Below are 288,358 nucleotides of genomic sequence, written 5' to 3' on the forward strand. Positions count from 1 at the left end.
AGTGCATCCCATAACTTCGCGAGGAAACCGGATGGGAGAGCATGAATTATCGACAGTGGATGCATAAACCAATTCAAGTTATAAAAAATATTAAAATTACACGATGGTTTTACTCCCAAAATTTGTAATCTAAAATAAAATAAATAAATAAATACAGATTTGGACTTTTCGTTGTTGACAATAAGACGCTATAGCACCCAATTTGTGCGGAACAACGATGTATCAAAATTTAATTTGTTTATTTACAATTTTTTACTGCCCCGGTAGCCTAAGTGGTTAGAGCGTCCGTCTCGGATACGGATTTCGTGGTTTCGAACCCCGTCCGAGTCATACCAAAGACTTGTACAAAATGGTACTAGCACCTGCCTCGCGTCGCGCTCGGCAAAAAGAGGTTATTGTTAGGACTGCTCGGCCTGGCATCAGGATAATGTGACTGGGTGGGATAATATGCTACATGTCTGCGGCATCTTGCCCCAGTGCTAGATATCACTATAAACTGCCACACTGCAGACATCGTAACAATATGACTAAAACTTTGTTAGTGCTGCGTTAAAATCCGAAATCACACACACACACACACACACACATTTACATAGTGAGAGTGTATGTTTAACTTTTGTTCATGATTGTAGATTGTAGTCATAATATAAGCAACATATTACATGGCTCTTTTTATCCATTATTACAGATTATATTTTATGATATAATTTTAAACTATAGTTTTCATTTTACTTGGATTTCAGTTTTAAACCCAGTCTTGATAATGAACATGTTTACAGTTCAGAGTACTTTTTCAATGGTATGACTGAATATTCAAACTAAAGTCAGTGTGGATTGTGTTGCGACATGGATCAAGTAGGACTGTATTGCGACATAGAGTCGTTACAGAGTCGTGAATGGGTATTTATAAAAGGTGGAAGAAGTGAATAATTAATACTTCCTATTCCTGTTAGTGTTCTTATTTTATTTTTAGCATAATATAATACATATATTATATAATACATATTATTAGAACGATGATATAAGCAAAAAAGTCGTTATTTACCGACTACAGTAGGTTTTCAATTACTGATGATACTGAACGTAATAATAAGGACATTTTATTCCGGTTCAAGTATGCTTTGACATGATGCATAGATGAGCTACTTATTGTTTGTATTGGTAAAAGTGATCCAATGATATAATAACCAATGTTTCACTTTCCGTAAAATGTAAATCCGTCGACAACTAGGACCTCGAAAGTACGAAGGACATACATGTAGAGAACGCTGGTTAGTATTGTTATATATTATTTGTGTAATAAATAACTTTGTTTTACTCATGAGATGAAGACGTATATAGCTCGCTGAAACTTTTAACGTCAAAAAATGATGCCTAAATTATTGAAAATAGTCGCTAACTTAAGTAATCAAAGGCAAGGTTTGAAACTTCAAGTTGGACATAAAAGTTCATAATATTTCTATTGGAGTATTACGGTATCACGGGTCTTAAATTTAACGATTGGTGAATACGTAAATAAAGACATCAACCATCAAGATATGATATGCCTGTTTGGTGTTCTTTGCTCTATATTAACATACATTTCAGGTCAAGTGTTTGGGGGAGGGGGGATTCCAAACTTTCAAAAGGGCCTTGACATTCTTCGAAAGAGCACCATAGCAAGAGTCTGTTTGCTGAAAGTGTGCATAATACCAAATAAATGTGCGCAAGAAGAAAACGATGATCAGATTTCAAGTATCAAGTAATTGCATGTGTATGTACGCTTTTTTAGCGGGTGGGGGGAGGGATCAGGACCCCACCCCCCACCGATCAGGCCTAGCATTTAATTTCCAGCTTAAATTAGACGATTGTGGCTTAACTTTACTATATAAGCTCACTTTCATATTTCTCTGACCAGCATACTGCCAACACAGGGGCTCGTATTGTTGCTTACAATTTATCTGTCATACATGCACTGTGTAGTTATTGTATAGTGCATGTATGACAGGTAAATTGTAAGCAACGATACGAGCCCCTGTGACTGCGATCTTGATTTCTTCTTCTCGCTGCACCTCCTACAAAACTTTTTAATGGTGGCTGTTTTCTCCTGAACGAAAATGGTGCCAATTTTATGCCTGGTATTGTTGCTGGAGTGGCTAAGTTGAGATATTCAAGAGTTAAAAGAAATGGTATTGTCTGGAAATAGTTTGCGCCAGTAGGATGTCAGTCAGTTCAGTTTATGTATGTATTCAGAGACCAAGATATCTGTGTAAACAGTGTGTGTGTGATTTGGATTTTTAACGTAGCTTTAAAAACAATTTCAGCTATATTGCTACGATGTCTGCAGTGTGGCAGTTTATACTGATGTCAAACACTGGGGCATCATGCCACAGACATGTAGCATGATGTCCCACCCAGTCATATTATCCTGACACCAGGCCGACCAGTCCTAACACTAACCTCTTAATGCTGAGCGCCAAGCGAGGCAGCTGTTAGTATCATTTTTGTAAGTCTTTGGTATGACTCGGCCGGGGATCGAACCCACGACCTCCCGCATCCGAGGCCGACGCTCTAACTACTAGGTCAACAGAGCAGTCAAACAGATGAAACATAAAAAGGACAATTTAATTTTCACTCTGTCAATATCTCTACCTCTTTCTCCCTCCTGCCCCCTCGCTCTCTCTATATATCTACCTATCGATCTATCTATATATATAATGCTTTTATTTTTTAACAGTAGAGCGTCATTCTCATCAGTTGACTCATATTTATTTACTTGATGCAAAGAGGAAAACTGGTCATTTCTACCACAGGCACTTATTGTATGGTGGTAACTTATGGGTTTAACACCATTTTTAAGCACATGATACATGAGTCTGTATATTTGCTGAAGTTAGACTCCGGGAAGAATCAACAATGTACAGGAAGTTACTGGCGAGCTTTTTCACATATACCCATGTTAGCTGAGCCTCAGTCTCAACCCCCATGCAGAGGTGAGATGTTAGTGATCTGTCTAGAGGAGTGCCTTGGGCCACTGGGCCAGCCAGGACTCTGCATTCATTGTATATGGCTTACTGATCAAGGATTAGCGGAAAGTTTGGGTTCAGATCTTGAGCAAATATGGTTATATAATAAAAATATTAGTGTACTGTTTGATATTGTGTCATTGGTTGGATAAAATTACATAGTTTATTGATTTTGTACCCTATCATTAATACACTAATTAACATTATGTGACTCAAAATACTGCTCTTTGGGTTTTAAATTATGCTTTCACTTCTCTATTCCTTCACAAGTCTAGAAAGATATTTTGCTTAAATATTTAATACAAAAGCAATGTCAAGCATAAGTTTGTTGTGTATATTTTATTTACATTGTTAGCTAGTTTTTCATTTATTTGCTTTTTATTTCATTATATGATATTAATGTGAAGTTGTGTGTTGTCCAAAATTAGTTCATTTTCTACCAGCCTTGAATTGTTGATTTGGTTTTCTTAGTGCACATTTCTATCTAAGTTTGAGTCCTGAATGTTGGAAATTCCTTATGAATTGTTGGGTCCACCTGTTGTCTACTACACATTTTATATTTGTCACAGAATTAGGCAAAGAAATAACTTGGTTTTGTCTTAGAACTATTCGACTATTTCTCGTTGTACATGCGTACAACGTTATCTAGGGTGAATACGTCTTTTTCCAGGTAAGTGACTGTATTAACATGTACCTCGCCAGAAATTACTTGTGACGAAGTAACATTACTAACATGATATGCACGGGTATTTTACCCTGACCTTTGCTCACTCTCCTATGGATTTAAGCAAGATCAATTTCTAAAACCGACACTGGTCGTTTTGGATCACGTCAAGGAGTGTACGCTCTCCATTGTTCTCCAGCCATAGGGGTAAGTGTTAAATTTACATTTTCATTTGATATGCGAAGCTTATTCGGTTTGTAATGTCTTATCGCGTAATAATGCATTTATTACAACGCAGATTTGAACTTTGAATTACAAGTCACTATTAGAGGTTAAAGTATTAGCATATATCTAAGATTTTACAGAAACTATTATTATGACCAATTTGGTTTTATTGTAGCTGATTGTCTCTGTCGCTGTGATAGTGTCTATCACTGTGATTGCGACTGTGAATATGACTAGAGCTGTCTGACGCTGTCTAAAGTTGTTTAGAGCTGTCTGGAGTTTCCAGAGTATTTAAGGCTGCGTGCTGTCGATACGTATGTATGTATCTACGTATATCTGTGCCACGGACGTAGACGTAGCAAATTAAAAAGGGCGATGTATGTTGTCTGTACGTGTATATGCGTATGACTGTACATGTGGTGGATCCATAAAGGGTGCGAGCGGCCGATAAGAGTGTGGGCCAACCCAAGGAATCGTGCGACTGTACAAGGGATCTGGAAGCATACGTTTGGATCAATTGTTGTTCCAATTGCATTTTTATGTTCATAAGATTATTTTGAATCTTCGTTGTGTTCATAAGATTATTTTGAATCTTAGTTGTGTTCATAAGATTATTTTGAATCTTAGTTGTGTTCATAAGATTATTTTGAATCTTAATAGAGTTCATATTCGAGATTATGTGAATCTCTTTTGTAGTGTAAAATGCTATTTGAAGCGTATCTGCAGTCCATGATGTTTCTTGGATCTGTACTTCATCTTGATTTAATAGTTTGGTTTATTTTCAATGTGTGAATGTCGTGTAGAGTGATTTGAGTCAATCGTATGTTGAGAGCGTGAGAGAATCATTGTATTTTTACATCATATATTTTTCTTTATTAATTCATTTCATAAATTTCCATCTTTTTCACATTGTGTTTGTCTTATTCATTTAGTCGAAAAACCCACTCGGTTTCTATTCTGCGACAATATTATAGTAACTAACAGAATTCTATTTATAACTTAGATTTTATTTTGTAAACATTATGAACCTTCAAGAAGGTTATTTTCCATGAGATAAATGGTTTCTTTTTAGAAAATTATTAATTGTGACCTGAGGTCAGGTAGAAGACTATATAATTTCGTTAATGGGACAATTATTCATTTGTGCTATAAGATCTTGTTGTAGAATCATTTGTATTATTCTGTGTCCTTTGGTTCATTTGGGCTGGAATTTGTTTCTTCAAACTATTTAATTAAAGTGATTCTTCTCTGGAAATAAAGAGCTCTCTTAAAAAAATAACATTCTTGGAAATAGAGCCTTGAATTTATACTGAAATTTCAAATAAGGATATATTCTTGGGTTGTATTATTGTGATCCAACAAAAGACTGTTGGTACATCAACACGACATGGGTCACCACAGGCACATCAAGAACTTTCTTGTTTGATTTAATCTGAATTTCCAGTTTATTCAGAACTTTAATTATTGGGACTGTCTGTAATTCTAGGATTATTTCTGAATTAATATGAAAAAACCTTATGTTCCTTTTCTTTCACATTTTCAATTTGTATTCTTGGGAAATAAATTATTTGTTGAATTTCAAAAAGCTTGCTGCTTCTCACTCTTTTCTATTATTTGAAAACCATAGAGTTGTACTAGACTGCATAACTTAAAATTGTCTTTACTCAGTTTGTAGAGTTATTTATAGCTGTTGTAAAATGGATGACTTTAATTCTATTATTCTGCTTCAAAATTGTGATATGGGGCAATTTTTTAAATTTTATTTTTAATGTACTGTACAATATGTCACATTTACATATTTGTCTTTCTTACCAAAGAAGCTGGTTGATTTTAAAATACAAATGGAGTTCTCCAGATTGTCTGCACACAAAGCAGAATGTACAGCTTTCTGAATGTTTATATGTATTTTTCAGTCAAGTTAGTAAAATACATATCACATTTTGTTATTTTTAAAAAATCAGGTAGTCATTCCTTCTTGATAGCAGGAGTTGATTGAATAGCATCTGTAGCAGTCCCATTTGTATGTCAGATGAAGAACATATTATTATCAGATAAGTGGTTTGATAATATTTCTAAGCTACATGATTAATATCAAAGATTAATTATTTTTTTAATTTCAGAATTGTATCATGCCATAACTTTTTCAAAATGAACAGAATATATATGTAAAGCTTTGAATATTAATTTTGATAAATGCTGTCATCTAGCTCGCCTTATCTTGTAATATTGACTCAGTATCTCTGTTGGAATAATTATCTTATTTATTTTAAAAAATATTTGAATGTATTATCATAATTTTATTTACATCCATATGTGATAGTATTAATAATGAAACTGAAATTAATGTAGATATATATTATTAAAAAAGATGAGTATATTCGTTTTTCCTCATGATTGTATTTTCAGCTTGTGTGCTGTAAGCAATCATTATGTGAGTAGAATGTTAATAAAGCATGTCTCTGACTTCGTTAAGCATGAATTGCAAGTTCATTCACTCACACTTAAAAAGATACTGCTTATTGTACTAATGCCTCGAACTGACAGGGTCCAAAATACTTCATCATATGGTACCAAAAGGAGCTAATGAAACGATAGCTAAGGGTGATAAAGTTAAAATAGTTAACCAAGTACATCATATAATACACCTATGTTAAACAATTTCAGTATATTTTTCTTGTTCATAATAAAAATTAAAAAACAATAATTGTATTCTGCATTAATAAATATAAACCGTTAAAAAAAATGAAAAGCTTCAGCTGGGAAGATCAGTTTTCTAAACAGTTTAATATTTAATGTGGGACGTTTTGTGGTAAAATTATTACAAATTCCACAAGCCGGGCTTAATATTGATACCATCAAGGAGCATATATTTTGGACTCAAATATAGGCTTTTTATTAGTGTAATTATTATTATCTTTCATATTTTCATTGCATATAATGAATTTATTTTTCGTAATTATCAGCATCCTATTCGCGATTATTTTCTCTACATATCTGCACCACTAATATGCTGCTTGTTCCCTTCCTTTCATAGAAAAGAGGGATGAGTGGATATTGAATCCAATCCCTCCTTTATGGCCATTTGCCAGTCCCACTTTTGTTTCAAAACAATAACTCATGTACTGGATTTCAAGCAGTTTCAGTTGGTAACTAGTATTGATGCAACCTTTTCGTTTGATTGTGAGCATTGTGTATTATTGTCATTAGAGCTACGTTAATTATTATTGGTTTTCATCAAAATTTGCTATTCGATTTATTTCTCTAGAACTGTCAGCCTCCCATTTTATGACTTGCAGGGCGTGGGAATGTGCAAATAACACAAACTGTTTACAAAGATCCACACTTGCAGAGCAGTGATATGTGAGGTCTCCAGCAGTTTAAAGTCATGCATACAAAAATTTACTCTGCACAGTATAAAATTTGTATTATTTAATTTATAATGCTTAATGTACTTGTTCACTTACATCCCTTATCACGGTTTACACTTCAGGTTTCTTAGGCTCGACATGAATGGTTGTTAAACTAAATTTGATTGGCAGATTGGGTCCTGGAACAAGTATTGGGTCGTGTTCAGTCCTTGCATGAATAACTTTTGCACATACCGTTTGAAATACAGGCTCCATAGAAAACCCAAAATGGCTGATTGCCAACATGATTCATCTTCCCATGATGATTTTGTATGTCAAATACTGGCTGATAGTATAATAGTGATGATAAAGATTTTTAAAGTTTGGCATGCCAGCTCCCCATCCTCATTTTGGTGACATTAGAGGAGCTCCCAATTGAGATAAAATCCTGGCAGCATATCTAATTATGTATAGCAGTACATGTACGTAATAAGAAAGACTTATTTGATATCACATAATTTATGTATACTGAAATGCGAACACTTGCAACATTAGTTTCCTTGAAGGCATAAAGATTGCTTATCGTTCTGATACCACTTAAACATTAGGAATTTACAAAAGCAAACTTTAAAAAAGTTCAAAGGCTTTTGCCTAGTTAGCATTTTCCCCCATAGTCAAATTGAATTTTCAGGATTTTTCAATATATACTTGCTACATTCAGTGAATGAAATGAAACTTAAAAATTATTGGCTTTTAATGATAACTTGATTGGCAGTAGTAATTACTTCACCATCTAAAAGTTTAAAGACAGAGACAGTTTCTTGCTTTAATGTTTTCCACTATTATTGTTCCATAACTTTTAAATCATACTTTCTTAACTTCAGCTATCGTTTGATACACTTTTTGCTCCAATTATATTATTATCAAAGCTTAAATATAACAATCACATTAAACTCCTGTTGTTTCTATTCACATACACATCACATTCTCGAGAACTTGAAGGTCTAAAATAGGTTATAACAGATGGCATATAAGAACTACATGATTGTAATTGGTGGTTTTAACATTAAACTTAAAAAAAATTCACTATATCATTATGCATTGCTCACAGAGAGGACATGTTGATCATATTCAGTGTGGATCTATCTGCAGAGTAAATTTACATATGTGTATGGATGTAACTCTATTAGTTTTAATACAAATTTTAATTATAAAAGTGTTGCATTGCACATCAGTTTTATATTTAAGGCACAAAGCAGGTAGATGTATACTTTACATCAAATCAACAGCTGGCCAAGAGCGGCAACGTAAAATGGATGAGAAAAAATAAAAGTTTACTACAAAATCATTAGAAGAACAAAATTTTCTCTGTAAGAAAGCCATAAATCAAAGATCATAATATGTGTTAATTTCAAAAGAAATTTGTGAAATGAGTTGGATAATTTCTCTCGTCTGTTAGCCTTGGAGGGCAAAATATTGAAATTATTTAACATGTTCATAAATTTTCTTTGAGTACAAATGCATGATTTTATTGTTTTGGGATCAAATTGCAGATGTATCGTGCAATTATATCCAAATATATTTTGATGCTTTATTCATTACACCTTACCTTTGCATGCTATGATTATGCCATTTATAAAGTCATGAAGTCTAATTATATGTGTAAACATATAGCAAATGTTCAATGCATAAAAGGGGCCTGGACTGGCCGAGTGCTCTAGTCACTGCCATCTCACCTCTGTCTGCGTAAGTTTGAGTCTCAGGCTCAGCTTACGTGGGTACATGAGAAAACTTGACAGTAGCTCTCGTGGGTAAGTGGTTCTTCCCAGGGTTTTCCAGGGTTCTTCCTCCGCCAGTTATACTGACCGCCATGCATAGTCTATCTTGTGCTGAAAAATGGCGTTAAACCCTACAACAACAACAGGCATAACAATGTAATGTGTGTGTCTGTGTGTGTGTGTGTGTGTGTGTGTTTGTGTATGATACAGTGAAGGCAATAACTGATTTAGAATGTCATGCAATTTCATATAACATTATATGTAATGGTGTAACATTTTGCAGATATAATTTCTCAGTACATTTCTGTCGTGGTCAACATGACATATAAGCTTTTAGATTGATGTATGTACTAACATCACAACAAAGTTGGTAGCTAGTGACCGTTAAGCTCTCTTGTTTGTAAGCATGAGTGGATTTAAATTAGGACCTACTGGGTTAACGATTAGTGACGGAGAGCAATGTTAACATAAAGTCAAGAAGTGGAAAAAGACAAGAGCTAAGACAAATCAGAGCAAAAATTTAGGAAGTCTTGGGCCATTTTAAACAGGTGTAACAGAATGATATTTTCTGAATAGTATAATACAAGTAGTCTAGAGATAATTGTTCTGACTTCGATGGGTTTGTTAATATGTTTTGGCAGTTAGAGAAATAATCCTGATTGGTTAAGCTGAATGAGGGTGTGTGGTCACAGGCGGAATTAAGGTTTTAAGAAATTCCCCACATGAAATTAGGCAGTCTAAGTTCTGAGGAAAGCCAGAATTTAACTCTGAGGAAAATTAATAAATAATATCTCTCATTAAATAACCTAGAAAAAGGATAAGGGTCTGGAAATTGGATAGACTTAGAAACACAGAAGAACAGAAGGAATTATGTGATGATAAGCAAGCAAGTGCACAGACAAGGCACAAAGGTATTGTCTAAATTGCGTACAGCATGTTCTATTATGTAAATTTGTAATTATTTGTTGAATTTATTAATTTTTACTTCATACTTTAAACATTTTCTTGAGTTCAAAGAAAAATTGTGCATTAGTGGTCTGAAATGTCATACGATTCCAGTGTTGTAAGAATGTCTTACAACATTTAGTTGGTATGGATGAGTTCGGATTTAGTGGTTTTGTATGTAACAGAAATCATGAATTGTAGGAATTTCATGCATTTCTTGTGATACAAATTGTGAGAAGTAGATTATCTTTCTTAAATGATGTGTAATATGTATGAATTGCTCTTAATCTGTCTCTGTCAATGAATTACTAATGAGCAAAGTAACTTATTTTGGTCAAGGTGTGAAATCCATTAATTAACTTAGTAATTAAGCAGTTCATTCTTTTCAACCAAGAACCGATGGTGTTAGTATTAGGGGCGAATGTTAACCGACATCCTCAGTTAGTGATTTACAGCCTGTAAGGGTGCAGTAATAGTTATCAAGAGGTCTAATTATGTCATGTTCGAGAGGAATCTGAGTATCAGCTCAAAAAGAGATTAATTTATAGTAATAAGGTTGCGAATGTGAATTGTTTGCGAACTGATGATAGCTTAGTTCTCTCGAATTATGATCAGTGATATCTGATATTAAAAGAGTGGGAATATTGTGTGATCCAGTAGGAAAAAAAACATCAATTAATTTTATATTTTGTATTATTATTTACTCAGTCTGGGCAATAACACCGTGGTCAGTCATCTCCTAGATAACGATAACCAAAAACAAGAATTGTGGAGATGTCAAATCTCATCATCCCACTTTGTGACATTATGTCATTTTGGCATGTAGCATTAATTATGGTTAAGTTAATTTTAGTAATGAAGTAAAACATCTCAGCCATGGGGAAATGCATAATATCGTAAATTAGATACTATTAGTTAGCCAATCAAAACACATTATTTTGTCATGTGCTACGCTAATTGTTCATATTTCTGCTGACACTGAGCATGGTTTGGCAGTTGAAAGACTTTTTCTTAATATGGCCAATCAAATGAATGTAAAATTAAAGTAAGGTCATATAAAATAATCCTTTATCTCCATGAACAGTAATACACCTAAGCAAACAATATTTGGCTGCATACTATACATTGCTTTTCCATATACTTTTGGGAAAAGGAGATCAGTTGAAAAGCTTTGCAACTTTATGCTACCGGTAGGTCATTTTAAGTAATCATCTGCAAACAGTGCTGATAACGAATCTTCCTCATACAGGCTAGTAGTCATATTTTGTAAAATGACCATAATTATATAACATCCACAACAAGGCAGCAATACCAGTTGTCAGCAATGCATTGTTAGTTGCAATGTGCTAATGAGACTGATATTGTGGCACTCAAATTGGCAGCGAACTATTCTTAGTTGTAGTGTGCTGTCCTGACTAATCATGTGCAGTGCATCACGGATGAATTTTTTGAACCCCACACAACGCTATGGAGGACTTAATCCCTCCACTTTTGGCTCTGCGAAGGAGCAATAGAATACAAACAAATCACCACAGGGATTTGGCTGGCATGCCGATGGCATCTCCACTGTGCAGCAGCTGGCTAATCAGTATTATTGATTGATACTTGAACGGCCAATCAATGAAGATCACCATGGAAAGATCAACTCGTTATGAGGGATTAACAATCAAGTACCATTTCATATATATGGACAATAGAAATTAATTTGAAAAGTCGTGCATATTCTGTACATTTAGAAAACTTGCATGATGACTTGATGAGAGACCTATCTTGATGAGCTTCTTTTAAACAGTGTAAATATATCCTGCTGTTTAAATATGAAAGGTAATAATCTGAGGTTCGGAAAATTAAATTCCATATAAAAGCAGCTTGTTTAAAACACAAACAACAAAAAATATTTAAAAAAAAATGAATTTACACTTCAATCTAAACCACGTGTTTAGTCCTTAAGCAGTAATGACCCTGATATGGATTGACTATACATGTAAACAACTACCAACTAGTTCAATTTGGATGCACATGTATTGTATGGGACTGGCCATTTAATTGTAAGGAATTAAATTATTATTTCTGACTCTGGTATTTTTGGTTTTATTTCATTTGACACACGATAAGTTGTTCCAAGTAAAGAAAGAAATGACATAGTGTCCTTTTTATACTACAAATCAGGACAAGACAATAGTTTTCTAGTATTCCTCCCCTCCCCCTTTAGAAACTTAAACGGTCTCTCCCTGATAAAAATTTGGCTTCAGTGGATGCTCTGCAAAACTCAAAGCAGTTGCCATTGTAAACACTGTTTTAAAATGTTAGCACCAGAAGATGAGAATTTCAGCTTGGCAAAGGTGCGTTTCAATCACACGAATGAATTGGCGTGTTGTACATAATACATGTAGTTCAAATTATGATGAAGTTAATAACAACGGAAGTTTTACTGATTGAAATTTGAATAGTCAATGGATGATGACCATCCACGGAAAGACGATAATGTCATGCGTGATTAACAATCAGATACTAGTTCAAGAATCAAGTGATCTTAATGTCCATAAAAAAGTGAAATAAAGTTGTCTTGTCTATTCTGTACATTTAGAGAAGGTTCATTGACTTTTTTGCAATATGTTGATACTTTTACTTTATTCAGATAAATCTGAATCAATTCACGAACCCTTAGGTTTAGACAATTAAATTGCAGTAGACAGTCACTTTTTTTAAATTAAAAAACTAAATGAGCAAATCCTGAATTTACAAATCATGTAACGACCCAGTCACAAAGCTGAATATACACAATTGTTCAATGTTAACTACATGTGTAGTAGCAGAGGGGCAAGGTGAACATATCATTTTGTTTTTTTTGGGGGGGGGAAGCGATCTTTTTGAAAATCGAGCCTTCTACGAAATGGGGTGTGGAGGGGCTCATACCTGTATCAGAAATGCCGATCAGAGCCTTGTATCGACCCCATAATGAATCCTTGGTGATATATTTTAGGTAAAGAAATTCCACGATGGTTAATATGATCCCGCTTATGTGTTTTCAAAAACCTGTTAATGGCATCGGGGCCTTAAAGAAAATACTGATTTCTTAATTACCAAAAGCCGATCCGGGCCATGTATGTAAGCCTGGTTGTGTTTTGAAATCAACACGGGCCAACTATTTCACTGAAGCATGACAAGAATTAAGGCCCAGATGTGGTCTCATGGTGCAAATTTTGTTTTAATTTAATTAATTAGCAAAAGAAGATGACCACGACCAAATGAATGTTTCATATACTATTTCACAGGTAATTATTTATTAATATTTATTATTATTATAATTGTTAATTTGTAATCAGGCACACGCTCCAAGGTGAACCCATGGGTGCAAAACGAACACCCTTAGTGGGTTGGATGGGGCTAGCAAGTTCACCTGGGTCAAGTTATATTCGTTACAATTACCCGTTGATTCCTATTTCACTATTTCAGCCAATTGCAGCTGTCACCCAAGTTATAATAATGTTTTTGTACAAACGCTGGCAAATATTGTCCGTCGCTTGGATTCGAAGCCGAACGAAGTTTCACAAGGCGACCATGGAAGGAAGAGTGTCATCCGCCTTAACCTCTTCACTATCACATCACTGAATAAAATATTGTTTGGGATATATAATTTTTCACATTGTTTCAATATCCACACACCTACGTAAGACTAAAGACAAGACTGGATTTATAATTTCTCACAGTATTGTACTATTTGTATAATACTAAATCGACAGACTGACAGAAAATGTATAATTCCTCACAGTGTTGTTCTATCAGTGTAGGACTAAACATACAGATAGAGAATTAATAATTTTTCATCCTGTTTTGCTATCAATATCCAAGGAATTAAATAAAAAATCACATCTGTTGTGTCATGTGTACATGTTTGCTTAACATCACAAGTATAGTGTAGTCAGTCAATTTAAATGTAGGCTTGTTTGTGCTGTATGTGGGGTATAAAAAAATATTATAATCAGTTTTAATATTATCCATGGGTCTGCACAGCTGATAAAGCTTTAAATTTAAAAACAAAATACAGCTGTATTGTTCTTCAACTAACTGAGGGATCTTAAAAGAGTTTTAAAACGAACTGCGTGTGAACAGGTGTGGTTTCAATGTAGCCGTGTATATATAAAATACGTTATTTTTAGCAGCATAGTAGAACATGCAACTCAACGTCACTGTGAATTTCCATGTTAGTGGAAAGTGAAGCATTTCCTTGCACAGGATTCCAGCACTGGTTAGTAGGTTAAGAAAATGATACATTACAATATATACTGAAATCTTGTATATCCGCTGACCGGTGATGAGTAATTAAATAGTTGTAATGATAATCATGAGTGATTCTGTACATACTATGGAATCTCGTACGGGTAAATAAGCTCCACAAAAAACTAGAGGCAATTAAGAAATACCTTCCAGTACATGATTCTGTCAAACAGGAGTTAAAACAACATCAGGAAGCCCAAATGGAATTTACAGAAGGCACAGAACAGTTATTGAAACCAATTGTCAAACCAAACAAAACAATTGTTACAACAACTGACACAACAAAAAGCTCTTGAAACATTACCAGTGGATATTTCTGGTCATCTTCAACCCACTCCACCGCCCCATCAACAGCTTCAACCACCACCACCAGTTCAACCATCTCAGCAACCTCTCTACAACCACCACCAAAAGTTCGGACTAACATCATAGATAAATTTACTGAGAAATGTATTGCCGCTATCAGCGATAAAGACCAAATATTTTATATTTCAGCCTTTGGATATGGTGGTAAAGATCAATATCTAAAACCCAAATCTATTAAAACTTTAAAAGGTGCCGAATAGGTTATCACGTCGCTACTAATACTAAGCAGATCAAATCTGAGGAAGATATTAAGAATTTTGAAATCTTTAACCATGCAGTAAATGAACATGCTGCAATTGTAAAACAGAAAAGGTTAGAAAAACAGGAAGAAATGAATCATAAAATTAAAGAAGCAGATTAAAAGAAGATTAGAAATAAAATCTAGGTCTAAAACAATGAAAGAAATATAAAAGCTGAGTCATAGTCACTCCAGCAGCACGCTCTGGAACCACATCACTATATCAGTAAATATGTTGACACAGTCACACTTGACTAATAAGCAGCGGGTGGTGCGTGGTCAAAGATACAGTAAAAGCGGAAGTGATAGGACAGTCAGAAGAGTAACGATAAGAAGGGCAGAAATAAGTAAAAGAGTGTCAGTGTACGTTTTCGTCCCTTCATACTGGGACAAATCTGGCTACCGTAGCGGCAATTAGATAAGGAACCTCGACCGGCTTAGCCCTGATAATCACTAGGTCTTACTTGTAGCTTACTAGTTCATTGGAATGTAATTTTGAAAATCTCCTGATTGTGAGATACCAGGTCTGCAATTATCGATGATAATTTGTTCCAAGTTACTGTTGTACATGGAAAGAAGCTGAACAATTTGTCGATACTGACTTTACCTGGAACTTTTTCCTATGGTTTGCCCTAGTTTGTCTATATGCCAGGGTCAGGTATTTGTCCGCTGGTATGTCCACTAGGTTATTCGCAGTCTATTACAACATGGTCAACTGGGCCTTGGTTGGCCTCGATTTGAGTGATTACCACTGAAGATGGTTCAATATTGCACTGACACTGCTAGTGTTACAATATTTATTTGTGGAATCTGAAAGCTCTCCTCTGAACCATCTGTATCTTAATTATTAGATTTTTATTATGTGGGTTCCACACAGTAGAGCAATACTAAAGACCTGGTCGAACCAGAGTGAAATATGTTGGAATTTTTACTTCTTCATTGTTGATTTGGAGGTTGAGGCGCAGGAATCCAAGGTTACTGTTCTCTTTTTTCACTATCTTGTCTTTTTGCCTTTTCCATGAGAGGTCTCTGGACAATTCCACCCCAATATATTTTGTTGCCTGCTCACTGGCTATCTTATGCCACTTAAGAGTATATTCAGACAAGATTGGCGACTTTTTACTGTTAACTCTTAGGATGCTGCATTGTTCTGGGTGGAACGACATACCCCAAGTTCTTTCCCAGAGGGCCAGTTGGTTCAGGTCTTCTTGAAGGATCTCACAGTCCTTGGAGGAATTTATTTCCAGGTAGACTATACACTCATCTGCAAAAGGTCTTATATTTCCAGGTAGACTATACAGTCATTTGCAAAAGTTATTGTGTTGGATTTGACACTCGCAGGTGGATCATTGATAAACACCAGGAATAGGAAGGGGCCAAAAACACTCCTTGAGGTACGCCACTAACAACCGGTGCTGGGTCTGCTGTTGCTCCATCTACTATAACGTTCTGCGATGTATCTGTCAGGAAATCTCAGATCCATTTCTGGGTATTACCCATGATGCCATAGTGGTCCAACTTACTGAGGAGTCTTTTATGGGGGACACAATCGAAGGCCTTACTGAGGTCAAGGATAGCAAAGTCATACTGCTTCCCTCTGTCTAAGGATTTGGCAAGCTCATCCACTAGGGTTATGAGCTGTGTTTCACAGCTTCGTCTGGCACGGCAACCGTGCTGACATTCTGTTAGAATGTTGAAGTGATCTAGGTGATGCATCGTGTTGCTGACTATAATGTATTCAAGCATTCTGCAGCAGATACATGTAAGGGATACGGGTCTATATTTGCTGGCCTTGAATCCTTCTCCATTTTTGAAGATAGCTCTAACGTTTGCTGTTGCCCACCAATCAATGGACATAAACTGTTGAGAGGCACCTCTGGTGATTATAACGCAAGTATGGTGCACACTCTTCTGCTAGATCTTTCAGGATCCTTTGCTGAAATCAAGTCTGGTCCTGTGGCCTTCTGTGGGTTAATTTTCCGCAACATGCTGTCTACACCTTCTTCAGTAATTTTGATGTCAGGTATTGGTGGGTAAGCTGAAAGTATACAGAACGCTAGTAATCCCAACTCTACTATACGCTTGCGAAACATGGACTCTGCACACAACTTGCCTCAGAGGACTCATCAACATGAAGTGGCAAGACTGGATCCCGGATGCTAGGGTCCTTGCCAAAACAGCCATTATCCACACCATCATGGAGTCACATATGCGATGAGTAGACCATTTAGCCTACATTTAGACCGTCAGCTTCCGAAAAGATATTTTGTATGGCGAGCTAGAACAAGGAAAACACTCCAAAAGAGGTCAGAGGAAACGTTGCAAGGACACCTTGAAGAAGTCATTAAAGGATTTTGGCATAAGTACTGACACATGGGAGCCGACTGCTCAGGACAAGGGCTTGTGGCGCTCCTTCATCGCAAAGGGCTCTGCAGCTTGCGAGGTTAATAGAACAACGCAACTGAACAACGGAGGCAGACTAGGAAAGCCCTAACCAACGACCCTACAATCTACGTTGCTGCCATCTTGTGTCCACACTGTCATATAACATTCAGGGTGCACATCGACTTCTTAAGCTACCTACGCACCCACAAACCTATCGATTCCCCACAAACATTGGATGGCAAAAGTGATTGACGAAGACCATACTTGTCTAGTCCTATGTCAATTGTAGTTCATCCAACCCAGTCTAAGCACGCTGCTTGTTCTGTAATTATTGCTATGTCAATGGATTATACACGGATGCTGATATAAGCATGTGTCTCCATCAGTACTGTAATCATATACATACACATCTGTGGATAGAAAGCTTATTTATCTTAAATATTTTCAGACATTAAATAATAAGAGAAAGAATACATTTATAAAGTTTCCACTGGTAGAATTAAATTTGATGTATTAAGAGTGTATGATAAATTATTAATAGAACCACAGGGATTAAAAGTTTGAAGAACAAATATCTAAGTTGTGATAAAATCTTTCAAAGAGGTTTGCTATTGTTATCTGCATTGCTTGTAAAGAAGATAAGTAAGCTAGAGAGAAACAAGAGAGAATGAGTGAATTAAGGAAAATGTACAGAAAGTAATTCTTACCGACTAAACTCAATTACGAAGAAAGAGAAATTAAAAGAAAGAAAAATAAAAGAAAGAAAGCGAAATATTCGAGAATTTAACTTAGCAAGAGTAATAAACTTGTTATTTTACATTACAAATAATGTGATATGTTTGATCAGTGAACAATGAGAAACACTGAAAATATTTACGAAAATTGTTTTGTTTTATTTTGTGAGTGGTGCCATGTATATGATTTAACAGAAATATCGTATTTTTCAATTAGATCCAGATCATCTTGTAAAATGTACCTACTAAAGATGTGTGTGTGTGTAAAATGTACCTACCAAAGCTGTGTGTGTGTAAAATGTACCTACTAAAGCTCTGTGTGTGTGTAAAATGTACCTACTAAAGCTGTTTGTGTGTTAAATGTACCTACTTAAAGATGTAAAGTGGAGGACGAAAGGACCGGTTATAAATATTATTTACTTGTAAAGGATGCACTGTCATGTTTCCTTTTTAAAGCTGAAATAATCTCTTTCACTCCTCTCTATGTTATATATATATATATATATATATATATATATATATATATATATATATATATATATATATATATATATATATATATATATATATATATATATATATATATATATATGTATATATATATATATATATATATATATATATATATATATATATATATATATATATATATATATATATATATATATATATATGTATATATATATAGATATGTATATATATGTATATATATATATATAGATATATATAGATATATCTATATATATGTATACATATATATATATATATATATATATATATATATATATATATATATATATATATATATATATATATATATATATATATATATATATATATATATCACATTATCAAAAAGGGAGGATAATGACTTTGGCGTATTTATAACTGGAATTTTATATCCATGATTCTCCGGCGACATATTTGAGCTGAATAATTTATGGTCTCTCAAGTCTGTGCAAACTTTGTCCGATATTTGCATTCCGTCGTATGAGATAAAACTGATGTAAAGAGTTTTCTATGCAAAAAAATTACCATTAGACTAAAATTCACATTAAGTAAAGTTGAAGGCAATATCATCAATATCATACTTTGTTAGAGGTCCAAATTATTTGAACACGACCCAGTTGTATAGCAGTAAATTATTATTTCATGCCAAATCAAGCACATATAAATCTTAAAGAAAAGAGAATACTAAACATTTTACAATGTGATTTATAGGTGACAGACGTCTACAAATCATCGACACTTTGAGATTCAAATAAAGACGGTAATTTTTCAAAAAGATGCTGCGTACTCGTAATGTTTACTCGTCCATTAACAGCCCCGTCTTAAGTGCTTTATTACTCTGTACAAGATTAATTTGAAACTACTCTTATATTAAGAAAAAGGAAATATATAATTCATTTATGTAGTAGTTGTATAACTTCTCAAAAGGCAGTTGCTATTGAAAAAAGAAAAAGATCAGCATTTGATACTAAAATGTCCATCGGATACTTGAACAAAAAAATAAATGTTCATTTTTTTCCCACAATACAACTTTTTGCTTTGAATGTTTATACTGCCAACGCATCTACTTGCCTGCTAAATCTCTGTCGATTTGACCAACATATGGTTTTGTTTTGTTTTTATTTTATTTTTCTCGTTACTCATTTAATAATTACTGCAGGATTTGCATACCTTTCTTAAAGCCATTGCATTACAATTACTATCGATCGGGTAACATATATCGCTAGGACTATGGGCTTGCTGGCGGTTGTGTGTAACTAAAGGACAGTGGTAGGCAGAACAGTGAGCGAAAACCATACATCGATTAAAATTCTTTACGTCACGAGGTATGAAATAAAGTTGAAGGCAATATCTTGAAAAAAACTTAACTACAAAGTTTCACGAAAAAGCGCCACGAATTTTCTTTACATAAATAGCTTCACATGTATATATTCTCATATTTTTCCGAACCTCTATCTCTGAACTGTTATTTGACAAGTCAAAACTTGCTGCACCGCGACACTTAATGCAGCTTGATTGACATGTGAAACAATGCCCTCACGTGGGACCTAATGCAGCCTGTATGGAAAAATCAATCATTGCTGCTTCCTGATACCTAACAAAGTCTGTATGGACATTGCAAACCTAAGCAATATAGAAAACCAAGACCAAAGGCCATTTAATCAATCTTATTCAGTTTAAATCAGGTAATATACTCTCATCCACTCTAAACAGTTTCTGATGATCAATCCCTTTGTTATCCTCAAACTTTATATCAAAAACTCATAGCCACTGGTTCCCAAAATAGTTGTTATGACATCAAAATAGACGATTACCTGCGCCACTGACCATCAAAATATCAGCCATTACTAAAATAACAGTATATCTTGGGCAAACCAGACATGTTATAATACTACTCATTTTCTAATGTTAATTCCGTTGTAAAATTATAATGTCTGGAATTTGTCAATTGCTATTTAATCTAATTCTATTTTTTCTCATCATTACGTTGAGTCATATAAACATATACTTGTCTTGTGCCGCCATCATCAGGATCATGTACTCTTCTCAGTGCAGATGAGAACATGCTAATCACTGACAAAGAGAAGATTCTGGAAAGGTTGTCTTTACACTTCAGCTGCGTCCTGAACAGTCCAGCATCAATCACTGATGAAGCCATTGACTGTCTGTCCCAAGTCTCAGTCAATGAAGCACTGAATGACCCACGAACCCTGTTGGAAACCCAGAAAGCAATACATCTGCTCGCTAGCGGCAAGTCTCCTGGCTCAGAATGAATCTCAGTAGAAATATACAAGGAAGGCGGTGCAGCTGTGAGTAAAAAGCTCCGTCAGTTGTTTCAGCTCTTGTTCTTCGCCATGCAGACTGATGCATCCACCATGCATCACGAATCGCCATCGGAAGAAGCAACCGGAAATGGCCTTACAACTCGCGATGTTCAAATGCATCGTGGTCGTCATATCTTTTCCAAACGATGTATCGTCATCCTCTGGCAGCCAGACTTTTTGTGTCCTGTATGAAATTATCACCGTACTCACTGTCAACGATGTCAATATCATCGCATCAATCATATATCTCACGTTCATTGTTTTGCACAATGAGATTTATCTAAGTATTTGGCTTATTAAAATGATGATCAAACCAAGCAACAATAACCAGATGAATGTTTGCTGCAATAATAAATTCTCGATTAGATCAATGGTATTTCCATGGAAATCCTCTCGCAAAGACTCATTTATTGCAACTCTCATAATTTCGTGAGAAATACGACTCACATTCACCCACTCCAAGAAAACTAACAGGGTAACAAGCCACCATATCAACTGAAATTACATTAACTGGATTATAGTTTGTGTTCCAAAGACCACCATATCAAATTATACACATGAACACGATATATAATCGAGAAATTCCCATGGTATTGAACGCCACGAATTGTTTTGCTGAGCTATACGAGCAACCACAGACGAGATGTTAAAATATTTATCCAGCAATTCATCTATGTTGATTTGTCAATCGACGATGGTGTATTTTAGCTATACGTGTTACATCTTATCACGGAGATATTCTTTGCGATAAAGTTTACCTCACGGAGGCACGAACTGATCAAACCGAAGTAGTGAATAGGGATACCGTAGTAACAAGGGGGCTTTAATGTTAAAATAGGTAGGTTGTACCGTAGGGACTATGGAAATTTAACATGGAGCATAGTAAGTTTGTACCGTAGGGACAATGGGAATTTAACATGGTGGGATGGGACTGTCTAGGGAAAATGGGAATTTGAACAGGGAGATTTATGTAATATAGACAAGACTTACATTATACATAGACAACATTTTTTTTTAAATAAAAAAGAAATTAGGCATGAAAGTTAATTTCTTTTCGAGGCATATGATTAGCCCTGAAAAAGGCCTTTGGGTTTCTTCTTCTTCTTCTATTTCCTCCATTTCTTCATCCACCCCCTTATCTTTCCCAAAATTCCTTTCTTCTTCTTTATTTCTGACTCTGGTAACCAGTCAGGATGACCCATAGACCTGAACTTCTCCTGTATCTTTATCCAATTATTATTCAACTTCTCAAACTCTGCCTGTTTCTTTAAGTTTTCCTTATCCTTTCTTTCTTTACTCCATTTCTCTTTGATCTTCTTGACTTCTTCCTCCATCACTTTTCTCATAAGATCTTCCGCTTTCTTCAGCTTGTCAAACCCCCATTTTACGTTCCGCCACTCCGTCCAATACAATATGATTTCTAAGAAGCACCTAAATTGGATGACATGATCCAGTGCTTCCTTCAAACTTCCCACTCTGACAAAAGGTGGGTCAATGAATCCTCTCGATTTATTGACTTCTTCTTCTATCATCCCTGCTATCAGATTACTGGCTACCTTTAGACCTTTAACTTGACTGGTTACCAAGTCTTTGGTATCTCCATTCCTCCTTTCCTTTTCTATCCTTTCTGTCACATATTCTAAATCCATCATCCAGAAATAGATGTCTCTCAATAAATTGAATAAAGCACAGACACTTTCGCCATTTTGTATCGGTTATTCTTTGTAGAATGGCGCAAACGACGAACGCTATGGGATTTATATGTAAAGCACGGACGTGAAGGAAATCATCCCCTATTTTTTCTCTTCTCATATTATCTACTATTCACACAAACGTAATGAGACATTAAAACATAACCATAATCTACTATCCACACACGCGGACATGCCAAATCAAACCCAAACAATACTATCCACACACGGGGTGAAGCAAAATCAAACCCAAACTATACTATCAACACACGCGTACATGCCAAATCTAACCCATAATCTACTATCCACACAAAGGAAAGTAGCAAAAACATAACCCTAATATACTATTCACACACAGAAGCAGCAAAAAACAAACACCAACTACTATCTACACACGCTAAGCAGCAGAAACATAACCATAATATACTATCCACACAGAAGGGAATGTTTAATAATCACACACTCTACTATCCACACAAACGTACGTAAGCCCTTACAAACCCCAATAATCTACTATCCACACACGCTGATAAGCCAAATCATAAGAATAATATACTATCCACACATGCTAAGCAGCAAAAACATAACCACCATATCCACACACGCGGAGAAGCCAAATCAAACCCCAAAATCTACGAACCACACACGCTAAGCAGCAAACTTAAACCCAAACTCAACTATCCACACACGGGAAGAAGTCTAAACAAACCCAAAAATCTACCATCCACACAGAATGGAAGGTTAAATAATCACACACTCTACTATCCACACTTACAAAACCCAATAATCTACTATCCACACACGGTTTAGCAGCAAAAACAGAAACAAAAAATACTAGCCACACACGCCAAGAAGCAGAAACAAACCCCAAATCTACTATTCACACATAACCATAATATACTATACACACGCGCGAAGAAGCAAAACAAACTCTTACTTTACTATCCACAAACCCCCATTATATACTATCCACACACGGAACGAAGCCATAACTAACCCCAAAATCTATCATCCACACACGCTAATCAGCAAACTTAAACCCAAACTCTACTATTCACACACGCAGAGAAGCAAACAACTAAACACACAATGCTATCCGTTTAATATTTGATGTGACAAGAATAAATGTCAGAATACGCAACACAGGGATTGTAAGTTTACACTTCAATCTGTCTGCACTGTAATGGTAACAACGCTCTTGCGTTGGCATTATTTTGCCACACTGCCTTACAAAAAAACAATGCATTACTCAATGAGATCGAGAGATTGAGAGAACAACGGTGGTAAATCCAGTAGGATTACAGAACCAACATGACCAGTAAAGAAATAAGTTTGTTTGATACCTCATGAAGATTATTTTTTACAATCTAGTTGACCCAAAAGTGACTTATAGAAAAATTTTGAACGATGACGTACACCTACATGGTTTCACTAAATGATTTACGTCAATGGTTGCTATTATTTTGTTATTAAATGTTGGTACAAACGATGTGTGTGTGTGTGTGTAAGCGAAAGCTAACACACACGCACGCACACGCATACAAGTGTTACTGCCTTGGGTGACAGTAGAACGGGCGGTACTTTAGTCTGGAGTGTTTTGAGAGATGGACATATAGACTTAACATTAAAGTAGAGAGAGAAAGAAAGAATTGTAATAAAAAAACACAGGACACCATTTTTGGTTCCGTTATTCTTGCGGTATTATAGGACAAATAATTATTGAGACAACCATACATTCTATGTGAAATATGTTCCTTGTTTTCATTCATTCATCAATTTCATAAAAAGTAATCTGATATTTATTGTCGACTGACTGCTTAACATATCTCAGATTTAAGATTTGTTTTGTTCCAAGTTAGTGTGGCAAAATAATGTATACGCTCTTGCGTTGTTACCATTGAAATGCAGACTGACTGGAGTGTGAACTTGCAATCCTGCCTTGTATATTGTTCCATTTCTTCTTACCACATCAACTACTGAAAGGTCACTGTACTGGTTCACGTTCTGAAACTGTCAATTTCTGTTTTACCTCACTGAAACATTTTGACATACACACATCGGTAGAGTCAGAAGTGTTACAGTATTGAGTGGCATGGCTTTTTGTTTGTTTTTGTTTTTGAAAAGTGTGACTCTTGGATTTTTATGAAGTAAATAAACTAAAGTACAGTGAACCTCAAGGATGATAACCCAAGCTGTCTGTCCATTGATGCATTTATTTACATCAGAAGTAATATGATCTCTAAAACACAAGGATATAAGACAAGCATGATTAGAATCAACACGAAGACAGCAAACTGTAGTAACAACGATGTTTTCCTTCATCCTTCATCCTTCATCCGCGAACTTAAAGTTTCAATCCCCTTGCAATACAAACTTGGTACCTTTTGTAGGGCTTGAAATAAAAAAATTGAACAAACTTAAGCACTTTGCAATAGATATTTTCTTTCGCAGCAACAGACTAAACAACATAAATGCCGTTACAGCAATAAACAATCTTGCATCTTCTATATATGAAAAAAGAAATACGTCAAAAAATAGAAGTAAAGATTAACGATGATTAACCAACAAAATCGAATTTAGCAAAGACAATGACGTGAAGAAATGCCTCTCACTTCGGAAAGATAGACGAATGTAATCTGCCATGCACCATCGACTTGAAAAAAATTATAAACAGAGAGAAACCTGAATTAAAATTCTTTTTTTTCAAAATTGTTTCGTTTCATTTTTCTTTTTTGGAACAGATCTAAGCACTAATAAAGAGTGGAAAATGGAACATACACATAAAAGCTTTGATTTTTCTGAAACAAATGAGGGGATATTCCTAACGTTCTTAACCACCTATATATGCTTGGACTTGTCTGTGGGTTATCCACAAAACAAGAAGTACAGTTTTCTGGTCACGCTGCAAGTGTGTGCGTGTTTTGGAAAATGGTAAAAATTGGATATACAATTTTCTCGTGACACTTATAAAGTGAAGAGCCTGTGCAAGTGTCAAAAGCCAAAGTCATATAACTTTTGTATTTTGTATGGCTTGTAAAGATTTCCACTTTAGAAAATGTGAAGTATCACAAGTTATTATCACAAACAGAAGTGGAACATAGGGGCTTGCAAGAAGAAAAAAACCCAGACAATTGATGTCATCAAGAGTGCTAGAGACGGTACCCGAACTTGCATGCTTACTAACTTGAATTAAAGTGATTTTCGCTCCAATGGGGCATGTATCACTGGTTTAATTACGCACCGCTTGATTTTTTAATTACTCCTGGTGAAGGAAAGAGAGCCTCATCCCCCAGGCTTTTGTGTACTCACAGAGTAATTTTAAATTTAGCCACTCAGGTGTAGGACTAACTAGTCAATCACAACCTGACTGAAAGGCTTTAAACATGAGTGGGAATAGGCTCACCACACACTCATGTTTCTTAGTTGGATTGAAATGCCCCAGGTGTCAACCCAATCAGTATATAACGCCCGCTACGATTGGTCGGCAGCGATGGCGTCACATTTGGACATATGGGTGTGTGGTAGGTGGAAATCGTTCCACATTCTGCCACGTGTACGATGTCCGAGCGTGGTAAAGGAGGAAAAAGGTGCTCAGCAAGCCAGCCATGGATGTTAAGTACTCCCCAAAATGACAGCCCGTACTTATTTCAAATCAAGTCCAGTTTTTGCTAATGGACAATAAAAAGTACCAATAATGTGTTAGCAACCTGTGCAATTAGTTCAAATCTAACGAGTCTGTTAGATTTCCTACTTCTAACGTATCTATTTAATATTAGTACTTAGCCATACTGGTCCTTTTTAAATTAATATGTCTAAGCGACATATAAAAGTTTTGTCACTGTTAGGTTTAACAAGTTAAGTTTGTCGCGGTGTTCCAATGGGTAAAGTTTGTTTCGAGAATAGTTTAGTCAAGGAGAGATGCTAAGCCAAATATGGTTCCCTATTTAATAAAAGATAATCTTTTGGAGCCCTAAAAAGGGCTGTTTTTTCTGCTAGAAGGTACCACGTCTCTCTTCCGCCCTCACGATCTTTTCCGCACTCCTAGTCTCATGATGGGCGGCAATGTAAGCGGCGGCTTCTACCAGTTGACTGAGGGGGTATCCAGTGTAGGCTTGTCTGTAGAATTGGGGGAGAACTCTGACCCCAAATTCCCATTGAGAAGGTCTTGGTTTAAAAGTGTCTAGATATTTGTAGGCAACGTATTTTATGGCTCTTATAAACTGCCCTGCTTTGTTGACGTCATACAATCCTTGATCTAGCCCCTTTGCTTGATCTAGCCCCTTTTCGGTGTACTTCTCAACGAGGGGGTCAGTGTCCCCCTAATCCTCCTCTGCCGGCTCTAATTCTCTAATTCCTCTTCTGGTGCTGATACTAATTCTTCAGTTGAGGTAGATAGTTCCAAATCCGCTGCTCTTGTGTCAGTCGCTGTTATTGTTGTTGTGGTTGTTCTTTCAGCTGGAATTGCTTGTAGTATCGGAGTGAGAGAAGAACGTAGTGCCTCCGACAGTTGAATTTGAGTTTGCCATATCGCTTGTCTAACATAATTGGCCCTTTGTTCTGCCACCACTCTTTCCGGGGTGGGTTGTTTTGTTAGGTATAGTCGGCTGTTGGCTAGATGTTATTTGTGGTCTCGAGGTGGGTGGAGTGCTAACTGGCTGAGTCTGCATTTCTTGCTTCCGCTGCTGTTGCATATATTTCTTCCCTCCACGACGAGTTCTGGGCCTAATTCTTTTAATTTCGTTATACCCGAACTTACATTATCCATATCGTCATAAAAAACGCACGGACCTAAAAGAAACACTCACTCACTTTTTACTGACCATCACTATTTTAAAATTTTTGATAAGCGACGGAAACGAATGGCTTAGATTCACACTTTCTTTTCAAGATAAAGAAATCGTGTGCTTATAGACTCACTTCTGCTGTGTTTTTTCTAACTGACTAACATATCATAGGCAATGGAATGTTATTTATTTTCGAGAGTATGGGGTAGCCCTGGAAAGGGCTGTTTATTTGTGTGAAAGAGGAGCTTTTGCAATCTTTAAGGATCTAAGATTGCGACCTCCTCTGGCGACAGGCTTTCTCACAGGATAAGGTCTGCTTCTTCGGAGAGAGAACTTGTTGGTGTCGAGACGACAGTCGACAAAGCCTCTGTCAGGTTCATGCTGCTGCTGTTGCTGCTCTCTCTCTCTCTCTCTGCCGATTCTGAAGTCTGTACTTTTCCGTCCATTCTTCATCCTCCTTCTTGATTTCCTCTTTGAAGAGCTATTCTATCAGGTCTTCAGTGACTTTTGACATTCTAACATTGTCTATCTCTTCAGGTCTCGGTATCAGACTTGTCATGACCCTATGCAAATTCACGTAGGCTTCATTCAACTTGGCTAATCTTGAGCACATCTTCGTAGGAGGATGAGTCGACAATGGATGGTCAGACTGGAGACTACCCCGTTTTTATGGTAAAAGCACGGACGCAAAGGAAAATATCCCTACACGGTTTTCGAGTCGGAACGCTAAATTAGTGTCATTTGAGGGATAGAGAGAAGCCAAAGAGCATGAATCATGATACCCATAGCAAATGAAACGACAAACGCATTTTTTTCGTCAAAACACATTTTTATTCCAATCACTCATCACTAACAAGTAACAATTTATTTGCAACATTAACCATTCAATTTAACTAACAAACATTTTTTCAACTCACTATCTATTTTGGACATGGCTGACAACGTTGTGAATAAAATTGTGATTTCCACTGTTGCAAGTCATTGAGTCATCGATGGACACTACGATTCCTAGTTAAAGACAAAATATAAGTATAATGGTCACAAAACCATTGATCTACTTTGTCATCGTTTCTAGAAGAATGACGATCAAAATAAGTCACTAAATGTTCTTTTGGTGATAATAAGTGATCAATTCGATCCGGACTTTCTCTTTGAATTTGTCTGACAAGTAACCATTTCTTCGTTTTGTCTTCCCACTCTGATCCAAGAGCAAAGGTCAAAAAACAAAACGTAGTTCTCTTCATCCACGGCGTTTTGGTGAGATTATGGTACCGTGGTTGTATTTACTGCAGAAAGTGTACAAAATGTGGATTCAAGGGGCACGACCGGTGACAAAAGAAGAGATAATAGGTGCCGGAGAAACCATACAGCCCGTGCAGGACACAGAAACACATCAGTCCGAGCTAACAATTGTTCCTTAGAGAGTAAAGAGAAACCTAGAAACAGACCAAGGGAAAATAAATAAAACAGCGCCGACGCTGCAAAATACAAGGGAAGAACTGCTACAGCAACATGGTGAAGTAGAAGAAAAAGAAAACAACAACAAAGTAAACGGAACACTGACAGAAGTAGACGACCAGAAGGAAACAACAACCAGGATAAAAGCAGCATAACACCGTCACTGTATTGATCCAGAAAAGTATTGCCACAAAAAGGTGCAGCAATCGGAAAAGGACAAACAAACAAGAATAATTCAAATGTAAATAAAATGGAGATTTCAGCACCAACAGAAACATCAAGAAAGGAAATAACACCAGAAGGTGCAACAGAACGCAACACCGAGACAGATGGCACAAGCCAAACCTCAAGGAAAGGAAAGAAGAATATTGAGCTAAACAAGAGAGAAAGAAATATTACAGCACTGCCAATTGGACTTTTCTACATTTGGAAGAAGGAACAGATTGAGAAAATAAAGAGAAATGTATATAAATTTACAACAACAACAACCCTCCTTCTGGAGGAGCCAATACTCGATGGGCTAAGAGCCAGACAGACGGTCACATGAGAGAGAGAGAGAGAGAGTAATAAAATAATATAATTTAAAATTAAAAAAGAGAACTATGACCATTTGATATTTTCTAGCCTATGATTAGTATCAGATACAAAAATACATAGCGCCATGTTGTAATAATTAAAATACAATCCAAAAAGGACCTGATGGCATAGGTCACAAATATATGAAACTAGATGGGGAAGATGGGGAAGGAAAGCTCATCAACAGGTGAAAAACCGAAAAGAGGTGAGTACAAAACCGGAACCACCAAGCTAATACAATTTGGAAAATATAGGAACAATAGAGAAAACCTCGACTCAAATTTAACTTTATAATATTAAACCTTTGGATATTTTGAACGTTACGAAGGGACTCTTCTAAAGCTCTAACCATCCATATATACAGGGAAAGGCTTAAGGAAGATGTACATGTACTGATGATTATAGCTGCCTTCATAAAGTCGACTTGCGCTCGTAGACAAACCACAGAGATAGGACAATTAACGTATCGTCAGATCTTAACACGCGCCGATGGCTGTTGACGCGCAGACCATTATTATTGCTAGCAAATGTGTAATGTATCGTGCGAGTTACAGGACTGTTGCAAGTTTGTTGGATATTCACGTCCGTCACCTAGCCGACCACAATTACATACCATCTACGAAAATCTTGAACATTTTTCGATTTGGCTTCAAAATAAATTTTCATTATATAATTATATAATGAACACTAATTAACATGTTGTAAGTATCAACATAAAATAAAATAATTGTATATGTGCTCTGTTAAATAATATGCTTGATTAATTCAGTTTTGGCAGCAGATGAATATGTGATGGCCGATACAGGTCTTGAAGAATGTTACTTTCATCACAAAGAAATTCGCTTTTACAAAACGATGCAACGCTTCACCTCAAAACTACACCTTATTTTAAAAAAATGTTTCTTTTTCTAGTACATGGTGCCATCTCCACTTTATATATAATAAAATAAACAACACCAACACGTAGAATTGACAGGCTGATGACACTATCTTTTCTTTGATCCCATACATGTGATTTGTAAACAGTCTGAAGTCAAAATGGGCACATTCACGTCAATGTTATATATCAGGGATTGATAAGTGAATAATAACTGACAAGGTGAAAGCAAGCAGACCAGAGGGCATTCGCATACCATGGAACGTAAACATATTGCCTTACCAAAACTTTAGTGAAAAATGAGATCATTTACCATGCTTAATAAGTATATCACGTTGTCGCATTAATACTGTAAAAGAGTGTATTTTCGTTTATTATTATTATTATTATTATTATTATTGACGTTGTCAATGCTTTATCCTACTACAGCTTCTTTTAATATTTCTTTTTTGGAAAAATTTGGTGCAACTTTGTTTTGTTTTTTCTTTGTGTGTGTGTGCGTTTTTCTTAAACGAGAGAACATAGGGTTCCAACGATGTCTAACAGTCCCATTCAAGTCAGTGTCAATAAACCAAGATGTTCAATTAAAAGCACCAAAGCATGGCTGCTTTATCACTGATAGATCGAGGAAAAATATGAAGAAGAAACAGGAAAACAAGGTACTTGGACACATGCAAACATAAAGTTTCGTAAAATAATGAGCAAACTATTTTCTGTTTGTGGCATTATTATTATTATTATTATTATTAATGGAAATATATAAAATGCGAATAAAAAAGCCGAAGAAACCGTAAACCACAGTGTTATAGGCTACTGCATTTGTATGGGAAAATGTGAACGATTTTTTTTCTTCTGATTAATACTGCACGACCTATGGGAGTGAAATATTAGTCCGAAAAAAAACGAGTTCATATTCTCCCATACAAATGTTGTTGTTGTTGTTGCTGTTGTTGTGAGGTTTAATGCCATTTTTCAGCACATGACAGGCTATGCATGGCGGCCAGTATTAATGGTGGAGGAAGAACCCGGGGAAAACACCGAGAAGAACCACCGAACCACGAGAAGCTACTGGCAAGCTTTCTCACATACCCACATTGGCCGAATCCTAGACTCGAACCCACGCAGACAGAGGTGAGATGGCAGTGATCCGTAACGGAGACCGCTTTAGACCACTAGGGGCCCCCCATACAAATGCAGTAACTATTTTATTATATATGCATTTCATATAAGGCTAAATAATAAGGAATACACTGCAAGAAACAAAGTAATCAAATTTATGCTGTATTTCAAAATAAATACAACCGCAGATTCATCAGTACACAGTATCAATATTAATGCGCACATACCAACGCTTGACGACCTTTGAAGTTCACAGTGCGTGCCATTCGTCTTTTGTTGTTTCTTTTAACTCTCGACTTGGTCTACTTAGATCTGAAATGTATAGTCATACTTGAATGAATGCGCATTGAAGAAAACGTTTGCAGTTGGTCTGGAATGGATAGATTCAATTTTTTTATATGTTGATCCAACTCAGTTCTGCTTTTCTGCTTATGCTGAACTGAATTTATTGGGTCAGTTCAGTGCAGTAATGATAATGTGATTTCAATTACAAATGAGGCGAAATTATAGCCCCATTTCGGTGTGTATCAGGTTTTCCATAACACGGGTCACGTCGCTCGGATTTGTAGAACTAAGGAAGTACATTTGGTGGAAATTCAGGACGCATACATATAAGTATATTTATTACCATTCTTATTACTAGCTAAAGAAGACATGTATTTATGCTCTGTCACTTGCATGCTCGCTGTTGGAGGGATCCCAGGTATGACTTTTATCATTTAGTACGTGTCTTCTATCACTACTATAACACTGGGAAAATTGTTGTGTGACAATCCATTTAGCCAGCGGAAATAATACTTTGTCGTCGTCTTGGTTTATTGTCTCTTAGTTTCCTACAAAAATCATTTAATTGCATTTTTGTGTGTTGAATTTTAGTGTTTTGACTGGCTTGTAAAATGGTACGTCTCTGATTGATATGATACAGCTCTTGGCCTCAATACGCTTTTCTGTGCTATTTTTATAGAGCCTAGAGAGCTCTCATTGTTTGAATCATCTTTGAACGAAAATGTTTATGGCCCTTGCCATCCAAACTGCAAACATTCAAAGAAGGCAGTCACAAACATCCCCAAACACATCCCCAAACCAAATATCTGCTATGAGTCACAACGATTCGTTGAAATTTCATAATGGTCCATGTCAGTTTCTTTTTGGTACAAAGTATACAGGGAAGGGACAGGTATCACCAATTTAGTTCCCGAAATGAATGACTGAAAAATTATAAACAGGAAAAGGAACATATAGATCACTAGATTAATATGTGCATCGAATTTTACAGCAATATTTTACAAGGCTTTTGTAGTTTTATTACATACACAAAAACGTGAATAATGCCAGAAGATCATAGCTAACCTGGTGAGCCCACTACTAATGCATTGGTGTAAAAAGCGTGTTTTTGAAAGGCTGCGTAAGTATGAATTATCACTGTTTCCGAATGATTTATTCGGAATACACAGCAAATCCATTAAAGGGTTTAGGTAAGGTATGCAAATGAAGAATACTCGTCCAAAGGCCTCAACACAAATTTTTCTAAGACTGTCAACTTGACAGTTCTCAAGGAGACAAGCGTGCATGTCATAGAACGAATTGTCTTAGCTTCTGAATGATTTATCGTAAGTATTAAGAAAATAAATTTGTTTAGGAAATATAAGCAAAAGGGGAGAAATTTGCATCAAAACTTTAATGCATATTGTTTATTACCGTGGCCTTGACTCTAAGCTAAAAGAGGCAAGCAAGCATGCCATTGTCTTAGCTTCATAACGATGGAGCATGAAGAAAGTCCATCAAGGGGTTTAGGAAATACAAGCAAAATGAACAAACCTGAACCATAACCGTAATGCAATTTTTCTATTACTGTGACCTTGACTATATGTAAAAGTGGTGAGCAAGCATGCCATTGAAGGAGCTAGTTTGGCTTCATAATGATTCACATTTAATGATTAAAGGGAATCAACTAAGCCATTTAGGAAATACTTGACAAATGAAATTCTTTAATGTAAACCTAAATGCAAATTTGTTATAATTGGTAAGCTTGACCTCAAAATAAATAGAGAGAATGAACATATATATGGAACTGTCTTAGCCTCATTATGATTCATGTCGTGACATGCATTACAAAAATCTGTCAAGGGGTTTAAGAAATACATGTAAATGAAAAAATTACTCAATACCTTAATGCAAATGTTCTATTATTGGTGACCTTGACCTCAGGATAAAAGGGGAGAATGAAATGTCTTAGCTGGATGACGATTGATGCCATGATAAATATTATAAGAATCTCTCAAGGGGTTTAAGAAATGTGCCCAAAACCATAACACATTATTGCCATCAAAGCCACATTTATACCACTAGTCCATTTTATGTACCAACACTATAACAACAATACCATGAACTGTTGTTGAACAGTTAAGCTCGAGAAAAGGAAGTATGGATAATGGAGACATGAACAGAAAGAGAGATAAAATCACATAAAGTATTTAAACTGACCACTAGTCTTATAGATGTACTAGGTTTCAAAAGGAACACCTTGAACAGTTTGAGAATTTTTATCCAGAACTGAAAGTATGGTTAATTACTGGATAAGACTAAAAAATGTACAAGGCAAAACGTTCTGAACTGAAGAACAGAGAACAGCGTTAGAAACATTTAAATAATTAGTGCAATATGTTTGAGAAGTCTCACATTTATAAATGGAACAGTGTGTGTGTATAATAAATGGATGGATGGATTGATGGATATTTGGTCTGATTTTGCTCACCTGGCTTAAATAAGTTAACAGTTGACAAAATCACAAGGCAGACTTATGTAATAATGTAAGAACACAACCTATGTAAATTAGTTTCCAAATTTTATATCATGTTGAGTTTACCTGTTTTGCAAAATCCTGATCTTTCCAAAGACAGAGGCATAATTTACAGTCTTGATAATAAATCCAACAGCTCATAAATAGGCTTAAAGACTGGCAACAAGTGCAGTCATTCAGATGTGAGATCATCTCTTTAGTATGTGTTGGTCATGCTTACTTTCGAAATTGCCAAGATCTTGATGTTATAAGGCAATGTTCTGATTTTGGTCAAGACTGTATCAAGATTATGGTAATAAGATCAATTACATGCAAGCTCACTTCATAAATATTCATGGATCTTGTTCATTCGTGAAATAGACCATGGTTTTGATGATATAAACATATATCCAAGTTTGATGAAAATTGGATCAGCAATAGGGCTTCCAAAAATAATCCAAGAATTAGATCAGACAAGTCCTAACTGAAATTCAGTACAAGTCTCAAATAAATCCAAAACTGAAGTCTATGATGTGTCTGTGATAGCTATTTAAGTGCTGATGTGTCAACAGTCTTTTGTTGAATCATAGAAATATAATTCCAGGTTTTAATTCAGTATCAATTCCAGTGAATGTCTATATCCAAGAATTTTATTAGAGCACTTTTGTATTTCCAGAGAAAATAATCATTTGAATTCAATAATTTGAACAAAAAAAGATTCCAGCCAGAAACTCCTAGTAACAACATATCATACAACTTAAAAGTGCTAGATATTAAAGCACAATTGATAAATCCTCACAATCACAAAATTAAAAGTTCTGTACTTGACCTCAGGTTACAATTAGCATTTTCTGAAAAAAAGAACATTACCTAATGGAAAATAACCTCCTAGAAAGATCTAACGAGATCTTTTTACTTACACCACAATAACCTGTAAAATATACTTAGGAATCTCCAAGACCCTGACCCAAATCAACATATTTATTCCATCTTGATTACCTGAATAATAATTCTGATATTAAGCTCATACACATAGAGAATAATCTGGCTATGTATTAATAAAAATAAAAAAGTCAATCAGGTCAAGCAGAAATGAACTCAGTTTTGGACAAGGTCAAGTCCAGCTGACAATATTACATTACAATAGCATGTAATGAAATAATTTTAAAAAACATAACAAATAAATAATTAAATTAAATATTAAACAAAAACTATTCTCATTTGGAACCAGCTAGTCATTACAAAACTTCTTTCATTTAAAATGTAAATACAGCCATCCATTCAGGAGGAGTATTAATAACATTATTTGTTTTAATTACCACTATGTGGCCATATTGGAAATCAGATCAGCACCATTTTTATTTATCACCAACTAAACATTTTTAAGTATTTAAGTAAAAATCCCATATTGATATGGCCATCCTCTATGATGTCCATATTTAATTCATTAATGATGACTAAATATTATAAAAGAAGTAGCAATAGTAAGAGTTTCAAGATGGCTGCTGTGGTAGTCATATTGGATGTCACATTGGCCCCATTTTCATTTGGGACCAACATCATAAAAAGTCTTTCATGAAACCTCACGTCCATATTACCATCCACTGAATAGTAGTGATAACAAGATTTTTATGATGGCCACCATACTTTTTTAGGGGCACCACTTTCATAGAGGACCAACTTGTCATAATAAAAATTATTAGAGTAAAAATTATACCAGTGGTCCCCAAACGTTTTGTGAACATTTGAGAGTTTATGAGAGAGCGGTGGGCACCAGCCATTACTACTAACAAGCAAACTATAATGTGCCTTTGCATACACATGGGGCTGATGTACCTTGTGAGTTTATGATGTTAAAATAATTTCCCTACTCATATTACATCCTTCATTTATTCATAATAACTTCTTTCCGTAAACCATAAGATTTATTACTAAATTTAGGAAACTAAAACATGGGCACCTAAAAAGCCATGGCTGGCACCATGGCACCTGCAGGCATCAAATTGGGGACCACTGGTATATACTGTAGGACAAGCATGTACAACCTACAGTCCACGACCTGATTTTATGCACTTGATTACATCATCGAGAACTGCTCTGGTGGTCTAGTGGCTAGAGCATCTGCCTTGGGTGCAAGAAGTTGTGGGTTCAAAGCCAGGCCGAGTCATACCAAAGATTTATAAAAATGGTACCATCAGATGCCTCGGTAGGTGCTCAGCATTAAGATTTTAGTGTTAGGACTGGTCAGCCTGGTGGTGTCAGGATAATGTGACTGGGTGGGACATCGTGCTACATGTCTGCAGCATGATGCCCCAGTGATAAACATCACTATAAGTTGCCACACTGCTGACATCATAGCAATATAACTTGAAAATTGTTAAAGCTACGTTAAAAATCCCAAATCACGCACAAATCATAGGGTGTGACTTTCAAAATTGTTCACCTGACCATGCCCTGGAGAAAGTTGTACATGCCTGATTTTGGACAGTGTACTTATTGTGTGGTTCCTGTTAATAATAGTATTGTCTAAATAAAATTGTTTTGCCATTTCTGGTTAACCACCTGAACAACTGTTGCTTAATGACAACTGATTTCTGAATATGATGTCCATTTAATGAGCCACAACCTAGTCAAAGTTGAGCCACAACGAAGTCAAAGTCATGAATGTAAACATTTTGTTTGACAGTAGCAGTCTGGGACTTTTTCTAGGTTCCTGTTGAAGTATAACATATAGGAATCCACTAAAGAGCAGCTACTATTCTCCATAGAGTTCATTCAGTAGCAGGCTCTGGTTAAAATTATTTTGATGTTAGTTTTGGCAAAGGGTGTTTGGAGGTTAAATGTGTCAAGAAGTTGCCTGTTACCTACTGGACACTTGGTGTAACCAATGCTCGCATGTATCCAGAAGCCAATCATAATGTGTTTAGAACATAACAATCATTCTTTGCTTTTCAACCAATGCTCGCACGTATCCAGAAGCCAATCATAATGTGTTTATAACATATGATCATTCTTTGCTTACAGCATCTTGTTGAAAGTCTTTCCCCATTTTATTTTGTCCAAAATTCTATCAAATAACCTAGATTTTGTTCACAAAAGATTCTTCCTGATTCAGTATGTGTTCTGTTTCATATTTTTCATACTGACTACAGTTATCCAAAACAATATCCCCATATACCAAAAGACAACTTGTCAAGATGAAATAAAGAATCTCCAATAAAGTTGTATAAATTCAAACTTCTTAATATATATATATATATCCATTTACTAGTTTTATTGTTATTTCCAGTATGTAAGTATGCCAAGATACGGATTCATCAAAATGTAAGCCCAAGAGTTTAAGAAAACATATTATAATAACCTCATCATTCACAAAAAGTGCTGGCTGTTATTTTTGAGATTTTCTGGACATGGTTCTTGTTATGTTTTGATCAAAATCGACTAACCATTGACTGGTCCACAAATTGACATTATGTAGGTCTTCAATCAGAACTTCAGCAGGCGTGGTTCGGTCATATACTCACAAATTGACATTATGTAGGTCTTCAATCAGAACTTTTTATTATATGCTCATTTTTTTTATTCAACCTAAGGTTTAATTATATAAACAAAATACACTACAAGAAACAACGTAAATGAATGAATGCCGTATTCCAAACTAAATACACAAGCGCAGATTTGACATTACAAAATGACATCATTATTAATGCGCATATAGCTCCGCCCAGATAAATTTGAACTTAGTCGCGCGGTCGACATAACTTTCGAAAGAAAATGGCGTGTCTAGTTAAAATTGAAATTTGCAGTCATATTGTGAATGACTGGGCATTGCAACGACTTTTCCATTTGATCTGGAGTGTTTACGTCTGCAAATGTGTTTCTGTTTCTGTCACTGAATATTTGAAATCATAACATTGGAAAAATATGAAGTCTTTAAATTGCAATTTTCAAAAAGACGCAATGGAATTTAATGTGCATTTCATTTTGAGTGCGGTAAGGAGGATGCAATTGCACTTATAATCGAAATTACAGCACACTTTCGAAATGTGTAATCCAGATTGAAAACCTATGACATGGCTCATGTAATTCGGATTAGCATAATTAAGAAAAAACATTTTGAGGAAATTCAGGATGTTAAACTGTAAGTATATTTTATTTTGCCATTCTTATCACCAGATAAAGAAAACAGTATATGCCTTGTTATTTGTAATGACTTAATCCGTCATTTATACAAGGTAGCTAGCCTAAATCTGTAACATTGTATCAACGCAAAATATCAAGACAGCTGGGCTTTTTTGCAGTCCACGAAACATGTTGTAGTTGATTCAGAAACAAATAAACAACCACAAGGTAAAGAGCCTCTTACGTGAGTGTACATGATTTGTTTACAAATCAAAAGTGCTGGCGTCTGAGTCCATTGTTTATTTACAAAAGAAAGTAGTTCCTTTATTCACGTGAATGCTATATGTGTATTGTCGCGCGCGTTCAGTATCGGGGCATATTGAACGATTCTGTCAATGTAAAGTTAACGGGGGAAAAAATGAGCATATAATAAATGATAATACTATGCACTGTATACCTTAATATATGGAGACCTCGCAGTAAGTTTTTATGGCTTCCATTAACAGTGCTGTTGTGAGGGATCACTATGTGTACATGCATCCTGAGTACTTATCACTGATGGATAAAGTAAGTCACTATATAGGTCATATTGACCTATAATAGTTACCTATATTCATTCTCTGATTACTAATTTTAATTTAGCTCCATTACTCTGACACACTTAGATGTACAGTCATTAAACTGGATAAGTGCATTCATTGCTAAGACTCTCATTGATACCATTAAAACATAAGTAACAGTGACCTACTGTTCTTCCTGTATGTTTTTGCCAGTGGTGGAGCTTTTTCAGAATTCATGTAGTAAAAGTAATTAATTTGAATTCATCTTTTCCCAATCCATGAATTTAAATACTGATGTAACTGTTATTTTTCACTAGACCATGCAAATTTATCCTCACAAAAATAAAGGAACTCACACTATACTGACAGATGATTTGTTTCAAAACATAAGCATATAATTGTCTCATGCAGATACGGAGCCAGTAGAAGAAGACACAGAAACCCAGAAGGAGAGGAAGAAGAAGAAGTACTGACTGGGCAAAGAGAAGCCAAAGAGGAAACACATGAACATGCTGAGGAGCCACAATCAGAAAAACATTCTAAAATGTCAACAGAGGTAGAACCCCAGAGTAGTGAAGGTAGGCCAGAAAATGAAGACTTGCCTGAGACACAGCAGAGTCAACTATCAGGGATTTCAGAGAAGAGCAAACCTCAGTTCCCAACATTGCAGACAGAGACTCTAGATAGTGTGCAGAAATCCATGACCATCCCCGAAGCTCCCAGACTGCCCACTCCTGACCGAAGAGTCAAAAATGGAAGGAACTATGTCCAACACTGCCCTGGTAATATGCAGGATTCTAAATCAAGAAAGATAAGTAAAGTCCATCATATGCACTGGTGTGGGATGGATCAATTCCACCAGAGGGTCAGAAATGTTGGGCAAAGGAACACTTTGTATCACACATTATAGATTTTGTCCCCCAAGTTGTAAGTGCAAATAGTAGCCCTAAACGAAATGGCAGATCATCAGTGCTGTTGTAAACTCATCAGTACAAATGTTTGCAATGAATACGTTACATTTGTCAAAATTAGCGTAAAAATTAAGTGTTGAAGAAAGAATTTGGTCAGTGCAATGACGTTGTTTGTTCCTCCATCTTTTTTACCTTACACACAATAATTTTTGTTAGACTGTGTAGCTAGATCAAACTTTGTGAATTGTTAATGTTTAAGGCCCAAATGAAATCTATTGACTTGGGACTCTTAAGTCAAAGATGAAAGTCACAGGAACTCAAGTAAGAAAATTGGTTTTGACACAGTTGTTTGTTCTAGACCTTATACGTTATCAATCCTTTGTGGATGGCTTGTATATCTATTAAGTATGAAATCTGCTTGTTTGGTTCAAAGTCATGGTCACCATTACTCAAAGAAGAAAATTGGTTTTCATAAAGGAACTTCAGTTTTAGCCAAGATAACTTGATTAAACTTTGGGGATGGCTTGCTCTTGGGCTAAGAAAGAAAACTTAATTTTGTAAGGTCAAAACGACAAATATCAAGGTCATAATAACTTTAATACGCAAAAAGTTTAGTTAAACACAATGAAACTTGACTCAGCTCTGTGGATGGCTTGCACTTTTGAGAAGAAATAGACCTTTTTGATTTTTGGCTCAAAAGATTCAAGGTCAAGGTCACTGAAACAAATTAGAAGAAGGGGCCCCGAGTGGCCGAGTGGTCTAAAGCGCTCTTCGTTACGGATCACTGCCATCTCACCTCTGTCTGCGTAGGTTCGAGGGTCGGTGGTTCTTTCCGGGGTTCTTCCTCCACCATTAATACTAGCCGCCATGTATAGCCTGTCGTGTGCTGAAAAATGGCGTTAAACCCTACAGCAACAACAAAAACAACAATTAATTACAAAAAAAAGCAATAAAATTTGATGATGACTTATTATTTGGCGATGAAAATAAGCTGTAGATGTTATGTTAGAAAACTTGAAGAAAAATAATAAGAATTGAGAAAATTGGTTTATACGTTGTAACTTGTATTCTTTATGATCGTCATACACCAGTTTATTCATAAATGGTTTGCCTTTGAAGCTAGGAATAAAACTGTTTCTTTTTGGATTAGAAAATCATGGTCAAGTCACTGTAACTCATCTGTTAATGCTTTCCAGAGTCAGACATGCCATGCTAGTTTCAATACACAGAACTATTCAACACAAAAAATAAGGCTGCAACATCGAAACAAAATCTTTAAATGTGTACATTTTATGCAATAAGAGAACACTGCCATTTAATTGAAAGTCACCCTAGTCACCCTAATCAGAGATTGTATTTAACTTTCTGTTTCCTGCCACAGCCTGAATTGACAAAAGAGAAGTATTTGCTTGCTTCACGTTATCTTTAACAAGTTCATTATGTCACTTTTAGATGTGACAGATGCAGCGTCAGTAAACAATAATTGAAGGTATACTAGTATCACAAACTTCTGCTTCATTTAGTTGTTGCCTCATGTAATGACTGCATTGGAGCTGTTGACTCATGTAATGACCTAAACTGAGCTGTTGATTCATGTAATGACCTAAATTGAGCATTGTAGTCATGTAATGACCTAAACTGAGCTGTTGACTCTTGTAATGACCTTAACTGAGCTGTTGACTCACTTAATGACCTAAATTGAGCCGTTGACTTGTGTAATGACCTAAACTGAGGTGTTTGCTCATGTAATGACCGCAATTGACTGTTTGCTCATGTAAATGTTGCAGCCATAACAGGAAATCAAATAATTTACAATTTATGGGTAGTTTTGTGTTATACTAATTAACCAACCATATAGATTCATTGGATGGAATCAGAAGGTCTCCTTCTTTGGAGGAATTTCATCTTTCAAAATCTTTGGTATGCTGCCTACTGTCTGTTACTCAGAATAGTTGTGTTTCTAACAATAAGGCACTTTCTGCATTTAGCTCTGCTGGCCATTGTTTGTTCTAATGATTACTACTAACAGACTGCATAGATCCAGATCTGATATTACATGAAGTGCCAGCAGATTTGGGTCTATGCAATTCGCAGTTGGACCTGGCTTGTAAGTTAGTACATATAATAACTAAAATTTAATCATGAGAGGAAATTATAAGTGAAAGTGGTTACCTTACTTGAAATACGTAGATAGTTTCTTTCTAACACTTCAATCAATACATGATCATTTAAACAGAAAGGACTCATTAAAGGTAATTGCTTAAATATATTTCTCAAAATATTTTTTGAATTATTTCATCAATTCCATGTTAAGATATTAAGAGAGGAAAATACTTGAAGATTATAATTAAGATTATATATATATGTTGAGGGGTATTTGTATTTATTATATATTTGATGAAATACTGAAACATATTGCTGGGAGAAAAATTATAACACCATATTGGAGATGCAACTTTTATCACAACAGTGGTGATATCACTTTTAGAACTACTTTATTTTTCCATTTAGGAAGTATATCTGCCCTTTTGTATACTATTCAGACCTGTATTTCCATCTTTATGCCTATTTAATTTTTTTCCTTTTTATATTCATTCTCTCTTTCTCTCTCCCACCATTCCTCTCACTCATTCTATCAGGATGAATAGGATCAGATCTTAAAATGTGTCAAGACTGTTGACCCTCTAGTACACATTTATGAAATCAGTAAGAAGGTGCCATCAAGCCCAGCCAACAGAAAGCAGGCTTCAAGTGTTAGTTTTTTTAATGAGTTTTCACATGAGTTAGGCAAATTGTCAGTGAATGAACTTGTTGGTATTCAATACTCATTGTCATCCATACAGAATAGTATACCTGTTTCACTCAGTGACAAATGGTGTACATATTTAAGGGAAACTATTGATTACATAAATAATAAAATTGTTTAAGTATCAATTTTAATTGTCATCACCCTCATAATCATGTCTGAAAAGGATGGAGAAACCATTGATTGATCAGTATCAATTGCAAACTGAACATAAGTGATAACCAAAAGTTGGTTGCAGCATCTGTTATTGAAACATACTGCAAGCTTGCCAGCACAGAAAAATTAATATCTTAATGCAAAATAATAAAAAAAAATACAAACCCAAATCCTTACAAGAAAACTCATAATAATTGCAATGTGTTGTTTAATGATGTTACACTCTAATATCTGTTGACCATTCTGTCATGTTTCTATAGCACCCCCCTTGCAGCAGTGTTGACTATCAGTCTGCACAAGAAGTGTGTCAGCAAAAATAAAAATCTCTTCATTTTCATATGAAAACATCTATTAATTTGACATGATACACAATCTGAAACATTATATGTACAGTCTAAATGTGTAAAAAAAATCACTGTTCTAACATTAGTTTAAAATTTCTGAAACTCTTTTTATCAATGTAATAATGCAGTCAAATAATCAATGCAAGTTTTTTGCCATAAAAATACATGTATCTAATGAAATGAAAATATAGTTTTTTGAGTAGATATAAGGAAATATTTCACTCATGAAGTGGAAATATTTTGTATTATAATAAGACAATACACTGTTTCCACTTCACTCATGAAACATCTTGTTGTGTCTGCTCAAAAAATGTAAAATATCTTCTATTTGCCAATGATCATAGACAAGGAAAAGGAATGTCAAAATTTTGCAAGTTATGTTCATCCATGGGAACATATTTAGCCTAGTATCATGTGAATCTGCCAATCTATCTGTATTCTCAATACTTTGTTTCTTTTCTCACCAACAGAATATGATCTGGTCATTTGGGCTTAACAGGAGTGTCCCAGTCCTTAACCTGACCGACAACACCAGGAAAGTTATAATGTACACTTGTGCTCATGTCGGAATTCTGTATGACTTTAAGAGCAACAGGCAACACATTCTACAGGGACATGTAAGAACATTTGATCACAGATAAATGTAACTTCTCATCAACATTCTGGCATGAAACATATTGATAGTTTGCTCTTATGAATCTTGCCCAGCAATTTTTCTGCTACATTCTTTCACTCATAAGGCATTTTCTCCATACATTGGATGTTATAATTGATTTGGATCAGCCAAACAAGAAAAATTAAATGAAATACATTTTGCAGCTATGACAGAAAACAAAATGTAGTCATTTATATATAGGTGCCATAACCATGCCATATCACGTGGAAGGATGTTTTGAACCAAGATACTTGATATTTAGGGCCATTGTGGATGTGCACATCAGTTCTAGAGATTGTTACCAAAATCTTCAGGTGGGTCATTGTTGATGTGCACATCAGTTCTGGATTTTGTTAGCATAATCTTCAGATGGGTCATTGTGGATGTGCACGTCAGTTCTAGAGATTGTTACCAAAATCTTCAGGTGGGCCATTGTGGATGTGCACATCAGTTTTAGAGATTGTTACCAAAATCTTCAGGTGGGTCATTGTTGATGTGCACATCAGTTCTAGAGATTGTTACCAAAATCTTCAGGTGGGCCATTGTGGATGTGCACATCAGTTCTAGAGATTGTTACCAAAATCTTCAGGTGGGTCATTGTTGATGTGCACATCAGTTCTAGAGATTGTTACCACAATCTTTAGGTGGGTCATTGTGGATGTGCACATCAGTTCTAGAGATTGTTACCAAAATCTTCAGGTGGGTCATTGTGGATGTGCACATCAGTTCTAGAGATTGTTACCAAAATCTTCAGGTGGGTCATTGTTGATGTGCATATCAGTTCTAGAGATTGTTACCAAAATCTTCAGGTGGGTCATTGTTGATGTGCACATCAGTTCTAGAGATTGTTACCAAAATCTTCAGGTGGGCCATTGTGGATGTGCACATCAGTTCTAGAGATTGTTACCAAAATCTTCAGGTGGGCCATTGTGGATGTACACATCAGTTTTAGAGATTGTTACCAATATCTTCAGGTGGGCCATTGTCGATGTGCACATCAGTTCTAGAGATTGTTACCAAAATCTTCAGGTGGATCATTGTTGATGTGCACATCAGTTCTAGAGATTGTTACCAAAATCTTCAGGTGGACCATTGTGGATGTGCACATCAGTTCTAGAGATTGTTACCAAAATCTTCAGGTCTGTCATTGTTGATGTGCACATCAGTTCTAGAGATTGTTACCACAGTCTTCGGGTGGGCCATTGTGGATGTGCACATCAGTTCCAGAGATTGTTACCAAATCTTCAGGTGGGTCATTTTCGATGTGCACATCAGTTCTAGAGATTGTTACCAAAATCTTCAGGTGGGTCATTGTCGATGTGCACATCAGCTCTAGAGATTGTTACCAAAATCTTCAGGTGGGTCCTTGTGGATGTGCACATCAGTTCTAGAGACTGTTACCAAAAGCTTCAGGTGGGCCACTGTGGATGTGTACATCAGTTCTAGAGATTGTTACCAAAATCTTCAGGTGGGCCATTGTGGATGTGCACATCAGTTCTAGAGATTGTTACCAAAATTTTCAGGTGGGTCATTGTTGATGTGCACATCAGTTCTAGAGATTGTTACCAAAATCTTCAGGTGGGCCATTGTGGATGTGCACATCAGTTCTAGAGATTGTTACCAAAATCTTCAGGTGGGTCATTGTTGATGTGCACATCAGTTCTAGAGATTGTTACCAAAATCTTCAGGTGGATCATTGTTGATGTGCACATCAGTTCTAGAAAGAAATGATGTTTCCATTTTGTAATACTTCCTCCAGTGTGACTTATTCACATTTTAACACAAATTTGACTGAATAAATGTATGCATATATCTTCAGTCCAGCCCGGTCTACTGTACATTTGTAAGTGAGGAAAAGAGGTGGCTTGCTACCGCAGACAAGGGGAAAGACAGCATGGTTATAGTGTGGGACACATTCACAGTAATTTCTGCCTCACTTGTATTGCCAGGTGGTGAGACATAGGTACCATATTTGCCATGTATAATGTACACTAAAATAAACATCATAGAACTAGCTTGGTTATAGTATACCACATCAGGGATGCAGAAATCCACTCTGTATTGTCCAAGTCAGAAATTTGTACTTATGGATGAGCAACTTTTGCAAGGTTACTTGTCCTTGGAAAAGTAAACTGTGGCTTGTGACTTGAAAGGACAGTAGTTCCCATTTTGTCTGAGCAATGTTTACACAAGTACCATTCATATTTACCAGTAAGTACCAAATGGGTGCTTGTATATTTACATAGTGCATGCTGAAATTTATTGATTAGGGCTCAAACCAGAAGCAGCTTCTATCGATACAACCAATGGAAACAGACAGTACTGGTTGAGGCAACATCTTTTGATGGTTACTTCAGAATGAACTTCATTGGCTGGAGGGTAGGTCTTCCCCAAGGAATATGTTGTTTTGAACCAGTCACCGGGCTCTTTGAAACCATTATGTGTGATTACAATGACTACTCCTGGGAATGTATCTGGATGGATAATATTCTGATAAAGCTAGGGCCAAATGGTGAAAAGTTGAATGAAAAGTCAACAAAACATGCTAAAGCTGAACTTGACTATGACAGGGAATACGATGAAAAAAGAAAACTGAAGCTTACAGATTCTTGGCTTTAGAAGTTTCTTTGGCTCAAGGCTAATGAAGATTCATCATTTACATCTTGTAATATATATAAGAGATACCCCTCAACTGTAGACAACACCAGTTTATTGTTTGTAGGACAGGTTATCACAGTGAAAACCCACGGATTAATGCACCAAAAATGTGGAAAGCACAAAACATAATGGTAAAATAAAGGTCCTAAACAAGCCATCTCATGCATAGCCAAGCAGCTGAGTTCTCAACCCGAAGCACATGCCAGTCTGAACCTAAGCCAGTTGATGTAAACTTTCTACAGAATGTCTTTGATAAAATTGCGGACAGTAATGTCAGGGCAAAAGCAAAGTAGGACATTGCTTCTGAACAGTATTTTATTCAGTAATCAGTGTGGACTGATGTGTGTTTGTGACTGTTTAATTTTTTTCAGAGTTAATTGCTTCCTTATTTTCATTGTCAACACATTGACTTAACAAATTACTTAAAGGTATGCATAAACTTGATTGGTTTCTCACCTCTGTGGTTGAAGTATACCTTTAACAGAAAAAAATAAGACAAGTTGAAGTATCATATTTTACATGTCACAGTTCCATACTGCATTCATTTAAATGTTCAGCTTAATACAAGTAAATATTTTAACAGTCCTTCATCCACTATATTTTTTAACTATGAAAATGTGGACAAGTGAGTCTTTTATATGGACAAGTAAACGTTTTAGTTTACTTGCCTATGGACAACTTGATTTTGACAAAATTTCTGCATCCCTGCACATATATAAAGTGTAGTTTGTTGTCTCACCTGCATTGGCACCATACTGGCTTGTGTTTGATGCAGCATACACCCGGCATGGTTGTAGTGTGGTACACATACTCAAGGTAGTATTTGTCTAACTGTTAGATGGTAAGGCATTATTACCATACTTACAGATGTATAACATATACAACTGCAGATGGCATAGACCCAGCACAGCTGTAATGTGGGACACATATACAGGGTAATATTCATCTAATTGTTAGTTAGTAAGACATTTGGCATAGATGCAGCACAGCTGTAGTGTGGGACACATATACAGGCTAATATTTATCTATTTGTTAGTTAGTAAGACATTTGGCATAGACCCAGCACAGCTGCAGTGTGGGACACACATACAGGGTAATATTTATCTGTTAGTAAAACATATAGCATAGACCCAGCACAGCAATAGTGTGGGACATACATACAGGGTAATATTTATCTAATTGTTAGTAAATCATTTTGGCATAGACGCAGCACAGCTGCAGTGTGGAACACACTTACATGGTAATATTTATCTAATTGTTAGTAAATCATTTGGCATAGACCCATCACAGCTGTAGTGTGGGACACATATACATGGTAATATTTATCTAATTGTTAGTAAATCATTTGGCATAGACCCATCACAGCTGTAGTGTGGGACACACATACAGGGTAATATTTATCTAATTGTTAGTTAGTAAGACATTTGGCACAGACCCAGCACAGCTTTAGTGTGGGACATATATACAGGGTAATATTTTATTCTAATTTTTGGATGTTAAAATGTTTGGCATAGACCTAGCATGGCTATAGTGTGGGACACATACATAGGGTAGAATTTGTCTAATTGTCAGATAATTATAGCCTAATAAAATCACCTTTGACTGATCTGAATGCAGTTATGCATATATTCTATTTTGCAGAATTCCTCTTCAAACAATCTTTGAATTAAGCAAAGATGGAGGAGTTGTTTCCATGGCAATGACTCCAAATGCCAGATATCTAGCAACACTCAGTGCTGCGAAGAAACAGGTGATACTTTTTTATATATCACAGGATATTAAAAAGTTACTTATTTTGATAATCTTTAAATATTTTAGAAATGTGAAACAGCAAGAAAACACTAACCATGATAGACAATAAATCCTAAGAATTTCTGTAAGATATATAGTTTACAGTGTTTGCATACATTATACCTAGCTCAAGAAAGATTAAATTTTGTCTGCTATCATTTGTTAAACATTCTCAGGCTTTTCACTGAATAGCACCAGCCGATCTCATATTTGCTGAACATAATTATTTTCTTATTGTTTTTAGTTGCTTGAATGTATCCTCTGGACATTAAAGTTTATTCAGGGTTGACATAGGTAGAGCTTATGTCCATGTCCCTTAACATTGTAGATTGGGTGATACAGAAATCATAATGCTCTTAATAACCTTTCATTAAGTGTCCACCTCTCATCAACTGTATTGATTTTTCCCTTTCTTAAACATTATTTTTGTGTACTTTGATCTATAGATTACAATCTTCTGTTCTTTTTCTTCTTCCCCTTCTTTTTGTGTTCACCTTTTGCTCTGCCTTCTGCAACATCTTTCAATTCTTTGTCTGCTCATCCTTTCCCACTTTTTCCTCTTCTCTGCTCTCATTCTCTTCCTCTTTATCTTCCTCTTCTAATTATATCAAGGACTGTGAAAGATCTCTACAGACAAATCAGATCAATTTAAGGGCACAGCAGACAACAGTTTGTATCCGTTTTGTATTGCAGGTATTGACTCTTTGGAACTGGACTGTAGATGGAGAGACACCCATGTGTACAGTTGAGCTGAAACCAGAATTTGGAATACAGGTAAGGATTTAGTTTTAAGTTTCCACATCACATGAGAAAAATGTGCCACAGAAGTTTCAAGAATTTTTTTTTTACAAATTCTCTCATATACATTTTTATATTTTTGAAATGTTACTTTATTCTAGCCATCATCCATTTGTATAAATAGGATTTTGCAACACGTGTATACAACAGCTGAGAACTATATATGTTTACATCATATTCATGTATTGTATTTATGTGCATATAAGTATGATCCAACAGCAAACAACACAGACCCAGATCTGCCATTGCATAATGTGCCAGCAGATCTGGGTCTGTGTGGTCTGTTAAGAGTAACCAGTAGAACAAACAACATAGACCTTGATCTGCCATTGTATAATGTGCCAGCAGATCTGGGTCTGTGTGGTCTGTTAGGAGTAACCACTAGAACAAACAACATAAACCCTAATCTGTCAGCACATTATGTGATGGTAGATCAGTGTCTGTGTCATTTGCAGTTGGATCTGACATATATGAGTATATATGTATGGTACCAAAATTTCATACTGTGTGCTTTTTTAATATTATAATTTTAAAATTATCTTTTTTTTAAAACTAAAATTAGGGACAGTCTTTAATGATTTGAGGATGTTGATGGTGATTTTTGTATTTAATGATTTGAGGATGTTGTGTTTTTCTATTTAATTATTTGAGGACATTAATGGTGGTTTTTTCTGTATTATGTTTTGAAGATATTAATAGTGACTTTTAAATTCAACAATTTGATGATGTCAGTGATGGTTTTGCTATGTATTGATTTGAATACATTATTGGTGGTTATCACATGAACAAAATGAGGATGTGAATGATGGTTTTTCTGTATAACAAGTTTAGGACATTGACGATGGTTTTACGATCACAAACAATATAAGATATCAAGCAAAAAGCCATTGAGTTCCACAGTGTTTAAAACTGTAGTTTCTGAAACCCTACAGAAGGTCATTATGGTCTAAGTGTACTTTACAAACATTTTAACTGAACATAGTGTTTGCCTTCACTGCATCAGATCACCCTTCTCAAGCTTTGTTTGGAACATAATGTTTGTGTTTGGTTTATCAAATTACACTTCTGGACATTTCAAGTGCATGTTTTCATGTTGACAATACCATAGCATGATATTTTGTTACAGCTTACTGCAAATTGGTCTAGCTTACAGAAATTGTTTTTGTTCACAGCCTTAATGAGAAGGTCTTGTTGGCAGGTCTAACATTTACAGTACATCATGTATGTTGAATAAATATTTAATTGATTTCAAAATATTGAAATGATAAAAACGTGTTCACTTGCCTTTTACTTGTAAGTTTCAATAAACTAAACAAAAGTAGTTTTCCTAAAGTTGTTTTATTGTTACACTTTTAGCAAAGTTGTCTAATCTAATGAGAGATGTGTTGATCCATTCTCATTTTCTTTTTGTTTAAAGATTTTATTTAAATAATTTTGTATTATGTCCATATTTTATTCCAATTTAAAATTTCATCTTCTTCAGTCCTGAAGATATCCACTGTTTGGTGACAAACAGTGACTCTCAAGTGATATTTTATGAGTGGGTGAGTATGAAATGCAGCCTTTGATATACCATACATGCTCGCACATAATCAGATTCAATTGGAAACTGCATAGACACACATCTGTCAGTGTATTATGCAGCAGCAAATCTGGTCAGTTTTCATGGAGTAATCTGTAGAATAAACAACATAGGCCCTAATCTGCCAGTGCTTTATACGATGGCAAATTTTGGGTCTATGTTGTTTTGCAGTTAAACCCAACTTATACATGATATGCATACCTTGTTTTAGAAAGTCAGAATTATTTTAATAATTTTCTCTATGAGTTACAAAAATTTTAATGAATTCATTACATTTCATGCTATAAACTTCAGGCCTCAAATCTAGAATATTCCAATGATGATACTATCTCAGCAGGATACTGCATCATACTTCAGTTTCCCATGACCGTTCAAGCTTCAAAAAAGGCATACACTGTCAGTTACACTTCCCAAACGGCTAACAACATTGTTTTGCCTACTCTGGCAATTCCAAGCCAGTGAAAGAAAATCACTGTAAGTTAGATTACTACTGATATCTGTATACATTTGAACAAATTAAAAGAGAGTGATAGCTAGACCATATGTTTTCTGGAAATTTTGATATTCCTACATCTGTTTAGCATAAACATTGCTTTAATGTTCAAACTACACATAAATTATTTTTGAAGCTGTACAATTTGCAGAGAGAAAATATCTTTTGATCTATTGGTTTTTGAGGTGACATAAATGTAGTAATGAATGCTATAGGCTAGGCACTAGTTTCACCGAATTTCTCAAAATTCTTCCTCAAATAGAGATTTATATCTCGCTTATCAGACAATGTTATTATTATGCACCTCTCCCTCGATAACTTGCTCAGGGTCCCAAAACACAGACTGCACTATAAGCAAAGGTGCGAGTTACCGAGGGCCCTCCGAAAAAACCTGCTAAACATCCAGAAAACCATGGGGTGGGTGGGGGAGGTTAACTGGCTTTTTTAATGGATGATTCCTCATTTTATAATCGATTCTAGAAAAATTGTCAATAAAGTGGTTTTTCCGATGGAGTTGTTTGTTATTCTCTATGAATTACATTTATTTTCAAAATGCCCAACATCTGAAAGATCGATAACATGATCCCAGCTGGTTTCAACAACCAAACACGGTACTCAAAAACATTCTTCTATTACGTCAAAGCTTTTTTTTTGTTGTGTTGATTACTCTGGTTCCCAGAGTAATGTATAATAGTTTTTTATGAAAATAGGTGTCTCCAAAGTAGGGAACCAGACTAACTGTTGATACACTAACAAACAAGATTCCTTTTTATTAAAAACATGCAACATTTATTTTGTGAGACAATCGTCTACGTTGAAACTCAATTTTTGTATTTTTCAATTAATAAAATATTGATGCCATAATTTCATTGCAAGTAATAGTGAAACTTCTTATCACCCTTGCGGATATCTCAATGTGTGAATTCAGGAATTCTCTGAAACTTGTTTTTACCACAATGGTCCGTATCTGTGAAGAAAGCTCTTTCTTTTACAAAGTACCCATTTCGCTAGGTTGCCTTGCTATCTTTAATCACAGTTATGATTGAGTAGGTCAATTTAAGATAGTTTAATTAGATTACTTACACAATAAAATTTATAACAGTGTCTGATTGATCAACTGAAATGAGTTACCTGACATAGAAAGGGGTAACTGATTGTTAAGCATGTAGGATTTGTAGGGCTTTTATTTTTTTTTATATTCCATGTCCTTTATTTGATTCAAAAGATTTAATTAGCATGATAATAGAAAAGGGGGCCTGCTTTTTATTTAGTGCAACAATACAACAAATGCTTCCTCTAGTCTGATATAAAACACAGTGGGCACTTAATTAGGTTCTCAGAGAAATGCTCCCGGACATAGCTTTACAGTAGATTGACACATTTTGTTTAATTACAAGAGGATACATTGCATATATGATGATTACACTTAAAAGGAACCAAAAGACAGAACTAAAACACAAATTTCAATTGATAATTTTTTATATTTATTTGGTATTTATCTATCAAAGTACTGCCTCTACTAGGCATACGTGACATTTTCATTGATTGAAATGTCTTTGAATTTCATTAATTGCGGTGTACTAAGAATGTTGTTTGAAAAAAATGTAACAAATTATATGACTTCTTATTAAAAGTTGATATTTCATAATGTTTATTACAATTTCCAGGTACTATCTACCATTTTCGACGTAAAACGAGCAATATATCAAAGTTTCCATTACCAATTTTAATCACTATTTTCTTCAAGTTCAACAAATAGGGTATTTTCTGGTTTAAAAAATGGGTTCATGAGTTTTCAGGGCATGAGTTATCTAGTGGAAAGGATGAAAAATAATTCTTTTATTTTAAATTTGTATACATCACGGAATCCTTCTACTCTTGAAAAGGGAGTTGAGGAATTCCTTAATTTGTAGGAAATCCTCAAATATGGTAATGTAGATACCTTCATTGATCTAATTTTGTTTATCTGCTATTCCAAAATGTAATACTTGTATAGTTTATACAAAATATGTTTATCTATGATTGCTGATTAGTTTTTATGACAAATGTTCCGGATGAAAGTTATCATTGCTTTGGACTTATACAATGGTGGCTGGGAACCCATTTGGGTCTAGACAAGAGAATGTTGGGTTTAATTATTACCAGTGCAAAGAGTAGTACTAATGTTTTCCAATATGTGGTGCATAATATTCAGTATGTTTACACTCGATCACTCCTACTGGTTGGCCTCATCTAAAAATATCCATGTACTTTCAGACACATTTTTTTGCATGTATTTCCAGGGATTTTTATATCAAAATCTTATGTGAACAGTGATAGATGAGCAAGCAAAGAACACCTGAATATTTGGCATTTAAACATAAGCATTTTCAGATTCTGCAATAGGACACATATAGCTGAAATAGTTCAATCAATATGACCCATATTACTCATACTTTAAGTGAACTCAAGATATTATGACAAAAAATAACTATTTTATGCCTGCCTAATGATCAGTGAAAAATCCATAGTTGCCTAAAATGTGACAAGAAAGTTTGAGTTGGACAGTTTAAGAAGTTTAGGGAAACTGGAGTCAGGTTCTTTTTATATTTGTTCAAAATTTAATTTTATTACATTTTTCAAGAGATTGAGCTTTTTAATGTAGGTACCATGATTGAAATAAATTATATATATCACAATAGTTATATCAATTATCTTTGTTGGCTTTTAGCACTACAATGGACTTGTACTATAGATTGCAAGTACTTAAATTTTTAAAACATATGGAAATTCGGCTTCTAATGAGTGTAACATTCAAAGGAAGGCTTCAAATTTTGTAAGCTCTTGACCTTGACCTCTATCTGTGGGCCTGATGGGCCACCTACTTGCTTTAGGATGTATTCCATTATGATGATCCAACCGAGAAGGACTTGGACTTTTTAAATGACTGGAGCTGATATACGGTTAAATTGAAATTATTTAAGGTAGTTTACCCTGTTTGAACTTGTCTTCTTTTGTCCTTATTTGGGAGTTTTTTAAATTTTTATCAGTCATTGTGAGTATTCATATGCAAGGAATAGTGAATAAAACTGGAAGAGCATTATGCTTTCTATAGTCTCTCCCCCTCCCCCATTGGTAAATTTTTTTGCAAAGAAGATCCTAATAACGGTCCTACTGAAATACCTTGTCGAAAGTTACCCAAAATGAATAGCTTGTACAGGAATTTCTGCATCTGTAATAATTATACTTTTAATTGATATTGACATTCATTTGTCTGCTCTCAATGTGTAGGTTTATGTTGTTATTTTTAATTTAGTAAAGTATTTTTTTCAGAAAACTGGTAGGATAACTCTAATTAGGCCACATTGTACTGGACTTAAATACAGTACACTATTTCAAATGATATACAGTTGCTACTGTTAAATTTGTAAAATCTAAGCTCTATGCACATGTGGCATGACCATTTTTGTTTTAACTTTAGTAGGTCTGAATGGAGAATATATAATACTTCACAGTAAACATGCAATGCATATAGAGTATTGTATACATATACTGTAGGATATCATTGTTGTTTTGTCATTGATAGGGATTGATTTTATTATAATGTTGGTGGTCGTGGTGGTGATGGTGATGATTGTGACACATGATGATATCAAAAATAATAATTACAACATATAGAACTGCCATGTTGTTGTTAGTGGTATGATGGTACCAAGAGGTACATATTTTTACTGATGATTCTTTTAATGGTGAAAAATATTTGAAACACAATCATAATGATTTGTTTTTGTGTGTTATGGCACAGTGACACAATATTAGGTTATTTAGTGCCAAGAATAATTAAGAATTTGCCATAAGATGGTTATAAAGAAAAAGAGGAGAAAGGTAATGTTGATAATGATTAGCATGAAGGTGATAGTGGTGCCTTGAGAATGATGATGATGACAGAAAGATTTTGCAGATATTTTGATCATCTTTTATTTATAACAGGATACGGGCAGGATGGAACATGTTGCTCCTCCTCTGACTGACCAAGACTTCAACAAGCCAGTCGGATGTTACAGTCAGTCTATTTTTCAACTAAAAAGTTCTCGAGCTCTAACAGCTACTTCTATTGGCAACTTAGTTGTGTGGGATAGCTACTTCTATTGGCAACTTAGTTGTGTGGGATAGCTACTTCTATTGGCAACTTAGTTGTGTGGGATAGCAACAAGCCCCTCACAAAAGGTAAAATATAATATATACTTGCACTCAAATTTCTAGCAAAGCATTTCTATACATTTCTTCATAATTATAAATAATTGTCTCTGCCAGGTAACAATTATTCCATGGTTATACTTTATCAATTGAAGAAACTACTAAATATATTTTCATCTTACTGTTCCCCACATTAGGTAGAAAAGTGGTAACATTAAATTGGTCCTGTTCATCCATCAATCCCACTTTTGTTTTGTCACAATAACTCCATAATTGTTATTGGATTTTAACCAAAGTTCTTATGCAGCTTGATGTTGATGAGAGACATTAACTATTTTCAATTGTTGGAGATCTATGTGATTGTTCAGCAGAGTTATAGACCTTGATTATCAGTCTCACTGACATTTGTTTGTGCACAGTAACCCCCTTAATTTATTATTGGATTTCAGACATATTTGGTATGTAGCTAAAAAATTATTGATGAGACTTTGGCGGTGTTCAGCTATTTTCATTCTACGTGATCATTTATCAGAGTTATAGCCTCGGATTGTCAGACTTACCTATGTTTGTTTCAACACATTGTCTCCCTTAATTAGTATTAGATGTATGCAGCTTGATATGGATGAGACCCTGGTTGCATTTGCTTGTCAGAATTCTGTGTTCTTATTTAGCAGTCATGGCCCCTGATTGTCAGACCCAGACACTTTTGTTCCTGCACAATAACTCATTTGATTATTCTTGAATTTTATCCAATTTTCAGTATGTAACTTAATATTGACTAGACTATGATGAGTTCAGGTGTATGCATTCTGTATTATTGTTAAGCAGGTTATAGCCCCTGATTGTGAGACCCACCCACTTTCTTTCTTGCAAAGTGAATCTCTTAATTATTACACGATTTCAACCAGATGTGGTATGCAGCTTGATTTTCATGAGACCTTGACTGTTTAATTTTTAGTGTTTAATTGCCATTGATTATCAGACAGACTGACTTTCATCTCTACATAATAACTCCATTAATTATCATTAGACTTCAACCTGATTTTATATTAAATCAGCTTTTGTATTGATAAAACCAATAAAAAAACAGGGGACATAATTTCACAGAATTGCTTCTTATATTTGTCTTTACTATGATCCATTGTTCTGGATCCAGCTTCTTTTCTTTCTAGATTTACTTGGATTAGAAGAATTTCATGCATATTCCACATGTATTATAACTTTCACTTTCAAGATGGAATTTGTGGTTATCTTGATATTTGACAAAGTCGTTATTCAACTTTTACATTTCTACATAAATATTTGACAAGGTCCTTATTGTACTTTTACATTTCTATATAACTATTTTATAAGGTCCTTATTATATTTGATATTTCTACACAAGTATTTGATAAGGTTATGTCTCTATTCTACTTTGATATTTCTACACAAGTAATTGATTAGATTATGCCCTTCTTCTTCTTTGATATTTCTACACAAGTATTTGAAAAGGTTATGTCCCTATTCTACTTTGATATTTCTACACAAGTACTTGATAAGGTTATGTCCCTATTCTACTTTGATATTTCTACACAAGTATTTGAAAAGGTTATGTCCTTATTCTACTTTGATATTTCTACACAAGTATTTGATAAGGTTATGTCCCTATTCTACTTTGATATTTCTACACAAGTAATTGATTAGATTATGTCCTTCTTCTTCTTTGATATTTCTACACAAGTACTTGATAAGGTTATGTCCCTATTCTACTTTGATATTTCTACACAAGTACTTGATAATGTTATGTCCCTATTCTACTTTGATATTTCTACACAAGTACTTGATAAGGTTATGTCCTTATTCTATTTTGTTATTTCTACACAAGTACTTGATAAGGTTATGTCCCTATTCTACTTTGATATTTCTACACAAGTACTTGATAAGGTTATGTCCCTATTCTACTTTGATATTTCTACACAAGTACTTGATAAGGTTATGTCCTTATTCTACTTTGTTATTTCTACACAAGTACTTGATAAGGTTATGTCCCTATTCTACTTTGATATTTCTACACAAGTATTTGAAAAGGTTATGTCCTTATTCTACTTTGATATTTCTACACGAAGTACTTGATAAGGTTAAGTCCCTATTCTACTTTGATATTTCTACACGAAGTACTTGATAAGGTTACATCCTTATTCTACTTTCATATTTATACATCAGAATACTGCTTTCTTTTCTTGCTACAAGAACATGTCTCTTCAAAATCTTGTACTGAAAGTTTTTGCTCTTATTTGTTCTCTTGAAAATGTCATTGAGCTTCTCTCTTTTTCCCCCTTTCTCCCTACACTATATTTTTGTTTCTCTAATTTAACATTTGAGAATCACTGATCATGCTCATGTTTTGTCATAGACCATGAAGACAATCATCTTGATCTGCAGCAAGGTGTGGTACTAGTTTAGCAGGCAGTCTCTACATGTGGTTCTATTTCCATTTTTAGTGTGTGTAACTATTGTAGTGCCAACAGTCTATTCATTGTATGTATGTGTGTGTGTGCATATGTATGTATGTATGTATGTATTGACTGTGAAATGCACTGATGAATGTTGGTAAAGGGAATGCATGGATACTATAGCACTGCACTACCCTCCTGTTTGTTTGTACCCCCTACTGCTTTTATGAATGAAAAGCATCAAGAATATAAAATATGCACAAAACTTAGTCATTTCATTCACTGATTTATAATTTCTAACCTGATTGTTGCCAAAGGGTCCCCAACACTTTAAAATTATTGACGTTTCAACACAAATGGAAGCTCTTGATACAAACAAGCAGACAGACTGCTTCCTGTCCATTTCTGTTTTCTAGAATAGTCTGTTTCAGTCAAATCTATGTCAGCTGCATCCAATATTTGCATAGTATAGTTATAATATTTCTAAAACAAATTGAAACAATAAGTAGGATGAACTCTTACATACATGTGTTCAAAGAGGTGTAAATACAAAATTTATGGAATTATTGAGATTTTTCAAAGACAGCGAACAACATAACATCTGTTGCTTGGAGAAAAAAAAAGACTGGCCCAAGCAAATAAGGCAGCTGTGTTGCTCAAGAAAATCCCTTCTGATTTGAAATGCAACAAATTGACAGTGTTTTGGACACTCAGGCAACAATCATGTTAGAAGTTATAAATCAACAAATGAAATGACTAAGTTTTGTGCATTTTTTATATGACTGATGCCCTCTGTGTTTAAAATCATAGGGATGGGGGTTTTACAAACAAATGGGATGGTGTGAGAATACTGTACATATCTTATTGCAGACTAAAGTACATGCAAGAAAAATACAGAGCAAATATAATCATAATTTCAGTTTCCATTCTTCTACAGCATATGTAAGTCGCATCTAATAAAATAAAAAGGTTTTCATTGCTGTGAAATTGCACAGTATATATATATATTATGAATTACATTTGGCACTGTAATAGTTTATACAGAAAGTAGATTTCTTTAGGACTGAAATAACTAAATACTGTTTTCTCACTGTGTGCTTAATTTCATCCATAATATTTGTGAAATAGACTTGCAAAAATTACATCTGTTTAATGATTAGGAAATACATCATGTCTATGTTCTTGATAAAGACACGACAAGATCTTATAGTTTGTTTCATGAAAGTTGTTTAGGTTTCATTTGCTTGTCGATTTGTCTGTTAAAATTAGTTTCTATTTTTGTTACGTTACATGCATTAAAGTTATGTGATCTGATTATCTTATTCTTTATGTACCCAAAAATCTATACAAGAATTGTTTGGAAATTAAATGCAATGAAGTAGCAAATTTTGAAATGTGCAGAACACCTGCAAGGATAGGCATCCTAGTAAAGTCCAGAGCTGTAGCACTTTTTGGAGGATTATATATAATTTAAAAAGTAATTCTGTCTGATGAGTATATGTAAATTTTATTTACTTTTTGTACTATTTATGTGACAATTAATGAACAAAACCATCTAACTTGTATGTTTGAAGGAGATTTATGTAAATAAATTTTGTACCTTTTAGGTTTTAAACTCTGTCTAATAGTAAACACATTGAATTGATTTTGTGGAAAATGACTCCACTGTTTAATATATCTGCTTGACATTTTTGAAATTTATTATAAATACATTATAACAAGGTGTCAGTGGTTGCAATAAGCAAGAAAATGTTGATATATTCCAGTATCTGATTTTCATGAAGATGTGTACTTGTCTGTTCCAAATTTGCTGTTGCTTCAAATTTTAGTATTATCCTACAGTTCCTCACATTATCCATACATATTTCTAACTCCAGTTCTGAAGAGTCTTTCAGATTTGGTTAGAAAGCAATAATTTCACACTTTCTGTCAGACATAAACATGCGCAGCATTTGGAAATGGCTGTATTATGTAAATAGAAAGTTTAATGTTTTTATTCTTCTAACACTTTCATTTAATATAACTATAAATATTTTTGTGGATTTTTGTAGCTAATTATGGTGATGGATCAGGTTGTGGGTATTATGGTAAAGTCTAAAAAATCCTAAATTTATTATGTTTTTGATTTGATTTTTAACAACTAACCTGTTTCAGCTATTTTGAATGTTTTTTTTCTCTCTCTGTTTATTCAAAGTCATTTTGTAAGTATGGAGAGGAGCAACTGCAGATAAATGTCCGGTACTGAGGAGGAGATGTCTTCAGTTTGCTTCACTAATCCACTTACACAAATGATAATGACTAGAACTTTTATATTGATATTATTTATAGCTGTTAATGAATTGAACGAAGTTACAATGGCTAAATAATGTGCATGTTGAATGCATGAAATGCATTTAATATGGCAGACTGGTTCAAATTTATTAAAGTTGCAGCTTTATCATGTTTCTTTTTCAGCTCACTGTCGTGAGCAATGTTTTTACTTACTGTTTATTTTTCATTAAAACTCGTCATACAATAGCATTCAGTGATATGAAGTTTGACCCTAAAATTGTTTTAGTTTTTCTTGTCTTCCTTATGTCTTACCTCATATTTTATACCATATATGATACACAAAAAAACTTAGAAATACAGATTTTATATCTTGTATGATAAAAAAGAACAAGAAATACAGATTTTATGCCACAAGAAAAAAGCCCAATTAAAACAGCAAAATTTAGACAGATTTCAAAGTTATTTTGTACAGGACTGTGGTATTTGCTTAGTTAATAATTGCAATCATGAAATTTAAAATCGTATGTGTTTCAAAGTTAGGTCATGTATCATTTCATCATTTATGATTCATCTGCATGTTGGCATGTATTATTATGACCTTTTTTGTGCATGCTTTCTGCATGTTTTGAGTTTTGAAATTATTGAGGACATCATAATTGTGTCTAGAACTTGCCATATATAAATACTCAGCTAGGGATTGAATTATAATAAAATGTATTTCTACTATAACAAACACTTATAAAACTTTTAAATAGACAGTGAATACAAACTGAATTGTATAATCAAAATTTAGGAGTTAATTATGCCTTACATGTAAGGAGATTACCACAAGAGGCATACAACTTTCAAATATGTATAATAATACTTGACAGACATCACTGACAATGTCTATGTCATAGGATCAGAACTCTCACTCTCTAGGCTTCAGTCACGATAAGTTTGTTATTGAAATGACCTCTATGACCTTTCATTGACTATACTGATGTTTCTTTTTATATCGCTCAGAGGTTTTATACAGCAATTTTGTTTATGAGAGGACACCCTTGATCAGAGCTATTTTGCCTGACACCAAATAATCATTACAAACAACATAAACCCAGATCTTACAGCACATTATGTGACAGCAGATCAGGGTCTATGTTATTTGCAGATGGACTAGACCTAAAAGTGAGTCTATATGGTAGGTCAAGTTCATTGTTTTTCATTTTGCTTAATTCGTGCAAAATCCCTTAACAATTTAAAGTCTTATAGTTATAAGCCAGATATGACCATTTTATAGCATCCATTTGACTTAGAACAAGCCTTTTCACATCAGACCAAGTTTTCTTCAGTTGCATTAAATTGGCAAAGGCACCTTGGACATTTTTAATTTGTATTTTTCTCAAGAAAAAAACATGGTATGAACTTTGGGGAACAAAATATTGCAATAATTTCAATTAAATTTTGTAGGCATTGAGTATTTAATTCATCACTGCTTACCAGATTTGCCTCCTTTCAGTTGTGATATTCAGTGCATTCTTTTGACATGAAATTTGCTTGATTTTATTTTAAAAGTGTTTTAGATTGTGAATATAAATATTTACAACATTCAATTTCCTGAAAGATTTCTTATCTGTCTACCCATATATATATATATATTATTTTAGTTGTAAACACAGAACCTTCTGCCAACAAGAAAGCTTTGAAGATCATCAAACTTCAGGATTGAGGTATTAATGTCCTCACAATAACTGACAGGTAAATTTATATATTTTTATTTTTGTCATTAAATTTACAGTATGGTGCTTATATATTTGTGAATATTCAAAAGAGGAATGAGAACCAGTTTTCTGAATCAATTTCCAAGTTAAATTTTGAACATTTTATCAATTACATGATAAGTCAGAGAATGAGTCTTTTACAGTCAAGCAAAAGTAACTGTGATAAGTCAGAGCACTATACTCTTTTACAGTCAAACAAAAGTAACTGTGATAACTCAGTCTTTGACAAGAGTCGAAGTAAAGTAACTGGGGAAACATCAGAGCATGAGTCATTGACAGAGTAAAATTAGCAACTGGGAGAAATCTGAGAATTAGTCTTTGAAAGAGTCAAAGTATAGTAACTGGGGAAAGTCAGAGCATGAGTCCTTGACATAGTCAAACTAAAGCAACTGGGAAAAGTCAGAGCACAAGACTTTGAGAGAGTAAAAGTAACTGCGATAAGTCACAGCACTTTAGTCTTTGATGGAGTCAAACTTAATTAAGTGGAATAAATGAGAGCATGAGTCTTTTACAGAGTCAAACCAATGTGACTGGCTGTAAAAATGCCCCCATTTTGGTTTTACAGAGTCAAACTAATGGGACCGGCGTAAAAATGCCCCCACTTTGGAAACTGCAGTAGACATTACAGTTCATCTATAAGATGGAAAACACATTCAAGTAGTACAATGTGAGATAAACAACTCCAATTCATACAGTACAATGTGAGATAAATAACTCCAATTATTGTTCATGTATCAATGTTATCTTATGATAGGTTTATAGTGGTTGGAGATGTGGCAGGACATGTCAAGTTCTTTGATCAAAGTCTGAAGTTGGTGCATTGGTATCAGGATTTTCATCTTGGCCCTGTGTCATCAGTTTCCTTTGCCTATTATCCAGAGTTCCAACCTTTGTAAGTATCGATAACTTCATTCATAAATTATACATTATTTTTCATCTTGTAACATATTCTCATTGGAATGCAATTTGCATAAACACTAAAACATCATTTAATCTCCTGTGCACTCAAACCATTACCATACAGAAATCATTTATATTGAGATATGTTGAATATTAAACTGTTGCAGGTATGTTGAAGTGAAAAAAGGGAGGGGGTGAGCACTTTGGAACTATAAAATATCATTGTACAGCACTCCCTCACAATCAGGCCATTCATTATAATACAGTTCCAGTTAGAAGGCAAATATTGTCATGGATACCACTTTATTATAGGATTTTCTCTGTATCAGGCAGTTCACTCTATGGATCCCAAAGAGTGTTATATTTAGAGAGTACTGTTATATGATCCACTCAGTCGGAACAGAATTTGAGCCTGAATGAGCATTTATATGTCCCACCATAATGCTTGTAGGGGCATATCAATTACCCATGTCCATCCATCCATACGTCTGTCTGTCACACCATGATTAAGTTACCGGTATACATTTGGATATTTCAGGCACTCCAGTAGGACATCTATGTTCCATAAACACATTTCTAATTATATTTTATCAGTTTCTCACACCAGGATATTTTAAATATTTAGACCAAATATTTTGAATGATATTGCTTTTGAAAAAAGAAAAATAATGTACAGGTTATTATACTCTAATTAAAATTACAGTGACTTTCTAGCTGGAAATTACAGTACACTGAATTTATGAGAGGTGCCATGATGCAGTACAGACTGCTGTGAATTTGCTATTTAATGTATTTTGTTGGATATCAGTTTTTCTGGATCTTATGGTTGAATAATAACTGGATCTCATGGTTGAATAATAACTGTCAAGTTCAAGACTTGATGACCTGTCAGAATAATAGGACCTCTTCCACAAGGTACAAATTTAAGTACCAATAAAAATGTGATTTTTTTCCAACACAAAATTTGATGCAAGTGAAAGTAAAATGAATTCAGTTAATTTTTTTCTTACTTTCTTCAGTTACATATCACTCAGTAAGTCATACTAATTTGAACATGAATCAGTTTAGTGCTCAAATTTACAAATTATCTCAGTCAGATTAGTTACTGACATATTTTTGTGTCAAATGGAATGATTTTAGACCTTATTATAACATTTCATGAATGTACCTAGTTGTACTGTATATACACAATGTACCTAGTTGTATTGTATATACACAATGTACTTAGTTGTACTGTATATACACAATGTACTTAGTTGTACTGTATATACACAATGTACCTAGTTGTACTGTATATACACAATGTACCTAGTTGTACTGTATATACACAATGTACTTAGTTGTATTGTATATACACAGTGTACCTAGTTATACTGTATATACACAGTGTACCTAGTTGTACTGTATATACACAATGTACTTAGTTGTACTGTATATACACAGTGTACCTAGTTGTACTGTATATACACAATGTACTTAGTTGTACTGTATATACACAATGTACTTAGTTGTACTGTATATACACAATGTACTTAGTTGTACTGTATATACACAGTGTACCTAGTTGTACTGTATATACACAATGTACCTAGTTGTACTGTATATACACAATGTACTTAGTTGTACTGTATATACACAATGTACCTAGTTATACTGTATATACACAGTGTACCTAGTTGTACTGTATATACACAATGTGTATACACAATGTACCTAGTTGTACTGTATATACACATTGTACCTAGTTGTACTGTATATACACAGTGTACCTAGTTGTACTGTATATAAACAATGTACCTAGTTGTACTGTATATAAACAGTGTACCTAGTTGTACTGTATATACACAATGTACCTAGTTGTACTGTATATACACAATGTACCTAGTTGTACTGTATATACACAATGTACCTAGTTGTACTGTATATACACAATGTACTTAGTTGTATTGTATATACACAATGTACTTAGTTGTACTGTATATACACAATGTACTTAGTTGTACTGTATATACACAATGTACTTAGTTGTACTGTATATACACAATGTACCTAGTTGTACTGTATATACACAATGTACCTAGTTGTATTGTATATACACAATGTACTTAGTTATACTGTATATACACAATGTACCTAGTTGTACTGTATATACACAATGTACCTAGTTGTACTGTATATACACAATGTACTTAGTTGTATTGTATATACACAATGTACCTAGTTGTAATGTATATACACAATGTACCTAGTTGTACTGTATATACACAATGTACTTAGTTATACTGTATATACACAATGTACCTAGTTGTACTGTATATATACAATGTACCTAGTTGTATTGTATATACACAATGTACTTAGTTATACTGTATATACACAATGTACCTAGTTGTACCATGCTCATTTAAACTTTCTGTTTATATTGTCCATATATAAATATAGCTTATTATCAATGCTGTGTGTGTGTGTGTAGCTATGCACATTACCATAAATGTAAATATGCATTTGTTTAAAGCTTCAGATATAATAAGACTTTAGAGGTTGTAGTGGGGGACAGTTTATTAAGATTTTGCACCTGTATTTCTTAAAAGATGGAGAAATTCTAAGCAATTTACTCATATAAAACATAACACTGCCTCTCTCAGACTTAATCCCTACACGTCTGACTTATGTTGGAAAGAAAAAAGAAAAACCACATAACACTTCTGACAATTCTGTATCAACATGCAGTCTTATGATAATAAGCATAAGTACTGTTTCACAGCAATCCTCTACAAAATGCAAAAGTAGCTGCATTCCAATATTATGTTGCACACTGCAGAAAGGGTAATAACTCTTGCAAAAATCATGGCTGCACAAAGATTTGTCAATATGTGCATCTTTCAATATATATATATATATATATATATATATATATATATATATATACAATGACCCATAGAAAATCCACAACTTGCACTCATAAGATTCTGTCTTACAAGTCACTTTGCTGCAAGACATAAAGGTCAGTTACAAATACTGCAAACGTAAAGTGATTTGTTGATATGCATATCTTCAGATAATGATAGTAACAACCCAAGTTTCAAGGTGATTCAATAGAGGTCAGTTGTTATTGATCTTTTTATTGCAATGTCATACACATATTTTGCCTAAAAGGTGTGGTCACTGGTTGCATTCAACAGGTAGTTGCTCATGACAGTGCATTTATACAATCGATCTATACAGGATGATTGTGGTTGTAAATGACAGATAGTTGCTCACAGTACAGATCACTCAAGTTTTACTGCAAGTACAAAGTTTCATAGCAAGCCATAATAAATGAGATCATGTACTGGATGGAAGGATGGATGGAGAACAAAGAGGATTAAATTCCAAACCCAATAAAGATTTAACTGTAAAGTTCTATCAAATCTGGGAGGTATCCTAAAACTCTAAGAACCAATATATCATTTATTAATGACACCACCAAAAACAAGAAATTTCGAGTTTATATATATATAGTCAACCAAGTCTGACCTTTAGGTTGCCCACTGGACAACGGTAGAAGCTCTGTTGAGGAATCTGTGTTTTTCCTAGATGCTTATCCCTCTAACAAGTGACTTCAAACTGGCATGCCAGTCATGTCAGAGTGTGTCAAATAAACAAACACAAAAAATGTTTTTCAACTCCCAAAGCTCACAACATTCATTGGCTGAAAGCCCATTAATAATAATAATAATAATTATAATAATAATAATAATGACTTTAAAGAAAAAGCTCATTTGGTAAACAAACTAATCTTCCACGACGTCTTCTATAATTAATTTATATGATGTACAGTTTTTACAAGTTTGGATCTTTTTTGACAAAAGTGATATCAAAAACCAGATAACTGATATACCACTACTATATAATATATAACTGTACAAAGCATTAAAGACAATTACATACAGAATTCATACGAAGATTAGTAGTGAATCTGTGTAAGACATTACTCTGAGTACATGGAAAGGAATACTAATGAATTACACAAAATCAAACAGTAATTGTTTCCATAGTTACTGACTGAAAAGCTTAAAACCTTCAGATGAGTCGGCTGACCTTATATAGGTTGGAATGGAACTCTATAGCTTGGCTCCAGAAAAACCAAACTTGTTCTTATAATACTCTGAATTTGGTTTAGCTGTACACCGAATCTTGTCATTGTCAGTACTTTGTAGGGTTTACATTTTTTAATTTAATGTTCATGTACAGCATATATAATAATGATCACTTATGGCATATTGGGGAAATGCTGCTTCTATAATACTGTCAGTATTGTTAGTAAAGAAGTGATCAATTAGTATTTCAGATGCCTCTTACTCTAGCTGATACATTAGTTTGCTGCTGATAATTTAAGAAATTCAATTTCAATCAAGCTCTGATTGTTGTCATACAGCCAACTAAAATTAAAGTCACCTACAAAACAGACTTCTTTGCTTTCTACAAAGTTTCAAGCCATCTTTGAAATTGTATACCATGCATGAATGCAAAAATATTTATCACTGAATTATTTCCCAATGTAATCTGATTTTATCTAGTTTTGGAAAAAAATAATGGATGTTCAAAAGGCAGATTTTGAAACCATATTGCTTAAGCCACTAAATTTGAGGCAATTCTAAATTATAATGGTCTTGAAATGAATGAGACTGAATATCCCAATTAATAATTTCCCTATTAATATATGAACCATGATATTCTTTTTAATGATCTTTATTACAGTGTATTAATGGCTGTCAACTGTCCTTTCAGAAGATTTTGTAATGATTCTTGAAATATTAGCACATTCTGCATCTCACTAACACTCTGCTTGACTCACATATATGTTGGTTACAACTTTTAACTTTTGCAGCTAAAATCTTACCTTGGGAGAGCTGGATTTGATAGTGATTGTAATTCTAAGCATTATGATTGAGTAACATATTTGATGAAGAAATAGATCATTTTCATTGATATTATTTGCAAAAGTTTTTACCAAACCTTATTAATAACAATAACAGCTACAATGACTCCACCAGTGAGACCTGCACTTGCAACTTGATTATTAACACGACTGACTGCCACTGTACATGATTTTCTGTCAATCGAGGTGTTAAGACCTGCCCCACACTGACACAGATTTCCGGACCAGTCACTGCTGCATGTGCATATGAAACCAGACCCATCTACTCTGCACGTTCCTCCATTAAGACATGGACTTGAATTGCAAGGATTGATAGGAACACGGGTGGTGTCATTCTTTTCCATTCCAACATCATACCTGAAGTCAAAGGTAGAACAATCTTTAGAAAAATGGTTTTGTCTACATGTATATCAATGAAAATTTGGGGACCATGTGCCAGATTGAATATGTGAATATATAATGCTCTGGTGGCATAAGTGATTAGAGTGTCCACATCAGATGCTGGAGGTTGCTGGTTCAAACGCCAGCCGAGTCATACCAAAGACTTATTAAACAAATAGTACTAACAGCTGCTTGACTTGGTGCTCAGCATTAAGAGGTACATGTTAAGACTGGTTGGCCTGGTGTCAGGATAATGTGACTTTATAGTCCTAAATGAAGTAGCGGTAATGAGCAAACAGGAACAAGTTTTGTAAAATTCAACAAATAATTTATTTCCCTTGAATAATAAAACAAACTTTCAAAAGAACTTATAACATTGTGAATTAAATCCCAGACAGTCCTGAAAGGTCTATCACAAGTCCAAATGTATAGAGTTCAAACTGAATTTGAGTGTGGTGTGGTGATGTGTTAACCATCTTTTAATGTATTTCAACAATATAATCCAAGATGTCCTTGAGTGAATTCACTATAATTCCAAATTAATGATTTTGTCCTGGAAGTTTTAATGTGCACTATGTAATTCCAAATGAATGAGTGAAATAAAAAATCCATCCAAATAAAAAACTGAACACAACATTATAACCGATTCCACTTCAGATGTTAAGGTTGGAATGAGTTATTTTGTCATGTAAACAACACTGATACAAAAAAACTATGACAATAATAGAGCCAGGATGTGCGTCATGTTCCTTTCTAAAACATTCAAAATTGTCAACAACTACTAATGTCCTAGACTCAGATTGAAATAAACATTTTAACCGCCATTAATAATCTAAATATTTAATTGATAATCAGAGAAAAATATTAGCTATGTATTATGTTGCTTGCAAAATAAATGGCACCAGTCAGGTAGACCACTAACTTGATTTTGGACAAAGGTCAAGTGGAAAATACAAATATACACAAGATATGTTCATGGAGACAAGCAGACAAGCAACATAAATTAAATATATATACCACTGGTCATGAATGAAAAAAGTGACTTGAACTATTGCTGTATTTATTTTACTTAAATAACTTGACATATTGCTCATTCTAGAGATCTACAATGGAATAACATGCTTCCTGCATTAAACAGAAAACAGTTTCAGAAATGTTCAGCTCTAACAGCTCAGTTGATCCATGTTAACTGTTAACTCATTAACCCCTGGCACCTCGTTTATGCATTGGGAGGTTGTAGCCTAATTCTGAGCTCTGTAGCATCAAGGTCATTTAAGACACACTAAAGTGGGTGGTATTATAGAAAGGTAGGCAAATGTAGCTCTACAATGATACCAAATAATCTGGACTTTCTAGCTGCACTACAAAATACAGAGCGGAAAAAAATTAATTTTTCCTCTTTTTTTTTTTCTTCCCAAATTTTGCCTGTGGTTGGAATCTGATTTTGTGCCCAGATTTTAAACTTTTTGGCCTCAGATCTAAGGCAGACCAGTCTAAACTGCACACAGACAGGTGAACCTTTGCAAAAAGTAGGATAAGATGGGCATTATAATGAAAAGTGGGCTAGTTATGAAAATGAAGGGTCTGTTAAGCACCAAAAAAAAATCCAACTTTTACCCTTTTGCTCATGCGCAAATTAAATAGCCAATGAAAAATGACTGACATTTCTAACACAATTCGGCATTAGGTTAACTGGAAATCTCTTGGCAGTTGATGTATTAGGATGTATGCAGAAATAGCCCCCAAAATGTTTCCTATTTGCATTTCAGGCGAAAATGACATAAACCTCCAGGGGTTAATGAGTTACTGTATACTGAACACTAGTCTTAAGTGCTAAACAACAGGCCTAGTCCCAAGAATATCAAAACTGTTTTCAAAACTGAAGAGTAGCTATCTCTAATGAAACATACTGAGCAGTGATTGATGTTTATAATGGTCTTTGTTATCCATATTCCTCCTGAAGATATAGTTAATGTTGTACAGTTACCTCTGAGTTTAAAGCATTAAAACGTTATGAGAAAAATAAAAACAAACCATTAATTAATGACCTCTAATTCTTGCATATGGCAGTGCATGGAATTACAGTAAGTACAACATGGGTACAAAGCTACAAATTTGCTAAAGTATTCTCTATGCCAAGACACAGATTGATTGCTAAGCTCCCAGGGCTAAACATAAAAATAGAGTAAAATGAATTATTCAGATTCAGTACAAGAATCAATTTACCTGCACTCGTATGATTCCCAGAGTGGAACACAGACAAATGGTCGGCTACAAGAGGCAACTGTACAGTCATTTCTCACACATCCTGTAACTGTGTTTATGCTATTTACATCATCTGCTACTGAACTAGAACTCAGTTCATCAGTTTTCATAGGTAACCAGTCTATGGCTCCCAGACGCAAATCATTCATACAGGCTGCAATGTAGAACAATACAAAGTTCAGTCCTCCAGACTTCCTGTATTGATTTGGTATTTTGAATTTGAAAGTCATCGTCAGAAATGCCCTTAAGAATAATTTACCAACTAAGTACATATGACATTCAATATTTCAAAATTGAAAATGTTAAGAGGTATAGCAATCACCTGCAAAATTTCATGAAAATGTCCATATCAAGGAAACTTAAATCTCATAAATGATAACATGGAAATATTAATGGCTTTTTGGACAACTTACATTAGCAAATTAGTCAGCACATTGAAACATTCTATGGAGTTAAGGCTCAGATCAGTAAACCATAACCTTTATTATAATAGTCAGTATCAGATATACAAATTTGAAAATTCGAGTCTCATCGTTCAAAAGTCTTTTGCAAAATGCTACAAATGTAATAATTTCCATGATTTCATGGCAGTTATAAAGTTCAAAGACACAACAAATAATGATTCTGCTGTTAAAACAGAGTTCTTCCCAATCTGTGAATTAAGAACAACAACAATCTGACTTTGTTCCAATCTGTGAACTGAAAACCAAAACAATTGGACTTCTTCCCAATCTGTGAACTGAGAACTAAAAATAATTTGACTTCTTCCCAATCTGCGAATTGAGAACCAGAATAAAATTGGACTTCCTCCCAACCTGTAAATTTAAGACCAAAAGCAATTGAACTTCTTCCCAAACTGTGAATTAAGAACAACAATAATCAGACTTCTTCCCAATTTGTGAATTAAGAACCAAAACAATTTGGCTTCTTTTCACTGTTTTAACTACAAACCAAAATTACCAGACTCCATCGCTATCTGTGATTAAGCACCAAAAACAATGTCATTTTTTCACAGAACAAGAAAAATAGATCTCCACATAATTAAACAATTTCACAGTATTTTGAGTTAAAATTGATGGTTTAGTGGTTATAAATCTGAATGATACAATATTTTCTGAAGACCAAAAGCAAACAAAAAATACTGCGTACTAGATTGAAGATTGTTTTTTATGTAAGATGGTGCTGATGGAATATTATAACTCAGCTCCGCCCCAGAGTAGACTTGATCTTGCTTCAGGGCAAATCTATTCTGTCCAACAGTTGGTCCCAGTGAGTCTGTGTAAAAACGCCCCTCTCCTCCATCCATCATCAGGATGAACTCTTTCCCAAACCGCTGCAATGTGACTAAGTGCCACTGGCCATCCCCAGCAGAGACATTTGCCAGAGTGAGGATGTTAGTAAAATCACCCATGTCATATGAGACTTGAAGTTTGCCACCTTGAAGCTGCAATGACATGACATTGCAAATCAATAATGCATAGAAGTGGTATTTTTAATATTTTTATTAATTTTAAATTATTCATGACAATACCAATGTTTTGCTAAGATATGGAGAAAAGCATACCACTAATTCATTTTGATGAGGAAAATAATTTATGTCTTTGAATTTAAGTTAACTTAATGTATTTTATATAATTAAAAAATGGAAATACTTTATACACATTACTCTGTTGAGCAATTATATTTAGTGCAGACTGACCTTTAAAGTGAAGAAAATCAAAATCTTGGAGAAAAAATTGCAATAGTTAAGCAATTAGAAAGAAAAAAAACACTGGAGTTGTTCATGTTTTATTTCATGCTATACTATTTCAAAACAAATTCCCCATGCATCATCAACCACCATTGTATGGAGTTGTAATCCCTCCTATACAAATATACAGCAGAAACGATTCCCTGAAATATTTATTGATTTTCAGTAATCATTGTTACTTGTAAAAACCAGAAATGTCTTCATAAAACATGATTACAGCACAGAAGCGCCTAAAACCTGACATGAATGCAAATCAGATGAGATGAAGGTTGTGCATACAGACAGACAAGGGTAAAACAACCAATTTCTCGGAAGGGCATAAAAACATTACTGATTATATATGTGTTAAATTAATGTCATTGCTGTAGTTGGATTTAATGCCATTTTGCAGCACAAGATAGGCAATACATGGTGGCCAGTATAACTGGTGGTGGAAGAACCCTGGAAAACAGCGAGAAGAACCACAGACCCATAAGAAGCTACTGGCAAACTTTCTCACATACCCACATTAAGCAAGCCTGAGACTTGAACCCACGCAGACAGAGGTGAGATGGCATTGATCTTTAATGGTGAGCACTTTAGACCACTCGGGGCCCCTGAACCAGGTTTTACTGTATGTAGCCTTGTTGCAGAGGAGGTAAAACTAAGTGCAAGTAATAACTATGTACTTAACCACTGAAAAACTATTTACAGAAATATTCACATATTTTATTCTTTTTGAACTAGAAAATCGAGCTGAAAATGAATGTTCTAAAATCTTTATAGATTACTGCATTTGAATGGGAAAATATGAATGAGTTTTTCAGATGTAAATACTGCACGACCTTGTTAGTGCTGTATATCCATCCCACAAAATGAGTTCATATGTTCCCATACAAATGCAGTAATCTTTTATTATATGCCCTTTTTCTTATTCTACCTAAGGCTTAATTATATTAACAAAATACACTACAAGAAACAAAGTAACTTAATGTATGCCATATTCCAAACTAAACACACAAGTGTAGATTCATCATTACACAACAACAACATTATTACCACGCACATAACTCCACCCAGATAAATTCAAACTTAGTTGCGTGCTCAACATAACTTCAAAAGAAAATGATCTGTTAAAATTTAAATCTGGAGTCATATTGGGAATGAATGCGCATTGGAACAACTTTTCCATTTGATCTGGAATGAATAGATTTTGGTATTTTTTTTTATTCTATGAAATTTCGTGATTATGGACTGGATTTATATGTGATAATTCCACATGAAATATATCGGATTGAAGAAGCAAGGGAGAAGTGTGTTGACACCTGCAAATGTGTTTCTGTTTCTGTCATTGAATCTTTGAAATCATAATATGGGAAAAATATGAAGTCTTTCCATTGCAATTATCAAAAAGACATTATGGAATTTAATGCTTATTTCATTTTGTGTGCTGTAAGGAGGATGTAATTGTACTTATATTCAAAATTACAGTACAATTTCGGAATGTGTAATCAAGACTGAGAACCTATGACATGGCTCATATAATTCCCATTTGCAGAACTAAAAAAGTACATTTTGAGGAAATTCAGGATGTAAAACTGTAACTATAACTTTTTGCCATTCTTATTACCAGCTAAAGAAGACATTTTATGCCTTGTCACTTGTATGTTATTTGTAAGGACCCTTTCTTGTGTCTACTGTGTAACTATTCTAAATCTGAAACATTGTATCAAAAAAGTTAGTGCAGAATGTGTCAAACCAGCTGATATGTGGCAGTCCATGAAACATCTGCTTTACTTCATTCAGAAACAAATTTAATCAAACGTGAAGTGCCTACTATGCGAGTGTACATGATCTGTTTACAAATCAAACGTGCTGGCGTCTGCTTCCATTGTTTGTTTACAATAGAAAGTAGTTCCTTTATGCACGTGAATGCAATATGAAGGTGTGCAATATTGTAAAATACTGAACGATTCTTGTAATGTAAAGTTAACAGAGAAAAAAATGAGCATATAATAATATAGGATATTCTGACTAAAGTCATCAAAATGTTATTATTAACATGAAAATTCAGCATGCTAAGAAACTAACCACATAAAATTATACAATTCCTGTTAAATATATGATTTTAATGTTTCTGAGTAAAATTACCCATCTCTAAACTTTCAAACTCTGATGTTAATTCAGATGTTCTAATAAATGTTTTAAAGAATATATTGTTGGTCAGTTGAGACCCTCCAAATGATTCTAGAAGTTATAACAGGGAAACAATTACAGTTATTTTTCGGAAACATTATGGATCAAACAAAATCTAAAGAATTTTTTTAGGACTGCATGATTTTAATGTTACCAAACTGACCAACATTTTCTGGGGATAAGGAACCACAGACCTCTATGCCCCCCCTCCCAACGTCCTCTCTGGAGATTACTGACCTGCAGCTGAATGTACTTCCTTGAGTTTTCTCTGTCACTAAGGTGAAAGAGAAGTCCATCTGTGTCTCGTGTTCTGTAGCTCAGTCTGACCTCTGTTTTTAAAACATCGGCTGTATTTAAGAATGTGTCCCTCAAGTGCCAGTACATGAAACTGCCAGCATTGTTTTTCTGGAAATCCACGATAGTAGTAACTGAAGGATAGAAAATGATGCACAGATGAAAGTAATTTGAATGTACCCAAAGGATGACAACTCCTGTAACTAGCACAGTCAACTACAAATCACTGCTGGCATAGAAAATTTATACAGCTTTTCATTCACCCTTTGTCCCAGACTAGGTGGTCTATACTGGAATTGTCACCACTTGATGAAGGAACTAAGTGAAAAGATGTTTTATTTATTGTGGACATTTTGTATACACCTGTCATAATTTAAAGTATAATGTGTTATAATGTCAGTCTGGTACCACTTTTGTTGGGGCCCCGAGTGGTCTACAGCGCTCCCCGTTACGGATCACAGCCATCTTACCTCTGTTTGCGTGGGTTCGAGTCTCGGATTCAGCCAATGTGGTTATGTGAGAAAGCTTGCCAGTAGCTTCTCCTGGGTCGGTGGTTCTTTCCGGGGTTTTCCCGGGTTCTTCCTCCACCATTAATACTGGCCGCCATGTATAGCCTATCGTGTGCTGAAAAATGGCGTTAAACCTACCACAACAACAACCAATTTTGTTTCTGCACAATAACTCACTTTGTCCTCCATCAACAAATTCAAACCTTTGGATATGTCTTGTACTTGGGGTAAAGAAGAGCACAAAAAGCCAAGAGCAAGGTTATTATAACTGAAATAAATAGAAAATGCTTTCTGCACAATAACTTACATTTTCCACTATTTACAACTACCAAACATTGGAGTATAATAGAATCCAAATAATCTTGGTGTCAAAAGGTTGAAAGTTAAGGTCACTAAAACCAAAAGAACAAAAATGGCCTCTGCACAACAATAGTTTTACATCGCATATCATAAGCAAACTTTGTGGATGATTGCACTTGGCATAAGAAGGCAGCCTGTTAATGTGACTCAATATGGACCAGTTGTAGCAAAAGAAGAAGCAGTTGTAATATTACAGATTTTAAGTTTTAATTTTAGTTCTTGTGGTTAAGTGGTTGAAAGGAACGGTAACCATTTATTGTGTTATTGTACAAATACAGAATACACCTGTGGGCACAAGAAACCACTGCCCAAAGCCAGTTTTCTGGTAGAATTCTATGTGGCTTTTTTCTTCATCAAAAATGTTACCAGTCAAGAAACATTACAAGAGGAAAGAGGTGGATTTCATCCATATACACTGGATTTTGCCCTGCATACAGCCTCGAAACATATTTAAAGCATCTTCAGATAATGTGTGATATGGGCAAAGGTTAACAAATGGTTTATGTATGTTTTAGCTTGAGAGAAAACACTTTCACTCACACATGCAGCAAAAGTAAAGTTTCTACGTTTAAGCAGCTTCAAATTGCAATATATTGTCATGAGTTTAGAGACAACATTGTCATATTCACAAGCACAGTAACTTGCATCACTGCAAAGCTACTGAACAACCTGGGAAGGCAGCATGTTAATGCTCTGATATAAGCCCCACTATAAGCCAAGTCCTTTGAAAATACAAGGTTTTTAAGGTCAAAGCTAGAGAATGTAACCTTTGACTTGCATCCTATGGCTTGGATGATGAAACGTTTGGAAACAGTTGTGCTCAAATAATATGCTAGTGCCGACAGCCCAACCAATATTCACAGAACATCATCTCGTTTTGGGCCAATACATTTGCAGGGTAAGAAATAACTCTTCATGTCAAGGATGACAGGGTCTGAGTCATCCCTTCTTTGTCCTGAGTAGTAAGAACAAGTAATACTCACCTGTTCTGATTGGCTTAGCTTGCTTTTTATATGATTTTACAGTGTGGATAGGGTCCTGTAGATACCCTAGGTTGAAGGGTCTAAAGATAGTCGTTTGCAGACAAAGGATTGTTTCCACATGAGCAAGAAACTATTCCTGGCAATGAAAGCAAAGGCTGTCATAAGTGAAACCAAACCAACTTTGTGGAAAAGCAGATAGTTTGGCACACTTTACTGACTCTGCCTGCTGTAGTTAGAGCAACTAGGGTGCAGCTTTTGTATGAGAGTTGATGATGGAGTCCCTAACCAGTGATTCAAAGGGTATCTTTTTGAACCACCTCTGAAGCCATGAAACTTCCATTTCATACAATGTGCCAGAGACTGGAGTTAACACAAATAAAAGAATATATTAAAGTCAGACAGATCATTGTTCTGACCTGTATCCTACTTTCTATCTGAAATCACTGCATGATAGCCTTTGATTGTGATGGGAACCCATCTGTAACTTCTTCTGTTTGAAGATATCCAAGGGGTTTGGGGAAATGCATATAAATCAAGACCATTCCAATTTAGGGAGAGAGCAATGGCAGCCTAGGATTTTAGACCTGGGACTGGAGGAGATCAGAAGCTTAGTGTTCTATCTCATCACAAACAGATCCACAAGCTGCAGACTCCAATAGGAACATGTTAAAATGAAGCCAGCCCAAGAGGTGATTGTTGTTGTTGTAGGGTTTAACGCCATTTTTCAGCACATGATAGGCTGTGCGTGGCGGCCAGTATTAATGGTGGAGGAAGAACCTGGGAAAACGTCTGAAAGAACCACCGACCCACGAGAAACTACTGGCAAGCTTTCTTACATACCCATATTAGCAGAATCCGAGACTCGAACTCACGCAGACAGAGGTGAGATTACAGTGATCCGTAACAGAGAGCGCTTTAGACCACTCGGCCACCCCCAAGAGGTGAAGGGACCAGCATTCTTACCATGACTGAAAAATATTCACTAGGACCTTAATCTCCAGAAGACGTGTACTGAGTGCTACTGAAGAGACCAAACCCTGATGACTTCTTGCAAGAAGGACTAGAGGAGGTCAACTCCGGATGTCAAGCTGGCATCCATGCAGACAGTAATTTATGGTGGTTGATTCTGCAGCAGCATGCTCAGTATAAAGTTGACTGACGTTCTCCCATTAGCAGAACCTGAAATGGCTAAAATTACAGCAATCTGTCTCCATGTTATCTGTACAAATCAGGTCACTTTTATTCGTACTCTGTCCACTTTTTTCCCTTCACAATATTAAATTACATCAGTGTTTCATCCATATCAAACAAAACATTGTCATTAAACTCAAACATTGCTGGAATTAAGCCAAATTCATTTGTAAATGCTACCCAAGAGTGGTCCTGCTTCTGAGTACTGACCCATATCTTTTCATGAAACCCTTGCCGAATGTGAGACAGGTACTGAAACTGCTGTCTCGAAATATTGTTTAAGACAAGACTCTTAGCAAATATGCAGATTCCCTCTACATTGACTAGAATGTTTAAGCTTAGTCACTGAGCAACCATTCAGCTATCTTATCATCAATATTTGTGCCATATGAAAGGAGGTAGCCTCTCTTAAGCAGATGTCCATTCAGATCTGCAGAGGTCACTTTTCTTCCATGTATTCACAGTGGATTTTGGAATCTTGAAATTTTCAGTTGTAGGTTTAATTAGGAATGATTAACAGTGACCTTCTTTTGTTTGAATGTATCATGTTTAAAGTGGTCATGAAAAAAACTGGGTCAAGATAATCAATCTCATCATGTAAAGCAGCTTTCTTCATTGGCTGTTCTTTTTGTGATGTATCCTCAGAGATAACACTTTGAGGCTACTTATGTGGAGAGTCTACTGGACTCTTTGGAAATGATCTGGCAAGGGGCAATCTCTCCATGAACTAGATAGTGTCTCCTTGCTTGTCACATAACACATGATACTCTTATTCATCTAAATTTGTATATCATTTTCACAGTGACAGCCATTCAGTATGTAAACTTAAATAACTTTTAAATAGTGGTAGGTTATCTTAATTATACTTCAACATGTAATTTTTCCATGGGTGACTGGTTTTCAAAATGTATTGGACAATTATTTATCATGTTTCTCGTCTTTTTACTGGCTTCATTCAGTTAACAAAAATGTGATTGGCCTTCAGTGTAGACATCATTAAATATGAGTCCACTTTAGGCAGGCATGAGAGTCATGACTTTCATTAAAGACAATGAAAACACTATTATTCTATTTTACTTGGCAAACATGATGCCCTAAATGATACACTAAAAAATCAGTATGCATTAATAATTCAAAGGATTTGTGCAACAAAACAAACTCATTACCCCAGTAGCATTATGTAACACAAATAAGGCTTGTTATTGTTCTACAGTTAATAAACCTCTCTAATTTTTAATCAGCTAAACAATAGTAAGACCAAAGTATCTTTCAGTGTCAACATTTTAAAATATCAATCATATGGAGGTACAGGAAAATAAAAGGTATCACATTCTGAAGTGCATAGATGGGAGTGCTTCAACTAAAAGGTTCCAGGTTCAAACCTGTCTAACTTTGCTTATTCATCCACTGTGATATTCGGCAATCAGAAGAGAACTGTGTTCTTTACTGACACGTTTGACATTTGGGACCACTATAGCCTGGTTTGCATGCACAAGCACCAGATAAAGTGTTCTTATCTTACACATTTGACATTTGGGACCTCTATAGCCTGGTTTGCACACACAAGCACCAGATAAAGTGTTCTTAACTTACACGTTTGACATATGGGATCTTGATAGCCTGGTTTGCACACACAAGCACCAGATAAAGTGTTCTTAACTTACCTGTTTGACATTTGGGACCTCTATAGCCTGGTTTGCACACACAAGCACCAGATAAAGTCTGTAAACTGCTGACAAGACAAGATCCATTCCCACACCCTCCATTACATACGTTGTCCTCAAGACTACAGCCATCTGCTGTGCCTGGAAATGCATCTTTGGAACTCAAGTCATACAGCTGAAATTTAAGGATTGACTAACTAAATAGTCTAATGCAAATAAAACTAAGAAAGAAATGTGATGGATGAAAAGCTAAATTGTACAGAATAAAAACCACAGATATACTGTTGGTAATGTTTACATCAGCATTTTGACAGGAAATAAGAATCCCTCAAACGTACTGACACTCTCCTGTCCAAAAAGCATTTCCAGAAGTTGAAGACAAGACCATTTCTTCATTTTAAGTGCCAGGTGTTGAAACCATCTATAATATTCTTTAGTGATAAGATTTTAAATCGGCAACTGTGGCAGACATTGGATGTAAGATCAGCAACATTTTTGTTAGAATAAACTACATGTACATTGTATATACTGTTAGAATAATTTTGGTGAAAATGCATGTTAATATGACCATGCATTGAGGAAAATTAGATTTTCATTATGTTCTTGATGCTGAAGCCATATCTGCGGTCAGACTGGCAACATTTTCATTCAGAATGAACCAGATATCAAGATATGTCATCTGGTGAAAAAGAATCTTTTCAATATGACTTTTGATTTAGGAAAGTAAACGATGTTTATCTGAAAATACTTACCTGATCACATTAACATTAGGAATCCAGCCCTCCAAAAAGGATGAAAATTGTCTTTGCTGTTATATAAACGAAGTGCAATAACCCATGACCATTACCTCCCCTTGACACTGCTAGGTGTTGATAGTTTTAAGCTAAGTAATGGGTCAGAGAGTATGCTTGCACAGTGTAGACGTCAGAGGGTGTTAAAGTAATGGGATAAGTAAATTATTTTCAGATAAGCAATTTAGTTTTAAAAATTTACTTTTACCTTCAAATATGTTCGCAAAACCCATTAACATTAGGAGAAAGGTGATTGGATGAGGAATAGCTGAGCATCCTCCCTATACCCTGGGAATCATTCAAGAGAAGAAAGGCTATATTCATTGTGTAAAAGATGACTCGCACTCCTAACATGGACACAACACAGATGACAACCGCTTAGCCAGTGACAATTAAACCAGTTAAAAAGAGAATTATTGTTATAATTTCATGGCCTGAAATCTTCATCATGAATTGTGAAGCAACTCTGAGCTTTAGAAACTTGAGAGTACACTGAGAACAAGACCCACTTCAGCAATGATGCTAGAGCGTGAGGGCTAATGTCTTCTTTACCAACCTTTAATGGGAGTAAGAGTCATTTTTCTGTTTCCTTGTTCACTTCAGGTAATATTTGACAGTGCTGAAAGGATACTGCAAGGATGTTTCTCTTGACCAATCTATCAAAGAAAGAGTGTGTATGACAACTCTCTGATTGCCCAATGAGTGCAGCCTATTCTTGGTAACAATCATAAGGACCAATTTGAACCATCTGATCTGAACTGAAGATAGTTTAGATCCGCTGTAACTCACTCACCCTGCATGCTGAAGCTAAAGCTATCTGAAAACAAGTTTTGTATGGTGGTAACTTTATCAGGACCTTGGATACAGGCTTGAATTTGTCAGAACTGAGTTTTGATGAGAGATTCCATTTTGGGAACAGGTGAAGGACTTTGGTCTATGAAAAAGAAATTGGCTAAAAGATCTGATAGACTATTATCTGGACTGATATCTCATCTAGCATGATACCAAAATGTGTCAGATCTCATAGAACAGAAGCCTTTGATGGCAATTGGGTCAAATTGTTCTCCTAATAAAGTCACAGAAAACATTAGCCAGTTGTAGAATCGAGGCACTGAAAAGGGTACATGTTGTTATTGTCTTTGCATCAGTTTCTGAATCTATGCCACTTTCTCTCTTAGGCCTTCAAAGTTGAGGGCCTTCTGTTCATGAGATTCTATCCATGACTGAGAGCTGTAATTCTTTCCTTTGCTGTTCAATCCTCAATGATGCTGCCAGAAATTTTCATTAGAAGAGAGGTCCCCCACACCTACCTCCTGCAGGGGGATCAGGATAATGCTAAATGGGAGCTGATGGGTAACAACATTATTATATGTATTATTCTCTGCTTCTTTTCACTCAACTTCTTCAAAGCCTCTGCAGACACGAAATGGTCCACCTTGCATCTGCATAGTCATGACTTTATTCACTGTTTGTGATGTTAAGAGCAGTGTGAACCTTATCTTGCGCAAGAAATCCCCTCTTAGTATCTGCTGTTTGTAATCAGAGAACCACTGCAATTTTGTCCAATTTAAACAAATTATTCAAACATAATTTTCTACATCTCAATCATGTTGCCCCTAGAATATTTCTGTTGTCGGATCACATTTGTTGGAAAGCTGTATTCAGCCAAGGTTGCAGCATTTGAAGAACATAGGTAACCCTCTGCAAACATTTTTGTCAGTAAATGGATTCTCTTTCTGTTATTCATGACAAAGAACACACAAAATCCCTCCTTTTTGGTTCCTTCCTTAAACAGTTGTAGGTAATCAACCATGTGCCTTGTAATTTTGGCTCCCCTTTGGAGTTAAGACTGAGTCGGTCTATATGGTTGTGGAGGCTGAGATGCAAGCAGGAGGTGCAGCTCTTGACCTGCCTGTTTCTTCACTTCCTCAATCTTGCTTCTAAAGAGCACGGACAACCCAAAACGTGTCATAATCAACCTAAGGGTATGGCGCATTATATATATATATATATATATATATATATATATATATATATATATATATATATATATATATATATATATATATATATATATATATATATCTATCTATATATATATATATATATATATATATATATATATATATATATATATATATATATATATATATATATATGAAAATTAAGAATATTTGTATTTATATATGTATATAACTTGACTAACAAGAGAATATCTTAAAGAAGTCTGGATGTCTGAGCAGCACCATTTTCATGTTGGGCCAAGTAGACATTGTGGAGAATGTGTGTAAAGTTTTACTGCAATCCTACATATAGTTTAGTAGGAATGGCGATCACAAATGTGTGCTAATGGATGTCAAACAATGGATTACAGACAATGGTCAATTCGAAAAGCTCTTCTGGTCTATTACTAGGTAAGCTGACAAATATTCTCTAAAAGCTTCACAACCTAAACAGACTGACAATTCTGTTACCTAAATGCATTCTTTCCTCAATTAAAAAATGTCTATATTTAAACAGAAGAAACTGTAACTTAAAAATCTTTTATATGTAGTTTGGCATCACCAAAATAACTCGACATTACTGTACATGCAAGTTTTGTATAATGGAGACAGGAGGCGATTGGATATATTCTTACCTCTGCATTGTGTCTTAACTGCTTCATGCATCCCTTAAATTTTGGTGGTGGACTTGGCAGGACACCTGCTATCACTCCACCCAATTGCAATGAGCCCTCTACATTAAGAAACATGTTTTCACCAGGTGTAAAACCGCTTGCCTCACAAGGAAGTCTATCCTCAATGCCACCTTGGACATTTGCACTCAAGCAGTAGTCAGCCACGAGTCTTACAAACTGAAACATATTGATATATTAAAGGACTGAGTTACTGAACAATTTGTGTTTACCACACTTGTCAAGACAATCGAATCAATTTACCCTGATACTATCATTTTATCATATTATAGACAGGCAGGAACTACGGGCATATTGAACAAATTTATGCTATAATAATAACCCCTCATGCTATTATGATGACATTATAGCTAAGCAAGGTAGTGCATGGAACAATTATGGCATAAAAGCAACATTGTTCTACAGTAACACAGTGACAGTAATAAATCTAAATACAAGATATAGAAGGTTAAAAATAATCAAGAGAATTTACGTATATGAAATCTTGTGAAAAGACTAAATTTACTTCTGCCATAAATTGGCTCAAATACTTCACATGACTGTCATCGGTAACAATTTTTATAAAAAAGTAATATACCAGAAAAGTTCACTCAGCAGTCTTCTGTTTTCTCAGTGTATGTTGTTGGAAGAATATATTATTTTATATTTTTTACTGTGATACTGAACTGTATCAACATGATAAAAAAAAATATATTGTCACAAGTCAAGAAAGGGGCATCACCAATGCAGCAATATCATACTTGGAACTATTTTCTTTTCCCATTTTTGAAATATATCTGACCTAATATATGTTGTATTTCCATATTTAGGCCTAATTCCTTTTTCTTCTCTCTCTCTCTCTCTCTCTCTCTCTCTCTCTCTCTCTCTCTCTCTCTCATACCCTCTCTCTCTCTCTCTCACTCCATCTGGATAATCAAATCTTAAAATAAGCGATGAAGATGTACCATTAAAAAACTGCTAATAATGAGCCCCAAAGAACAAGTTGGTAAGCATTACCTTTTTGAAAAATAGTTTTCACATGAATTATGTGAACTGTGTTTGAGTGATCTTACATGCCCTGTTTCTATCTCATATATAGTGTCACTCATAAATGTTAAAATAGGAAAAAAGATTTTTAGGGCAAAATTCCAGATGAAAAATAAATACTAAACTTTGTTTAATTAATTATTTTAACCCTTGGCACAAACCTAACTCTGCTTGAAAATGATGGAAAATTGGGGACTGACAACTGCTGACTTCAAACTGAAATCTGAGTGCAGTGTCTGTTACCTTACTAGACAGAAAGCTTGCCAAGGTCACATTATTATTATCTACAGGTTGCCAAGGTCATGTTATTGCCATCTATACAGACACATTCTGTTACCTTTCTAGATTGCAAGCATACCGAGGTCACATTATTGTTATCTACACAGACAAATTTGGCAGAGCTTATGCAATAAAAAGCTCATGAACCTACTAATTACTGTATTTATGTAGATGATTTTGAATCTAATTCCTAAATAGCCCTCTTGCAAACAAATTAAATATTCAGACATTTGAGCATTGATCATTCTTAACCTGGCAATCTGTTGTAAAGCAGTATAATTTCCAGCCTTTCTCAGTTAGTCATCCATGCAATTCACTTACATTAAACAACTGGATATAATACAGTGAGAAACCACCCAAATACAACTATTTTATTAAAATGTTGAATCTACAATTTTGTGCAATTGTCAAAAGGTTCAAGCATACCACACATATTACATATACTATAAAGTTTGTGAATGCAGTCACGTTATAAGTAACCTGAAAAATTACCCTCTCCTTTATCTACTGATACATCAATGTAACTTAATTAACAGTGCTACAGTACCGACTCCCTTTTATATCTCTACATCAATGTAACTTAACAGTACGAAAGTACTAACTCCCTTTTCTGTCTCTACATCAATGTAACTAACTGCAAAAAGTACCATCTCCTTTTTCTGTCTCCATATCAATGTAACTTGATAGCGCAAAAAGTATTATAATTTACAAATTTGAAAAAGTACAGGCAGAAAACCTCTAAAGTACCATCTCCTTTATCTACATGAATGTAACTAGTTGCAAAAGTTCTATCTCGTTTATCTAACTATATATCAGTGGAACTTGATAGCTACAAACAAGTGTTATAATTTACAAATCTCAAAAAGTACTCTGAGAAAACCTCTGAATTATGACAGCTTTGTTGCAGTTGTTGAACTGAATAGAGCATACCTTTTTATCCCGAATTACATCAATCCTGTGCCATTTTCCATCATCAAATGGGCTCATCTGGAGCTTATTCTGGCTATCCGTCCCTTTTAAAGCAAGAGTAAGTGTGCCTGTTCCTTGATTGATCTCCAGATACGGGTATCCATTCTTCAACTGCAAGGAAATGTAATCCACAGGATCTGTGTCGCTCATAATTCCAAAAGGTCCATTGTAAAAAATAAGTGAATTACTCAGTTGGGTAAGAATTTCAATGCTAGTTCGGCCCTCTTCACATTGTTCGAATGACTTATGCAAGGCATAGCCACTTCCATCAAAACTGTGCCGCAGTTGTTGACATCGTGGACCTTCAAATCCAGGGAGACATTGGCAACTGTGGGAAAGTAAGGAATATTTCTATTGAGCTATAAACATTTCTGATCTCTTCGATAATAATTTGTGAAAGACCGAGTCTTGATGACAGTGAATACAAATTAATTACCATAAAGTTTCATCAACACAATTAGAAAACTTGCCAATATAATTTGTCTTTTATTTTTTTACCATGAGCATTCTAAGTTAACTCGTCTCAAATGTTCTCTTCTTTGAACAAAATATCCTCTACAAATAAAAAAATTCACCCAAAACCAAACCTTCCAAAGCCTACCAAACACCAGAACATCAAAACAATTTGCCCATAATACAAATTCTTAAAACTCTGAATAATATCCATATAAGCATATTTATGAATTAGTGAAAGTTGTATGTTCATTTTTTATGCAATTATTAACTGAAATTAATTCTGATACAATCATTTCTCAAGTTTAGATAATTATGCCTAAGAATCAAATTAACAGCATATATTATATAATATTTAAGAACAAATTTAGTGTTGAAGGGGAAAGAATTACTTTTTTATAGTTTTTTTCTTCATGTAGATACATTTATGTGTTTAGATTTGATACAGAACTATTGCATGGCCCTTGCTCTTTTTTATCCATATATATATAATAATGAGGACTTTGTATAGCTCATAATCTTTAGAAGCTCTAAGCGCTATACAACATTAGGCAACACCTATAAGATAAGAAACATTTAACGATATGATTACAGAAACAAACACCATGAAATTAGAAAATATTAAAAAAACATGCTGAGAATATTTAAGGTAGGAAACATTATTAGGTATTTAAGTTTGTTCTTGCAGTTTAAATAAGTGAGTTTTGAGATCCCCCTTGAATGTGATCACTGTCTTTGTGTCTAAGTTCAGTGGGCAATTCATTCCACGTTGCTGGGCCCTGGTATGCAAACGAACGCTGTCCATACGACTTTGTTTTCATACTTGGAATAATGAATATCCGATTGTCAGAAGAGGAGCGTAAGTATCTTGCTGGTGTGTACACATGAGTGAGGTCAGATAGGTATGATGGACTAGAGCCCGACAGTGAAATGTAGCACAAAGAACAAATTTTCTGTTTGATTCTGGATCGAATGGATAGCCAGTGTAGGGGTACAGAGCAGCGGGGAGGTGTTCTCTGATTGTGGTACTCTAAGTATGATCCGAGCAGCTGTTTTCTTGAAGTTTCTGGAGTAAATATTGAGATGAACCAGACTGAATTGAGTTACAATAGTCCAGTCTTGAAAGTACTAATGAACACACAAGTGTTTTAGTGGCATCAACTGAAAGATATTTGCGAATTGAGCTGATGCTTCTCAGCTCAAGATATGCAGCCTTGCATATGTTCATGACATGTTGATACAATGTGAGAGTACTGTCCAGAGTAACACCTAGGTTTCGTACTGATTGTGTGAATTTAATGTTGGCGTTGCTGATATTTATTGTTTTAGGTAAAGGATGTGAATGAGAAAGTCTTTGTGTTGTGATCAGAATGGCCTCAGTTTTATCATCATTCATCTGCAGCTTCTTACAAGTCATCCATGATTTCACGTCAGAAATGCGCCTCTCTACACCTTGGATGGTAGCATCAACTTCAGTTGGGTGGCTAGTTTAGTATATTTGCGTGTCATCAGCGTACAATTGATGAGACACTGGATGATGATCTATGACACTTGAGAGCGACTGAGTGTACAGAATGAAGAGAACAGGTCCAAGAACAGATCACTGTGGAACACCACAACATAGATCAACTGGTTTGGAGTGTATTCCATTTGCAGATACAATTTGTGTCCTGTTGACCAAGTAGGACTTGAACCACACTAAGGCTGTATCATGAATGCCAAATACACGCTGGAGACGGTGAAGTAATATAACATGGTCTATTGTATCAAATGTTGCAGACAAATCAAGGAGGGTGAGGACTGTAATCTTTCCACTATCCAATGCAGAGAGAATGTCATTAACTACTTTTAGAAGAGTAGTTTCAGTACTGTGGCAAGGGCGATATGCAGATTGTACATTGCTAAAAAGACTGTTTGAAAATAGATGAGATACAAGCTGGGATAGAACAAGCTTTTCTAAGATTTTTGAAATGAATGGGAGATTAGAAACTGGACTCTAGTTCTTTAAATCATTACGGTCTAGTGTTGGTTTCTTCAGCAGAGGCTTTACAGTGGCAGTTTTGAAAAATGATGGGAATTCCCCAGATGAGAGAGAGGTATTAATAACATCAGTTAGTGAAGGCAATACTGGATCTAAGCACTCAAACAGCAGTGATGTTGGAATTGGATCAAGTTCACATGACTCTGGTGCACTCTTCAACACGATTGTACATACGAAATCCATAGAGACAGGTTCAAATGCTGCTAATGGTTGCCTCTCAAATCCTTTATCCCAACTGTATGGTGACGACGAGTCAATTGAAATTGTGGTGTCAAGCTTATCTCTGACGGTTTGTACTTTGTCACGGAAGAAATTTGCAATTATGTCCGGAAGGTCGACCGGAGAGACGGTAGTTGGAAGTGGTGTAGATTTGTTCCTTGACATTAGCTTGTTAGTAGTCTCGAAGAGCTCTTTTCAGCTGGAACTTTCCATGATCTTGGTAGTGTAGTGGGCTGATTTCGCTGCATTGACTATATTTGTGACATGCTTCTTAACGGCTTCATAGATTTGCTTATAAATAGTGAGTCTTGTGGAAAGCCAAAGCCTCTCTGTTTACGGCGGTCTCTTATGCGAAGCTGGTCCCTAACACTGCTATTCCATGGATAACACTTTTGAATTGATACTCTTCACTTGGTAGCTGGTGCATGTTTGTCAAGCAATGAAAGCAGCCAGTTATCGAGTTGTTCTGCGGTAGGAGGTAAGCAAATTGTTAGGTTACCTTGGATGTCGTGCATTAGTTTGGTTCTATTTATCATACGAAGGTTTCTCTTAGTAGCAGATAAAGTTGGAGGGTTAGGGACTCATACGTCAAGATGGCATATAATGCAGAGGTAATCTGATGCAAGGTCATGGGATACCAGGGAGGACCGTAGAATGTTATCATCAGGTCTATGAAGAATCCAGTCCACAATGTGATCATGTTTATGGGTGGGTTGGTTAACTGACTGTTTGCGGTTGAAAACATTATTGAATCTATGAGATTTGATGTATTTGGTTTTCCTGGACAGTCAAAGTGAAAGTTGAAATCTCCAAGAATAATTAGGTTGCCACCGATCGAATTTCCATAGTCCAGGAGATTCGGAAACTGCTCCAAAAAGAGAGTCAGCCAGCTTGTTTTTTCTACTTCGAGGAGGGCGGTATAGGCAGAAAAAATGGACTGACCTTTGCTCCTGTGTGAGTGTGGTTTGGACTAGTTTAAACGATGTGTGGTCGAAATTGAAAGTTGTGGTGTGGTTAAGACATTTTATCATGGTGTTCTTTGTGATGACAGCAATTCCACCTCCGCGTTAATCATGGGGGAATGACTTGATGGAGTAACCAGTGGGTGTTAGATCTGTACACTTGGGCTCATCGCCTGATGTTTTTAGCCATGTTTATGTCAGGAAAAAGACGTCAATATTCTGGTTGTTGATACAATTAACTATTTCTCTGCACTTTTCCGTTGGTCCTACTGACTGGGCATTGAATAATGCAATACGCAGAGGTATCTCCTGGATAGCTGACACAAAGGTTGATGAATTAATAGGGATTTGAAATATCTTATCTAAATTAACGGTCGAATTGTTTTTGAATTGTTGAGCCGAAATGACGGAGATAACTGGAATTCTTCTTCCTGTCCTATGCCGGTCAGGTTTGAAACAACGTTTCTTTTTTCGCTTCATTTACATTTAGGTCATGATGAATGTAGTCTCAGTTCGTTTAGAGCACAGTGTAGTGTGGAGAGCCAAGGAGTGATCATTCAAAGCAATTAATGAGGGTCCATCATAGCATAAATGGGTTGACTGGCGAGTATCACGTGATGGCGGTTTGTTCAAAAACAGTGGAGCAAGACAGCTGAGAAAATGTCTAATTGTTCTCATTTCCAAAACAATGAGATGAAGAAACACATACAGATTTAACAGCCAATACATAATGAACACAATAACGTAGATGAAAACAGGCAACAAGCACAAATATCATGAAAATATTTATATATATATATATGGTTATTTTAAAATGCAAATGCAAGTGCTTTAACCTGATCCTAATTAGAATATGATTGGTGTATCTTTTATTTCCATTTAGTAACCAAATTTACTACTTGAAATTGCTTAATTTTCAAGGAGCAACAAAACAATGAACATTGAATGGAAGCAGAAGGGCATCTTTCCAATCCACAAATTTAAGCATCCATAAAAACGTCAAACTTCACTAAATCATCGAAAATTGACATGCACCAGAATAAAGGAATTTATGGTTCCGGATGGATTATTAATAATTTTGCATATTACCAATGTAAAAGTTTAGTAAACAACCAATGTGCTACATAATGTTTTAGTGGATAATGTTTGACAAAGCAATGTTTGCTTTGTAAACACAGATAAAATAACACGATTGCATTATTCCAGTCCAAGGGGATTATCAACTTGTAAACACAGATAAAATAACATGATTGCATTATTCCAGTCCAAGTGGATCATCAACTTGTAAACAACATGAACTGCTGCTAAAAGTGAGGGATGTTCAACAAACTGAGTAAAAATATCAATTCTGATTTTTCTCAAAAAGAGGACACATATTTTGTGGTACAACATGGCAATTACAATACAGTGGATACTGACATGGAACTCCAGTGCAGAAACAACGATCTAGATAGTGCAGAACGTGCCATCTAGATTTTGTTTTAGCACATATGTATTATCACTTTTATCATAAAATGTTAATGTGAATAAAAGTTTAGTTAAAATGAATTGAGTCACTAAATTTGCTAAAATTATTTTGTTGGCTAAACTTACAGTATCTGATGATTTGGTGATCTGTCTTCCTTTGGAGATGATCCTAATTTAATTGCCAAAAATCCAATAAGATATCACCAGTGCTATTTTTGCTTTGTCACTGTATGTTGACTGGTTCTTCCTTTCATTAGACTGCTCCTCCAACACAACTCCTATACTAACAGATTACAGCTTGTAACTAGTCAATTTACTGATATAATAATGGTGACATCTGGTATTTTAAATTTTCATGCAAATCAGTATTACATCAGAAAATATTCCCTGCAATTACATTCAGAAAGTCTTTTCTCAGGGCAGATTATTATTATTCTTTCCATCGAGTTTTACGTTCTTTTAGAAGCAAACAGAAACATGTTCTTGACACATGAATGCCCTGCAGCATGTAACATAAAAGCAAAACTTAACGTGATATATGTACAAAACAGATGGACAGGAATATCACTCTGTGTCCTTTCCACGTGTGATCTGAGGTATACAAACTTACGATATCACTTTCCAATCATCTTTCACACATGTTCCTCCATTGTAACAGTAATCAGCTGTGCAATCCAGTGGCATACTGAAGTCTGTAGCATGGCAGCTACACAATCCTTCAACTCTGTTCCAAACACCAACAAATGAAGTGCTATTTGTGTTTACCAGTGCTGGTTTTTCCTGAATATTAAGCCAATTATAGCAGCCACCTTCACATATCTCTTGGAGACATTCATCAATCGGTGTCATCAAAATTTGCCCTTGACCACCAAGTGTTGCTTGAAACTGCAAAACAAAAAATCCTTTGAACATTAAATGTAAGAATAAACTTATAAATTGGCCCTGACAAAATCCATTCAATTTATAATTTAGCATGGTATTGTAAGAAACATTAAAAAGATAATGATGTGCTAAAATGTAAATGATGTTGATGAAAATAATAGCAAAAAAATTACAAGAATAACAGCATACTACACATCTCCCTTGATAACTTGCAAACCCACTTATAATGCGGGGTCAGGCATGGATCCCATTTTTTAAATCAGAAAATACCCCAAAATTTAGTCCCCATTTGTTGAACTTGAAGAAAATCGCGATAAAAATTGGTAGCCGGAAGCTTTGATGTATCGCTCGCTTTGTCGTCGAAAACGGTAGATAGGACCTGGAAATTTTAATCAACACTATTAAATATCAAATTTAAAAATAGGTCGGTCATACATTTTTTTTACATTTTCTTTCCAAACGACATTCCTAGTACACCGCAATTAATGATATGTAAGGAAAGTTATATCAATGAAAATGTCACTTAGCCGAGTAGAGTCAGTATTTTAATAAATAAATACAAATTAAATTAAAAAATTATCTATTGAAATTTGTGTTATAGTTCTATCTTTTAGTTCCTTTTAAGTGTAATCATCATCATTCTAAAGTGTCCTCTTGTAATTAAACATAAAATTCATCAATCTACCATAACAACTGTGTCTGCAAGCATTCTCTGAGAACCTAATTAAGTGCCAACCGTGTTTTGATAACTGACTTCTGGAAATATTTGTTGTATTGTTGCACTGGATTAAAAGCTGGCCTCCTTTGTATTATCATGTTAATTATGTATTTTGAACCAAATAAAGGAGGTGAAATAAAATAAAAGTTAAAAGGCACGAAAATCCTACAAACATAAAATCTAGCGGCCCCGGTCATATGTCAGGTTAACTCACTTCATTTGATCAATCGAACACTTATAAATGTTATTGTGTATGTAACATAAACACCCTTAAATTAATTGATTCTTTCAAAACTGTGAGCATAGATAACAAGCAAGCCAAGCAAAGTGAATACTTCATAAAATAAAGAGCATGATTTCACAGATATGGACCATTGTGGGCAAGCGAGTTTCAGAGAATTCTTGAACTGGCACTAAGAGATATCCTTAAGGATGATAAGAAGTTTCATTATTTCATTATTACTTCCAATGAAATCACGACATCAATATTGTACTAATTGAACAATACAGAAATTGAGTTTCGACGTATGCAATTGTCTCACAAGATAAATGTCATGTGTTTTTGAAAAAAGGAATCTTGTTTGGTGTTGTATCAACGGTTAGTCTAGTTACCCGCTCTGTGGACTCCCGATTTGGCAGGATAATATTAAACACCATTATGGGAACCATTCATCAAGAAAGAAAAACCAGTGATGTAATACACATATTTTTTCATGTACACGTGATGATTGCTGAAACGATCTTTCATATGTTGGACATATTGAAAATAAATGTTATTTAAACAGAATAACAAACAACTTCATTAGAAAAAGCGAGTTATTAAAAATTATTATTGACGGGATTGTAAAATGAGGATTCAGTCAATAAACAGCTAAGTTCCTTAATGCCGCTCCCCCCCCCCCCACGGGTTTTCTCGATGTCAAAGCGATTATGTTTCAATTTTTGGAGGTCCCTCGGTAACTCACTCCTTACTTATAGTGTGGTCTATGTTTGTCGACCCCGTTGTGCGCGAGTTATCAAGGGAGAGGTGTACTACTAATAATTATAATAATAACAAAAACCCCAAATACATTATGTATAGTATGTATCACACCACTATAAACTACATATAGATAGCCAGATCTATAAAGTTTTTAGAAAGAAAAAAGTCAATTCAATTAAAAAGTTTGCACATTTGACATCTGAACCCCTCCCAGAGATTCCAAATTAATCCTCGGCTCACAGATAGCTACCACATAGGCAGCATAAGCACCAAGTTTGATAACATTCCAACCAGCAAAGTAGGAGATATGGTCAGACAGAAGGGATGATAAAGATATAATACCGCAATATAGTGAGTACTCATGAGGATTTGTACAGCTCCTTATTTGGACAAGCTAATGTTCCAACCTTAAAAATAAGATCCTTAATAGCAAGACCCTTTTTTTAAATGCAGGATATTATGTGTATATTGATGTGTTACCCTTATAAATAGTCTTCAGATTGCTATTGGTCAGTACAGTGACATACCGCTATAAACATCATTGGTTATAGCACAAATTTGGACATTACCCAACTGTGGTGTAGCTCCCTAAAAGTCGTATATATTTTTTCAAAGTACAAAAAATAATTTTGAAAATTTATCATTTTGGGGAAGAGGTTATGTATGAATTCGAATTTAGCACAAATATCACAGGGCTCCTGAAATTTTACAATAATTTCACCAATTTCTACAAACAAGCACCAAACAATGCAGTCGTTGATAAAAGATTCTCACCTAAATTTATAAATCAATTAACACAAGTAATTGCTAATCATCAAAGTAAATCTCACAGCTGAATATTGTTCAATTTATGGGGTAATCATTTATGAAACATAATTTTAAAAAATCGCCATTGTTGATTAAAAATTATTCTTGCTGAAGTCATTCAAACAAATAGATGTTAGTGTTAATTAGTGGGTAATTACACCGGATAATGGTACACAAAAACATAAAGCATTTACTGTTAAAAAGAAACTTAAAACCTTCAAACACAATTAGCTACAGATTTATGTGTTCATGAGTTGACCATCTGAGGATGGATCAACGGATCAAAATCAATAAATTTTTCACACAAAAAATAAAGTATTGATTTGCTGCAGAGAAATTCTAGTAGTATGACCTTGACCTTGGGATGTATACATACATACATTCTGAACCGTAATGTGCTTCATCTATCCTAATATAATTTTTTTAATATTGTTTTTTGCACTGAATTCAAACACATAATGATCTGTGACAAAATTACTAAATATCCCACTTTTGTTTGCTTATTTTCAATGTAGTACATGGTGTTAACATTCTATCTATTCAATCTATACAATAGACATACATGTATATCTACCAATGCAAAGTTCTCTGAATAAACAAAATATTATAAATGAAATATCTTTTTTAATGACAGGCATATTTCTTGTTTAATATGTTTTGAATTGATGGTAACTGTACCAATGGAGCATGTTGTTTTGCACGCACTTTATACCCACACTCCACCCACAACAACTTGCAGGGTATGTCTGTGGGCAGTCTAATATTTACACACAACAGAAAATACAAGAGTGCATGTCATACATGTTTGCAAATTTTTTCTGTGACAAAGTACAAACCGTCAGAGATAAGCTTGACACCACAATTTCATTTGACTCGTCGTCACTATACATCTGGGATACAGAATTTGAGCGGCAACCATAATAGCAGCATTTGAACCTGTCTCTATGGATTTCGTATGTACAATCGTGTTGAAGAGTGCACCAGAGTCATGTGAACTTGATCCAATTCCAACATCACTGCTGCTTGAGTGCTTAGATCCAGTATTGCCTTCACTAACTGATGTTATTAATACCTCTCTCTCATCTGGGGAATTCCCATCATTTTTCAAAACTGCCACTGTAAAGCCTCTGCTGAAGAAACCAACACTAGACCACAACGATTTAAAGAACTATCGCCCAGTTTCTAATCTCCCATTCATTTCAAAAATCTTAGAAAAGGTTGTTCTATCCCAGCTTGTATCTCATCTATTTTCAAACAGTCTTTTTAGCAATGTACAATCTGCATATCGCCCTTGCCACAGTACTGAAACTACTCTTCTAAAAGTAGTTAATGACATTCTCTCTGCATTGGATAGTGGAAAGATTACAGTCCTCACCCTCCTTGATTTGTCTGCAACATTTGATACAATAGACCATGTTATATTACTTCACCGTCTCCAGCGTGTATTTGGCATTCATGATACAGCCTTAGTGTGGTTCAAGTCCTACTTGGTCAACAGGACACAAATTGTATCTGCAAATGGAATACACTCCAAACCAGTTGATCTATGTTGTGGTGTTCCACAGTGGTCTGTTCTTGGACCTGTTCTCTTCATTCTGTACACTCAGTCGCTCTCAAGTGTCATAGATCATCATCCAGTGTCTCATCAATTGTACGCTGATGACACGCAAATATACTAAACTAGCCACCCAACTGAAGTTGATGCTACCATCCAAGGTGTAGAGAGGCGCATTTCTGACGTGAAATCATGGATGACTTGTAAGAAGCTGCAGATGAATGATGATAAAACTGAGGCCATTCTGATCACAACACAAAGACTTTCTCATTCACATCCTTTACCTAAAACAATAAATATCAGCAACGCCAACATTAAATTCACACAATCAGTACGAAACCTAGGTGTTACTCTGGACAGTACTCTCACATTGTATCAACATGTCATGAACATATGCAAGGCTGCATATCTTGAGCTGAGAAGCATCAGCTCAATTCGCAAATATCTTTCAGTTGATGCCACTAAAACACTTGTGTGTTCATTAGTACTTTCAAGACTGGACTATTGTAACTCAATTCAGTCTGGTTCATCTCAATATTTACTCCAGAAACTTCAAAAAACAGCTGCTCGGATCATACTTAGAGTACCACAATCAGAGCACACCTTCCCGCTGCTCTGTACCCTACACTGGCTATCCATTCGATCCAGAATCAAACAGAAAATTTGTTCTCTGTGCTGCACTTCACTGTCGGGCTCTAGTCCATCATACCTATCTGACCTCACTCATGTGTACACACCAGCAAGATACTTACGCTCCTCTTCTGACAATCGTATATTCATTATTCCAAGTATGAAAACAAAGTCGTATGGACAGCGTTCGTTTGCATACCAGGGCCCAGCAACGTGGAATGAATTGCCCACTGAACTTAGACACAAAGACGGTGATCACATTCAAGAGGGCTCTCAAAACTCACTTATTTCGACAGCAAAAGCAAACTTAAAGACCTAATAATGTTTCCTTACCTTAAATATTCTCAGCATGTTTTTTTGTTGTTGTTTTTTTAATGTTTTTCTAATTTCATGTTGTTTGTTGTTTGTTTTTGTAATTAGATTATTATGTTTCTTATCTTATAGGTGTTGTCTAAAGTTGTAAAGCCCTTAGAGCTTCTAAAGATTGTGCGCTATGCAAAGTCCTCATTATTATTGTTATACTTGGACATGTGATATATTTGCTAATTTCAAGCTAACAATGTCTCAATGTTTTCTTATTGTGTAGTCTGTGTGAATGTCCATTTCCATGATTCATTCCATGAATCTCTTGGTTTTTTGTGTCTTATTTTTTCTTTATCAGAATTTGATCTGTTATTTCATTTCTGTTGGCCAGTCTTACTATAATCAGATTCAGCCTTCACATTGGTACCAAAGTATATAAAATTCTCATAAGAAAGCACACATTTAATAATCACTCAAAAATGAAAGCATATCTGGATGTGACACCAAGAAACAGCTGCTTTTATGGCTATCACTTGGGAGTTCTTATTTCTCCAATAAACAAACTAAAATAACATTATAGGAAAGAGGACAAGTCAAAATAAATTGACACTAATTTTATACATATGATACACAATGAAATGTATGGATTGCAAACTTCATGTAGGATTTAAAATATGATCAAAGTATGCTTTAATCAAAGCCAGGTGTCCAAGTGTATTCAGTCTACAAATCAATAACACTTCACATAATCCATTAAAATCACTTGGACTCTTTAATAAACTCTCTGATACTGAGCAAAACAGATCAAACAAAGACTATTTCACACCCACCACCCTCTATATCAAGGTCCCTATTGAAATTTTCATCTATCAATATTTACAAATATGCATATTTTTATAGAGTTTGGTGTACCAGAGACCCCTGATATCCTCTGCTAAAACATAATAATAATAATAATAATGGATTCAAACTGGATATACATACAATCGGAAGAACCAAACATTCTACCCAAAATTTTCAATTATAAGTCAGGTCCACTTGCAAATAACATTGAATATGACCTGCAATCACATAATACACAAGCAGATCAGGGTCTATATTGTTTGTTCTACCAATTACTCCTAACAAACATAATGCAATGGTATATTTTTGTCCATTAAGTTTGAAGTTGAACCAGACTTGTACGCAAGTATATATGATATATCACTGCAGTAAAATTTAATCCAACCCAAACTTTCATTACGTTTAATCTGTGTCAATGTTTGATTTTACCTCAGATCTGTACATATTGACTATGCCATCCGAGCGGCTTGGTTGATACCAGGGGGAGCCATGTGCTGCATAGCGAATATCAGTATAATCTTTGTCTGTTTGATGCATGATGCTCAAAATAAAGACATTTTTGGGGTCTGTATTCAGTTTGGTCGCCAGAAGGTTGCGGAATTTGTCAGCTGGACTCTCCATTTTAGAATTACCCGGCCCACTGCTCACTGGTGTCACAAAGTACTCATCAGTTATTCCTAAAATATGAGTAATACTCATTAATGTACATTTATGGCTGATCACTTGTGCAGTGTTGGAGTATTTAACGTTTTGAAATAGTGATATTTTTACACAGCTAAGGGCCTAATCATTTCAAAATCATTAAAAAAATTATTGACTGAAATGCTTTTCTTCTTCTTCACTTTAACTCTTACCTTAAAATTGTCAATACAGAGAAAATTATCAGAAAATGTACACCACTTTCAATACAAAGGAAAGCAGTAAAAAAATTGACACAAATCGTCAATACAGTTAGTCAACATTTTTTGATACTTTTCTATGTATCGAATGTAGGTGTCCATTTTCTGTCAAACTGGCAACTTATGATTATGTGCCTGATAAATGAACTACCATGGCTCCAGGAAAATAGTCTAGGCAGAAAGTTTTATTTTGACAAATATACTATTAACAATCTTTATTGTATTTGCATAGAATGATTTGTACATGCACTTTATAAGCCTCTATTTTAACCTGTTTATAATATCATATATTTAACAGTCACTTTTTATTCTGTAAAAAAATGCCTACAAGTACATGCTTGAAAATGTTCCCCTAAACATTGACCATAACATAAAGTCATGCACATGTTAATACAAGATCCAAATCTGCTGTTAAAAGAAGGGGACATGACCTATACAGACAAATGGTACAAAATTGTTTGCAAAATATAGACAAATATGAAAGCCTTTAAAAGTAAATGATAGAATAATCCAGAACTTTGTGGCTAGTCATGTACACCAGTAGCAGTTGCTAGGAATATTTTTACAATTTGCTAAATCATATGGATTTAGATATAACTTGTATATTAAGGCAATTACAGGAATGGAAATCGACTACAGATAAGCACCCGCCCTGTCTTTCAACAGTTGTCCTTAACCCCTTGGTCACAACCCAAAACATGGTCTTCGTGCTGTTTTGAGCGAGTCACCAAACTCAACATTAATAATTTGAAAATTCCCATCCACGTGGTTTATTAGCATCTGAAGGGTGGCAAGGCTAACACCACAAGCCTAATGTGGGTTGCCACTCAAAAAGGTTAAGAGTCACTGCCTTACAGTAAGCTGATATTTTGTAAAGCTTATTACTTTAGTATGCATGCAGTTCTAACACTCAATTCAATGAAACGACCCCTCTAAGACATTATTCCACTATGAATAGTTCAACAATTTCCAAATATTCTAAAATAGATTTCGAACTGCCAGTTTTGATACAAACTGGCTATTCCCAATTATATATTTATGTTGGTTTTGTTATCTTTTTCTTAAAAGACACTATTCCACTATGAATAGTTCAACAATTTCCAAATATTCTAAAACAGATTCAGAACTGCCAGTTTTGATACAAACTGGCTATTCCCAATTATATATTTATGTTGGTTTTGTTATCTTTTTCTCAAAAATTCTAATGGCTTTTTTTTAACCTGATCAGAAATTACAGAGTATGTGAAGCGGGTTACTTTGCATAAATTTAAATCTTTTCTGTGGTTGTTTTTTTTTTTGCATCACTTCTTTCCAAAATATAAAAAATTAATTTAAGTTTTGCATGATTTTTGCACCTTTTGCCCTAGCAGAATTTCTGCATTTAAATGCATAATTTTAAAATAATGATGGAATAAACAAAACTGTAATAATTGTTCCTTTGTAGCAAGATGTTGAGACATTTAGGACTAATTTTCGAAACTTATTCCTTGCCAATAGTTGGTCATTTTCCTTCCCTGGAAGCACTATGAAACTTAATGAAGGTAACTCCTTTGAAATTTCTTTAAGAACTTTATTCTTTCCTATCGAATGCAATCATTGTGTCATATTGTCTATGAAATATTGTGTGAAGTCACCTGTTTTACTATATCACATTTTGAGTAAATGTGAATTTAGCATAACTCATGAAGTATACAATTGTAGAAATTAATGGTTGCTATAAACTATAAATTTTAAAACGGTGAAAAGTAATTCATCTGTGCAGATTGAAAAGCCCTTTCTCGATGAGACAAATATCTGTAAACTAAGATCATGACAAAAATATAATTTTCTGCAACGATATCTGATAACTTAAAAGTAAATTAATTCACAATATGTGACGAGAACACCATCGGTAGGGATGATACTTTTATATAATGATGATACTTTTAATCCCAAATGTTATCAAATTCTTACCACTGATTCTTGTTGAGCCACTATTACGTACAGCCTCTTCTGACAGTTCTACAATTTCTATTGTTACAGTTGCCATTACTGAAACGTTACTGATAACATCAGTCACTTTGACAGTTACTGTGAAGGTAATTGGGGGAACCTTCTCCAACAGTGTGATAATACCCGAGGTGGAGTCAACTCTGGAAAACAAATGAAAAGCACAATCAAAACTCATTAATCCAGAAACATCTCCCATTTTTCATGCTCAGATAGGAAGAACTGTGAATAAACAACCTTTTCAAAACAATCAGAGGAAATCTATCTCTAGAAATTGTCATAAAAATACTAAGACATTGGAATTAATGAAGTTAGGATAAACGTAGCTTCAATGTTCTAAAACCTGCCATAAACTAGTTATCATTTGATGAGCGTATGTCTAACGTAATAATCATGTTACAACCATACACAACATCTTTACATATATGCTATAAGCCGATTTGTTACAACACAGTTCCTGTTATAACGTAAGTATAATCATGTGGAAGTAAAAGTATGTGTTTTATGTACATTATTAAAGGGAATATCATTATTAGACAGTCACACTAAAAGGTGACATATTTATGGCTCCCATGGACAGTGTTATAATGAGTATTGCATATCAGAAGCTGATTTTGGCACAAAAGGTAAATGGAAAAAAGCTTTTACATGTGAATTAAACATACAAAGTAACTAGACCTTTATAACTTTATGTACCAATTTTTAGTAGATTCATAACTGCCACCTACCACTAACTTAATCACGGAAAAATATCTTTGCCAGATATGCTGCATTTCTGAGGCAGATCAACAAATGTTGACAATTTATTTTTTGGCTAAACCAAGAGAATTGATCCCTCCAAGATAAATTCCCAGAATTTCCCTTTTGTAAATTTTAATACTAATAGACCCTTAGAAACCTTCAACTGATTTTTATCAATTTATCAATAAATTCTTAAAGGTGATCTTTAAATATGACATTCATTACAGCAGACTTACGAGACGTATCTACCAGCAACAGCTGCATTTTGCAGCTCAAATCTCTTGTCCACAACGTCCCAGTCATCCAAGTCAGCTGCATACACTCGCCCAATCGGGATGTTCTTAAACAGTCCTGGAAGAGTAAGAAATAGGCATTAATTAGGAGGGAAAAAAAAGGAATTTCCAAAAAATTACAAAATACAATTTACATTAGTGAGTCTCTCGAGCTACATGTAACAGATAATTTTAAAAACAAGTCTGATGGGGAAAAAAATCTACAAGTTATATCTGACATTCAGTGCTAGAAGAAAATATTCTTTATCAAATGGGTTTTACACTTATCTCTGATAAGCAGTCAACATTTCTGACACAAACATTTCACAAGATCTTGTAGTTTCAATTGTATTCAATAGCAAATTTCCTCTAGGTAACCTGATTTTGGATGTATTCAATGGCAAATTTCCCCTTGGTAACCTGATTTTGGATGTATTCAATAGCAAATTTCCCCATGGTAACTTCATTTTGGTTGTATTCAGTTTGGTCTTAATACGTATAATCAGAATTCAAATAATTGTGTTCCGCAATTAAATTCCTGAATCAGTGTAAGTTTTCTTGCTCACAGTTAGGGCAATGATTACCATATTTGAAGTTTCGGTGTTGAGATCACTTCAAGTCTTTTTGAACGAAAATATGGCTTATCTTTAAGCTTTTCAGCAGTAATAAAACATGAATTTCATGTATATTATCTTGATGATACATTGTGTTGCCAAAGGCAACCTTTATGTTATGAAACTATATCGATGTCAGAACTGGGTCACATATATAGACAGTGTTTCATTATAGACTTTCCACAGTAGTAAGAACAGATCAAGAGTATCAAGTTTAACATCAAACAAAACAAAATAAAAGAAAAACAAACACAAGAAAGGCAACTACAATTCTTTATTAGTAAAAGGAAATTGAAACTTTACAATGCAAGTGTTCTTTATAAGGATATAATGAAACCTGTTTTACCTACCTAAACAGTATACTTGCTAGGCTCATCAATAAACAACACAGACAATAAAGATCTTAATCTTCCCGATAATAATTAGGAAAGTTGCTAATTTTCATTAGTACATGCTTCATCCAGAGAGAAAAATAATTACTTTTAGTGTCTAGATCTTTGGGTCAATAATAATAATAATAATAAAGACTTGATTTAGAGAAGGTTACTCAATTAGTTACAGAACTAATCTACCTTGAGGCCTTTTATCTGTTATGTAAAATATGTACAGTATATACAACATGATGTGAAGAGTCTGGCTTGACACTAAATAATTAAGTAATTTTAAAATTCAAAGCATTAAGCCTGAAACACATTCACAGGCATCAGTGAAAACATAAACATACATAAAACATAAAATATAATCCTGCATTGAAAAATTCAGCTATGAAAATGATGTAAAATTACAGAAAAGCAGACGGTATTTTTTTGTACTAGAACTGTTACATTTTCTAAAGATTTCATCCATTTAAGACATTGATTGTGAAAAGATGAAATGCTAGGAGCCTGCCTTATGTCACTGGGAATGTTGTTCCATACCAGTGGACCAGTATATTGAAAACTTCATGCTAACTGAAAACTGAATGACTACGTGCTTTATCCAGAGAGAAAAATAATTACTTTTAGTGTCTAGATATTTGGGTCAATGACTACAAACTTCATCCAGAGAGAAAAATAATTACTTTTAGTGTCTAGATATTTGGATCAATGACTACAAACTTCATCCAGAGAGAAAAATAATTACTTTTAGTGTCTAGATATTTGGGTTAATTATTACATGCTTCATCCAGAGAGAAAAATTATTACTTTTAGTGTCTAGATATTTGGGTCAATGACTACAAACTTCATCCAGAGAGAAAAATAATTACTTTTAGTGTCTAGATATTTGGGTCAATGACTACAAACTTCATCCAGAGAGAAAAATAATTACTTTTAGTGTCTAGATATTTGGGTCAATGACTATAAACTTCATCCAGAGAGAAAAATAATTACTTTTAGTGTCTAGATATTTGGGTTAATTATTACATGCTTCATCCAGAGAGAAAAATTATTACTTTTAGTGTCTAGATATTTGGGTCAATGACTACAAACTTCATCCAGAGAGAAAAATAATTACTTTTAGTGTCTAGATATTTGGGTTAATTATTACATGCTTCATCCAAAGAGAAAAATAATTACTGTTAGTGTCTAGATATTTGAGTCAATGACTACATGCTTTATCCAGAGAGAAAAGTAATTACTTTTTTATGTCATTGACAGTAATATTGAAGCATTCTCATTAATTAATTATTAAAAGTGACTGATAAGTGCAGTTGGCAGAGAAAAAGTTTACTGTATTCAGTGGCAATGTCTTAGCTCTTACATGTCGCTTTAATGCGTACAAATAGGCACCACGGTCACAACAAAGAATCTCTGCCAATATGAAGACAAAGAACAGTGAGTTTTATCTTTATTTATTTGAGGTTATTTAACACACATTTGTTCTGAAAATACTACAAAGTGATATTCTAAGATACTGTTCTCACATAAATCTGCTCCCCATAAAACTGAAAATGTACCAACGAAAAATTCCAGAAAGGGATTTCCATTATGTGTGAAAGTCATGGAGAAATCACAGCCTCTGTTATATCCGTTAGATCTTTATTTGACAATCTGTATCTTGTTTTTACAGGTAACATGACTATGTCAGCCCACCATAATGATAAACTCATAGAAATTTCCCAATAAATTTAACCCAGTAAGATTTGCATCCCTTTCAAAACTCTTCTTGCAAAAGAGCCACATTGTTGTTTTAAAAATAGAGATTGCTGTCAAAATGTTTCAATTTATTTTTATGAGTGGAATGTATCAAAGTTCTTCAATAGCAATTTGTATAATTTTTTTCCTATGAAAATTAAATTCACATTTGTAAATGTTATTTTGCCAACTGTTATGATGCATTTCTGTACCCAGATTTATCTTGATCAATGAAAACATATGATTCATATACATTCAATCAGAGCAAAACAGATATACATCTACTGGGTTTGACCAGTTGTCTGGATATGAATTAGATCTAGATCACTGTCTGTTTTCATTAATATTAGATACAATATACCTCTTTTGGAAATAAGAGATATGAATAAACGAATCATGCTAAGTAGACACTATATACTCAAACCGATAGCATGATGTTATATTTCAAAGGTGTCAATTTTAATCTTTAAAATTTAGAATAAATTCCAAAACATCCAATATATAAAACACATCTATCACACAATATGAATAGCAAGAAAGAATGAAATTTTATGTGTAACACACGTCTACTGCAGAATACTGCTCCTGTAACGTGTACAGCTTCCCAACAAAATGTGTAGTGTGACAAAATAGCACGAATGTACTCTATAAATACCCTCGTTCATATATAATGCCTTGCACTTCTGGTACCACGGTTTCCAAACTAGCTTGGGTATGGTTTTTACATTCCTTGTTTTGTGGATGGATGAATGGATGTATGGAAGGATGGATAGATAGTAAATGAAAATGGCTCTTCAGATTGTAAGCCAAAGAAAGTTGATCATGCAAAAATAACTTCTTATACAGCAGCATATCAACATATAGTCCTTTGATCTTAATCTGTATTCCTGATTGTAGACTACGATATACAATGTCATTAGGGGTTAACTTTATTTTATATTTCTTTGAGGGTAATTGTAAAAGTTAAGAGTTTACATTCTCCAACCCCACCCCTAGACGGAACCTATCAAGATTTTAGTTCATGTTCATATACAATCATTTACTCAAAAAACAAAACAATCAGAAAGGTCTTGACCTTTATAACATCCATTGAGTTCCTAAGTGAGCAGAGCCAATAATAAAACCTCAAATCAAATCTTTCCAACATATAATCGCTCAGTGGACAAGTACACCACTAAATTTAGTACAACGTTTCCTTATTGTGTGACATAAAATTGTGTGACAATGGGTGAACAACAAAAAATAAATAGATAAACAGGGATATCTCAATGTATGTAAGTTTTGTTTTCTTTCCCAAATAATGTTGGGGGGGGGGGTAAACAAAATCACTCTACAGCTGCAAGCATACCTTTATAATTGTAAACAAGGATATTCTTCTGACCCGGACCGACTGGGTTATCATTGACATCTCTAACTTCAATGGTCAGCGTATTGGTTCCTGTCATCTGATCTTGTTTACCTCTCCGGTCTTTAGAGGCAATTGGAAGATAGAGGAATTTGTTTTGTTCACGATCGAATCTTCCCTTAACTCTTACATGAGCTGATCCATTCCCATTATCTCCAGCTATATGTTGAATTAAAAAAGAAACAGAAATTATTATATCTTCCAGGTGATTTTAGTATATAGTGATGGAGACTGAAATGGCACAAATGCACCAAACCTCTGTAGCAAAGTAGAGCTATATGGTGATTACTATTTTAAAAGATGCCGAATGGCGCAAATAAAGCAGATATAGCAACTCTGTAACTTCTGATACATCTTTCAGAAATGTATTAACCATTGAATTCATCACCTTTTACACAGAATACCAAATTTTCTGGATTTTAAAACCCTACTATGATCTTTCTATGGAGACAATGGAGCCACTTTCAGCAATCCACAATTTTAAATACTGGCATTCTCCTCCAAGCCACAAAAGATGATACCCTTGATGATGAATAAATTAATGCTGAAGATACAGTATAACCTGTTTTGGGGACCAACCCTTGGACAACAAAATATCATTTCTCAAGACAGGTGGTCTCGTATGACAGGTAAATAGTTTAGATAATGCACAGAGTATCTGGTCCTTAAAAACAGGTGGTCTTTTCACAACAGTGCTCGTTTATATCAGGTTTAACTGTATACCATTAATGTATGATAATGAGAAACTTTTAATATTTAATGAAACATGCATGAAAATTATTTTCTGAATTTCAGCACTTTTACATGTGTACATGTTCATTCACAAAAAATATGTGGAGTTGAAAAAGGTGAAAATAAACTTTTAACACAAAATATCCGTGGAAATGTGAAAGTTTCAAAGGAAAAACAATAATGCTTAAGCCACGCCGAGATCCTTTCTAGGTTTATAACCCTACATGGTCAGTTTTAGTGAAACAAGTAATAATTGTCAGTATAATGACAGGTTCTGGCAATATGGGCTTATGTTGTAAAGAACTTTCACACTAGAGCCATTAGTGATGGGTGCTCACTACAATTTGTTGAAAAAACACCCAAAGAAACGTGTTTGAGGAACAAAAGCTTGAGAATCGACCATAACTCTTCTAAATGAGGATGCAAAATGCTGGGAATTAAATTTATTCAAGGTCTTAGCAACATAAATGTGAATGTTAAATTTCATTGAAATCAAACTTTCCGTTCTGAAGTTATTCTTCAGAAATCAAAGTTAGGAGAATAGGAAATTAGATGTCTTAACGCCAATAAAAGATGTTCTTGAACAATGGAAATCAATCCTGTTAAAGGTCTCATCACCATAAAGCTGCATGCCAAATTTGGATGAATTCCAATGATATTTGTTGAAATAATCATGTGAAGTCAGGACAGATGACATAGAGTTATAATTTTTGTACATGATGCCAAACTGCAGTCATAATGCGAGTCTTCAGAGTGCCAAGGAGTTTTTGCCCCTGAGCTGTTTTGTTTTTTGTAATATTTTTGTGCAGGTTAAAACTTTTTATTTACAATAAGAGTTCACCTTCTATGCTGCTATTGATACTTATTTCATTCAATAATGGAAAATCATTTACAAAAATAAGAGAAGAGAAATTAAATCAGATCAATGAGGGACCCCAGAATGAATATTCAATTTTGTGAGCAAATGTTGCCAATGATTACTTGCTCTAATCTTTTGCTTAGGTTTGATCTAAACCAGCTTAAAGAAGAATCAACAAACATGTAACATTTAAATTTATGCAGCATGATTAACTAGACCAAAGGCTTTCTTGATGTCAAGAAAAACAATACCAGTCAAAGAACCATTATCCATTTTTAGCAGCCAAAGATCTATTCATTTTGTGAGTTCTGTTTGGCATGTGTGATATTTTCTAAATCCTGATTGTGCCTTATAAAAGAATATGAAGTTAAAAAAATTCATAGACCTTTTTACCTAATTGCTTTTCAAATAATTTGCAAATGGATACTGGAATGTAGTTCTCTTGATCCTCCTTTTCTACTTTCTTAACGATGTGTAATCTTTGCATATCTCAGGCATTTGGAATGTTACTATTCATTATATTTAAGTTTATAATATGCATTAATGACTTTGTTATTACAGTACAATGTTGATAGTATCCACTAAATGCTAAAACTGAGTAAATGACAACAGCCATTTAGCAGCGGGCAAGGGAGGTAATGGGTATGAACTTCTTATCTGTTTTTATGTTGTATAGATGGGGAAAAAATATTTCATCTTTTGCAATTGCTGGATTCAAGAGGTAGCAGACCTTCTTTCCTAATATTAATGTGATCAGAGATGAATTCAAAGGAGAAATTCCTTGAATGAAATGGTTCACCTGGATCAAAATCAACTGTGAAAGTAGTACACAATGTGGAACTTCCACAAGCAAACTCGAATGGTGGTCCATTATCACCTAATGGGGGACCAAGATCAGGGTCAACACCTCGGATAACCAGTGTACCGCCATAGAGTACTTGGAGAGGCACATTATTATAATCCAGATTCTCCGTAACATAAGGACGATAATTTTCAGCAAATCGAGGAAAGTTGTCATTTATGTCTGTTAGGGAAACTGTAAGAGTGGCAGTCCCAGTATTTTGTGGGTTTCCTGTAAAATAAAATAAAAAGAGAATCATGTATATGAAGATTACTTTTATTTTTTAAAATTCTAACTTTTATTAGTTGGTAATTTCATATCAGAATAGAGAAATATGTAAATTATCTGGGCCAGTGAGGGGATGATGATTTTATCTATATAACAAAGATTGGTGGCATTCCATGCAAATGAACAGTACAGATCATCATGTTTCATCTGGATGACCAGAGTTCAATTGCATGAATATTTTTACTTTTGAGTCAAATAGTAATGCTTAAAAATAATATTCCACAAATCTTCAAATGAAAATTATCTCTGATTACTGATACATGCCAAATTAAATAAACACCAAACTATACCTTAAAAATCAAATAAATGTTAGCATAATATTTTAGCAAATTTAGCAAGATAGACAATTTGCAAAAATATGATGTGCTATGACACCAATTAAATCAATTTATAATATAGGAAATCAGTTATTTGCTAAATTTAGGTCATGGACTTGTTAATTTTAACGAATTTGCAGAAATTCAGCAATCCAAAAATATTATGGTTTACAATATTTACCAATCTCGAATGCACTTCTAAACAGTGACGGCACAAGCAAGCCCAGATCTACAGCTGCTTAATGAGCCTGCAGAATGTGTATAGTTCACCCTGGTTTTGTACCTTGGATGCCAAAGGTACCCTCCAAATCTGGGAGACATGCAACATTTTAATGGGACAAATGAAAATTCCAGTAATAAATGCAGTGCCCAAAATAATGCAATAATCTAATTTGCTCTGACAGTTTTGCCATCTTAACTTTGTCTTCTGCACAGTACTGTCATAATTTCCTTGGACACTGACACTATTGCAATAGACATTATCATTTATTGAAATAGCTCATGAAAACATTATGGGCTGTTCCATTTAAACACACATGGTACACAGGGAAGGCCGTTTAAAAACATATATGCCAGGGTACTTTAATTTCACAGAGTTGATATTAAAATGATAATAAAATTCTAAATTCCATATATGGGTGAGTACCCCAGTTTAAAAGTACCTTCCCTGGGTCCCATGTATGTTTTAATGGAACAGCCCTAACACGCTTGAATACCTGGTTAACCTGAAATGTGCTAATTTTCCATTCCAGATCTTGCTCTCATGGAACTTTAGCATTCACTCATCATCAGCAGTATTTTTTTAAATTAACACCCACATTTTCTTCATTACCTTTCTTTCCAAGATAATAAATCACTGATTTAATAACAAATTGGTTCTTTTTTTGTAAATTTAGTCATTCTTATCATTAATTTTACCTCTAAATAAATTAAATATTCCATATCATAGGTGTGATAGAGAGAACCAATGATATCATAATAGGTAATCAATGGCAGATCAGTGAAATTATAATAATTAACCTTAAATTTTGATGGATTTCCCATAAACCAGAATAATACAAGTTACACCACCATCTTGCTCTCTTTCCATTCTTTAACTCTTGAAAATGTTATCACTTTCCCTTCAAAAATAAAGAAATTAGGATGAGTTTGAAATAGGTACTCAGCTGTTTTGTTTTCAGTAACTACGAGTGTCCATTGCGGCCGGGTCAGTGACCTACTAATGAACGGCATTGATGCTTCGCCTTTCTTACAGAATGGAGAATTTAATTTGTTCTGTGCATAGAGATGTGTTATTTTTAACCAATGAAATTGGGTTTAACATATAGCTGATGCTATGGCCTTTCCCACAGTATTCACACTACAAAGAACAAGCAAGAGCAAAGAAATGGTTAAGTTTTTTTGTTTCTTTTTACTTTATGGTTATTTTAAGGAGTGCGCTGTCTGACAGATAACACTTTTCTTTCTGCATTGAACGAGCCCCAAATCATGTCTTTTGCAAGCATTAATATGCCGCACTTCAAATTATAGATTCCAAGATAATTGGACACCCAGAGTAAAATGGCCACTATGGCTCATCACATGTTTATGGTAGGTCAGTGATGATGGGTTGTTACGTTACACATTTTCACTGAGTATGTAATTCAGCAGGCATTCAGTGGAAACAATTTGTACAACTCTTAAAAAGTATGTTAATAATAATGTTGTTTCTAAACTTTAATTGGGGATGCGACTTGACTTGGAAAATGCAATACAAATTGTACCATAAATTAACATTCCTATAAATAATCAATCTGAACAAAAGCTCTTCTCTTTTGTGTTCTTATATTATGCTATTTACTGTCAATTTAATTAATATAATCAGTTATTCATCAGTTTATGGTTTTAAGAATGCATATATATACCACTTTCAGTATCTGAAGGTTTGATGGAGTTTAGCAGCTCCGAATCCTCTGCTTTTATCTAAATTCACGGCAATAGCATGTGTTACTAGTTTATTCATGAATATTCAGTGAGTGTGATATAAAATAAATTGAAAACGTCCTTGTATTTAGAGCATTTACAGTTATAATAATTTTAAGGACTTGGCATTTCCCCCAAACTCAGTCCCTAATTTTTCCTTAAATGGCTAAAATGTTAAAGCCCTCAAAAAAGAAATGAAGAAACATATGAACATCGACATAAATTTCATACATTCATAAATTTATTTATCAACAAAACTCAAAGGACACTTTACACATTTTTGATGCAAGTTTAAATTTACTAATTCCATACAGTTCATTATTTTTTTTTATCTAAATTGTCTTTCAGATGTGTATGCACAACTAGTGTTTCTAAAAGGTGATATTCGGTTTGAAGACTTGAGTCATCCGATTCCAAACTGGGCATTTCAGTCTTTGGAAAGTTTGCTCACACTTGATCCACCCACGTCATCTGGAACTTTGGATTATTTTAAGAATCTCACAACAGGACAATTTCTTTGCCTCATCCATACTGCCAAAAACTTTGAAGCCTATAGCCTCACTGTCATGAAATAATCTACTTGTGGGTCAATATGGTATAAAAATTATGAATCAGAGCTCCTTGCCAGATTGTTGAGAATGCACCCGGTCAAAGAAGTTGAGAGAGGGTTCCAAAGGGTGATCAGGGTGGGCACACTTCTGTGCCTGCTTTAAAACTCTTGGAGCAATGGCCAGGGGCTTGTGTTTTTGGTCCTCCAATTTCCCTGCTTGTTGGGGGCTGGGGGGAGGCAAAGCCAATAAATCGGCTTGAAAGCTGAAGGCAAACTACCAGTCACCAAAAGGTAGAAGAAGGGATAGACTATCCGTTCTGCTGCATGGCAGACTCTTCTTCCCAGGAATTTTATTTCAAGTTCCTGAACCATCAAAGATTGCAGAAGGTACTGAACAAGATGCTGCCATCAAAAAGCTCCCAAGGCAAGAAAGAATCTTTATGTTCTCAGAGACAGAAGGAAGCATAGGACACAAAGCTTTATTCAATGTCCAAACTACCTCTTTCTCTGATACATGACCTGACAGGTGAGAAGGAGCTGGGACTCCAATAGTAGGTGAGAACTCATTCGAGTCCACTATGATAGAAATAACAGAAACATCCTGAGCCCCCTCCCAAAGCCACTACTGAGGATGATGCGTCTAACTGTACTAGTGAAACCTTAGGTGAATGGGAACTCTGCTCCCTTCTAGACTGTCTAGGGGGTGAGTAGTGATGCCCCTCCTTTTTGTTGGTCAAAGCCAGAGAGGATGAAACAATTCCATGGTCTATCATATCTGCCCTACCTTGAAACCAAGGGTTGGACATCCATGGTACCATGGAGAGGGAAGACTCATTTCCAAAAAGGGGCTCCCCACCTTTTATAGGGATTAAAAGAAAAAGGTAACCAGTGCTTGACGTTTAGTGACTGGTTCCCAGCGCCCTGTGATGTGACCAAGACCCAATGACCAGAGAAAGACCACTGTGGTGATGAAGACCTAATGGACAAGCCAACATCAGATAATAACAGTACAGATCACAATATTTCAAGGTAACCAGAGCAGGAAGTTTAGTGACTGGTGACTGGTGCCTGGTGCTTTGACCAGGATTAGGTGACCAGTTACCAGAAGAAGGCCAGTGTGGTGATGAAGACCCGATGAACAAGATCCACATCAGATTTCTCTGTACAAGATCATTTCTCTTACCTCACAGGAAGGTGCAATTTATAAATACCATTCACCTGGACCATGACCTTTAGAGGATATTTCTCATCCTTAAGCAAAGGCATGACTCACTCTTGAGTGTTTTTCAATCGTTGGAAGAGCATTAATCAGCACTAATCATGGCATCATAACAAGTATCATTTACTGTTTGACCCTAGGTGATTTCTTTTTCCAAACCTTCTAAATCCACAATCACAACAAGAAACACCATCCTCCTTGGTTCTTACAGAGATGTGTGATAACAGTAAAATATTGTATTTACCTCTATCAATTGCTAGTATATAAAGAATATATGTTGGAATATCCTCTCGATCAAGCGCCTTGTTCACAAAGACTTCACCTAAATTCTGACTGTTCTGCTGTATCCTGAACTGACGCTTTGAATCTGATTTCAGGTTTATGAAATAACTGAAATAAGAAAGAATATATTTTGTACAGCTGATCAATGTTAAAATAATGAAGTAAAGATTATTCTTAAGCAGATGACTAGACTGGACATGGAAATCAATTATTAGACAAGCTCAATTATTGAGGTATTTGAAACTTGAGAGATCTCAGCCTACTGTGCATTCAGTAGGAGCCACTAATGATTTGTGTGTGTGTGTGTGTGTGTGTGTGTGTGTGTGTGTATCAGATAAGCAGTTTTAAAAATCAGAATCTGAGCATAAAGATAGACATAGTTCAAATTTTTATCCAACAATTTAATTTTAGCATTGAACTGTACTGATTAAAAATGCGTTTTGGCTGAAATACATAGTTTTCTTTCTTGCCATCTCCTACAAATAAGTCCACTGTGAAAAAAACTGCAAAGGTATATTATTCATTAAGTGTTGATATCATATGTACGCTGGCTTGGATTTCTTGTGCAGGTTTTTTCATCAAGGTATAATCCTTATTAGTCACCTTTTACAAATGAATTGTATTGAGCCACCGGGTGGCCAAGTGGTCTAAAGCACTCGCCTTTTACAGATCACTGGAATCTCATCCTTGTCTTTGTGGGTTAGAGTCTCAGGCACAGCCAGAGTGGGTATGTGAGAAAGCTTGCCAATAGATTCCTGTTGGTCAATGGTTTTTCCCAAGACCTTCCTCCACCAGATATACTGGAAAACTATGTATAGCCTATTATGTGCTGAAAAATGGTGTTAAACCAAACAACAAACAACCAGTTAATTGCAACAACACAATATATACACTTGAGTAATTAAGATATGCATGTTTAAATTGCAGTTCACCATTATCAGACTGTAAATTGGAAACAGAAAGTGATCGAAATGGTTTTTGTTGTGGTAGGTTTAACGCCATTTTTCAGCACAAGATAGGCTATACATGGTGGCCGGTATAAATGGTGGAGGAAGAACTGGGAAAACCCTGGAAAGAACCACCAACTCACAAGAAGCTACTGGCAATCTTTCTCACATACCCACATTGGCTGAATCCATGGCTAAAACGTGCAGACAGAGGTGAGATGGCAGTGATCCATAATGAAATGGAGTAATTTTGAGGTTAAAAAAGTAATAATTTCAATAAAATTGGAATGGTTCCCACTATGAAAATGACATTATTTGTGCAAAAACAGAGTGAATTGAAAGTCACCAACATATATGAATTCACTATATCAATACATGGCAAAGACTGTACAAAAAAAGTGGTTTATCTAAATTTTATTTTATCATTTACCCATTTAGTCTGGTTTTAGATTTACTATTTTAGAATAACAGAAGGAACTTTCTGACAATGGAATCTTAAAAATCACAATGAATTTGCAATCAAATACTTAGCAGGTAATCTGGATAAAATGTCCAGACTAGACATGTGTTGTAAATTATATACCTAACTAAAATCAAAGGATCTGGAGTCCAAAAACTCACAAAGCCTGGATAAATCATATAAATGGCCCAAAAATCTAACAAGCTCATGTACATATGCACATAAACATGCATATCAAACTTCAAGCCATTTTTTCATAATAGTTCTCAATGAGTTTTCACAAAAAGTCAAAGTTCAGAAAGTTCAAAAACTTTTTAAAAAATGAAACAATTATTTTAAGTGGATGAAAAATCTAGTTAGATCAGATATCAATGCATAAAAAGATGCCTACAAAATTGCATTTGTCTGTGTCAGGTTGTTTTGTGTGTACTCGTGCTGTAAAGTTTCTAAAGATAAATATATGGATGAATGGAAGAAAGCAGCATTATCCCTAACCTTTTATCAGTTTCCAACTTCTATTCCACCCTCCACTGCCATCCCTATTGCTTAAGTGATGAAAGCACCCGACAAGACCAACCATGTAGGGCAGCTATTGTTTTACACATCTGCATATGGTTCTCAATCATATCCATAAATTCAAATATCTTATTAAAATGTATGACAAAATGAATGACATAAGGTACATTTTCATGATTCAAGCATGAGTTGACAGGATTAAATGACTCCCTCATATTCTCTGAAAAGCTTCTTTTATCCAGGAAAATGTCCAGGAAATCTCAGGTACTAAGTATTAACAATGAGAAAATAAAAGGGGCAGAGTAAGTGGATGATGTGAGTGTGACATACAAATAGTTTTTAAAGTCACTTACTCAAACAGGCCATTGATTCCGGTGTCTCTGTCATTTGCAATGAAAGAAGCTAGACTTGTACCAACAGGAACATTTTCTGGAACAGTAACTAGCTTATCTCCCTTCTCAAATATTGGTTTCTCATCATTGTAGTCAGTAACAGTAATGTAGATTGTGGTACTTGCACCGAACTTTTTACCAGTATTGTTCAGGTTAGGTCCATTGTCGGCAGCATATGCTATCAGTGTAAAATTAGTCTCACCACTATCAAAATCAACTTGCTGAAATAGAAATGGTTGAGTTATTATCTACTATTTGAGTGAATTAGGTCCACATTTCCTTAACTCTAGGTTTAAACTACCTCTAACTACATCCATCATATTTTACTTTGCATATGATTATCTCTGTGTAAAATGTCAAACGAAAGAATTATGTTTGAAATCAGTTTCTGCATAAAAAATACACAGAGAAATCATGTAAACTTTATATCATGTGTTGCCATTCTTAATACCATATATATATATATATATATATATATATATATATATATATATATATATATATATATATATATATATATATATATATATATATATATATATATATATATATACACATATACACATATACAAGTTACATCCAACTGCAAACAACACAGACCCTATGATAGCAGATCTCAGTCTATCTTATTTATTCTAATGATTATTCCTAAGAAATATAATTGATCCGCTTACACAGTGTACTGGAAGATATGGGTCTATCTTGTTTATTCTAATAATTTGTAACAAATGGAATTGATCTGCTTACATAATGTGCAAGCAGATCTGGGTCTATCTCATTTACTCTAAAAATTTGTAACAAATGGAATCGATCTGCTTACATAATGTGCTAAAGATCTGGGTATCTTATTTATTCTAATAATGTGTGTGTGTGTGTGATTTGGATTTTTAACGTAGCTTTAAAAAAATTCAGTCATATTGCTAAGATGTCTGCAGTGTGGCAGTTTATAGTGATGTCTAGCACCGGGGCATCATGATGCAGATATGTAGCATGATGCCCCACCCAGTCACATTATTCTGACACCAGGCTGACCAGTCCTAACACTAACTTCTTGATGACGAGCGCCAAGCATGGCAGCTGTCAGTACCATTTGTTTACGTCTTTGGTATTACTCAGCCGGGGATAGAACCCATGACCTCCCACATCCGAGGCAGACACTCTAACCACTAGGCCACCAGAGCAGTCTAATAATGTAACAAATGGAATTAATTTGCTTACATAAAGTGCTGGCAGACCTGGGTCTATCTTGTTTATTCTAATGATTTGTAACAAATGGAACTGATCTCTTACACAATGTGCTGGCAGATCCAAGTCAATCTTGTTTATTCAGAATAGTCACAACAAAAGGCATCAATCTGCTGTAGCAGATCTGGATACAAGTTGTTTGCAGCTGGATGCAACTTTTATGGCAGATTATACACTATGTATTTAACTGAGATACCTAAATACCTAAACTTATACATGAGTATATACAGTATGAATTTAATTGAGATACCTAACACCTAAATTTATACATGAGTATACACAGTATGTATTTAAATGAGATGCCTAAATACCTAAACTTATACATCAGTACATACAGCAGAGATCTCAAACTCAAACTACCCTGAGGACCGCACCATCTTTGTTATCTCTCATGACACCCTGTGACACCAATCATTTTGTGGCCACAGGATACAGCTTGGTAGGCAGAATGAAGCCCATGGGCCAAATGTTTGAGATCCCTGATATACAGCATGTATTTAACTGAGATACCTAAATATCTAAACTTATACATGAGTATATAAAGAATACCTCAATACATCAAATTATACACAAGGATATACAGTATATATTAAACTGAGACACCTAATTACCTCAACTTACAGGTCAGTACAGTTATACAATATGTATTTAACTGAGCTAACTAAATACCTTAACTTATATGTATGTACAGTATGTAAATAACTGAGACACCTAAATACCTCAACTTGGGTGACACATTTCTCTTTGATAAATAATATCTTCAGAAAAATCACTTTCATAAAGTTGGTTTGTTATATTGCTGTTTTATGAGTTGTAAATGCTATCTATTTTTTCTAATTCCATATTCAATTATTCATAGAAAATTTTAGTTGATTAATTTTAGTTAAATTACCATATTCACTGTTGTTGTTTTATTTTGTTGCTGTGGTTGTTATTAATATAACTTGTTTTGATCAAAGCTCAAGATGATTAATATCACCATAATCTGTACAAGACCTTCATTAATGTAAGCTTCATTATCAATGCCTAGCATCCTCATCCACATTCTTGTTATCATCACCACCATCATTCACATCACCATCATTCTTATCATTATTATGATGATCATATTTATTATCATGATCATTATTACCAACATAATAATGATCATCACGCATCCTTGTCATCATCATCACCATCATCACTATCATTCTTGTCATCACCAAAACCACCATTCCAGTCATCATCACCACCATTATCAACAGCAGCACCAACAACTAATGGAGTGCATTCTTGTGTCACAAAAGTATATCTGGCACAAAGTATTCTGGCCCACTGTCCAACCTGGCTTAATTTCTGTCTCCTACATGGCTGCATCATACACACTCCACTGTGCAAATGTTGAAAAATATGGAATCAAATAAATTATTCTTGATTTATTGTAGATGATTGATGACTGAACAATAAGGGATTAATTTGTTAACAGGATGCCCAGCCAGAGACTATTGTTTTAAATGCCTTGCCAGATGCTATTGTTTTAAATGCCTTGACAGGGACTATTGTTTTAAATGCTTTGCCAGTTACTACTGTTTTAAATGCCTTGACAGGGACTATTGTGTTGAATGCTTTGCCAAGGGCCATTGCTTTAAATGCCTTGACAAGGACTATTGTTTTAAATGCCTTGCCTGGGTCTATTGTTTTAAATGTTTTGCCAGGGGGTATTATTTTAAATGCTTTGCCAGGAACTATTGTTTTAAATATCTTGCCAGGGACCATTGTTTTAAATGCTTTGCCAGGGGCTACTATTTTAAATACTTTGCCAGGGACAATTGCTTTAAATGCTTTACCAGGGGTTATTGTTTTAAATGCTTTGCCAGGGGCTATTGTTTTAAATGCCTTGCCAGGAGCTAATGTTTTAAATGCTTTGCCAGGAGCTATTGTTGTAAATACTTTACCAGGGACTATTGTTTTAAATGCTTTCCAAGGTGCTATTGTTTCAAATGCCTTGCCAGGAGATAATGTTTTCAATGCTTTGCCAGGGATTATTGTTTTAAATGCTTTGCAAGGTGGTATTGTTTGTAATGAGCCAAAAGTAAAAATGAGCAACAAAGATGCAAAAATGAATTTTGACCAAACTTGATTAAAAAAATGTCCTATCAATTGGTCACTTCACTGAAAGTGACAGATACACAACCAAATTGATCAATTGGAACATCACTAAACTGCAATATATTTCACCATTTCAGCACTCCTGCAAATTTTGAAACATTATATTGCTTGATCACTCAACATTTCTCTAACTACCTTGAAAACGGTGAGCACTCCCTCATTTGTTGTTGAATCAGTATCCATTTTGAAATGTTTTCTGAATTCCTCTGGGACTGAATAGGTAATCGCAGCATTAATTCCAATGTCTAGATCATAGGCCCTGATTCGAACAATCTCAGACTGGACTTGAGAAAGCTCTGACATTGTGACATTGTAAGTTGCTTTAAAGAATGGGTCATGATCATTAATGTCATCAAGTTTGATGTTCACAGCTGCCGTAGAACTCAACTGAACTGGAACACCATTGTCCGTGGCTTTCACTGTGATTGTGTAAAAGTCTTTAGTTTCTCGATCAAGGCTTGCAGGCCCAACATTGGTATAAATATCTCCATTGGCATCCAGTCGGAAAGTTCCGGGGTCAGACTGGGACTCCAAGGATAAAGAAAATGTCCCATTATTTCCAAAATCATAATCCTCTGCAATAACTGTTCCTACTTTGGTATCTGAAAATGCAAAAGTTAGATTTAATATGCAAATGCGTAAATGATAAATCCATCTTTGTATAATCTTAATAGACTTTAACAATGGCTCATGCCAGTAAAATAATGTAAATAAACAAAATAAATGAGTCCATTTTCTAATGCAGAAGCCAATGTCCCTTCAAGTGTACAAACCATCACCTTTGAAACAATAATAAAATACATCCAAATTATGAAAAATCCATGGTCCCAAACTGAGGGTGGTCTATTTACTATAATATTAACTGTTTACTGACCTCAAATTATCTTTTAGTTACTCTACCTTTTTGAGTTACCCCATAAATATAATGCTTGGAATATGATTGGTAAATTAACTAGATATAACATTTAGCATTATTGTTAACAAATGGTTTTTTCAGGATGCAAGGACTCCAACAAGGTCATACATGGATCATGTGACTCATCAGCAGGATGCAAGTCACATGACAACTGGCAATACACAATTAGGTAAATAAAATTTGTGGATACCTCTGCTTCAGAAGTTTGAATGCAGATATCTAACATATAATCCAAACATATGACATGATTTTGTTATATCGAGAAATGAGTTACTTTCTGGTGTTTTTATCAATTGAAATTATCCACAAATTTTTCTTGGCCCCAGTGAGGTAACTGCTGCATTTACCATGCTGTTAAAACAAAGCAAACAACTGCCTGCATACCGAACAATGGCAGCTGAGATATTCATATGTGTTATCATTTCAACAACAAAAATTATGCAATAATTGTAAGGTAACAAATTCATCACATGTTAGTTTAACATGGTGTATGGAATACTATAGGAGTCTTGAACCTGGTATATCCTTCACCCTTGACAGAGGGTGTCTGGGATTCAAGACAATCATAACATTATGTACACTACAGTAAACTACTATGCAACTAATAATATAGAACAGAAAAGTGCTCTAGGCAAAAGGCTGCTGTACAAATCTATACATGATCTGAGGCCACAGAGATCAAGATGTTCAAGTAATGCCAAGTGATTTCAGTGATTGGCAGGAGTTCTTGTTTTAAAATAGCTCTACTTTTAACAATTTCAACTACAGCTGGACCTCACTGTTTAAATGGCATAAAAGATAAACCAGTAACAGAAAAAATCCCATGGACTAATATAGAGACAAGATTTAATTTCATTAAGTTCATGAGATCAACAACCATACTTAGGTACTACCCAGTCTCACATCAAGTATCACAAAAATTCCAATTTCACTATAACACATTCCATCACATATGATTTCTATTCAGTTGTACTACACATTCCCTTCCTGGTAACGACAACCTAAAGTCAAGTCCTGCACAAAGTAGATGTACAGGAAGTGCACAGAGTGCATATGAAATCAGGTATGAAGACTTAGAAAAAGCAAAATCAGGTATGCAGATTTAAAACAGCATTTTCTTTTTTCACTTTGTTACTTCTTAAATCCATAAAAAACAAAAGTATTTTAAGAATTGATCTTCATTATTATTCTTATTGACTTTAGTATAAATCTACATATATCACAACAAATGTACTGGTCTCTGCACACTAGCTGTATATCTATGCCATATGAAGCTAGAAAACTGAGAAGCTTTCATAAGAAAATGTACTCCAGTTTTGGCAATAATTGGCTGTTTTCTTTATTTGTCCTGGGGAGGTAACTGCTACAAATAGCATGCTGTAAAGATTGATTGCCAATAAATGCATTAACAGTGATTTCTCCAGGATTTTCTCAGTAGGGAATTTGTAAGGGAGGATTTTCAATGCAGGTGGGTGGGGGCAGGTTTTAAATCAGAACATTGTGAGAATTAACTTTTAATGAATAAAAATTAAACTTAATCATGTATTTTTACTAGCAGAATAGCAGTAGTGATCTTTTGTTAATATAACTGACATATATCATAGGCATTAGAACAGCAGTGATCTTGTGTTATTATAAATACCATATATCGCATGGATTAGAACTACTTGAAACAGCAGTGATCTTGTGTTATTATAAATACCATATATCGCATGGATTAGAACTACTTGAAACAGCAGTGATCTTGTGTTATTATAATGACTATATATCATATGTATTAGAACTACTTGAAACAACTGTAATCTTGTGTTATTATAATCACCACATATTTATTGTATACATTAGAACTGCATGAAACAGCAGTGATCTTGTGTTATTGTAATCATTGCATGAAACAGAAGAGAATGAATACCAATGAATACATAAAACATGTCCAAAAACTTTACAATCTTTCCAAGTGTGTGTGTGTGATTTGGATTTTTAAAGTAGCTTTAACAATTTTTGAGTGATATCAATACAATGTCTGCAGTGTGACAGTTTATGGTGATGTCTAGCACTGGGGCATCATGCCACAGACATGTATCATCATGTTCCACCCAGTCAAAATATTCCAATTCTTTAAGTCAGTCAACAATCGTTCTTTAATTGCTTCGATGTGAAGCTCTTCAGAATGGAGGTTTTGACCAAAATGATTCATTTAGTACAAAAGTTGGTGGGAAGTGAGATAGCTGGAATTCTTCTTTTAGATGGAAGTTACTGGTATTTTTGTTGTAAAAACTAATCACATGCTTATCTTTTTATCTGCTGCTATCTATACTTGGACGTGACAATATAATAATAAAGCTGCATTCTTGATAATAGTAGTAATATGGGGCAAGTGTAACAATGTCTAACCAGACATGAATCATAAAATGTTGACATAATCTTACTCTTAACTTATCCCGTATCAGACTTTTAAAAATGTGTAACAGCTTTTTGAAAAGGAAAATCAGACATCTGGATTGCTTACACATTTAACTGTAAATGCGAATACCACTAATTAATCAAGTTATATGTGTGCAACTGAAATTTCTGAGTTGCAGACCTTGTTTCTGCTTATATCTCTGTCTAAGGAGCCAAGTATTAGAACACAATATTTTCATGGTTTATACCCAATTTAGTATCAAGCATGCATCAGGATCCAATGGTTCTTTAGTAAAATCGTAAGCAGTGTAGCAGAGAAGTGTATTGTGTTGAGTATAATGAAAATAGGAAGGAGTAACTCTTGCAACTCACTTGTCCCAGGGACAAGTGCTTGGGAATTTTTTTCGGAGCCCTGCCTGGTCTATGCCTGATGCAGCTGGCACAAACATCTCATTTTGAATATGTACTCGTCTACTCAGCTAAATCTGAACTATCTCCATGAGAGCTTTTGACCAACAAATTCATGGAAAACTGTATTGAAAACTAGGCTATCCACAATATTTCTGATGTAATTTTTAGATGACAGCTTATCAAAAATGCAGTCAAATATGAATATCTGAACACTGGACGAATGCTTGTGTAGAATTTTGTGGCAATCTTCCCAGGAGTGTATGAGCAGCAGTAATAACAACCTTCTGCTACTGGATGCTCAAGAATGGACAACAAGCCATCACATGATGACCAATGGACAACAGGCCGTCACATGATGACCAATGGACAACAGGCCGTCACATGATGACCAATGGACAACAGGCCGTCACATGATGACTAATGGACAACAGGCCGTCACATGATGATCAATTGAGCTAAAAATTGGAACTACTTGTAGTGACACATGCTGAAGTGCCTCTGTTTGTCTGATGACCTATCTACCTACCAAACTAACCATTTATCTATAAAGAAATGGGTACACTGTATTACACTGCAATTCATAAGTATAAAATTGAAAACAATTTTTAAAAAACACACTCACTCATGATTGACTGCTCTGGAACATCCTGTTTAAGTGATTGAGCTTGAAATACAGGAGCATTGTCATTTATGTCCAGTGGCTTAATAGAGATGGACCCATAGCCATACTGCACAGTTGGAGTGTTTGGCTCATCTTGAACGACCACATTAAAAGTGTATTCAGCGCGGCCATTGGGATAATCTCGGTCAAGACTCTTGAGTAAGTAGAGCTCTCCGGACGTTTTACTGATCCAAAATTTGGGATCAGAACCATCTGTTGAAGATCCACTCAAAGAAAATTCAAAATTGTTTGGTCGAGCTACATCAGGGTCAAACACGCTGACCTGTAAAAAAAAAAAAAGATAACAATTAGTAACAAGCGGAATGGGAGCCATTTCATCCGATAAATATACCCCCTCTCTCCAGTATCCTTCTACCTCTGAGTTAAGGGTTACAAAATAGACGTGATGCACCCTCCTGCATGGCAACATTTTTGCCCTGGAATGTGCCTCATGATGCAAACATTTGAAAAGGGTTGAACTTTCTACTGGCCACTCTTGTGATCAAGTCTGTATTGAAAAAAAAATGCACAACTTCCTAAAACAGTGCAAGTACAAAGATGGGTCTACATCTTTTGATGATGACCATAATATAATACTGTAACGGCCGAGCTAGGTCCTGATAATTATATCTTGGAGTATGGCACCAGGGATGAGTATGAGTATGCTTCTTATCAGCTGACTAAGGAAGGGGAGAATGAACTAAACTTGAACTCTTGATTTATTTTCAACCACAACACAAGATGATTCATTTATTAAGAAACAGTGAATAAAGTCCGTTCATAACCATGACAGTCTTGTTCTTTTTGTACTAAGCCAAAATACTATCATTGTTTTGAGGTACAATATGGTATATGATAATTTCATGCAAGGTCAGGGTACACGTTAGCACTATACTATTAGTTCAGTGTATTATTTCTTCTGATGAATGAAAATTATATTAGAGTTACCATATGTGGATTTAGTTGCAATAAAGTTTACAACAGAAGAACTATGACTTGATTGTAATATGTGAATGTAAAATCTGCAAGGAAAACACTTGCTTAACTTTACACTTCAACTACAGCATAATACTTATTTGAAGTGAATTGGTATAGATGGAAGTAAATTGGCTGTCAAGTCGGTGAGGAAAACACTCATAATGACTTAGACAACTAATACATTATAACATAGAAACAAAGCTTACGTTTTATAGATTGCTAGAATAATGAAGTATTGTTGAATTGAATTTAGAATGTCAAGTCAGTGAGGAAAGCACTCACAATGACTTAGACAACTAATGACACATAACTTATGTTTTATAGATTGCTAGAATAATGAAGTATTGTTGAACTGAATTTAGAATGTCAAGTCGGTGAGGAATGCACTCACAATGACTTAGACAACTAGCCAATTATAAAATAGACAGATAACTTACGTTTTATAGATTGCTAGAATAATCAAGTATTGTTGAATTGAATTTAAAATGTCAAGTCGGTGAGGAAGACACTCACAATGACTTAGACATTCTATTTCCCTAATAACTTTGTTGGAACTATAATTTAAGAAAAGGAATTATATATTTATAAGGTAGAGAAACCTGTCTGTATGTCTTTAGGTTCATAAAACTAATTAAATAAAGAAAAAAAAATAAAGAAATAAATAAAACTATTGGTCTGTGAGGACAACACTCACTTGACCATATAACTGAATTTCAAATAACAAATCATATAACAATATCTAGTTTGCTTGTAAAAATAAATTAGAAATGACTAGAATGCATATAATTTGGAAGAGAGAAAAAGAATTAAAAATAATTAAAAAAATAAATAACTTAAATAAAAATTGATTTGTACTTAAATTAACTTTTTAAAAAATTGTACTGTCCAAAATATTGCCTAAAGTTACATAACTCTATAATAAACTAAACAAAACAAAATAAAAAAATAAATTAAACTCACAATAACTGGGATGTACCTAGTTTGACTGCTGCTAGCTGACTGAACCCCCTCAAACAGCTCACAAAACCTTATATACTCCTGACAAAACCCACAACCAACAGAGAACACAAAACCCACAGTTCTAACAAAACCCACAACCAACAGCCCACAAACCCCACAGTTCTAGCAAAACCCACAAATTTTGTTGGAATATTCAAATAAGCATGAGCTAGTATTGCATTTGTATATTTAGTCAATTTTCACAATGATTATTTATAGCAATTACCAGATGGATATTTTACACATTGCTACATTGCGACTGAATTGCCCCAAGAAAAGAAAAGAAAATCAGTTTTGTAATTTGCGGCACATGCTGTGTTATGCTGGCGCTCATAGCAATGGTTCATGTTATGCACTCTTACAATATTACCGATATAGACCGAATGACAGGGAGTCAACATGTGTATTCATCAAAGAAATAAATGAGAGAAAATCCAAACTTAAATGCGATGATGTATACAAATGAAACATCAGGGGCTATAAACACACTAAGTATGAATCGTGCAGTCTTAAACAGTTAACTAGAAATAGTCATTAATTAAATTATCAAGGATGTTAGCCGCCGGCATGATACTTCCTATTTTCGATAACTCAAAACATGTAGACTATACTAACTTTAAATCGACGAAGTAAACGAAACAAAGGATCCTAGAAAATATTAACATCAACTCATTTAATCAATTCACTGGTAATGCACTGCTTTTTTTTTAAAGAAATTGCGACCGAACTGGGTGGCTTATACGAATAGTGTTTACCTCACTCCCTAAATGCAGGTTATTACAATATTAAGTGCTACCAAATGCTGAAAAAGTAGCTGCTTTGAAAAGATTCACCCATATATTGCATCCAGCTGTTAGGTTATAAAGGGGCTATAACTATGACAAGAGTTTCTAGAGCACATAGATGAGATAATGACCCTCTCTGTGAAATCTGTTTGAGATTCACACCCAAACAGCTCTAACAAAAACTGCAGGAACGAAGTCATTTGTAAATATGAGCATCATCAGATAATGGCCAAAACATTTCCCAATATTCATTCTGAGTCATTTAAATTCGTGAACTAGTTGCATTCACAAGATTCTGTCATACATAATGTCCAGCTCCAAGTCAAAAAGGACAATAATGGTAACAACAATCACATGAATACAGTAGTATTCAATATGTGCATTTTCAGAAGATGACCATCGCATGAACCAAATATCAAATGATTTTATTATATTATACACTATATTTATTATTTATGGACAGGATAGCTGTTTAAAAAGGTGAAATATAAAGATAAACATAAGGAAATTGTTTTTTTTTTACACTCAGCCTACTGTCCATTCTATGGGTGTATAATAAAGCAGATTTCAGTGTATATAATTTAGTATATAATTTAGTATATTTAGCATCTTCATCAAATTTCATTCTTTTTATAAAAAAGATTGCTTGTGACATGTTAGAATATTTAACTTTTTTGTAGAACTGATACTGCTGCATAGCCAAGGGTCTAAGGATTCCAAATTTGCTCAAAATTATACAGGTAAGTGTAAATTTTTTCATGCTATTTTCAGCTGAAAACCTACCGTTATGTAGGAATCAATACGTAAAGCAGGATGTGAAAAGTATTGTCCATAAAATAGGAAACAAATTCAGCAAATCTGTACGGGTTGATGATCACAGAACCCTTTTATCATATACACATAGGAAAGTTTACTTTTTCATTTAATTTCATAGAACTGTTATTGCAATTACACAAATTATATAAGCATTTGATTTTTTTATTATTTAATAAGATATGGTATTTGCAATCACATCGTGTTATCTCTTCTCCTCATTTTCATTAACTAACAAGTGACATCTTACAGGTTATATTATATATAATGTAATATCATGTCTTTTTCAAGCATTTATTTACAAAAGCATACAACCTTAAATTTCAAATGCATGACTTGTGACAAACTATGATCTTGTTGGAGCTCACTTAGCACAGCATAACATATATATACTCACAGGAAAGTCAGGTCCAATTGCAAAGAACACAGACCTTTATCTGATGTCACATGTGTGTGTGTGTATGTGTGTGATTTGGATTTTTAGCGTAGTTTTAACAATTGTTCAGTCATATCGCTACGATGTCTGCAGTGTGACAGTTTATAGTGATGTCTAGCACTGAGGCATCATGCCACAGACATGTAGCACGATGTCCCACCTAGTCACATTATTCTGACACCAGGCCGACCAGTCCTAACACTAACCTCTTAATGCTGAGCACCAAGCGAGGCAGCTGTTAGTACCACTTTTGTAAGTTTTTGGTATGACTCGGCCGGGGATCAAACCACGACCTGCCGCATCTAAGGTGGGTGCTATAACCGTTAGGCAACCAGAGCGGTGTTGATGTCACATAATGTGCTCGCAGTCAGTTTTTGCCCGTCACCCCTGATGGGGTATAGGATACCCACAAAGATCGCCAAAGGCTTCTATCCTGTGCCATCACCTCGAGCTCACTCCAGGTCTGACCCATCTTGGTGATGTCTGCCTCAATTTCGCATTGCCAGGTGTTTCTTGGTTGTCGCCTTCTCTCCTTGCCTTGAGGGTTCCACCTCAATGCCTGTATGGTAATGTTGGTTGGCGGCTTACGTAGGGTGTGTCCTATCCAATCCCACCTTCTCTTCTTGATGTCGTCCTCTACTGGAAGCTGGGAGGTTCTCTGCCACAGGTTGGTGTTGCAGATGGTGTCTGGCCATGGGATCTGTAGAATTCTTCTTAGGCAGCTGTTGATGAAGGTCTGAACTCTGTTTACAGTTGACTTGGTGGTTCTCCAGTTCTCTGCTCCATACAGTAGGACTGACTTCACGTTGGAGTTGAACAGTCTGATCTTAGTAGTCAGGGAAATGTCTTTGGAGCTCCATATGTTCTTGAGTTGTGAGAAAGCTGCTCTCGCCTTTCTGATTCTTGTCTTGAAGTCTGCGTCTGTGCCACCTTGCTGGTTGATAATGCTGCCCAGGTATGTGAAGGACTCCATCTCTTCCAGGGAACTTCCCAGCAGTGTGACTGGGTTGTTACTGACATAACTGATCTTGAGGATCTTGGTCTTGTCTTTGTGGATGTTGAGGCCAATTTGTGCTGATGTGGCTCCCAGTATCTCAGTCTTGTCCTGCATTTGCTATTGTGGGATAAGAGCAATGTGCTGGCAGATCCGGATTTATTTTGTTTTCTGGTAGATTGCTCCCAAGAATCTGCATTTGTACCCAAATAAGTAAAATTGCCAACATCCTTGCTTCATACCTGTTTTGTGATACCAGCTCCTATGCAAAAAAGTTTTCTATGCTTATTTAAGAATCAGTGTGAATTAATAAAGTTTCTTTTACGTTTTTCAGCATATTTATGTTCATATAATTTATTTAATAAGCCGACAGTATTTTTGCTAATGAAAAACAGGAGTAGATTACAATAAGGTACCATTTTCCATAACAAATTGTTATTTCTAACAGTACTTAATAGAAGACATTATGCATGAAAAGGGACTTCAAAATATACACTACTAACCGTGTGTGTGTGTGTGTGTGTATGTGTGTGTGTGTATGTGTGTGTGTGTGACAATGCTGAAGTTCATCCAGGTTAAATGGTGTTAGACTAACTTTACTATATCATGTTGAAGTTTACCGTTATTTGTTTATTATAACCTGCTCCTTATTGTATCTGACACTGTATTTGAATGCTGTTCACATACTTACTCTTGAATTTAGGCTTTGCTTTTCTCAGTTTTTGACTCTACGATAATAATTTTATAATATTTATATAGATGATATATATAACAAATTGTCCAACATTAATAAATGCTCAGGAAAATGTATTATTTTATTCTCGAAAACCCAAACAATTACCAATTTACCTATGCCATTTTGTCCATAACAAACAGCTTTGGCCAGTGCTTACACAGCTTTACAGTTAATGTAGTAACCATGTGCTGTAACAAGTAAATCAATGCAGAGGCTAAGGCAAGCACTCTACATTCAACTAATCAAGAAGTGTACTATATTTACAAATTTGTTATAAAATCTTATATATAGTTTTGCTCAAACAACAGCAATACCATCAAGTATTCAAGTGACAATGTGTGTAATTTCAGGGTACAGTTCTCTACAAATTTGCTACTCTGAACATGTCCACATGTCAGTAGATTTTGTTGCAACAAAAGTGCAATCATAGAATGAAAACCTTTACCTTTACAAGTTTCCTGGGCAAATTTGTGTTATCTTCCTCAACAATGTCAAGAAATGAGTAACTTGAAACAACTGGAGCATTGTCATTTACATCAATCAAACTGATCTGGACGGTAGTTGATGCAGAGTGGATCCCATCATTCACAAGCACTGTCAAGGTGTAACTCTGTTTTTGTAAAGAAAAAAACCCAGACACATTGTTTTAAATTAGAATTATATCAAAAAAACATGAACGCCCCCACTAAAATGATGCAATTAATTGGCAATAAAATCAAAATAAAACAAGGACCATAACTCTAAATTCTGTCAGTAATGGTAAAAATGTAACAACCAAAATTTTCAAAATGTTTAAAGTCCATCTAAAAATGATGAATGGAAACAAAATCTGCAATGCACAGGACATTACTGGATCATATATGATGTGACAGGATATGATGGACAGACATGGGTAATACAATGACAGGACCTGGATGAAATGGATTTATTTTTAAGGTGACAGGATATGATGGACAGACATGGGTAATACAATGACAGGACCTGGATGAAATGGATTTATTTTTAAGGTTTACTTTTGGCCCAATCGGTATGGATTGAACATAATTTAGGCACAGAGAGCATGCATTTTTGTATTCAAAATCTGCTTCTATTTTGAGACTCAAGACATCCATGTTCCAGGCTTAATTGGATATCACATTAATGTAATGACTCATCAACTTGGAACAAAACGTGGATTTCACAACCACTAACAGTTATTCTGAGATTATTTACTTCTCATCTTCTTTAATAAGATTGTGCATACCATGAGCTAAACACCGAGAGTGAGAATACAATATAACAGCAAGTTAGCCACAAGTTATGCAGTCATAAGGAACAGACTACCTGACAATTAGAATTTGCTTTTTGTTATCGATAATTTTGACTATCCTCAGCTATTAAAAATCAAAGTGGGATAGGAACTTTTGTAGTTAACTACATTTTTATGAAAATACTAACCTGGTCACATTAATATTAGGAGACGACTCTCTACCTCTCAATCCTTCCCTCCCTTAATGATAAAAAATGTATTTCCTTCCATAAATCATAATGACAGAGGAAAGTAGCTCTTAATGATTATCCCCCTTTGTTCCCACTAAGTGGTCAAAGTTTGAACAAAACTTTTGAACAGGATGCTTGCATTTGTTTAGAAAGGTGGGGGGATCAATGGTAATGTGATCAGGTATTTTTGAAGAAAAACAATTTAGTAATATATTTCTCCATTACCAATTACATTAATATAAAGAGAATATGTAAAAGGAGGAAAAAATGCATGAGCACCCATACTCATTTTTGTCACAGCAGTTGCTCTACTGAAAGAGTAAACTCCCAAAATGATGTTAGCACAACCATAGATATGTATCTGAGGGTGATACCTATGAGATTAAGCACCTTGTCATTGACTTGCATTTAAAGGTTTCCAGGTGAATACAGCAAAAGATGCAAGATTATGCCCACGACTGAGGTTGTGCTGTCACAGTAACTCTCTGCGTTGCTACCACTGGACTGACAAGATTCAGCTCTCTCCTCTGATAGGCCATGTCATGCAATAAAATGCCGGAACACTGACTGGGTGTGTCAGCCAAGTGACTACCCTCTGTTTCAAACTGGGACATTACATTCAAAGACCAGACTTGTAGAAATCATGCATATTTCTTGAGCTGAAATCTTTAGGACTCGTACCTAATCCTGTCCAAGTTCAGACTTAGCCAATCTAATAATCTCCTTGAACCAAGAAGCTAGCATTAAGTGGTATGCTTTAACTTTTATGAATAACCTTTGACAGCTACCAGACATTTTCTCTGCACCTCAGATATGGTCCTGCAGCTTTACCTATCTCAAAGGATTGATGAAGGAGAGAGAGTGGATAGTTATTTGCTGGCTGCCTACCAACAGTAACCGTGTTCTTAGAAACAAAAGCAGGTTGCATCATTAGTACAATTGAGCTATTAGAGCAAGCTGAAGATAGTAATATTAGAAAGCAAGTCTTGTATGATAACTGCTTCAGGAACAAGGAAGACAAGGGCCTGAACTTGAGTTGAGTCATGTCAAAACCCAGGAGAGGTACCATTTTGGGAGCAAGGTGAGCAAGCGTGGCCTGGACAAGGCAAAACTCATATTGTGATAGGGGCTAGCTTCTTATCATCAAAGAGGAATAGAGAAAAGTTTGCCAGTTGGGAGATGGAGGCTGAGAGAGGTGTGATATCATTAACATGACAACAGTTATTGAAAACATGCCACTTTTTCTCAAATGCCTTCAGAGAGGGCCATCTAACTGCAGTGATCCACTCCTCAATTAAAGGACTGAGCTCCTTTTCACATGGGGCATCCTGGACAAGAACCAGGCTTAAAGGAATAGCTGCAAGCTTTGATTGCCTGTACAGCATGAAGATTATTATGATTTTCCTAGGGTACATCGATTGCTTTGCAAATAAGCAGATCACCATCCAAGAAGAGTTGTCAGGATTATTTAGCAGTCCTTGCCATCATTTTCTGGATTAGTTTCAGTATTAGAACTGCTGGATGGAAGGCATATGTTAAAAGAGTGTTGACAGCCCATGAAATGTAGAGATGATAGTAGTAATGGTTTGTTATTCCACATTGTCATGAACTGGTCTAGCATTGATCAGCCTCATAGGTATCAGGCTCACTGGCAGATGGATGATGTGTATGTGTGTGATTTGGATTTTTAAAGTAGATTTAAGAATTTTTCAATCATATCGCTACAATGTCTGCAATGTGGCAGTTTATAGTGATGTCTAGCACTGGGGCATCATGCCGCAGACATGTAGCATGATGTCCCACCCAGTCACATTACCCTGACACCAGGCCAACCAGTCCTAACACTAACCTCTTAATGCTGAGCACAAAGTGAAACAGCTGTTAGTACCATTTTTGTAAATCTTTGGTACGACTCAGCCAGGGATCGAACCCATGACCACCCGCATCCGAGGCAGATGCTCTACCTACTAGGCCAATGGAGCAGTGCAGATGGATGGGGGAAGAGACCAATCCATCGGTAGCAGTGGACCTCTCCTTGATAATGAGTCAACCTGGACAAATTTGACCAAGATGTGTTGGACCTGCATAATTATATGATATTGGGCACACCAACAAAGGTATTCCCATACAAAGATATGAAGGTCCCATTATTTCATCCCCTAGTTTAAAGAGGTATGTCACTATGTCCAAATTGTCTGATATTATCAGAAGCAGCTTCCTCTGGGTGTATTCTGGGTGGCATTCAGAATGGCCTTCATTTCCAGGAGATTGACATGAAGAGCCTTTCATTGCCAGTGTCCACTTCCACCGACCACCACAAAATCCAGTAGAAAGTGTGGTCCCAACTGGACAAAAACGCACCTGGTCAGACTGGTTTTCAGTTGTGGGGCTTCTAAAGATATTCTAACTGCTAGACACTCTGACTTGCCATTGGAGCAGGAAGTGTTGTATTTTTGTTGAGCCTGTAATCTGGTGATTTAAATGTCCCAATATCTGGTACCACGGTGCCAAAAAAAATATCTGCATGTTAGGGTGGCCACGGTATTGCTGTTATTGTTGTAGGCTTTAATGCCACTTTTCAGCACAAGATAGGTTATGCATGGCAGCCAGTAAGAATGGTGGAGAAAGAACCTGGAGAAAACCCAAAAAGAACCACTGACCCACAAGAAGCTACTGGCAAGTTTTCTCACATACTCACATTGGCCAAAATGGCCTAGGTATAACAGGTCTACTACCACAATGAGAAGGCCAAGGAGATGAAGAAACTCCCTTGACAAAGACAAATGTCTTAGCAGCTGCCTTCTCTGATGCATCAACAATAGTGTAAATGCATTGGGGAGGAACAAACAACAAGATGATATGAGTTAGAAACTCCACACATAGATGAACAAGATGTTGAAAAGGGACAAGATCTGCCTTCTCCACACTGGCTATCCACCTTAAACTTTGAATGAGGTAGAAACAGCTGTTCATGTGATGTACCAAAACCAAACTTACCAAATGCTTTTCCAGGATATCGTCCAGATACATCACGTTCGCTGTGGAGGAGAAGGTCCTGAAGTGGGATATGATGCAATCCAATATTTTCGTGATGGCCCATGGGCTGAGAATGGAAGGGCATGGAATTAGTCCATTACCAGGGAATAGACAAATCAAAGGTATCTTCATGGCACAGTGTGAATGTGTATATGAAAACATGCATTGGACTGGTCAAGACCATAGCTGCCAACCCCAGAGTACAAAAATACTGACTGCTTATGACAAAAATGCAGATTTTCAGGAACAAATACTAAAACTTTAATGTATATGTAGCTACTTAAAACATATACAACGATTAGTAAAGCCAGGAAATAACTTGTTTAATAACTTAATGTCAAAGAAAGATGTCTTGCACTCTTGCATCTTTCGAGTAAGTCATCAGATACAGGCTCTTGGAAACTTTCCCACACCTTGCCTATCCAATTGCAGTTGGCGGGAGGCTTGGGGAAGGAGACTTGTTTTCTCTATATCCTCCTGGCCTACCTTTGTAAGTTAGGTGCAGATGTCGGCCTATAATTCACATGGCTATAAAAAGGTTGCCATTGTTCAGTCATGTCTGTGTCGCCACCCTTCATCAACTGGGAATCGTCCTACTCCAATACATTTTATACCATGGGTACAGCATTCCATACAGCACTGACGATGAATTGTCACAATGTGTAAAAAAAATGTTCTACTTGAGAGATATGCTAGTAGTGCCAGCCAAATCATGTCCATCACAGAGTATGGTTCTGTTGGGGAATGTCCATATGGCATGTTCATTTAGGCAAATTTGGACATTTCTAAATGTGATGCCAATTCAGCATGTATCATAGATATGGTCAGTCTGGCTGAGCACATGACTCAATCACTGTAGAAATAGTCAAGTTATATATTGTTCACCAAGTATGATGACAGGTTCTTGACTGCCAAAACCATACACTGATTGCCAGGACAGCTGGACCCAATATCAACAGACAGGGCAGTATACAAAGAATGACATATAATTTGCAGGTCACACTGGATGGCAAATTTGAAGAGTAATCCTGCACACCTGATTTCAATATTCCTAATTCCATGCATCGGCAAGGGTAGGGACTTATGCCAAGTGGTCTGACAATCGATTTTAAAAATGGTCCTAGTTTGGTCCAACTCACTAGTGAACATTCCAGACATCAGAGCTTGCTGTAGAATGCTATTATATGTAATTCCATTACAGCTTGACACTTAGGATGGAGAAGATTCAATCTTTAATGATTGTCTCTGTAGGCGCTGTTTTTGGTATCTTCATGAGCAGTAGGGATGGCATCTTGATATCCCCGATAAAGCTGGTCAAAGTTTCTGAATTTATATGAATGCCTAGTATTTCATGTTTGGTGATTTATTGCATGCTCGTTTTACATGGTCCTTCAAATGGCTTTTCAACATGCTGGACCAGACAATTTTACCCACATTACACCCATGCTAAATGGGTGTAAGAAGGGACCAAATTTTACCCACATTACACCCATGCTAAATGGATGTAAGAAGGTGCTGTTTATGCAGACCAGATGTATCCAAAGTTTGTCCTCCATGATTTAAAATGTCAGTAGTTCCTAAACTTGACTGACATCTCAGTAATGAAAGATGTTACCAAGACAACCTAAGAAGTTTGTAAGAACATTAAAATTAACAGTGCAATCCAATTATATCAGAAAAGCTTGTCTTACCAATCTATATTAAATGAACAATAATAACCAGTTTATATTTGCATAAATATTAAAATATCCGCCAGAAATAATGCAAAATGTTTTCACACCAGGTATAACAACCTTTTGACTATACTATACCAATGAAAATAAATTATGAATAGTCAAAATTAAATACAAATTGGAATAGAGTCTTCAGAGTCAATGGTCACAGTTACATGTGAAAGTTAAAACTGCTTGCATCTGCAATACAGGTAGATATACAGCAGATGAGTTAATCTGTTAATCTGTAAGAATTATTTACCTTCATCTATACAATATATAGACGGAAAGACAATTCTTCATCTTTCTGGGAGGACTTGATTAGGAAGTAGCCAATAGTAATCCTTTAATGTCAATGTGATCAATTAATGTATTTGACAGAGCAACTTTGGTCAAACCATCAAACTGTCCTTTCTGCACTCAGCACAGTGCTTTTCTGACTGATATCCACACCTGGATATTTCCTATTATATACATGCTGGAAGACATATACAAAGCCTACAACAAAATTAGTGACAACATTGCCTCAACAGAACATTGTACCAAACGTGGCACATCTTAAGGTGTTATAATGTTCAATCATTCTATTTTTAATCAGACACATGATAAATTCTACTTATAAAATGAAGCAGATAGAAGAAAGCTGATGAATTACCTTTATTGGTGATTCATAGTCCAAAACACCTGCAACATCAATCTGTCCAGTGCGAAGCTGTATTGTAAAGGGGCTGGTTTCCTTTATGGAATATTTCAATTCATCAGCTACATGTAAGAAAGTCAGGTTAATATCACATAAAATGCTGTAGCATAATTTGATAGACTTAAATCATTACTAAAATGAAATAAACAACAGTAATGGATATTCAAAATGAAAATGGTCTAGTTTATGTTTAATGATTCATGTACTTGATCATTTATTGTCTTATTTATTTTCTATCTATTAATTGTACCTATAACAAAAATGGATAAATAAATTGGTTATCAATAAATAAATTTACTAACTTACTTTAAAGTTCTATTTATTTTATAAATGTCTATCTACACATACCGTATGCTCATTTTTTAAAATTCTATAAACATCTGCATGCATCTCATATTACCTCTATCTACACACAGATAAGCAAATGGATATAATCATAGAATTAATAAATAAATGTTTCCATTACATTAAACTTGAAATATATGAGTGAATTTTGTAATGTGATAATTAGATATGAATACATTACTAAACATGACTATAAAGTCTTACATTATTTTCCTTGCTACCGTCCAGCAAAATAAAATAAAAACCATTTCCTTTCACATATTTCTATCTCCAGAAATCACTATCAGACTATCAATAATACATAAATTCTGCAGTATGGCAGAACAAAATTAAATCTCTCTTTTTCATTCTTTGGTGTCTATCTGTTGTTCATTTGTCCCATATGATGTATACCTCCACTAAACATACTTAATGGTCTGATGTCTCTGTCTTAAATAATGTAGAAGATATGTGCCATTAAAATATATTAGTGTGCACGTACCCTACTGTAACCAAGCACTAACAAATTAACAGGTGACAATAACTCTAATATCAAGAAAAGAGAACTAAAACATTCAATTACATGTATCAAGGTCAGTAGCTTTAACAATGGCAACACTTCCTCCAGCTGGGGTGTCCTCCTTCACTGAGATTTGGTAATTGCTGTATGCAAATGATGGTGTATTGTCATTTATGTCCTTCACTGTAACTGAAACTGTAACTGCCCCTGGAATAAAGTGACACCATGAAGCTATGAATGGTTAAAGGATATTTTTTAGAAACTATTTACAGATAATAATTTTACATTGCTTTCATAGTCATGTGAGATATTTACTTTCACACGTTATTTTGCAGTAAAACACTCATGATGTTTTTCCCACATTGTTTGTTTGTCCAATGCATAATTAAACATGTATAGAGAGTTTTTGATAACAAAATTATGTTTTCATAAATAATTCATACAGACTAAAGTCAGAATGAATGTGACCACTTCTGAGCAATGGATTGGCCTCAGTTGAACATGTATTATATAGCATATTGTGAGGAATTTTTCATACCCTCTAATATTTAGCTGCAAATATAATATTTTCATAATTCATTTTCTACATTTGACAGAATATTTAATAGAAAGAGTACAAAATATGATAACGAATACTATGTAACTGATTGACTACAAAGGTTTTGCACAAAATCCACACTTTTTTCTGTCGTTTTGGAAATCCACATTTCTAGAAAACCAGAGAAAAAACTCGGTAGAAAATACAAAATATCTGCATGGTATTTTGCCTTATTTAATCCATCAGCTTTCTATTTTTCAATTATAAAAGAAATATTGAAAAAGAATATCAGGCTATATATGAATGATTTTTAAAATAAGTACAAAGTTGAACAATGTCATTTTAAACATTTTAAAAAATCTGCACTCTCGATTTATCTGTCCACATACCCACAACAATGGGAAAATATCTGCACATTATCGGTGCACCAGTATAAGATTCTTATTGATTATTTTATGATGGAAGGTAGATGTTTTGCTTGTAAAAAATTCTTTTAAAGATCCTGTGGCATTATTTGAGCTACATTTATGTGCCTTGAGTATTAAATCAATGTAAAGTGTGATATAATAACACAATATTTTTGTGTGTAATGTTATGTTATACATTTGTAATATCAAAAAAAAAATAATAATCAGGGATTATGAAATAATATATGACTCAGCAAAAATGTTATGCAAATATATGTTACCAGTATTGGGTCCAGTGACACCAGGCCGGTTTGAAGGAGCCGCATCCACTGCCATGACTTGAAAGAAATATAATGGTTTCAGTTCCCTGTCTAATACTTTTGTTGTAGTCACACGACCAGTGGTACTGTTGATGGCAAAACTCTGAGTTGGGTCTTCTATCTGATACCTTTGAATCTAAAGAAGTTTAATAATTTATTTATTTATATACACTGTATTTATCCATTTATTTATGTATTTTATCCATCCAATTATCATTTTAATTTTATTATGCATTATGGCGAGAGGTTTTGATATAGCAGCTGGCACTAGTGCTATTCCAAATTAATCTACCAGATGAAACATCGGTTACTTTAAGTAAAATTACCAATTAAACAATTACAACTCCTGTGATTTAGATCAAAATTCAGTTCTGCACAATTCTCACTGTTTTGGACTTAAGCATAACTGAAAAATAGTTCCGACTTTGATGGGACATCAATTGGACAAATTATAAATTGATTACCAGAAGTAATGATCATAAAAAATATTACTTTCCCGAATGTCCACGGTTATTGTCCAAATGGCATCCAACACAGATAACATAAAAACGACATCCAAATAACATCACTTTCATAAAAGATAACATGGAAATTGTTATCAAACTAATGATTTTAATTACCTGCATAAACTGACAGTACTGCATTAATAATGAATGAATTGGTTTCTTCATGAAATGCATTACCTGATCCAAATACCTTAACAGAACATCCACTACATTGCAAATTGAGCTAACCCACTCTTTATGCTAAATAAGACTACTTCAAATGGCAGTCATACCCCATCATCAGTTTTCTTACTGATGACCTTGACCTTTGATCTAAGGACTTGATTACTTTTCTGATATGATGTTGACCTGGTTAAAGGTTATATATATCTGTAGGGATTACATTTGTCAACTTTTATTGAATACAAGTCACAGAATTACATACTCCCTTGCCATAACCTTGATCTTGAGGAAGAGAGTGTGGTATGGTAAACAACAATACATGATATCAGCTGACTAAAGTCTCATTGAGGTATCTTTAATTGTTAAAATTGTATAGATTAATTACATAGAATTACATTCTCCATTGTTGTGACCTTGCCCTTGAGTCATGAGGCATGGCTAATGCAAGTGGCACACTATGAAGTCATGATATATACATGTGCAGTGTCATGAAAATCTAAGTCATGGACCTTTACTGACATGATATGGACACAGCCATTTGCACATAATGTACTAGCTGTGGTGATTGATCCCTACAACATGTGGTGATTGATCCCTACAACATGTGGTGATTGATCCCTACAACAGTTGCTACTGGACCTCAATGGTAGATGTCATCTGACCTCAGACCTGAACCAGTCCAGGTCTGGCATAGGCTCAACCTATGCCCTCCTTTTCAGTTGATCCTAAAGTCAATATAAGGGTTTCCCTGGAAAATCCTGTCTTTTTCACCTTCTGATAGAACTGTGCATAGAGATATTTCCCCATCCCAACTGAACAAACAATTACAACTGAATTTTTTCATTTTGCATGCATTCTGTTTCATTTGCATTCCATTCATGATTGTATTTCAGTTATTACTCTGTAATTTTTTTATTTATAGTCTCTGAAATGTATATCTGATTTTGTTTACTGCTTCCATTCATTATATCCTTTCATTTTTGTTCATTTCGAACGCATGCCACCAAAGTAAGGATTTATTTTTCAACAGTGTTAAATGTAAAGAAATGCATTTGTGTTTCATTTTATTTGTATTTATCACTGCATTCTGCATCTGTACTCTCCATGCATTCATGGGTTGTTCAGTGTTCATTCAGCATTTTGCTAGCATTCCTTCAGCTTTTCATTTTCATCAGATTAGTAAAATTATCTGTTTTAGAGCATGGAGTTCTGCCATAAGGGTTCTGTTTCTCTATTACAGCTCCTGGTTTCACTGTTAAGAACATGCTAACACTCATGGGAAATCAGTCTTTTGTTTTGAAAATGCTGCCTTCTTTGAACAGTTCTTGACAAAGGGCATCCTGATGACCCTTTTGGAGCATTGAATTGGTACCTAAAGTGTACTGAGCCAAATTATCAGAAGAGGAGATTCTGCTTGTTCTGACCACTCCAAGAAGACATGGACATTCTGCAACATTTACCTCTGTGACTTTCATTCCAATTTGTTATTTATTATTGTTATTACTTGTAGATGGGTGGACAGACCGATAAAAAATAAAAACTTACATGCTAATAACCTAAATGCTGCAACCATTGTAAAATATTCAAAGCAAATGATTTTGCATGAACTCTTCAGTCCCAATTTGGACATTTACATGATTGTATGGGCTTCAAAAAATGTCTCCCATTACGCAGCTACCTAAATAATGCCATGTACAGACCTTACCAGTGGAAAATTTTTCCATATTACCTTCCCCTGCGCCTATGTGTCTCTATATATGTTTGACATTAAGGTACAAATTATAGATACTGATGACACATGTGCCTAACCTGAGAAAGACTGAATATAGGATCTTCATACTTTTCTCTACCCTGATTATTCTTCATGCCAAGTCATGAAAACACTGTTTAATATATTTGAGTGGGCACCGTTCTGAGCAAGATGGGAACTCCAAGCAAATCATGGTATAAACTTTAGACTGTAGTGATATTATGAAAGAGTTTCAATTGACTGCAGCAAAAAGATAGAAGATACGTAACTTTCACAAACTTGAATGCAAAAGTTTCAAATAGGTCTTTAGTAGAATCTTTTCACAAAATTCAAATACTATTTTGTTACTTCTTGAAGCTCCCAAAGCAAGATGTGGATATTCACTTTTTCTTTTGTAATCTGTTCATGCTTTCATCGAAAAGAACAATTAATTTTTCTTAATTGTTTCCTTTCAAATCATAAAGAAGTATGGAGCTAGTCTGAAACAGGTGGAAAAAGAAAGGTTTTATATCTCCTGATGAAAAGTTTTTGTCAATGTTGCTATCTGAGAACATGCTGGCTAAGACTTTGTTTACTCCCATGTTAGACAAATAATTGTTATGCTTTGAATAACTCACAAAACGTCTCTTTTTTATACAAACAATGTTATTAACTGACAGGAAGATTGTTTAGGACTTATCAAGTTCACAGAGCTTTCATGTGGATAGGCTTCTGAGAATCCAACTTAGCTTTGGGAAGTGGACCGGAAAAAGCAAAGCAACAGCCACTGCTTCCAAATGTGCGCCTTTGACTGCTGCTTGATGTTTAGCACTTTTTGACTTTCACCACATTAAATCTCCTATGACATAATTTGTAACAAGCAGAATAAATGTCGCCATCTATCTGTAGCAATTTTGTATATACTTGATTTTTGAGTCAAAGTGCTTGGAATTTTGTCTTCTCGCCATCTTTGCTTGTGTACAGGCAGAAACTTCCTAAAATTGTGACAGCTCTAAAGGAGAACAGTGGAGATGTACTATAAACAATAACCAAACTGTCCATATACTTTTAAATAAACTTGAACATTTAATCAAAGAAGCTTTTAAATTATTACTTATGACGGAATTCTGATTATCTGCACAAAACTATACCGAAATGCTATAGTCATCAAAACATCACCTAGATCAAAAACCTGATGGTTTCATTTTTAAGCTCTTCAATATATCATCAAACAAAAACAATTGTACTAATAAAAAATGTAGCATCTTCAAAAATTTTGATTGAAATACTTGCTACTTGAGAACTTATCATGCACGTAATTTTGAGGAAAATAATTACATTCTTTCTTTATGCTATTTATGTTAAGTAAATCATGTTCTTAGTACTTTCTCATTAAATGTATAAATTTCATAACAAAAAAGAGCTGGAATTGTATAGATTTTTGGTGTCACAAGTATATTCAACTACAGTTCTTTTCTTTCTCCACCTTCAATATTTCATTATAATAAACACTTTGCCTATCCACGCATAGTAAATGGCATTATTTAACCTGGAAATATCAAAAGAAAGTGAAATTCAGAAGGTGAGCGTATTAAACTATTTATTTTCTCGTGGAATAAAATAATTATTGTGATATATCAAAAATAATGTGTGAAGAAACTAAAATGTTTGGAAAGCAAAATAGCATCTTTTCAGTTTTATATTCCAAGATTTAACATTCAGTAGCATACTGATCAAATTTTATTCATAAAATAATTCATGAAATTATTTATATCATTGCTTATTTAATTAATTCATTTGTTTGTATTTATATTCAATTATATACCTTTTTAAGTTTTATTTTCACAATTTTTTTATTTTAAAGTGAACAAATATATAAATGAACAAATATTTGAGTGTTAAAATTATGAATTTTATTGTTGTCATGATTAATACGTTGAAACTCTTCCATAAAAATGTCTTCTGCAAACAATAGAATTAGTTAAATCATTCAAAATGCAGAAGAAAAAACTGATTCCTTGAATAACTGCCTCTGGATAAAAAAAATTAAATAATCTGAAGGACAAAAAAATCATCGAGTAAACAGACTAAACTAATATCAATTAAACTTCACAGCATTTAATTCACTAAATGTATTTTCACAACTGCCTCTGGATGAAAAATTAAAAAAATCAAACACAATTATGAGGAAAAATAACTAAATAATAATAACAATGACACTTTAAAATATCCATTCACCAATTATTGTTTCACTGAAATTCTGTTAACTTAAATACTAATACAAATAAATAGCATTTAAAATAAGTAATTATAAATACAGCTTCTACAGTACTGAGCAATGATGATACCAGGAAAATAACAGCGTAATGCCATAAAATGCATACAAAGTCATTCCCTATAAAATGGTAACATCTTTAAGGATGAAAGTAGTCACTGTAAAACTTACTGTATTGAAAGGTGCAATCCCATCTTTGTCTATAGCTGTCACTTCTGTGACAAAAGTTCCAATATTGGCACCCTCAAGTACTTCTGCATCATGATAACCAGTGTCATAGTTTACATCCAAGAAAACAGGAATTTCATCATTTTGGTCGATCACGGTAACTGGCAGGATTTTGTCAGTGCTGAGTGGTGGTAAGGTCTGACTCTACGTAAATAAATATGAGTGGTAAAATGTTACTGACTTACTAGCATACGTTTAGCATGAGTACTGTGAATGTCATATCATGCACCAGCCCCATTTTTAACAATCCTCTTTGTAGACGCTAGTACAGTATGCATGACTTGGGAGATTATCAGGATCTATTCAAGAATGCGTGATTGTAGGATTTACACTAATTTCTGAAAAACATGCAGCCAATAAAACAATTAATCTAAAAGGCAAAATTTGCACATTATATGGTGGGGTGTTGTCCCCCAATTATTTTCAGTTTAAAATAAACCCTGTATTATTTACATATTGACCACGGTATCTCAGCAATCAGACCTTTTGGTCAGGGTATAAGGTCTTCAACTAAATTGAATGTCTAGAAACCATTACTTTCATATTATACTTACCACGACTGACCTGTGACCTTTAAACCCCAAAATGTACAGGTTTCATTTTTACCCTAAATGCAAGTCATCCACTAATTTTGGTCAAGGACTTATTCTAGAATGAAAGTCATGAAAGTTACTCTTGAATGTAAGTTATTTTTATTTATAAAAAAAAAACATTTCTGTTACCCACCATGACCTTGACTGTTGTCATTTTGACAAGAAAAATCAACAGGCCTCTTCCAAATATTCCATACCTTAAGTGAAAGCTCTACATAAATTTGAGTAAGAATCATGGACATTATTTAGCAAAATATGATTTCAAATGGTCAATGCCTGAATATTTTGTGAGCTTAATTTTATCAATGTGCAATGTAGTCTTAAAAAAAATTATTGTAATTTCTATATTTAGAATATCCTGGTCACGTAAATATATATGGCACAAATGAATTTATGGACAGTCCGAAGGAGATGATAACTTCATTTAGCCAAGAAAAAGTTTAGTTTTAAAAAAATATATATGAATTTCTTTTGAAAAAGTTGTACATAAGATACTCAATAGAAAATGAAAAATAAGTGAGCAAAAGAGGTGTATAAGTCTGTCAGTGTTCATGTTGCACTTTCAACAGAAAGATTCAACAGCAGATTCAGGGATCTCACTATAAGGTTGTATAAGGCTCCCACTGACAGTATTGTAATGAGGGAATAATGTTTCAGAGCCTAACATTTGGATTTTTTTTCATTAATTTATAGGCTAACTAAAACAGCATTTTTATTGATCCTTCCTAAATTTAACTGATCAACATATTTTTATTTTTCTAATACTTAGCACAGAAAATGCACGTCATTTTCTGGGTCATATTTCAGTTTTTTATATTCTTTTTCCTAGATTCATGGTACGTTCTCAGTCTTTCTTAAAGCATATTTACAACTGTGCTCTCCACTGTCCTCATCTAATTTATCATGTTTCATATTCTTTTTCCTAGATTTCTTGTACTTTCTGTCTTTTCTAAATCATATTTACAACTGTGCACACCCTGAAGAACTTTAAAATCTTTCCGTTTATCACCTCATAGTGCACTGAGTTTCAGATCAACAGTGATCTAGCAATAAAAAAATATTATTCACAAGCATTAAGCATTATTCATCATTTCCAAATGGAAGAGTTTTGACACTAGCCTGATACCCTCAATCATATATATATCCTCAGTGTTGAAATTAGCACATTGGGCCAGAGTACCAGGCAAGTTCAGCATGCATGTTGTTTTGTCAATCAATGCTCTAATTTACTTGATGTATGGAAGAACACATGCTCATTTCCACTAGCATTAATTGTACCTAATCAAGTGCAGAATATTGGCAGATATCCAGTCAACACAATAAACAGAGCAAGTAACCATAAAAGGGAACATCATCCCTTGTTTTCTCCAATACATCTGAAACAAGACCACTTGTAAATTTATGACAGTGACTGGCAGAAAGTTTTACTGATTCAAACATATGTGACAGCTGGACATTAGTGACTCATCTGCCAATTCCCTGATTTGTATTTGAGATTCAGCTTTAATTCTGAGCCCTGTTGTGTCCACAAGTAAAAGTGGTACATCTTCTGAAAATCCAGGCATCCTCCAATATAAAATGTACTTTCCATTATAGAATTTAACTCAAAATTTCGTACAATTCTTAAAACTATTTTGTGTGCAAAATGTTTGAGTGAAGTAAAGTTGTATGGCAGTGGGACTTGGTCTCATACTCATGAAACTGTCTGACCATAAAAACTCAGACTCAAAAGTAAATAATTAAGAATCATACTTTTATCTGTTCAATCACAGTGACATTGGCTTGAATATAGAGACACAAACGATGTACGAACACAATCATATAAATCTGTTATTTTCACGATTATAGCTTCTCTTTGAGTGAAGTTATATCCATTCAAAATTTCTGAAATTTGCCACAAGTTCAAAATTTGTGCTCAGTTTCATGATTATGAGGCTTGGACACTGTATAACAGGTAATGATATCTGAATGAAACAAATCTGAATTTATAATTTATTAAGATAAAAAAATTTGCTAGCAATGAATAGGTGCTTTTTTAAACAATGAAAAGTGATAAATTACTCACTATAAGGCACCCTTTTATAAAGTGGTCCTTTAACAAATGATCATGGATCCGATATTATTAATGGTAATATGAATAAAATAACTCAGTATAAATTAACTGCCCAATACGGTGGTTTGCTTTAGGGATTCCAAGAACAGCATTATAGTGAGGGAGTTCTATATATTGATATAATGTTTGAACTTACAAAAAGTATCAAAATGTGGTGATAGGTGTATGCATTCTAGTTCTGGAAGATAAAATGGTGCAATGATTCTGAAACTTTAAAAGCTCTTCAATTCCTGAAAACACAAAGAATAGGAAATATGGATACTTACTATTGCTCGTACTACCAAGTTGTACTTATTTTTGGTCTCATAGTCCAAGGGCCTTTCTAAAGTTATCCTGACAAATGTATCATTGATTGGCATGCATCGGAAGCTTTCCACCAGCACTGACGTCCTGTTGGCATCAACAAATACGAACCCTAGTTTTATAGCATTTACATTGTTTGAAATCGCCTGAAGAACAGCCACATCATATGGAAACACATTTTCATACACTGACACAGAAGTTACATCAGTGCTACTCCAGGATGGGGGAGGTGAAGTGGCATCATCAGTGACTGTAATTGTCACGGTAACAGTGGAGCTTAGCGGTATTAATCCTTGGTCAGTTGCTTTTACAGTAAGGCTTACTATTCTCTGTAAATATGGAATAAAATAAAAATTTATCTTCAATGATTATTTTCAAAAGCATGATCCTTAAAATATTAAAGCAAACACGAAAATGAAAAAGCTTCTGTGGCAAATGAAGTATGAACCTATTAAAAATATGTGTGTTCAGATTGTATTATGGTTATTTTTATAAAACTGTTGACTTACTGTAAACAAGAATTCCACTGAATGTTTTCTCCATAGCTGCCAACCCCAGAGTACAAAAATACTGACTCCTTATGACAAACATACTGATTTTCAGAAACAAATAATGATTTTAAAAACTTTAGGACAGTAACTTAAATATTCAATGTCAATGGTGTATCTATTGCACTCATGCACCTTTTGAATAGACATCCTTTTCCATTCAGGTGCCCATTCAGAAGTTGCAAGAAAGCAAACGCTCAGGCACAGGCTGTTTATACAAGCCTTTTCCACACCAAAATTTTTAAATTATTATCAGTTCCAAGGTGCCGTCTTTCAATGATGATCTGAGTTGTGTGCAATTTATTTTACTGAACTGTTTCCTTCTAGCACACAAGTAATAATTTGTGATTTTACTGCCTGGAAAAAATGTGCGAAATAAATCGCCAGCAACACTAGTAACTGAGGAAGGTTCATTTCTAAAAGAGACTTAGTAAACCGAACTTCAATCGAATTACATCAAGGTTCTCTCTGGTTTTTATAAATCCCGCAATGAGCTGTTGATGATGAAACAGCAAGCTCGTGTTCATTAGCTTTTTCATGCCATTTTATGTCATGGGAGCCTCCATGCCCAATAAATAGATCACAACTGCACAATTTGCAAAATGCAATGTATTCTCTTTTACAAGTCTAAAGAAGATGGAACAACTATCCTTCCAGTTCTGTTTTCTTTTCTTTGCAAAAGAACTTCTGAATCTTCTGCTTTCCATTCTGCTTTCTGCTTTCCATTTTGACATGATTAGAAGTTGAATAATACGAAAATGCAATACAGTGACAGTAGCAACTGATCTGCGCAATCCAATATGGTGGTTAAAGACTGTCATGGTAGCCTCGATTTCAAATGAACCAATCATATTTTAGAACTCAATATTCCTATACACAAGCGATACACTGTCTTTCAGAATGGAACAGTGTGCCCGTTATAAACAGAAAATTGCAAGGACATTTTTAATTTAATTTTCTTTAAAACAGATTATAACAAGAAAAACGTACAGCCATATTCAGGTCCAAAATATGGGACTTATACGGAAAAAACGGGACACGTAACAGCTATGTGAGGCATAATTCACAAATCTTGGCCAATTAGTAAAGTAAAGCAAGTCACTGTGATCTAATTTTGCCTATGGTCAGAGGTATCCCTCAAGATAAATGCACCCATCAGGTTTAATAACTGTACATGCAACAAAATCAGAGACACTAAGCTAAATGCAACAACTAAATATAAGCACTGGGGTGTGAAATGCTGGTCACTGACCTTTTGACTGTAATGATCTGTAATGATCAGCAATGACTGTAAAGATCAGTAATGCCACAATGAATACACCTATACATTTTTATGTTGGTACATACAGCAGTATCCAATAACATTAGCTAAATGCAAAAGCAATGCTGACATCTATGGCAACAACAATGACAGTGCTACTGGAAACATGATATATATCTGTCACCAATAATTTGCAGATGTGAAAACTTGTAGTAACAGTAGTAGTAGAACTAGTTGTTGTAACTATAGAGATAAAATTCTACCACTCACAGCTGATAGTGTCCGGTTAACCCTTATCATGCCAGTATGAGGGTCAATCCTGAAGTAATTTCCTAGATTACTTGCAGGTTCAAAGCTGTATCCAATTTTGGCATTAAGTCCAATGTCCTGATCCACAGCTGCAATTTGGATGACTGAAGTATCTACATTTGCAGTTGTCATAACAGATACTTGATAACTTGACTGCGTGAACATGGGTTTATTGTCATTCACATCTCTAATGGTAACAATGAAAGAACACACAGATTCACTCGAAGGTTCCCCAAGGTCATTGGCCTTAATGGTGACCGTCAGAAAGGAAGATGTCAATGTTTCTCTGTCGATTCTTGCAGCTACTGTTACTTTTCCAGTAGTTTCATTAACAGCAAAATAAACAGGCTGACTGTCACCTCTTTTGAGCATAGTGTATCGGACCTCGCCGTTTTTACCTCTATCTTCATCTGTTGCACTGACCTGGGAGGGGGAAAGAAAAATAAAACAAAATGTAATAATGTGCAACAAAAAAAACTTCAAATGAAGACTATTATGTTCACAATACATGGATAATCTCAAAGAAAGATTACATGTTTTTGAGACAAATCCTAACATGTCCAGATTAATTCCATCCATCTCCCTTTGGGATATACTGCATTATAAATGTACGACAGTTTCATCCCAAGATTCACTTGTACTATAATTTGGATTACAATGGATGTACTAAATTAATGCTTACAACCTTTCAAAGGTAAGACAGATGTACAGATACATGGACCGATTTAGAAATGTGTCCATATGACACAGATGCCCCCAGAGTTATTAGGCAAACTTTCTCAGTCAAACAGATGCCAAACTTTGGTCAAATTTTGGCAGAATATTGGAAATCAAGGATGACCTAGAACTTCTAAGTTTAAAACTTTATAATAAAAATGGTTTCAACCGATGAAGTTGCTGAGTAATAATGAATTTAATGATGGAAGGATAATATTGTGTGTTACAAATTGACATGAATAACACTGTCACCTCTTCAGAATTTGACAGGTAAATAAAGAGTGAAACCCATATAATCCCTGTTTCTCAAGACTGAGTCAAAGAACAAGTGAAAATTACTTCTGACTCTGGTCTGCTGTTACATTATACCACAATAGATCTTGGTCAATACTGTTTGCAGTTGGCTCTGCAATACACATGACAATACACAATCCTATTCTATTGTAACTTACTGTAATGACAGCTGTTCCATTTGCCACCTCTTCATCCACTGAGGTAGTTTTGCTGTAGTCAGCACACGATCTGAACTCTGGTGAGTGTGTATTTCCTGTCACAATGTTAATGGTGACATTGGCTGTAACTGAGTGGATAATGCTGGATCCATTAATGCAGCATGAACCATCATCCTTTGCAATTACTTGGAGAACATACGTGTCAGGTATATTTGGGTTCAATACCTGCCTAAGTGTAATGATACCACCATCTGCTGTGATGCTAAATGGACCATTTTGTAAGGTATTATCTGCAAAATATTTCAAACAGTTTCAATCAACAGTGGTCACAGTGAAAAGTTATGCAAAGTCTACAAGCATATAAAGTATGGTAACTGGTCAAAGCCACAACTCAATCAATTTCTAAGGATAAATAGATCATATGAATGTGCTATCTATACAAAAGTTGTAGCAAATACCAAATTTTCTGCAATTATTTAAGGAAAAAGAACCTGTACAAAATAGAATAAACTAAAAATATTGCAATAGATGGTTTTATGAAAAATATTCAAGAAAATATTCAGAAGCCTTCAATATGCAGATTATTCTATTTGTTTTTTTTTTATCTCACCAGTTCTCCAACTTCTCAGATTGGTTCTGGCAGATATGGCAAGGGTCTATGTCCACCCATGACTAATTGTTTTTTCTTTTCTTTCTGTGTTCCCCTGTTTTGATGGCCTAAAAGAGCATCTCTCATCACAATCTGGTCTGTCTTCATAGGTACTTGTAACAATTTATCCTAATTAGAGATTATTTACAAAAGTATCTCTGTGGTATATGCATACTACTGTAATGTCTACAGTCACACCTATTCCAACAGCCACCTCATTAAGTTAGCTGTCTTAATAATGCATCCATATTTTTCAGGATGCAGTGAAATACATTTTATATAGATTTACCCTCCACACCACAATCTCCTTTAATTTAAGGTCTGTTTTAGCCAGTTCCAAAGGTTGTATCAGTGTACTTTCGACATGTATACTACACAGAAATATTGGAGTATGTTACCACAAATTGTTATAAGTGCTATGTGTCTGTTATGAGAACTGTAAAATCAATGAAGTATGAAGACAGCCAAATGACCAGTACTGTTGCAGTAATATCCAAATATGATTACAGCTGTATCCAATTATTGCTTCAACTAAAAAGTTTGTGAATGCACTTTTAATTTGTGCCACTGCAATAATAAAATTTATCATTGCAGTGGTACCTATATATTATTGCATAATATTCAGATAATGGTGTGATGGTTTTTTTCCATGTTGCAACAGTATCTTTTACTAATGCAATGTTATATTATACTGTTGTGAAAGAAATGTCACCATTGTGACAGTAATTGTACTATATTTTTCCTTTGCTATGATAATGTTACCACTGTTCTACAGTAATCTTTTCATATAAAGCTAAATTATTTCAATAATGTATACTGTTGCAGCAATAAAATAAATACCATAGCACTAGTATTAGAATATTGTTGCACCATTATAGATAATGTGGCAACAACAATAACATTGCAATGACATCAATGTTTAAAATACTGTTCATACCTGCCATAACACAGTGTTTCATGTTAAAAAATGATTTTTTTTTACTCCCAAAGCCCCTGACTTGGTTGTGTTTCAAAAAACACCATTTTCAGTAAACTTTGAAGAAAAAAAGACCACTTCAGTATGTACCTGTAACATGTAGCATATATTGACAGAAAACATCCCTGGAGATTATGTAAAACTCTCATTTGGGCACTTTATATAGTGGCAATTAAAAGGCAAAAGGGTCAGGTATATAACAGCATTTCACATATTACCTAACTAGTTGACAAAAGCTAGTGTGATTAATCGGTATTAAAGATTTATGAGTTTGTGAACAGTGGCAATGTTTCTCTGAAGTTGGGTTTTACTCCATACATAAAATATAAAGCATGATTGTTTCAGTTGTTGGAACAGTGTTCAAATGTGATTCATTTTTAAGGCAATTCAGGAAGCAATTAGCTATTGGGAAACCAAGCAAAGCCCAGAAAAAATAAATGCCATTTGTTACTCAATTTTTTTACTTTGTATCTGTCAACTGGATATAATTTTGCTCACCAGAAAATGAGTATCTGACAAAATCACCATCAGGATCAATGGCTCGTATAACAATGACCACATGGGCAACTGTAGCATCAAGACGTAAATTCGTCTGAAGGAGGGTCTGGTTGAATTCCGGAGCTTCATCATTGATATTAGTGGTCTGAATTCTGACTTCTGCCTGGCCAGTTTTTGCTGGTGGGACTAAATCATCAGCAAATACGGTAAATTTATAGAGTCCCTGTGGTATTCTATCAAAATCCAGCGTTCTGCAATGTAAAAACAAATCTATTTAATTAGAATATTTACAGAGCTAAAAATTAATCACAGCTCAATAGACAGGGAAAAGTAATATGATCAGGTAAATATACTAGAAGAAACATAATTAACTGAAAAATTTGGTTTCATCTTCATACCCCAATTACATTAACATTGGGAGAATAGGTAATCAGCAAAGGGAATGTTGATCATCCCACCTATACCTTAGATAACCTTGTGGGAAAAAGACTGGATTCCCCATATGAAGGATAACCCTCTCATAACTTGTAAGCAGCACAGCCAGAGTATGGGCAAATTAAATAATTAGATCTTCGTACCACATACAATTTCTGGGTGGATCCAGCAAAAGATGCATTGGGTGCACATCCAGATATTGTTGTGAAGTCAATTGGGTATGGTAACCACATGTGCAATTGAGATCTACTATATCTAGCTTGTAGAGATTGCTCAGATTCTGTTCTGGTGATATGTCAAAGTATGCCACACATATTACTCATTTCAACCATGATAAGAGGTATTTAGAATTTATGTCTTCTTTTCCCTGGTTTATCTGGGTGAAAGACACAGACATCAGAAAGATGTTTCTTGTAATCACCATATATAACTGCTCATGAGTATAGTCCAACTACAAACAAAATAGACCCTGATCTGCTGTCACGTTATGCACCATCACACCAGAATCTATCTTGTTTGTTCTACTAACTCCTAAGAAGCTGTATAGATACAGCAGCTTTGGGTATGTGCAGTTGGACTTTAATAAGTAAGTATATACAGTTTATTTTCATGACAGTAACATCAGACAACAAATGTGAGTAGACAGTGTTTACATCTGGGTGTACACTTTACATGGTAAACACATATAAAATGACTTACCTCTTGACTAAAAGGACACCAACTTGAATGACACCAGTTTGAGTGGTCACATTTTGAGTGATAACACTGAAATGATCATCGCTACCACGATAGGACAGATATGTGTTAGCATCCTTATCCGTGGCTGTCACTGAAACATAAAGTTCTCAATTTCAATACATGCCCTTTTCATGAAGTTATTAATTTTTCAAGCAAAGACTTGCTTGAGATTTTGTTTAAACCTAAAACATCCAGACTACAATACTCTGAAGTTCAATGCATCAACAAAAGTAACAAAATTGTTTTCAATTAACTCCCAACTATTTTCAGAATCAGGGCTTGAAAATTCCACTCGTATTTACAAATAGTGGCTAAGGAAGGGCAAGGCCAATGTTCATGATGCTCATCTAACTGAACACATTGCATTTTCAGAAGATCATGTTAAACTGATGCAAGACAAGTTACACCTGGGGCCCCAAATGGCCGAGTGGTCTAAAGCGCACTCCGTTACGGATCACTGCCATCTCACCTCTGTCTGCATGGGTTCATGTCTTGGATTCGGTCAATGTTGGTATGTGAGAAAGCTTGCCAGTAGCTTCTTGTGGGTCAGTGGTTCTTTCCAGGGTTTTCCCGGGTTCTTCATCTATCATTAATACTGGCCGCCATGTATAGCCTATCGTTGCTGAAAAATGGCGTTAAACCCCACAACAACAACAAGAACTTACATCTGCTTACTCAGCAGAACAAGTAGCCCAGTGAAATCTTTTTTCAAGCCCTGATAATGACCAATCTGGTTAAGAGTCATACTGGGTGATATACCATGTTTGCTATCATAAAGAATCTGGCATGTTTTTAATTCCCCAAATGGTTACCTCTTTTGCTAGCCTCTTTTCTTTGAGACTGAAACAGAGTCCATCTTCCCGCTAAAGAATGTAATCATTGCAGCCTAACATAGAATGATTTATCACCTCTATGTGTTACTAATCAGAACAAATTTATTCAAATCACCTGGTAACAAGATGGAATGTTAACTATTTTGACATTTCTTCCCTGACTTTTTACAATATAGCTATGTACCATTAAATGGCATATGGCAGTTACAAAGACTTAACTGAAGCATACGAAATCCTTACTGTAATGTTCAAGTGAAAATAGTTATTCATGTTATACAATTATGCATGTACGTGGTTTATCCAGTGCCAATTAAAAGTTCTAAAAATATAAATATAAAGAATGCAAAATAAAAAGCTGAACAAAGCCAAACCCTTCCAAATGAATGCAAACATAAAGTATATGACAAGAGATAAAAGGTGAAAATGTTAAAATTCTGTACATAAAATAAATGATAAAGGTACAAAACTCTGTGCAATATTTGGTCAAATTTTATTCTATAAACTGCATTTGTTCAAAAAGTCCTAAGAATGTTTCTGAACTGGGTTCATATGAACAAAACTATTGCCTCAAAGGGTTGAAGTCTATACACTTGACAAGAATGTGTACCAGTGTCTGTCGATGCTGGCAGGACATGCCCTTTGGATAAGGCTAACCCTTTGATGAGTATACATTTGTGTCCTATATATGACTGGTGCAATACCACCTTCAATTTAATACTAGCTTTGTATTATAACTACTGATAATAAATTCATGTATCAACTTACATGTTAGAATAGACTGTCCAACTGGCTTGTTCTCTGGCACTGTGGCTGTGTATGTGGAGAAACTAAACTCTGGTTCAAATTCATTGCGATTCAAGACCATCACTGTCAACTGAAACAAAATTATAAGAAAATCGATTTAGACTGAACTCACTGGCACAGACAACTAATTGCTGAAAGTCACTGGCAAAGACAACTAATTGCTGAAAGTCAAGTGAGCACATACTATATTACCCAAATTGTAAAATTACCAAACTCTCAATCAGCTGTTGGTCTAAAATGTGCACAGATGTTTTGAGGTTGCAGGCTGGCAGAAACTTCATACTGGGACTACCAAGTCTGAATAATGAAGATCACACTGCACCTGCTGGTACAAAAGACATATGCTGACCAGGTATCTGGATTCGGTCATAAACTGCTAAAAAAAATTCAGTGATGAATCAAGAAGTAGCATAGACAAAAATGTAATTATTTCAATTTTGTAGCTTGCGATGACATGTCTTAACAAACCTTGCCACCGTTTTGCTGATGAAATAAAATGGACAAAAGTGCTGACAGCTCTCTTGCTCTTTATCAAAATGCCACAACATTAGACATTTAATCTGTTATCATTTCTATGCACTCAAGAAAAAAGTACAATAATGACAGGGAGATGGCTTAATGTCATAGTAATAAGAGTGCCAATCTGTGCACAGCCATTAAAATATCACATTATATAAAAAGAGTATCAATATGTTCAGCCATTAAAATATCACAGTATATAAAAAGAGTATCAATATGTAGAGCCATTAAAATATCACATTTTATAAAAAGAGTATCAATAAAAGATTAGCAGTCTATGTACAACCATTACATGTCCCAGTATATATATATATATATATATATATATATATATATATATATATATATATATATATATATATATATATATATATATATATAATGAGTAGCAGTCTGTGTACAGCCATTAAATATCATAGTATAAAAAATAGTACCAGTCTGCGTAAGACCATTAAATATCACAATATATAAAAAAGGAACCACCAAGGTATTCGTAACAGAATGGACTTGATAAAGCATGGGCAGTAAGAATAGATTATTTTAGTAGGTGAGTTAAGTTTTACTTATTTTTCTGGAAAGGGAAAAATCCAAGATTATAACACAAACCAGCGATCAAGCTGAACTTCTCCAATGATGGAGATTGTGTTTTTGGGGGGTCCTTATTAGTAACAAAATATACAATCTGGCAATTTTAGGGGCAACAACATTTCTGGCTGTTAAAATGCAAAATCACAGGCATGAGGTCTATTGTTACTGCCAAATCTGTCACGCTTACAATGACATTGAAATGGTCCCAGGGGTGTTTGGATAAACAGATAGCACTGTATTATGAAAATGGCAACATTTTTAAAAAATTGGCAAAAAAATAATGAGGCTGGCGACCTTTTGATGACAACTTTTTAAAGCCAATGCCATCTTTGGCAAGCATAATTTTGTCAAGTACTAGTGAAGAAGAAAAAGATTTATATTTCTACCAAATTATCTCTGCATATTAATTTGGCAAAATCTTATCTATAGCAATTTCTAATTCAACAATTCTGTCAGTAAAATAATATTTCAAAGTCAGTGTAACTATGCTCATGAAATTCTTGCATAACTCAGCAACAACCCCATACCTGAGCAGTGCTCTGAAGGCTGGATGGGTTTTCTGTAGCTCGGACCTGCAGTTGGTATGTCTGAGCACTAGTCTCATAGTCAAATCGATTCCTGACAATTAGATCTCCATTATTGTTGATATCAAACAGCGGGGACGCCATGCCTTCTTGAGTTAAAATGCTATATGTAATGGCCATATTTTGGAAGCTTTTTGCTTGTATATTGGTATCCACACTGAAAAGAATAAATTAAAAAATAAAGTTTAACAGGCAACATTAAATTAAAAACATATCAGCCGTAAACCTTTAGCATAACTCGGGCTTCACAACATGGTATTAAGCCATGAATGGCATCAGAGAAGCAAGACATGAATATTAACGTCTTACAAACTTTAGGCACATGGTAATGCTAGCATAAAACGTTTCAACAGAATACTGTTTGAGTTTAAAAATCTTAAAGAAAAATATGAAACCATGTCATTGACACTGATGCTAATGCCACTGCCACTGGAAAAGCAATGCCTTCTATCAATTAAACTGTACAGTGAATTCAGTGCAAACCAGTGACGTTAAAACATTTAATAAATCTGATTATTAAATAAAAAGCTTCAGTTTTGGAGGACTGCTATAGATCATTCCAATTAATTTAGTTTTATGCAAACAATGATAAGATCAATGAATTTTTATCTTGAAAATCTATAACACATGTATATCCATAGTTTTGCACTAACCTGTATAATACTTGATTACATGAAATTATTGTCAGTTTTGATATTTTGAATAAAATTATTCTGAAAAATGCAACACAAACCTGAATGTAACTTATAAACGATGACATCTGCAGTATGAAACAAAGACACAAGTTGTCTCTTCTATAGCAATGAAGATGTGACCACAGTTTATTCATGCAAAGGTTTGCATATGTTTTGCTCACTAATAACCAGTCATAACAACACTCTTCACTGATAAGAATAGAATGTGATCATTGCCATAAAAGTTTTAAGAAGGAAAGAGGCTCTGACAAACAAAAAATTGAGGCACAAATACAGCATTCAAAACTTTGCATACAATAATGCAAGGAATGCACAAATTAATACCATTATCATATATACTTGCTTTTATGTCAAGTCCAACTGCGAACAACATTGATCCTCATTTGCCATTTTATAATGTGCCAGCAGATCAGTTACATAGTGTTTGTTCTTCTAATTACTCAAAAAAAACTGCAGAGACCTAGATCTGCCAATATAGTTTGTGATGGCAGATCTGGGTCTGTGCAGTTTGCAGCTGGACTGACTTATAAGTGATTACATATCTATGACTCTAATATATAATTCACACTCTCAGTCCATAATAACTGGCTGCCTCCAGTCCAGATGTCATCATTCAATTTTATCAAAATAAGAACCTCTCTTCCATAATTAAAATGAAAGAGACAAAACCCCGTCACAAAAATGTAAACACTACTTACCAGTAACATCGATATCCTCAATGATAATTCATCCCTGCTAACCAGATAGGACAGACTCATAAAAATCCTAATTGGATAAGCTGATTATTTTTGCTTCATTTTTTTCATCATTCAAAAATAAGGTGATTGAAAACAAACAAGGACTATGACCAAATCTTGAAATACTATTTCTCTGATGATCTATAAAGTCCCACTTCAGAGAGATATACCTACATCTAACCATTCTACAGACTTAATCAATGCATATATATATAATATATATATATATATATATATATATATATAATGGGATCAACAACAGCATTCCTAACATTAACCTGGAGCTAATAATCACGTCAAAAATTCAAAAAAGTCTACCATTCACATACAACAGTGAACTTTTAATTCACTTTTAAGGTTTACAACAGGGCATTCTGTACTGCTTTACAAAAATCAATGGAATTTGATTTTTAAATAAAAATACAATATTTAATTATTTTATAACAAATTCATCTAATTTTTAAACACACCCCCATCCCCACCTCACTATATATGTTTGTTTACAATATGTGACTATAAATACTGACCATACTTTAAAATATAAACACTACCAGCTACATTGGCTACAGGAATTTAGTCAATGAACAGCTTGCATCCCAAACTGGCTCACCCTATTTCATGTGATGTATACAATGAAAGAGAAAAAAGGCTGAACGGTCAACATGGCTGCTTTGGTAACCAAATGCATGTAGGGATTTACCCTCTAATTACTAAAAAGTGTGCTGAAAACCAATAAGAGCTCAGTGATGATACAACAGACAGGCAATTGGGTGTGGACACATTCCCCCAAAACAGCCCTTTCCCATCTACTTTATGAATCATTGTATTTATAAAGCAAAATAATATGTGTTTCATATTGCAATGGTTTTTAAAATTAGGGTAGGTAAGTTTAATATTCAAATAATATATATATCCATGTATTAAAATTATTAGCATTAATTAATCTACTAAATGCTTCAAGTATTGATCTAAACCAACTCAATTAGATGCACAAATCAATTTGGGAATTTTGGGGTTTTTTTAAATTATTTTATTTTCTTTTTCTCTGGAAGAGAAAAGTGCTAGGGTCGGCATTGAAAAACAAGGATGTTCAACAAACTGGAAACATATCTTTTTAGCCTAATGTTCAAGGAGTCATGTCATAACTAATTAGTAAAACATCTCTTCAAATGAACCAATATAGACTCCTGGTTGGTTAGTACCAGGAATAACAATGTTGATATAATTATGGACAGTGCCCCATGTTAACTTACATTGCATTGAAACTGTTATCTTCCATGAATCTTGCTTCGTAAGACGGCCTCTGAAACTGGGGTGGCAATTCAGTGGCAGCAACAATAGTAACAGATTCCTGTTTTGTTTGTACAGTCTGTCCATTTCTGTCTGTTACAAGAACATTGTATACATATTGGCCGCTGAAGGGGGTAGTACCAACAGTTACAATATCAGCCTCCCTTGGACGATTTGTGTATGTCAAAAGCTGGAATCTACCATCTCCATCTATAAGATAAGAGAGTAATAGGTGGGAGTTTACTCTATGCATATTAATGACTCACACATTAAAATATGGTACTTGTTTTAGAATTTCTTGTATCCATGCTAATAATGTATATTAAATGTTCTATATTTAACACGCAACTGTGTCAAGTTTAGAACTGAAATTTGTAGCATACTTTCCTGGGTTATTTAACTTTTTAAAAAAGCAATGGTGGAGTGTGGCATCTTTTATTTGTCCATTGCTTTAACAGACTCTCAAAAAACAATGAAATCAGCATAAGAAGAACCGATAATATAAAATTTTCAAGGATATGTTCTTTTTTTGTTCTTATTTGCACAATTGTCACAGAAAAGTATGACCAATAGATACACATAAAGCATACATTGCACATCTGAATCTGTGTGCTGATTTTATGACTATCAGATGTAATGAAAACAAATATAAATATAGTACAGTATAATTTAATTAGACGAATGCTTTGATATAAAACATTATTTAACAAAGTTTTAAAATACTGGTTGCCATGGAAATAACTAGCATTTCTAAAATACTTGCAATGTGTCAATTACAAATATAATTATTTTCACATGCCTGTTTTCACTCACAAAATAAAACCCAATATAATGTACAACAAATCTATCCCTTTTCAAATCAAACGCAAGTAATGCTTCAGTTTCATAAACCCTTTAAAATATACACACTATAATTGTATGTTCATAAATTTGAATACACTTGATAACACATGTTTATGCATTGTAAGAATAACCATTACACTGAAAATAATTTAACTTGAAAGGGTCCTTATTTTGTTTACTGCATGGGATTGTCATATACATGTATGGCATTTATCCAAAACTAGATGTAATGAAAGAAAATAATACAACTATTGTCTATTGGTAGTTTTAATAGAAGAAAAAAAAAACTCCAAAGCAAGCCATTTTGTTGTTGTTGTTGTACGGTTTAACATCATTTTTCAGCACAAGATTGGCACATGACGGCCAGTATCAATGGTGGAGGAAGAACCCATGCAAACCATGGAAAGAACCACCAACCCACAAGAAGCTATGGCAAGCTTTCTCACATACCTCATTGGCCGAATCCGAGATTCAAACCCACGCAGGCAGAGGTGAGATGGCAATGATCTGTAACGGTGAGCGCTTTAGACCACTCAGGGCCCCAAGCCATTTTGAATACGTTTAAAATAAACCAAACATAAATATTGACGAATAATATATACTGATGCATACTTTTTAGATGTTCAGAGTACAAAAGCACACATATTTGTAGTAAAAAGATAGATAGGTATATTCAGAGCCTGTTTTCAGTGTTGCAAAATCTCATCACCATAAGGGTGCAAGCCCAAGCATTTATAGCTTAAGTGGCAGTATCTACATAGTAATAGTAGTAGTAGATTTTACTGTTGCTGTAACAGTAGCAGCTGCAACAGTCATAGCAGTACATGTTTTACAAAAATAAAGTAAAACCAAAAGTAACTTTTACTTACTATTAGCGGAAGCAGATGCATTTATAACAAGATCTGCGTTGGCATCCTTATCAGCTGCTGTGAGTGTGAACACCACAATTCCCTGAGATGCAGATGGCAAAACTTTGGCCTTAAATGGGTAGTAGGTATCAATGAAATAGGGATTCTCATCATTTACATCAAGCAGTGTTATCGTCACTCTTATTGTCGTGACAACTGAAAGAGGAATGGAATAATTGAAATTACAAAATAAATAACTGCAAGTGAAAAAACTATTTTATGAATCTATTTATCAGGCTACTAGAGTATAAAGATATAGCCTCCTTTGATTACAAATTATTGGAAAAAGAGCAATTATTTGAAAGCGACACTGAAGCACCCTTGCCTAATTGAGTTTTAGATCATTTACATATATGAAACACAAACTTCAAATACATATATATATATATATATATATATATATATATATATATATATATATATATATATATATAAAGAATTATGAAAAAATATTTCAACTTTATTTGTTGTTCTAGGAAACCTATCTATAGAACTGTAAAATTCACATACAAATGTAAATAGTCTAGACTCAGATCTGATGCTGAATTTGATGCTCGCAGATCAGGTTCTATACTGTTAATTTTGATTGGCTGGCTGATAGTGGATCTTACAGCACACCAGGGCTGTAAGGCTATATGATATAGAGGTGAAATACACCTGTGCCACATATTGAGACGATTCATGAAACGCAACCTGTGATACGATACGTATCGATAGATATATATATATATATATATATATATATATATATATATATATATATATATATATATATATATATATATATATATGTGTGTGTGTGTGTGTGTGTGTGTGTGTGTGTGTGTGTGTGTGTGTGTGAACTTGATGCACTTTCCATCTTTGGAAGGTAGGTGGTGCCCTTTCATGTACATTGCCGTTGTACATTGCCGTTCTGGTTTTATTTTCAGTTTGCAGATTACAGATAGACATATAGTTATGATATGTTTATATGCAATTCTCATTGATGAGAAGATAACAACAATACTGTCAAACAGACTACCTGTTGGTGGCAGTGAGTTTTATCCAACGTTTTAGACCATTTAATGGTAGCACCATATAACTCCCTCTGTTTTGTACAACATGAATGATTTGAAAACATCTTGTTACCAATTTCGTGTTTCAGTTACACATGGAAGACATTACAATGTTATAATCAAAACAGAATAAATAATGCAGTTTCTTCATGCGAAGAAAATCTGATCTAGAAAAAATTCAGGCATGATAATAAGGTTGAATACCAACAAAATCTATCACACTTTATTTCCTGCAGATGCAAAAGACTGTTGCAGCCACAGGTACTTGTATTTGTTAGTGAAGAAGGAAAACTATTGACTATACCCAGTCCTATTCTACAATTTTATTTTAACTTACACAAGGTAATAAACTTGAACAGTTTGAAATCTGCCCCATAGCTCGAACATTCTAGGCTAATTTCATTTATTTCATCAGCACCTTTATTCACTAGTTAAGTATCTCTGCATAAAAAAGATAAATTCCATACTTGTTCGTCATGTACAACTTAAGGAGAGATGATGACAGGATTTTGTCTTAAGGGAGACCTCCCTCTTTATCAAAGATTTAAAAAAGGGGAGTAAGAAACGGTCATAGGTCAATATTTATCTAAATTTCAATATATGTCTCTCTTTCCTTCTGCTCCACTTTCTTAGACCTCTACTGAAATCAACATCTTTGACAGATGTCACCTCTAGTTGTGTAAGCATTAATCTGTTAATTATTTCTGAGCATACTCTGCTCCTTTTTATCAATATTGTTCTGTGCTTCTTTCTGAAGGGTCATATACATAGCTAGCTTTGTCATCTTCAATATGTTTGGAAACTTATCTTTCTGACTACTGTGTACAATTTTCCAGAGTACATTCACTGTTCACAGATATTATTGTCTGGATACATCTGCTCCAAAATGGGATTTTGAAAAACATAAACTTCCTTTTTTAACAGTAGTTTACTGACTACTATGCCAAATTTCTTATCTATTCCATAATGCTGTATACGGGTATTTAGTCCATCAATGCTTGTGCATACAGAGGTATTAAAATAAATATCTTTACTTAATTTCATTTTTTTACCCTTATTTTATTCCATTTATCTTGACCTAATATAGATACATGTATATGGTTCTGTGGCATATGATTGACAGGGTGAAACTGATTAATGAAAATAAAATGAAAATTGCATTTTACTTTTAAATTGTCTGTATTTTATTTAGGCTCAGTATTCTGCCCTTTATAATTTAATTTCGAAATACCACTGAAAGGGTCATGCCGTCAATTTTTTGTCTATCCAGCATCTACATATGGCAAATATTTAACATTTCGGGATCAAAGTCACTCATTGGTATCTCCATTAATATTTTTCCAGCTCAATTAATCTGTTATTCTTCATAACTTTTAAAAATTACAGTCATCATCACTATCATCAGCAAGTACTTCCCGAACGAAATCATAATGAACCACACCAGGTAGCAGACATTAAGGGTTTACTAGGTAGCCCGTATTTTAAACAAGCATTTGTAAACTTTTCATTATGAATGGTTTCAAACTACACCATAATGCTTATTCATGGGCACATTCTGCAAATCAAATTAAGTTTCACAAACATTCATGTCATGCTTGAAGAACCCCGATGTTTAACAGCTGCTATTCAAAAAACAGATGTCGTGACAAGAACGGTTAAATAAAAATTGTATACTTCGCCCAGCACATTTTCACATGTGGGACCTTCAACAAATCTGCGGGAGTTCTCGCCTTTCACTCTTTCTCCAAGTGCGTGAATTCGTACAAATTTTACACAATTTGCCCAATAGCACACCCTGACCACAGGTGCTTGACGCGAGCTTAATGTTGAGAAAGAAGAAAAGTAATCTAAAGGAAAAAAATCATCCAGAGTGACAAAAATACCTTAGATTACCCCCCATGGCCCATTTTGATATAGGACCCTCTCTATCATAATATATAATATTATATATGTCAATTTGTGTTAACTTCTAGATGGTGAATGGGTATTCTCAAATAGTCTTTTTCGTTTTTACTAATAAACATGAGTGCCTGTGATTACAAACGCTGTTCAGATGAATTCTAATTTTAAAGAATTACAAGGCAACTAATACTAATTATTCATGACTGTTAAGAACTAAAATAACATGCATACTTTAAGTACCGTCTTGTATCGATTCTCCGTCTCTTGCATCGATATGTGTATTGTTTCAGCATGCTGATACATTAAAAAAAATGCATATATAACAGATCCAAGGAAAATCATTGAATAATACGGTTTTGATGCGACTCCAGGAGGTAGCCTTTCATGCCTTTATTATCCTGTGCATTGTGGCAATAAAGCATTCAAACAATTTCAAAGGATAATTATGGCCACCTTATGTTCAATGTCAGACTTCTAAAGTTAGCAAACATTTATACATGACACGTTAGGCAAATATGGCCATTAGATAGATAGACAGATAGATAGATAGATAGATAGATGGTTATACATTTTTGAAGCCACCACTATGCCCTGCAATACTTTCCTGTTGAACACATGGCAATGTGTGTGAGTTATGTGTAAACAGTTGCAGTTGCACTGACGTGTCATGAAATTGAAAACTTGGATTGCAGAGGCTGCAAACTGTTTTTGACATTGGATCCATCTAGCTTTGTATTTGCCTAATGGGTAGATAGAGCTAATGTAAAACAAAACAAAATTGCAATTCAGACGATCTGAATATAAATTCATCCCAATTAATTGTAAAAAGGCAATGCAAAAACTTTTTTTATATTTTGACATACCCCATCCCTTATGTTTACAAACTGGCCCTTGATCTTATCACAGAAGAAGAAATTATGTCTTGTATGAATGTTCACAGAACTATGACTCATGCATTTCAGAAACTTAAGTGTCGTAAATAAATAAATCTCAAACCAAACGTTCTTTATACCTTCCTGACATTGTGAAGCAAGGAAATAGAGTGTTGAGAGGACTATATACATGAGGGAATTAAACGGGAGAGCGGTAGGAATAGACTGACCCAATCAGTTACAATAAATCACAGTTCTGATATTTGTAAACTATTTTACCATATATAAATGTAAAGCAAGTTTCAGCAATGTGTCGCAACGGGTTTATTATTGTAGTCTAGGTAAAGGGAAATAACTTCATAGCGACGCGAACGTCGTGATTTTTACATTTTTTCGGTATAAAAAAAGCTATATAGCCATGGTTGGAAGGTAATGTAGTTTCATCTTCTGTGTTCCAGTTCACAACGTCTTCGCTTATCTTGTTGCAAGTCTAACAGTTGGGTTTCGCGGTCTGAGCATACTTATTCATTCTATAATATTTGCACACTCTCCCGTTTGTTTGGTACACACACACACACACACACACACACACACACCGATTTTCAAAACGAAAATCATCAAAAATATTTTTTAAATGCACGTATTTGTAACCTGAATGTCGTCAGAGGATCCCTAAATACTGTCAGCGTTTTGGTGTTTTATACCAAACGGAAGCTTACGATATAAACAAGCGAACAGACTGCTTCCTGTCCTTCTTGATTTATAGAACACTCAATTTCAGTATATATATATATATATATATATATATATATATATATATATATATATATATATATATATATATATATATACTATATCGTCTGCGTCCAGTCTTACCAATGTCAAGTTTTATTATTTATAATTTTTACAAAATGAAAAAATAAAAAGGCTGAACTCTTGTATATGTATGTTTAAAAAGAGATATCATCAAAGACAACGAATTCACATTTGTTGAAAAAAGATTATAGCCCATGCAAATATCATATATGGCAACCTTGCAACTCCCCGATTCCAACGCCCACAAGTTTATAGTAATGTGAACCCTTGGCGAAAAATCAGGTTATAACTTATGAATTGATGAATTCAGTTTAGTGCATATTTATACCCTTGACATTTTGTTTTTAAAAAACGGTAGGCTAGTACAAAAAAAATAATAGAATAAAAGATAAAAGGGTGCATGAGTAATACAACACAGTTTTTACTTTTAAAAAAGGTCTAAAAACACGATATAGTTTTTAAAACGTTTACTTTAAATTGCAAAGTATACGTTCACACTGTGTTTAATCGTCTGTTATGCAAATAACAAACTTTCGAACAAAAACTAGTTTTCTTCTTTCAGTAACTGCGACCTTGACCATTGGCCTCCAAGTCCCCAAATCGACAGGTTTCTTTGCCCCAAGTGCATGCCATAAATTTATTTTCCTCAAGTTATGTTATCTAGAAGTTTACATCATTTCAGTCATAATGACCTTCATCTTTCTGACGCCAATATTGATAGCTTATTTCTTGCCGCGAATGCAAGCAATTCACTAAAGTGTGTGATTCAGTGATGTTGAACTGTTATTATTATATATTTTTCAGTCACGGTGAACCTGTCTTTTGAACTTTTGGTCCAAAATGGAATGGGTTCTTCGTTTAATCAAGTGCAACCCATCACAAAGTTTGGCAACCGTAGATGGGGGATAACTTAGTTATTGTGGGAAAATTAAAATGTTAACAGGCCAGCAACCCTATAAATGTCGTTCAAATGAACTGTGAATCTTATCCGATAAGGTGCATGTGCCTGTAATGCTTACTAAATATCATCTCTCTCTCTCTCTCTCTCTCTCTCTCTCTCTCTCTCTCAATTAAACGGTTTCTGTACAACTGTGCTAAAATGGTTTCTACTGGGGAAAAAATGCCCATGATAGTTAGAAGTTATATAAAACACCACACACCAACCGGCCACCCCCACCCCACACACGCCCAAAAAATGTATGTATTGGCCTGAAAAGCCAATATGGCACTCTAAAGAGGGATTTAAAAATGCATGTATAATTTGTTCCCCCAAGCAGTATCTATAAAACGCACCATGACAAATTCGGTACGGGGTTAACAACGTGCACGCGTAGGGGCGGCAGGGCCTAATTATCCATAGGGCAAAGTGGGCAATGTCCCCAGGGCCCCTGAGGCTCAAGGGGCCCTGTATATTATCCTCCGATTTCACAGGCAGGGCCCCCGAGGCTCAAGGGACCCCGTATTTTATGGTCTGATTTCACAGGGAGTGTTGTTCATAGTACTGTAACCATATATATGGCCAAGGCAAGATAGCTATAGGCCCCTATATTGGCTTTGACCAGGGCCCCCAAAGGCCTTAATCCCGTGCATCCAAAATTAATATTATTTTGAACAAAATATTCTGGTGACAATTGCCTTTTCAAATGGTAAGCATTGCAGTGTTTTATTTTCGTCAATCGGTCGAATTCGGTATGCGTTTTGCTTCAATATTGGTGACGGAAACCCAAGGTGCGCAGACATGCCCGACAGCATTGACTATACCAAGTTTCATCGCTTGACAATTTCCTCGGTGCTTTAGAGGTGCAATTAAAGGTAATTTTACATACCTGACTAGAACCATAGTCTGCATAACTAAGTACAAAGGATTCCAGTAATATTAATAATAATAATAATAAGTATAATGGTATTTCATAAAAAGACAATGCTCTTTGTCTCTGAAGCCTGTAACTGAATATATTAACACACACACACACACACACACACACAGAGCAACCGGCTCTTACTACATATTTATATAATAATGTTTGAATGTAATTCTAATATCTAGCGCCACGATGCAAATAGTAAAGTTAACGAGTTGATATACGGCATTATTTATATAGCCTATGTATTCGCTATATTCGTACTCATTATAGTATAAAATGTGTGCATTATTTGCATTACATAATTATGTTAGTTTGAAAAGTGCGTATTTGTCGTGATTCCCAAATTGTACGTATTCAGTTTACGATAAAAACGAAAATCGCAAAAGTTATAAAGAGGACTGAGTGGAAGATGGGTGAGGATGGTGGTTCTCTGTCAAGTAGTGTGTGATTTCGTATTTCATAGGTTTCAGGAACAAATGGAGAAACACAAACATTTAAATGGTATATCAAAGTTACAGTACCAAATAACCATAAATAAAAAACGTGTCTGAACATCAATGCATCTGATGACGTAATGGTAAAAAATAAACATTAAACCGAGTCTCAAAAGTTTAAACAAAGCTAGTAATTCTGGTCACAATACATTAACAGAGAAGCAGGAGAGATATAGACATTAAACAATGAGTCCCAAAATCCTAGGTTTTTAATGAGGCGGGGAATCTGATTTTTACGGGGGAGGGGGCAATTTTCCCATTCTCAACAATGTTTCAAAACGTTTCCCACAAATAGGCCAGAGTAAACAAACCAGATTTAATTGCGCTTCTAATCGTCACACGCAGCCAGTGTAGATGTGGAGGAACCCGGAAAATCCCGGTAAGAACCACCGACCCTCGAGAAGTTTCTGGTAAACTTTCTCACATACCCATCTTGGTCCAGCACAAGATTGGAAACCACGCTGACATGGACGAAAATTATCTATGGAATTGCAGAACGAAGTTGACTCAATCTCAAACTGTAATCGCTTCAAACACATGCAGAACAAAGCTCGGAGAGAACTCTGCATTATGCAAAATAGCTGGTTGGACCACAAAGCAATGAAATATAGCATTACGTAGACACTAATAATTCGAAAGAGTTTTTCGGGTCCATGAAAGATGTCTATGGACCGTCGAAAACAGTATTAACAGCCCGCTAATCAGTATTAACAGCCCACTAATGGCTTCTGACGTGACCACTCTGCTCAAGACAAAGGAGAGTGTCACCGAAAAGTGGAAGGAAGACTTCTCCAACCTACTGAACATGCCATCCACCGTAGACTCTGAAGCGTTAGTCGCAATTCTCCCGAAGCCAACTATCTCGGACATGGACTTGACCCCTACCACGGGAGAAGTCGAGCGAGCCTATCAAAATAATCAGCTCTGGCAAGGCAGCATGCGCGACTTGAATTCCTGGTGAACACTTTCAAGCAGCTGGCCCTAAGATACTTGAGGCACTGCACATCATCCTGATCAGCATTTGAGAGGAGGAGTCTATGCCACATTAGAGTTCGAAGACGCAATGATTGTCGGTAATGTCTCAGAAGCCATACTGCCGGTGGCCCAATGTGGTTTCAGACCAGATTGAAGCATAATCGACACTATCTTCACAGTGAGACAAATACAGGAAAAGTGCATTGAACAAAACATGAACTTCTACTTATCTTCACAGACCTCACAAAAGCCTTCGATACGGTCAACATAGATGCACTATGGGTCATCTTAGCACGACTCGTTGGCCCTAGGAAGTTCATTAAGATAATCCGATTTTTCCACGACGGCATGACGGGACTCGTTCTCTACAACGGGGATGTCTCCAAGCCATTCAACGTTTCAAACGGCGTGAAGGAGGGTTGCGTTCTCGACCTAGTATTATTCAACCTATTCTTCACATGTGACCTGAACCATGCTATACGTGATCTCTAGAAAGGTGTGTAAATAAAGTACAGACCGGGTGGCTCTCTCTTCGACCTTCGCCGACTGAATGTTCGGGCCAAAACAATAGAGAAACTTCTTCTTGAAGCACTTTTCGCGGATGACTGTGCTGTCATGGCACACACGGAAGCAGATCTCCAGAACATCGTTAATCGCTTAGCGGAAGCCTCGAGTCTCTTTGTTCTCACCATCAGTCTGAACAAGAAAAACGTATTTCATCAACCTGTCTCAGGCACCATAGCTCGCCCCCCGATTGTGTCTATCGAAGACACCCAACTGAAAGCTGTCGTTCACTTCAAGTACCTTGGAAGCATCATATCTTCTGATGGATCGCTAGACAAAGAGATAACGGCACGCATCATCAGCGCCAGTCAATCACTAGGACATCTCCACTCTCGCGTGTTGAATCACAGGAATATCAAACTGTCCACCAAGATAAAGGTATATTATGTGAACCCTGGACAACTTACAAGAACCACATCAAGCAGCTTGAGCGCTTCCACGCGAGAGCCATGCGTTGGATTATGGGCGTCAGATGGCAAGACATAGTGACGAACCTAGAAGTGCTGGATAGAGCAGGCTTAACCAGTATCAAAGCGATGGTCATGAGAGCCCAACTCCGGTGGACGGGTCACGTCATCATATGGAGGAGTCTCGAATGCCACGTCAGATTTTGTATGGAGCTCTATCTAGTGGACACAGAAAAATTGGTCGTCCGAAGAAAAGATTCAAAAACTTCATCATGGACAGCCTGAGATGCTGCTCGATATCTGTGACAAACCTCGAATCCTGCGCCAAGGATACACCTGGTTGGCGTGCAGCTGTTAGTAATGGGTGCAAAACCTTCGAGGATGCCCGCAGAACGAAAGTCGCCGACGCCAGGAAACGCAGGAAGGTCTCAGCGTCAAGAATCAACCCATGCCTCAAGTGTACACACTCACTACTCCAGGACATGCGCATCTCGTATCGGAATCATCAGCGAAGAGTAGTGCAGGATTGACTTCATCGAGCCCGATGGTCAACCAACGAGACGATAACCCAAGTTTGCCAAATATAGGTAAGACTATCAATAAATAGTGGGATTTATTAAAATTATTATTTAAAGCAAGTGTTAAATCGCTACACGAAAGCAAACCCACACTGGCTTATAAAAGGACTAAAAATCTTAAAGATTTCCTTATTATTTCTAAATTAGAAAAAAAATATCATATAAAAAGGGATCATCAACTAAATGTAATAGACCTAGATGTTCGCACTGTTCTTTTATTAATGAAAATACTTCTTTCAATATTAATAATACGATACATTGTCATTAACTAAACTCTGGTTAAGACGAAACTTGTCGCTAGTTATTGTTTATCTTTTTTAAACAGAATTAAAATACAATTATTCAAATATTAATTTTCTACGAATCCAAATCGGGTCAAACTTAGGGCGATTTTATCCAAGATTTTCCTGTACTATATCACAACCAGCACAGTTGAGTCCTGAGTAGTTTTTTTTTATCTCCATATTTTGTGCACCTAAATATCAATCAGGTATATTTAGCATTTGGTATAAGAAGTTTAAAGCAGGCATCTAAAATGAATCATTACATGGTACATTGAATATGATACCTACTGCTTGCTGAATATACAGCGTGACCTCACTGTGATATCAAACCTTTACAACAGTTATCTTGATAGTAGTTATACGGATCATACACTTCTATTCAGACATAATGTATAATGTGCGACCGAGTACAAAAACAACGCTGACTTTATTTCCGTGGAAATATTCACAAACTGAGGTACTGGATTCAATCAGTTAATACTTCTAACAGGCAGATAAAAAGACTGTAAACAGACCCACCAGTTATATCATCCTTCACCTCTACTTCTGCTGCCACTGGTCTATTAAACACTATGATAAAAATGTTTGTTGCTGGGTTTTTTTTTTAGTTAAACGCCGTTTTCAGCGCACGATCGACTCTATACATGGAGGCCAGTATATGTGCTAGAAGATGAACCCGTTCGAACCATGGAAAGAACCACCAACCCACCAGATGCTATTCTCACATACACATTTTGGATGCTTTTATTTGTGGACCCTTCTCAGACCTTTAGTTATGTTAAGCTATCAGTTTTCAGATCCCCCCCCCCTTTCGGTGGGCATCCGAAAGTTGTAAAGGATTTTATGTTTTTTTCACCCAAAAGAGAATTTAGTGTGGGATTTTCCATAAGAACTCAACGAGAATTTTAAAACAAAGAAATATTTAGATAGCCGCTTTTGCAAGGTTTCTCTATATATTGTTCTAATTTTGAATTGGTCGTACTCATATAGATTCCTGTTTTCAGGTCCCCTTATTTTCTTCGCCTAGCCCTAAAAGAGTTCGTTCATAAATGACTCGAACCCCCATCCTCAGGATATAAACCTTTGGGCTGGTTTCCCTGCCTTTCTTTTATTCAAGTGATCTTTGCCAGGACTCTTCCTTGTGTATGCTATTTGTGTATATGCTATATTGTTATGATTTTGATATACCTGTTTGTTTTTTGTGTGTATGGACTGGCATTTACTAGTCAAATTGTTCTTTACATTTATTATAGAACTGACGAGAAAGAGAAGAGAAAAAATGTATTGATAATTATACGATAATTTTGTAAAGAATTATTTTTAATACGATGATAAGCATTGCTGAGGCGGAGTTTTACAAACAGTAAGAATTAAAAAGAAAATAAAACAATTCTTGTTTTCTTGTAATGTTGCTTGCATGTTGTTTATTTCTGAAAATTAATACGTTTCTCAAGTTTTCTATTTAACACAGACTGCGACGAGGACGTCTCGCCGAGCGATTTCCACAGTAGCTGAGCGGAAAGAAGCCAGATATATCTATTCTGTACTGGTGAACGCCTAAGACAAATCGGCCCCTCGAGTTTAAAGATTGAGTTTAAATTTTCTGCTAAGAATTAAAAGGAAAATAAAACAATTCTTGTTTTCTTGTAATGTTGCTTGCATGTTGTTTATTTCTGAAAATTAATACGTCTCTCAAGTTTTCTATTTAACACAGATTGCGACGAGGACGTCTCGCCGAGCGATTTCCACAGTAGCTGAGCGGAAAGAAGCCAGATATATCTATTCTGTACTGGTGAACGCCTAAGACAAATCGGCCCCTCGAGTTTAAAGATTGAGTTTAAATTTTCTGCTAATCAAAGATAAACTATGATCAAATCTTTTGTGATTGACTGACACAAAATCGCATTCAAGACTGAAGAGCCGCGGTGACTCAAGTATTAAGGGTGCGGTCACTTTACACCATGACATCGGATAAATGTAGTCTTGTGTGTGTTGATGTGGATTTAATACACGTGAGCGAGCTCAAAGATTCTATGATCTCTTTTATGACCTTCGAACATCAGCTACGTTGGAATAATTCAAGACAGTTCCCTAACTTTACTATTGTTATGGATCAAGCTACGTAGGAATAATTCTAGACAGTTCCCTAGCTTTACTATTGTTATGGATCAAGCTACGTAGGAATAATTCTGGACAGTTAACTAGCTTTACTATTGTTATGGATCAAGCTACGTAGGAATAATTCTGGACAGTTCCCTAACTTTACTATTGTTATGGATCAAGCTACGTAGGAATAATTCTGGACAGTTCCCTAGCTTTACTATTGTTATGGATCAAGCTACGTAGGAATAATTCTAGACAGTTCCCTAGCTTTACTATTGTTATGGATCAAGCTACGTAGGAATAATTCTGGACAGTTCCCTAGCTTTACTATTGTTATGGATCAAGCTACGTAGGAATAATTCTGGACAGTTCCCTAGCTTTACTATTGTTATGGATCAGACTACGTAGGAATAATTCTGGACAGTTCCCTAGCTTTACTATTGTTACGGATCAAGCTAATTTAAAATCGCGACATAACGGAATATTATAACAAGGGTCCCCACTTCCATGGACAATTATTGTAATGGAAAGAAAATTGATAAAAGTCGTGATAAGTAATGAAAATCATTTTAAAAACTGGCCAGCTATTGTGTAAATGGCTATATTCTTAAAACAGCTAATTATAGTGTTATCTTTCCTATTATGTTCATCAATCATTATCATTATTTCCTGAGTATGACATTTTGTCCCACACATATTAGAATTTAGCCCTTAAAAATCATAAATGTGCAATGAAAAATCTGATGGTTGGGCGGGGGTGGGGTGGGGTTGTGTGGATTTTTTCTGGCTTAAACCGGTAAGGAATTTGATACATATTTTATTAGATATTGCAGACCCTACACAAAATTTAAGAAAAGAAAAACATTTTAAATTCCAAATACCTCGCATACAGTATGAACGCTTGAGTTAAAAAAAAAAGACCCACCACGGTTACACATTTTGATTACAAGAATTATCGAAGGTCGCAGTGCACACAGAATTTACCTTAATGTTAATGGCGCATAACACTAATCCACCTTTCTGATATCATCACTGAAGATCGCCTGCTTCGTGATATTTATGCTCCGGGTAAAATTATATACAAATAATTTCTTCAACAATAGATAAAGGCATGGAGAACGAAGAAATAAAGGCACAATAGACAATACATCTTATATGTCTAATGTCATTTCGGTCAAAATGGGTGTAATTGTCAAACGGCTGCTCCTATGAGTTTTACAAATTAATTCGAATATATGTTTCAAGTAATGGGTATTTAGTCCTGACAGGTAAGGACAGGTCCGTATCGCGATAAGGTCATTTACCAGTCTCCAACTTTTTCTTGAATTACCCTACAATCAAACACAATGACATAAATGAAAACCGTTCATCATGAACACTTAAAGTATTGTGACCATTTACGAATGTGAAATTAAGCAAAGTTTAGAAATGTTGCCCTTTGTGAGCAAGTACTCTTTACAGGGTTGCCTAGGGCCCGTAGATGCATCTTCCTCGATACGACTGGTGGAGGAAGAATTTGGGAAAACCGCGGTAAAACCCATCGATACACGAAAAGCTACTGGCAGCTTTTCCACACACACACACACACACACATACACAAACACATTTTAGTATATTTGCTGGGATTTGAATAAATGAGTAGAGTTTTCGGTGATACCTCAATGGCTGTAGTACGTTTCCTCGTATGTGTATAAATGTTTTCCTTGTTTTGTTTTTGGCGTCCACTCAGTTAGTGCAACCAGCGGTTTTCAAATAATTCTAATCGTGGTAAACTTCTTTTTCAATATAGTATATACATTTAAAATGGAGAAACACCATCTAACGTGCACACTTTCAATCAACTGAACGGAATGAGTTATGTGCAATTAATGTAAAGGAAAGCTAATTATTTTTTTCTCAGTTTTTTCTTTAATAGATCATAAACTGCAGAGCTTGTAAACTTACGACATCAATATCGACAAGGTCCGAGTAATCGGCATTTGTTTGATCTATTTAAAAAATCAGAGTTCTCTGTGCGATGTTAAATTCATTTTATTAATATAACCACTGGTACATTTCAAACGACCATCACAGTTAATAGAAGTCCATGAACACGACTGATAAAGAAACAAAACATTCGTGGTTTTTCTTGAGTTTAAACTTTGCAATGTAATTAGAAATAGCTATACAGAAGTATAAACCGAACATACCATCTGTTCTGAGCAAATATTTTATTTACCTCAATGTCCTCAAAATAGTCTTAATTCTGAACCAGGCACGTGTCAGGGACAATTTAAGGGAGGTGGTGCTGAGATTATGAAGCCTACTGACACGCAGTACACATTTAATATTTTAACCTACTCCTTTTAAACGTTATACAGTATAAAATGTTTCTGCAAGAGGTGCAAATTTATTTATAAAGTAAGCGACATTTTACACTGGCATTGTATAGGAAATATCAGCTTATTTTACTGCATTATTCCATAAGAAAATCAAGTCAGCTTTAACTTCTTTCACATGGTTGAAATGTACAAAGAGCCCATTACTAACAAATTCAGTCGTGAATAGTATTATGAAACTTTACCTACTGGTTTTGGATTTGTCTTTTTTTAGTATTATTCCTTTTTCTTTCTTTCATCTTTTACTACTATGGATTGGTTGTTGGTACCACGCTTACAGGTTGAACTTGGTATAGTTATCCTTGGTATAGTTATCCTTTGCATGCCCTGGTGTCCTCCTATTTAAAATTCCGGACATTCTTACATGACAAACCCTTCTGAAAACAATTTGCAGGTAAACAAAACCATTGCCCACGAAGGCACGCATGCCTAATACAGCAGAACCGTGGGATAATGTGACTGGGTGGGACATGATGCATCATGTCTGTGGCATGATGCTCCAGTGCTAGACATCTCTATGAACTGCCACGCTGCAGACATCGTAGCGAAAGGACTGAACATTTATTAAGCTATGATAAAAATCCAAATCACACACACATACGCACACACACTGGACTTATACTTGTAACAGCAGTTAAGAATTACTTGAATTTTGGTTAACATCATTTACAGTATTGTTTACATATCACGTAAGTCTTCAACACATACAGGACTTGAATTTGGTTCCTTCGATAAATGAAAAATCAAACAACAGTTTGCCTACATTTCACAGCTGGTTTTCATTGTGTGATATCATGTGCATAAGGTGCACTGACTAACGATTTTATTGTAATATGTGAACATATTTTAAGGAACGTTTCATTCAATCAGGTGAAAGGAATTTTTATCATCACTGCTGTCATCATCATTGTCATTATTATTATCATTATTATTATTATTATGTGACTAATAAATGATTCTAAACATATTTTATGAAAAACCCTTATCTTAAATTCATTTCATGATTCACAAGGAAAACATTTCATGTAAACACTGTCATAATGTCACGAAACATCAACAGTCCTAAGTATCATTTTCACAAACTATTTATAGTTTACACCTGGTTTTAAACCGGGACATTAATAAGGGATAGTCCCATAATTTAATTCCTTATTGTACTGACAATGTGTTGCACAATTACAGAAATCAATATTAGAGTCAATATTCAATTTTTAAGCCCAGTTTGGATTCTGTATTTGTTGGTAACATCAAAGTAAAAAAATATCCTGCATGCGTCAATTAGTCAACTGAGAGATATGTGTATAAATAATCAGATACATACAGTACTTATTATGATAGGTGTGATTAATATCTCGAGAATTGTAAGAATTAATATTAAACATATAAAGTCATGTAAATTACTCATCTATGTATTTAACATTCGAATTAGATTTAAAATATAAAGATGACTACTATTTGATTTATTTACAGGGATTTTAAAAATAAAATTCTGATAAAAATTAGTGATGCAATAAGATACTAGTTAGACAAAGCTGTTCAAAAGTCGTCAAAGAAAAATCTAGATCAAATTTAAAGATTTTCTACCTTCCTCCAAATCACATTCATGTACTGTTGTCAGCAAAGTCATTAATGTATTTAATTACATTGTAAATATCTTCACTGATTTGTTCTGCAGCATTGGGTTAAATAATGAACAGGACTTGGAGTCATCTCTACCAAATACTGAACATATGTCAGATGAAACTTTTTTTAGATACCACATATTACTTTTCATTTTATTACCAAAGAAATAATAAATACGTCTAATTCAAAAGCAACTGGCCTTGATGGCTTGCTGGTATAACTTTTACTGTCCATAGACTACACTGATGAATCACTGATTTACATATTTATAATACTCACAGGTACAAATACTTTTGTAGATGATTAGAAAAAAACTCGATTTATTCTACTCCTTAATTCAGGAAATCATTCAAATCTCAATAATTATAGACCTACTTATTGTTAGCAAAATTATTGAAAGAATTGTTGAAATTAATTGTATGACTTAATATTGTTTTGTAAAAAAAAACATTCTGGCTTCCATTAACATCATTTATGCAAGAGAACACTTGCTGGACTGATTGGTTACTAGTTAAAGAATATGATGATGGAAAATTAAGTGGAGCTTTATTGTTCGACCTATGTTAAAAAAATTTATACTTTTCCTTGTATGGTATTACTACATAAATTATCAGCTTGTAATGTTGCAAAAACCCCAGTCTGATGATTTTCATTCTACCTTAATAGTACATGTACATTACAATCTGTGAATTGGAGAGGTACTGTATGGAAATTTCCATAGGAATACCACACGGATCAATGCTAGGCCTTCTCTTTTTTTGTATTACATGTATATAGAAGCAATTTTGCAAAGTTCTTGAAACATTCTTCATTATCTATGTATACAGATGATATCATACTTTGTTAGTGATAATGAGCAAACAAAATGAAAATTTACAAAGTGCTATGAAATGGATAAATGACAAAACTTGGTTTAAACTGACAGAAAACCTAAGGCTAATTCTGCAAAGCACAACACGCAGCCAAATTGAGAGGACTGTATTTAAAAGTAAATGGTACAAAAATTGAAAGCATTAAATGTGCCAAACTTTTAGTTGTCCTTATCACTAATACTCTATCCTGGTCCAACCATTTTGAAACACTCTTGATAACTGTATGTAAGAAAATAGGAATTTTAAAATGGGTTAGATGATTAATGTCTGATCAGTTGATCTAAAAAGTGTACAATACAGTTCTTTTTTGCCCATTTTTACCTACTGTTGTACCATGTGGGGTGAATCCTGTGATCAAATACATAGACTATACGGCTTACAGAAAAGGGCAGCCAGTGATTTTAAATGTCAAAGATATCTGAACACCTACATCATCTCTGTTCAACATACTGAGATGAATGCCAATTAAGGATTATAATTTTAAGAAAACCAGTTCTTACTTTCAAGGTCTTAAATAAGAACAAAAGAGTGTCTTCAAGTTTTTAAGTTCGATAGGAACTTAACCACCAAGTAGTGGAGTAAATGGTCAAGTGCAAGCAATGATTTATACTACATAAAAGAAAAGTTTAAGCAAATTATTTTAAAAACTTGCTTTTGCTAATGCCAGTCCAGTTATATAGTTTGCAGCATGAAACAAGCACCTAATGTTTGTGCTTTTAAGAAACTATACCTATTTTAATGAGAAATCCTGATTTTATGACTTCATAATACATCCTTGTGATAATAACATGCTAGCTTTGTATAATCTGTATTATGCTAGATTTGTTTTCTTTTATGCAAAGTTAACCTTGTAATTTGTTTATTAATTACATGATACACTTGTTTGTTACTGTGCAGAAACCATTCTTCATTCACAGTAACCTTGATCGCTGACTTTGACACCAAAATCAATGGGGTTCTTTCTTACTCTAAGTGCAACCCATCAGATTCTGGTAACTGTAGATGGTGGACAACTTGAGTTATTTTATTTTCGTCAATCGGTCGAATTCGGTATGCGTTTTGCTTCAGTAGTGGTGACGGAAACCTAAGGTGCGCAGAAATGCCCGACAGCATTGTATATTCCAAGTTTGAACAAAATCAGAGCAAAATTATGCCATCCAGTGGTAGCAATCTCAACTAGTCAGCAAATCAGATGAGGCATTATATCTTCGTGTTGGGAGACTGAGTAGTATAGCCGAAGTGCATCAGTGTGTGCCTATGGATCTGACTGACTTTCAAATTTCTGAAAGCTGCATTTCTATTGGCTAGCCCAAAGGTCACCAGAATATGATCCCTAAGCAGTTGCTGTCAGATCTTCGTGCAGGATAGGGAAGATCTGATTTTAATCAGACTAGACACATTGCTACACCATAATCTCATTAATGGCCTTACGGCCAGGTGAGCTACCTGTAAACTCTTGATGGATGCCACACCAGTGCCCGAAACGTAGCTAAACTCTAAATTTAACCAATGTATAACAGATGGATAGGTGGACATGAGTAACACTATTATCGTGGTAGTACAAATGAAACACAGCGCTCTTTATTTCAAAAGGTGTTCGTGCTTCTTGGTATATATTCGCATATTAGTTATTTAATCGTAAATAAAAGTTCTTTCTTCATCATCGAAGAACCATTAGCTGGATACCTGTACATGCAGGTACTAATACTTGTGTGTAAATACGTCATTACGTGGCATTCTGCCCATGCTACCTGTACATATATGTAGTGATATTTTTGTGCAATTATGTCATTACGTTGCATTTCACCTATGTTACCTGCCTACAGATGATTCATCGCTTGACAATTTCCTCGGTGCTTTAGAGGTGTAATTAAAGGTAATTTTACATACCTGACTAGAACCATAGTCCGCATAACTGAATACAAAGAATTCCAGTAATAATAATAATAATAATAATAATAAATATAATAATAGTAATAGTAATAATAATGGTATTTCAAAAAAGATAATGCTCTTTGTCTTTGAAACCTCGAACTAAACATATTAACACACACACACCAACCCGCTCTTACTGCATATTTATATAATAATGTTTGAGTGCAATTCTAATATCTAGCGCCACGATGCAAATAGTAAAGTTAACATTTAATTTTTTTTCATCTTCGCGACGAGTTGATATACGGCATTATTTATATAGCCTATGTATTCGCTATATTCGTACTCATTATAGTATAAAATGTGTGCATTATTTGCATTACATAATTGTGTTAGTTTTAAAGGTGCGTATTTGTCGTAAGTCCCAAATTTTACGAATTCAGTTTATGATAAAAATGAAAATCGCAAAAGTTATAAAGAGGACGGAGTGGAAGATGGATGAGAATGGTGGTTCTCTGTCAATTAGTGTGTGATTTCGTATTTCACAGGTTTCAGGAACAAATGGAGAAAAACAAAGATTTAAATAGGACATCAAAGTTACAGTACCAAATAACAATAAATAACAAAACGTGTCTGAACATCAATGCATCTGATGACGTAAAGATAGAAAATAAACATTAAATCGAGTCTCAAAAGTTTAAACAAAACTACTAATTCTGGTCACAATACATTAACAGAGAAGCAGGAGAGATATGGACATTAAGCAATGAGTCCTAAAACCCTAGGTTTTTAATGCGGCGGGGAATCTGATTTTTATGGGGGAGGGGGCAATTTTGAAGTTACGCCACTTCTCCTCACTTTGGGATGTTATTCTGAACATGTTTATCTTATGTGGTAACGAACATACTCCATCACATTTCATGTAATAAATTATCACAAAATTCCCATTCTCAACAATGTTTCAAAACGTTTCACACAAAATGGGCCAGAGTAAACAAACCAGATTTAATTGCGCTTCTAATCTTCACACGCAGCCAGTGTAAATGTGGAGGAAGCCCGGAAAATCCCGGTAAGAACCACCGACCCACGAGAAGTTTCTGGCAAACTTTCTCACATACCCACCTTGGCCCAGCACGAGATTGGAACCCACGCGGACATGGACGAGAAGCATATATGGAATGGCAGAACGAAGTTGACTCAGTCTCAAACCGTGATCGCTTCAAACACCTGCAGAGCAAAGCTCAGAGAGAACTCTGCATTATGCAAAATAGCTGGCGGGACCGCAAAGCAATGAAATATGGCATTACGCAGTCACTAACAACTCGAAAGAATTGTTTAGGTCCATGAAAGATGTCTATGGACCGTCGAAAGCCTTCAGCAGTCCGCTAATTGCTTCTGACGTGACCACTATGCTCAAGACAAAGGAGAGTGTCACCGTAAGGTGAAACGAACACTTCTCCAACCTACTGAACATGCCCAGAGTGTCACCGAAAGGTGGAAGGAAGACTTCTCCAACCTATTGAACATGCCCTCCACCCTAGACTCTGAAGCGTTAGTCGCAATTCTCCCGAAGCCAACTATCTCGGACATGGACTTGACCCCTACCACGGGAGAAGTCCAGCGAGCCATCAAAATGATCAGCTCTGGCAAGGCAGCAGGCGCGACTTGAATTCCTATTGAACACTTTAAAGCAGCTGGCCCTAAGGTACTTCAGGTACTGCACAGCATCCTGATCAACATTTGGGAGGAGGAGTCCATGCCACATTAGAATTCGAAGACGCAATGATTGTCGGTAATGTCTCGGAAGCCATACTGCCGGTGACCCAATATGGCTTCAGACCAGATCGAAGCACGATCGACACGATCTTCACAGTGAGACAAATACAGGGAAAGTGCATTGAACAAAACATGAACTTCTACGGTGTCTTCATGGACCTCACAAAGGCCTTCGATACGGTCAACAGAGATGTACTGTGGGTCATCTTATCACAACTCGTTTGCCCTAGGAAGTTCATTAAGATGATCCGACTTTTCCACGACGGCATGACGGGACTCGTTCTCTACAACGGGGATGTCTCCAAGCCATTCAACGTTTCTAACGGCGTGAAGCAAGGTTACGTTCTCGACCCAGTATTATTTAACCTATTCTTCACATGTGTCCTGAACCATGCTACACGTGATCTCCGGAAAGGAGTGTAAATAAAGTACAGACCGGATGGCTCTCTCTTCGACCTTCGCCGACTGAATTCCCGGTCCAAAACAATGGAGAAACTTATTCTTTAAGCACTTTTCGCGGATGACTGTGCTCTCATGGCACACACGGAAGCAGATCTCCAGAACATCGTTAATCGCTTAGCGGAAGCCTCGATACTCTTTGTTTTCACCATCAGTCTGAACAAGACAAAGGTACTTCACCAACCTGTCCCAGGCACCATAGCTCGCCCCCCCCCCCCCCCCGACTGTGTCTATCGAAGACACCCAACTGAAAGCTGTCGTTCACTTCAAGTACCTTGGAAGCATCATATCTTCCGATGGGTCGCTAGACAAAGAGATAACGGCACGCATCATCAGCGCCAGTCAATCATTAGTACATCTCCGCTCTCGCGTGTTGAATCACAGGAATATCAAACTGTCCACCAAGATAAAGGTATATGATGTGAACCCTGGACAACTTACAAGAAGCATATCACGCAGCTTGAGCGCTTCCAAGCGAGAGCCATGCGTTGGATTATGGGCGTCAGATGGCAAGACATAGTGACGAACCTAGAAGTGCTGGATAGAGCAGGCTTAACCAGTATCGAAGCGATGGTCATGAGAGCCCAATTCCGGTGGACGGGTCATGTCATCATATGGAGGAGTCTCGAATGCCACGTCAGATTTTGTATGGAGCTCTATCTAGTGGACACAGAAAAATTGGTCGTCCGAAGAAAAGATTCAAAAACTCCATCATGGACAGCCTGAGATGCTGCTCGATATCTGTGACAAACCTCGAATCCTGCGCCAAGGATACACCTGGTTGGCGTGCAGCTGTTAGTAATGGGTGCAAAACCTTCGAGGATGCCCGCAGAACGAAAGTCGCCGACGCCAGGAAACACAGGAAGGCATCAGCGTCAAGAATCAACCCGTGCCTCAAGTGTACACACTCACTACTCCAGGACATGCGCATCTCTTATCGGAATCATCAGCGAAGAGTAACGCAGGATTGACTTCATCGAGTCCGATGGTCAACCAACGAGACGATAATCCAAGTTTGCCAAAGATAGGTAAGATTATCAATAAATAGTGGGATTTATTAAAATTATCATGTAAAGCAAGTGTTAAATCGCTACACGAAAGCAAACCCACACTTGCTTATAAAAGTACTAAAAATCTTAAAGATTTCTAAATTTAAAAAAAAAAACATCATATAAAAAGGGATCATCAACTAAATGTAATAGACCTAGATGTTCGCACTGTTTTTTTATTAATGAAAATACTTCTTTTAAAAGTAATAATACGATACGTTGTCATTAACTAAAGTCTGGTTAAGACGAAACTTGTCGCTAGTTGTCGCCTATTTTTTAACAGAATTAAAATACAATTATTCAATTATAAATTTTCTACGAATCCAAATCGGGTCAAACTTAGGGCGATTCGATCCAAGATTTTCCAGTACTATATCACAACCAGCACAGTTGAGTCCTGAGTAGTTTTTTTTTTTTTTATCTTCATATTTCGTGCACCTGAATGTCAATCAGGTATATTTAGCATTTGGTATAAGACGTTTAAACCAGGCATATAAAATGAATCATTACATGGTCCAAACGCTTTGTGCGTTTGAACATGATACCTACTGCTTGTTGAATATACAGCGTGACCTCACTGTGATATCAAACCTTTACAACAGTTATCTTGATAGTAGTTATACGGATCATACACTTCTATTCAGACATAATGTATAATGTGCGACCGAATACAAAAACAACGCTGACTTTATTTCCGTGGAAATATTCACAAACTGAGGTACTGGATTCAATCAGTTAATACTTCTAACAGGCAGATAAACAGACTGTAAATAGACCCACCAGTTATATTGTCATTCACCTCTACTTCTGCTGCCACTGGTCTATTAAACACTATTATAAAAACGTTTGTTGCTGTTTTTGTGAGTTAAACGCCGTTTTCAGCGCACGATTGACTATACATGGCGGTCAGTATATTTGCTAGAGGATGAACCAGTTAGAACCACGGAAAGAACCACCACCCCACCAGATGCTATTCTCACATACACATTCTGGACGCTTTTATTTGTGGACCCTTCTCGGACCTTTAGTTATGTTGAGCTATCAGTTTTCAGGCATCCGAAAGCTGAAAAGGATTGGGGAGGGGTCACCCAAAAGAGAATTTAGTGTGGGATTTTTCCTTCAAAACTCAACAAGAATTTTAAACAAAGAATTATTTAGATAGCCGCTTTTGCAAGGTTTCTCTATACATTGTTCTAATTTTGAATTGTTCGTACTCATATAGATTCCTATTTTCAGGTCCCCTTATTTTCTTCGCCTAGTCCTAAAAGAGTTCGTTCATAAATTACTTGAACCCCCATCCTCAGGATATAAACCTTTGGGCTGCTTTCCCTGCCATTTTTTTTATTCAAGTGATCTTTGCCATGACTTTTCCTTACAACCTTGTGTATGATATGTGTGTATATGCAATATTGTTGTGATTTTGATATACCTGTGTTTTTTGTGTGTATGGACTGGCATTTACTAGTCAAATTGTTCTTTACATTTATTATAGAAGAAGGAGAAGAGAAAAAATGTATTGATAATTATACGATAATTTTGTAAAGAATTATTTTTAATTCGATGATACGCTTTGCTGAGGCTGAGTTTTAAAAAAAAAAAATTAAAAAGAAAATAAAACAATTCTTCTTTTCTTGTAATGTTGATTGCATGTTATTTCTGAAAATTAATACGTCTCTCTAGTTTTCTACCTCACACAGACTGCGAATAGGACGTCTCGTTGTACCATTTCCACAGTAGCTGAGCGGAAAGAAGCCAGATATATGTGTTCTGTACTGGTGAGCGCCTAAGACAAATCGGCCCCTCGAGTTTAAAGATTGAGTTAAAATATTCTGCTAATCAAAGATGAACTATGATGAAGTCTTTTGTGATTGACTGACACAAAATCGCATTCAATTCAAGACTGAAGAGCCGCGGTGACCCAAGTGTTAAGAGTGAGGTCACTTTACACCATGACATCGGAAAAATGTAGTCTTGTGTGTGTTGATGTGGATTTAATACACGTGCGCGAGCTCAAAGATTCTATGATCTCTTTTATGACCTTCGAACATCAGCTACGTAGGAATAATTCTAGACAGTTCCCTAGCTTTACTATTGTTACGGATCAGACTACGTAGGAATAATTCTAGACAGTTCCCTAGCTTTACTATTGTTATGGATCAAGCTACGTAGGAATAATTCTAGACAGTTCCCTAGCTTTACTATTGTTATGGATCAGACTACGTAGGAATAATTCTAGACAGTTCCCTAGCTTTACTATTGTTACGGATCAGACTACGTAGGAATAATTCTAGACAGTTCCCTAGCTTTACTATTGTTATGGATCAAGCTACGTAGGAATAATTCTAGACAGTTCCCTAGCTTTACTATTGTTATGGATCAAGCTACGTAGGAATAATTCTAGACAGTTCCCTAGCTTTACTATTGTTACGGATCAGACTACGTAGGAATAATTCTAGACAGTTTCCTAGCTTTACTATTGTTACGGATCAGACTACGTAGGAATAATTCTAGACAGTTCCCTAGCTTTACTATTGTTACGGATCAGACTACGTAGGAATAATTCTAGACAGTTCTCTAGCTTTACTATTGTTACGGATCAGACTACGTCGGAATAATTCTGGACTGTTCCCTAGCTTTACTATTGTTACGGATCAAGCTACGTGGGAATAATTCTGGACAGTTCCCTAGCTTTACTATTGTTATGGATCAAGCTACGTAGGAATAATTCTAGACAGTTCCCTAGCTTTACTATTGTTACGGATCAGACTACGTAGGAATAATTCTAGACAGTTCCCTAGCTTTACTATTGTTATGGATCAAGCTAATTTAAAATCGCGACATAACGGAATATTATAACAAGGGTTCCCACGGCCATGGAAAATTATTGTAATGGAAAGAAAATTGATAAAAATCGTGATAAGTAATGGAAAATCATTTTAAAAAATGGCCAGCTATTGTGTAAATGGCTATATTCTTTAAAAAAAAGTTGATTATAGTGTTATCTTTCCTATTATGTTCACCAATTGTATCATTATTTCCTGAGTATGACATTTTGTCCCACACATATTAGAATTGAGCCCTTTAAAAAAATCATAAATGTGCAATGAAAAATCTGATGGCTGGGCGGTGGTGGGGTGGGGTTGGGCGGATTTGTTCTGGCTTAAACCGGTAAGGAATCTGATACATATTTTTTTAGATATTGCAGACCCTACACAAAATTTAAGAAAAGAAAAACATTTTAAATTCCAAGTACCTCGCATACATTATGAACGCCTGAGTTAAATAAGACCCACCACGGTTACACATTTTGATTACATGAATTATCGAAGGTCGCAGTGCACACAGAATTTACCATAATGTTAATGGCGCATAACACTATTCCACCTTTCTGATATCATCATTGAAGACCGCCTGCTTCATGATATTTATGCTCCGGGTAAAGTTATATGCAAATAATTTCTTCAACGATAGATAAAGGCATGGAGAACGAAGAAATAAAGGCACAATAGACAATACATCTTATATGTCTAATGTCACTCCCTAATGCCATTTCGGTCAAAATGGGTGTAATTGTCAAACAGTTGTTCCTATGAGTTTTACAAATTAAATAGAATATATGTTTCAAGTAATGGGTATTTAGTCCTGACTGGTAAAGACAGGTCCTAATCGCGATAAGCATTAGACCGCTACCATCAACTTGTCCATTCGATCAATGGCACGAGGGCAGAGTGAAAAACAAGTTGGGTTATAGGCCTAAAAGAAATATCGATTTTTGAAAGGTCATTTAACCAGTCACCAACTTTTTCTTGAATTACCCTTCAATCAAACACAATGACATAAGTGAAAACCGTTCATCACGAACACTTAAAGTATTGTGACCAATTACGAATGTGAAATTAAGCAAAGTTTAGAAATGTTGCCTTTTGTGAGCAAGTACTCTTTACAGGGTTGCCTAGGGCCCGTAGATGCATCTTCCTCGATACGACGGGTGGAGGAAGAATCCGGGAAAACCGCGGCAAAACCCATCGACACACGGAAAGCTACTGGCAGCTTTTCCACACACACACACACACACACACACACACACACACATTTTTAGTATATTTGCAGGGATTTGAATAAATGAGTAGAGTTTTCGGTGATACCCCAATGGTTGTAGTACGTTTCCTCGTATGTGTATAAATGTGTTTTCCTTGTTTTGTTTTTGGCGTCCACTCAGTGCAACCAGCGGTTTTCAAATAATTCTAATCGTGGTAAACTTCTTTTTCAATGTAGTATATACATTTAAAATGGAGAAACACCATCTAACGTGCACACTTTCTATCAAATGAACGTAATGAGTTATGTGTAATTAATGTAAAGGAAAGCTAATCATTTTTTCTCAGTTTTTTCTTCAACAGATCATAAACTGCAGTAATTGTGAATTTACGACATCAATATTGACAAGGTCCCAGTAATCGGCATTTGTTTGATCTATTTTTAAAAAATCAGAGTTCTGTGTACGACGTTAAATTCAATTTATTAACATAACAACTGGTACATTTCAAACAACCATCACAGTTAATAGAAGTCCATGAACACGATTGATAAAGAAATAAAACATTCGTTGTTTTTCTTGAGTTTAAACTTCGCAATGTAATTAGAAATAGCTATACAGAAGTATAAACCGAACAGACCATCTGTTCTGAGAAAACATTTTATTTACCTCAATGTCCTCAAAATAGTCGTAATTCTGAACCAGGCACGTGTTAGGGACAATTTAAGGGAGGCGGTGCTGAGATTATGAAGCCTACGCTCACACAATATACATTTTATATTTTAACCTACTCCTTTTAAACGTTACACAGTATAAAATGTTTCTGCAAGGGGTACAAGTTTATTTATAAAGTAAGCGACATTTTAATCTGGCATTGTATAGGAAATATCAGCTTATTTTTCTGCACTATTTTCATAAGAAAATCAATTCAGCATTAGCTTCTTCCACATGGTTGAAATGTAAGAAGCGCCTATTACTTACAAATTCAGTCGTGAATAGCATTATGACACTTTACCTACTGGTTTTGGATTTGTCTTTTTTAGCATTATCCCTTTTTCCTTCTTTCATCCTTTACTGCTATAGATTGGTGGTGCCACGCTTACAGGTTGAACTTGGTATAGTTATCCTTTGCATGCCCTGGTGTCCTCCTATTTAAAATTCCAGACATTCTTGCATGACAAACTCTTCTGAAAACAATTTGCAGGTAAACAAAACCATTGCCCACGAAGGCACGCATGCCTAATACAGCAGAACCGTGGGGGATATTTGTTAAAGCCGTATAAAGCATTCGGCTCATAAGTTCTGATGAATGAGCCAGTTATCTATTCCATTGGAAAACGTTTTGTTTTTGGCAGAGTTAAGATGTGTTGAGTTTAATAATAAGTGCGTTTGTGCTGCACACAGAGAAAGAAACAGACTGTTTTTGAGAGCTTTGCATTTCTCTGACCACGTATGTGAAAAGGCAAGCTGACCTCTCAGTTGTCTCAATTATTCGGGCTGCTTTATATAAAAGATTAATTTCTTCCTTATTTTGATATAAGTTACCCCAAAAGTGTATGTTTAAGACAAATGGTTTGTGTTTTCTCAGTCCTCGCAACGAACAATAATGAACAGCTCTATGTCACGACGGACATCCTGTTGAGTCATATTATTTAATAGAAACAGTAAACACCTCGTTGAATTATTTGTCTGATGTTGTAAATACCCTTAAATATCGTCTTAGATTTCCAAACACTTTTGTTGAGGAAACTGTATCATAATGGATAAAGCATGATTCAAGAGTTGTAGTTATTGATTAACGTGTGAGAGGTGTATGTTATATATTTCAGCTAGAAAATTAATTTAAAAAACCGCATGCGTGAGAGGGTGTATCATTACCAGATTTAAAAATAAACGCAAGACATACCAGGAATCAAAATAGTATATGCTAGTGCACTTTCCAAAATGTAAATTTCTTTTTTCTAGCAAACAAGAAGATCTTTTTCTATCCCAATATACTGACTTTACGATGGAAACACTTCCATTTCTTTTAAAGTTTGGTATTCTTTATGATGTCATTTATTTGTTTAGCAGGTCAAAAAGTAATATGATGCACTGATATCTTTCGACTGTAAATGTCCTTTCGTGTACGTTTTTCTTACACAGAAGAGAAAAAGAAGCATTTTCGATGACTCTTTGATACCTTCCTGATTCAAGGATTTAAGTGCTTATAATCATTTGAGGACGAAACGAAGAAACAAGGACTCTTGCTACGTGTTAAGTTTAATTCTTGGTGTCTAATTCTTGGTGTCGAAGGTTATTATAAGGTTTGAAAAAAATGTAAAGAATAAAAATAATGCCATTTTATCCACTAAGAAAATGAAAAGGATGTGTGATGTACATATAAAGATGGAGATCGCTGAAATAATATTGTCTGTTACAATCGCACTTTTCGTCGCAAGATACGTATCCCAAGATTTATAGCTAATTATTACTTAAGGTTATTTTACAAGGAAGACTTTGAACAGTTGTCGCACATGTTTCTCTTGAATGAAACCGGGTATCATAACGTGCAAAAACTAATTTTGAGAATTAACTGATATATGAAGTTACACAAAACGACTGGTCACCGTAGAAATGGGTAAGTATTTTAAACTGTTCCTGTCGATTCCGTATTATGCAAAAACAGTGAATGTGCTGACAGTGACTTTAAATCTATGACACCAGTCTGATGACAGACTAAAAATAAAGTACTTTGCAATAACTAATCCGTGCATATTACGGCATATAGGTATTCGCAACATCCCAAAGTTGCAAAGCTAGTGTTTTCTCACAACTATAGATCTGGCCAGTATATTATTATTGTTAATGTTGTTAGTAGCGATTACTGAAAGGGTGTGCTCCTAAAGTTGGTACTCTAACTACAAAGACCTCTGAGATTTCAGGAAACGAGTTCTCCCGTTGAGAATCAAGAGCACATTTTAAAGACTTCTTAGCATACATATATATGGAATATGCAGTTTATATCTTTCTGAACCAGAATGCTGCCATGTTCAAGAAAGTTGGAACATGCGAATATCGGGTATGAACTAATTGATGGTGGGGGTAGATCAAAGATGCTTAATTTGGTGATAAATAGTCCAATCTCTCTAAACACCTGCCAGCTGTGCAGTTGAATAAAATGTGAAAGGAGACGTTGGTATGGGAAAATAAAACAGAACAGAACCTTTATTTGCTATTGAGACAATATATCTATCTCGTGTATTGATTCATAAAAATTGTGTGGTACACATTTCTAAATTTTTACAAAGGAAATAAACATTTCTTCCTAAAGATATCACATACTTCAAAGAGTTAAATCTCGTTTGAATAACTGGTTAATTCGTACCTTTCCATGTAGGTTCTAATCTTGTGTGTGTGATTAGGACTACCATGTCGGCAGTTTATAGTGATGTCTAGCAGTGGGGCACCATGCCGCAAACATGTAACATGATGTCCCACCCCTGACACAAGGCCGATCAGTCCTAACACTAACCTCTTAATGCTGAGCGCAAAGCAAGGTAGCTGATACTACCATTTTTATTAGTCTTTGGTATGACTCGGCCGGGTATGGAACCCACGACCTACCGCATCCAAGGCGGCTGCTCTAACCACTAGGCCACCGTAGCGGTTCTAACCTTGCACTTCAGTCTCATATATATATATATATATATATATATATATATATATATATATATATATATATATATATATATATATATATATAAGGGAGAGCGGTCATAAGAGAAAAATAGAGCAATATCCACAGTTTAAGAAGTCTGGAACAATGGGTACTATCTTTTCTCTGACTAAAATTAAGCAAAGTTAAGCGTGAGCACGTAAATAATAATGAGAACGGAAGATATAGCCTCCCCTCTGGAAGGACCTCGAAACAATAGAGAGATGTCTGCTGAAGGGATGTGTCCATTATAGATAGTTGAACTTTTCTTACCTGTGCCATCATTCTTCCGTGTCAAAGCAACAACCAGAACTGGAAATCTTGTGCCAGGGTTGTCGTAATCCAGTTTAGCACCAGAAACAAGCGATACATTCCCATAAGCACTCACAGAAAAGGTATTATCCAGACTAGAATTGTACAGGACATACTGCAAATTAGGATCTTGGGGTGTCGAGGCCACGCTAAAGAGTAACCCTGTAGCTGTCTCATTTAGAGTTCTCTGAAGCTCTTGATTTGGGACCTGCCGTCGCCCTCTGGAGAGCAAACGAGTGTCGGACGAAAGACTTGCTTCATGTTGGAATTTTAATGGTGAATATACAAATTTTGACTGAGGCTCTGTTTCAGACACATTTTCTATATGGGCCTTATGCTTAATTTCATCTATATCTAATATAGACTTATTTGGGTATATCCACAGATTTGTATGACCCTTCAAGCCATTAGTAGTTTCTGCTGACACAGTCAGATGGTATTTCATTTTCATGGTCGAGCCCCTGCTCTTTACTAACAGCTCCTGGCGACCGTCTATTTCGAAAGGAACTAACCCAAACTTTTCAGAGCCATTCCCTAGGAGCCTGTATAAAATTCCTTCTGAATTTCCATCAGATCTCATAGCGAAAAGACCTTTAATTCCCAAAAGTAAAGGTTCGTCAGAACTGGGGTTCATGTAGCCCCTATAAACCGTTTTTGGAAAGGCAAGCATCTCGGTTGCATTTTTTACATAAACAGTTATATTTTTGGAGACCAAGACAGACTTTAATCCTGAACACTTGGAGCTGTTTGATATAATATGGAATGGTTCATTTGCCACATCAGCAGGAGTTTGACTCACAATAAGTTCTCCGCATGAGCCCAATTCAAATAAATTTGACATGACTAGATCCGAAGGTGAAAGATCTGAGATTGACTGGTCGTCCTCGTTATAACAAGATAATTTTGTTATAACATGTCCTCTGGGTGCCTCGTGTGGGATAATAAAAATAAAATCCGAAAATGTAAACCCCGTTGTGAGAGAATTAAGGTCCATGATGAAAAACAGCACCGTTATTCCGAAAACGGCACGAAACACTCTCCTACCTGTGGGTGGCGCCATTTTGGTTTGGAATTCACGACTTACCCAAGTCCGGTTAACTGTTTACCTTGAAGCGTCTCCTTTACACAAACAAAAAAAAATATCCACAGGATTAAGAATTTGTCCCTCTTCTCACTGATTCCTTCGTTCTTTGTATCTTTGTTCCGATTAATTTGTCCCCACGTTCGCTAAGTGTGATTTAATTCAGAATAATCCTATTCATTCCTCACGGAGCCCCACCTAACCTTCTCAGTTTAGTTTAGTTTGTTACGAATCAATGCTGACACATACCCGGTGACTTCACTCCAAATTTTAAATTTAGACTAGTTATGTGATAGCTGTACGTGCCTCGCTTGACTGCCGGTTTGTCAGTGTTTATATGTACTTGTATCGAAAAGGTAATACAGCCTACAGAAGAGCACAGAGTAAGGCTATCTAATCATTAGCTCCGATAAAGCACCCAGTCAGTGGCAAAATAATACTTTTTTACAAACAGGTGTCCTCACAGGTAAAAAGGAATCTCGAGTACTAAATCTGAGAAACATGAACAAGGTTTCTTAATGTAAAAACCGTCATGTCATCATCCGCTTTCTTTACTGTTAAAACTGCAGCACTGGCATGTGGAAAACGTTGTTGGCAATCGCTTCTGTCGCCCTTGTTCTTGTACAGGGTTATGATGTTAGCGTCTCTCATGTCCTGAGGCACTGCACCCTCGTCCTAGCACTGGCAGAGGAGGTCGTGCAGGTGTGTGAGCATCACGCTACATCCGTACTTGATGAGTTCTGCTGCGATGCCATACTTCCCTGGGTCTTTACCTAAGGACTTATTAATTCGTCTACAGTAGGTTTCTCGTCCAGTTCGACCATGAGAGTGAGGTTTTCAATGGCGTTGAGGGCATCATTGGTCACGTGGTTCTCTTTGGAGTACAGGTCAGAGTAGTATTCCACCCAACGCTCCATCTGCTTGCCCTTGTTGTGGATGGTATCGCCTGTGGCAGACTTCAGTGGTGCTGTCACTTTCTTCGTGGGACCCATTGCTTTCTTTATGCCATCGTACATGCGTCTGATTTTTCCGATATCTGCTGCTGACTGGATGTCATGACAGAGCTGAAGCCAATATTCATTGGCACACTGCCGTGGTAATCTCTGCACTTTCCCTCTGGTAGACCTGTATGCCTGTAATGTCTTCTGGCAGGCAGATCGCTTGTGTTGCAGGTGAGCACTGCGAAATAAAACGTACATATCAACAAACCCGAATGAAATGATTTTAACTAAGTCTTTACCTTTGTGACCTAAATATTAAATTTTTGAATATCATTAAAACTACCTGAGGGGCGTGACCTGTCTAATAACATACATACAGTTTCTTCTTCCGCGTTCTAGATGAGTCACAATATGGCTGGCGTACCTGCACAATACCTGGCGTACCTGCACAATACCTGGCGATCGATACTTACGATAGGTGAGTTGGTCAATAAAACCAATCATAAATTTCGAGCTTATATGGTTATAACCTCTGTGTGCAAGCATTGGAAAGGCTGCATATATCAACAGGTATACGGGAACACGTAGCAAAGATAACGACTGAGGCCCGAGTTGGGGACTTCATTTGAATTTTAGAAGTCTAAAAATGGTAAAACAATAAATTATGCATATCAAGGTTCAGGTAGCTTGCTCGTAATATCAGTGCTCTCTACTCGGTATGGTCGGAATACATGATCACTATGGAGAGAAGTGTACGGGATCTTCGTTTGCATTTTCCGATTGGCAATCAGCAAGTAAATCCATTTAAATATAACATTCTAACAGAATCTGACGATGGAATGCTTGATAGATATGGTAAAATAAATCGAGTACAATATATCCATCTCGTGTATTGATTCATGAAGTATGTACATGTACTGTAAATTTAAACGCGAGGTTATACTTTCACGAGGTCATAAAGACCATATAAAACTGGAGTAACTAAATTAAATTGCAAAGGTGATTACTAACATAACAATTAAGGTTATATGTACGTCAGAATGATAACCAAAATAATGGATTTCGATGACGAAATTATACCCTTAGAAAGGGGGATGTAAAAAAGGAAAAAGAAATAGAACCTCTACTCGAATATTCTTTATATAATTTGGAATTTAAATAGCTTCAACACATTGTTATGGGTTTTTTCATTTTGATTCTTCTTTTCTTTTTTTTTCTTTTTTTTTTTTTTGGGGGGGGGAATATATTTCTTTTCTTAGAATTGCACAACAAAGTCCAGCCGTACCAATGACATTTTGTCTGTCCGCCCGTCGCTTTGTCATTCTAGCGTCAAAGCGCAGATCCGGGTTTGTTTTTAAGCCATTCTCTCAGACACGATTGCTTTTAGAGTCACGTAAGTTAACATTGTAGACGTGTCAAATGGCGCTACACAGTAAAATAAAAATTAAATCACAGAAATGTATATTTCTCATTTTCTAGGGGATTTTTAAATATGCAGCTTCATAATTTTCGTATGTAATTACGACAAGATGAGTACTATAGTAATCATCGATCCATGAAAACTGAATCAAATTTTAATCACGCAGCCATTATGTGGCGTGATTGATATTGCTCCTGAAATTCCAACTTTTCCAGATTCTTGGAAACATTAAAAATGTGGTCTCCGTATATGAAATTGTTGTAGAACACGTTTTCGATCACCATCCAGTGTCACTGATTCCTATATTCGTATCTTGTCCAAAGCGGTTGAAGTGTATGTAAATGTTTATATGATTATATTATACAGAATACTTTACAATCAGGTAGGTTTTACACTCTGTAACTCTTTGCAACCCCCAATATATATATATACTAATGTAATTTACTGTCCTCGTTAGAAAATCAATTATTACGAAAGCAATGAGTTGTTCTGAATTCCCTGTTTCGAGACAGTAAATAAGTAAGTAACATTGGATGCCGAGATTTCATGACTTAATAATGAATCCTGAGTGCCACTAATGATCAAATGTTATATCAGTTGAAATCCAAAATGAGGTAGAGGGCTACAGTAATTCAGTTTATTGAACGTCGAATCCAATCGAGGTTTCAAGCCGACCCAGATCGGTTGCCATTGTGTATCCATGGGAATAGGCTCTAACTGCAGTGTCATTAGAATGATGTGTTTTGTATATTTGATTTAATTTTTATCTGATTTAACAGTTTTAAAATCTTTTTATTTTTTTTAATTTCATTATATGTCAAAATAATGTAATTCTGTTTACTAGGAACTCGATACTTTATACAGAAAATAGTTTGACCTTAGCTGTTCATTTTGTAAAAACTTAAAGCTGACCTAGTTCCTGACCTTAATTCAAAATTAGTTACAGTTACGTGAACAAGTATTTTTAAATTTATTTTTATTGTGAGAATAGTAAGGTTGAGATCGAGGCTATGTTGGATACGTGACCCTCGACTTGTAAATAGATTTTAGGGAAGTAAACAACGTTTTTTATTTTATTCTCGGAGTAAAATGATTGGTTCTTATCAAGGACATACAGGGACCTTTATTCGGGCATCTGTTTTGCGCAGTATTCAAGTTTTAAACCACCGTTTTAGATAAATAATCTCATTCGAACCTAAACACGTAACATAAAACTTGGGCGCTCGTGCTTGAGATTATTTTAAATTTTGGATAGAATATTTCAGTATTAATAGTGGAGGAAGAACCCGGGAAAACCCCGGAAAGAACCACCGACCATCGAGAAGCTACTGGCAAGCTTTCTCACATACCCACATTGGCCGAATCCGAGACTCGAACCTACGCAGACAGAGGTGAGATGGCAGTGATCCGTAATGGAGAGCGCTTTAGACCACTCGGACACTCAGAGCCCCTTGTGAGAATAGTAAGGTTGAGGTCGAGGCTATGTTGGATACGTGACCCTCGACTTGTAAATAGATTTTAGCGAAGTAAACAACATTTGTTTTATGTTATTCTCGGAGTAAAATGATTGGTTCTTATCAAGGACATACAGGGACCCTTATTCGGGCATCTGTTTTGCACAATATTCAAGTTTTAAACCATCGTTTTAGGTAACAAATATTATTCGAGCCTAAACACGTAACATAAGAATTGGGCACTAGTGCCCGGGATTATTTTAAATTTTGGATAGAATATTTCAGAAAACTTTGTTTTTTGAAAATTGAATTCCCCTAGTTTTTTTTAAATCTTTAGTGAAATCGCCAAGCTTTTTCTAAAATGTCATCAAAAGTGGAAATCTTTTTTTCAAATCCTACCCAGGAACATTTGGATCTTATCAAAAAAGATGAATTGATTCAACTTGCCCCAAAATACGATCTTTCTGCGGTAAAGGCTTCCTTAACGAAACAAGAAATAAGAAATATTTTGGTTCAGTATTTGTTAGAAAAGAATCTTTTGGATAAAAGTGTTTTGGTTTCGATCAGTAAATCTGTAGCAGACTCTGACATAAAAGTGAAGAAATTAGAATTAAAATACAAGATGGAATTGGAGTTGAGGAAGCTGGAACCTCAGAAAGAAGAAAGAAGAAAGAAAAACAAATTCAGTTGCAATTGGAAAAAGATAAAGAACAAATGAAATTGGAGTAAGAAAAAGAACAATGTTATTACAATTCTCGGAGTAAAATGATTGGTTCTTATCAAGGACATACAGGGGATATTTTTTTTGTTGTTTTAAATATGTAAGCATCATCACGTGACCTTTATTCGGGCATCTGTTTTGCACAATGTTCAAGTTTGAAACCATCGTTTTAGAGAAATACACTCATCCGAGCCTAAACACGTAAATATATATGAAAAGTGCCACAAAGTAAAAAGAAACAATCAAAGTAAGAACAATTCTAAATTCGGATATTACAAAATATGTCTGATCCCTTCAGTGCCTACTGACTATCAAGCCATATAGAACACGATCAATGCCTAAAACACGAAAACATCATCCAAATATTCATTCTGTAATGTAATGGTTGGCAAAAATATCCAAGAAGTATCACAACACAATCATGTAGGAATTGTAGTTAAAAGTGGTACCTTTTGACATGTCAAGTATTTATCTGAAGCCTCGGAGCAAGTTAGGTTTTGAACATACCACTTGGCATGTGAAATATTTGTCTGACTGAAAAGGTCTTGGAGAAAGATTTACTGATTGTGGTTGTACGGCGCACCAGCAGTGTAAGGCACTATTCGATTATAAAATAATTATATGATAAATTATTTATGTGTGAAAGCGGTTCGTTGTCATCTTGAGATAAAAAGACAAAAACAAAACGATGAGATGGTCGGATAATATTTGTAAATGGTTTTTATAAAGGATAATTAGATACTAAAAGATATTTAGGTGATTGACAGTACACAGTTTGGTTAAATATACTCAACGGAAATAGGTTTCACACAAGTTTAAGAATTAATATTAACTTTCTTCATGAAATACATGAAATTTATTGTATCAGAAAGCTCTTTCATTAGCTGAAAATTGTTGTAACGATCGCCTGTGGGCTGGAGATCAAAACAGCCTGTATCTTTTAGAAAGTTTGCGTACAGACACAGCACTTTAGTTGGTTTTGAGTTCTCAACAAGTCCATTGTACGATGGTGTTCTTCATTATAAATTTAAAGTGTAGTAATTATGTTAGACCTTTCAGGAAGGAACATTTATATACGCTTATTTTCAGGAGATACTCAGGTAAAGATACACCCAGACTCATTAAGCCTCCGCCTTCTAGGAAGTCTTCTAAGAGGGATATAAGTTAAAAGGGGAAAAGTAACAAACATTAGGAATTTCGCGGGCAACGATGGTATCAAGAGAGATATATGGGAAACAAAATGAAATAGAAAGTCAGAGAAGCAAGTTAAGAAGACTTCTTATGGCTCGGTATTACAAGCCGATTTGCTAGAACCGGGACCAACCCACCACCCGTCTAGTAAGATATAGAAGTTAAAGTAGTATGTTGCATCGGGGAGTTACTCGTGGTCTCTCCTTTTACTCAACTTGCAGGATCCTTTCGTGCATCGACATGGTCTTCACCCACGGCCAAACGCTGCCGCCACTCGGTCGCTTCAAGGATAAACAGCAGGGATGCATCGGGCCTATTCTACAATCCGGACCTAGGATAAAACTGTGAAAAAAATGAAATAGAGAGAGATTGTTTGCTATTAGAAAGAATGTATAAATCTTGTATACATTCCTTGTCTGGCTGTGCTGCTTAGAACATGGTTAAGTGTATCATGCAAAAAAAAAAATTATTTTTGTAAACAAATGGAATCAATTGCACAGCAACCGCCTAAGCAACCCCCGAAACTGCGGATGGGGGTGGAGGCACACTCACTGGAGGTCCAAAATTCCCCATCGAACAACATTTTTTTAATTGAGAGGGGACCCACAATTAAGTTTTTTTTTTCTCGGGGGACGGGGCATAATTTCTAGCTAGGTCACTGAACTGGATGGAATCTTTGACAATAGTAACAGGTACTAGCAAGAGTGCATCCCATAACTTCGCGAGGAAACCGGATGGGAGAGCATGAATTATCGACAGTGGATGCATAAACCAATTCAAGTTATAAAAAATATTAAAATTACACGATGGTTTTACTCCCAAAATTTGTAATCTAAAATAAAATAAATAAATAAATACAGATTTGGACTTTTCGTTGTTGACAATAAGACGCTATAGCACCCAATTTGTGCGGAACAACGATGTATCAAAATTTAATTTGTTTATTTACAACTTTTTACTGCCCCGGTAGCCTAAGTGGTTAGAGCGTCCGTCTCGGATACGGATTTCGTGGTTTCGAACCCCGTCCGAGTCATACCAAAGACTTGTACAAAATGGTACTAGCACCTGCCTCGCTTGGCGCTCGGCAAAAAGAGGTTATTGTTAGAACTGCTCGGCCTGGCATCAGGATAATGTGACTGGGTGGGATAACATGCTACATGTCTGCGGCATCGTGCCCCAGTGCTAGATATCACTATAAACTGCCACACTGCAGACATCGTAACAATATGACTAAAACTATGTTAGTGCTGCTTTAAAATCCTAAATCACACACACATACACACACACACACACACACACACATATTTACATAGTGAGAGAGCAGCAGAGAGGGTGAACAGACCACTTAAGGGAGTGGTCACCCTGTGTTTGACCAAAAAAAATAGTGACCACTCACAGAGGTGAATACCACGTCTACGATTATTGTTTGTCCCAAACAGAATCGTAGACGAACCCTCTCTGCTGCTATCAATCTTGGGAATCATCATCTGAATCATGGGAATCTTCATCTGAATCATGGGAATCTTTTGTTTTGTTCTTCAAGTAATATTCAAGTTCTGATGGTGGTTTTTCTACTTTTGGATTTATGTTCTTTCTTTTTCTGTAATAGTTCATCAAACTTCTGTATCGATCTCCACCGCAATTTTTGCAAATCTGATATAATCCTCTAACGCCGTTGTTACATCCAACACAACTTCGTGGACCAGCATGAAGATTTTTCTTTATAAGATAATTATGTTTCTTGCAATATTCTCCACGGCATTTTTTATTACATTTGTTAGTGGTTCCTTGACGCAGCCACGCACAGTTGTTCATTATATTAATGATATCTGTTTAATTAAATTTAATTTTATCATCACCCCTGTTACCCAAATATTTTATCAAGACCCACACGATATCTTGTTCTTGGATCATGTAAATTTATTGTTATAAATCCATGCGGAGTAGCTTGCGCTCGTGAGAAGAAATTTTTGAATTTAATTATATCCATGTCACCACCACAACAAGTTTGATGAATATTTCTAAGTGTTTGTGTGTCTACGCCATTAAACACAACTAAAATGTTGCAGTTGTCTCTGATCACCTTCGGAATTTGTGTATATCGTTGAGTAACATAGATCACGTCTGTATTTTTGTGTCTACCTCGGGAAAATATTCTGGCTGGATTTGATTGTTTATCTAGCATCACATCGTCGTGTACAACTAAATTATTAATAAATCCGTCTATGGAATCTACGGACGGTGCTTCATCAATATCTGTTATAAACTCTATAACATCATTATCTTCGTCCAGTAATCGTGCGTTTTCATTGAAATCTTTAAGTACTTCATAACATCGTTGATCATCAACGGATGGTGCTACTAAATATAATTTATCCCATTTCAACCATCTCATTATCAGATTAAGTAATAATTGCGTCTTACCCGATCCAGATGGTCCTATGATAATCATTCTGATGGAGTTCGGTAGCGCAGGATGGTGTTTAACTGGCTCTCGCTGCCGAGTTGCTGAGAAATCAATTATATCCATATATATTATAACATGAATTTATATTGTTTACGCTGTAAAGTTAAAACTCCAACTACTGATTTAGCTACGGTTATAACAAAAAACAAAAAAATAGCATACGGTGGAAAATGTTCTATATGCGGTAGAAAGAAATTTTCGTTTTTACCTAATAGGCGCGGTGGTGATATTGCTAATTTGATGTCAAAGTTTCCAGGTGCTCCATGGGCTAAATACAGTGGAGAAAAACATCTACCAGGATATAATTATTGCGGTCCTGGTACCAGACTTGATATCAGGCTCGATAATCAAGATCAACCAAAACCAGGCGAGGAACCAATAAACGCTATTGATCGAGCTTGTCATGCTCATGATGTAGCTTATAAAAGTCAAAATCTACAACATAGGCATATTGCAGATGTGAAATTAATTCATGCATTAAATTCTATAAAAAATAAAAATATTAGAGAATCATTAGCTAATTGGTTAGTAAGATCCTCGATGAAAGGTAAATTAGCGCTTGGAGCTGGTAATTAATAATGGAATTAATTTATTATTCACCAAGAGGATACTGGAGAGGCAAAGCAGCAATTGGTAAACTCGCTGATGCAGCAGCGGTTAAACATTCTACTGCTAAAGCGTGGTTATCCAAACAAGCAATATGGCAAATTTATCTACCACGTCCTAAACGAATTCAGTACGCGTATTTCAATGTCAGTGTTCCTAATGAAGTTCATCAAGCTGATATTCTGTTTTACCGCATGATACTGTGCGTGGAAAAACATACAAATACGCGTTAACCGTAGTTGATGTTGCAAGTAGATATAAAGAAGCAGAGCCGCTATCAGCGAAAACATCATCTGAAGTAGCCGATGCGTTTGAACGAATTTATCAACGAGGACTCGGACCACAAGGTGGTCTGCGATGGCCACAGCTACTACAGGTTGATCCTGGTAAGGAATTTCTTGGTCCAGTATCATCGCTGATGAAACGACATAATACCAAAATAGGACGAGGTCATACTGCAATTCATCGTGATCAAGCAATTGTTGAGCGATTTAATCGAACACTTGCTGAGCGGTTATTTGGATATCAATACGCGAGGGAATTTATTCAGGATAAAAGATCTCGCGAATGGGTTGCAAGATTACCAAGCGTGATAGCTGCATTAAATAATGAGATCACACGAACAACCAACATGAAACCCATTAGCGCAGTCACAAAAAAAATATACCAACACAACGAAAAGATGTTGAAAAACAAAAAATATTAGGTGATGTCACAGTCAGATATTTATATGAGCCTGGTGAACTTGAAGGTGGTAAAGCGAGAGCGACTGATCCTATTTGGAGTGTTACCACACACAAAATATCTACCGTGACAAGATCCACTGGGAGAAACGCAGGCGTTTCCAGACCTGCAATCTACAGATTAGATTTGGCCGCTCCTCAACGTGGATTTACACGTGAACAACTACAAATAATTCCCGCGGATACACAACTACCACCAAAATCACTTCAGTGATTTCGATCACTTAACTAGCACCCAAGGCGCTAGCGCTAAGGGTGCCTGCACCCCGACGTCGATTACACTCAAGACAGGTTAACATGGTATTTTCTCGTGTATGACCGCGACTATTATCTTTTCTATCTACGGTAAATTGTCTTGAATCACCGCGACTATTATCTTTTCTATCTACGGTAAATTGTCTTGAATCATTACTCGAATACCGCCATAACATTATACAATTACAACTGGCGCAATGATTATTCTGCTGCTGTTTTAACTCAATAATAAATTCAACATCAAGATCAAAGTCGTGTTTATTTTTTTTGTCAGATTGTTTGTATCCGATTAATTTTTTTCTTATTATATCATCATCGATGATGTTAAATTTATCAACGATTTCAGGAATTATAATTCTACGTAATTAGATATATTTCTGACCCTCGATACCGCTAAATAAACTAAATTTGACCACTCGATGCGATCGTCTACAGTCCAGACTCGTGTATCAGAAATAGTTAATCCCTGAGACGAGTGGATTGTCATAGCGTATCCCAACACCCATGGAGATTTGTCAGCGTGTATTGCATCTTCGACCACACCGATATCAACAGCGACAATATCATTTAATACGAGATTCTGTTTCCTTGACTCTGTCAAGGGTCCTGGAATATCGACATTAATATTCTGTTTTCGTGTATCTGATGGTCTATAACACAACGGTACGGGTAATTCTGAATATTTTTTTTTATGTAGTTGAAATAACTGCTGTTGTAAAGCGTCTCTGATTATTTTTCTACTTGCTACGATCAAATCGGTGGGTCTCCATAATTTCAAAAAATCACTCATTGATGTCTCTGAGATCACTCCACGTATTATTTCACACTGAATTTTGTTTGATTGTAATCTGATTAATTTTTTAAACTCCTTCAAATTTGCATCAAGAGCTCTATGATCATCATCTATTTCTTCGTAATAATCAACGAAATTTTTTAACCAATCATGTGGAGATGGTCCAACAAAAGGCGGCGGTTGACCATGATCGCCACACATTATTATAGCGGTATTTTTCGTCAACAACCAATCAAGAAACGTTTTTAATGTATCCAATGAAACCGTGCATATCTCATCCCAAATAATTATTTTAGGTACATATTTTTCTCCCATCCGTTCAGGAGTCCATGTATCTCCGCGCCACCGAAAGAAACTATGATACGTACACGATTGTACTTGCCGCTGTTTCATCTCACGTGCAAGTCTATGTGTGGGTGTCAGCACGATCATATCTGAATTTCTAAAAACATTAATCGTTCGAGTTGTTTTGCCGCATCCACCAGGTCCATTTAGATATACTGTCTTATATCTGGTTATTGGATCACTCAACGATGGTGCTTTCGACATTTCTGATATTGTATTACCCTTACGATAAAAATCTCTCATTGGAACATCTGCTGATTCTGCATAATTGTGTAATAGTTCCTTTTTTATTCTCCACGAACCCCATCGTTCATCATTACTTGTAAATTTCATAACAGGTTCTAAATATTTACTTGAAATATAAAACGAATCTGTTGCGACTCTGACTGCGGTCTCAGGAAATCTATTAATCATCGATAATAAATTTATAGAAACATAAGCCAACATGGAAGATCTTAGATGAGTATATTGCGGGGATACGTCATTTATGTAACTAACGATCGTACCCAATTTTGTTCCGTCGGATAAATAAACACTTTCTCGATTTACAAATATATTTTTCGCTGTTGTGTCAGCGATTATAAAATCGTACTCGGCATCATCTAAAATTAATCGTGCGTGATGTCTTTTATAATCATATGCACCACCTTGAGTAAATTTACCTATAATTTTTCTACCGAGATCTTTTGCGGTTTTGAGTTTATTAGGAATATCATCTTCGGAAACATCAGGATATTTTTCCTTAAACTCGCTAATAACTTCAGAATCTGACATGGGCAACCAAACTTTGGTCTGTGCATGATATGATATAATTGCTTCACTGACCACCAACGATGTCAGTATCATACAATCTAACATATATCGTAACAAAACTATAGGTGCCCAACGTTTTTCACAAAAATGTCTACCAAACCAAACATAACAAATCTTGTGAAGATTTTCGTTAAACTCGAACGATTCAATACAGGCGAATCCAGTCAGATCAAAATCAGGTAATGGTCCATTAATTGCCACTCGCGTCATCTCGTTTGTTGGGTGACCAAATCTTTCAAAGTACACAGAACAATCTCCGTATCCCAGAAAACTTCCTGGATAACATGCAACCATATCAACCGAAATAACATCATTGTAATTATATTTGGTATTCCATAATCCGCCATGTCCATATTCGACGCAACTTGCGCGTACGTCCTCGAGTAAATCAAATCGTGTTGGTTTCCATGAATTTCTTTCTCTGGCGAAATGAGCCGCAACAGATGGAACGGTAAAACAATTAGTTAGTAATTTGTCAGTATTTTCCGCGTGCTTGCACTGTAAAAACTTCGCGAGATTTTTCATCTCGTCATGGAGGGATTCTGTGCGATATATTTCACCGTTCGGTTTGACAAACTGATCAAATTCACCTTCCTCATTACTTTTAAATAACCATACCGATACAGGATCGGTTTTACTTATTTCGTTGATAAAATCAAACATGCCTCCATCAGAATTATCTGTGGGGTAAAATCTAACAGTTCGATCACGTGGAAATATTGTTACTGCGTTAGTCCATGCGTGCGCGTTATGATCGATAATATTTATTGGAGCTCCCTTCGATTTATATTTAGATTGGTACAGTACTTCTCCCGTTATTGTCGCTACGGTGATTGGAAATTTTAATATTTTTCCTAACTCAGCAACATCTTTTATTGTAGCACCGGTATCCTTAACTGAATCAGCCCACGAGTTTATTTTTTCACGCCTTAAATCAGTTAATCCATTTCCACGCATCGCGTTTGTAAAGTGTTCTATTACTCGTTCGGCTACACAATTTAACCTTGAAAATTTCATCGGCGCTAGTTTATCAACGTTGGCTTTTTTATTTATCTCATAGATTCCATAAATAACCGCTGTTACAGGATATGCTCGCTCATAATACGATTTGTCAATACCCGTCAGTAGACCCGGTCTGAAATTTTTACTTAATATGACAGTTTTATTATTGCCAAGGACAGGATCATATTTGTCACGGATAATCCAACTACCTGTTTCTGTTAATACAATAAATTTTACTCTGAAGAAATATTTTTGATTGCCCTCGTATTCAGCGATGTAGTTAATGATAGTTGCCGCTCGCTTGTCGTTCATTGTGGCGTCCGTGACTTTGTCGACACTGACTTTGTCAGCTTTCTTGACTCCGTCAAGGCGTATGATCTTGAACGTTGACCATGTATGAGATGCACCATCCGTGTAAAATTCTTTCTTGGCGTCGTGAATTTTCGAGATCAGACTTTTATTTTTCGGATCAACCAAATCTCGCACTGGCAAGTCAGAAGATAATCTGTCAAGGTTGAATTTATATTTAACAGGCCTAGTTTGGGATAATCTCTCAAACTCGTTCATATAATTAAAACAAATATTTAAAATAAAAAATATTATATATATATATATATATATATATATATATATATATATATATATATATATATATATATATATATATATATATATATATATATATATATACAATGTCTCAATGCAGATGGTTGATGATCGGCTCAGTAAATCGATGCAACAAATCCTGCAGAAAGGAATTTTGTTGGATGCACTCACAAAACATACGACGAGGAAGTCTAGGACCAATACCATGTCTGCGGTGTGGTATTGGAGTGCGAGGAAAAACAGAATTATGTGGAAAGTGCGGCGGAAAACGGCTCAGAGAACTTAAAAGATATTATGACAAAAAAAATAATAGCGGTGAAAACGCTATAAAATCCGTGAGGGATTATATATCAAGATTTCAGACAAACAATGATTTAAACAAATAATATTATTATAATGGAGCAAAATATATTTGTCCCACATCCTGTCATAACAAACTATGAATCAAATATTAATGGTATCATCAGACACTGCAAGTTGAAGAGACAAGTTGGTTATATTACTAATGTTGGTTATCTAATGTTTACTGCTGGGAAGAGAAAACATTATCTATGTCATAGATTTACGTATGAATGTCATAATGGGATGATCAAAGACGGTCTTGTTATTGATTATATTGACGGGGATACTCAAAATAACTCCCTACACAACCTTCGAGTTGTCACTCGAAACGTGAACTCTGCATGTGGAAATACAGGAAGATGTAAGACAATCGGAAAGAGGGCGGTAATTTCCACAAACACAGAAACTGGTGAAGAAATAATATTGCGTTCAATATCTTCTGCTGCGAAATATTTTGATATTCACCCGCAATCAGTACAAAGAGTGGCAGAAAATATATATAAAACCGCTTTCTCGAAAAAATATAAACAGAAAATTACCTTTCAGTATCAATAATTATCATCACCACATTATTCACTATCATCACCACATTGAATTAATTTTTTTAATTTATGTCACAGTATGACCTCCATACACTACTGAATTTTTGATTATATAAAAGGGAGATTACTTTGTAATATATAGTTTTCTTCGTAGATTTTTGATTTTTTATGATCGTAATTAGTCAGTTTAACTAATTACATCGTAATTAATTACTCGTAGAAGTATTATTTATGGTTTTTAAATATTTCCCATCATACAACATTACGAGAAATCATGATAATGTTATTGATCCGCAAGGAAGCTGTAATACAGGTACAGAACAGAACCCGTTGTCATGGTAATCGATCTGCAGGTGTGTTCATGCCACTGTTATTATTGATTCGCAGTCTGCTAGGAAAAACGCTGTTTTATATTCAGAAACTGTTGTTATTCAGAAACCGCTGTTTTATATTCAGAAACTGTTATTATTCAGAAACCGCTGTTTTATATTCAGAAACTGTTATTATTCAGAAACCGTTGTTTTAGTGTAAATATTGGTTCCTTAGCTATATAGCTTAACTATATATTAACTTCCAAAACATATGTTCGTAACAAGGTTTGATAGCTCAATCAGTATGGTATTGGACTGTGACGCTCGCGGTCCAGGATCGAACCCCCATGGCTGACAATTTGTCGGTGGTGTGCGCATAATTGCGATTTTTATAATAATGGGGGAACCGCAAAACCCCCCGCTCAGCAAAATTCAACCACAATATTGACTTGTGGTTGATACATATTTTCGTATCACCCACTGGATTAATTATTGTGGGTGGGATTTTTGCTGAGCGTATATGTTTGTACTGTCCTTAGTTAAGTTATATGTTTGTGCCGTCCATGCATAATCTGATAATACACTCGATAGGGGCTCTTCATTCATAATCTGAGCTCGCTAATACACTCGATAGGGGCTCTTCATTCATTGTATATATCCATTTCATTGTATATATGTTATGTGTATATCCTCTAAACTTGGTAGATTGCGGTGGCAAGCTACGAGTTTAATGAGGATTGTGCCGTCCTTAGTTAGTTATATGTTATGTGTATATCCTCTAAACTTGGTAGATTGCGGTGGCAAGCTACGAGTTTAATGAGGATTGTGCCGTCCTTAGTTAGTTATATGTTATGTGTATATCCTCTAAACTTGGTAGATTGCGGTGGCAAGCTACGAGTTTAATGAGGATTGTGCTGTCCTTGAAACATCCCGACGAACTCGCTAAACACTCGATAGGGGTTCTAGGGATATTTTTTTTTATTTTAAAGATTTATGTATTATATAATGAACCATGAAAATATCAATGATGTAATTGTTGCTATTAAAAAATTGAAAAAGATGGAATTAATATATCTGATGAACTTAATCCTGAAAAAATAGTTTCTGACTTTGAGATTTTACAAGAACGTAAAAACCAGGGGACACACACACTATCATCTGAATACAGGCTCATGAAACGGATTCAGGCGGCAATGTTTCAGTCGCTAGCTACCGTAGAAGATGATCATGTGAAGGAGTTCGTTCCTCTCTCTGCCGCCGTAGAAAGAATTAAATCGTTATTATCCCACGAGTACGAGGAAAAGAAAACGATTAGTACCCGTATAAGACTATTAAGAAAAATTATGTTAGATCGTGAAACGATCCAGAGTAACTTCGTTACTGGTGAAACGATCCAAAGTAGTAATTCCGATGAAGATGACTGAGATCTTTGATCAGAAATATTATTTCTGAATTTGATGGGTTAGTTGGTACTTAGATTCATGCAATTTGCAATTTTGATGGGTGAGTTGGTACTCATATTTATTATTTATTTCTGAATTAATTTTAATTTGTTTTTTTTACTGAAATTTAACAAAATTGTGCAAATTTCTTAATTTTGACTACCATTTACCCCATCAAATTTACAAAATTGTACAAATTTCTTAATTTTGACTACCATTTACCCCATCAAAATGAAGAATTTCTTAATTATTTCACAAAATACAACAAAATTGTACAAATTTCTTAATTTTGACTACCATTTACCCCATCAAATTTACAAAATTGTACAAATTTCTTAATTTTACAAATTATTTATTTACTGAATTAATTTATTTATTTACTGAATTAATTTATTTATTTACTGAATTAATTTGTTTTTTTTACTGAAATTTAACAAAATTGTACAAATTTCTTAATTTTGACTACCATTTACCCCATCAAAAGCATAAAATTGTACAAATTTCTTAATTTGAGTACCATTTACCCCATCAAAAACATAAAATTGTACAAATTTCTTAATTTTGACTACCATTTACCCCATCAAAAACATAAAATTGTACAAATTTCTTAATTTTACAAATTATTTATTTCTGAATTATTATTTTATTTCTGAATTATTATTTATTTGTAACTCTGATGGGTGAGTTGGTACTCAGATTTATGTGAAAATGATCAAATTTTCAGAAAAAAAATAAAACATTTTAAAAAAGATGAATTACCTCATCAGATATATTTATTCGACTTTGATGCAGGAGTGCGCCGGAGTTCATCTAACTGTTCTTGTGTTAATAAGAAATCCTCGTTTCCGTGTTCATCAATGGCTAAATTGTTCTGTTTTGTGAAAACGCGCGTTTTCAAGTGTATAAAAACCCTCACGTGCTGGTACATTACTGGATCTTTAAAATCAAAGATCTACGATAAAAGTCTCACGACTTTACATACAGATTTATCACAAGTTCTTCTCCACGTATGTCAATTAAGCGATTAAGGTGGTCTGTGAGCTTAAAATTGATTCGTGTTAACATATTATTGTGACACCGCAAATACACAGGATTAGTTGGTTCTTGCACGATTAAACTTCCAGGGGGAACTTGTGGTGTGAACGTGTACAGGATGTATCCTTGTTGAGCTTGATTTGATCTTCCGAGATCTATTTGATAGCTGTCATCGATTACGTCACAAACCAGATTGACCGCGACCGTCGGTGTTATATTAACGATTCCCGGAGATACGTGTCATCCGCCGCCATGTGGATCATTATCATATCTAAGAACAGTTGGATACGGTGCTAGTTTTCTCCATGCATCATGTATTTTAGGAAAAAACTCATCAATGACATCATTGACAGATTTTCTTAACTCAACTACACTATACCCGGGAAATTTAAAATTTGGTACATCTGCTTCTGTTAATTTATATTTTTCTAACCATTTATATGCATCAAAATGTGTAAATGATTTTAAACTAACCATCGCTTGAACTATTCGGTTATTAAAATATTCCATATCTGATATAAGCTGATTTAATATTTCCACACGCGTGATGATTTTTTCACGTGATGACGCTGATATGTCAAAAATATGTTCGTTAAAATATTGATTTAGTTGATCTAGTTGTTTTTTACATTCTTGATTGATTTCCTGAAAATATTCAATAATATCACCTCGATGAAGACCAAAAACATTTCCTGTTTCCCCCTGATTTATAAAAATCCATGCCTCAATATCATCGTGAAAGATAAAATGGCTAAGCATTGATTTATTTTTTAAAATACGTAGTTTTCCCCCGTATGATGGATTAATTTCATGATATGATTGCCTATCCGTGACATAATCAGACTTTTTCGGTTCTGGTGGTCCTTCATACACCCGGGGAATTTCAGGCCAACCTAGTACGGATCTTATCGTGGATTGATAAATATCAACGGCATAATCAAGCGAGTTTATTTCAATCGTCGAGGACAGGGTGGGTTCATGAACATTAATTGATATTTTTGCTTCTTTTCCCGTTATTGATTTTATTCTACGTTGAAATTCCTCACTGATCTCTTCAATCTCGTAACTGCCAGTTGGTATTCCAACAACAACCCAGTCAGGTGTTCCATCGGGTTTGTTCTTGTTAGCAAATACAAGCGAATTATTTGCTGGTGTACCATTAAATGATTTTGATCTGATATTTGGCCAGCTGTAATATACTCGTAATTGTGCTAGTGCTATTTCTTTTACTGGAATTGCAGTAGGAAAATTAACACTAAATTCAGAATTAATTGAACTTACCGAGATCATCGTTATCTTTGGCGGAGTTGTGTTGGTCACGATCTGCTGGAGTAATTCTGTCATTATTGATACTTGTATCTTTAATACCGATACCTTCGTCGTATATTTTGGTTATCATTGAAAATTCGAAATCAGATATAATTCCATCACTGAGACTCGCTGATAACAACGAGGATAATTTCGAGTATGCTACCGTCGCTGTATGTAATTTTATTGTGTAATCGGATAATTTTTCGTTCGTACAAGTACATATTTTTTTTTGTGATGATATTAAGCACACCTGCAATAGTTGTTGCTGCTGAAATACAAATAGTTACAGCTACTGGTGCCATCGTTGTCAACGCTGATAATATTACACCGGTTCCAGCAACAACAGCGGATACTGAATAAACAATCACGTCGACGATAACCAATCGTCGTCGATATTTTTTTACTTTTACTGTATATTGATCGACTTGATCTTTTAGCGCCGCCTGCCATTCACGCGCTTGATTGTATCTGTATTGTGCACCGTCCATATATATTTTTATGCAGTAACCAATTGAGGTGTTTCAGCTACAAATTCCAAACACCACCAGAAGGATGTTGCGGTTAATTTCTTATCAGCTGCTTCCAGAATAAATATTTCTTCGTTTGCGCTATTTAATACAACAGATACAACCCCGGAAAACCTGTCGGTGGAATGACGCCATGGAAACGTTGTAAATATTTCAAATTTTGCAGCACTAAACACAGACAGCCTGTACACGCCAGTGACTGTTGCGGTATATTTGATAGTTTTATTTTGCTGCGACCATGTTGCAAATCCCGATGATACCGTGCATACGATGTTTGTGATATGCCCGGGAGTTATTCCAGCTGGAATTTTAATCCGACTGGTTTTATTGACAATCTCAGGAATTCCCGCTACGATGTCTAGCTGTGTTTGTTTGATCGTGTCTAGGTTACTTTTGATATCAGAAAGTTTTATATCGATGACGGGAGGAGTTCCAAAGAACTTATTTATGGCATCATCGGTTTTTTGAAAATTTCTTCGAAGTCTTGTAAACGCGCCCGTGTGAACGTCATACTCGGCCCGCAGCGTGGATAGTTTTCCATCCACGTCGTCGACGTATAGTTTGTTTGCGACGTCGTTTTCAGATTTTGGAGTTGTTACAGCTACTATTTTGTTTCCGTTCATGCTGAGTTCACCTGTCATTGTGTCACCGGTGTTTCTCACGCGATTAGCAACACTTCTTGCAATTTCATCTCTGATGGTTTTAAGTGACATACTTGAATCTCTGATTCTACCACCGTCAGTAAACACAGGAATATTATCCGTAACTGCACCGAGTACTCCTCGAATTATATCATTCCATCTGATGTTGCTGGTTTTTAGTTTACCATATCGATCTTGAAAAATAACAACTTCATCTGGGTCAACTCCAGCCAGGTTCATGATATCAGCGAGGTCATCCTTAGTCGCATACTACGACAGATCAACGTCGGATTTTATTATCTTACTAGTAGAAGATCTTCCGTAGATGTCAACCATTATAATAAGACCCGTTGTTTAAAACGCCTTACGCGCAACAAATCGGTTGCTTGTATAATCGTGCACGACTTTATGTGGCGGCCTGGATGATTTTGATATAGCGTCGAGTACATTAATTACTTCACGGCCGCATATTGGCGGATCTGTCATTGTTTGTGTGGGTAGCGTTGAATATCAAACTTTACAACCAGAGGTTGTTGCGTGAAGTGGTGCGACATACTTGATAAATTCAACAGGTGGAGCTAACCCGTACGAATCAAAATAAATGATTCCACGTGGATCAACCACGTATGATACCCAATGAGTACCAGGTCCAGAACGTTCATCGAGATTAATAATACCTGTTTCGAGTTTGTTTGGTTGTTTCGGTAATTGATCTCGCATAAAAACACCTCTAAAGGCTTTTATTTTTAATTTTTTAGCAGCATCAAGTAAATCAAAATTTGATGCTGGAACGTCTAACGAAGTGATCCTGGAAGCCTTAGGCCTCTCCCCCAACGAGATCCTGGCAATCTTAAGCCGCGTCCCTTTTTTTGTATCCTTGCCCTGTTGCTTTCTTTAGTGCCATTCCAGCAGCTGTTCCAACAGCACCTAACGCGGCTGCTTTTGCTACGGCTGGAGCAGCTGCAGCTATTAATGCCGGAATGGCCGCAAGAAGTGGAAATATACCACCGGTTTTAAACATGTCTTTGATGGCGCTCGGGGAGAGATGGAATTGAACTCCAGTTTTTGATTCCAGGGCTTTATTGAAATGTTTAATCTGATTATTTGTCAACGATAATTTGTTTGGACCACCACTAATATGATCTCGTTTTAGTGATATTTTAGTTCCGCATTTGTTGGCGGTTTTTGACTGAAGCTTTTTTACCTGACCGGGAGTCAGAGTAACATTAACATGACCATACGACATTTTTTATATAAATAATATTTTTTCTGAATAATTAAAGATTTTCCACTGGTGCATCAACAACTCTCATTCGACCACTACCACCTTCAAGTAACATGGCTTTGTCGCTAAGTATGACCGCGATCGCTCTGTAATCAACACCACCGGTATTTAATGTTGCTTTGAGATGTATATCAACGACAGATTGTTTTGATAGATCAAGATGTTCTAATGAAAAATAATAAATCGGGTACAAGTTTTTAAAATCTAGTTGTGATATTTGCAACCCAGTATCTACATTTTGATCACGTCCCATAAATGACATCAAACGATGATATGCACGTCCTATATGATTTTGTGCATAATTTAGTTGTACGTTCTCTGTTGGTTCCTGTTGTCCGTTTATCCGTAAGGAAATATTTGTGAGACCTAGTTGGTCAAATATCATATGAGAGTGAGTTTGTGAGTTTAAACGATTAGTTTCCTGAAAAGCAATAAAAATATGTCGTGGTGCAGAAACACCCTGTTGTGATGCTATATGCCATGTAAACTGACCGTTAACGTTAGTTTGCATACTATCCGTGCTTGTTGTTAACCATGACAACAAGGATTTACCACCTGCATCCATGAAAGAAATCAGTTTTTGTTCTTCTGCGATCGTTGGAGTCATTACCGGCATCCAAAGTGAAAGTTTCGATAATACTACTTTACCAGCATCACCAGCGGGTCTCCACAGAGCATCTTTATCATCGTTCTTTTTTACAAGAACAACCGTGTGTCTAGCTCCAAAAATAACCTTTTTAACATTCCTGCAAAATCCAAAAATATGCGATAGTGGAATTGTGCATGAAAAACCTCTATTGCCTCCTAGCAACTTATTTCTACGTGCTGCAAATCCCAAATTGAAATTGTCATTAGAACCATGAACTACTGGCCACACAGGAGCATCAGCGGTATCGGCATCATTTCTTGGTCGTCTTATATTATACGGATTGCTTTCAGGGTGATTGGAGTTATCTTTCACAAACATCATTGTGGGACCTGCTGATCTTGTATAATCATCAGAATATCTTGCCAATCCTATTATTGTTGCAGCAACGTCGACATCATTCTGAATTGATTCAATATTTTTTCCATCAATCATATATGTGGCGCCACTAAATAATGCCATGATCCCGTTGTTGACAAAACCAATTTTTACTGGATCTAAGTAATTAGTATCATCCGTTTTCACAATTGTACCTTCTACCTCAAGAAAGGCATCAGCGGGTAAAAAGTATCTACTTGTGTCATGAACTTGTAGTTCAATTCTTCCACGTTGATCTGGCTGTTTTGCGTCATAGGAATAAAATTGATAATCACGTACCGATTCATCCTTAAGGACGGGTGCTTCCATGTCAAATGCTGTGTCGGATACGCGCTTGAACATTTTATTATAATTATTTTTCGTCTAACACGTTGATTACCGCTTTCGGGAAATTCCACTTCGGAAAGTTCCACCTCGGGAAGTTCCACTTCCTGATATTAAACTTGAGATATTATTTCCAGATTCACCGAATCCTTGATCTGCTAACGCTGCTAGTTTTTGATTTGCAGCCTGATTTATTATTCTACTTACGTCTGCGGGCATCACCTCAGTACTTGCCAGTTTCACCGGTGGTTGTTGTTTTCGTCGCAATAATCGTGCTAGTCTTTCCTTGATCGCCGAGAACGCCTTACCAGCAACATTGACAATTGCACCAGGAGCTTTATCACGAACAATATCAATAGCCTTCATCGATAATTGTTTTGCTACAGGTGCTACTTTTGAAGCTATCCTTGTAAATAATCCCTGAATAACATCACCAAGTCCATTTCCGTAAATAACACTATAGATTGGTAATCGTGAGTTTACCGCTCTGACCTGTGCGGGTTTACGATGATTATTATGTATTATCATCTTATTTTATTTACCATTTATCTAATCGCGGTGACTAATCATCAACGAGCTCATCAATAAGTTCTCGGTAAACGCCGATATACATGATACCACCTTGAAATAGTCGCCGACAAATATCAGCTGCTTCATTAATTATTTCTGGTGAATTATTTCCGGCACGTTTTCCTCCTATGAGAATTTCTAACCGTGACACATCATTGATGATATTATCAGGACATAAACTGTTTTAGGTTCATCTTGAGGTGTTTTAAATACTGGTGGTTGCATTACCGGAGTAAGTACTTCAGTGGTGGCCGGGGGTGAGTCACTTCCTCGAAATCCAGGTGGTGAATCTATCGGTGTAAATGTTATATCCGGTGCAGAAATTTTACGTAAAGGTGAAGAAATTTTCTTCAAGGAGGGTGATTTAAGTGACTCTTTAGCCCTTTTAATTTCCGACTTCAACCTTTGCTGCGGCGAAGAAGATTGCTGTTGTTCTATTTGTTGCAGAGGTGGAGGAAGCTGATACTGGGAGAGCCCTCCCTGTTCTGGTTGTTTCGGTCTCTCTCTGTAAAGTCTTTTTACTTCTTCATTAAGTCTTTTAAATTCTTGACCTCTAGCTTGTTTTTTGTTGTAATATACGCGATATATCCATTTAATGAAATCATCATCACTTGTATTTTTATGAAGGGGGTTTAAAAAATTAGATTTATCAGATATATTATTCAATATCATCTTAGGTAATTTCTCTCTTTCAGTATTTCTAATATCTTCAACAACTCCTTCGTTAAATCTTGCAATTAATTTTAAGCTTTCTCCTGCTGATTTGGATTTAGATGCAAGTTTTTTTCTCACATCGGCGACTTCAGTACGAAGTTCTCCAATACTTTCAGGTATTTCCTCACCAACAGGTGGAGGTTGAGCTGCAGCTATGTCAGTTGGAAGGTCTCGTAAAATCTTCTTTGCCTGTTTAGTTCTTCTTGCTATTTTTTCTGATACCGGAAGAAGATCTTCTTTGATGACAGTTGTAACTTTCTCAGTAGCTGCAGTGACGGGTTTAAATAGTTTTTTAGTTTCTTCTTCATACTCAACTTGTGCTTCTTGCTGCGCTTGTAGATTTTTTCTAAATGAGTCTCTGACAGGAAGAAATTTTTTAATTGCTTCTAATCGTTCTCGTGCTGTTCTTGCAGTATGAGATTCTGGATGTATCATTTTATTATAACATAATAATTTAATTAATATCAGCAGAAGGGGAGCAGCAGAGAGGGGGCGTCTACAATTCTGTTTGGGACAAACAATAATCGTAGACGTGGTATTGACCTCTATGAGTGGTCACTATTTTTTTTTGGTCAAACACAGGGTGACCACTCCCTTAAGTGGTCTGTTCACCCTCTCTGCTGCTGAGAGTGTATGTTTAACTTTTGTTCATGATTGTAGATTGTAGTCATAATATAAGCAACATATTACATGGCTCTTTTTATCCATTATTACAGATTATATTTTATGATATAATTTTAAACTATAGTTTTCATTTTACTTGGATTTCAGTTTTAAACCCAGTCTTGATAATGAACCTGTTTACAGTTCGGAGTACTTTTTCAATGGTATGACTGAATATTCAAACTAAAGTCAGTGTGGATTGTGTTGCGACATAGATCAAGTAGGACTGTATTGCGACATAGAGTCGTAACAGAGTTGTGAATGGGCATTTATAAAAGGTGGAAGAAGTGAATAATTAATACTTCCTATTCCTGTTAGTGTTCTTATTTTATTGTTAGCATAATATAATACATATATTATATAATACCTATTATTAGAACGATGATATAAGCAAAAAAGTCGTTATTTACCGACTACAGTAGGTTTTCAATTACTGATGATACTGAGCGTAATAATAAGGACATTTTATTCCGATTCAAGTATGCTTTGACATGATGCATAGATGAGCTACTTATTGTTTGTATTGGTAAAAGTGATCCAATGATATAATAACCAATGTTTCACTTTCCGTAAAATGTAAATCCGTCGACAACTAGGACCTCGAAAGTACGAAGGACATACATGTAGAGAACGCTGGTTAGTATTGTTATATAGTATTTGTGTAATAAATAACTTTGTTTTACTCATGAGATGAAGACGTATATAGCTCGTTGAAACTTTTAACGTCAAAAAATGATGCCTAAATTATTGAAAAGAGTCGCTAACTTAAGTAATCAAAGGCAAGGTTTGAAACTTCAAGTTGGACATAAAAGTTCATAATATTTCTATTGGAGTATTACGGTATCACGGGTCTTAAATTTAACGATTGGTGAATACGTAAATAAAGACATCAACCATCAAGATATGATATGCCTGTTTGGTGTTCTTTGCTCTATATTAACATACATTTCAGGTCAAGTGTTTGGGGGAGGGGGGATTCCAAACTTTCAAAAGGGCCTTGACATTCTTCGAAAGGGCACCATAGCAAAAGTCTGTATGCTGAAAGTGTGCATAATACCAAATAAATGTGCGCAAGAAGAAAACGATGATCAGATTTCAAGTATCAAGTAATTGCATGTGTATGTACGCTTTTTAGCGGGTGGGGGGAGGGATCAGGACCCCACCCCCCACCCCACCGATCAGGCCTAGCATTTAATTTCCAGCTTAAATTAGACGATTGTGGCTTAACTTTACTATATAAGCTCACTTTCATATTTCTCTGACCAGCATACTGCCAACACAGGGGCTCGTATTGTTGCTTACAATTTATCTGTCATACATGCACTGTGTAGTTATTGTATAGTGCATGTATGACAGGTAAATTGTAAGCAACGATACGAGCCCCTGTGACTGCGATCTTGATTTCTTCTTCTCGCTGCACCTCCTACAAAACTTTTTAATGGTGGCTGTTTTCTCCTGAACGAAAATGGTGCCAATTTTATGCCTGGTATTGTTGCTGGAGTGGCTAAGTTGAGATATTCAATAGTTAAAAGAAATGGTATTGTCTGGAAATAGTTTGCGCCAGTAGGATGTCAGTCAGTTCAGTTTATGTATGTATTCAGAGAGCAAGATATCTGTGTAAACAGTGTGTGTGTGATTTGGATTTTTAACGTAGCTTTAAAAACAATTTCAGCTATATTGCTACGATGTCTGCAGTGTGGTAGTTTATACTGATGTCAAACACTGGGGCATCATGCCACAGACATGTAGCATGATGTCCCACCCAGTCACATTATCCTGACACCAGGCCGACCAGTCCTAACACTAACCTCTTAATGCTGAGCGCCAAGCGAGGCAGCTGTTAGTATCATTTTTGTAAGTCTTTGGTATGACTCGGCCGGGGATCGAACCCACGACCTCCCGCATCCGAGGCCGACGCTCTAACTACTAGGCCAATAGAGCAGTCAAACAGATAAAACATAAAAAGGGCAATTTAATTTTCACTCTGTCAATATCTCTACCTCTTTCTCCCTCCTGCCCCCTCGCTGTTTCTATCTATCTACCTATCGATCTATCTATATATATAACGCTTTTATTTTTTAACAGTAGAACGTCATTCTCATCAGTTGACTCATATTTATTTACTTGATGCAAAGGGGAAAACTGGTCATTTCTACCACAGGCACTTATTGTATGGTGGTAACTTATGGGTTTAACACCATTTTTAAGCACATGATACATGAGTCTGTATATTTGCTGAAGTTAGACTCCGGGAAGAATCAACAATGTACAGGAAGTTACTGGCGAGCTTTTTTACATATACCCATGTTAGCTGAGCCTCAGTCTCAACCCCCATGCAGAGGTGAGATGTTAGTGATCTGTCTAGAGGAGTGCCTTGGGCCACTGGGCCAGCCAGGACTCTGCATTCATTGTATATGGCTTACTGATCAAGGATTAGCGGAAAGTTTGGGGTCAGATCTTGAGCAAATATGGTTATATAATAAAAATATTAGTGTACTGTTTGATATTGTGTCATTGGTTGGATAAAATTACATAGTTTATTGATTTTGTACCCTATCATTAATAAACTAATTAACATTATGTGACTCAAAATACTGCTCTTTGGGTTTTAAATTATGCTTTCACTTCTCTATTCCTTCACAAGTCTAGAAAGATATTTTGCTTAAAATATTTAATACAAAAGCATTGTCAAGCATAAGTTTGTTGTGTATATTTTATTTACGTTGTTAGCTAGTTTTTCATTTATTTGTTTTTTTATTTCATTATATGATATTAATGTGAAGTTGTGTGTTGTCCAAAATTAGTTCATTTTCTACCAGCCTTGAATTGTTGATTTGGTTTTCTTAGTGCACATTTCTATCTAAGTTTGAGTCCTGAATGTTGGAAATTCCTTATGAATTGTTGGGTCTACCTGTTGTTTACTACACATTTTATATTTGTCACAGAATTAGGCAAAGAAATAACTTGGTTTTATCTTAGAACTATTCGACTATTTCTCGTTGTACATGCATACAACGTTATCTAGGGTGAATACGTCTTTTTCCAGGTAAGCGACTGTATTAACATGTACCTCGCCAGAAATTACTTGTGACGAAGTAACATTACTAACATGATATGCATGGGTATTTTACCCTGACCTTTGCTCACTCTCCCATGAATTTAAGCAAGATTAATTTCTAAAACCGACACTGGTCGTTTTTTATCTCTCCATTGTTCTCCAGCCATAGGGGTAAGTGTTAAATTTACATTTTCATTTGATATGCGAAGCTTATGCGGTTTGTAATGTCTTATCGCGTAATAATGCATTTATTACAACGCAGATTTGAACTTTGAATTACAAGTCACTATTAGAGGTTAAATTATTATCATATATCTAGAGATTATACAGAAACTATTATTATGACCATTTTGGTTTTATTGTAGCTGATTGTGTCTGTCTCTGTGATAGTGTCTATCACTGTGATTGCGACTGTGAATATGACTAGAGCTGTCTGACGCTGTCTAAAGTTGTTTAGAGCTGTCTGGAGTTTCCAGAGTATTTAAGGCTGCGTGCTGTCGATACGTATGTATGTATCTACGTATGTCTGTGCCACGGACGTAGACGTAGCAAATTAAAAAGGGCGATGTATGTTGTCTGTACGTGTATATACGTATGACTGTACATGTGATGGATCCATAAAGGGTGCGAGCGGCCGATAAGAGTGTGGGCCAACCCATGGAATCGTGCGACTGTACAAGGGATCTGGAAGCATACGTTTGGATCAATTGTTGTTCCAATTGCATTTTTATGTTCATAAGATTATTTTGAATCTTCGTTGTGTTCATAATGTTATTTTGAATCTTAGTTGTGTTCATAAGATTATTTTGAATCTTAGTTGTGTTCATAAGATTATTTTGAATCTTAATAGAGTTCATATTCGAGATTATGTGAATCTCTTTTGTAGTGTAAAATACTATTTGAAGCGTATCTGCAGTCCATGAGGTTTCTTGGATCTGTACTTCATCTTGATTTAATAGTTTGGTTTATTTTCAATGTGTGAATGTCGTGTAGAGTGATTTGAGTCAATCGTATGTTGAGAGCGTGAGAGAATCATTGTATTTTTACATCATATATTTTTCTTTATTAATTCATTTCATAAATTTCCATCTTTTTCACATTGTGTTTGTCTTATTCATTTAGTCCAAAAACCCACTCGGTTTCTATTCTGCGACAATATTATAGTAACTAACAGACTTCTATTTATAACTTAGATTTTATTTTGTAAACATTATGAACCTTCAAGAAGGTTATTTTCCATGAGATAAATGGTTTCTTTTTAGAAAATTATTAATTGTGACCTGAGGTCAGGTAGAAGACTATACAATTTCGTTATTGGGAAAATTATTCATTTGTGCTATAAGATCTTGCTGTAGAATCATTTGTATTATTCTGTGTCCTTCGGTTCATTTGGGCTGGAATTTGTTTCTTCAAACTATTTAATTAAAGTGATTCTTCTCTGGAAATAAAGAGCTCTCTTAAAAAAATAACATTCTTGGAAATAGAGCCTTGAATTTATACTGAAATTTCAAATAAGGATATATTCTTGGATTGTATTATTGTGATCCAACAAAAGACTGTTGGTACATCAACACGACATGGGTCACCATAGGCACATCAAGAACTTTCTTGTTTGATTTAATCTGAATTTCCAGTTTATTCAGAACTTCAATTATTGGGACTGTCTGTAATTCTAGGATCATTTCTGAATTAATATGAAATACCTTATGTTCCTTTTCTTTCACATTTTCAATTTGTATTCTTGGGAAATAAATTATTTGTTGAATTTCAAAAAGCTTGCTGCTTCTCACTCTTTTCTATTATTTGAAAACCATAGAGTTGTACTAGACTGCATAACTTAAAATTGTCTTTACTCAGTTTGTAGAGTTATTTATAGCTGTTGTAAAATGGATGACTTTCATTCTATTATTCTGCTTCATAATTGTGATATGGGGCAATTTTTTAAATTTTATTTTTAATGTACTGTACAATATGTCACATTTACATATTTGTCTTTCTTAGTAAAGAAGCTGGTTGATTTTAAAATACAAATGGAGTTTTCCAGATTGTCTGCACACAAAGCAGAATGTACAGCTTTCTGAATGTTTATATGTATTTTTCAGTCAAGTTAGTAAAATACATATCACATTTTGTTATTTTTAAAAAATCAGGTAGTCATTCCTTCTTGATAGCAGGAGTTGATTGAATAGCATCTGTAGCAGTCCCATTTGTATGTCAGATGAAGAACATATTATTATCAGATAAGTGGTTTGATAATATTTCTAAGCTACATGATTAATATCAAAGATTAATTATTTTTTTAATTTCAGAATTGTATCATGCCATAACTTTTTCAAAATGAACATAATAGATATGTAAAGCTTTAAATGTTAATTTTGATAAATGCTGTCATCTAGCTCGCCTTATCTTGTAATATTGACTCAGTATCTCTGTTGGAATAATTATCTTATTTATTTTAAAAAATATTTGAATGTATTATCATACTTTTATTTACATCCATATGTGATATTATTAATAATGAAACTGAAATTAATGTAGATATATATTATTAAAAAAAGATGAGATATTCGTTTTTCCTCATGATTGTATTTTCAGCTTGTGTGCTGTAAGCAATCATTATGTGAGTAGAATGTTAATAAAGCATGTCTCTGACTTCGTTAAGCATGTATTGCAAGTTCATTCACTCACACTTAAAAATATACTGCTTATTGTACTAATGCTTCTAACTGACAGGGTCTAAAATACTGCATCATCATATGGTACCAAAAGGAGCTAATGAAACAATAGCTAAGGGTGATAAAGTCAAAATAGTTAACCAAGTACATCATATAATACACCTATGTTAAACAATTTCAGTATATTTTTCTTGTTCATAATAAAAATTAAAAAACAATAATTGTATTCTGCATTAATAAATATAAGCCGTTAAAAAGAAATGAAAAGCTTCAGCTGGGAAGATCAGTTTTCTAAACAGTTTAATATTTAATGTGGGACGTTTTGTGGTAAAATTATTACAAATTCCACAAGCCCTGCTTAATATTGATACCATCAAGGAGCATATATTTTGGACTCTAATATAGGCTTTTTATTAGTGTAATTATTATTATCTTTCATATTTTCATTGCATATAATGAATTTATTTTTCGTAATTATCAGCATCCTATTCGCGATTATTTTCTCTACATATCTGCACCACTAATATGCTGCTTGTTCCCTTCCTTTCATAGAAAAGAGGGATGAGTGGATATTGAATCCAATCCCTCCTTTATGCCCATTTGCCAGTCCCACTTTTGTTTCAAAACAATAACTCATGTACTGGATTTCAAGCAGTTTCAGTAGGTAACTAGAATTGATGCAACCTTTTCGTTTGATTGTGAGCATTGTGTATTATTGTCATTAGAGCTACGTTAATTATTATTGGTTTTCATCAAAATTTGGTATTGGGTTTATTTATCTAGAACTGTCAGCCTCCCATTTTATGACTTGCAGGGCGTGGGAATGTGCAAATAACACAAACTGTTTACAAAGATCCACACTTGCAGAGCAGTGATATGTGAGGTCTCCAGCAGTTTAAAGTCATGCATATAAAAATTTACTCTGCACAGTATAAAATTTGTATTATTTAATTTATAATGCTTAATGTACTTGTTCACTTATATCCCTTATCACTGTTTACACTTCAGGTTTCTTAGGCTCGACATGAATGGTTGTTAAACTAAATTTGATTGGCAGATTGGGTCCTGGAACAAGTATTGGGTCGTGTTCAGTCCTTGCATGAATAACTTTTGCACATACCGTTTGAAATACAGGCTCCATAGAAAACCCAAAATGGTTGATTGCCAGCATGATTCATCTTCCCATGATGATTTTGTTTGTCAAATACTGGCTGATAGTATAATAGTGATGATAAAGATTTTTAAAGTTTGGCATGCCAGCTCCCCATCCTCATTTTGGTGACATTAGAGGAGCTCCCAATTGAGATAAAATCCTGGCAGCATATCTAATTATGTATAGCAGTACATGTACGTAATAAGAAAGACTTATTTGATATCACATAATTTATGTATACTGAAATGCGAACACTTGCAACATTAGTTTCCTTGAAGGCATAAAGATTGCTTATCGTTCTGATACCACTTAAACATTAGGAATTTACAAAAGCAAACTTTAAAAAAGTTCAAAGGCTTTTGCCTAGTTAGCATTTTCCCCCATAGTCAAATTGAATTTTCAGGATTTTTCAATATATACTTCCTACATTCAATGAATGAAATGAAACTTAAAAATTATTGGCTTTTAATGATAACTTGATTAGCAGTAGTAATTACTTCACCATCTAAAAGTTTAAAGACAGAGACAGTTTCTTGCTTTAATGTTTTCCACTATTATTGTTCCATAACTTTTAAATCATACTTTCTTAACTTCAACTATTGTTTGATACACCTTTTGCTCCAATTATATTATTATCAAAGCTTAAATATAACAATCACATTAAACTCCTGTTGTTTCTATTCACATACACATCACATTCTCGAGAGCTTGAAGGTCTAAAATAGGTTATAACAGATGGCATATAAGAACTACATGATTGTAATTGGTGGTTTTAACATTAAACTTAAAAAATTCACTATACCATTATGTATTGTTCACAGAGAGGACATGTTGATCATATTCAGTGTGGATCTATCTGCAGAGTAAATTTACATATGTGTATGGATGTAACTCTATTAGTTTTGATACAAATTTTAATTATAAAAGTGTTGCATTGCACACCAGTTTTATATTTAAGGCACAAAGCAGGTAGATGTATACTTTACATCAAATCAACAGCTGGCCAAGAGCGGCAACGTGAAACGGATGAGAAAAAATAAAAGTTTACTACAAAATCATTAGAAGAACAAAATTTTCTCTGTAAGAAAGTCATAAATCAAAGATCATAATATGTGCTAATTTCAAAAGAAATTTGTGAAATGAGTTGGATAATTTCTCTCGTCTGTTTAGCCTTGGAGGGCAAAAGATTGAAATTATTTAACATGTTCATAAATTTTCTTTGAGTACAAATGCATGATTTTAATGTTTTTGGATCAAATTGCAGATGTGTCGTGAAATTATATCCAAATATATTTTGATGCTTTATTCATTACACCTTACCTTTGCATGATATGATTATACCATTTATAATGTCATGAAGTCTAATTATATGTGTAAACATATAGCAAATGTTACATGCATAAAAGGGGCCTGGACTGGCCGAGTGCTCTAATCACTGCCATCTCACCTCTGTCTGCGTAAGTTTGAGTCTCAGGCTCAGCTTACGTGGGTACATGAGAAAGCTTGCCAGTAGCTCTCGTGGGTCAGTGGTTCTTCCCAGGGTTTTCCAGGGTTCTTCCTCCACCAGTTATACTGACCGCCATGCATAGTCTATCTTGTGCTGAAAAATGGCATTAAACCCTACAACAACAACATGCATAACAATGTAATGTGTGTGTGTGTATGTGTTTGGGTGTGTGTGTGTGTGTTTGTGTATCATACAGTGAAGGCAATAACTGATTTAGAATGTCATGCAATTTCATGTAACATTATATGTAATGGTGTAAAATTTTGCAGATATAATTTCTCAGTATATTTCTGTCGTGGTCAACATGACATATAAGCTTTTAGATTGATGTATGTACTAACATCACAACAAAGTTGGTAGCTTGTGACCGTTAAGCTCTCTTGTTTGTAAGCATGAGTGGATTTAAATTAGGACCTACTGGGTTAACGATTAGAGACGAAGAGCAATGTTAACATAAAGTCAAGAAGTGGAAAAAGACAAGAGCTAAGACAAATCAGAGCAAAAATTTAGGAAGTCTTGGGCCATTTTAAACAGGTGTAACAGAATGATATTTTCTGAATAGTATAATACAAGTAGTGTAGAGATAATTGTTCTGACTTCGATGGGTTTGTTAATATGTTTTGGCAGTTAGAGAAATAATCCTGATTGGTTAAGCTGAATGAGGGTGTGTGGTCACAGGCGGAATTCAAGGTTTTAAGAAATTCCCCACATGAAATTAGGCAGTCTAAGTTCTGAGGAAAGCCAGAACTTAACTTTGAGGAAAATTAATAAATAATATCTCTCATTAAATAACCTATAAAAAGGATAAGGGTCTGGAAATTGGATAGACTTAGAAACACAGAAGAACAGAAGGAAGCATGTGATGATAAGCGAGCAAGTGCACAGACAAGGCACAAAGGTATTGTCTAAATTGCATACAGCATGTTCTATTATGTAAATTTGTAATTATTTGTTGAATTTATTAATTTTAACTTCATACTTTAAACATTTTCTTGAGTTCAAAGAAAAATTGTGCATTAGTGGTCTGAAATGTCATATGATTCCAGTGTTGTAAGAATGTCTTACAACATTTAGTTGGTATGGATGAGTTTGGATTTAGTGGTTTTGTATGTAACAGAAATCATGAATTGTAGGAATTTCATGCATTCTTGTGATACAAATTGTGAGAAGTAGATTATCTTTCTTAAATGATGTGTAATATGTATGAATTGATCATAATCTGTCTCTGTCAATGAATTACTAATGAGCAAAGTAACTTATTTTGGACAAGGTGTGAAATCCATTAATTAACTTAGTAATTAAGCAGTTCATTCTTTTCAACCAAGAACCGATGGTGTTAGTATTAGGGGCGAATGTTAACCGACATCCTCAGTTAGTGATTTACAGCCTGTAAGGGTGCAGTAATAGTTATCAAGAGGTCTAATTATGTCATGTTCGAGAGGAATCTGAGTATCAGCTCAAAAAGAGATTACTTTATAGTAATAAGGTTGCGAATGTGAATTGTTTGCGAACTGATGATAGCTTAGTTCTCTCGAATTATGATCAGTGATATCTGATATTAAAAGAGTGGGAACATTGTGTGATCCAGTAGGGAAAAAAAACATCAATTAATTTCATATTTTGTATTATTATTTACTCAGTCTGGGCAATAACACCGTGGTCAATCATCTCCTAGATAACGATAACCAAAAACAAGAATTGTGGAGATGTCAAATCTCATCATCCCACTTTGTGACATTATGTCATTTTGGCATGTAGCAGTAATTATGGTTAAGTTAATTTTAGTAATGAAGTAAAACATCTCAGCCATGGGAAAATGCATAATATCGTAAATTAGATACTATTAGTTAGCCAATCGAAACACATTATTTTGTCATGTGCTACGCTAATTGTTCATATTTCTGCTGACACTGAGCATGGTTTGGCAGTTGAAAGACTTTTTCTTAATATGGCCAATCAAGTGGATGTAAAATTAAAGTAAGGTCATATAAAATAATCCTTTATCTCCATGAACAGTAATACACCTAAGCAAAAAATATTTGGCTGCATACTATACATTGCTTTTCCATATACTTTTGGGAAAAGGAGATCACTTGAAAAGCTTTGCAACTTTATGCTACCGGTAGGTCATTTTAAGTAATCATCTTCAAACAGTGCTGATAACGAATCTTCCTCATACAGGCTAGTAGTCATATTTTGTAAAATGACCATAATTATATAACATCCACAACAAGGCAGCAATACCAGTTGTCAGCAATCCATTGTTAGTTGCAATGTTCTAATGAGACTGATATTGTGGCACTCAAATTGGCAGCGAACTATTCTTAGTTGTAGTGTGCTGTCCTGACTAATCATGTGCAGTGCATCACGGATGAATTTTTCGAACCCCACACAACGCTATGGAGGACTTAATCCCTCCACTTTTGGCTCTGCGAAGGAGCAATAGAATACTAACAAATCACCACAGGGATTTGGCTGGCATGCCGATGGCATCTCCACTGTGCAGCAGCTATCTAATCAGTATTATTGATTGATATTTGAACGGCCAATCAATGAAGATCACCCATGGAAAGATCAACTCGTTATGAGGGATTAACAATCAAGTACCATTTCATATATATGGACAATAGAAATTAATTTGAAAAGTCGTGCATATTCTGTACGTTTAGAAAACTTGCATGATGACTTGATGAGAGGCCTACCTTGATGAGCTTCTTTTAAACAGTGTAAATTTATCCTGCTGTTTAAATATGAAAGGTAATAATCTGAGGTTTGGAAAATTAAATTCCGAATAAAAGCAGCTTGTTTAAAACACAAACAACAAAAAATATTTTTAAAAAAATGAATTTACACTTCAATCTAAACCACGTGTTTAGTCCTTAAGCAGTAATGACCCTGATATGGATTGACTATACATGTAAACAACTACCAACTAGTTCAATTTGGATGCACATGTATTGTATGGGACTGGTCATTTAATTGTAAGGAATTAAATTATTATTTCTGACTCTGGTATTTTTGGTTTTATTTCATTTGACACACGATAAGTTGTTCCAAGTAAAGAAAGAAATGACATAGTGTCCTTTTTTATACTACAAATCAGGATAAGACAATAGTTTTCTAGCATTCCTCCCCTCCCCCTTTAGAAACTTAAACGGTCTCTCCCTGATAAAAATTTGGCTTCAGTGGATGCTCTGCAAAACTCAAAGCAGTTGCCATTGTAAACACTGTTTTAAAATGTTAGCACCAGAAGATGAGAATTTCAGCTTGGCAAAGGTGCGTTTCAATCACACGAATGAATTGGCGTGTTCTACATAATACATGTAGCTCAAATTATGATGAAGTTAATAACAACGGAAGTTTTACTGATTGAAATTTGAATAGTCAATGGATGATGACCATCGACGGAAAGACGATAATGTCATGCGTGATTAACAATCAGATACTAGTTCAAGAATCAAGTGATCTTAATGTCCATAAAAAAGTGAAATAAAGTTGTCTTGTCTATTCTGTACATTTAGAGAAGGTTCATTGACTTTTTTGCAATATGTTGATACTTTTACTTTATTCAGATAAATCTGAATCAATTCACGAACCCTTAGGTTTAGACAATTAAATTGCAGTAGACAGTCACTTTTTTTAAATTAAAAAAATAAATGAGCAAATCATGAATTTACAAATCATGTAACGACCCAGTCACAAAGCTGAATATACGCAATTGTTCAATGTTAACTACATGTGTAGTAGCAGAGGGGCAAGGTGAACATACCATTTTTTTTGGGGGGGGGGGGGGGCGAGCGATCATTTTGAAAATCGAGCCTTCTACGAAATGGGGTGTGGAGGGGCTCATACCTGTATCAGAAATGCCGATCAGAGCCTTGTATCGACCCCATAATGAATCCTTGGTGATATCTTTTAGCTAAATAAATTCCACGATGGTTGATATGATCCCGCTTATGTGTTTTGAAAGGTCTGTTAATGGCCACGGTTCCTTAAAGAAACTACTGATTTCTTAATTACAAAATGCCGATCAGGGCCATGTATGTAAGAATGATTGTGTTTTGAAATCAACACTGGCCAACTATTTCACTGAAGCATGACAAGAATTAAGGCCCAGATGTAGTCTCATGGTGCAAATTTTGTTTTAATTTAATTAATTAGCAAAAGATGACCACGACCAACTGAATGTTTCATATACTATTTCACAGGTAATTATTTATTAATATTTATTATTATTATAATTGTTAATTTGTAATCAGGCACACGCTCCAAGGTGAACCCATGGGTGCAAAACGAACACCCTTAGTGGGTTGGATGGGGCTAGCAAGTTCACCTGGGTCAAGTTATATTCGTTACAATTACCCGTTGATTCCTATTTCACTATTTCAGCCAATTGCAGCTGTCACCCAAGTTATAATAATGTTTTTGTACAAACGCTGGCAAATATTGTCCGTCGCTTGGATTCGAAGCCGAACGAAGTTTCACAAGGCGACCATGGAAGGAAGAGTGTCATCCGCCTTAACGTCTTCACTATCACACCACTGAGTAAAATATTGTTTGGGATATATAATTTTTCACATTGTTTCAATATCCACACACCTACGTAAGACTAAAGACAAGACTGAATTTATAATTTCTCACAGTATTGTACTATTTGTATAATACTAAATCGACAGACTGACAGAAAATGTATAATTCCTCACAGTGTTGTTCTATCAGTGTAGGACTAAACATACAGATAGAGAATTAATAATTTTTCACCCTGTTTTGCTATCAATATCCAAGGAATTAAATCAAAAGTCACATATGTTGTGTCATGTGTACATGTTTGCTTAACATGACAAGTATAGTGGTAGTCAGTCAATTTAAATGTAGGCTTGTTTGTGCTGTATGTGGGGTATAAAAAAATATTATAATCAGTTTTAATATTATCCATGGGTCTGCTCAGCTGATAACGCTTTAAATTTCAAAACAAAATACAGCTGTATTGTTCTTGAACTAACTGAGGGATCTTAAAAGTGTTTTAAAACGAACTGCGTGTGAACAGGTGTGGTTTCAATGTAGCCGTGTATATATAAAATGCGTTATTTTTAGCAGCATAGTAGAACATGCAACTCAACGTCACTGTGAATTTCCATGTTAGTGGAAAGTGAAGCATTTCCTTGCACAGGATTCCAGCACTGGTTAGTAGGTTAAGAAAATGATACATTACAATATATACTGAAATCTTGTATATCCGCTGACCGATGATGAGTAATTAAATAGTTGTAATAATAATCATGAGTGATTCTGCACATACTATGGAATCTCGTACGGGTAAATAAGCTCCACAACAACTAGAGGCAATTAAGAAATACCTTCCAGTACATGATTCTGTCAAACAGGAGTTAAAACAACATCAGGAAGCCCAAATGGAATTTACAGAAGGCACAGAACAGTTATTGAAACCAATTGTCAAGCCAAACAAAACAATTGTTACAGCAGCTGACACAACAAAAAGCTCTTGAAACATTACCAGTGGATATTTCTGGTCATCTTCAACCACTCCACCGCCCCATCAACAGCTTCAACCACCACCACCAGTTCAACCACCTCAGCAACCTCTCTACAACCACCACCAAAAGTTAGGACTAACATCATAGATAAATTTACTGAGAAATGTATTGCCGCTATCAGCGATAAAGACCAAGTATTTGATATTTCTGCCTTTGGATATGGTGGTAGAGATCAATATCTAAAACCAAAATCTATTAAAACTTTAAAAGGTGGCGAATAGGTTATCACGTCGCTACTAATACTAAGCAGATCAAATCTGAGGAAGATATTAAGAATTTTGAAATCTTTAACCATGCAGTAAATGAACATGCTGCAATTGTAAAACAGAAAAGGGAAGCAAAACAAGAAGAAATGAATCATAAAATTAAAGAAGCAGATTAAAAGAAGATTATAAATAAAATCTAGGTCAAAAACAATGAAAGAAATATAAAAGCTGAGTCATAGTCACTCCAGCAGCACGCTCTGGAACCACATCACAATAGCAATACATATGTTGACACAGTCACACTTGACTAATAAGCAGCGGGTGGTGCGTGGTCAAAGATAAAGTAAAAGCGGAAGTGATAGGACAGTCAGAAGAGTAACGATAAGAAGGGCAGAAATAAGTAAAAGAGTGTCAGTGTACGTTTTCGTCCCTTCATACTGGGACAAATCTGGCTACCGTAGCGGCAATGAGATAAGGAACCTCGACCGGCTTAGCCCTGATAATCACTAGGTCTTACTTGTAGCTTACTAGTTCATTGGAATGTAATTTTGAAAATCTTCTGATTGTGAGATACCAGGTCTGCAATTATCGATGGCAATTTGTTCCAAGTTACTGTTGTACATGGGAAGAAGCTGAACAATTTGTCGATACTGACTTTACCTGGAACTTTTTCCTGTGGTTTGCTCTAGTTTGTCTATATGCCAGGGTCAGGTATTTGTCCGCTGGTATGTCCACTAGGTTATTCGCAATCTTGTACAACATGGTCAACTGGGCCTTGGTTGGCCTCGATTTGAGTGATTACCACTGAAGATGGTTCAATATTGTACTGACACTGCTAGTGTTACAATATTTATTTCTGGAATCTGAAAGCTCTCCTCTGAACCATCTGTATCTTAATTATTAGATCTTTATTATGTGGGTTCCACACAGTAGAGCAATACTAAAGACCTGGTCGAACCAGAGTGAAATATGTTGGAATTTTTACTTCTTCATTGTTGATTTGGAGGTTGAGGCGCAGTAATCCAAGGTTACTGTTCTCTTTTTTCACTATCTTGTCTTTTTGCCTTTTCCATGAGAGGTCTCTGGACAATTCCACCCCAATATATTTTGTTACCTGCTCACTGGCTATCTTATGCCACTTAAGAGTATATTCGGACAAGATTGGTGACTTTTTACTGTTAACTTTTAGGATGCTGCATTGTTCTGGGTGGAACGACATATCCCAAGTTCTTTCCCAGAGGGCCAGTTGGTTCAGGTCTTCTTGAAGGATCTCACAGTCTTTGGAGGCATTTATTCCCAGGTAGACTATACACTCATCTGCAAAAGGTCTTATATTTCCAGGTAGACTATACAGTCATTTGCAAAAGTTATTGTGTTGGATTTGACACTCGCAGGTGGATCATTGATGAACACCAGGAATAGGATGGGGCCAAAAACGCTCCTTGAGGTACGCCACTAACAACCGGTGCTGGGTCTGCTGTTGCTCCATCTACTATAACTTTCTGCGATGTATCTGTCAGGAAATCTCAGATCCATTTCTGGGTATTACCCATGATGCCATAGTGGTCCAACTTACTGAGGAGTCTTTTATGGGGGACACAATCGAAGGCCTTACTGAGGTCAAGGATAGCAAAGTCATACTGCTTCCCTCTGTCTAAGGATTTGGCAAGCTCATCCACTAGGTTATGAACTGTGTTTCACAGCTTCGTCTGGCACGGTAACCGTGCTGACAGTCTGTTAGAATGTTGAAGTGATCTAGGTGATGCATCGTGTTGCTGACTATAATGTATTCAAGCATTCTGCAGCAGATACATGTAAGGGAGACAGGTCTATATTTGCTGGCCTTGAATCTTTCTCCATTTTTGAAGATAGCTCTAACGTTTGCTGTTGTCCACCAATCAGGGACATAAACTGTTGAGAGGCACCTCTGGTGATTATAACTCAAGTATGGTGCACACTCTTCTGCTAGATCTTTCAGGATCCTTTGCTGAAATCAAGTCTGGTCCTGTGGCCTTCTGTGGGTTAATTTTCCGCAACATGCTGTCTACACCTTCTTCAGTAATTTTGATGTCAGGTATTGGTGGGTAAGCTGAAAGTATACAGAACGCTAGTAATCCCAACTCTACTATACGCTTGCGAAACATGGACTCTGCACACAACTTGCCTCAGAGGACTCATCAACATGAAGTGGCAAGACTGGATCCCGGATGCTAGGGTCCTTGCCGAAACAGCCATTATCCACACCATCATGGAGTCACATATGCGATGAGTAGACCATTTAGCCTACATTTAGACTGCCAGCTTCCGAAAAGATATTTTGTATGGCGAGCTAGAACAAGGAAAACACTCCAAAAGAGGTCAGAGGAAACGCTGCAAGGACACCTTGAAGAAGTCATTAAAGGATTTTGGCATAAGTACTGACACATGGGAGCCGACTGCTCAGGACAAGGGCTTGTGGCGCTCCTTCATCGCAAAGGGCTCTGCAGCTTGCGAGGTTAATAGTACAACGCAACTGAACAACGGAGGCAGACTAGGAAAGCCCTAACCAACAACCCTGCCATCTTGTGTCCACACTGCCATATAACATTCAGGGTGCACATCGACTTCTTAAGCTACCTGCGCACCCACAAACCTATCGATTCCCCACAAACATTGGATGGCAAAAGTGATTGACGAAGACCATACTTGTCTAGTCCTATGTCAATTGTAGTTCATCCAACCCAGTCTAAGCACGCTGCTTGTTCTGTAATTATTGCTATGTAAATGGATTATACACGGATGCTGATATAAGCATGTGTCTCCATCAGTACTGTAATCAGATACCTACACATCTGTGGATAGAAAGCTTATTTAAATATTTTCAGACATTAAATAATAAGAGAAAGAATACATTTATAAAGTTTCCACTGGTAGAATTAAGTTTGATGTATTAAGAGTGTATGACAAATTATTAATAGAACCACAGGGATTAAAAGTTTGAAGAACAAATATCTAAGTTGTGATAAAATCTTTCAAAGGGGTTTGCTATTGTTATCTGCATTGCTTGTAAAGAAGATAGGTAAGCAAGAGAGAAACAAGAGAGAATGAGTGAATTAAGGAAAATGTACAGAAAGTAATTCTTACCGACTAAACTCAATTACGAAGAAAGAGAAATTAAAAGAAAGAAAAATAAAAGAAAGAAAGCGAAATATTCGAGAATTTAACTTAGCAAGAGTAACAAACTTGTTATTTTACATTACAAATAATGTGATATGTTTGATCAGGGAACAATGAGAAACACTGAAAATATTTACGAAAATTGTGTTGTTTTATTTTGTGAGTGGTGCCATGTATATGATTTAACAGAAATATGGTATTTTTCAATTAGATCCAGATCATCTTGTAAAATGTACCTACTAAAGATGTGTGTGTGTAAAATGTACCTACCAAAGCTTTGTGTGTGTAAAATGTACCTACTAAAGCTGTGTGTGTGTGTAAAATGTCCCTACTAAAGCTCTGTGTGTGTGTTAAATGTACCTACTTAAAGATGTAAAGTGGAGGACGAAATGACCGGTTATAAATATTATTTACTTGACTTGTATGTAAAGGATGCACTGTCATGTTTCCATTTTAAAGCTGAAATAATCTCTTTTACTCCTCTCTCTCTCTCTCTCTCTCTCTCTCTCTCTCTCTCTCTCTCTATATATATATATATATATATATATATATATATATATATATATATATATATATATATATATATATATATATATCACATTATCAAAAAGGAAGGATAATGACTTTGGCGCCTTTATAACTGGAATTTTATATCCATGATTATCCGGCGACATATTTGAGCTGAATAATTTACGGTCTCTCAAGTCTGTGCAAACTTTGTCCGATATTTGCATTCCGTCGTATGAGATTAAACTAATGTAAAGAGTTTTCTATGCAAATAAATTACCATTAGACTAAAATTCACATTAAGTAAAGTTGAAGGCAATATCATCAATATCATACTTTGTTAGAGGTCCAAATTATTTGAACACGACCCAGTTGTATAGCAGTAAATTATTATTTCATGCCAACTCAAGCACATATAAATCTTAAAGAAAAGAGAATACTAAACATTTTACAATGTGATTTATAGGTGACAGACGCCTACAAATCATCGACACTTTGCGATTCAAATAAAGACGGTCATTTTTCAAAACGATGCTGCGTACTCGTAATGTTTACTCGTCCATTAACATCCCCGTCTTAAGTGCTTTATTACTCTGTACAAGATTAATTTGAAACTACTCTTATATTAAGAAAAAGGAAATATATAATTCATTTATGTAGCAGTTGTATAACTTCTCAAAAGGCAGTTGCTATTGAAAAAAGAAAAAGATCAGCATTTGATACTAAAATGTCCATCGGATACTTGAACAAAAAATAAATGTTCATTTTTTCCCGACAATAAACTATTTTGCTTTGAATGTTTATACTGCCAAGACATCTACTTGCCTGCTAAATCTCTGTCGATTTGACCAACATATGGTTTTGTTTTGTTTTTATTTTATTTTTCTCGTTACTCATTTAATAATTACTGCAGGATTTGCATACCTTTCTTAAAGCCATTGCATTACAATTACTATCGATCGGGTAACATATATCGCTAGGACTATGGGCTTGCTGGCGGTTGTGTGTAACTAAAGGACAGTGGTAGGCAGAACAGTGAGCGAAAACCATACATCGATTAAAATTCTTTACGTCACGAGGTATGAAATAAAGTTGAAGGCAATATCTTGAAAAAAACTTAACTACAAAGTTTCACGAAAAAGCGCCACGAATTTTCTTTACATAAATAGCTTCACATGTATATATTCTCATATTTTTCCGAACCTCTATCTCTGAACTGTTATTTGACAAGTCAAAACTTGCTGCACCGCGACACTTAATGCAGCTTGATTGACATGTGAAACAATGCCCTCACGTGGAACCTAATGCAGCCTGTATGGAAAAATCAATCATTGCTGCTTCCCGATACCTAACAAAGTCTGTATGGACATTGCAAACCTAAGCAATATAGAAAACCAAGGCCCTAGGCCAGTTAATCAATCTTATTCAGTTTAAATCAGGTAATATATTCTCATCCACTCTAAACAGTTTTTGATGATCAATCCCTTTGTTATCCTCAAACTTTATATTAAAAATTCATAGCCACTTTTTCCCAAAACTGAACAGTCCAGCATCAATCATTGACGAAACCATTGATTGTCTGTCCCAAGTCTCAGTCAATGAAGCACTGAATGACCCACGCACCCTGTTGGAGAACCCAGACAGCAATACATCTGCTCGCTAGCGGCAAGTCTCCTGGCTCAAACTGAATCTCAGCAGATATATACAAGGAAGGGGGTTCAGCTGTGAGTAAAAAGCCCAGTCAGTTGTTTCAGCTCTTCGCCATGCAGACTGATGCATTCACCATGCATCACGAATCGCCATCGGAAGAAGCAACCGGAAATGGCCTTACAACTCGCGATGTTCAAATGCATCGTGGTCGTCATATCTTTTCCAAACGATGTATCGTCATCCTCGGGCAGCCAGACTTTTTGTGTCCTGTATGAAATTATCACCGTACTCACTGTCAACGATGTCAATATCATCGCATCAATCATATATCTCACGTTCATTGTTTTGCACAATGAGATTTATCTAAGTATTTGGCTTATTAAAATGATGACCAAGCCAAGCAACAATAACCAGATGAATGTTTGCTGCAATAATAAATTCTCGATTAGATCAATGGTATTTCCATGGAAATCCTCTTGCAAAGGCTCATTTATTGCAACTCTCATAATTTCGTGAGAAATACGACTCACATTCACCCACTCCAAGAAAACTAACAGGGTAACAAGCCACCATATCAACTGAAATTACATTAACTGGATTATAGTTTGTGTTCCAAAGACCACCATATCAAATTATACACATTAACGCGATATATAATCGAGAAATTCCCATGGTATTGAACGCCACGAATTGTTTTGCTGGGCGATACGAGCAACCACAGACGAGATGTTAAAACAATTATCCAGCAATTCATCTATGTTGATTTGTCAATCGACGATTGTGTATTTTAGCGATACGTGTTACATCTTATCACGGAGATATTCTTTGCGATAAAGTTTACCTCACGGTAGCACGAACTGATCAAACCGAAGTAGTGAATAGGGATACCGTAGGGACAAGGGGGCTTTAATGTTAAAATAGGTAGGTTGTACAGTAGGGACTATGGAAATTTAACATGGAGCATAGTAAGTTTGTACCGTAGGGACAATGGGAATTTAACATGGTGGGATGGGACTGTCTAGGGACAATGGGAATTTGAACAGAGGAGATTTATGTAATATAGACAAGACTTATATTATACACAGACAACATTTTTTTAAATAAAGAAAGAAATTAGGCATGAAAGTTAATTTCTTTTCGAGGCATATGATTAGCCCTGAAAAAGGCCTTTGGGTTTCTTCTTCTTCTTCTATTTCCTCCACTTCTTCATCCACCCCCTTATCTTTCCCAAAATTCCTTTCTTCTTCTTTATTTCTGACTCTGGTAGCCAGTCAGGATGACCCATAGACCTGAACTTCTCCTGTATCTTTATCCAATTATTATTCAACCTCTCAAACTCTGCCTGTTTCTTTAAGTTTTCCTTATCCTTTCTTTCTTTACTCCATTTCTCTTTGATCTTCTTGACTTCTTCCTCCATCACTTTTCTCATAAGATCTTCCGCTTTCTTCAGCTTGTCCAACCTCCATTTTACGTTCCGCCACTCCGTCCAATACAATACGATTTCTAGGAAGCACCTGAATTGGATGACATGATCCAGTGCTTCCTTCAAACTTCCCACTCTGACATAAGGTTGGTCAATGAATCCACTCGACTTATTGACTTCTTCTATCATCCCTGCTAGCAGATTACTGGCTACCTTTAGACCTTTAACTTGACTGGTTACCAAGTCTTTGGTATCTCCATTCCTCCTTTCCTTTTCTATCTTTTCTATCACATATTCTAAATCCATCATCCAGAAATAGATGTCTCTCAATAAATTGAATAAAGCAGACACTTTCGCCATTTTGTATCGGTTATTCTTTGTAGAATGGCGCAAACGACGAACGCTATGATATTTATATGTAAAGCACGGACGTAAAGAAAATCATCCCCTATTTTTTCTCTTCTCATATTATCTACTATTCACACAAACGTAATGAGACATTAAAACATAACCATAATCTACTATCCACACACGCGGACATGCCAAATCAAACCCAAACTATACTATCCACACACGGGGAGAAGCAAAATCAAACCCAAACTATACTATCAACACACGCGTACATGCCAAATCTAACCCATAATCTACTATCCACACAAAGGGAAGTAGCAAAAACATAATCCTAATATACTATTCACACACTGAAGCAGCAAAAAACAAACACCAACTACTATCCACACACGAGAATAAGTAATATTAAATAGAAATATACTATCCGCACACGCTAAGCAGCACAAACATAGCCACAATATACTATCCACACACGCTAAGCAGCAGAAACATAACCATAATATACTATCCACACAGAAGGGAATATTTAATAACCACACACTCTACTATCCACACAATCGTACGTAAGCCCTTACAAACCCCAATAATCTACTATCCACACACGCTGATAAGCCAAATCATAACCATAATATACTATCCACACATGCTAAGCAGCAAAAACATAACCACCAATATGCTATCCACACACGCGGGAAACCCAAATCAAACCCCAAATCTACTATCCACACAGAAGGGAAGTTTAAATAACCACCCACTCTACTATTCACACTTAACATACATGTGACTGTCTAGGGACAATGGGAATTGAACATGGTGGGTCTGTTTAGGGACAATGGGAATTGAACATGGTGGGTCTGTCTAGGGACAATTGGAATTGAACATGGGAGATTGATATAACACAGACAATAGACAAACACAGATACAACATTTAAAAAACAATATTATATACTATCCACACACGCAGGGATGCCAAAACAAACTCAAAATATAATATCCATACACGGGGAGAAGTCATAACAAACCCCAAAATCTACCATCCACACACGCTAAGCAGCAAACTTAAACACAAAATCAATCATCCATACACGCCGAGATGCCAAATCAAACTCAAAATATACTATCCACACACGGGGAAAAGCCATAACAAACCCCAAAATCTACCATCCACACACGCTAAGCAGCAAACTTAAACCCAAACTCTACTATCCACACACGGGAAGAAGCCTAAACAAACCCAAAAATCTACCATCCACACAGAAGGGAAGGTTAAATAATCACACACTCTACTATCCACACAAAGGTACGTGAACGCTTATAAAACCCAATAATCTACTATCCACAGAAACGTACCTGAGCGCTTACAAAACCCAATAATCTACTATCCACACACGCAGTGATGCCAAATCAAACCCAAATTATACTATCCACATACGCAGAGATGCCAAATCAAACCCCAAAATCTACCATCCACACACGCTAAGCAGCAAACTTAAATCCAAACTCTACTATCCACACATGGGAAGAAGCCTAAACAAACCCAAAAATCTACCATCCACACAGAAGGGAAGGTTAAATAATCAAACACTCTACTATCCACATATACGTACGTGAGCGCTTACAAAACCCACAAATCTACTATCCACACAAACGTACGTGAGCGCTTACAAAGGCCAATAATCTACTATCCACACACGGTAAGCAGCAAAAACATAACCATAATATACTATCCACACGCGCGAAGAAGCAAAACAAACTCTTACTTTACTATCCACAAACCCCCATTATATACCATCCACACACGGAACGAAGCCATAACTAACCCCAAAATCTACCATCCACACACGCTAAGCAGCAAACTTAAACCCAAACTCTACTATTCACACACGGGAAGAAGCCAAATAAACCCATAATCTACCATCCACACAGAAGGGTTAAATAATCACACACTCTACTATCCACACAAACGTACGTGAGAGCTTACAAACCCCAATAATCTACTATCTACACTAACGTACATGAGCTCTTACAAAACCCAATAATCTACTATCCACACACGCAGAGATGCCTAATCAAACCCAAATTATACTATCCACACACGCAGAGAAGAAAACAACTAAACACACAATACTATCCGTTTAATATTTGATGTGACAAGAAGAAATGTCACAATACGCAACACAGGGATTGTAAGTTTACACTCCAATCTGTATGCACTGCAGTGGTAACAACGCTCTTGCGTTGGCATTATTTTGCCACACTACCTTAAAAAAACAAAAAACAATGCATTACTCAATGAGATCGAGAGATAGAGAGAACAACGGTGGTAAATCCAGTAGGATTACAGAACCAACATGACCAGTGAAGAAATAAATTTGTTTGATACCTCATGAAGATTATTTTTTACAATCTAGTAGACCCAAAAGTGACTTATAGAAAAAATTTTAACGATGACATACACCTACATGGTTTCATTAAATGATTTACGTCAATGGTTGCTATTTCTTTGTTATTAAATGTTCGTACAAACGATGTGTGTGTGTGTAAGCGAAAGCTAACAAACACGCACGCACACGCATACAAGTGTTACTGCCTTGGGTGACAGTAGAATGGGCAGTACTTTAGCCTGGAGTGTTTTGAGAGATGGATATATAGACTTAACATTACAGTGGAGAGAGAGAAAGAAAGAATGGTAAAAAAAAACGTAGGACACCATTTTTGGTTCCGTTATTCTTGCGGTATTAAGATTTAAGATATGTCCTGTGTTTCGCAGCACACGCTACCAACAATGTTGCAAAATTTTCACAAATCTAAGGACGGAGAAGAAAAAAAACAGCACTATAACGCTCCTTGTTCTATCCACAGTCTAAACTGGGAGAAAATAGGTCGAATATTGTTACATATTTTCTGAACGTGTGTTTTGGTTTTAAAATTCAGAGTTAACCAGGGGCAGGGTTATACAGTGCAATGCCACTCGCGTCATTCTTGAACATTGTTACATTTTTTTCCGAACATGTGTTTCGGTTTTAGATTTCAGAGTTAACCATAGGCAGGGTTATACAGTGCAATGTCACTCGCGTCATTCTTGAAAAGGCCTTCTGTTTGTTTCCTTTCTTGAAAAACGGTAGATCTAATGTTAGAATTTATTTCCGTGACACATTACAGTGCCAAAATAAAGAGAAAGCTAAGATACCTGAATTGTACAAGCTTGTCAACTAAAGATTTTATTTCATCCAACGATTTACTGACTTACAATTTGTAAGGATGTAAGTGTTTGGAAAAAGAATTACATGACAAACGAAACAGTTCACAGAAATAGGGTGACTACTGATCACAGTTTTGGAGAGGTATCTTCAGACTGGCACAGATACCATTAGGATTTCAATCAAAACTACTATGACGGAGAGAGAGTGTTATTCCTACTGTAGAACATATCACGACACTTAACGTTTGTTTTTACAGTATATTTTCCTTAAGAAAGATTCAAAGAAACACATATTCCAATTAGATAATCACAGCCATAGAAAAAATACACCATTATTAAATATCACCAGAGTGAACTGAAGATTATGGAAACTAAAAATTCCTCCTTTTTTGATAACGTGGATGTAAAGTTCTCACAGAATAGTTTATTCAAATATGCTGTGATGTATTTGACTATAAAACTGACACAATTTATGTGGGATCGCCCAGGGTACGATTGTTCTTGCGTTAGTTTTACTTTTTTAATTATTTTATAAATCGCCTAGCAGTGAGACACGGCCTATCTCGACACTGTGTGAAAAGGTACTGAAGTCAATACGTAGTGAACGCGGTCAGGAAATAAATCTAGCCAATGAAATCGTGTATGATGAGTGATGCATTGTTTTGTTCCAAGTTAGTGTGGCAAAATAATGCCTACGCTCTTGCGTCGTTACCATTGCAGTGCAGACTGACTGGAGTGTGAACTTGCAATCCTGTGTTGTGTATTATACCATTTCTTCTTACCACATCAACTACTGAAAGGTCACTGTACTGGTCCACGTTCTGAAACTGTCAATTTCTTTCTTACCTCACTTAAACATTTTGACATACACACATTGGTAGAGTCAGAAGTGTTACAGTATTGAGTGGCATGGCTTTTTGTTTGTTTTTGTTTTTAAAAATTGTGACTCTGGGATTTTTATGAAGTAAATAAACTAAAGTACAGTGACCCTCAAGGATGATAACCCAAGCTGTCTGTCCATTGATGCATGTATTTACATCAGAAGTTGTTGTTGTTGTTGTAGGGTTTAACGCCATTTTTCAGAAAACGATAGGCTATACATGGCGGCCAGTATTAATGGTGGAGGAAGAACCCGGGAAATCCCCGGAAAGAACCACCGACCCACGAGAAGCTACTGGCAAGCTTTCTCACATACCCATACATCAGAAGTAAAAAATATGATCTCTAAAACACAAGGATAAAAGACAAGCATGATTAGAACCAACACAAAGACAGCATACTGTAGCAACAAAGATGTTTTCCTTCATCCTTCATCCGCGTAACTTAAAGTTTCAAACCCCTTGCAATACAAACTTGGTACCTTTTGTAGAGCTTGAAATAAATAAAAAACTGAACAAACTTAATCACTTTGCAATAGATATTTTCTTTCGCAGCAACAGACTAAACAACATAAATGCCGTTACAGCAATAAACAATCTTGCATCGTCTATAAAAATAAAAAAAAAGAAATACGTCAAAAAATATAATTAAAGATTAACGATGATTAACCAACAAAACCGAATTGGACAAAGGCAATGACATGTGAAGAAATGCCTCTCACTTCGGAAAGGTAGACGAATGTAATCTGCCATGCACCATTAACTTGAAAAAAAAATTATAAACAGAGAGAAACCTGAATTAAAATTCTTCTTTTTTTTCAAAATTGTTTCGTTTCATTTTTCTTTTTTGGAACAGATCTAAGCACTAATGAAGAGTGGAAAATGGAAAATACACATAAAAGCTTTGATTTTTCTGAAGAAAAAATGAGGGGATATTCCTAACGTTCTTAACCACCTATATATGTTTGGACTTGTCTTTCGGTTATCCACAAAACAAGTACAGTTTTCTGGTCACGCTGCAAGTGTGTGCGTGTTTTGGAAAATGGTAAAAATTGGATATACAATTTTCTCGTGACACTTATAAAGTGAAGAGTCTGTGCAAGTGTCAAAAGCCAAAGTCATATAACTTTTGTATTTTGTACGGCTTGTAAAGATTTCCACTTTAGAAAATGTGAAGTATCACAAGTTATTATCACGAACAGAAGTGGAACATAGGGGCTTGCAAGAAGAAGAAGAAAAAAACCATACAGTTGGTGTCATCAAGAGTGCTAGAGATGGTATCCGAACTTGCTTGCTTACTTACTTGAATTAAAGTGATTTTCGCTCCAATGGAGCATGTATCATTGGTTTAATCACGCACCGCTTGATTTTTAATTACACCTGGGGAAGGGAATAGAGCCTCATCCCCCAGGCTTTTGTGTACTCACAGAGTAATTTTAAATTTAGCCACTCAGGTGTAGGACTAACTAGTCCTTCACAACCTGACTGAAAGGCTTTAAACATGAGTGGGAATAGGCTCACCACACACTCAGGTTTCTTAGTTGGATTGAAATGCCCCAGGTGTCAACCCAATCAGTATCTAACGCCCGCTACGATTGGTCGGCAGCGATGGCGTCACATTTGGACACATGGGTGTGTGGCAGGTGGTAATCGTTCCACATTCTGCCACGTGTACGACGTCCGAGCGTGGTAAAGGAGGAAAAAGGTACTCATCAAGCCAGCCATGGATGTTAAGTACTCCCCAAAATGACAGCCCGTACTTATTTCAAATCAAGTCCAGTTTATGCTAATGGACAATAAAAAGTACCAATAGTGCGCAATTAGTTCAAATCTAACGAGTCTATTAAATTTCCTACTTCCTAACGTATCTATCTAATATTAGTACTTAGTGTACATAAAAATAGCCATACTGGTCCTTTTTAAATTAATATGTCTAAGCGACCTATAAAAGTTTTGTCAATGTTAGGTTTAACAAGTTAAGTTTGTCGCGGTGTTCCAATGGGTAAAGTTTGTTTCGAGAATAGTTTAGTCAAGGAGGGATACCAAGCCAAATATGGTTCCCTATTTAATAAAAGATAACCTTTTGGAGCCCTAAAAAGGGCTGTTTTTTCTGCTAGAAGATACCACGTCTCTCTTCCGCCCTCACGATCTTTTCCGCACTCCTAGTCTCATGATGGGCGGCAATGTAAGCGGCGGCTTCTACCAGTTGACTGAGGGGGTATCCAGTATGGGCTTGTCTGTAGAATTGGGGGAGAACTCTGACCCCAAATTCCCATTGATAAGGTCTTGATTTAAAAGTGTCTAGAGATTTGTAGGCAACGTATTGTATGGTTCTTATAAACTGCCCTGCTTTGTTGACGTCATACAATGCTTGATCTAGCCCCATTTCGGTATACTTCTCAACGAGGGAGTCAGTGTCCCCCTCCTCCTCCTCAGCCGGCTCTATTTCCTCTAGCAGCAGAGAGGGTGAACAGACCACTTAGGGGAATGGTCACCCTTGTGTTTGACCAAAAAAAAATAGTGACCCTTCATAGAGGTCAATTACCACGTCTACGATTATTGTTTGTCCCAAACAGAATTGTAGACGCCCCTCTCTGCTGCTATCAATATTGGGAATCATCATCTGAATCATGGGAATCTTCATCTGAATCATCTTCATCTGAATCTTCGGAATTTGTTCTATGTTTCAAGTAATATTCAAGTTCTGATGGTGGTTTTTCTATTTTTGGATTTATGTTCTTTCTGTGTTTATAATATATCATCAAACTTCTGTATTCCTCTTCTGCTGATATTAATTAAATTATTATGTTATAATAAAATGATACATCCAGAATCTCATACTGCAAGAACAGCACGAGAACGATTAGAAACAATTAAAAAATTTCTTCCTGTCAGAGACTCATTTAGAAAAAATCTGCAAGCGCAGCAAGAATCAAAAGTTGAGTACGAAGAAGACACTAAAAAACTATTTAAACCCGTCACTGCAGCTACTAAGAAAGCTGCAGCGGCTGTTGAAAAAACTATATGGGGAGATATTAAAGAGGAAGATGAGAAGAGGAAAAAGGGTATTTTTCCGGTATTAGAACAAACTGCAGCGCAGGCTGAAAAAATAGCAAGAAGAACCAAACAAACAAAAAAGATTTTACGAGACCTTCCAACTGGCATAGCCGCAGCTCAACCTCCACCTGTTGGTGAGGAAATACTTGAAGGTATTGGAGAACTTCGTACTGAAGTCGCCGATGTGAGAAAAAAACTTGCATCTAAATCCAAACCAGCAGGAGAAAACGTAGAATTAATTGCAAAATTTAACGAAGGAGTTGTTGAGGAAATTAGAAAAACTGAAAGAGAGAGATTACCTGAGATGATATTAGATAATATATCTAATAAATCTAGTATTTTAAAACCCCGTCATGAAAAAACAAATGATGATAATTTCATTAAATGGATATATCGCGTATATTACAACAAAAAACAAGCTAGAGGTCTAGAATACGAAAGACTTAATGAAGAAGTAAAAAGACTTTATAGAGAGAGACGGGGACAACCAGAACAAGGAGAGTCCTACCAGTATCAGCTTCCTCCACCTCTGCAACAAATAGAACAACAACAATCTTCTTCGCCACAGCAAAGGTTGAAGTCGGAAATTAAAAGGACTAAAGAGCTAATTAAATTACTATCCCCGAAGAAAATTTCTTCGCCTTTACGTACAATTTCTTCACCGGTTGTAACATTTACACCGACAGGTTCACCACATGGATTTCGAGAAAGTGACTCACCCCCGGACACCACTGAAGTACTTACTCCGGTAATGCAACCACCAGTATTTAAAACACCTCAAGATGAACCTAAAACAGGATCTGGTTTATGTCCTGATAATATCATCAATGACGTATCACGGTTAGAAGTTCTCATAGGAGGAAAACGAGCTGGAAATAATTCACCAGAAATAACCAATGAAGCAGCTGATATTTGTCGGCGACTATTTCAAGGTGGCATCATGGATATCGGCGTTTACCGAGAACTTATTGATGAGCTCGTTGATGACTAGTTGTTAGATAAATGGTAAATAAAATAAGATGATTGTGCATGATAATCATCGTAAACCCACACAGGTTAGAGCGGTAAACTCACGATTACCAATCTATAGTGTTATTTACGGAGATGGACTTGGTGATGTCATTCGGGGATTATTCACGAGGATAGCTCCAAAAGTAGCACCTGTTGCAAAACAATTATCGATGAAGGCTATTGATATTGTTCGTGATAAAGCTCCTGGTGCAATTGTCAATGTTGCTGGTAAGGCGTTCTCGGCGATCAAGGAAAGACTAGCACGATTATTGCGACGAAAACAACAACCACCGGTGAAACTGGCAAGTACTGAGGTGATGCCCGCAGACGTAAGTAAAATAATAAATCAGGCTGCAAATCAAAAACTAGCGGCGTTAGCAGATCAAGGACTCGGTGAATCTGGAAATAATATCTCAAGTTTGATATCAGGAAGTGGAACTTTCCGAGGTGGAACTTTCCGGCGGCGGTGATCAACGTGTTAGACGAAAAATAATTATAATAAAATGTTCAAGCGCGTGTCCGACACAGCATTTGACATGGAAGCACCCGTCCTTAAGGATGAATCTGTACGTGATTATCAATTTTATTCCTATGACGCAAAACAACCAGATCAACGTGGAAGAATTGAACTACAAGTTCATGACACAAGTAGATACTTTTTACCCGCTGATGCCTTTCTTGAGGTAGAAGGTACAATTATAAAAACGGATAATACTAATTACTTAGATCCAGTAAAAATTGGTTTTGTCAACAACGGGATCATGGCATTATTTAGTGGCGCCACATATATGATTGATGGAAAAAATATTGAATCAATTCAGAATGATGTCGACGTTGCTACAACAATAATTGGTCTGGCGAGATATTCTGATGATTATACAAGATCAGCAGGTCCCACAATGATGTTTGTGAAAGATAACTCCAATAACCCTGAAAGTGATCCGTATAATATAAGACGACCAAGAAATTTTGCCGATAACAATGATGCTGACGTGTGGCCAGTAGTTCATGGTTCTGGCGAAAATTTCAACTTGGGATTTGCAGCACGTAGAAATATGTTGCTAGGAGGCAATAGAGGTTTTTCATGTACAATTCCACTATCGCATATTTTTGGATTTTGCAGGAATGTTTAAAAGGTTATTTTTGGAGCTAGACACACGGTTGTTCTTGTAAGAAAGAACGATGATAATGATGCTCTGTGGAGACCCGCTGGTGATGCTGGTAAAGTAATATTATCGAAACTTTCATTGTGGATGCCGGTAATGACTCCAACGATCGCAGAAGAACAGCGATTAATTTCTTTCATGGATGCAGGTGGTAAATCCTTGTTGTCATGGTTAACAACAAGCACAGACAGTATGCAAACTAACGTTAACGGTCAGTTTACATGGCATATAGCATCACAACAGGGTGTTTCTGCACCACGACATATTTTTATTGCTTTTCAGAGAACTGATCGTTTAAACTCACAAGTTCACTCTCATATGATATTTGACCAACTAGGTCTCACAGATATTTCCTTACGGATAAACGGACAACAGGAACCAACAGAAAATGTACAACTAAATTATGCATTAAATCACATAGGACGTGCATATCATCGTTTGATGTCATTTATGGGACGTGATCAAAATGTTGATACTGGGTTGCAAATATCACAACTAGATTTTAAAAACTTGTACCCGATTTATTATTTTTCATTAGAACATCTTGATCTATCAAAACAATCTGTCGTTGATATACATCTCAAAGCAACATTAAATACCGGTGGTGTTGATTACAGAGCGATCGCGGTCATACTTAGCGACAAGGCCATGTTACTTGAAGGTGGCAGTGGTCGAATGAGGGTCGTTGATGCACCGGTGGAAAATCTTTAATCGTGTTATTTAGAAAAATATATTTTATATAAAAATGTCGTATAGTCATGTTAATGTTACTCTGACCCCGGGTCAGGTAAAAAAGCTTCAATCAAAAACCGCCAACAAATGCGGAACTAAAATATCACTAAAACGAGATCATATTAGTGGTGGTCCAAACAAATTATCGTTGACAAATAATCAGATTAAACATTTCAATAAAGCCCTAGAATCAAAAACTGGAGTTCAATTCCATCTCTCCCCGAGCGCCATCAAAGACATGGTTAAAACGGGTGGTATATTTCCACTACTTGAGGCCATTCCGGCATTAATAGCTGCAGCTGCTCCAGCCGTAGCAAAAGCAGCCGCGTTAGGTGCTGTTGGAACAGCCGCTGGAATGGCACTAAAGAAAGCAACAGGGCGGGGATACAAAAAAAAGGGACGCGGTCTAAGATTACCGGGATCTCGTTGGGGGAGAGGCCTAAGGCTTCCAGGGTCATTTCGTTAGACGTTCCAGCATCAAATTTTGATTTACTTAATGCCGCTAAAAAATTAAAAATATCCGCCTTTAGAGGTGTTTTTATGCGAGATCAATTACCGAAACAACCAAACAAACTAGAAACAGGTATTATTAATCTTGACAAACGTTCTGGACCTGGTACTCATTGGGTATCATACGCGATTGATCCGCGTGGAATTGTTTATTTTGATTCGTACGGGTTAGCTCCACCTGTTGAATTTATCAAGTATGTCGCACCACTCCATGCAACAACTAGAGGTTCCAAGGTTTGGTATTCAACGCTACCCACACAAACAATGACAGATCCGCCAATATGCGGCCGTGAAGTAATTAATGTACTCGACGCTATATCAAAATCATCCAAGCCGCCACATAAAGTCGTGCACGATTATACAAGCAACCGATTTGTTGCGCGTAAAGCATTTTAAACAACGGATCTTATTATAATGGTTGACATTTACGGAAGATCTTCTACTAGTAAGAAAATAAAATCCGACGTTGATCTGTCAAAGTATGCGACTAAAGATGACCTCGCTGATATTATGAACCTGGCTGGAGTTGACCCAGATGAAGTTGTTATTTTTCAAGATCGATATGGTAAACTAAAAACCAGCAATATCAAATGGAATGATATAGTCCGGCGAGTACTTGGTGCAGTTACGGATAATATTCCCGTGTTTACTGACGGTGGTAGAATCAGAGATTCAAGTATGTCACTTAAAACCATCAGAGATGAAATTGCAAAAAGTGTTGCTAATCGCGTGAGAAACACCGGTGACACGATGACAGGTGAACTTAGCATGAACGGGAACAAAATAGTAGCTGTAACAGCTCCAAAATCTGACAACGACGTCGCAAACAAACTATACGTCGACGACGTGGATGGAAAACTATCCACGCTGCGGGCCGAATATGACGTTCACGTAACCGGTTTTACAAGGCTTCGAAGAAATTTTCAAAAAACCGATGATGCCATAAATAAGTTCTTTGGAACTCCTTCCGTCATCGATATAAAACTTTCTGATATCAAAAGTAACCTAGACACGATCAAACGAACACAGCTAGACATCGTAGCGGGAATTCCTGAGATTATCAATAAAACCAATCTGATTAAAATTCCAGCTGAAATAACTCCCGGGCATATCACAAACATCGTATGCACGGTATCATCGGGATTTGCAACATGGTCGCAGCAAAATAATACTATCAAATATACCGCAACAGTCACTGGCGTGTACAGGCTGTCTGTGTTTAGTGCTGCAAAATTTGAAATATTTACAACGTTTCCATGACGTCATTCCACCGACAGGTTTTCCGGGGTTGTATCTGTTGTATTAAATAGCGGAAACGAGGAAATATTTATTCTGGAAGCAGCTGATAAGAAATTAACCGCAACATCCTCTGGTGGTGTTTGGAATTTGTAGCTGAAACACCTCAATTGGTTACTGCATAAAAATATATATGGACGGTGCACAATACAGATACAATCAAGCACGTGAATGGCAGGCGGCGCTAAAAGATCAAGTCGATCAATATACAGTAAAAGTAAAAAAATATCGACGACGATTGGTTATCGTTGATGTGATTGTTTATTCAGTATCCGCTGTTGTTGCTGGAACCGGTGTAATATTATCAGCGTTGACAACGATGGCACCAGTAGCTGTAACTATCTGTATTTCAGCAGCAACAACTATTGCAGGTGTGCTTGGTATCATCACAAAAAAAATATGTACTTGTACGAACGAAAAATTATCCGATTACAAAATAAAATTACATACAGCGACGGTAGCATACTCGAAATTATCCTCGTTGTTATCAGCAAGTCTCAGTGATGGAATTATATCTGATTTCGAATTTTCAATGATAACCAAAATATACGACGAAGGTATCGGTATTAAAGATACAAGTATCAATAATGACAGAATTACTCCAGCAGATCGTGACCAACACAACTCCGCCAAAGATAACGATGATCTCGGTAAGTTCAATTAATCCTGAAGTTAGTGTTAATTTTCCTACTGCAATTCCAGTAAAAGAAATAGCACTAGCACAATTACGAGTATATTACAGCTGGCCAAATATCAGATCAAAATCATTTAATGGTACACCAGCAAATAATTCGCTTGTATTTACTAACAACAACAAACCCGATGGAACACCTGACTGGGTTGTTGTTGGAATACCAACCGGCAGTTACGAGATTGAAGAGATCAGTGAGGAATTTGCGCGTAGAATAAAATCAATAACGGGAAAAGAATCAAAAATATCAATTAATGTTCATGAACCCACCCTGTCCTCGACGGTTGAAATAAACTCGCCTGATTATGCCGTTGATATTTATCAGTCCACGATAAGATCCGTACTAGGTTGGCCTGAAATTCCCAGGGTGTATGAAGGACCACCAGAACCAACGAGGGGTGATTTTACGTCAAAGACCAGTCTTCGTCATGATATTAAAATGAATTCAGAATGGCTAGATTACATAGAAGTAAAACCAGGATGGAGGGGGGGAGCACCTGTATATGATCCTAGAGCTCTTATGTATAATCTTGATGAACGTGTTATTGCTTTGAATATTGATTCTATATTTGCTTCAATAAACTTAGACCATGAAATACAGGTAAATAATTTACGTGATAGTTTTCAAGAGTATTTATTTGATTCAACATCCGCGCGCGATAATATTATTAGGTACATAGAAGTTTTAAATTATATAGTTAATTCTTCTGAAGTTATCTATAACAGAATTAGAGATATGGTTCTTAAGTCATCAAGCGATTATAAAAAATCCTTCGCAGCCAAGTACAAAATACCCGAAGCTGACATTGTAACGTTTAAGTTTCCTGATTATAATCCGGATAAATTAAGAAAATCTGTCAGTGATGTCATTGATGAGTTTTTTCCTAAAATACTCCATGCATGGAGAAAACTAGCACCATTAGCAGTTGTTCTCAGATATGATAATGATCCACACGGCGGCGGAAGACACGTATCCCCGGGAATCGTTAATATAACACCGACGGTCGCGGTCAATCTGGTTTGTGACGTAATCGATGGCAGCTATCAAATAGATCTCGGAAGATCAAATCAGGCTCAACAAGGATACATCCTGTACACGTTCACACCACAAGTTCCCCCTGGAAGTTTAATCGTGCAAGAACCAACTAATCCCGTGTATTTGCGGTGTCACAATAATATGTTAACGCGAATCAATTTTAAACTCACAGACCACCTTAATCGCTTAATTGACATACGTGAAGAAGAGCTTGTAATAAATCTGTATGTAAAGTCGTAAAGACTTCCGTCTTAAGGATTTCTGTCGTAAAGACTTCCGTCGTAAGGATTTCTGTCTAAGGACTTTTGTCGTAGATCTTCATGTAATGGAGGGTTTTACACGCGAGGATTTCTTAACAGTTAGAAGAACATTTGTAACAGAGATCAGAATCAAATTCGATCAACTTAAAAAAATAAATAAAAAAATATTTTATTATTGCTAGCACAAATTTGTGTTTGGTACAAATTAATCGGCCCAGGCAACTAAAAAAGCTGGTCGATGAAAGTAAAATTAAAATTTCTATCACAAAAAAAAATAATATTTATTAATTTTCCTGATTTTTACTGAAATTGTACAAATTACTTGATTTTGACTACCAACTACCCCCTCAGAAACATAAAAATGCACGAATTACTTGATTTTGACTACCAACTACCCCCTCAGAAACATAAAAATGCACGAATTACTTGATTTTGACTACCAACTACCCCGTCAGAAATAAGAAATTCTAACCTTGTCAAATTGTTCCTAACAAATTTTATTTATTATAAATTAAATTTATTTATTAATAATATTATTTTTACTGAGATTTTTATTTTTTTTTACTAAAATACAACGAAATTGCTCAATTTTCCTGATTTTGACTACCAACTACCCCGTCAGAAATCAAGTAATTCGTGCATTTTTCTTTGATTTTGACTACCAACTACCCCGTCAGAATCAAGTAATTCGTGCATTTTTCTTGATTTTAGTAAAAAAAAAATAAATCCTCAGTAAAAATAATATTATTAATAAATAAAATTTATAATAAATAAAATTTATAATAAATAAAATTTATAATAAATAAAATTTATTAGGAACAATTTGACAAGGTTAGAACTTTCTTGATTTTGACTACCAATACACGTGGTCAGCGTTGACATGGACCCCAGTTACCAAAACTTTCATTTTCATTATCACCAGTAATGAGGTTACTCTGGATCGTTTCACCAGTAACGAGGTTACTCTGGATCGTTTCACCAGTAACGAGGTTACTCTGGATCGTTTCACCAGTAACGAAGTTACCTTGGATCGTTTCACCAGTAACGAAGTTACCTTCTGACATTATTTTTCTTAATAGTCTTATACGGGTACTAATCGTTTTCTTTGCCTCATACTCGTGGGATAATAACGATTTAATTCTTTCTACGGCGGTAGAAAGAGGAACGAACTCCTTCACATGATCATCTTCTACGGTAGCTAGCGACTGAAACATTGCCGATTGAATCCGTTTCATGAGCCTGTATTCAGATGATAGTGTGTGTGTCCCCATGGTTTTACGTTCTTGTAAAATCTCAAAGTCAGAAACTATTTTTTCAGGATTAAGTTCATCAGATATATTAATTCCATCTTTTTTTAATTTTTTAATAGCGACAATTACATCATTGATATTTTCATGGTTCATTATATAATATATAAATCTTTAAAATAAAAAAAAATATCCCTAGAACACCTATCGAGTGTATTAGCGAGTTCGTCGGGATGTTTCAGGGACAGCACAACCAAGAACTCGTAGCTTGCCACCGCAATCTACCAAGTTCATTAGGCAAATATTCCCTCTACGAGAGCCCCTAACCCGCCAAACAACGGTCTAGAGGCCCAAGAGGGAGGACAGCACAATCCTCATTAAACTCGTAGCTTGCCACCGCAATCTACCAAGTTTAGAGGATATACATATAACATATAACTAACTAAGGACAGCACAGTCCTCATTAAACTCGTAGCTTGCCACCGCAATCTACCAAGTTTAGAGGATATACATATAACATATAACTAACTAAGGACGGCACAAAGACAGCACAGTCCTCATTAAACTCGTAGCTTGCCACCGCAATCTACCAAGTTTAGAGGATATACATATAACATATAACTAACTAAGGACAGCACAGTCCTCATTAAACTCGTAGCTTGCCACCGCAATCTACCAAGTTTATCGGATATACATATAACTAACTAAGGACGGCATAAACTCGTAGCTTGCCACCGCAATCTACCAAGTTTAGAGGATATACATATAACATATAACTAACTAAGGACAGCACAATCCTCATTAAACTCGTAGCTTGCCACCGCAATCTATCAAGTTTAGAGGATATACACATAACATATAACTAACTAAGGACGGCACAAGGACAGCACAATCCTCATTAAACTCGTAGCTTGCCACCGCAATCTACCAAGTTTAGAGAATATACATATAACATATATACAATGAAATGGTTATATACAATGAATGAAGAGCCCCTATCGAGTGTATTAGCGAGCTTAGATTATGAATGAAACGGCACTAACTAAGGACAGTACAAACATGTACGCTCAGCAAAATCCCACCCACAATAATTAATCCAGTGGGTGATACGAAAATATGTATCAACCACAAGTCAATATTGTGGTTGGGAATTTTGCTGAGCGGGGGGTTTTTTGCGGTTCCCCCCACTATTATAAAAATCGCAATTATGCGTACACCACCGACAAATTGTCAGCCATGGGGGTTTGATCCTGGACCGCGAGCGTCACAGTCCAATACCATACTGATCGAGCTATCAAACATTGTTACGAACATATGTTTCGGAAGTTAATATATAGCTAGCTATGTAGCTAGCTATATAGCTAAGGAACCAATATTTACACTAAACAGCGGTTTCTGAATAATAACAGTTTCTGTATTTAACAGTTTCTGTATTTGTAGCGGTTTCTGAATAATAACAGTTTCTGTATTTGTAGCGGTTTCTGAATAATAACAGTTTCTGTATTTATAACAGTTTCTGAATAATAACAGTTTCTGTATTTGTAGCGGTTTCTGAATAATAACAGTTTCTGTATTTATAACAGTTTCTGAATAATAGTTTCTGTATTTGTAGCGGGTTTCCCAAGTAGACTGAGAATCAATAATAACAGTTTCTGTATTTGTAGCGGGTTTCCTAAGCAGACTGAAAATCAATAATAACAGTGGCATGAACACACAACTGCAGGTCGATTACAATGACAAACGGTTTCTGTTTCACACACAGCTTCCTACGGATCAATAACATTATCATGATCTCTCGTAATGTTGTATGATGGGGAAATATTTAAAAAACATAAATAATACTTCTACGAGTAATTAGTTACGATATAATTAGTTAAACTGACTAATTACGATCATAAAAAACCAACCATCTACGAAGAAAACTATATATTACAAAGTAATCTCCCCTTATATAATCAAAAATTCAGTAGTGTATGGAGGACCTACTGTGACATAAATTAAAAAAATTAATTCAATGTGGTGATGATAGTTAATAATGTGGTGATGATAGTTAATAATGTGGTGATGATAGTTATTGATACTTAAAGATAATTTTCTGCTTATATTTTTTCGAGAAGGTGGTTTTATATATATTTTCTGCTACTTTTTGTACTGATTGCGAGTGAATATCAAAATATTTCGCAGCCGCGTTCACAGACTGAAACATAATTACTTTGCCAGTTTCTATGCTTGTGGAAATTATCGCCCTCTTTCCGATTGTCTTACATCTTCCTGTATTACCGCGTGTATTATTCTCGCTGTGAGAGATAGCTTGTAAATTGGATAAATTATTGTTTTGAGTGTCCCCGTCAATATGATCAATAACAAGACCGTCATTGATCACTCCGAAGAAACATTCATACGTAAATCTATGACACAGATAATGTTTCTTTTCCCCCCCGCATGTGAACATTAGATAACCAACATTAGTAATATAACCAACTTGTTTCTTCAACTTGCAGTGTCTGATGATACCATTAATATTTGATTCATAGTTTGTTATGACAGGATGTGGGACAAATATATTTTGCTCCATTATAATAATATTATATGTTTAAATCATTGTTTGTCTGAAATCTTGATATATAATCCCTCACGGATTTTATAGCGTTTTCACCGCTATTATTTTTTTTGTCATAATATCTTTTGAGTTCTCTGAACCGTTTTCCGCCGCACTTCCCACATAATTCTGTCTTTCCTCGCACTCCAATACCACACCGTAGACATGGTATTGGTCCTAGACTTCCTCGTCGTATGTTTTGTGAGTGCATCCAACAAAATTCCTTTCTACAGGATTTGTTGCATCGATTTACTGAGCCGATCATCAACCATCTACATTGAGACATTGTATATATATATATATATAATTTTCTTTATTTAAATATTTGTTTTAATTATATGAACGAGTTTGAGAGATTATCCCAAACTAGGCCTGTTAAATATAAATTCAACCTTGACAGATTATCTTCTGACTTGCCAGTACGAGATTTGGTTGATCCGAAAAATAAAAGTTTGATCTCGAAAATTCACGACGCCAAGAAAGAATTTTACACGGATGGTGCATCTCATACATGGTCAACGTTCAAGATTATACGAAACACTGACTTTGTCACGGACGCTACAATGAATGACAAACGAGCGGCAACTATCATTAACTACATCGCTGAATACGAGGGCAATCAAAAATATTTCTTCAGAGTAAAATTTATTGTATTAACAGAAACAGATAGTTGGATTATCCGTGACAAATATGATCCTGTCCTTGGTAATAATAAAACTATCATATTAAGTAAAAATTCCAGACCGGGTCTACTGACAGGTATTGACAAACCGTATTATGAGCGAGCATATCCTGTAACGGCGGTTATTTATCGAATCTATGAGATAAATAAAAAACCTAACGTTGATAAACTAGCGCCGATGAAATTTTCAAGGTTAAATTGTGTGGCTGAACGAGTAATAGAACACTTTACAAACGCGATGCGTGGAAATGGATTAACTGATTTAAGGCGTGAAAAAATAAACTCGTGGGCTGATTCAGTTAAGGATACCGGTGCTACAATAAAAGATGTTGCTGGGTTAGGAAAAATATTAAAATTTCCAATAACTGTGGCGACAATAACGGGAGAAGTACTGTACCAGTCGAAATATAAATCGAAGGGAGCTCCAATAAATATTATCGATCATAACGCGCACGCATGGACTAACGCGGTAACAATATTTCCACGTGATCGAACTGTTAGATTTTACCCCCCAGATATGGGGGCAGATAATTCTGGGGCAGATAGTATGTTTGATTTTATCAACGAAATAAGTAAAACCGATCCTGTATCGGTATGGTTATTTAAAAGTAATGAGGAGGGTGAATTTGATCAGTTTGTCAAACCGAACGGTGAAATATATCGCACAGAATCCCTCCATGACGAGATGAAAAATCTTGCGACGTTTTTACAGTGCAAGCACGCGGAAAATACTGACAAATTACTAACTAATTGTTTTACCGTTCCATCTGTTGCGGCTCATTTCGCCAGAGAACGAAATTCATGGAAACCAACACGATTTGATTTACTCGAGGACGTACGCGCAAGTTGCGTCGAATATGGACATGGCGGATTATGGAATACCAAATATAATTACAATGATGTTATTTCGGTTGATATGGTTGCATGTTATCCAGGAAGTTTTCTGGGATACGGAGATTGTTCTATGTACTTTGAAAGATTTGGTCACCCTACAAACGAGATGACGCGAGTGGCAATTAATGGACCATTACCTGATTTTGATCTGACTGGATTCGCCTGTATTGAATCATTCGAGTTTAACGAAAATCTTCACAAGATTTGTTATGTTTGGTTTGGCAGACATTTTTGTGAAAAAGGTTGGGCACCTATAGTTTTGTTGCGATATATGCTAGATTGTATGATACTGACATCGTTGGTGGTCAGTGAGGCAATTATATCATATCATGCACAGACCAAAGTTTGGTTGCCCATGTCAGATTCTGAAGTTATTAGCGAGTTTAAGGATGATATTCCTAATAAACTCAAAACCGCAAAAGATCTCGGTAGAAAAATTATAGGTAAATTTACTCAAGGTGGTGCATATGATTATAAAAGACATCACGCACGATTAATTTTAGATGATGCCGAGTACGATTTTATAATTGCTGATACAACGGCGAAAAATACGTTTGTAAATCGAGAGAGTGTTTATTTGTCCGACGGAACAAAATTAGGTACGATCGTTAGTTACATAAATGATGTATCCCCGCAATATACTCATCTAAGATCTTCCATGTTGGCTTATGTTTCTATAAATTTATTATCGATGATTAATAGATTTCCTGAGACCGCAGTCAGAGTCGCAACAGATTCGTTTTATATTTCAAGTAAATATTTAGAACCTATTATGAAATTTACAAGTAATGATGAAAGATGGGGTTCGTGGAGAATAAAAAATGAACTATTACACAATTATGTAGAATCAGCAGATGTTCCAATGAGAGATTTTTATCGTGAGGGTAATAAAATATCAGAAATGTCGAAGGCACCATCGTTGAGTGATCCAATAACCAGATATAAGACAGTATATCTCAATGGACCTGGTGGATGCGGCAAAACAACTCGAACGATTAATGTTTTTAGAAATTCAGATATAATCGTGCTGACACCCACACATAGACTTGCACGTGAGATGAAACAGCGGCAAGTACAATCGTGCACGTATCATAGTTTCTTTCGATGGCGCGGGGATACATGGACTCCTGAACGGATGGGAGAAAAATATATACCTAAAATAATTATTTGGGATGAGATATGCACGGTGTCATTGGATACATTAAAAATGTTTCTTGATTGGTTGTTGACGAAAAATACCGCCATAATAATGTGTGGCGATCATGGTCAACCGCCGCCTTTTGTTGGACCATCTCCACATGATTGGTTAAAAAATTTCGTTGATTATTACGAAGAAATAGATGATGATCATAGAGCTCTTGATGCAAATTTGAAAGAGTTTAAAAAATTAATCAGATTACAATCAAACAAAATTCAGTGTGAAATAATACGTGGAGTGATCTCAGAGACATCAATGAGTGATTTTTTGAACTCATGGAGACCCAACGATTTGATCGTAGCAAGTAGAAAAATAATCAGAGACGTTTTACAACAACAGTTATTTCAACTACATAAAGAAAAATATTCAGAACTACCCGTACCGTTGTGTTATAGACCATCAGATACACGAAAACAGAATATTAATGTTGATATTCCAGGACCCTTGACAGAGTCAAGGAAACAGAATCTCGTATTAAATGATATTGTCGCCGTTGATATCAGTGTGGTCGAAGATGCAATACACGCTGACAAATCTCCATGGGTGTTGGGATACGCCATGACAATCCACTCGTCTCAGGGATTAACTATTTCTGACACACGAGTCTGGATTGTAGACGATCGCATCGAGTGGTCAAATTTAGTTTATTTAGCGGTATCGAGGGTCAGAAATATATCTCAATTACGTAGAATTATAATTCCTGAAATCGTTGATAAATTTAACATCATCGATGATGATATAATAAGAAAAAAATTAATCGGATACAAACAATCTGATAAAAAAAATAAACGTGACTTTGATCTTGATGTTGAATTTATTATTGAGTTAAAACAGCAGCAGAACAATCATTGCACCAGTTGTAATTGTATAATGTTATGGCGGTATTCGAGTAATGATTCAAGACAATTTACCGTAGATAGAAAAGATAATAGTCGCGGTCACACACGAGAAAATACCATGTTAACCTGTCTTGAGTGTAATCGACGTAGAGGCGCTAGTTAAGTGATCGAAATCACTGAAGTGATTTTGGCGGTAGTTGTGTATCCGCGGAAATTATTTGTAGTTGTTCACGTGTAAATCCACGTTGAGGAGCGGCCGAATCTAATCTGTCGATTGCGGGTCTGGAAACGCCTACATTTCTTCCAGTGGATCTTGTCACGGTAGATATTTTGTGTGTGGTAACACTCCAAATAGGATCAGTTGCTCTCGCTTTACCACCTTCAAGTTCACCAGGCTCATATAAATATCTGACTGTAACATCACCTAATATTTTTTGTTTTCCAACATCTTTTCGTTGTGTTGGTATATTTTTTTTTTGTGACCGCGCTAATGGGTTTCATGTTGGTTGTTCGTGTGATCTCATTATTTAATGCAGCTATCACGCCTGGTAATCTTGCCACCCATTCGCGAGATCTTTTATCCTGAATAAATTCCCTCGCGTATTGATATCCAAATAACCGTTCAGCAAGTGTTCGATTAAATCGCTCAACAATTGCTTGATCACGGTGAATTGCAGTATGACCTCGTCGTATTTTGGTATTATGTTGTTTCATCAGCGATGATACTGGACCAAGAAATTCCTTACCAGGATCAACCTGTAGTAGCTGTGGCCATCGTAGACCACCTCGTGGTCCACCACCTTGTGGTCCGAGTCCTCGTTGATAAATTCGTTCAAACGCATCGGCTACTTCAGATGATGTTTTTGCTGATAGCGGCTCTGCTTCTTTATATCTACTTGCAACATCAACTACGGTTAGCGCGTATTTGTACGTTTTTCCACGCACAGTATCATGCGGTAAAAACAGAATATCAGCTTGATGAACTTCATTAGGAACACTGACATTGAAATACGAGTACTGAATTTGTTTAGGACGTGGTAGATAAATTTGCCATATTGCCTGCCTGGACAACCACGCTTTAGCAGTAGAATGTTTAACCGCCGCTGCATCAGCAAGTTTACCAATTGCTGCTTTGCCTCTCCAGTATCCTCTCGGTGAATAATAAATTGATTCCATTATTAATTACCAGCCCCAATCGCTAATTTACCTTTCATCGAGGATCTTACTAACCAATTAGCTAATGATTCTCTAATATTTTTATTTTTTATAGAATTTAATGAATGAATTAATTTTACATCTGCAATATGCCTATCTTGTAGATTTTGACTTTTATAAGCTACATCATGAGCATGACAAGCTCGATCAATAGCGTTTATTGGTTCCTCGCCTGGTTTTGGTTGATCTTGATCATCGAGCCTGATATCGAGTCGAGTACCAGGACCGCAATAATTATATCCTGGTAGATGTTTTTCTCCGCTGTATTTAGCCCATGGAGCACCTGGAAACTTTGACATCAAATTAGCAATATCACCACCGCGCTTATTAGGTAAAAACGAAAATTTCTTTCTACCGCATATAGAACATTTTCCACCGTATGCTATTTTTTTATTTTTTGTTATAACCGTGGCTAAATCAGTAGTTGGAGTTTTAACTCTACAGCGTAAACAATATAAATTCATGTTATAATATATATGGATATAATTGATTTCTCAGCAACTCGGCAGCGAGAACCTGTTAAGCATCATCCTGCGCTACCGAACTCCATCAGAATGATTATCATAGGACCATCTGGATCGGGTAAGACGCAATTATTACTTAATCTGATAATGAGATGGTTGAAATGGGATAAGTTGTATTTAGTAGCACCATCCGTTGATGATCAGCGATGTTATGATGTACTTAAAGATTTCAATGAAAACGCGCGATTACTGGATGAAGATAATGATGTTATAGAGTTTATAACCGATATTGATGAAGCACCATCCGTAGATTCCATAGACGGATTTATTAATAATTTAGTTGTATACGACGATGTGATGCTAGATAAACAATCAAATCCAGCCAGAATATTTTCCCGAGGGAGACATAAAAATACAGACGTGATCTATGTTACTCAACGATATACACAAATTCCGAAGGTGATCAGAGACAACTGCAACATTTTAGTTGTGTTTAATGGCGTAGACACACACACGTTGCGAAATATTCATCAAACCTGGTGTGGTGGTGACATGGATATAATTAAATTCAAAAATTTCTTCTCACGAGCGCAAGCTACTCCGCATGGATTTATAACAATAAATTTACATGATCCAAGAACAAGATATCGTGTGGGTATTGATAAAATATTTGGGTAACAGGGGTGATGATAAAATTAAATTGAATTAAACAGATATCATTAATATAATGAACAACTGTGCGTGGTTACGTCAAGGAACCACTAACAATTGTAATAAAAAATGCCGTGGAGAATATTGCAAGAAACATAATTATCTTATAAAGAAAAACCTTCATGCTGGTCCACGAGGTTGTGTTGGATGTAACAACGGCGTTAGAGGATTATATCAGATTTGCAAAAATTGCGGTGGAGATCGATATCGAAGTTTGATGAACTATTACAGAAAAAGAAAGAACATAAATCCAAAAATAGAAAAACCACCATCAGAACTTGAATATTACTTGAAACATAGAACAAATTCCGAAGATTCAGATGAAGATGATTCAGATGAAGATTCCCATGATTCAGATGATGATTCCCAATATTGATAGCAGCAGAGAGGGGCGTCTACAATTCTGTTTGGGACAAACAATAATCGTAGACGTGGTAATTGACCTCTATGAAGGGTCACTATTTTTTTTTGGTCAAACACAAGGGTGACCATTCCCCTAAGTGGTCTGTTCACCCTCTCTGCTGCTCCTCTTCTGGTTCTGATACTAATTCTTCAGTTGAGGTAGATAGATCCAAATCCGCTGCTATGGTGTCAGTCGCTGTTATTGTTGTTGTGGTTGTTCTTTCAGCTGGGATTGCCTGTAGTATCGGAGTGAGAGAAGAACGTAGCGCCTCCGATAATTGAGTTTGAGTTTGCCATATCGCTTGTCTAACATAATTGGCTTTGTTCTGCCACCACTCTTTCCGGGGTGGGTTGTTTTGTTAGGTATAGTCGGCTGTTGGCTAGATGTTATTTGTGGTCTCGAGGTGGGTGGAGTGCTAACTGGCTGGGTCTGCATTTCTTGCTTCCGCTGCTGTTGCATATATTTCTTCCCTCCACGACGAGTTCTGGGCCTAATTCTTTTAATTTCGTTATACCCGAACTTGGTTGGTTGGTTAGTAGGATTATAGTGGTTTTCGTTCTTATGTACCACTTGTTTATTCACGCACTGCATGATTTTTAATTACTGCTAAGGGAAGGAAAAGGAGCCTCATCCTCCAGGCTTTTATGTACTCACGGGGTACTTTTTAATTTAGCCACTCAGGTGTAGGATTAACTAGTCCTTAACAACCTGACTGAAAGGCTAATAAACATGAGTGGGAATAGTCACACCACACACTCATGTTTCTTAGTTGGATTGAAATGCCCCAGGTGTCAACCCAAGCAGTATGTGACGCCCGCTACGATTGGTCGGCAGCGATTACGTCACATTAGGACACCTGGTCTTGTGGCAGGTGGAAATCGTTCCACATACTGCCATGTGTACGTTGTCCGAGCGTGGTAAAGGAGGAAAGGTACTCGAAAAACCAGCCATGGATGTCATGTACTCCCCAAAACGCCAGCCAATACTTATTCCAAATCATGTCCAGTTTTACTAATGGACAAAATATACAATAATGTGTTAGCCACCTCTGCAATTAATCAAATCATAAGAGTTATAAATTTTGAATAAAAGTTTCCGAACAAGTTTGAATTTAGTGTACATAGTGTACATACTTATTGAAATTAAAAACGAATCGGTCAAGTCTAAACGACTTATAGCAATCGAGTAACGCATGGTAAAAGAGTAAGTGTGAGAATTTAAAAGGCGGTACCAAAACAAATCAATTCAGATGTAAGATTAGTTGATCTAGGAGGAATACCAAGCCAAAATGGATCCCTATCCCTATTAGATATTTACAGGCAATTTTAGTAGCCCTAAGAAGGGCTTTTGTTTTTAGGCAAACGTTCCCCGTCTGTCCTCTGCTTCCCTGCATAGCTGGGCTGTTTGCTTTCTTCGTTAGTTTCCCCTGGAAAGGCATAACCATGAAGTTTAGCGATGTATTTAGCCACCTCGGTCAGCTGGCGTAAGGATAACTGAGTAAGCTTCATAATAGAGCGCAAATTAATGTATTGGATTGCATTGACGAAGTGGCCCGCTTTCTTGATATCATCAATTGCCTTTCCCAGTCCCATATTCCGGTAGACAGAGCCTTCCTTTTTTCCGCTCTGTTTGGGTGGTGCAGGTTCCTCATCTTCATCGCCGCTGGATGATGATACTTCCAGGGCCGCTGCCAGCGTGGAAGTTTCAAATTCTTCGGGGTCGTCTGCCAACATTGCCTGGATTTGGCTGAGTATGTTAGTAGAAATAGCTTTGGAAGCTTGATTTAAAATTTCAGCCAGATGTTGTTTAAGAGACAAGGAGACGGTTAAGAGTAGATCAGGAAGGCAGTATAGATAAAGATTTTAAATAATAAAATAAATTATTTTTTTTTTATAATTTTTTTTCTTCTTTTTTTCTTCTTGAATTCCTTATTCATTTTGATTCCTTATCTTATCGGTTTGGAGTGAAAACTTGTTTTATGGTTGTTTGTATGTTATTATGGAGTCCTGTTTTAATTAATTCCTATTTTCCTATTTTAACTTTTTGTTGCCTTATTTGGTTTTTATTATTCGGGCTATGAACGGCTTTGTCAGTCTGTGAACCCACGAGACCTAGCAGGCCGTCATAATTCCCAAACAGTGATTTTGTAATATTCGTCCTTAACTGGTTTTTATTATTCGGGCTATGAACAGCTGTGTCAGTCTGTGAACCCACGAGACCGAGCCGGCCGTCATAATTCCCAAACAGTGATTTGTAATATTTTTGACTGGTCTTTGATTTACTTTCTTAGATTTTTTGATTAGATTGGATTCGTGTATAAAACTTATGATATTTTCGAATGTTAGATTAATATTGGAGGTTTGTGTTCATCAAGAATTCTGGGTATATTGCAGGGGATCCAATATTATGCTGTTTAACTTTAAACTTAGTCCTTTCTTTTTCAAGTGTGTGGCAGTTGTTAAAAATATGCTCCATGTCTTCTGGGACCCTGCAGTGGTAGCAGTTAGGGTTATGTGGTTGTGGTCCTATGTACTGTCCGAAGCTGTTAGCCAGCTTGGTTTTGCCCGTGAGTATTCTATTTATGAATTTTTGTTCACTGCCTTTTGTTTTGGGTGGTTTCCTATTTCTACAGACTTCTTTAATGATGGTTTTTAGTTTCCTGCCTTGAGTGCTTGTGTTCCATAATTCCTGCCATTTATTATCAATGGGGGCTTTAGATATGCTATTGAGTTCGCATATGCTATAATCTAGGTTGATGTGAGTGGTTTCGTTTAGTTTTTGTTTAGCTGTTATATCTGCCATATCGTTACCTGGTATGTTAATATGGGATGGTATCCACATAAATTCTACTTGTAAGTTATTATTGTTCAGTATTTTTAACAATAAATTAGTTTGCCTAAGATAGTTTTCTCTTGATTTGGTGTTGTTATTAAGTATTGAGTTTATGATGCTTAGCGAGTCACTTATTATTACCGCTTGGTTTATTTTGTTCTCTTTGATCCATTTGAGTGCTTCAAATATGGCCCAGAATTCAGCTGTGTATATGGACCAGAGGTTAGGTAGTCTTCGTCCTACTTTAATGTTAAGTTCGGGGATTACGTAAGCTGCTGCTGTTCTGGGTGGTTCTGTTATTTTGGATCCATCAGTGTCAATCTTAATGTAGTTGCAATATTTTGAGTTGATTTCTTCTGTACATATTGTGTTTAGTTTGAGTTCCTGTTCGTTTTTATTGCCATATTTCGTAATGAGGCTGTTAACTGAGGGGTTGATATTTATCCATGGTTCTTTGTCATAGTGATTTGCAATTTCTGCTTGGAGGTCGTCTGTAGGAAGTTGTTCAACTAATTTATGGACTAATTTCCCTGGTGGTATGTTTTGTGATAATTTAGTTCTAAAAGGTATGTTGCATTTATTTATAGCTAGCCGGGTGGGGGGTGTGTCGGGGTGTGTTGTTAGCCTGGCTGCATATCTGAGGGTGAGTTCTTGTCTTCTAAGGTGGAGCGGCAGTTCTCCACTTAAGATCTGAAGCTCCACTAGTGATGTGGATGGTAGTGCTCCAGTGCAAATGACTAAGGCCTTTGTTTGTATGCTATCTAGTTTCTTGAGGTTATTTTGGGGTACCGAGTTGTAAATTTGGCATCCGTAATATAGTTTAGATCTAATTAACGATTCGTATAATGCTAGTAAGGTTTCTTGATTGGATCCCCAGGTGGTTCCTTTAAGGGTTGTAAGGAGGTTAAGGTCTTTATTGCACCTTTTGACTAGTTCGTTTATGTGGTGTCCCCAGTTTAGCTTGGAGTCATAATGCATTCCTAAAAATCGTGCTACTTTTACGAATTTAATTTCTTGATTTTGGATGGTGAGTTTGGGAAACTGATTTTGTAATTTACGTTTGGTAGTGAATAATACTGCTATGGTTTTTTCATGGGATAATTTGAAACCCCATTTATCAGCCCATTTCCTTATTTTGTTTAAACTTGTTTGAATATCGCTGATTACTTTGTGGTTGGAGGGGTTTCTTGCTCTCAATAATCCACTATCATCAGCAAATTGTAAGAGTTCAATTAGTTTTGATGTTAAGTTGGTGTCCAAGTCATTAATCATGATATTGAAAAGGGTTGGGCTGAGTACGCTCCCTTGTGGTGTACCGTTTTCAAGTGTGTGTGGTTCAGAGTAGGTGTCGCCGACTCTGGTTGATATTTTACGGTCAGCGAGGAAGTTTTCAATGAATTTAAACATTCGACCTGTGATGGCGTAGTGGCTGAGTTTGGCTAATAAGCCTTTGCTCCATACAAGGTCGAATGCCTTTTCGAGGTCAATAAATACTGTAATTAAATTCCTATCAGCTTTGCGTTTGGAGTTGAACGCTAATTTGATGGCAGTTTCCAATCGTATTAGTTGATCCGTGGTGGATCTTTTGTTTCTAAATCCGCATTGGTTATCGGAGATTAAATTATTGCTCTCTAGGTGGTGTTTGATCGGTTGGTGACTATGGTTTCCATGATCTTACAAATGTTGTTTGTTAGGGAAATGGAGTCTGTAGGAGTTAATATCGTTAGGGTCTTTTCCTTGCATGGGTATTGGAATTACTAGTGCGTGCTTCCATTTATCGGGTAGTTTGCCTGAGGTCCATATTTGGTTTAGTAATTTAATAATTGTTTGTTTAATGTTATTTGGGATATTTTTGTATATTGTGTATCCTACTTGATCTTCCCCTGGGCTAGTTTCGTTTTTGGTTTTCAATGCTAGGTCCCATTCGTAAGTTGTAATGTCTTTATTTAGGTTCGAGACTTTGGGACCGAGGTCTTTAAAGAGATTACTATGGGTTCTTTCTACTTTGTCCCTATGTAATTGAAATGCTGGGGTGTGGTTGGTGTTGCTACTCATATCTGAGAAATGCTGAGCTAGTCGGTCAGCTTTTTCTTTATTAGTAATGGCTCCAGCTAGTTTTGGGGTGGTGTTAGTTGTCTTTCCTCTAATTGATCTAATCTTAGCCCAGACTTGTTTGGTACTAGTTGTGATATTGATATTCGTGCAGTAATTATGCCAAGTTGATTCCTTTGCCTGTTTAATTAGGTTTTTAAGGTTTTTCTCCTTTTGTTTATATATAGTGAAATCAATAGAGTTTTTAGTGCGTTTGAATTTATTGAGGGCTTTTTTTCTTATCAGTGATGGCTTGTTTGCATTCATCATTCCACCATGGGACTGCTTGTTTATTTGGGTCACCACTAGTTTTGGGTATGTTGGTGGTGGCTGCCTTTAGTATGGAATCAATCAGGTTTTCGTAATATTTATTAATATTATCATTTTCTATGTTTTTGGTGTCTACTTTGCTTAGTGTTTCATTAAATGTGGTCCAATCTGCTTTTGAATATATCCATCTAGGGGTTCTTTTTAGCGAGTTGTATTGGACCGTCATCTGCAGGGTGACTATTACTGGAAAGTGGTCACTACCCAAGGGGTCAGTTTGATCCACTCTCCAGTCCGCCACCTAGTTTTTTATGGCGAGCAAATGGTGAGGTCGATGGCGGACATGAGACCGTTTTCTGGGTTAAGGCGTGTTTTTGTACCGTCATTTAAAATGGTTAAGTTAGATTTTGCGGTCCATTCTTCAATCAATTTGCCTCTTTTGTCCGTCACACGGCCCCCCCCCCCCCAGCTCGTTATGGGTATTGAAATCTCCACAGATGACGATCTCATCTACTCGTTTGTGATCCTTTTATTTGTTTGTAAGTAATTAAGTTGGCTGTGCCTGATGTTCCCCCTGGGTCATAAATGTTGACTATTTGTATTTGACCCTTGCCTGTATGAATTATGAGGGCTGAATTTCGAATGCTTCGTTGCTACCTGGGGTTGGTGTTATGGTTATTGTTGTTACATTCGGGATGTTATCTGCTATATAGATGGCTAAACACCCACCTCCTTGTCCCATGGTCCGATTTTTGCAGTGACCTGGGGCTTATCCTGGGAGTTTGGGTATTTCTTTGGTTCTACTTGTTATTTTTGTTTCTTGAATGCATATAATATCTGGTTTGTGTTCTAAGTTTTGTAATTTGGCTTTGAATTCACTGATATTACTTACATTATTCATATTATCACAAAAAAACGCGCGGACCTAAAAGAAACACTCACTCACTTTTTACTGACCATCACTATTTTAAATTTTTTGATAAGAGACGGAAACGAATGGCTTAGAGTCACACTTTCTTTTCAAGATAAAGAAATCCTGTGCTTATAGACTCACTTCTGTTGTGTTTTTTCTAACTGACTAACATATCATAGGCAATGGGATGTTATTTCTTTTCGAGAGTATGGGGTATCCCTGAAAAAGCTGTTTATTTGTGTGAACGAGGAGCTATTGCAATCTTTTAGGATCTAAGATTGATACCTCCTCTGGCGACAGGCTTTCTCACAGGATAAGGTATGCTTCTTCGGAAAGAGAACTCTTTGGTGTCGACATGACAGTCGACAAAGCCTCTGTCAGGTTCATGCTGCTGCTGTTGCTGCTGCTCTCTCTCTCTCTCTCTCTCTCTCTCTCTCTGCTGATTCTGAAGTCTGTACTTCTCCGTCCATTCTTCATTCTCCTTCTTGATTTCCTCTTTGAAGAGCTATTCTATCAGGTCTTCAGTGACCTTCAACATTCTAACATTGTCTATCTCTTCAGGTCTCGGTTTCAGACTTGTCATGACCCTATGCAAATTCACATAGGCTTCGTTTAACTTGGCTAATCTTGAGCACATCTTCGTAGGAGGATGAGTCGACAATGGATGGTCAGACTGGAGATTACCCCGTTTTTATGGTAAAAGCACGGACGCAAAGGAAAACATCCCTACACGGTTTTCCAGCCGGAACGCTAAATTAGTGTCACGTGAGGGATAGAGAGAAGCTAAAGAGCATGAATCATGATACCTATAGCAAAACAAACAACAAACGCATTTTTTTTTCAAAACACATTTTTATTCTAATCACTCATCACTAACAAGTAACAATATTTTTCAACATTAACCATTCAATTTAACTAACAAACATATTTTCAACTCACTATCTATTTTGGACATGGCTGACAACGTTGTGAATGAAATTGTGATTTCCACTGTTGCAAGTCATTGAGTCATTGATGGACTTTACGATTCCTAGTTAAAGACAAAAGATAACTATAATGGTCACAAAACCATTGATCTACTTTGTCATCGTTTCTAGAAGAATGACGATCAAAATAAGTCACTAAATGTTCTTTTGGTGATAATAAATGATCAATTCGATCCGGACTTTCTCTTTGAATTTGTCTGACAAGTAACCGTTTCTTCGTTTTGTCTTCCCACTCTGATCCAAGAGCAAAGGTCAAAAAACAAAACGCAGTTTTCTTCATCCACGGCGTTTTGGTGAGATTATGGTACCGTGGTTGTATTTACTGCAAAAAGTGTACAAAATGTGGATCAAGAGGCACGACCGGAGACATCGTAAGACAAAAGAAGAGATAATAGATGCTGGAGAAACCATACAACCCGTGCAGGACACAGAAACACATCAGGCCGAGCTAACAATTTTTCCTTAAGGCAGTAAAGAGAAACCTAGAAACAGACCAAGGGAAAATAAACACAACAGCGCCGACGCTGCAAAATACAAGGGAAGAACTGCTACAGCAACATGGTGAAGTAGAAGAAAAAGAAAACAACAACAAAGTAAACGGAACACTGACAGAAGTAGACGACCAGAAGGAAACAACCCAGTATAAAAGCAGCATAACACCGTCGCTGTACTGATCCAGAAAAGTATTGCCACAAAAAGGTGCAGCAGGCGGAAAATGACAAACAAACAAGAATAATTCAAATGTAAATAAAATGGAGATTTCAGCACCAACAGAAACATCAAGAAAGGAAATAACACCAGAAGGTGCAACAGAATGCAACACCGAGACAGATGGCACAAGCCAAACCTCAAGGAAAGGAAAGAAGAATATTGAGCTAAACAAGAGAGAAAGAAATATTACAGCACTGCCAATTGGCCTTTTCTACATTTGGAAGAAGGAACAGATTGAGAAAATGGAGAGAAATGTATATAAATTTACAACAACAACAACCCTCCTTCTGGAGGAGCCAATACTCGATGGGCTAAGAGCCAGGCAGAGGGTCAGAGAGAGAGAGAGAGAGAGAGAGAGAGAGAGAGAGAGAGAGAGTAATCATAAAATAATATAATTTAAAATAAAAAAAGAGAACTATGACCATTTGATATTTTCTAGCCTATGACTAGTATCAGATACAAAAATACATAGCGCCATGTTGTAATAATTAAAATACAATCCAAAAAGGACCTGACGGCATAGGTCATAAATATTTGAAACTAGATGGGGAAGAAGGGAAAGGAAAGCTGATCAACAGGTGAAAAACCGAAAAGAGGTGAGTACAAAACCTGGATCACCAAGCTACTAAAATTTGGAAAATTTAGGAACAATACAGAAAACCTCGACTCAAATTTCACTTTATAATATTAAACCTTTGGATATTTTGAATGTTACGAAGGGACTCTTCTAAAGCTCTAACCATCCATATATACAGGGAAAGGCTTAAGGAAGATGTACATGTACTGATGATTATAGCTGCCTTCATAAAGTCGACTTGCGCTCGTAGACAAACCAGAGATAGGAAAATTAACGTATCGTCAGATCCTAACACGCGCCGATGGCTGTTGACCCGCCGACCAGTATTATTGCTAGCAAATGTGTAATGTATCGTGCGAGTTACAGGACTGATGCAAGTTTGTTGGATATTCACGTCCGTCACCTAGCCGACTGCAATTACATACCATCTACAAAAATCTTGAACATTTTTCGATTTGGCTTCAAAATAAATTTTCATTATATAATATAATGAACACTAATTAACATAAAATACAATAATTTTATATGTGCTCTGCTCACCAATATGCTTGATTAATTCAGTTTTGGCAGCAGATGAATATGTGATGGCTGATACAGGACTTGAAGAATGTTACTTTCGTCACAAAGAAATTCGCTTTTACAAATCGATGCAATGCTTGACCTCAAAGGCTACACCTTATTAAACAAAAAATGTTTCTTTTACATGGTGCCATCTCCACCAGAGGCGTAGCTGGGGGGGGGGGCAGGGGGGTACATATGTCCCCGGGCGCCAAGGTACAGGGGCGCCAAAATGAGGCTTACAACGTTACATTATAATAAGTAAACAAGGGTAATATTCAAAAATGTGATTAAACGGGGAGGGGGCTGGGGCGCCAATTTATAGTTCGTCCCCGGGCGCAAAATACCATAGCCTACGCCTCTGATCTCCAGTTTATATATAATAAAATAAACAACACCAACACGTAGAATTAACATATATATATATATATATATATATATATATATATATATATATATATATATATACGCTGATGACACTATCTTTTCTTTGATACCATACTTGTGATTTGTAAACAGTCTGAAGTCAAAATGGGCACATTCACGTCAGTGTTATATATCAGGGATCGATAAGTGAATAATAACTAACAAAGTGACAGCAAGCAGACCAGAGGGCATTCGCATACCATGGAACGTAAACATATTGCCTTACCAAAACTTTAGTGAAAAATGAGATCATTTACCATGCTTACTAAGTATATCACGTTGTCGCATTAATACTGTAAAGGAGTGTATTTTCGTTTAATATTATTATTATCATTATTATTATTATTATTATTATTATTATTATTGACGTTGTCAATGCTTTATCCTACTACAGCTTCTTTTAATATTTCTTTTTTGGAAAAATTTGGTACAACTTTGTTTTGTTTTTCTTTGTGTGTGTGTGTGTTTTTCTTAAACGAGAGAACATAGGGTTCCAACGATGTTTAACAGTCCCATTCAAGTCAGCGTCAATAAACCAAGATGTTCAATTAAAAGCACCAAAGCATGGCTGCTTTATCACTGATAGATCGAGGAAAAAGATGAAGAAACAGGAAAACAAGGTACTTGGACACATGCAAACATAAAATTACGTGAAATAATGAGCAAACTATTTTCTGTTTGTGGCATTATTATTATTATTATTATTAATGGAAATATATGAAATGCGAAAAAAAAAAGCCGAAGAAACCGTAAACCAGTGTTATAGGTTACTGCATTTGTATGGGAAAATATGAACGATTTTTTTCTCTGATTAATACTGTACGACCTTTGGGAGTAAAGTATTAGTCCGAAAAAAACGAGTTCATATTCTCCCATACAAATGTTGTTGTTGTTGTTGTTGTTGTTGTTGTGAGGTTTAATGCCATTTTTCAGCACATGACAGGCTATTCATGGCGGCCAGTATTAATGGTGGAGGAAGAACCCGGGGAAAACACCGAGAAGAACCACCGACCCACGAGAAGCTACTGGCAAGCTTTCTCACATACCCACATTGGCCGAATCCTAGACTCGAACCCACGCAGACAGAGGTGAGATGGCAGTGATCCGTAACGGAGACCGCTTTAGACCACTAGGGGCCCCCCATACAAGTGCAGTAACTATTTTATTATATATGCATTTAATATAAGGCTAAATAATAAGGAATACACTGCAAGAAACAAAGTAATCGAATTTATGCTGTATTTCAAAATAAATACAACCGCAGATTCATCAGTACACAGTAACAATATTATTGCGCACATACCAACGCTCGGCGACCTTTGAAGTTCACAGTGCGTGCCATTAGTTTTTTCTTTTAACTCTCGACTTGGTCTACTTAAATTTGAAATGTATAGTCATATTTGAATGAATGCGCATTGAAGAAAACGTTTGCAGTTGGTCTGGAATGGATAGATTCAATTTTTTATCTGTTGATCCAACTCAGTTCTGCTTTTCTGCTTATGCTGAACTGAATTTATTGGGTCAGTTCAGTGCAGTAAGGATAATGTGATTTCAATTGCAAATGAGGCGAAATTACAGCCCCATTTCGGTGTGTATCAGGTTTTCCATAACACGGGTCACGTCATTCGGATTTGCAGAACTAAGGAAGTACATTTTGTGGAAATTCAAGACGCATAAATATAAGTATATTTATTACCATTTTTATTACCAGCTAAAGAAGATATGTATTTATGCTGTCACTTGCATGCTCGCTGTTGGACGGATCCCAGCTATGACCTTTATCATTTAGTACGTGTCTTCTATCACTACTCTAACACTGGGAAAATTGTTGTCTGACAATCCATTTAGCCAGCGGAAATAATACTTTGTCGTCGTCTTGGTTTATTGTCTCTTAGTTTCCTACAAAAAACATTTAATTGCATTTTTGTGTGTTGAATTTAGTGGTTTGACTGACTTGTAAAATGGTACGTCTCTGATTGATATGATATAGCTCTTGGCCTCAATATGCTTTTCTGTGCTATATTTATAGAGCCTAGAGAGCTCTGATCATAGCCTATTTGCGAAATGTTACGAATGTTTCTCCTAAATAACTCTTTAGATGTACAGAATGATATTTTTAATTACTGCATCTCTCGCGTTTGTTTTTGACATTGCGAATATCACCTTCATACGTTTGCTTGTCTGAAATTTTAATTTGTGAATCAGCGTAACTCGTCATCATGGCTAACATTAGCATCTCTACTTTCAAAATGGACGAAACAGCTTCTTTAGCTCATCCTCAAAAAAATAGAATAAACCAAACGTTAAAGCGTGTACTAAATGAGCGTATATTGTTTGTTTGTTGACAAAGTAGTTCCAAGTACACTATTCTATGCTACTTTTGCTACATGTTGTTTTAATGATACTTATGTAGAAGTGTTTTACGACACCTCAGTACAGTGTGAATATAAAGGTATCACACATACAATTCTTAGAACATTATTATAATTTTTGAATGTTGAGGAGTCTTAAGTTTCAAAATATAAAACGATGTCTCTACTTTCCTTGAAATTCGTACTAATTTTGTTTGAATCATCTTTGAACGAAAATGTTTATGGACCTTGCCATCCAAATTGCAAACATTCAAAGAAGGCAGTCATAAACATCCCCAAACCAAATATCTGCTATGAGTCACAACGATTTGTTGAAATTTCATAATGGTTCATGTCAGTTTCTTTTTGGTACAAAGTATACAGGGAAGTGACAGGTATCACCAATTTAGTTCCCGAAATGAATGACTGAAAAATTATAAACAGGAAAAGGAACATATAGATCAGTAGATTAATATGTGTATCGAATTTTACAGCAATATTTTACAATGTTTTTGTAGTTTTATTACATACACAAAAACGTGGATAATGACAGAAGACCATAGTTAGCATGGTGAGCCCACTACTAATGCATTGGTGTCAAAAGCGTGTTTTTGAAAGGCTGAGTAAGTATGAATTATCATTGTTTCCGAATGATTCATCCAGAATACACAGCAAATCCATTAAGGGGTTTAGGTAAGGTAAGCAAATGAAGAATACTCGACCAAAGGCCTCAACACAAATTTTGTAAGACTGTCAACTTGACAGTTGTCAAAGAGACAAGCGTGCATGTCACAGAACGAATTGTCTTAGCTTCTTAATGATTTATCGCAAGTATTAAGAAAATAAATTTGTTTAGGAAATATAAGCAAAAGGGGGGAAATTTGCATCAAAACTTTAATGCATATTGTTTATTACCGTGCCCTTGACTCTAAGCTAAATGAGGCAATCAAGCATGTCATTGTCTTAGCTTCATAACGATGGAGCATGAAGAAAATCCATCAAGGGGTTTAGGAAATACAAGCAAAATGAACAAACCTGAACCATAACCGTAATGCAATTTTTCTATTACTGTGACCTTGACTATATGTAAAAGTGGTGAGCAAGCATGCCATTGAAGGAACTAGTTTGGCTTCATAATGATTCACATTTAATGATTAAAGGGAATCAACTAAGACATTTAGGAAATGCTTGACAAATGAAAATCTTTCATGTAAACCTTAATGCAAATTTACTATAATTGGTGACCTTGACCTCAAGATAAAAAGGAGAATGAACATATATATAGAACTGTCTTAGTCTCATTATGATTCATGTCGTGACATGCATTACAAAAATCTGTCAAGGGGTTTAAGAAATACATGTAAATGAAAAAATTACTCAATACCTTAATGCAAATGTTCTATTATTGGTGACCTTAACCTCATGATAAAAGGGGAGAATGAAATGTCTTAGCTGGATGACGATTGATGCCATGATAAATATTATAAGAATCTCTCAAGGGGTTTAAGAAATGTGCCCAAAACCATAACACATTATTGACATCAAAGCCACATTTATACCACTAGTCCAATTTATGTACCAACACTATAACAACAATACCATGAACTGTGGTTGAACAGTTAAGCTCGAGAAAAGGAAGTATGGATAATGGAGACATGAACAGAAAGAGGGATAAAATCACAAAGTATTTAAACTGATCCACTAGTCTAATACATGTACTAGGTTTCAAAAGGGACACCTTGAACAGTTTGAGAGTTTTTCTCCAGAACCGAATGTATGGTTAATTACTGGATAGACTAAAAAAAAATGTACAAGGCAAAACGTTCTGAACTGAAGAACAGAGAACAGCGTTAGAAACATTTAAATAATTAGTGCAATATGTTTGAGAAGTCTCACATTTATAAATGGAACAGTGTGTGTGTATAATAAATGGATGGATGGATTGATGGATATTTGGTCTGATTTTGCTCACCTGGCTTAAATAAGTTAACAGTTGACAAAATCACAAGGCAGACTTATGTAATAATGTACGAACACAACCTATGTAAATTAGTTTCCAAATTTTATATCATGTTGAGTTTACCTGTTTTGCAAAATCCTGATCTTTCCAAAGACAGAGGCATAATTTACAATCTTGATAATAAATCCAACAGCTCATAAATAGGCTTAAAGACTGGCAACAAGTGCAGTCATTCAAATGTGAGATCATCTCATTATTATGTGTTGGTCATGCTTACTTTCGAAATTGCCAAGATCTTGAAGTTATAAGGCCATGTTCTGATTTTGGTCAAGACTGTATCAAAATTATGGTAATAAGAGCAATTACATGCAAGCTCACTTCATATATATTAATGGATCTTGTTCATTACTGAAATAGACCATGATTTTGATGATATAACCATATATCCAAGTTTGATCAAAATTGGATCAGAAATAGGGCTTCCAAAAATAATCCAAGAATTAGATCAGACACAAGTCCTAACTAAAATTCAGTTCAAGTCCCAAAAAAATCCAAAACTGAAGTCTATGATGTGTCTGTGATAGCTATTTAAGCGCTGATGTGTCAACAGTCTTTTGTTGAATCACAGAAATATAATTCCAGGTTTTAATTCAGTATCAATTCCAGTGAATGTCTTTATCCAAGAATTTTATCAGAGCACTTTTGTATTTCCAGAGAAAATAATCACTTGAATTCAATAATTTGAACAAAAAAAGATTCCAGCCTGAAACTCCTGGTCACAACATATCATACAACTTAAAAGTGCTTGATATTAAAGCACAATTGATAAATCCTCACATCCACAAAATTAAAGGTTCTCTACTTGACCTCAGGTCACAATTAGCATTTTCTGAAAAAAAGAACATTACCTAATGGAAAATAACCTCCTAGAATGATCTAACGAGATCTTTTTACTCACACCACAATAACCTGTAAAATTCACTTAGGAATCTCCAAGGCCCTGACCCAAATCAACATATTTATTCCATCTTGTTTACCTGAATAATAATTCTGATATTAAGCTCATATACATAGAGAATAATTTAGCTATGTATTAGTTGTTGACATGAATGAAATAATACAAATAAAAAAGTCAATCAGGTCAAGCAGAAATGAACTCAGTTTTGGACAAGGTCAAGTCCAGCTTACAATGTTACATTACAATAGCATGTAATGAAATAATTTAAAAAAACCTAACAAATAAACAATTAAATTAAATATCAAACAATAACTATTCTCATTTGGTACCAGCTAGTCATTACAAAAATTCTTTCAGTTAAAATCTCGTTACAGCCATCCATTCAGGAGGAGTATTAATAACATTATTTTTTTAAATTATCACTATGTGGCCATACTGGAAATCAGATCAGCACCATTTTTATTTATCAGCAACTAAACATTGTTAAGTATTTAAGTAAAAATCCCATGTTGATATGGCCATCCTCTATGGTGCCCATATTTAATTCATCAATGATGACTAAATATTATAAAAGAAGTAGCAATAGTAAGAGTTTCAAGATGGCTGCTGTGGTAGTCATATTGGATGTCACATTGGCCCCATTTTCATTTGGGACCAACATCATAAAAAGTCTTTCATGAAACCTCACGTCCATATTACCATCCACTGAATAGTAGTGATAACAAGATTTTTATGATGGCCACCATAATTTTTTTAGGGGCACCACTTTCATAGAGGACCAACTTGTCATAATAAAAATTATTAGAGTAAAAATTATACCAGTGGTCCCCAAACTTTTTTTGAACATTTGAGAGTTTATGAGAGAGCGGTGGGCACCAACCATTACTACTAACAAGCAAACTATGATGTGCCTTTGCTTACGCATAGGGCTGACGTACCTTGTGAGTTTATAATCTTAATATAAGTTCCCTACTCATATTACATCCTTCATTATTCATCATAACTTCTTTCCATAAAAACATAAGATTTATTGCTAAATTTAGAAACCTAAAAGATGGGCATCTAAAAAAGCCATGGCTGGCACCATGGCACCTGCAGGCATCAAATTGAGGACCACTGGTCTATACTGTAGGACAAGCATGTGCAACCTTCAGTCCACGGCCTGATTTTATCCACTTGATTACATCACAGGGAACTGCTCTGGTGGTCTAGTGGCAAGAGCATCTGCCTTGGGTGCAGGAAGTTGTGGGTTCAAACCCCGGCCGAGTCATAGCAAAGACTTATAAAAATGGTACCAACAGCTGCCTCACTAGGTGTTCAGCATTAAGATTTTAGTGTTAGCTCACTAGGTGTTCAGTATTAAGATTTTAGTGTTAGGACTGGTCGGCCTGGTGTCAGGATAATGTGACTGGGTGGGACATCATGCTACATATCTGCGGCATGATGCCCCAATGCTAAACATCACTATAAACTGCCACACTGCTGACATCGAAGCAATATGACTGAAAAATTGTTAAAGCTACATTAAAAATCCAAATCACACACACACAAATCATAGGGTGTGACTTTCAAAATTGTTCATCTGGGCCATGCCCTGGAGAAAGTTGTACATGCCTGATTTAGGACAGTGTACTTATTGTGTGGTTCCAGTTAATAATAGTATTGTCTAAAAAAAATTGTTTTGCCATTTCCGGTTCATCACCTGAACAACTGTTGCTTAATGACAACTGATTTCTGAATATGGTGTCAATTTAATGAGCCACAACCTAGTCAAAGTCATGAATGTAAACATTTTGTTTGAGAGTAGCAGTCTGGGACTTTTTCTAGGTTCCTGTTGAAGTATAATGTATAGGAATCCACTAAAGAGCAGCTACTATTCTCCATAGAGTTCATTCAGTAGCAGGCTCTGGTTAAAATTATTTTGATGTTAGTTTTGGCAAAGGGTGTTTGGAGGTTAAATGAGTCAAGAAGTTGCCTGTTACATACTGGACACTTGGTGGAACCAATGCTCGCATATATCCAGAAGTCAATCATGACATGTTTATAACATACGATCATTCTTTGTTTTTCAACCAATGCTCGCATGTATCCAGAAGCCAATCATAATGTGTTTAGAACATACAATCATTCTTTGCTTACAGCATCTTGTTGAAAGTCTTTCCCCATTTTATTTTGTTCTATCAGATGACCTAGATTTTGTTCACAAAAGATTCTTCATGATTCAGTATGTGTTCTGTTTCATATTTTTCATACTGACTGCAGTTATCCGAAACAATATCCCCATATACCAAAAGATGACTTGTCAAGATGAAATAAAGAATATTCAATAAATTTAAATAAATTCAAACTTCTTAATATATATATATCCCTTTACTATTTTTGTTGTTATTTCCAGTATGTATGTATGCCAAGATACGGATTCATCAAAAGCCCAAGAGTTTAAGAGAACATATTCATAATAACCTCATCATTCACAAAAAGTGCTGGCTGTTATTTTTGAGATTTTCTGGACATGGTCATTGATTCTTGTTATGTTTGGATCAAAATCAACTAACCATTGACTGGTGCACAAATTGACATTATGTAGGTCTTCATTCAGAACTTCAGCAGGTATGGTTCGGTCATATACAGTAATTTAGTTTTTTCAGTAAACATCTCATGCTGAACAAAAAATCTTAACCATTGCAATATGAATTAAAATAACAGTGGTCCAAGTATAATGCCTTGAAGTACACCAGCCCTGGCATGTTGTTAATCTGAAGTGCAATCGTCTATCCCAATCTGAATATATCCTAGTTTATAAATTAAAACTTTATGAAAGATTTTGTTGAAGGTCTTGCTTATAACACAAAATAACAGTCTTATTTCTTTGCCTTCACTGACTGCATTGCAAATGGTTTTATAATATCACAACTGTAAAACTGCTGCATCTTCAGGTGTAAAACCAAACTGTGAATGAATAGTTAGGTTACTGAGTGTAAGATAGTTATACAAATGTTTAAAGACACATTGTTTCAAATGCTTTACCCAAACTGCTAAGAAACAAATCCATTATTAAGGACAATATTTTTGTCCCCACTTTTGTGAATTGAGGTTACATTTGCCTGTTTCCATGGAAGTCTTTTGGTGAAAATCTCATTTCAATATGACCATGCATTCATATGACCATCAATTCATATGACCATGCATTCATATGACCATGCATTCAGGAGGAGTAGCAAGACCATGTTTTATAAGATTACTGTCATAGTGGTCATATTAGATGTCCTATTGCCTGCATTTTCAATTACGATCAACTAGACCATGGCATAAATGTGTGGGTAAAGTTTTCAATGCAATGTTCGAAGTAGTTTTTACTATGGCTGCAAGGATACACCTTCAGCCACATCACAATATATGGCGATATTTCATGTTGTATTGTGACAATATTCTGACATTTTGAAACATTTATATAAAATGAGAACACTAGTACAAATAATAGTAAAATGACATATTTACACAGTTTGAACTTACTGGTGTAAAATGAACTGTTTTCCTTTAGGTTTTTATATCTTTGTTATGAATTTTTGATTTTGCCGAATGCCTTTTATAAAGAATTGCCGTGAAAGAAATCTGTGTCTTTAAAATTAAAGAAATTATTATCCCTTTTTATTTATTTCATTCATTTTGAGAAAGTAAAACATTCAAAAGTTTGTCAACTGATAGAAAATAAGTTTCAAAGAAAGTCATGACGTCTAAATGCTTGTTGATTTGTTCTTGTTTACACCACAGCAAACTGAATTATGTAGTTTACATTTTCAACAAATGTCGCCATTGCTAATATTTTAAAACTGATTTTAAGTTTTGACATTCTGTTTCATACTGCATTAATATGAGCAGAATATCATGACACACTAAAATTGTATCGTGATAATATCGTGGCAGAAGCAAATTGCAATGTATCATTGCAGCCTTAGTTTTCAGAACTGCTTCTCCTGCATGTTTTTTTCCCACAGGACCTTTTTTATATTGCATTGTTTTAGCCACCATGCCAGCCATTTTGAAAGTCTTGTCATCATGACTCCTTCAAAATGGAAGGGTGTGTCAACATGGGGTTTTCACCATAAGAGTTCTCATGGCATTTCGATGGTCCTAAATTAAAATGATGCCAATCTGACATCCAATATATCCATCACAGCAGCTAATTTAAGAAAATGTTTTGTCGCTTAAGAATTTCAGAGATAGTTTGAACACTCAACACTTTAAAGGAAGAAAAAGTCCTATTTTGAATTCCTGGAAATTCTTTTTAGTCAGCAGAGTATCAATCCCTCCAAGGATCTCTTGTTTATAGATTCACATGAAACTAGGAAATTATTATGATTATCATGTGAAGATGTTCATGTTGAGAAATTACTTTGCTACTGCAATTGTCATTCAAGTTATTGTCCTTTTTAACTTCCAGCTGAATGACACAGCCACATTAATCCCTCAAGTTGCATAAGAGTTATTGCTGTTGTTGACTCAAAACAGAATTCTGTGAATACAACTGGTTTTAGTGGATTGCTTTGAAACTTACTATATATTATGGACATCATTGTGTTGACAAATCATTGTATTCTACAAAAAAATAGAGGATTTTATTAAATGTATTTTTTATTAAAGACTTGTCTCCATTATGGCATGATGTAGAGATAGGGATCAATTTATGTGATCAAATTGCCCACTCTTCATCTAGCATTCCTCTCATTTGTTTATAAAATATTTATATAATCAAAATTTATATTAATCCTAAAACGAGTGTCTTAATTTTTTAAAAAAGAGATCAGTATAATTTTCATGAAATTGACACCATCAAGCTTCACAGAGGGATTACAACTTTATTATGCAGTAAAATGTGGTATAATAAAATAGTTGAAAACTGAATGAGCTCAGGGTGGATGGGTGGTTGTTTTTGATATGTTGTTTTCAACCCAATCAACACCTGGTTTGCTTTGGCAGAGCCTGCTTAAGATATTTCACATTACAGGCTTTTTGTTTTGTTCAGGAAGCCATCCATAAAGTGGACAGCTTCCTGACAAAACTTATTTTGTTGTGTCTTTGTTTGAATGGGAGGGTGCGAATAAACCTAAAGCTGGTCAAACATGCAGTAATATTTTTTACAATCTGCCAATTTTTATAACTATTGGGGTTAAGATCGCCCTGTGCTGAATGAAAATTAAGCATTACTGTGTAAGAACATTAACCATGATTTCTAAGCTCCAGGCTTCTGAAATTTAACAGAACTATGTTTAGCTTGGCTGAAATTTTGAGCTGTGCCAGGGAATAAGGGACCTATAACATAAAATATCAGAACACATGTCATGACCAACAAAACTGACTTGACTTGTTGGACACTGGCCATAAGGTGCCCAAAATAATCCTATGTAATTGTTTGGTAATTAAGTTTTCCCAATTGTTTCAATACTCAATAGCCACAAAACTCAAGACAAAAGCAATGTGATAGCTTATCATCTTTACCATGTAACTTTATAATTAAATATTTTGCCCCATGGTCTGTACTACAGACATTATATCAGCACCTTACACACATCTGCTTTAAACAATATTGTGTGATGATTATCAACAACTACCAGACCTTTAAAATAAAATATGTGTAGCTTTGACCACAATTAAATAGAAAAATATTCAGCAATTCACGTTTTTTTGGACCATTTTTGATCAGAGTTTGATAAAACTGAGTAAATTGGTTTATATCATCTCAGTTTCACACAAGTTTTCTTGTGCACAAGATATTTGCATATTCACATGCAATGCAATCAATTTGTTTTCTCTATATATACAAACCAACTTCTCTTTCAAAGCAAGGGAAGCAACTCATGATATTCACTATTAAGAATCAGGTTTTGCTGTACAAAGAGTTCTTCCCCTTGCCTTTGGACAAAATTATTACTATACTTTGAACATGCCATTTGGCACATCAAATGTATGTATCTGAAAAGGCCTTCGAGAAAGTACTTTGAAGAAACTGAAATATAGATAGGACTGTTTGCCATTGGAAAGAATGCATAAAGCTTATAAACATCCCTGGTTTAGCTATGCTATTTCTAAGAGGAATACGTGTATCATGCAAGAGAAAGAATCATAGGAAGAAATAAATCTGAGCCTATAAGAATAATAACAGGTACTAAAAAGAGTGTGTCTCAGTACTTGATGAGGAAACCATGTGGCTGAGCCTGAATTCGGAATATTATGGGTAAATTGCTTACTAGGACTTGAAGTAATAGGCTTGTTAATTAGGTGGAGAATTTACTGAAACAACACAAAATGAAGAAAAAACCATTAACTCTGTGTGAAGAAGTGAAGATGCTAATAAAACAATCGTTATTGAGACAGCAAGCAAATAGGCAGTGCATGCTACAACGTGAATGATATGTTCAATGATAGCATGTTGTATAAGTGGTCTAAATCTGAATGTGAGAAATTCACATAAAAAATTGGACAAATGAAAAGATAATGTTAACCACCTGTAGAGAAATGATTATTACACACATTAAGTCCAAATTCCTGGATGAATCGTCAATTTTGATGCTAATATTTGCATGGATTTACAGGAGGTTATCACAAACAAAATTTACAGTACAGAAGCAAAGATTAAAAACTAGCAACACCTGGTGGTGGCAGGATGAGGTTAATGTCCATTGCCAATATGAGATAGTAAAGATTCAATATTTTATCTTTTTAGAAGGACTGGATTTAAGAGGTGCTCCACAGATATTAAAAACTTCAGATAGCAACGTGTATGGTGAAGTTGTTTGCATTTTGCATCATGCACAATGGAGAGAATGTTGGCATACCTCTGTACTAGTTTCATATGCTGTAGCTGATATTTCTTTACTTATAATTGTGGAAATCATGCATGATCTAAGCACACATCTGATCAAAATGGCTGGCCCCATCTACTCAAAAAATCAGACTAACTAGTTCAAAGTACACTAACTTTAGCAGGTATTAAATATGGAAAATGAATTTTGCTTGAATATGCAATACCATCTTCAGAAAGTGCAATGAATTACAAAATATATAAAAAGAATATTATGAGCTCTTTTAAAAAATATTTGTACCTTTGAAGTCCAGAAAGTGAAAATGACCAAGCAAAATTAAGTCTTTTTATATGTGCACATCTCTAGTAAGGCCAAGCAGTATACTTTATAAGCCAAATTACACCCATCGATCATACACCAAAATAAAGGGAATTAAATGTTCTTTTAATAAGACCTATGATGCACAAGGTCTTTTTTATATATAAAAAAGCCAGGACAGCTTGTGTCAGGAAACCTTGGAAATTCTTTTTTGTGTCTAAAAATCAAATTTTAAGCAAAGTACAAAACTGTAGAGCACAATATAGAATTCTGAATGATAAATTCAAAGACTTTTCCCAAACTTTCAAAGAACACAAACAGATTTCCAAGATCTATTTTTGCAATCATTTTGTATACATGTCATGTTATATGAGAACATAAAGAATGCAAAATACTACAATACTGTTTAATGATGAAATGAAACTGAATGGGTCAACAAAAGAAAGAAACCTGGAAAACTCGACTACATCCGAATCTAACAACCTTGGACAATTTTATTTTTGAAATTAAAATGTTTACGTTTATTTCAATTTTCAAAGACTTTTAAAGACCTCAGGATAATCTGCTCGATTTTCCCAAACTTTCAAGGTCTTAAAAATGATACCTCAGTTTTCCCAAACTGTCAAAGACCTTCAAAGACCGCAAGAACCCTGACACCACCTTATATCCAAATGTTAACATGATTGAGGAACATATCTGAAGGAGAAATATAAACATAGCACTGTCAAAATATCTTGAGCTATTAGAGTTTAACACTTGAGCTGTGTGTAACTCTTGAGCTAAGAATGTGTAACTCTTATGCTATAAATCTGTAACACTTGAGCTATGTGCAACTCCTGAGCTATGAATGTGTAACACTTGAGCTGTGTAACTTTTGAGCAACGTATGTGTAAAAAGAGAGCTATGACTGTGTAACATTTCAACTATGTGTAACTCTTGAGCTATGAATGTGCAAAATGAGAGCTACAACTGTGTAACACTTGAGCTACGAATGTGCAACTCTTTAGCCATGAATGTGTAACATGAGCTATGAATGTATAATACTTGAGCGATGAATGTGTAACACTTGAGCTATCAATATGTAACTCCTGAGCTATGAATGTGCAACATATATTTTATCAAAATAAATATCTGTACACAGCAAAAACCAGATCCATTTTTTTGTATTTATATACTCTTGATTTGCTTTGGGGGACTGTCTGTTGCTGCTGCTGAATTTCAGTTCATTCTGTCAGTGAGGGTCCCGTGGTTAAGTGGTTAATGAATGGGAACAACAGGGTTGTATAAGGTCATAGCAGGACTGTGAAACTTCCTGACAGAATGTTATGGATAACCTGTACGTAAATTTTTGATGTTATGAATAACCCTTTAGTAAATTTTGAGTGTTATTGATAACCCTTGAGTAAATTTTGAGTGTTAACCCTTGAGTAAATTTTGAGTGTTATGGATAACCCTTGAGTAAATTTTGAATGTTATAGATAACCCTTGAGTAAATTTTGAATGTTATGGATAACCCTTGAGCAAATTTTGAATGTTTTGGATAACCCTGGAGTAAACTTTGAATGTTATGGATAACCCTTGAGTAAATTCTGAATGTTATGGATAACCCCTGAGTAAATTTTGAATGTTATGGATAACCCTTGAGTCAATTTTGAATTTTATGGATAATCTTTGAGTAAAGTTTCTCCAGTGGAAACTGAAGAAGCCCAGTGAAGACTGGGCTGGCTAATGAAAGCTGTGGATGACAGCAACAACTGTGTCAACTTCACTCCAAGGGTTTAGTTTGAATATGCAATGTAGTACTGACATTAGATTTTAAGAGAATTAACACGGAGTGGAATCAAGTGAATACCCTTTATTTGGGAAAGCAACATACAGCAGCAACATCTATACCAAGTCCACTGAACACTATGTTCATGACTGGGATAGCAGCGCTGAATAAATATTTAATTGCTGTCACTCTCACTACTACAAATGATGAACTGTTGAACAAAGATGTTGCATGTGTTAACTGGAAATATTTTGACTGGTTGATAAGTGATGTATTAATAAGTTCATCCATATTAATGCAGACTACATTTTACATGGGAATGGTAGTGAGTGGGTCACCTATTGCTGCGCATAGACTGCATTTAAAGCAATCATATAAGCAACACTATAGTAACTTTTTTTATCCAAGACAGTTTGTTACTGAAATAAAATTATCAATGTTTCTGATAATGCGAACATTAGCTTTCCATCAAAGACACAAGATATGCTAACTGATACATGCTTCAAGTTTTGTGAAATTTTTTATTTGCAAATGGGTGGATATGCATAGTATCTTTCTCAATGTCCTTGTATGCCAACATAAATCCGAATCAAGAGAAATACTACTATATTTTAGGATTATAACTTCTGTACAAACTGCATGGACCATGCCATGACTTGTTTCAAATTTATCCCAATAAAAAAGCAAAGAATAGGATTAACAATTCAAATGATCCATGATTTTATTTTTTGTATCTATTACTCTTACTTTCTTTTTACTTAATTATATAATCGGTTCATTTTCTCCCACAATCACAACTGAAGGTTTTGTTGCACGTGTTCTCTCAGATGTACCAATAGAATTTGACAATGACAATTGTCCCATTAAATCCACTTGTCCTCTCAGATGTACCAATAGAATTTGACAATGACAATTGTCCCATTAAATCCACTTGTCCTCTCAGATGTACCAATAGAATTTGTCAATGACAATTGTCCTATTAAATCCACTTGTTCTCTCAGATGTACCAATAGAATTTGTCAATGACATTTGTCCTAATAAAACCACTTGTTCTCTCTGTGGAATAAAGAGTCAACTGCAGACTGTCGCTGCATATTGCACCATCATGTTACAACTAATCTATGCAGAGACACAAACACACTGATGATCCTGTCAGAAGGTCAGTGACATACATTTTTTCTACTGTTATTTTTCCTCTGGTAAACATTAAGCTCAAAAAGCTCATGCATTTCCCTACATTACTTTGGAGAGTGGTTGGTTATCTGTTGTAATGTATTCACGATCATATATCTGGAAAATATGAGATACAGCCATCGGAACCATTCCATTTGTGTCCAGTGTTTCAGCATTGCTCTCTGAAAAATATAACCACTAAAGTTAACACAACCTGATAAAATAAGTAATTCTACATTTTTATTTCAAAGAAAAAATCTTGTGTAGAAATTTGAAAGTATAATCCAATATAGTCCATAAAGAAAATTTCTGAACCATGTCTTTGATTTTTATTATTATACCTTGAAATAAAGGAAAGCTTTTCATAAATGAAATTTCTAAACCTGATCTGGTATGTTTACTGTTATACCTCTAAATAAAGGACATGCCTACAATGTCTACTAGCATACTTTTACATAAATAAACATCTGTCCACAAAAGACGAAATAGTGTGACTCCTGTAGTCTTTTCTTTTTAATGACAGGTTTCACTATAATTAAAAACTGTATATAAGGCATAATTAAACTGGCAACCACTAAGATGTCTTGGTCTCATCTGCCAGAGTCCTAACATATTTGGTATTCCTTCATAAGTTTGTCCATAGGAGCCATAGAGTACTGTATTAAAATGAGACAGCCTAATGAAGAAATTGATACATATAATTCTTCTACCACTTCATGCAAAATGGGATCTGTGACCATTATTGCCTTATAACAGGAACTGTGTTATAATGAAGCCCTTATAGTGAGGGAGTACCATATCAGGTTACAAACCTCTTGTATTATTTGTAACGGAAATGGTAAGTGGTCCTTCCCAAGTGCTGATGGTCAATAAACTTGACATGTACTTAAACAAGTCAACTGACTTGCATAGTCTTATGAACCCAATGGTTTACTTATACCCCTTTCATTTTCCTGCCACAATATTTTCAAAACTAAGAACAATTTTCAACAGTACACATAATGACCGGACATCAGTTGCATCAGTTAAGGCCAACAGAATAAAATCAAGTTGGGACATAAACATACAAATATTTTACCCTTACTGAATATACTTGCTTCCAAGTCCAGTCCAACTGCAAACTGTGCAGACCCAGATCTGTCATCACATAATGCACCAGAAGATCTGGATATGTGCAGTTTGTTAGGACTAATCAGTAGAACAAACAGCACAGACCCTGATCTGCAGGTGCATTATTTCATGGCAGATCAGGATCTTTATTGTTTGCAGTTTGACTTGACTTATAAGCAGTATAATGAAATCAGAATAGTTAAATGGAGAATTTGAACTTGACTTTGTTTTAGTTCTCAATTTGTAGCTATTTAATTATTATTATTAGTGTCATGCTTACTAAAATGTTGTGGATACTAAATACTGTTTATAATGTGACAAAAAAAATGAAGTTTTATTTTCAAACACGATTCATTCCCATTATAAATAACGTATGTGATGAAAATATCAATCCCCAAACCCCCACCTAAAACTTTACAGTAGTATGGAAAAGACTGCAAATTCTATTTGCAAAATGCAGGTTGTGGTCTAAATCAAATGAATAGACAGTGTATGGACAGTCATAATGATACATACTGGATTTTTATATACAGTAAAACTGTCTTGAGTGACCTCTGCTATGAGCGACCACCTGTCATTTATTACCACAATCATAATGAATGGATCGATTTTATTATATAAACACACTTTCATGAGTGACCACATGTAGAATGTAACCAGAGACCATGTCTTTCAACAAAATATGCATTTAAACAATGCTATGAACAGCCTTATTGTAAAAACAGAGATCAACACCATAGTTTTGTTTGTTTAGCCCTGATTAAGGAGGCAACCCAAAGGGCTAAACAAACAAACCGTGATGACCTATTAAAATATAGAAAGAAGGAAGAGGCTGATAGGAACCCAAAGGGCTAAACAAACTGCAATGACCCATTAAAATATAGAAAGAAGGAAAAGGCTGATAGGATACCATTTATCCTGACCTACCATCCAGACAACCCCAAAGTAGGTAAAATCATTGGGAAACACTAGCCCATCATGGAATCATTGGATGCACTAAAGTTAATCCTCCCTAAGATTACTGTAGTAGCCTAGTGGAGACCAAAAAAGTCCTCAAGGACATCCTAGTCAGGGTGAAGCTAATGCCAATCACTAATCAAGACCACCCTATTCAATCTGGCCCCTGTTGTGATAAAAGGTGCAAAACCTGTCAACATATAATAGAGATGAGGACATTTTATAGCATAGTGACAAGAGAAAGACTAAACATAAATGGTCCAAACAAAATGTGCAAAACAGAGAATGTCATTTATCTCATCATATGTAAGATCTGTAACCTTCTGTATGGCAGAGAAACTGAAAAGCTACACAAAAGGATAAACTTTCATAGATCTGATTGGATGATAAAGAAGCTGGTCGCAGAACACTTCTCCTCCCCTGGCCACACTTTTAGTAATATAACACTTATTGCACTTGCTCACAACCCCAACTCGAGTTCCTAAACCAGGAAAGAAAAGGAATCTTACTGGACATGCCACCTTAGAACATTGAAACCAAGCGGTTCAAACCATGAACACTTGAAAAAGACTGCCATGCACAAATAAAATTATCTTTTGCAACCAACATATTTTCTTTTAAATAATTCTCTAAATTTGCTATATAGCCTATAATGATTACTATAACAATGAAATATCCGGGATATAATTTGCGTTTACATAAATTTACATAAAATAACATACGTCGTTATGGCTCATCGATTTCTAGGTCAATAAAAAATCATTTCCAGTATCAGCAACAAGTTGAAATAAACTAATTGAAACATAATAAAGTTAAAGGTTACATTCCGGTAGAAACACCCATGTAAAGTTTTGCAAACATAACTGTTCTGCTGTTTTATTTGTTTGTCTTGTCTATGGGTTGTATTTACCTTTGAAAAGGACTCATTAAAGAGTCAAAAGCACTCACGCTAGTTAGATACTAGTTTCGCACTGTTTGTTGTCAGTTTATTGCATTTATCTTAATCCCTGACACATGTGATCCCTTGCTGGATCCAGTGCACTTGAAAGGATTGTTATTCGCCATGTGATTTGTATTCTTTATATATATATATATATATATATATATATATATATATATATATATATATATATATATATATATATATATATATATGTATGTATGTATGTATGTATGTATGTGTATGTATGTATGTATGTATATATATATATTCCCAAATTCTGATCAAAACAGCAACAGTGGTTATAACTACAACAGATCACTTATAACATTAACACTTTATTAACAATGGTAGCTAGAACCTCAATAAAAGATAGAAAAATTTTAACACTAGAAGAAAAATTCTAACATTAGAAGAATATCACCTTATTACATTTTGCCATTCATATACTAATACATGTACAAGTGATCATTCAAATATAAATGTGCTTTATGTTTAATGATCAAGGTATATCTTTATTGCTATATATAAACAAATTCTGATGAATACATCCAAAATTTCAACAAAAATCATATATATACAGTATATACACAGTAATTGTAGTTATTTTTCCTTCTTAAACAATGCTAAATTTTGACCTTGTAAACTGGTCATTTTGCATAAACCTGTGTTAGGAGATCACCTGTATTGTGAGACAGCATTTTGCTGGCAGAAGAGGTTTTACTGTAATTTGCTTCAAGTAGAATTCTCAAGCTAGTAATTTATATTAAGAGTTGACTGACCAACACGACAGTCACTATTCCATTAAAGATACTCAGTTGTTTCAAACTTTTTCAAGTAATATTATGCCCGTTTATGCTGGTAGAACATAAAAAAGTGTTGACAAAAACTAGTGTAAATCTGAGAACAAGTACAGTACAGGGAACAGTAATCCCAATACCTAAATATCAGGACATTATAAAACAACTACTTTTCTGTCTGGATAATTCATATACTAATGAAAGTGATACATTTTCAAGAATACTTTATCAGAAAAATTAATATCTTTAATGCTGGGATTGTGTACTGATGTGCCTGGCAAGTGGTCAGAAGTGGTCTAGGTAAACTAGTCTGCATTATATCCTTGCTTGACAATAAAGAACATTTTCACTATGTTTCAGTGTTATCTATTACAAATAAATGAATTCTGCTACATTTGTTTTTATTTTTATTAATAAAACTGTTTTCTTTGTACATGTACTGTCATTAGTGATAAGTCTCAAATTAAATGTAGAAGCTAATCTACATGTAACCCAGCTCT

At 35.5% G+C, this 288,358-nt stretch overlaps 2 protein-coding genes and 1 long non-coding RNA gene across 4 annotated transcripts; 1 reads left to right on the top strand and 2 right to left on the bottom strand.

The window, feature by feature from the left end:
- Positions 1 to 15,733: 15,733 nt before the first annotated feature.
- LOC149777014 (uncharacterized) lies at positions 15,734 to 16,562 on the bottom strand. Its single transcript, XM_089941375.1, has 2 exons — positions 16,370 to 16,562; positions 15,734 to 16,110 (listed from the first exon to the last, which is right to left on the bottom strand). The coding sequence occupies exons 1-2, from the start codon at positions 16,560 to 16,562 to the stop codon at positions 15,734 to 15,736; spliced, it is 570 nt and encodes a 189-aa protein (XP_089797501.1).
- A 23,692-nt stretch (positions 16,563 to 40,254) lies between these two features.
- Positions 40,255 to 190,075, bottom strand: LOC149777015 (neural-cadherin-like). 2 transcript variants are annotated; one of them, XM_089941765.1, is made up of 34 exons: positions 188,820 to 190,075; positions 158,828 to 159,022; positions 157,079 to 157,325; positions 154,337 to 154,550; positions 152,664 to 152,772; positions 151,027 to 151,156; positions 149,893 to 150,143; positions 147,770 to 148,059; positions 146,562 to 147,023; positions 144,446 to 144,811; positions 141,417 to 141,617; positions 136,535 to 136,709; positions 135,372 to 135,515; positions 134,420 to 134,526; positions 127,983 to 128,147; positions 121,758 to 122,079; positions 117,541 to 118,007; positions 113,974 to 114,233; positions 111,660 to 111,805; positions 107,038 to 107,310; positions 104,591 to 104,806; positions 100,479 to 100,593; positions 99,466 to 99,644; positions 97,043 to 97,290; positions 90,504 to 90,778; positions 84,713 to 85,079; positions 82,421 to 82,636; positions 78,992 to 79,166; positions 74,228 to 74,418; positions 71,215 to 71,509; positions 70,027 to 70,219; positions 67,497 to 67,776; positions 48,581 to 48,836; positions 40,255 to 40,582 (listed from the first exon to the last, which is right to left on the bottom strand). In XM_089941765.1, exons 1-33 carry the CDS (start codon positions 189,916 to 189,918, stop codon positions 48,735 to 48,737), a joined length of 8,475 nt encoding a protein of 2,824 aa, XP_089797891.1. In that variant the 5' UTR covers positions 189,919 to 190,075; the 3' UTR covers positions 40,255 to 40,582; positions 48,581 to 48,734. The 2 variants fall into 2 exon arrangements, with proteins under 2 accessions (XP_089797891.1, XP_089797892.1); XM_089941766.1 differs by lacking the exons at positions 40,255 to 40,582; positions 48,581 to 48,836 and having other exon boundaries at positions 65,036 to 67,776.
- On the top strand, positions 55,110 to 63,863 carry LOC149777016 (uncharacterized). The gene is made up of 3 exons (XR_016416280.1): positions 55,110 to 55,165; positions 61,485 to 61,575; positions 62,353 to 63,863. It is a non-coding gene; the product is annotated as an uncharacterized LOC149777016 (long non-coding RNA).
- Positions 190,076 to 288,358: the final 98,283 nt, after the last annotated feature.

Source organism: Sinohyriopsis cumingii, chromosome 18 (genome assembly GCF_028554795.1).
Source record: "Sinohyriopsis cumingii isolate HCF-2022 chromosome 18, ASM2855479v2, whole genome shotgun sequence".
NCBI classification, from domain to species: Eukaryota; Metazoa; Mollusca; class Bivalvia; order Unionida; family Unionidae; genus Sinohyriopsis; species Sinohyriopsis cumingii.

Bases quoted from the DNA above. Each gene is read 5' to 3' on its own strand.
- LOC149777014 (XM_089941375.1), bottom strand. From the start codon at position 16,562: ATGCATCACCTAGATCACTTCAACATTCTAACAGAATGTCAGCACGGT. The intron at 16,111-16,369 runs GTAAGTTGGACC...GACCTTTTGCAG, and splicing joins CCCCCATAAAAGACTCCTCA to ATGAGTGTATAGTCTACCTG.
- LOC149777015 (XM_089941765.1), bottom strand. From the start codon at position 189,918: ATGGCGCCACCCACAGGTAGGAGAGTGTTTCGTGCCGTTTTCGGAATA. The intron at 79,167-82,420 runs GTAAGAATATAT...CTTAAATTTCAG, and splicing joins AGTTAAGACACAATGCAGAG to CTGTATGACTTGAGTTCCAA. The intron at 74,419-78,991 runs GTAAGTTAAGAA...TCTATCCTTCAG, and splicing joins AGGTCCCAAATGTCAAACAG to TTACTACTATCGTGGATTTC.